The 288358-nt window shown below is 41.6% G+C and overlaps 5 protein-coding genes across 12 annotated transcripts; 3 read left to right on the forward strand and 2 right to left on the reverse strand.

Moving 5' to 3' along the window:
* The first annotated feature begins 8911 nt into the window (after positions 1–8911).
* Positions 8912–27101, forward strand: PYGL (glycogen phosphorylase L). The gene is made up of 20 exons (XM_063440092.1): positions 8912–9305; positions 12236–12337; positions 14733–14811; positions 15113–15216; positions 16229–16360; positions 18900–19011; positions 19494–19576; positions 19783–19926; positions 20411–20503; positions 21541–21687; positions 22285–22448; positions 23046–23160; positions 23417–23518; positions 23628–23775; positions 24135–24193; positions 24529–24670; positions 25107–25314; positions 25531–25665; positions 25924–25990; positions 26533–27101. Exons 1-20 carry the CDS (start codon positions 9063–9065, stop codon positions 26725–26727), a joined length of 2574 nt encoding a protein of 857 aa, XP_063296162.1. The 5' UTR covers positions 8912–9062; the 3' UTR covers positions 26728–27101.
* An 857-nt stretch (positions 27102–27958) lies between these two features.
* LOC134583454 (lysophosphatidylserine lipase ABHD12-like) lies at positions 27959–69875 on the reverse strand. The gene is made up of 14 exons (XM_063440376.1): positions 69803–69875; positions 56956–57220; positions 54119–54246; positions 50034–50136; positions 47823–47942; positions 43399–43429; positions 36955–37000; positions 33867–33996; positions 30336–30373; positions 30129–30208; positions 29824–29906; positions 29490–29568; positions 28536–28657; positions 27959–28069 (listed from the first exon to the last, which is right to left on the reverse strand). Exons 2-14 carry the CDS (start codon positions 57066–57068, stop codon positions 28048–28050), a joined length of 1095 nt encoding a protein of 364 aa, XP_063296446.1. The 5' UTR covers positions 57069–57220; positions 69803–69875; the 3' UTR covers positions 27959–28047.
* On the forward strand, positions 69678–144755 carry NIN (ninein). 5 transcript variants are annotated; one of them, XM_063440360.1, is made up of 30 exons: positions 69678–69857; positions 88018–88209; positions 90811–90892; positions 99392–99561; positions 105304–105343; positions 107113–107303; positions 108898–109044; positions 109589–109756; positions 112175–112311; positions 113113–113253; positions 114122–114296; positions 114821–114931; positions 115571–115660; positions 115748–115886; positions 116799–116920; positions 117852–118375; positions 120968–123976; positions 125249–125374; positions 126226–126295; positions 127393–127605; positions 128638–128736; positions 129571–129693; positions 132604–132717; positions 133807–133953; positions 134103–134282; positions 134493–134642; positions 134851–134952; positions 136676–136849; positions 141647–141760; positions 143047–144755. In XM_063440360.1, the coding sequence occupies exons 2-30, from the start codon at positions 88036–88038 to the stop codon at positions 143377–143379; spliced, it is 7365 nt and encodes a 2454-aa protein (XP_063296430.1). In that variant the 5' UTR covers positions 69678–69857; positions 88018–88035; the 3' UTR covers positions 143380–144755. The 5 variants fall into 5 exon arrangements, with proteins under 5 accessions (XP_063296430.1, XP_063296432.1, XP_063296433.1 ...); XM_063440361.1 differs by lacking the exon at positions 69678–69857 and adding an exon at positions 69870–69948; XM_063440362.1 differs by lacking the exons at positions 141647–141760; positions 143047–144755 and adding an exon at positions 139642–140109.
* Positions 144756–148556: 3801 nt separating this feature from the next.
* On the forward strand, positions 148557–198117 carry MIA2 (MIA SH3 domain ER export factor 2). Of its 4 annotated transcripts, none has more exons than XM_063440186.1 (31): positions 148557–148751; positions 150294–150427; positions 151822–151908; positions 153086–153227; positions 154220–155050; positions 155372–155533; positions 156259–156359; positions 174216–174347; positions 175599–175620; positions 176813–176901; positions 179537–179608; positions 179772–179882; positions 180374–180445; positions 181162–181266; positions 182091–182213; positions 183601–183721; positions 184532–184578; positions 185041–185131; positions 185644–185782; positions 186151–186252; positions 186337–186397; positions 189471–189506; positions 190787–190854; positions 191434–191513; positions 193442–193471; positions 194127–194249; positions 194723–194878; positions 195633–195752; positions 195988–196043; positions 196450–196675; positions 197295–198117. In XM_063440186.1, the coding sequence occupies exons 1-31, from the start codon at positions 148646–148648 to the stop codon at positions 197474–197476; spliced, it is 3927 nt and encodes a 1308-aa protein (XP_063296256.1). In that variant the 5' UTR covers positions 148557–148645; the 3' UTR covers positions 197477–198117. The 4 variants fall into 4 exon arrangements, with proteins under 4 accessions (XP_063296256.1, XP_063296258.1, XP_063296259.1 ...); XM_063440188.1 differs by having other exon boundaries at positions 156259–156317; XM_063440189.1 differs by having other exon boundaries at positions 154220–154828.
* Positions 198118–204380: 6263 nt separating this feature from the next.
* Positions 204381–217273, reverse strand: FBXO33 (F-box protein 33). The gene is made up of 4 exons (XM_063439445.1): positions 216792–217273; positions 215085–215195; positions 209086–209771; positions 204381–204704 (listed from the first exon to the last, which is right to left on the reverse strand). The coding sequence occupies exons 1-4, from the start codon at positions 217271–217273 to the stop codon at positions 204433–204435; spliced, it is 1551 nt and encodes a 516-aa protein (XP_063295515.1). The 3' UTR covers positions 204381–204432.
* Positions 217274–288358: the final 71085 nt, after the last annotated feature.

Raw genomic sequence — 288358 nt, forward strand, 5'->3', positions numbered from 1 at the left:
TTTACAGTAAGAGCAATAAGGATATGGAATTCTCTGCCTGAAGAGGTGGTTTTATCAGAGTCCATACAGATATTTAAACTGCAATTGGATAAATACTTACAAAAACATAACATACAGGGATATAATTTCTAATTAGTGGGGTAATAGCTGCTTGATCCAAGGAGACATCTGACTGCTACTTTGGGGTCAAGAAGGAATTTTTTCCTAGTTTGTTGCAAAATTTGAAGCGCTGCAGACTGGGTTTTTTGCCTTCTTTTGGATCAACAGCAAAAACATATGTGAGGAAGGCTGAACTTGATGGACGCAAGTCTCTTTTCAGCTATGGAACTATGTAACTATGTAAGAATTCAGGAAAAATAACAGGATATTTTTAGTAACAGCCCACACTAACACATGACATAATAAAACATTTTCATCATACAAAGTGTGTGTGTAATTATCATGCAATATGCGGGATATTGGATTGCTGCAAGGTGGGGGCGCAGTGTAAAGAGGGGGGGATGCATGTTATTTTGCCTTCAATCTATTAAGACATGGCTCACCCTTAGCTAGACACCGAAACGCTGAGTGAGGATGTGTTAGCGAACATTGTGATGTTATTCCATACCTTTACACATAAATTCACAAACACTATAACGTTTTTGACGTGCCCTTAATTGCATGAACCCAGTTTGATTTAATTATGTCTTTGATTCCAAGTGAGGAATGTGATTTGACAGCCGGTAGGAGCTGGTGAAGGTATTGTGTTTTATCTATACCCCAATAATTAATAACAAAAAGAAAAAAGAACAAAAAAAAACAAGACCTACGACACACATTCTTTAAGCCATTTGACCATAAAGTTCATTGAATTTTATTTAAATGCAGCAATTAACACATAAAGTGGTTTATTCATAAAACTGCTTATTGTTGGGCATTCAAAGAGAATTTCAAATTTGTGTCCACCTTTCTCCCAGAATGCCATGCTGGGTATGCAAATAATCACAGGGCCATCACTTCTTCAGATTCCATTCGCAATGATGCGTGGTTATACGATATGACCATTCGTGGAGGACACACAGTATGGAGCTTATCTGGTTCTGTGATCACAGTATATCTGGCAATGCCATCTGCTTTAAGAGTCACTGCCTGTCACTGGGTGACAGATTTTCAAATATAATAATATAGATCTGGGGTTTATTCAATAAACATTTACACATTTTAATTCCCTTTTCAGTCAATATAATCCTTATTGCTGGAGATCAGCAGGGGATGGTGTAGCAGAGCTGAAATCCTAAAATACAAGATCTCCGCTGGAATCCTCGGGAGCTGGAAGGAAACGCTGTTCAGTCGGTATTGTTGGTATTTATATCGCGCCAGCTTATTCGGCAGCGATTTACAATAAAAGGGGAAGGTTATAGCTCATTCCCCCAGTAACTGGACGACACACAGTTCTGGGCGTCAACTGAACTTTATTAGCCCACATAAGGCTTTTTATGCACAGCCCCATAGTATGGGGTCTCTACAGCAAGTTTACAGGGGTTTTTCCCAAGAGTCTCTGTTTCTGAGTGATCATTGAGCTGGGAAACATGATAACTCAATTATCTCGTAGTTACAGAAACTAACATAAAATATCACAAAACATAATTAAACATTACAGGAACCCCACAATTCTGAAATCCCTGAATAGCCTGTGTCTGAGTGCCCAACATATCTGAAAAACACTCAGATCGGTTCGGTGAAACAGGATCGCTATTCAGAAGAAGTTTTGACTGGCAGGCCGCAAGATGATGCCCCAAAAGAATTCCAGAGAATCCAGCGCACCGGTCGGTCTTCGTTCGGGAGTTTGTGCACGAACACTGACGAACACTCCCCCTGGCGTTTAGGTAGCAAATGCTCCCCACTAATCGGTAGATCCTATCTCCCGAACATGGCTTGTCTAGTTGGTCGGGAAAGTGTATAGGCAGCAGAACCATCTTAAACGGGGTTCGCGAGTATGTGTAGCTGAACACACACTCAACGACCAAGTACCGCTGCCTGTGTTCAGGAGACAAACTTGACCACGTGCGTTCTGTTATACGAACGGTGGCAACCCAGGGATATCATTGAAATTAATCCTTTAATGTTGGTGAACAGCCAGGGGTGGTCGGTGTTCTAAGTCAATAAAGAGGGGGATCACACAAATTCTGTACGGGTCTGTTCAGCAGAACTAAATATAGGTTCGGGCAACCTTAGGGAATGATACCAGGTCTGCCACACATGGGTTAACTGTGGGTGGATTATCTCAGCACTCTCAGCGTACCATCGATGTCCAGGATTAGATGGAGTCTCAGAAGTATAGTTTCTGCATCATTGGTGCATTGTAGGAGGTGGGGGAGGGTCAGTGCAGGGATTTATTTTCAAGTCACTTCAAACTGGTTCGACAGAAAGCCAATGAACATCACCCATAGACTTGTATCTCCTTAGACACTACAATTATCTGTAATAATATTTTGAGCTGCAGTGGTTATGGTACTTTGATGCAACTTTAATGCATTTGGTCTCATTACTATGCTGTATTTTTTTTTGTATGCTCAAGTTTTATAGTTTTTGAGAAAGAGAACCAACCTTTAGCAGAATGCTGCACAATAAGCCGGCCTCCTTCGTCACACTGCCTCACTCAAAGGAAAAGACTTCCTTATCAGTGTACGTACACAGTCTCAATGCCTGACAGCTGCTTTTAATTCACAGCCAGGCTGCAGACAGTCAGAGAAACCATAAACAGCTAGTGATATCCTTACTGTACGTCTCCCCGGGTGTCCCCTCCTTCTACCACAGGTTGTTTGTAGTTCAGATCACTCAATGCTGACGGCGATCGGAGAGCTTTGCCGCTCCGTGATGTCACTGGCATGGACATGCCCACACGGGCATCAGGCAGAGAAATTGTGCACGCCAGTGTTCATTTTGCTGCAAATTTCAATCTAGTTTTAGTCAGAGTTTTCTTTTGCCAAAAAGCCATTTTAGTTTTAGTCGTATTTCAGTCATCTGAATTTTTTTTCGTCTTAGTCGACTAAATTCTGAGTAAAATTGTTAGTGACCAAATTAACATTGGTGCACACACCGAGTGCATGCGCTGTGTGTATGGCACTGCGAGAGTTAACTCATTTACATACTTTGCCAGGTCTTGGCTGATAACGGATTTAGGTGAGATTATAAAAAGAACAGGATTTTATTTACTTTAGTTAGTTAGCTCTGTGGTTGTGCAAAATGAAGGAAGTGGCATTTCTTCTTTGAATGCCACATTTCAGCCCATATGCAGATGGTTCTCCTGCTTAGCCTTGTCAGTCAACAGCTGTCACAGAGGGCATGAATCTCAACAAATACCTTCACGGAAAATAAATACAATTCTCATGGCCTAGAACAATGTATACATTCATTTTTATTTGACGTAAATCACTTTTTTTTTCTAGAAATATTTTTATTTAATGTAAATTCTTTACTATAAACACTTACATTAAAGTAAAATGTATCTTTCCTGAATACATTGATATCAAGATTATGACAATCTTCATTATTGTATATAAACCGCCTGCAGGTGCAGACAGATACTTTGTAATAATAGTTAGCTTGACTATAGGACTGCCCTCACTGTGGCACTCACAGGGTTAATTTACCCTGCACTCTATCATAGCCAGATATCTGATACCGAATACAGGGGCAATTTAAACACACATACCCGGGAAATGCACAGATAGCTCTGCAGGTGGTAATTTGGGGGCAATGCACAGATTAGGGCAGGGGGGTAATTTGGGGGCAATGCACAGATTAGGGCAGGGGGTAATTTGGGGACAATGCACAGATTAGGGCAGGGGGTAATTTGGGGACAATGCACAGATTAGGGCAGGGGGTAATTTGAGGGCAATGCACAGATTAGGGCAGGGGGTAATTTGAGGGCAATGCACAGATTAGGGCAGGCGGGTAATTTGAGGGCAATGCACAGATTAGGGCAGGGGGGTAATTTGAGTGCAATGCACAGATTTGAGGGCAATGCACAGATTAGGGCAGGGGGTAATTTGAGGGCAATGCACAGATTAGGGCAGGGGGTAATTTGAGGGCAATGCACAGATTAGGGCAGGGGGTAATCTGGGGGCAATGCACAGATTAGGGCAGGCGGGTAATTTGAGGGCAATGCACAGATTAGGGCAGGGGGTAATCTGGGGGCAATGCACAGATTAGGGCAGGCGGGTAATTTGAGTGCAATGCACAGATTAGGGCAGGGGGTAATCTGGGGGCAATGCACAGATTAGGGCAGGGGGTAATTTGAGGGCAATGCACAGATTAGGGCAGGGGGTAATTTGAGGGCAATGCACAGATTAGGGCAGGGGGTAATTTGAGGGCAATGCACAGATTAGGGCAGGGGGTAATTTGGGGGCAATGCACAGATTAGGGCAGGGGGTAATCTGGGGGCAATGCACAGATTAGGGCAGGGGGTAATTTGAGGGCAATGCACAGATTAGGGCAGGGGGTAATTTGAGGGCAATGCACAGATTAGGGCAGGGGGTAATTTGAGGGCAATGCACAGATTAGGGCAGGGGGTAATTTGGGGGCAATGCACAGATTAGGGCAGGGGGTAATTTGAGGGCAATGCACAGATTAGGGCAGGCGGGTAATCTGGGGGCAATGCACAGATTAGGGCAGGGGTAATTTGAGGGCAATGCACAGATTAGGGCAGGGGGTAATTTGAGGGCAATGCACAGATTAGGGCAGGGGAGTAATTTGGGGGCAATGCACAGATTAGGGCAGGGGGGTAATTTGGGGGCAATGCACAGATTAGGGCAGGGGGTAATTTGAGGGCAATGCACAGATTAGGGCAGGGGGTAATTTGAGGGCAATGCACAGATTAGGGCAGGGGGTAATTTGGGGCCAATGCACAGATTAGGGCAGGGGGTAATTTGGGGCCAATGCACAGATTAGGGCAGGGGGGTAATTTGGGGGCAATGCACAGATTAGGGCAGGGGGTAATTTGGGGGCAATGCACAGATTAGGGCAGGGGGTAATTTGAGGGCAATGCACAGATTAGGGCAGGGGGTAATTTGAGGGCAATGCACAGATTAGGGCAGGGGGTAATTTGAGGGCAATGCACAGATTAGGGCAGCGGGTAATTTGGGGGCAATGCACAGATTAGGGCAGGGGGTAATTTGGGGGCAATGCACAGATTAGGGCAGGGGGTAATTTGGGGGCAATGCACAGATTAGGGCAGGGGGGTAATTTGGGGCCAATGCACAGATTAGGGCAGGGGGTAATTTGAGGGCAATGCACAGATTAGGGCAGGGGGTAATTTGGGGCAATGCACAGATTAGGGCAGGGGGGTAATTTGAGGGCAATGCACAGATTAGGGCAGGGGGTAATTTGAGGGCAATGCACAGATTAGGGCAGGGGGAAATTTGGGGGCAATGCACAGATTAGGGCAGGGGGTAATTTGAGGGCAATGCACAGATTAGGGCAGGGGGGGTAATTTGAGGGCAATGCACAGATTAGGGCAGGGGGGTAATTTGAGGGCAATGCACAGATTAGGGCAGGGGGTAATTTGAGGGCAATGCACAGATTAGGGCAGGGGGGTAATTTGAGGGCAATGCACAGATTAGGGCAGGGGGGTAATTTGGGGACAATGCACAGATTAGGGCAGGGGGGTAATTTGGGGACAATGCACAGATTAGGGCAGGGGGGTAATTTGAGGGCAATGCACAGATTAGGGCAGGGGGTAATTTGGGGACAATGCACAGATTAGGGCAGGGGGGTAATTTGAGGGCAATGCACAGATTAGGGCAGGGGGTAATTTTGGGCCAATGCACAGATTAGGGCAGGCGGGTAATTTGGGGCCAATGCACAGATTAGGGCAGGGGGGTAATCTGGGGGCAATGCACAGATTAGGGCAGGGGGTAATTTGAGGGCAATGCACAGATTAGGGCAGGGGGTAATTTGAGGGCAATGCACAGATTAGGGCAGGGGGTAATTTGAGGGCAATGCACAGATTAGGGCAGGGGGTAATTTTGGGCCAATGCACAGATTAGGGCAGGCGGGTAATTTGGGGCCAATGCACAGATTAGGGCAGGGGGGTAATCTGGGGGCAATGCACAGATTAGGGCAGGGGGTAATTTGAGGGCAATGCACAGATTAGGGCAGGGGGGTAATTTGGGGAAAATGCACAGATTAGGGCAGGGGGTAATTTGGGCCAATGCACAGATTAGGGCAGGCGGGTAATTTGGGGCCAATGCACAGATTAGGGCAGGGGGTAATTTGAGGGCAATGCACAGATTAGGGCAGGGGGGTAATTTGGGGCAAATGCACAGATTAGGGCAGGGGGGTAATTTTGGGACAATGCACAGATTAGGGCAGGGGGAAATTTGGGGGCAATGCACAGATTAGGGCAGGGGGAAATTTGGGGGCAATGCACAGATTAGGGCAGGGGGTAATTTGAGGGCAATGCACAGATTAGGGCAGGGGGTAATTTGAGGGCAATGCACAGATTAGGGCAGGGGAGTAATTTGGGGGCAATGCACAGATTAGGGCAGGGGGTAATGTGAGGGCAATGCACAGATTAGGGCAGGGGGTAATGTGAGGGCAATGCACAGATTAGGGCAGGGGGGTAATTTGGGGACAATGCACAGATTAGGGCAGGGGGTAATTTGGGGGCAATGCACAGATTAGGGCAGGGGGTAATTTGGGGCCAATGCACAGATTAGGGCAGGGGGGTAATTTGGGGACAATGCACAGATTAGGGCAGGGGGTAATTTGGGGGCAATGCACAGATTAGGGCAGGGGGGTAATTTGAGGGCAATGCACAGATTAGGGCAGGGGGGTAATTTAGGGCCAATGCACAGATTAGGGCAGGGGGTAATTTGGGGGCAATGCACAGATTAGGGCAGGGGGGTAATTTGAGGGCAATGCACAGATTAGGGCAGGGGGGTAATTTGGGGCCAATGCACAGATTAGGGCAGGGGGTAATTTGGGGGCAATGCACAGATTAGGGCAGGGGGGTAATTTGAGGGCAATGCACAGATTAGGGCAGGGGGGGTAATTTGGGGGCAATGCACAGATTAGGGCAGGGGGTAATTTGAGGGCAATGCACAGATTAGGGCAGGGGGGTAATTTGAGGGCAATGCACAGATTAGGGCAGGGGGGTAATTTGGGGGCAATGCACAGATTAGGGCAGGGGGTAATTTGGGGGCAATGCACAGATTAGGGCAGGGGGGTAATTTGGGGGCAATGCACAGATTAGGGCAGGGGGTAATTTGGGGGCAATGCACAGATTAGGGCAGGGGGTAATGTGAGGGCAATGCACAGATTAGGGCAGGGGGTAATTTGGGGGCAATGCACAGATTAGGGCAGGGGGTAATGTGAGGGCAATGCACAGATTAGGGCAGGGGGGTAATTTGGGGACAATGCACAGATTAGGGCAGGGGGTAATTTGGGGGCAATGCACAGATTAGGGCAGGGGGTAATTTGGGGCCAATGCACAGATTAGGGCAGGCGGTAATTTGGGGCCAATGCACAGATTAGGGCAGGGGGTAATTTGGGGCCAATGCACAGATTAGGGCAGGGGGTAATTTGAGGGCAATGCACAGATTAGGGCAGGGGGTAATTTGGGGGCAATGCACAGATTAGGGCAGGGGGTAATTTGAGGGCAATGCACAGATTAGGGCAGGGGGGTAATTTGGGGACAATGCACAGATTAGGGCAGGGGGTAATTTGGGGACAATGCACAGATTAGGGCAGGCGGTAATTTGGGGCCAATGCACAGATTAGGGCAGGGGGTAATTTGAGGGCAATGCACAGATTAGGGCAGGGGGTAATTTGGGGGCAATGCACAGATTAGGGCAGGGGGTAATTTGAGGGCAATGCACAGATTAGGGCAGGGGGGTAATTTGGGGACAATGCACAGATTAGGGCAGGGGGTAATTTGGGGGCAATGCACAGATTAGGGCAGGGGGTAATTTGAGGGCAATGCACAGATTAGGGCAGGGGGGTAATTTGGGGCCAATGCACAGATTAGGGCAGGGGGTAATTTGGGGGCAATGCACAGATTAGGGCAAGGGGTAATTTGGGGGCAATGCACAGATTAGGGCAGGGGGTAATTTGGGGGCAATGCACAGATTAGGGCAGGGGGGTAATTTGGGGGCAATGCACAGATTAGGGCAGGGGGTAATTTGGGGGCAATGCACAGATTAGGGCAGGGGGTAATTTGGGGACAATGCACAGATTAGGGCAGGGGGTAATTTGGGGACAATGCACAGATTAGGGCAGGGGGTAATTTGGGGGCAATGCACAGATTAGGGCAGGGGGTAATTTGAGGGCAATGCACAGATTAGGGCAGGGGGTAATTTGGGGGCAATGCACAGATTAGGGCAGGGGGTAATTTGGGGGCAATGCACAGATTAGGGCAGGGGGTAATTTGGGGACAATGCACAGATTAGGGCAGGGGGTAATTTGGGGACAATGCACAGATTAGGGCAGGGGGTAATTTGGGGGCAATGCACAGATTAGGGCAGGGGGTAATTTGAGGGCAATGCACAGATTAGGGCAGGGGGTAATTTGGGGGCAATGCACAGATTAGGGCAGGGGGTAATTTGGGGGCAATGCACAGATTAGGGCAGGGGGTAATTTGAGGGCAATGCACAGATTAGGGCAGGGGGGGTAATTTGAGGGCAATGCACAGATTAGGGCAGGGGGGGTAATTTGAGGGCAATGCACAGATTAGGGCAGGGGGTAATTTGAGGGCAATGCACAGATTAGGGCAGGGGGTAATTTGGGGGCAATGCACACATACCTCCACTGACAGAGCTGCAGTTTAGGCTTTTGTGAACGCCTTCAGCTGCCTCATCCCAATAGGCTGGTGTGGGGGGGGGAGGAGGAGACAGGGCAGGGGGAGCTGCACTTTCAGTTGATCATTACTTAAAAACTGCAGCTCAGAGTTCGTCCCAGCACTCCCCTCCTCACTCAGGGCAGATCTGACAGACCCTCATTCCAGCTCCCCCACCCAGTGCAGATCCTCATTTCATCTCCCCCATTTAGGGCAGATCTGACTGCCCCCTCCAACTCCCATCATGTCCAGACCCCTGTCTGACCAGGAGAAGAGGAAGCAGATAAGTATTAGGGGCATTGTTGGGGTAGAGAATGTGACTGAGCTGAAGAAAGGATTTAACAGACACCTTCACTTCACCCTGGTCAAAGACAGGAATGTGGCCACCACCAGGGACTACTACTTCGCCCTGGCCCACACTGTGCGGGACCACCTGGTGGGCAGGTGGATCAGGACCCAACAGTACTACTATGAGAAGGACCCCAAGGTAACCCCAGTCTGTGAATGCTTTGCTGTCCCTTTAAATCCTATCAGCACCAGAGTGGTTTAACCCCCACTGGCACTGAAAAGGTTAAACAAATTTGCATGTTTGCCCGTTTATGTTTTAGCTAGGTGGGGCTGCTAAACATGTCACATTAAGGGTTAACTTGAACCAAATGCATGCTGCTGGCCTGGCTGCAGGTCAATGCACCAACTACTACTTTACTTAAAAAGCCCATGCAGTTAAAGCAGGGGGTCTGGCTTACCTGAGTGACAATTCCCAGAGTAAGTCCAGCTATCTGCTCATTGCTGGCTGATTATTGGCAGTGACAGGGTTAATCTGATTGCTCCATTGTTGGGTATTATTTCTCTTCCTGTTTGCTGCTGCAGGGACTGGCTGTGTTCACACATTACTTTCCTCCCCAATTGATTTAATTAAATCGCCCCAAGCCTTGGGCAATTACTCCCTTAATCAGACCTGCTCCAGGCTGTAACCTGGCCAGTGGGACTGACTCACTAAACAGTGACTGGAGTTAGAACTTTTCCAATTCACCACTTTATTATTCTTATTGCATTTAACAAACTGTGAATTGCAGATAATGTAACAGGAAACCCCAGCATATACTGCAGCTGCTGTAATGTATACTGGCATTGGGGAATTTATCTTGGCTCAGCTATTTCTGTCTAAACTTCACCTGGATTTCAATTCCCTACAATTTGGTGTTTAGTGAATAAGCCCCATGTGTGGCCCCATAGTGACTGGCTGCTGGGTTTATTAGGGCCTATAAGTGTATGGTGGTGGTTGTTTATAATTTTTGTTCAGTTTTGTCTACCCTGAGCTTTGCAGCTTAATTTGTTTATTTAGGGTGTGTCTGCCTGAAATGCACGGTTCATTCTCTGGGCATTGGTTCAGCCTTCAAACTTGGCTCTCTGACATTTTGTTTAAAAATAAATAAATACAATTTTCAGACCTTTTTTTTTATTTTGCAATTGAAACAGATTTATTCAGTATCTGGTTTACCATTCAGAGTGTAGCAAGATCCTCCCACCCCCAGGTGTCTGTAGCAAGATCCTCCCACCCCCAGGTGTCTGTAGCAAGATCCTCCCACCCCCAGGTGTCTGTAGCAAGATCCTCCCACCCCCAGGTGTCTGTAGCAAGATCCTCCCACCCCCAGGTGTCTGTAGCAAGATCCTCCCACCCCCAGGTGTCTGTAGCAAGATCCTCCCACCCCCAGGTGTCTGTAGCAAGATCCTCCCACCCCCAGGTGTCTGTAGCAAGATCCTCCCACCCCCAGGTGTCTGTAGCAAGATCCTCCCACCCCCAGGTGTCTGTAGCAAGATCCTCCCACCCCCAGGTGTCTGTAGCAAGATCCTCCCACCCCCAGGTGTCTGTAGCAAGATCCTCCCACCCCCAGGTGTCTGTAGCAAGATCCTCCCACCCCCAGGTGTCTGTAGCAAGATCCTCCCACCCCCAGGTGTCTGTAGCAAGATCCTCCCACCCCCAGGTGTCTGTAGCAAGATCCTCCCACCCCCAGGTGTCTGTAGCAAGATCCTCCCACCCCCAGGTGTCTGGAACAGTAACACTTTCCTGTCTGGTGTAAACTGCCCAGAGTTACCCGAGAATCTCTCACTTTGTTTCCAGGTCCGCTATTCTGGCCTGAAGTTCTCCTAATCAGTGGTTTCCAGTTTGACTATTCCGGTTTTATATTCCTCGCTCCCCGCTGCATTCCTGACCATTCACAGTGTAGTGAATGGCTGAGCGTGATGTGAGCAGACCTGCAGAGTGATTTACTAAAACCAAAGGAAACTCACATTTGTAGGACAGTAATCTCTCCAATTCACCTAATTTGGTCTAAAATGTACAGTCCCCGGCTAATTCTAGACTTTGAGAATAAACCCACTGCAGCTTTACTTATTTTACATTATTTTTAAACCTAAATTGAGCAAGTTGTCGTTAAACGCCATGAAGTGAATAACCGCCTTGTGTGATATTCCAGGGGTGCTGCTACCTGGGTGACAGGCGAGGTAGAGATTTTGTAATTTTGGCCTCGGTATGTAGACACTGCTGACACTGCAGTTCCCTGGAGGAGGTCAATTAGTACATGGGGTGGTCCTTTAACCCCTGCACGGCTGCGTGTGCTTTATAAGTAACTATTATTTTACAGTCTGTTGGTAATGGTCTATAACACAGCCCAGCTGATTAGGACTGCAAATCCTATGACCCTTTTTTCAGGAATCTGTAACCGCTTGGTGACTGTGTGACTGTGCGGGGCTTGGCTGAGTGTAATGTGTGGAGTTGTCTGAAAGTGATTTTTGTTTGTGTAATCTTAAGAAAAATATCAATAATCAGTGAGCCAGGGCCGAGAGGGAGAACTTAATTCTATGGTTATGAACTAAATAGACAATTGGCAACAGAGCCCCAACAGTAAGAACCGGGCCTGGTCACAATAATGACAGTTGTACCCCTGATAATTCCATGACTGCCCACACCCCTCCCCCCAAAAAATACACTTCTAGTGTGCTATTCAATAATCTGGGAACAGGGGAGAGCCGGCGATAGCATTGCAAATATTTAGCACAAAGTGATTCTGGTGGGATGAAGAGGTTCAGTCCTAAAACTGGCCAGTTTACCGCAATTCCTGGCTCTGTGACTAGCACCGTCTATCGGATAACGTGGCTGCAGTAACAGCTTGGCTATAATGTTTTTAATTGCGTGATTTCTCGCATACCAGTAAAAGAGATCACGTACCGCACTTCTATTCCATTCTACACGATGACAGTCGAGCAGTCACTGGGCAGTATACGGTGAAACATGTTTTTAGTTGTAATACCTATTTCAGAATGGAGTGACCGTATGTTCGTTACAGTTGTGTTAAATCTGTGTCCCTGTGATCCATAAAATGAGCTTTTATTATTATTATTATTTTTTTTTTGCAGAGAACCTACTATCTGTCTCTGGAATTCTACATGGGTCGCACCCTGCAGAATACGATGATTAACCTGGGCCTGCAGAATGCGTGCGATGAAGCAATCTACCAGGTAGCCATCCCCCCTGCACACTATGGTACCGGTAAACTGGTTTTATTTCTTGATTTAGCTCCAGTCCCTTTACTGCATCCCAACAAATCTCCTGTTTCCATAACACTATTGGCAATATACGAGTTTATGTCCTATAGCCGCGCTGCCGCCTGTTTACGTCTATAGCCGTTACCTGCGGGCGCTGCGGCCTGTTTACGTCTATAGCCGTTACCTGCGGGCGCTGCGGCCTGTTTACGTCTATAGCCGTTACCTGCGGGCGCTGCGGCCTGTTTACGTCTATAGCCGTTACCTGCGGGCGCTGCGGCCTGTTTACGTCTATAGCCGTTACCTGCCGGCGCCGCGGCCTGTTTACGTCTATAGCCGTTACCTGCCGGCGCCGCGGCCTGTTTACGTCTATAGCCGTTACCTGCCGGCGCCGCGGCCTGTTTACGTCTATAGCCGTTACCTGCCGGCGCCGCGGCCTGTTTACGTCTATAGCCGTTACCTGCCGGCGCCGCGGCCTGTTTACGTCTATAGCCGTTACCTGCCGGCGCCGCGGCCTGTTTACGTCTATAGCCGTTACCTGCCGGCGCCGCGGCCTGTTTACGTCTATAGCCGTTACCTGCCGGCGCCGCGGCCTGTTTACGTCTATAGCCGTTACCTGCGGGCGCTGCGGCCTGTTTACGTCTATAGCCGTTACCTGCGGGCGCTGCGGCCTGTTTACGTCTATAGCCGTTACCTGCGGGCGCTGCGGCCTGTTTACGTCTATAGCCGTTACCTGCGGGCGCTGCGGCCTGTTTACGTCTATAGCCGTTACCTGCGGGCGCCGCGGCCTGTTTACGTCTATAGCCGTTACCTGCCGGCGCCGCGGCCTGTTTACGTCTATAGCCGTTACCTGCCGGCGCCGCGGCCTGTTTACGTCTATAGCCGTTACCTGCCGGCGCCGCGGCCTGTTTACGTCTATAGCCGTTACCTGCCGGCGCCGCGGCCTGTTTACGTCTATAGCCGTTACCTGCCGGCGCTGCGGCCTGTTTACGTCTATAGCCGTTACCTGCTCTGACTGTTTTCTAGCTGTTACTAACAGGTCCCACTATGTAAATCTGAAATGGTGGCACTAAGGCATCTGTCAGGGACTAATCTCAGCCACCGATAGATTGTCCTTTCTTGCAAGTTACTCAGTACTTCAGGCTTGCCAGGCCTTGCCTTATGTAATCGCCCTGTTTATTGACTCAATGAGCCGTCTGTGGGCACGTGGGGGGGGGAGGAGGGGTGCGGGGGGGCATGTGGGGAGTCGGACAGACTGTTCTTGGTATGCAGGAGGAATACCAGAGCACATTTCAGGAAATGCTCTGCCGCCAGTTTGCCATATCAACAGATTATCCTTCATTTATGTGGAAAGGAACAAAACTTGCCCTGGGCTAACGTCGATCCTGCCTTGGCTCAGGATATATAAACTCTTCTTGCATTGTCCAAAAAAGCAAACAAAAAAATATTAAATCTTATTAAATAGCCGGGCTATTTACTACAGTGAGAATTGTTTGTCATTCAAATAGAATAGAAAAGGCCCAAATACCCGATTTTTTTTTTATTTTTTTTTTTTTTTTTTTTTTTAGAAATTCTCCCAGCCCGTTCTGTGTTTGGTTTGGCTATTTTGGCCTTCTGTTTGAAATTCTCACTTTTAGTAAATCCGTCTGTAAACGTGGATCGCCAAGGATCCTGCTTCCTGTATTATCACCCGGAGGGCTGTAGCTGGACACAGAGGGTTAATGTAGGCTGGGTGCTATTACAATATGACTAAATGGAGCAAATATGTTGCCGTTCTGTAAAGGATGTTCCTGATGGCTAAGAGTGATGGGAGTCCTAGCTGTCCACTAACAGAGGAGCAAACAACTGCATTTATTAATAATTATGTATAATAAGATATTGGGGGCATATCCCACCTTCTAAATTTAAGAATAGAACGGACCACCACTAAACGTTTACATTGACGCTGTCATGAAACAAGTGATTGGTTTAATTTTATAGGAAGAGATGGGAGCCTCTGATCTCTACATTGTGCTGGACAGCTGCGTAGACTCTCTGGTGGCTTTTGGTTTTAAATATCTCCCATAGCGAGGCCTCTGGACCTCCAGCAATGAATTGACTATCTCTTATACTCCTCCATCTACCAGCTTAATGTCCTCTTCAGCAGCCAGGTTGTTAAAGGTCTAGATTGTCACTAATGGGGCAGTGTACCCATGGTGTATTGCAAGCGGACATGGAGGATGCAATGACCGGACTACACGCACCTGCTGACATGTGGTAATCTTCACGCAACTATACACAGAAGGGTTGTGTTGTATATGTTTGTTTTTTCTGTTTTTGGAAGGGCAGGTGCTAACCTCATGCTTTGTTTACCCGAATCTTCTTCATGCAGCTTGGCCTTGACATTGAGGAGTTGGAGGAGATGGAAGAAGATGCGGGTCTAGGGAACGGGGGTCTTGGACGTCTGGCAGGTACGTGACTTGTTTGGGTTCCAAATACTCAGCACAAGGAACCTGTGACCTGACGTACATGCCATTACTGTTACATATTATATTGTAATCCAGACTCTCTAGGATGTCTGGATTAAATGTGGGTCCTAGAAAAAATAAATAAAAGTCCTACTGAAACCCACCTGTTATCTCCATGTTTCTGAAGTTCGTTTAGGAAATTCCTGTAATGGTGACTTTGTTTTGCGATGTTTGTGGAGATCATTTACCTGGTCTTTAGTAACCAGTTTCACTAATGACCATTTACGTTTTTTCTTTTAATCAGCCTGTTTTTTGGATTCTATGGCCACCCTTGGACTTGCTGCGTATGGTTACGGGATCCGATACGAATACGGTATTTTTAATCAGAAAATCCGAGATGGATGGCAGGTAGGTGTCTGCAGCAGTTATTTGGACCATTTTTACTAACTTAGTTTTTAACGTGTGACTGACTGTGGGCACAGTGTTCAGCTATTCATTTACGTAATCGTTTCTGTTCTAAACAAGCTCTGTCTCCCCCACGTTGAGGTATAGTGGTATCCATGTGTCTGTACCAATAATGGTTTCCTCTTAGTCTTAGTTTTTTATTATGAGGAAACCTGTTGCGTTATAGGAGCATGCCTGTTGGTGTTGAGAAACTGTAGGTTTTGTAAAACTTTCCACTCTCTCTATAGTTGCCCAAGATTGCTTCCTTTAAATATTGCCAAAAAAGAGCTCCTTGTTTCATACAATAACTGAGCGGGGAGGGGGTTATGTAATCTGAATTTCTTTGTTTATATTTGGTGAAGACTATTTTCTCCTGATAAACTGACACTTGTCTCTTTATTTACCTTCCAATATTCTCCTTAATACAGTGTCTGTGCAGAGACCGTGACACACGCATCTCGTCTGTAATTGCAATTCGATTTCGCCCCTTTCAAACAAAGTCACATTTTTATTTTATTTTTTTATTTTATTTTATTTTTTTTATTTTTATTTTATTTTTATTTTTTTATGGTGGGATTTATCATTTCAAAACTCCCCCTGGAACACCATTTAAAGAGAAAGCAACTCTGCGTTTTGTTAAATGAAATTTCTGATCTTTGCTTGATTTTAAAAACCTTTTTTCTCACAGCACGTTGTTCCAGTTTTACATAGTTTAGTTAATTACTAAAGTGAATTTAAGATGAAAACAGTGGAACCGGAGGAATTCTCCAAGTCCGATATACTTGCAGTTTGGCTACTCTGGCCTTCAATTTGAATTCTGACAGTGACATTGTTCTCTTTGGAGTGTCAATATGTAAATTAAATAAATAAAACCTACAGGAATGTACGGTTCCCTAATAGGCAAACAAAGTGACCCGTTATGGGGTACACAGGAATTCGTACCATGCCACCCAAAACATGATCTTTCTTTTCGCAGATAGAGGAAGCAGATGATTGGCTGAGACATGGAAACCCGTGGGAAAAGGCACGTCCGGAGTACATGCTTCCCGTCCACTTCTATGGGAGAGTGGAAAACACGAAAACTGGGGTCAAATGGGTTGATACGCAGGTAGGTCACTCTTTGTATTTGTGTCCTGAGGATTTGTGGAGAATAATAGAGGTGGTAGTAACTAATACTGCAAAGTATGACTAATATCACAATTCTTTTATTTACTATGCACACCAATAAGGACCCTACCTCCTGCCAAGCGCACTTCATCTTTCAGATTTAAACAGGTACTCTTTAATTATGGGCACCCCCATGATGGACATACCTCACATTTGCAAGGAACTGATGGGAATCACCTGGAATCCAGAGTTTTTCCGGGAGATTAGTAAATCCTAGAAGAGAAACCCTTCTCAAACCCCGACGCAGTGTGTCAAACTCTGACGCAGTATAAGGGTAGCTGTAGAGATTAAGTAATGACTTTTTTTAATTTTTTTTAATTGTCCAGTTAGAAACCTAGAATGTGACGGCAGATAAGAACCATTCGGCCCATCTAGTCTGCCCAGTTTTCTAAATACTTTCATTAGTCCCTGGCCTTATCTTATAGTTAGGATAGCCTTATGCCTATCCCACGCATGGTTAAACTCCCTCACTGTGTTAACCTCTACCACTTCAGATGGAAGGCTATTCCATGCATCCACCCTCTCAGTAAAGTAATACTTCCTGATATTATTTTTAAACCTTTGCCCCTCTAATTTAAGACTCTGTCCTCTTGTTGTGGTAGTTTTTCTTCTTTTAAATCTAGTCTCCTCCTTTACTGTGTTGATTCCCTTTATGTATTTAAATGTTTCTATCATCTCCCCCCTGTCTCGTCTTTCCTCCAAGCTATACATGTTAAGATCCTTTAACCTTTCCTGGTAAGTTTTATCCTGCAATCCATGAACCAGTTTAGTAGGCCTTCTTTGAACTCTCTCTAAGGTATCAATATCCTTCTGAAGATACGGCCTCCAGTACTGCGTACAATACTCCAAGTGAGGTCTCACCAGTGTTCTGTACAATGGCATGAGCACTTCCCTCTTTCTACTGCTAATACCTCTCCCTATACAACCAAGCATTCTGCTAGCATTTCCTGCTGCTCTATTACATTGTCTGCCTACCTTTAAGCCATCAGAAATAATCACCCCTAAATCCCTTTCCTCAGATGTTGAGGTTAGGACTCTATGAAATATTCTGTACTCTGCCCTTGGGTTTTTACATCCAAGATGCATTATCTTGCACTTATCCACATTAAATGTCAGTTGCCACAACTCTGACCATTTTTCTAGTTTACCTAAATCATTTTCCATTTGGCTTATCCCTCCTGGAACATCAACCCTGTTACATATCTTAGTATCATCCGCAAAAAGACATACCTTACCATCAAGACCTTCTGCAATATCACTAATGAAAATATTAAAGAGAATGGGTCCAAGTACAGATCCCTGAGGTACCTCACTGATGACGAGCCCAAGCTTCGAATATACTCCATTGACTACAACCCTCTGTTGCCTGTCACTCAGCCACTGCCTTACCCATTCAACAATATTGGAATCCAAACTCAAAGATTGCAGTTTATTGATGAGCCTTCTATGTGCAACAGTGTCAAAAGCCTTACTGAAATCTAGGTAAACAATGTCTACTGCACCACCCTGATCTATAATTTTAGTTACCCAATCAAAAAAATCAATAAGATTAGTTTGGCATGATCTCCCTGAAGTAAACCCATGTTGTCTCTGATCTTGAAATCCATGTGTTTTTAGATGTTCAACAATCCTATCCTTTAACATGGTTTCCATCACTTTCCCCACTACTGAAGTAAGGCTTACTGGCCTATAGTTGCCCGACTCCTCCCTATTACCTTTCTTGTGAATGGGCACAACATTTGCTAACTTCCAATCTTCTGGGACTACTCCTGTTATCAATGATTGGTTAAATAAATCTGTTAATGGTTTTGCTAGTACACCACTAAGCTCTTTTAATAGCTTTGGGTGTATTCCATCAGGTCCCATTGCCTTATTTGTCTTTACTTTTGACAGTTGAAATAGAACCTCTTCCTCTGTAAACTCACGTGTAATAAATAACTCCTTTATCCTTTTTCTTAACTGAGGGCCCTTTCCTTCATTTTCATCTGTAAATACCGAACAAAAATATTCATTGAGGCAGTCGGCTTGACCTTTATCCTCTTCTACATACCTTCCTTCTTTTGTTTTTAATCTAACTAATCCTTGTTTTACTTTTCTTTTCTCATTTATGTATCTAAAAAAAGTTTGGTCCCCCTTTTTTACTGACTGTGCTATTTTCTCTTCTGTGTGTGATTTGGAAGCTCTTATAACTTGCTTAGCCTCTTTATGCCTAATCTTATAGGTCATTCTGTCTTCCTCACTCTGTTTTTTTTTTTTTTTTTTTTTTTTTTCTTGGACACCATCTTTGTACAGACCAGGGACAATGCAAATTCCAGATCTTTGTTTGTCAGTTGGCTCCTTGCTTAATACTTGCACAATTCTCCAACCTGAAGTAAAATAATTGTGGAAACCAATCTTTCAGATCTTCTGATGAAAGTTTGCATACTTCGATGATCTAGCTGTATCTCACCTGGGTCCTTCCTGCTTGTCCTTTTTACCAGGTTGTCCTCGCCATGCCGTACGATACGCCTGTTCCTGGATATATGAATAACACCGTAAATACCATGCGACTATGGTCTGCTCGAGCTCCTAACGACTTCAACCTCAAAGACTGTAAGTTTGGGCAGTGGAGGCTGTTACTGTGATAGTTGATGGATATTTTATTTTGACTGCAGGTATAGTAAATGAAAGAATCTGCTTGGACTAAATGCACGGATATTAGAGATCTTTGCGGCTGGGTGTAGAAAAGTCAGTTTTTGTTGTGCTGGCTGCATGGCCTCTCTCTGTCCTTTTTCACCATGCATAATTAACGTGCAACCATCCTGAATGTCAAAATCTTAATCCTTTTTCATTTCTAGTTGTGTGTGTGTGTGTGTGTGTGTGTTGTACATTTTACTGCAATAGTAAATCTGTGTGTGACTCTCCTAATGTATAGCTTTATCGGCCCTGTTCTAGCAATCTATGAAAGCGCTTGAGACTCTGCATGGCTACTCCTGCATTAATTCATTGTGCAAATTGGTTTTATGACCAAAACAACTTAAGTTGTGGCTTTATTTATTTTTCTGTAATCCTTCTTTGTTTCCTCTTTTCCCCAGTTAATGTTGGAGATTACATCCAGGCTGTTTTGGATCGAAACCTGGCTGAGAACATATCTCGCGTCCTGTACCCAAATGATAATGTGAGTCTGCGTCACGCTGCTCTATATAACAACCTGTGTTGGCATACTGTACAGGGAGGTCCAGTGGCTTCCGACCTGTGTGTTAGTTGCCTGTTAGAAACCAACCAAGCCCAGGTGTTCTGACACTTGGGTTGACTCCTTGTTGTATATTCTGTCCAGTAAACTTTTTATTTTTTTTCTTTCTTTATTTTTTTCTTTCTCTCCAGTTTTTCGAAGGCAAAGAGCTGCGTCTGAAGCAGGAGTACTTTGTAGTGGCCGCTTCCTTGCAGGATATCATCCGTCGATTTAAAGCCGCTAGGTTTGGCTGTCGGGATACCATCCGGACTGGATTCGATGCTTTTCCTGATAAGGTACTGCATCACCCTTTAATGTTGGGTAAGCAGTCCATCAACTGACTATATGATATAATCAGAGGGAGGGGAGGAACACACTCAAACTTGCTCAGTGGCCATGGTGTTGCAATGTGCTGAGCTGACTTGCTTGCGGTTTTGTCCTCTAGTAAGCAAGCATTTCTTGGTAAATTTAATGACAGCCAAAGTTGGGAGCGATATTCCCGTCCTGTATGCCTCCAAACATGGAATCTGTCATACGGCTGTTTATGGAGGATGTAATGCAGAATAAACGAGTTAAAATGCTATTTTCTGTAGCAATCGGAATAGAAGTGGACGTTTGTGACGTCTGCCCTCCAGCTGCTGTAAGAGGATTCTGGGAAATGTAATCCTATGGGTGTTGCATAGGGAATCCCTGTTCTAAAAGATGCATGTTGCCTATATTTTCTGTTGTGTGGAGCTTAAATGTTACATGTTTTAAATCTTAAACCCAATAACTGAACAGGTGGCCATCCAGCTGAATGACACCCACCCGGCACTGGGGATTCCAGAACTCATGAGAGTCTTCCTGGACATCGAAAAACTCCCCTGGGACAAGGTAACAAACTCTAACCGATGTGACCATTTATATCTTCATAACGAGACCAATACCAATTGTTGGTACATATGCTGGCTGGGCTTCATGGCAATCTTCACAAACGCCGTGCCAACATTCCCCATGACTGCCTGAGGGTAACCGCAATCCTCTTACCAGTTGCTGTGCTGCCATGATGGGTGTTGGAGCGTGTCTCCAGCAAAACTTTTTTTCTTTTTTAGATGTCTGGCCAAAGGCTGTGTTTGTTTTAGAGTTTCTGTGCATTTTGTGAAGAGCAGGGAACATTCTTGATACACTCTCTGCAGTAACGATATGTTTAGTCTGACTTTTTTTACAGTAGAATATTTATTTTTTTCTTTTTATGAACACCCATAAACCGGGTGACAGGTGCAGCACACAATCCCCTCACCTGTACTTGCTTTGTTTTTTTTGCTTCTGACCTATATTCTCTGTGTGCATGTTCCTCAGGTCACTTGGACACAGACTGCAGTGCTTTGGGTAGAAGCCGGTGACCTGCAGTGTGGAAAAACTAGAATTCATGCAGTGATGTGACATTTTGAATGATTCCTTTTTTTTTTTTTTTTTTTTTTGGGGGGGGGGGTTCACTCTGTTAGGGCAGCAAAAGGTGGATGTAGGGGGGGTGTTGATGAATATTTGGAATAAAACATTGGGGACAGAGGAATAAATTGCAAGCTGAGGATTTTCATATAAACTTGTAGAATGAAATGGACATGAAATTGACAGGAGATGGAGCGAGGTTATGAAATTCTAGTTCTTCTTATCGGTCTTTCCTTTGTAAGATTAAGGAGTTGCTACAGAAACCAATGAGGAACTGTCTGTGTTGTGAAAAAGCCAATTCTATCCAGTGTGTGTGTGTGTGTGTGTATTTTTAATGCCTATTTATTTCTTACAGCATATAAACATTCTGTCTAATTTCATTCAGAATTGTAAACAATAATGTGTGTGTGTGTGTGTGTATATTTCCTCTAATTTGCCACGATTGTGACTGATATCATTACATTTTAATAATCCTCATCCAGGCCTGGGAAATAACCAAGAAAACCTTTGCCTACACAAATCACACGGTGTTACCGGAAGCACTGGAACGTTGGCCGGTGGAATTGTTTGAGAAGCTCCTGCCCAGACACCTGCAGATAATCTACGAGATCAACCAGAGACATTTGGATGTAAGGCTGGTAACCTCCTTGAGTAGGGAATTTGTCTACAGAATCTGTAATTCGCAAGTTGGTTTATTTATTTTTCTCTTGAAATCTCCCGTAATGCGCTGTCTGCTTACAGGAGGTTGTGTGTTAATTGGGCTGATGGATGAACAGTTACTGGCTGGAGACCAACCTCTACTAAATCTGAAAATGGTTGTGTGTGTGTTTTTAAATATTTGCCTCTTAGATGATAAAAGGCAGAATGAATCCTCTTAAATGTATGAACAATCTAATTCCCGTGATTATTGTACAGGTTTGTGTTTTTGCCCTCAATCTGTCGCCAACTTCCAACCCTGTCACGAGGGTACATCCAAAGCACCACATGTTGGCATAATTCATTAAAAATAATCGTGCGCTCGGCCCACTTGTTCACTTTCCAGCCTTATTAATTATGGCCCAAGGAAATAAAATGGCTGTTACGTGATTGACACACTAATTATATAATTTACCTACTAATCGTCTGATTACTGCAATGTGGTGCTTCCGTCAATTTATCTCTCCCCCCGCCCTGGTGATCTCTTCTATTTATATGTTTATCTTTTTTCCATTCTTCGGGAACATTAGAGAATCTCTGCCCTCTTCCCTGGAGATATGGACAGACTGAGGAGAATGTCTTTAATTGAGGAGGATGGTGGTAAAAGGGTTAACATGGCCCATCTGTGCATCGTGGGGTCGCATGCTGTGAATGGCGTGGCCAGGATCCATTCTGAAATTGTCCGGGACAAAGTGTAAGAATGACCGTTGCTATGAGATGTAAAGAAAATGTTTAATGTGCTGTATTGACATATTCTTCCTGTTTAAAGCACTCGTGTCCACTGGTTTCGCTACATCTGTAAGTGTTCCCAATTTTTCACTCTAGGATGTGCTGCACTTGTGCAATCGGTGCAGGATCACTACAGGTTATCAAGAAGTAATTTGCAATCGTGTTTGTGATGTGCACTTTGGCTGTAGTACTCCACTGTATTCTCGCATAGAACAAAGAATGTGACAGCAGATAAGAACCATTCGGCCCATCTAGTCTGCCCAAGGGAACATGTATAGATCCAGGAAATGAGGGGGTTAATGAGGGGGGCCATTGAGTTAATTAATGACTTGTTGCCATGTCCCCTTGAAATCAGTAATGATTGTATTTAATGCATTCTAGAACTTTATGACAATAATTCAGGATATGTATCTTAAAATTACAGCACTTGCTTGGTGTGTGTGTTTGTGGGTTTTTTGTACATTTTGCAGTCTTTATGGATTACTTAAGAGGTTACCATTCCAGGGCCACAAGTACAGAATCTCACAACGCCAGCCCTCTGAATGACTTGTGTTTTTTGTAGGTTTAAAGATTTCAGTGAAATGGAGCCAGAAAAATTCCAGAACAAGACCAATGGTATCACACCCCGACGATGGCTTCTCCTGTGCAACCCAGGGCTTGCTGAGCTAATAGCAGAGGTAAGTAGTCATCCTGGATGAACATGCTGTTCTTTCTCCCACACAGACCATGTTCTGATTGGTTCAGAGAGAGCCGTGGCTCCGGGGGATGATGACCAGAGACTATTGCCAGTGTAAGCACTAAGCTGTAATAACACCTCCGGCTGTGGAAGTCACGTTCATTTTAGAGCCGATATATAAAAGGTCTCCTCTAAAGTGCTCGCTCTGTCTTATGACTGGTACACTAGCGGTGATACAAAGTGTATTTTACTTTTAGAAAATAGGTGAAAATTATGTGAATGACCTGAGCTTGCTGACCAAACTCAACAAATTTGTGGATGATCCTGGATTTATTCGAGATATTTCCAAGGTGAAAGAGGTAAGTTCTCACTCTCTGATCAGTTCTATTTATTTTATTTTGGTTTCTGTTGTCGAGACTAGAGTTGAATCTGTACATGGTATCTAATGGTGCTCATCCTACCAACTAGGAGAACAAGCTGAAGTTTGCCCAGTACCTGGAGAAGGAGTACAAGGTGAAGATAAACCCAGCTTCCATGTTTGATGTCCAAGTGAAGAGAATCCATGAGTATAAGAGACAACTCCTCAACTGTCTCCACGTGATCACCATGTACAATCGTAGGTCTCCCACCATATCTTATATCCACTAAATATTAAAGAAACCAAGTGATCTCTTTATAAAAGGCCCCACAATCCCTTCTCCTTCCCTTCCAGCCCATGGTTATTCTCTGCTATATGTGAGTAAAGGTTTGCTTTACCCCCTAACATAATGTGAATAACCGAAAAAAATGCAACCTTTTAATTTATAAAATTGACTATTCATCTATTTATATATTATGTTTACCTATCTCCTAGTCATGTAGTCTATAAACCACTCCCAATATGTAGCCTGATTACTGGTGAAGCATCATGGGGGATGTAGTTCTACAGCATGTGGGACACTGCTTAATATATATATCTTTACCTCTTGCATTCAGGTATCAAGGCGAATCCTACAAAGGATTTTGTTCCAAGAACCGTTCTAATTGGAGGAAAGGTATGTCATGGTCTTACTTTCCACCCTTTTGCTTCTTAAGATTGACTCTTAACGTAGTCTGAAATTCCTTGAGTCCTTCTGTAAGATGCGGACCGCAGAGTCTGTACTGACTTGTCCAATGACTGCTACTCTTTGAACAATATATTAAAACGTAATCCCCCTCCTCTACACCTCGCAGGAGGTAATTATATTGTAGTGGAAGGGAGCTGCAAAAGCAATCTTAATCAAACTTTATCCCAGCTCTAAAACCGTAGTATTTTCCAAAAATATCTTGACCGATCTTTCTTCCTACAAATTGCTAATGGTCACTTTTTTTTTTATGAAACCTCGTCAAGGCTGCCCCCGGATACCACATGGCAAAGTTGATCATAAAACTTATAACGGCTGTTGGAGAAATCGTGAATAATGACCCAGCAGTGGGTAACAAGCTGAAGGTCATTTATTTGGAGAATTACAGAGTCTCGCTTGCTGAGAAAGGTAAGGGCTTTCTGCGTTTAATAAGATTTCTCACAAGATAGAAATAGAACATCCTCGTCAGCAACTGCTCAAACTCTTAAAAAATGGACCATGACACCCACTCAGAGACTGCTCCGTAAATTCTATCCATCATATAAATAGTCACTTTTTTTTCTTTTTTTTGACAGTGTTTTTTTTTCCTACAAATGTTAATGGTGACTTTTTTTTTTTATATGAGATGGTTGTCCTTTAACCCCTTAAGGACCAAACTTCTGGAATAAAAGGGAATCATGACATGTCACACATGTCATGTGTCCTTAAGGGGTTAAACGTTTATGATAAGACAAGTATAAACATGTAGGAGGGGGCAAATCCGACATTAATGGAATGTGGCCTACATTTTCAGCTTTTATCGTCTCCTGAGTGTGTTGGTAACCAGAATGCATTCTCTTGGCAGTGATCCCGGCAACGGACTTGTCTGAACAGATTTCCACCGCAGGCACTGAAGCATCTGGGACGGGAAACATGAAATTCATGCTGAATGGCGCTCTGACCATTGGCACAATGGATGGCGCCAACGTGGAGATGGCGGAAGAGGCAGGAGAAGAGAATTTGTTTATTTTTGGCATGAGAATAAAAGATGTTGAAGAAATGGACAATAAAGGGTATTTTTATTTTAATATATTAATATAATTGGTCTAAAATTATAAAACTCTGTCCTGAAAAATTCTTTTCACATTCCCCAAAAAAGTAATTAATTACTTAATATTTATATGAAGGCAAAACCATTTTAACCCTTCAAGAAGCAGAATACCTTGCTAGTTGTTGTTGCTGTAGATCACCTTGTGCATACAGTCCTGTCATTTTGTCTCAATCTGCAGGTACAACGCTCTGGAATTCTATGAAAAAATCCCAGAACTAAAAAAGTGTATCGATCAGTTACAAAGCGGCTTCTTCTCCCCGATGCATCCTGACCAGTTTAAGGATGTGGTGAATATGCTTTTCTACCATGACAGGTGAGTCTAGTGCAGAATGGACCCTCAAGCAATCAGTCCAAAATGTAGTCTATTTTCTCCTTGTCTTGGGGTAAGTTCCCTTTTATAACTCTGACCGTAATAGTAAGCGTTTTCCCTGCCATAAAATTTTGTTTTTTTATACCGGAGTCTATCTCTTTGGGCAGGATCTCCCACAGCATAGGCTGGGATATAATATAGGCTTGGGGAAATACAGATACAATAAAAAATATATATTTTAATGTTTTATTTCTTAAAAAGGTTCAAAGTCTTTGCAGATTATGAAGCCTATGTGAAGTGTCAAGAAAAAGTCAGTGAGTTATACAAGGTAAGCTATTTTAAGATAAGCAGCGATCTTACTTTGGTTTCTGATGTCTCCCACCCCCCCCCCCCCCCCATCACCCCAGACGTAGTTTGTATAGAATATTGCGCCCTACTCCTCCTCAAATGCATCCCATAATTCATGTTCGTTATAGATCTTTGCATTCTGTGTTTACCCCAACTCATACCCCCCACAGCCACTTGCCTCTCCACTCACATACCATCACCACTGCCCTGTAGATCACCATGCCTCGTCCAACTTCAGCTGCCACTTACCTTGATGAAGACCTAAGACTAGCTGGGTAGCTGTAATATAGGCTATAAAGACATAGACCCTGCACATCCCAACCCCCTCCCCCCTTTCAACTACACATAATGTTAAGCCAGATTTGTTTTAAACCTTCTGGGATTTGTAGTTTTATACCCGCTGTAGGGTCTGTACATGGGAACAGTACAAAGTTATCTGAATACGTTTTCTATTAACGGTTAGTATCCTGAAATCCATCTTATTTAAAAATTTAAAATTTTATTTTTGATTTCCTTCTGCAGACTCCAAAGCAATGGACAAAAGTTGTTATAAAAAACATTGCAGCCTCTGGGAAGTTCTCCAGCGATCGGACCATCAAAGAGTACGCCAGGGATATCTGGGGCGTTGAACCCTCTGATTTGAAAATCCCACCACCCAATGAACCGCGGGATGCCCTTGATGAAGTGGTCGCTTGTGCCCAAAAAGCTAAAGCCTGATCTGAGCACAACTTTAAGACCAGAGTGCCTGTTCTGATGTTCTAGAACACTCGGCCTTTAATCTAGTGTAACTGAGAGAAACTCTGCCCAACCAAAATCTCACGTAAAACTTCAGCTTTCTCATTTACATAGCCTGCTTTGTGGTTTCATGCCTGTCGGAGACTGGAATCTGCATTTTGCTCGGCATATTCTCAACCCACCCCATTTCTTCGTAGTTTTGTCTTGGAATGATGGTTAATCCGTTCACAACCTGAAACCGTTGCTTTTTTTACACTTTTTGTATCAGCCGAAGAGTGTTTGCTAGGAATCAGATGTTTTCTACAAAAAACATCTGCCATTTTGTAAACTATTCTGCACAAATTAATAATAAAAAAATACAAAAAATGTTGCATTAATTTGATTTTGTTGATTTCATTCTGCAGATATTTGGTTAAATGACAATCTTGCTCTAAATTTTGTTTTGCCAAAAATCTTCTACTTCTCCAGACAGGAGCAAATTCATATATTTCAATCAAACTTGCCTTGTGTGTTGTGCTGCTAAAATGGAGGTTGGAAACAGAATTACAATATTTAGGTCATAGTAGACCTGTATATTTTATATATTCAAACGTTAAACAATAACCGCGAACCACTGTGGATCGCCTCTATTGCTGTAACAGAAGTCACGATCAATCCATGTTCTTGTAGAAAGCTTTCCTCTTCATGTTCTGTCTTGGGCCACGTGCAGATCTGGTTTTATCCAATAATGTTCTGCTTGTTGTGAAAATACATCCCCCATGATGCCTTTCTCAGCGTGCAGGCTGGTGGTACTGAACTCCTATGATGCCTTGCTAGTCTATATGCTGGTAATATACCAAGGGAGTTATATAGTTGCATAGTCCTGTCAAACTGTAATTCCTGGATCACTGCCCCAGGGCTACCTCTTAGTCATTGGGGGTGAGCGGACCCATCTAGGGGTGTAGATGGTGGTAGATATTATGGGATGTGAAGTGTACCAAGCATGTGAATGTCTGGATCATGAAATGTGTTCTAACAAGTCTTAGACCAGGAACTTTTATTTCTTAAATGTTTGGTGCCTTAACGTTTGCTTTCTACCTCTGTATCCAGAAATCGCATGTTTCTGATGAGAAATGGGATTTCTTTGCTTGTTTTTGCCTGGATAAGTCAGTTACTCTCAGATCTAGTTTGTTTTACCAAAGCTTTGGAAATTCATCACACCGCTCGAGGTGAATAAACAAAATGTGTATTTATTGAGACATCTGCAAACATGGACTGTGTCTGGCTGCGGCCCAGTATATTTCCAGGTACAAGTTCCACGATTTAGATGGAGTTCAGGAAATTCCTACACAAAGCACAAACCCGCGTTAATGGAGGTCTTTCTGCTTGGCCGTCCTGGATAACATAACCTGCTACACTCCATTCTAGAACCTGCATTACAGCGTTTCGCTGGGATACTGTTCAGCTACATACAGGGCTGTTAATCCAGCTCGGCCTACATAACCATGATGGGGAGAAACTTAATTTAAGTTACCCTACCCTCACCTACCTGTTGTTGCAGTGTATACTGGGTCACCAAGACTATCACCACTCTTCTGACTCCACATAGAGGGCTATCTTCCATCCTCTACAGCTATTTCACAGGCACATTAAAGACCTTCCCATAACATCCAAAAATGTCTAATCTAGCGTTCTATTAATACGTCCGTCTAAAACCTCATCAATATCGGATTTAAAACAAAGTATAAACCTGACCATGGTTTTTATAACGTACACCACGCACTAACACAATAGAACAAACCATTCCTTACCATATTATGCCGGGCAGTTTGGGGTCTTTATAAATAAACTTGTGTTTATAGCCAAGAGCCGCAGGGAATAAAACCAGTTTAACCTGCCGGGAATGGGGAGCCATCAGGGCTGTTTCATGGAGCTGTGGAGAATAATGTCCATTGGTAAATATGTCAAATTAAAATGACTCTCATGCTTTGTGTTAAATCACCCATATAGACCGGTTACTAAATGTCTACTGGGACCTACATGAGACAAGCAGATTTAGGACTAGTTAATATGCAAAATATCTCTATGGACTCCAACAACTAAGCCCTGTTTTAATTTTATTTCCTTCTCTGCCTATACAGAAGATTGATGGTTAGAGAGCCAAAATGAGAAAAAAATAAAAAACTTTATTGGAAGTAAATCTTAACAGCTCAATAAAGCTGCTGTTCTCTTGTCTGCAACCTTTCCAAGCCCTCCCCTTCTAACCCCGCCCAGACTGTCTGTGGCTGTCCAATCACAGGCTTCCCAATGCCGCTCAATGAGGAGTCTTTGCAGGGCAGGTGCTCTGGGCAATTGCTGCCTCTTGAGTTTATCTCCACTGAGCTAACCAAACCAGGAAGTAACAGGACCGTGTGTCTGATTTGCAGTCAGGGGGTGTAACAAGTTTATTTATACATTTTCCAATTTCTTTAGAAATTTAGCATTTTTTTTTCTAAAATGAAAACAAATAGGATAAACTTCACAAATAAAGCACTTCAGAAAGCGACGCTGATTTACATGTTCAAATGTTGGGCCAAAATAACAAAAAAACAGCATACGCCAGTCGTGAGAGGCAATATTTGTGACACCTGCTGAAGGTAAAAAATCCCAAAACCTTTCAAGGTCCCTGTGTGTAGTGATTCATGTTTTAAAACATTTTCTGATAAACTGGGGAAAAAAAAAAAAAAACAGAACAAATACGAGCATGTTTCTAAAAAGTAAATTACCTTTTTGGCCAGTGACGAAGGAACTACTTGGTCATCTTCTGCGTGCAGTATTAAGAGAGGACTGGAGAGAACTTTAACACTACAAGAAGGGGAAAATCTCATTCCATTAGCGCTTTGTTCTTAAATCCTTTATATAAAACTGCGAGCTGAGACATGTCTTTACAGTAAGCACAGGCCCTGCTAATATATATTCCAGAGCCCCCTGTGGTTCCCTATTCTCACAGACCCCCAGGTGCCATAATACCTGTGATCCCCATTGTTAATGCCCCATTTAATGACTACAAGCATAGCACCCTCTGTATAGAATGGCAGTCAATAAGGATGGAATACTTACTTTTCGTCGTTGGGGAAGACATTATTGCTCAAAGCAAATGTATCCAGGAAGAAATATTGAAACCCGGGGAACATGTGGTAAATCTAGGAAACAAACATGCAGACATAATCCTTGTTAGTGTTTGAGGTTTCCATTCCAGAACTCTCCTGGAGCTAGCGTTGGATGCTGGCCTTGCTGCGTTCCAGACTGCCATGCCATTTACACACTACACGGGGCATTTTCTCGAAACCATTACACGTTTAGTAAATAAACTCCAGATTCGGAAGCAACGTAAGATTCATAGATGCAGCAAAGTATTTCCTTACTTTCCCAAAAGGATGATAAGCACCAGCTTCCCGTATGTTAGTATACGGCGCTTCTAGAATAACCGCATCCGGTGCGTCCCCTGAAATGGAAAATCCAGAATTATCAGGAGAGGAAGTATAGGAGCATTTCAATCCATGGCCAATTCTCCCCCAAATCCCAGCTGGGAGAATAGAAATACTGCAGGGGTAGTACCGCCCATTACTCACCCCTTTCTTGGAGCCTTTTGGCTGCGTTCGTTGCTATTCTGGAAAATAAAAAGAGGAAATAGAATGTCCAAATAACGACAGATCATTGCTTCAACGGCAGATCTACTAAAGCAGCACCAGCTAACCCGAACTACAATGTTAGGGCTTACTGAGCATTGTGGCATGTGTGATTCAACAAAGCACAGGATTACAGAGCATTAACCTAATCTAGAGACATTTAGATACAACTATTTATCCAGATATTTACTAATACTTCTATCTATAGAGTTATCCTTTACTGCTCCCACTGGAAGGCTATTCCAGGTATCTACTACCCTTTCTATATCGCTGTTTCTGCTCCCACTGGAAGGCTATTGCAGGTATCCACTACCCTTTTCTATATCGCTGTTACTGCTTCCACTGGAAGACTATTCCAGGTATCTACTACCCTTTCTATATCACTGTTACTGCTCCCACTGGAAGGCTATTCCAGGTATCTACTACCCTTTCTATATCACTGTTACTGCTCCCACTGGAAGGCTATTCCAGGTATCTACTACCCTTTCTATATCACTGTTACTGCTCCCACTGGAAGGCTATTCCAGGTATCTACTACCCTTTCTATATCACTGTTACTGCTCCCACTGGAAGGCTATTCCAGGTATCTACTACCCTTTCTATATCACTGATACTGTTCCCACTGGAAGTCTATTCCAGGTATCTACTACCCTTTCTATATCACTGTTACTGCTCCAACTGGAAGGCTCTTCCAGGTATCTACTACCCTTTCTATATCACTGTTACTGCTCCCACTGGCAGGCTATTCTAGGTATCTACTACCCTTTCTATATCACTGTTACTGCTCCTACTGGAAGGCTATTCCAGGTATCTACTACCCTTTCTAAATCACTGTTACTGCTCCCACTGGAAGGCTATTCCAGGTATCTACTACCCTTTCTATATTACTGTTACTGCTCCTACTGAAAGGCTATTCCAGGTATCTGCTACCCTTTCTAAATCACTGTTACTGCTCCCACTGGAAGGCTATTCCAGGTATCTACTACCCTTTCTATATTACTGTTACTGCTTCCACTGGAAGGCTATTCCAGGTATCTACTACCCTTTCTAAATCACTGTTACTGCTCCCACTGAAAGGCTATTCCAGGTATCTACTACCCTTTCTATATCACTGTTACTGCTCCCACTGGAAGGCTATTCCAGGTATCTACTACCCTTTCTATATCACTGTTACTGCTCCCACTGGAAGGCTATTCCAGGTATCTACTACCCTTTCTATATCACTGTTACTGCTCCCACTGGAAGGCTATTCCAGGTATCTACTACCCTTTCTATATCACTGTTACTGCTCCCACTGGAAGGCTATTCCAGGTATCTACTACCCTTTCTATATCACTGTTACTGCTCCTACTGGAAGGCTATTCCAGGTATCTACTACCCTTTCTAAATCACTGTTACTGCTCCCACTGGAAGGCTATTCCAGGTATCTACTACCCTTTCTATATTACTGTTACTGCTCCTACTGAAAGGCTATTCCAGGTATCTGCTACCCTTTCTAAATCACTGTTACTGCTCCCACTGGAAGGCTATTCCAGGTATCTACTACCCTTTCTATATTACTGTTACTGCTTCCACTGGAAGGCTATTCCAGGTATCTACTACCCTTTCTAAATCACTGTTACTGCTCCCACTGAAAGGCTATTCCAGGTATCTACTACCATTTCTATATCACTGTTACTGCTTCCACTGGAAGACTATTCCAGGTATCTACTACCCTTTCTAAATCACTGTTACTGCTCCCACTGGAAGGCTATTCCAGGTATCTACTACCCTTTCTATATTACTGTTACTGCTCCTACTGAAAGGCTATTCCAGGTATCTACTACCCTTTCTATATCACTGTTACCGCTACCACTGGAAGGCTATTCCAGGTATCTACTACCCTTTCTATATCACTGTTACTGCTTCCACTGGAAGGCTATTCCATGTATCTACTACCCTTTCTATATCACTGTTACTGCTCCCACGGGAAGGCTATTCCAGGTATCTACTACCATTTCTATATCACTGTTACTGCTTCCACTGGAAGGCTATTCCAGGTATCTACTACCCTTTCTATATCACTGTTACTGCTCCCTCTGGAAGGCTATTCCAGGTATCTACTACCCTTTCTATATCACTGTTACTGCTCCCACTGGAAGGCTATTACAGGTATCTACTACCCTTTTTATATCACTGTTACTGCTCCCACTGGAAGGTTATTCCAGGTATCTACTACCCTTTCTATATCACTGTTACCGCTCCCACTGGAAGGCTATTCCAGGTATCTACTACCCTTTCTATATCACTGTTACTGCTCCCACAGGAAGGCTATTACAGGTATCTACTACACTTTCTATATCACTGTTACTGCTCCCACTGGAAGGCTATTCCCGGTATCTACTACCCTTTCTATATCACTGTTACTGCTCCCACTGGAAGGCTATCCAGGTATCTACTACCCTTTTTATATCACTGTTACTGCTTCCACTGGAAGGCTATTCCAGGTATCTACTACCCTTTCTATATCACTGTTACTGCTCCCTCTGGAAGGCTATTCCAGGTATCTACTACCCTTTCTATATCACTGTTACTGCTCCCACAGGAAGGCTATTCCAGGTATCTACTGCCCTTTCTGTATCACTGTTACTGCTCCCACTGGAAGGCTATTCCAGGTATCTACTACCCTTTCTATATCACTGTTACTGCTCCCACTGGAAGGCTATTCCATGTATCTACTACCCTTTCTATATCACTGTTACTGCTCCCACTGGAAGGCTATTCCAGGTATCTACTACCCTTTTTATATCACTGTTACTGCTCCCACTGGAAGGCTATTCCAGGTATCTACTACCCTTTCTATATCACTGTTACTGCTCCCACAGGAAGGCTATTACAGGTATCTACTACCCTTTTTATATCACTGTTACTGCTCCCACTGGAAGGCTATTCCAGGTATCTACTACCCTTTCTATATCACTGTTACTGCTCCCACTGGAAGGCTATTCCAGGTATCTACTACCCTTTCTATATCACTGTTACTGCTCCCACTGGAAGGCTATTCCAGGTATCTACTACCCTTTCTATATCACTGTTACTGCTTCCACTGGAAGGCTATTCCAGGTATCTACTACCCGTTCTATATCACTGTTACTGCTCCCACTGGGAGTCTATTCCAGGTATCTACTACCCTTTCTATATCACTGTTACTGCTCCCACTGGGAGGCTATTCCAGGTATCTACTACCCTTTCTATATCACTGTTTTCACTACTATTTCAAGTAGCTAATGAGTATTGGTGATGACATATATTTTAAAGAGTTTGGGTAGAACACCCTCTAATAAGTAAAGGTTTTACTTTAAAAATGTCCCAGTAAAACGGAGTGTTTAACAAGTCCTAACTCGTGTTTATTCTGTATGGGTTGATATATTTACATTTGTCGTTATTTCTAGATCTATTTAATTTGCTACAAACTACATGCATTGTGATCCATACCCGGTGCCCAGGGAATGCCCCCACAAACAGACAGGGCTCCCGCGGCTCCGAGCCTTCACCCATTGGTATAAATACACAGAGTCCTCCGTCACGCCCTCCTCACTCGGTTCTCCGGTGGAATCGGCAAAACCTGGGAAGAGAAGAGGAAGAGATGGACTCCAGGATAGACAACGGGCACGGGGACTCTTAATATAGAATTTAATCAACCAGGGGTAACGGAAGAAACATTAGCAATTCAAGGACAAAGGGCGAAATACTAAAAAAAACATTGAAACCTTTGTTTCCATGGGGACTGTTGGTTATTTAGTATTTTTTCGCAGAGCCCCTATTTTTGCCTCGCTAAGAATGGCGCATGGGGCATTAAAACACTCTTTCCTCTCACTGGATGAGGCCTACTCGGGCGGTGAACGGGGCGGACGGCCGCTGCCCCGCTATCCTGCACAGTGGTATAAAGCTGGACTCACCTAACCGTATGTACCAGGCACCGTTTCCCCGCCCCCCCTTTGGGCCGGCGGGGGTGATCCCGGCCAACGCCCTGTGGCCGCTACCGAGGAGGAGATCGTGGGACCCCACAGAACTGCCAACCCACAGCCCAGGCCGCAAGCCATGTCTAAAATGGCGGCAGCCAGACACTCACCAACTCGCACTAAGGAAACTGCTAGCTGCTACACTTTGAGGGATACAACTACCACAAATCCCAGGTGGGCCCTAAATACATGCAGAGGGCAACCAGACCGACGGGAACACAAATACTCACCGCATTGCCACCAGCCCGACTAATGTTCCCGAAAAGCCCGGGGCAACAAAATGGATGCCGGGGAGGAGGTGAGCAGCCGCAAACAGCTTTGATCCAGCTCACACTAACCGGACCCAGCAGATATACCTTCAGGTTGGTCCAGGCTGCAGGCAACCGGTGCACAGCAACGCTCCCTCTCCTAAAATCTGACTGGCAGCACGTTCATTGCGGCACCGCAGGGAATGACGGCTAAATCGCAAAAAGACAATCCTAACAGTTGGAGGATATTGGATGAGGCAAACATTATGCCAAATGGGAACTCTCCAGCCTTCTGCCTCCATAACATGGACTCTATGTAGTACCTTCAGCCTTATTACATGTGAAACGCATTACACATCAATTGGGATACTGGTAGTGAACCACATTTTCTAGCAGCACCCTCAGCCTTATTACATGTGAAACGCATTAAACATCAATTGGGATATTGGTAGTTAACCACCTGCGGTGGGGGTCCTGGGGCGTTCGCACACAATAAGCAAAAATTCATTCATAGCATCTAAGCATTTATACTATCGTACTGCCTAAGCTAGACATATACCCTCAACCCGTGAAGCGCAACACATAGTTAGAAATGTTTTATCTTGTTTAAATCGGCTACTCAGCGACATTTGTTTTTTCTGCATGTATAATCTTACTTGTACACCATACAAAAAAAAAACGCACAACATCGTGACCTTTTCAGCATATACCTGTGATTATACTTCTTGTTAAATGCCTATGTCATATTTTGAGCTTGTACTTAACATTGCGCTTCCAAAAATAAAGAATAAAAAACAAAACCACTCTTTCCAAACGATTCTATACTGGTGGAAAAAGTTTAATGTCATCATTAACGCCTATGGGAGCGTTTGTGGATAAATTATTTAAATAATTTGTAAAGATGATTAAATTGAGGCCAATGTCAGCGATAACAAGAAATTCTAAGACACATCGGAGAGACAAGTATCTAACCCAGGTTTCCCCAAACTACGGCCCTCCAGATGTTGCTGAACTACAACTCCCATGATTCTCAACCTATCTATTTCATTCATTGAATCATGGGAGTTGTAGTTCAGCAACATCTGGAGGGCCGGAGTTTGGGGAAGCCTGATCTAAACTTTTAAATATGTTTGTAACAGAGAGCCCCTAGTGTCACATGTGTGGTACTGCAGGTTAGGAACAGAAACACACTGCGATGTTTTAACCTAACCCTCTTAAGCTAATTCCTCCTAAAATGGCCTACCAATCTAACTGTCCTAAATGTTCACTAAATTGCTCTATTAAACCGCACTTGGCCGACATGCACCAGAAACGGCTGCCTCGTCTCAGGGGTACGTACAGCACAGGTATATGTTTTCCATCTATAAGACATAAGCACCTCTCCATCATATTATATCATGCTAGATCCAAACCTGATATTATATCAGGAACTTAGACCACACATGTCGCTAAAAACATATATTAGCCAGTACCGAAACAGACTCAATACACCACAAGCATGTTCTACAAGCGTTTTAACTTTTACTGTTTAACTTGTATTGTAAATGGCGGTTACACGGGCTAGCAGATTAACGCTAGACCTTAACTCTATAAGCTCTACTACTTGGCAATAATTTAATGCAGTTAAGTGACCGTCACCTGTTCACTCTAAGGCAAGCGTGCCCTGAACCTAAACTCACTCAGTGATTAAACAATGTTTATTTCTTGTCGATATATATAACCCTTGCTATTTGCACCTATCTTCAGGCGCATAAGCATGTTATCACAAAAGCAAATTAGTGCAGTACATTCCGAATTTACCCGTCTATATACTGTTCGAGCGCATCTTGCCAACTACTCTACTGCCAGCGCCTAACATGTATTGTTGTTAAGGATATGCCCGTTAAGACGTAATCGCCATAATATACCTTGTTTTATTATTATTATCATTCATAGGCAATGTACTGCTTTCTCGCTAAAAATGTCACGGAGACTTGCCAATCGTTTCATAATTACTTAATGATTAGCGTTGAATCTTATGTTGTTTCTTTTAACTAAAAATGTGCCAGACTATTGATGACCACAACCTGTAAAGCAAATGTTTATACCTACACTCTGATGTCGCTATTGTGGCGCACCAGTGCTTACTGTTTTCCTTATGCACAACCAAAATAAAGAATAAAAAAAAAAAAAAAAAGAAACACACTGCGAGTACATTTTCTGTAAATTACAGCAGAATTTCAGGGGGTATTTCCCCTTTCACCATCCTCAGCCCTTTAGCTTCACCCCGTCTGATTAACCCACACCCTGGGAGTCTTGATTGGTTTTTCCTACCTCTGTAGTCGATAGCCAAGACGTGAAAGCCGGAAGCACTGAGAACCTGAAACAGAATCTACCATGAGATACAGAAATGTAACACAACAATATCACAACAATATCACACTGACCGCGTAACTCACAACAATATCACACTGACCGCGTAACTCACAACAATATCACACTCACCGCGTAACTCACAACAATATCACACTGACCGCGTAACTCACAACAATATCACACTGACCGGGTAACTCACAACAATATCACACTCACCGCGTAACTCACAACAATATCACACTGACCGCGCAACTCACAACAATATCACACTGACCGCGTAACTCACAACAATATCACACTGACCGCGTAACTCACAACAATATCACACTGACCGGGTAACTCACAACAATATCACACTGACCGCGTAACTCACAACAATATCACACTGACCGCGTAACTCACAACAATATCACACTGACCGGGTAACTCACAACAATATCACACTGACCGCGTAACTCACAACAATATCACACTGACCGCGTAACTCACAACAATATCACACTGACCGCGTAACTCACAACAATATCACACTGACCGCGCAACTCACAACAATATCACACTGCCCGCGTAACTCACAACAATATCACACTGACCGGGTAACTCACAACAATATCACACTCACCGCGTAACTCACAACAATATCACACTGACCGCGCAACTCACAACAATATCACACTGACCGCGTAACTCACAACAATATCACACTGACCGCGTAACTCACAACAATATCACACTGACCGGGTAACTCACAACAATATCACACTGACCGCGTAACTCACAACAATATCACACTGACCGCGTAACTCACAACAATATCACACTGACCGGGTAACTCACAACAATATCACACTGACCGCGTAACTCACAACAATATCACACTGACCGCGTAACTCACAACAATATCACACTGACCGCGTAACTCACAACAATATCACACTGACCGCGCAACTCACAACAATATCACACTGACCGCGTAACTCACAACAATATCACACTGACCGCGTAACTCACAACAATATCACACTGACCGCGTAACTCAAAACAATATCACACACTGACCGCGAACTCACAACAATATCACACTGACCGCGTAACCCACAACAATATCACACTCACCGGGTAACTCACAACAATATCACACTGACCGAGTAACTCACAACAATATCACACTGACCGAGTAACTCACAACAATATCACACACTGACCGCGAACTCACAACAATATCACACTGACCGCGTAACCCACAACAATATCACACTCACCGGGTAACTCACAACAATATCACACTGACCGCGTAACTCACAACAATATCACACTGACCGCGTAACTCACAACAATATCACACTGACCGCGTAACTCACAACAATATCACACTGACCGCGTAACTCACAACAATATCACACTGACCGCGTAACTCACAACAATATCACACTGACCGCGTAACTCACAACAATATCATACTGACCGTGTAACTCACAACAATATCACACTCACCGAGTAACTCACAACAATATCACACTGACCGCGTAACTCACAACAATATCACACTGACCGCGTAACTCACAACAATATCACACTGACCGAGTAACTCACAACAATATCACACTGACCGCGCAACTCACAACAATATCACACTGACCGCGTAACTCACAACAATATCACACTGACCGCGTAACTCACAACAATATCACACTGACCGCGTAACTCAAAACAATATCACACACTGACCGCGTAACCCACAACAATATCACACTCACCGGGTAACTCACAACAATATCACACTGACCGAGTAACTCACAACAATATCACAGTGACCGCGTAACTCACAACAATATCACACTGACCGCGTAACTCACAACAATATCACACTCACCGAGTAACTCACAACAATATCACACTGACCGCGTAACTCAGAACAATATCACACTGACCGAGTAACTCACAACAATATCACACACTGACCGCGAACTCACAACAATATCACACTGACCGCGTAACCCACAACAATATCACACTCACCGGGTAACTCACAACAATATCACACTGACCGCGTAACTCACAACAATATCACACTGACCGCGTAACTCACAACAATATCACACTGACCGCGTAACTCACAACAATATCACACTGACCGCGTAACTCACAACAATATCACACTGACCGCGTAACTCACAACAATATCACACTGACCGCGTAACTCACAACAATATCATACTGACCGTGTAACTCACAACAATATCACACTCACCGAGTAACTCACAACAATATCACACTGACCGCGTAACTCACAACAATATCACACTGACCGCGTAACTCACAACAATATCACACTGACCGAGTAACTCACAACAATATCACACTGACCGCGCAACTCACAACAATATCACACTGACCGCGTAACTCACAACAATATCACACTGACCGCGTAACTCACAACAATATCACACTGACCGCGTAACTCAAAACAATATCACACACTGACCGCGTAACCCACAACAATATCACACTCACCGGGTAACTCACAACAATATCACACTGACCGAGTAACTCACAACAATATCACAGTGACCGCGTAACTCACAACAATATCACACTGACCGCGTAACTCACAACAATATCACACTCACCGAGTAACTCACAACAATATCACACTGACCGCGTAACTCAGAACAATATCACACTGACCGCGTAACTCAGAACAATATCACACTGACCGCGTAACTCACAACAATATCACACTGACCGGGTAATTCACAACAATATCATACTGACCGCGTAACTCACAACAATATCACACACTGACCGAGTAACTCACAACAATATCACACTGACCGAGTAACTCACAACAATATCACAGTGACCGCGTAACTCACAACAATATCACACTGACCGCGTAACTCACAACAATATCACACTCACCGCGTAACTCACAACAATATCACACTGACCGAGTAACTCACAACAATATCACACTGACCGAGTAACTCACAACAATATCACACTGACCGCGTAACTCACAACAATATCACACTGACCGCGTAACTCACAACAATATCACACTGACCGCGTAACTCACAACAATATCACACTGACCGCGTAACTCACAACAATATCACACTGACCGGGTAACTCACAACAATATCACACTGACCGCGTAACTCACAACAATATCACACTGACCGCGTAACTCACAACAATATCACACTGACCGAGTAACTCACAACAATATCACACTGACCGCATAACACAACAATATCACACTGACCGCGTAACTCACAACAATATCATACTGACCGTGTAACTCACAACAATATCACACTGACCGCGTAACTCACAACAATATCACACTCACCGCGTAACTCACAACAATATCACACTGACCGCGTAACTCACAACAATATCACACTGACCGCGTAACTCACAACAATATCACACTGACCGCGTAACTCACAACAATATCACACTGACCGCGTAACTCACAACAATATCACACTGACCGGGTAACTGAGAGTCCGGGTGGTTTCTGCATTTTTTGTATTTGTTGCATTACATTGGGGCAAGTGGCAGATGTATAATTAGGGCTGTGAACGGAGGGGCTAAACACAGCCGACCAATCAAAGTAAGAGTATGGAACTCATGTTAAGGAAGGACGAAAGGCCAAGTTCAGAAAGATGGAAATTAAATATGTGGCAAATGGAGCTTGGCAAATGGAGCTGTATCCACTGAGCTATCTCACCAGCATTTACCTTCAGATCCTCTTTATTTCATTGTTTGATTTATGTATTTGCTGATGGATAGCAATTTTGATTAACATATATATATATATGCACACTTGAATTGCTTGAATTAATTAGCAGGGGTTCTAGATGGGAAGCGATATTACAACGCCCCACATAACGACGCCATTTTAAATTCTATCACTATGGTTAGTGGCAGTTAGATTTTAGGGGGCTCAGGTTTAGGGGTGCTTGGGATTAGGGGGTACCGCATTCAAGATTCATTATATTATAAATCCTATCAGTAAAGGATGCAGTGTACAGTATCTGGAATGTCTACACTGTGATTGGTAAAATGTAGCGCTGATATAAACTATTTTTAATGTGAATCCTTTATTTTAGCTTTATAACTGAGGTTTCTTTTTCCACCTACATACGACTAAATGCCGGAACCAAAATGCATTAGTCCTATTTCACATAGTAAAAAAATACAATTTGGTTATAAATAGACCTGATGGATAAAAATGAACGTATTCGTAATTTTTCAATAAATTGTTTTAAAGTGGAAAGAATACGTTGACTGTGGCTATAAATATTTTATTAAAAGGTTGGTAGAAACAAAGAGCATTTTAACATCTTCCACACAGACCTGTGAGCTAATTTTTCTTAGGCAATTCTATAAAAAACACAATTCAGCATAATATAACAGCTATTATATATTATTGATTATATTATAGATTAGAACAGCTATTATATATTATTGATTATATTATAGATTAGAACAGCTATTATATATTATTGATTATATTATAGATTAGAACAGCTATTATATATTATTGATTATATTATAGATTAGAACAGCTATTATATATTATAGATTATAATAGCTATTATATATTATTGATTATATTATAGATTAGAACAGCTATTATATATATTATTGATTATATTATAGATTAGAACAGCTATTATATATTACAGATTATAACAGCTATTATATATTATTAATTATATTATAGATTATAACAGCTATTATATATTATTGATTATATTACAGATTATAACAGCTATTATATATTATTGATTCTATTACAGATTAGAACAGCTATTATATATTATTGATTATATTATAGATTAGAACAGCTATTATATATATTATTGATTATATTATAGATTAGAACAGCTATTATATATTATTGATTATATTATAGATTAGAACAGCTATTATATATTCTAGATTATAACAGCTATTATATATTATTGATTATATTATATATTAGAACAGCTATTATATATTATTGATTATATCATAGATTAGAACAGCTATTATATATTATAGATTAGAACAGCTATTATATATTATAGATTATAACAGCTATTATATATTATTGATTATATTATATATTAGAACAGCTATTATATATTATTGATTATATTATAGATTATAACAGCTATTATATATTATAGATTATAACAGCTATTATATATATTATTGATTATATTATATATTATAACAGCTATTATATATTATTGATTATATTATAGATTAGAACAGCTATTATATATTATAGATTATAACAGCTATTATATATTATTGATTGATAATATATATTATAACAGCTATTATATATTATTGATTATATTATAGATTAGAACAGCTATTATATATTATAGATTATAACAGCTATTATATATTATAGATTAGAACAGCTATTATATATTATTGATTATAACAGCTATTATATATTATTGATTATATTATAGATTAGAACAGCTATTATATATTATAGATTATAACAGCTATTATATATTACAGATTATAACAGCTATTATATATTATTAATTATATTACAGATTATAACAGCTATTATATATTATTGATTATATTACAGATTATAACAGCTATTATATATTATTGATTATATTATATATTAGAACAGCTATTATATATATTATTGATTATATTATATATTATAACAGCTATTATATATTATTGATTATATTATAGATTAGAACAGCTATTATATATTATTGATTATATTATAGATTAGAACAGCTATTATATATTATAGATTAGAACAGCTATAATATATTATTGATTATATTATATATTATAACAGCTATTATATATTATTGATTATATTATAGATTAGAACAGCTATTATATATTATAGATTATAACAGCTATTATATATTATAGATTATAACAGCTATTATATATTATTGATTATATTATATATTAGAACAGCTATTATATATTATTGATTATATTATAGATTAGAACAGCTATTATATATTATAGATTATAACAGCTATTATATATTACAAATTATAACAGCTATTATATATTACAGATTATAACCGCTATTATATATATTATTGATTATATTATATATTATAACAGCTATTATATATATTATTGATTATATTATAGATTAGAACAGCTATTATATATATTATTGATTATATTATAGATTAGAACAGCTATTATATATTATTGATTATATTATAGATTAGAACAGCTATTATATATATTATTGATTATATTATACATTAGAACAGCTATTATATATTATTGATTATATTATAGATTAGAACAGCTATTATATATTATTGATTACATTATATATTATAACAGCTATTATATATTATTGATTATATTATAGATTAGAACAGTATTCACCTTCATAAGCTGCACTCGGTGGTCTACAGCCCTGTAAACGAAATGAAAAGAGAGAATTATTTCCAACCCATTGAAATCTCTGGACACGCTCCGTAACGGACCTTTAGCTGCCCATTTACTAAACAGGGAGTTTGATAATCAACTCGTTCAGAAAATCTGTGAAAACAGAACCCCAGTTCAGCAGAATTGATAGTTAGATAGAGCTACCTCTCCTGGGATGATGTCAGGGATCCCAGGCTGAGGAGGCAGATGGCATTAGGAAGCTGATTGCAATTTATTAGAATAACCAGCCCTCTGTAATCAGCAATGTGCTATTTGCTATGGTCTCGCCATGCGGATGTCTAGGGCTGTTCTCATTGGCTGAGGACGTTAGCTGAGCACTCTCGCGAGCGCAGCCCTATGTCGGACCTCCTTAGCTCAGTGATGACATTGAGGTTCTGGCTAGTTCTCGTTTTTGCTGTCTCTCCATTACCCTGACCTCGGCTTGTATTTCGACTACGCTTTAACTCTGTCTAACGTTTAGTCCGAACACTCTAGGGCCCGGTAAGACGTTTATATTTCCTTTGTCCGTATCCTAAACTCTGCGTGTTAGGGTTATACTCCGAGACAGCTAGGTCCTCTATATGTGCAGATGACCCCCATATTATTTAATATTGCCCCCCATATTATTTAATATTGCCCCCCATATTATTTAATATTGCCCCCCATATTATTTAATATTGTCCCCCATATTATTTAATATTGCCCCCCATATTATTTAATATTGTCCCCCATATTATTTAATATTGCCTCCCATATTATTTAATATTGTCCCCCATATTATTTAATATTGCCCCCCATATTATTTAATATTGCCCCCCATATTATTTAAGTATCATGTGCTGGGTCCTCTATGTGTACAGCTGACAGATCCACAGAACACTTGAAACAAGCTATGAGGAGAGACATACGAGTGCTGCCCTGCAGTATGATGAATTTAGAAGTTGTCACAGGGACATCTCCCCAATAATTAAGGAACGTTCTTTGGGATTCCTCTTTAATTGGCAGTAACAGGCAGAACTTTTAATGTCCCACCAATAGAAGGGCAACAGTGGATCTGGCAGATTCAGTGTCATGGAACAGACAACAAGCAGCCTGTCCAAGGAGGGCCGCCTAGGGGCCAACACACATAAATAACATTAACAATGCTTTATAGCTGTGTTGTCCTCCTTTCCCAATTCTTTATTCATCTCTGGGTAAAATTATATATACACTGCTCAAAAGAATAAAGGGAACACTTAAACAACACAATGTAACTCCAAGTCAGTCACACTTCTGTGAAATCAAACTGTCCACTTAGGAAGCAACACTGAGTGACAATCAATGTCACATGCTGTTGTACAAATGGGATAGACAACAGGTGGAAATTATAGGCAATTAGCAAGACACCCCCCAATAAAGGAGTGGTTCTGCAGGTGGTGACCACAGACCACTTCTCAGTTCCTATGCTTCCTGGCTGATGTTTTGGTCACTTTTAAATGCTGGCGGTGCTTTCACTCTAGTGGTAGCATGAGACAGAGTCTACAACCCACACAAGTGGCTCAGGTAGTGCAGCTCATCCAGGATGGCACATCAATGCGAGCTGTGGCAAGAAAGTTTGCTGTGTCTGTCAGCGTAGTGTCCAGAGCATGGAGGCGCTACCAGGAGACAGGCCAGTACATCAGGAGACGTGGAGGAGGCCGTAGGAGGGCAACAACCCAGCAGCAGGACCGCTACCTCCGCCTTTGTGCAAGGAGGAACAGGAGGAGCACTGCCAGAGCCCTGCCAAATGACCTCCAGCAGGCCACAAATGTGCACGTGTCTGCTCAAACGGTCAGAAACAGACTCCATGAGGGTGGTATGAGGGGCCGCACAGCCCTCCATGTGCTCGCCAGAGGTAGCCGGACTGCCATTAGGTACCGAGATGAGATCCTCAGACCCCTTGTGAGACCATATGCTGGTGCGGTTGGCCCTGGGTTCCTCCTAATGCAAGACAATGCTAGACCTCATATGGCTGGAGTGTGTCAGCAGTTCCTGCAAGATGAAAGCATTGATGCTATGGACTGACCTGCCTTTTCCCCAGACCTGAATCCAATTGAGCACATCTGGGACATCATGTCTCGCTCCATCCACCAACGTCACATTGCACCACAGACAGGGGAGGGCTGGCAGCCTTTGGCCTGGGGGGCAAATCCAGTCAAGTGGCCCATTGCACCAAGAGGAGAGTAAAAACACCTTTCCCATGTGATTGAAAGGGGGGGCGGGGGGAGCAGTCACCTAAACAGACACTCAATGACAAGCACACACACACTTGCTGATTTGGCGCACACTAAAAAACACAAACTCACTGACAGGCACACGCACACACTCACTGACAGGCACACAGACACACACAGAAAGACACACTGTTACAGGCATACTGACTCAGACAGACAGACAGACATACTGACACACACACACACACACACAGGCATACTGGCTGACATACACACACACAAACTGGCACAAACTGAGACATACTGGCGCACGCACACACACAGACATACTGGCGCACGCACACACACAGACTTTACACTTTTAAAACCAGTAGACAGTGGCTGAGTATAGGGACAGGGCTGTAGTGGGGGGACAGGGGCTGTAGTGGAGGGTATAAACTGTAATTGGGGGGTTTAGGAAATGTAGGTGGGGATAGGGGCTTAAGTAGGTTGATGGCTACAATTTGGGAAAGGGGTTGTGGTGTGGGTGATATGGGTTGCAATTGGGGGAAGAGGAGCTGTAGTGGGGATGTTATAGGGCTGTAGTGGGAGGCATGGGGCTGAGAAAGGGGGCAGGAGCTGAGGGGGAAAAAAGGAGCAGGGAAAGGGTGGGACAGAGCCTTACTAAGGGACCAGAGCCTGACTAAGGGACAGGGGATGGCTGAGGAGGGGGTCAGGGATTTAGGAGGGGGGGGAAGGGGCTGAGGAGGGGGACAGGGGCTGAGGAGGGGGAGGGGCAGGGCTGAGGAGGGGACAGGGGCTGAGGAGGGGGGGCAGGGCTGAGGAGGGGACAGGGGCGAGGAGGGGACAGGGGCTGAGGAGGGGGGGCAGGGCTGGGGAGGGGGGAAGAGAGGGGGCAGGGCTGAGGAGGGGAAAAGGGGCTGAGGAGGGGGGAAGAGAGGGGGCAGGGCTGAGGAGGGGACAGGGGCTGAGGAGGGGGCAGGGCTGAGGAGGGGGGAAGAGAGGGGGAAGGGCTGAGGAGGGGGCAGGGGCTGAGGTGGGGGGAAGAGAGGGGGAAGGGCTGAGGAGGGGGCAGGGGCTGAGGTGGGGGGAAGAGAGGGGGCAGGGCTGAGGAGGGGGCAGGCTCTGAGGAGGGGGGAGGTAGGGCTGAGGAGGGGGAGAGGGGGGAGGTAGGGCTGAGGAGGGGGGAAGGGGGGCAGGGCTGAGGAGGGGAATAAAAAAAAAAACCTAAAGTGTATTTCCCCCTCCCTGAGTCTTACCTTAAGCCAGGGAGGGGTGGGCAGCAGCCAGCATTCAGCAACAGTCAGTGAAGTCTGTAGCCTGCAGTCAGTGGAGTCGGCTGGCCTCTCCTGATGATGTCAGGAGGAGGGGGCGTGGCTTCCTCTGCTCTTCTCCCAGACTCCCCAGCGGTCCTGGGAGAAGAGCAGTGAAAGTCACGCCCCCTCCTCCTGACATCATCAGGAGAGGCCGGCCGACTCCACTGACTGCAGGCTACAAGAAGAGTGAGGTAAGTTGAAAAATCTGAGTCCTCAGCCAGAGGCAGGGGATTCAGATTTTCCTTTTTTTGGTGGATGTGGGCAGCCCTGGCCCCTGGGTTTAGGGCGGCCTGGGGGGCAATTGCCTCCCTGCCCCCCTTCCCAGCCCGCCCCTGACCACAGACTGTCCAGGAGTTGGCAGATGCTTTAGTCCAGGTCTGGGAGGAGATCCCTCAGGAGACCATCCGCCACCTCATCAGGAGCATGCACAGGGCATATACAGGCGGGTGGAGGCCACACACACTACTGAGCCTCATTTTGACTTGTTTTAAGGACATTACATCAAAGTTGGATCAGCCTGTAGTGTGTTTTTCCACTTTAATTTTGAGTGTGACTCCAAATCCAGACCTCCATGGGTTGAAAAATTTGATTTCCATTTTTTTTTTTGGTGTGATTTTGTTGTCAGCACATTAAACTATGTAAAGAACAAAGTATTTCAGAAGAATATTGAATTCATTCAGATCTAGGATGTGTGATTTTAGTGTTCCCTTTATTTTTTTGAGCAGTGTATATTGTTTTAGAAATACTATTCTACCAGGAAACAGGAGCCATTACCATGGCATTTCATTAAATAAAGTCATTTCTGTGAGGGGAATGTTAACCAGTAATATAATGAGAGATTAAAACTGCCCACGTTCCTTGTTATCATAATCACCTGGTCCCCCCGTTTCCGTGGAGATAGATTATGACCGGGTTCTCATCTGACAGAGCAGCTTCGTACCAGCTCTGATCCTTGCCTTTCGCCTCTTCTCCCCTGCTGGTGGGCACAGTATGCCTATGGGGGGAAAATACACAATTAATAAATGTACCCCAGCCAACTCAGCAAGACGATGAGTCATTAGATCTGTTATCATCCCGGACCCTCCAATGGGATATATATCACTAACCAAATATACAGTGTAATATAGAAATATCAGTCTTTCCTTCCACAGTCTTTTCCTTCCACACAGAGACCCAGCAATACCCACCAACTCCACTAGAGGCTCTGAAGTACCCACTTTCACCACTAGACCCAGCAATACCCACTGTCACCACTACAGACCCAGCAATACCCGCTGTCACCACTACAGATTCAGCAATACCCACTGTCACCACTACAGACCCAGCAATACCCGCTGTCACCACTACAGATCCAGCAATACCCGCAGTCACCACTAGACACCCAGCAATACCCACTGTCACCACTAGAGACCCAGCAATACCCACTGTCACAACTAGAGACCCAGCAATGCCCACTGTCACTACTACAGACCCAGCAATACCCGCTGTCACCACTAGAGACCCAGCAATACCCACTGTCACCACTAGAGACCCAGCAATACCCACTGTCACCACTACAGAACCAGTAATACTCACTGTCACCACTACAGACTCAGCAATACTCACTGTCACCACTACAGACTCAGCAATACCCACTGTCACCACTACAGACCCAGCAATACCCGCTGTCACCACTACAGATCCAGCAATACCCGCTGTCACCACTACAGACCCAGCAATACCCACTGTCACCACTACAGATCCAGCAATACCCACTGTCACCACTACAGAACCAGCAATACCCACTGTCACCACTACAGACCCAGCAATACCCGCTGTCACCACTACAGACCCAGCAATACCCACTGTCACCACTACAGATCCAGCAATACCTACTGTCACCACTACAGACACAGCAATACCCACTGTCACCACTACAGATCCAGCAATACCCACTGTCACCACTACAGAACCAGCAATACTCACTGTCACCACTACAGACTCAGCAATACCCACTGTCACCACTACAGACCCAGCAATAACGCTGTCACCACTACAGATCCAGCAATACCCACTGTCACCACTACAGAACCAGCAATACCCACTGTCACCACTACAGAACCAGCAATACCCGCTGTCACCACTACAGAACCAGCAATACCCACTGTCACCACTCCAGATCCAGCAATACCCACTGTCACCACTACAGAACCAGCAATACCCATTGTCACCACTACAGAACCAGCAATACCCGCTGTCACCACTGCAGACCCAGCAATACCCACTGTCACCACTACAGAACCAGTAATACTCACTGTCACCACTACAGACTCAGCAATACCCACTGTCACCACTACAGATCCAACAATACCCGCTGTCACCACTACAGATCCAGAAATACCCGCTGTCACCACTACAGACCCAGCAATATCCACTGTCACCACTACAGATCCAGCAATACCCACTGTCACCACTACAGAACCAGCAATACCCACTGTCACCACTACAGACCCAGCAATACCCGCTGTCACCACTACAGACCCAGCAATACCCACTGTCACCACTACAGATCCAGCAATACCTACTGTCACCACTACAGACCCAGCAATACCCACTGTCACCACTACAGATCCAGCAATACCCACTGTCACCACTACAGATCCAGCAATACCCACTGTCACCACTAGAGACCCAGCAATACCCACTGTCACCACTACAGACCCAGCAATAACGCTGTCACCACTACAGATCCAGCAATACCCACTGTCACCACTACAGATCCAGCAATACCCACTGTCACCACTACAGATCCAGCAATACCCACTGTCACCACTAGAGACCCAGCAATACCCACTGTCACCACTACAGACCCAGCAATACCCACTGTCACCACTACAGATCCAGCAATACCCACTGTCACCACTACAGACCCAGCAATACCCACTGTCACCACTACAGATACAGCAATGCATTTGTTCTTTATTGTTTACATCTTCAAGTTAGTTTAGATAAGTTCTTTCAAACCCATCAGCAGCCACGATGGAGTGTGAGTTATTAGTTATTACTAGTTTTATCAATCATGTCAGTTGACGTCGATGTCTCTTACCAGACGCCCACAGTGATCCCTTCTTCGGGTGCGAGGTAGAAACTGGTGGTGTGATTCAGGATCTCTCCGGGCTGCCTTGTATCAACAAAAAATGGGACCTTCACTGAAAGATAATAAAAGCAGAGCTGTCACTCAGAATGCACCATGGACATAGCACAACTCAGAACACAAATAGATAATCAGACACGCCGTCCAACTATTAGTAGACATTGGCATCTGTATGAGGGAGAGGGGCAACACAGGGCAATCATAGACGGGTCTTGATTAATAGAGCTCTGAGTCAACAAGAGAGTCAACATAGAGCTCTGAGACAGAGAGAGATAGAGACTGCCAGGGGCCCTCAAACAGTCCTTGCACCCAAGGGGTACTCATCAAATTATTTAACTTTTTGTAACAATTTACGCACAACATAGATATTGTTTTGTTACATTTCTGCAAACTCTGGAAAAAGTGGGGTGTCCCTAATTAGAAGGTACCCCTGGTAGGCCACAGAGTACTAGAGCTGTCCATAGGGATCCCATGGTTATGGCTCTAAAATAAAAAATAAAACAGTTAAATAACTTAGTTTTATTCTTCAGCGTGAAAAATCCTTAACCTGAGATATACAGAGACTTGATAATAAAATTATAAGTGTGATCACTCTGCAAGAACTATTCATTGTTTAAACTTGCTCCGTTTACCCCATTAACCAGCTGGAGGCAAATGCTCTTTAAATGACTCTTCATCCTGGGAAGACAGATCCATGTCTGCTAACAGGCCTAATGCAATCTAGACTACTACAACCAAACGTCTATCACATACATAATTCTCAGCATTCCCCGGGTCCTACCTCCAAACTAAGATATATTCAGGATAATACACATAACAATCAACATAACAGAATCAGGACAATGACAGAGACAGAATTATAACAATAATAATAACAACAGTATCATGACAATAATAATAACAACAAAATCATAACAATATTAAGAACAGAATCGTGACAGTAACAGTAATGGAATTATGATAATAATAATAACAGCAACATAACAATAATAATAACAAAATCATAACAATGAAAATAACAGAATCAGGACAATGACAGTAACAGAATCATGATGAAGTATGATATCTTAAAAAAACAAATGTTTTGATTGTGGCTAAATAATAAAAAAATACATATATCCACAATATTTTAATCTTTGTATTTTGTCCACATAAAACTGCCATCGTAAGATCTCAAGAAGATTAAAAAGCCGAAAGCAGTTTCTGTTTGCCAATAATTAAAACCCAATAATTATTTGAAAAGCAAATGTACACTTTACTTATAGTAAATATATTGAGAGCCTGGCCCTTCACTCGATATGCCCGCATGCAAACAGTCACATTGCACAAGGCTGCGGGGAGTCACTCCATCGCTAAGTTTTGCTTGTATCGCTCAAATACATTACGAGACAGAACTAGCCTGACAACAAAAGCTTATATTGAAATAAGAATCTACAGTTTATTAGCTAGACTTCCATATACAAAAAAGTGCAAAGTATTTTCTAATACAATGTTTTATTGCTATGTCTTGTACATGATTCTTATGCACTACCTAAAAAAAAGAATAAAATAAATAAATAAATATTGAGAGCTAACGTAGAGTTATCAATAAAATGGAATATAATTAAAGGATCACTATAGGGTCAGGAACACATGTATAGGGTCAGGAACACATGTATTCCTGACCCTATAGTGTTAACACCACCATCTAGCCCCTTAGGCCCCTCATGCCTCCATAAATATAGCAAATTCTTACTGTGCGGTTTGCCTCAGAAAAACAAGCAGTCTGCTGACATCAGCAGAAGTGGTGGCCTGATCTAATCAAAATGCTTCTCCATCGGATTGGCTGAGACTGACAAAGAGGCAGATCAGGGGCAGAGCCAGCATGATTCAAACACAGCCCTGGCCAATCAGCATCTCCTCATAGAGTTGAATTGAAACAATGAATCTCTATGAGGAAAGTTCAGTGTCTGCATGCAGAGGGAGGAGATACTGAATGTTTGGATGCATTTTAGGCAGCCATCACCCAGGAAGGATCTCTAACAGCCATCTGAGGAGTGGCCAGTGAAGTTATCACTATGCTGTAATGTAAACACTGCATTTTCTCTGAAAAGAAAAAAGCCTGAAGGGAATGATTCTACAAAAAGCCTAAATGGAATGATTCTACTCACCAGAACAAATTCAATAAGCTGTAGTTGTTCTGGTGACAGGGCCTGCGCTTCCATATTTCGGCACAAGCAGCCGCCTTAGGGCGCACCGGCCCGGGGACGCAATCCTCGGATGACCGGCAGGAGGAGAGCACACTGCATAGTGCTCCCCTCCTGACGGTCATTGCATGTAGAGTTGCCGAGCGGGCGGGCCGCTGCAACAAACTGTCAGACTGGGACAGGAAACGGGATCCTCTACCACGTACCGCCCGCTCAACCACGCAACATGGAGAGAGAAGAAGGGGGCACAATGAAAGGTAGGAGGGGAGTGGGGGACAATAAAAGTTACAGGAGGGAGGGCAAGAAGAGTTACAGGAGGGGGGACAATAAAAGTTACAGGAGGGGGGACAATAAAAGTTACAGGAGGGAAGGCAAGAAGAGTTACAGGAGGGGGGACATTAAAAGTTACAGGAGGGGGGACAATAAAAGTTACAGGAGGGAGGGCAAGAAGAGTTACAGGAGGGTGGGTAATAAAAGTTACAGGAGGGGCGGACAATAAAAGTTACAGGAGAGAGGGCAAGGAGAGTTACAGGAGGGGGGACAATAAAAGTTACAGGAGGGGGGACAATAAAAGTTACAGGAGGGAAGGCAAGAAGAGTTATAGGAGGGGGGACAATAAAAGTTACAGGAGGGGGGACAATAAAAGTTACAGGAGGGAGGGCAAGAAGAGTTACAGGAGGGTGGGTAATAAAAGTTACAGGAGGGGCGGACAATAAAAGTTACAGGAGAGAGGGCAAGGAGAGTTACAGGAGGGGGGACAATAAAAGTTACAGGAGGGGGGACAATAAAAGTTACAGGAGGGGGGGACAATAAAAGTTACAGGAGGGGGGGACAATAAAAGTTACAGGAGGGAGGACAAGAAGAGTTACAGGAGGGGGGACAATAAAAGTTACAGGAGGGGAGGGACAATAAGAGTTACAGTAGGGGATGGGGACAAGAAGAGTTACAGGAGGGGAGGTGGGCAATAAGAGTTACAGGAGGAAATGGAGGGGCAATAGGAGTTACAGGAGGGGAGGGAGGTACTATAAGAGTTACAGGAGGGAGGGGGGGCAATAAAAGGTACAGGAGGGGAGGGGGATAATAAAAGGTTCAGGGGAGTAAATAAAAGGTGGGGGACATTTAAAGGCACATGAGAGGAGGTGGGACAATGAAAGGTATAGGGGGAGGAGGGCATTGAAAAGCACAGGAATGCTGGGGGGCACAAAGAGAAACTCATAGAGGCTGAATGCACATGGGGGGGGGGCAAAGAGACACACAGAGGGGCTGAGGGAGGACACATAGACAGACAGAAGGGTTGTGGGGAGAAAGAGACGTACAAAGGGACTGTGGGGGAGAAAGGGGCAGACAAGGGGGCTGGAGTAAGTAAAAAATACACAAATGAGAAACACGAGGAGATAAAACACAGCAAAGCGGGTGTAAGACACACAAAGGAGAAAAAGGGAGTAAGATATTCGAATGATAGGATATAAAACACTGAAGGGGGTAAGAAATTTAAAAAGGGGGGGTTACATGACACACAGGTGAAGATGCATTTTTTGGGGGGGAGGAGGGGCGGCAAAACGCATCTTCGTCTGTGTAGTCAAAAATCATTTCACCGGCCCTGTCTGGTGACTATAGTGTCCCTTTAATGTCGTTTCTCATGTGTGAAGGGAGATTACAGGTATCCCATTCCTAATCAGTGATTTGTGTAAATAGATATAATGTCAGCATTAATGTAATACGTCCCATTTTTTCTGTTGGCACAAAAGGAGAATCACAGGTTTAAAGAAATATCTAAACGGTTTGAGTTTTCCTGTAAACCCTGCCTGTTGTTCATTGCTATAGGATGTTCTCAAGTCATTAAATACTTACCCATGTTTAAATAAACTACCTTGGCGAGCAATACTGGGAACAGCCTAATGATGAATGGGACGGTAATGTAGACCACAAGAAGACATAACCCAAAGATTTTCAAGCCGGTAAGCCACCAGGACGAAGATCTAGGAGAGAATAAATATTGTTTTACGACTCGCAAACACACAGATAGACTGAGGGCCTTAACGTATTCTGCGGTGCCCTAAAACAGAACTGGAATATGACATCATATACCAGCGCTTACATCATCATTTTATGGACAGTGCCAAGGAGATGAGAATATTTATTAAAATATATTTTGAAATAAATTGTATATGTAACTCTTGGATACTTGATGTTTTCACCCAATAAGAATTCTGATGGAATTTAACTCATGGTTAGAGATCAGAAAATGGTCAAAACTAATGGTCGCCTCCGATTGGCTACACAATGGAGAGTTCTTTAAGGACTAAAAATAAAACATATATTTCTTAAGTTAAATATTCAGCATTCTCTAAATGTGTTCTCCTGTAGAACAAAACTGATGGAACATGCATACTTTAACTTTTTTGTCCAGGAATGCTGCATTTTAGAAAACACAGGGGGTGGCCATTACTTTATCCTCGTCTGATCATTTTCTGGTCACTGACGATGATCTGAATTCTATCTGGAGTTTGATTTGCTGAAAACACTCAGCAGTTATCTAATCTCAGCTCCCTCTAGCTCCTATTTATTTTTTCTAGTTGTAGGTGAAACCTGTGCGTCGGGTGGGGGGCGGGGGGTTATATAAAAAATATCACATGATTCCCTTCAAAAAGTTGCAAATGTGACTTCCTTTGCTGTAGAATGTCTACTGCACTTAACCTCCAGGTCTGCAATTAATTCAAACATTAACACAATGAAATTAGCAAAAACAAACTGAACTCAGATTTTTAACCAGCCAGGGATGTGATATATTCTCAATCAGAAGGAAAGGAGGAACAGGATGTGAAAACTGTCCTAACAAAACATTTTAATAATGTCACAGAAATCACATGAGAAAAGAGTCACCTGACATGGTTACCACAATAAGGGTTTCTTTCTGTTAACTGTTTCATTACCATATAGAGCGGCTCAAAATGATATGTTTGTGCAAAATAATGAAATAAAAGTAATATTAGATCTGCACATTATAATTAAATAGTATCTTATCGTATTATTGGAAAATAACGAAATATTAAATGAACGCGTTTCGTCAAGGGTAAAATGGGAAATGGAAAAAATAACATTAAGTGAAATGTCTTTTCTGAAAAACACCCAAATTTTAAAATCAAATTTATATCAACAATTAAAACATATAAACACCCATGTACCACAGATAGCATTCTGGGAAATATTTAGCCAATACAGTGAATGTCATAAAAAGTTATAGAGAGGCTAACCCCCAGGAGCGAATAGGGAGGGGGGAGCATGGCTGCCCTGAGGGTTTGGCATAGCAACCAAAAGGATACAGTTGCTTTTACAGTTGAAAGCATGGAATTCTGGGGAAAATTACCAGACTACTGGTGAACAACGCTGAGGGAGCCTGTCAGTGTCTTTCCCCACCCTCCCCAACTGTTCTGTTCTGGAATTGTTGTTTTGTGTTGTGTTTTCTCTGTTTTTTATTTTGTCACAGCTGCGGGTTTCCTGCGCCAGCAAGTTTGGTAAATGAATAATGCCCGAACGGGCTTGGGGAGTCGCAACCTGAATTTGGTTGATGACGAAGGACAGGCTGAAGAGGCTCTGGAAGAAGTTTAAAGTGTACCTGTCTGCTGGGTAAAACCAGCCGCTGACAGTATTTGGTTATGCTGGTTTAAATAAAGCTGTGGCCGTTGCCCTTACCCACTTAACATGGTGTTGCGTTACTTATTGGGAATGGAAGGGTAACGGGATTTGGTGATCGAAGGAGTCAGCAGTCATGGGAGGGAAATTGTAAAAAGATTTACAGTTAATTATATCACAATCTTGTTATCCCCAACAAAAAGGTACATTTATTCACAGATGGATTAAATATATTTAAAGCCGAAAAAAGATGAAATTGAAAATGTTATTGAGTTCAGCTATTTTGGCCTAATTCTCCAGAATTGTTTAGTAAATATAGTGTCCACGTTTCGCCATTCAGTTTGAATACGGCATATTTACAGACATGTTCACATCACGCACAATCGGTGTAACTCCTCACAGAATACGTTATGAGGTGTATTTACTAACCTGAGTACCCTGCACAGCTGACAAGGGAAGTGCAAATATTGGGGGAGAATAACGGAATAAGAATGTTGTTCAATTCGGCTATTTCCCCAGATTGTCTGCAATGGTCTAAATAAAATTTGCAATTCCCTCATTCATTTTGGTAATTCCCAATTCAGTAAATAAACCGCTATTGCTAATTGTATTTTAGACTGAAAATGTGTACATGACCCTCATGGACAATGAGATATGTTTACATTTATTTATAGAGCTTAAAAACAATCATTCATGCACTGGTGCAGAATAATGAAACATGTCTATATCACGAGTGAAAAAAAGAGTTTCCAATAATTTGTGTTTACACTTTAATATCAGGGTCCGATCTTTAAACTCACAAAGTCCACGCGTACAATCAGCAAAGTAGGACAGCGAATACATTCACAGTTAGCGCGCATGTGACAGTCATCAACGAATGTTCTGTAGAATTTAGAGCGAAGTAGCGGAAATGGGAAAAAGACCGATATTGATTTTTTCCCCCAGTTTGGATATTTCAGGCTATAATTTTCTATTTGTCTCTCAGCCTGCCATAATTCGCTGTCTCGTGAATAAGTGTTTTTGTGATGTTGGAATGTAAATAAAAATCATTTTACCTTTTCTTATTTTTTGAGAAATGCGGCTGCTTTGTCGGGGATTTTGTCTCCGAGCCTCTGCCATGTAATGGTCTCCCAGTGGCCCCTTTATTTGGAGGATCCCGCCGTTTCATGTCTGTGTCCCTGCTTGGCTCTCGAATAATGAATGTACAAACTCAAATAGGTCAAAGGAGAGAAGAGATCCTTACTTCCTCTATATTTATTGCTTCATCTTCAATAAGAACACAGCTCGCTTTTATGGCAGTTCTGGGAGGTTCTTAGTGATCTGAAATAAAAGGACAAAATACATTAATATTATGATCGTTATTATTATATTTAGTAATATATCGCCAACATATTCTGCAGTGCTGTACTATGGGCAAATATATCCCAGGGAGGAAAATAAAGGGTTATTCATAGGAAATGCTATTTCCTACTGTGATTGGTGTAGTTGCAATGCATTGCTCTCAGCTGAGGTTGTAGGGACAAAAAAAATGGCACAAGGAATGTAACTGTGATAAAAACAGAATCTACTAAAAACAGGAACTTGAAGGAAAAGAATAGCTGAATTAAAGATAATGCAATAAAATAGCAATTCAGCCGTTTTAAAAATGTTTCTATGTATTTTGACAGAGGGTAAAAGAAATGTCTGCAAAATTATTCTTAAGGGGTTAATGTGGGTGTGGGAGGGCATGTAAGTAAAAAAACACCTTATAGACTAGCATCGACTCTGATGTAAGATATATTCTTTTATAAATGGACTCCAATAAAGATACATTTAGTATCCCAGATTTCATCACACAAGATTTTCCAAGTATTTATAATCAATCCAGATCACACCTAGCTGGAAATGAAGGGGTTAAAATATTAGCCTGCTTTTTTTTTTCTTCACTGATCACACAAAACACCAATGTCCAAAGTCTAGATAATTCATTGACAGTATAAGGGACAACACTGTGAACTTTATCCCATTTGCCTTTCAACGCAGTTTTTAATTTAAATATGTCTATCGGAAGCCAGATTGTAAAGTTGTGTTTTTTCTTAAAAGGTTTCTTTAACCCCTTAAGGACTAAAACTTCTGCAATAAAAGGTAATCATGACATGTCACACATGTCATGTGTCCTTAAGGGGTTAAGGACCATAACCGCTGCATGCATTATTATTATTATTGCAATTTATATAGCGCCAACAGATTCCATAGCGCATGCATGATTTGCGCCATACATTAGTGACTGGGTAAAATGACAGACACAGCGGTAATCTGTCGTCAAATTGCAGAACACTAAGAGCAGACACCAATAACGCTCAGTAATGAGTCATGGCTAGAACGTCAGGGAGGATAAGCTACGTATCCCATAAACCTTTTGCTAGATAGAGATATATGGGATAAGATCAGACCCCAGAGACCAGGAAAAGAAACATTACATGTAATAGTTGATATAACACAATATGAATAAATTTGAAATAAATATTTGAGGCTTTAAAATCTTTAAAGAGATTGATTGTAAAATATGAATTTGCATCCAATGAAAGCACGGGATACAGAGTCATTTAGCTAAGAGAGCAGAATTAAAAATATTTTCACATAGATTTATAAATCTGCTGACTCTGCTCGTGGTAATATCAAAGGAACAAACCTGAATAATTAATGCATGATCCTACAGTGTATGAATGCTACATACCTGTGTGGATCTGATGGCTGGTAACCGAGGCTATTCACAGCTTTACTCAGTATTTGACACTGTCTCCCCCGAACCCCTGTTATCATGGGAGTCTCCCCTAAACCCCTGTTATTACTCTAAAGGCATGTTTTGTTGATAAACTACTTTATTTTATTTAAATCTCATGGACTGGCAGTTAAAGGGGTACAGCCCCAAATTGTGGGATTGTGGGAGTTGTAGTGTAAATATTAGATGTAGGGCAGACCATGAGAGATCTTGGTTTTGAATGGACTACATTTCCCATAATCCTCTGCCCATTGTTTCCACAAAATTTAAACATTGTAAAATAAAGCCGCTTTATATTTAGGGGGTGTGGGAAGGACCTCGGTTATTCCTGGATATTTAAGGTGACTTCATGACCTACTGATAATCATTAATGGAACAGTAATATATTTTAGAAATAAATATTTTATTTAAAACATTTATTGTAGTTTGAAGACACATTACTGGGAGTATTATTGCTGTGGAGCTCTGTTATACACTAAGACACATTACTGGGAGTATTATTGCTGTGGAGCTCTGTTATACACTCAGACACATTACTGGGAGTATTATTACTGTGGGGCTCTGTTATACACTCACACAAATTACTGGGAGTATTATTGCTGTGGAGCTCTGTTATACACTGTCACATTACTGGGAGTATTATCGCTGTGGAGCTCTGTTATACACTCAGACTCATTACTGGGAGTATTATTGCTGTGGAGCTCTGTTATACACTCAGACATATTACTGGGAGTATTATTGCTGCGAAGCTCTGTTATACATTCAGACACATTACTGGGAGTATTATTGCTGTGGGGCTCTGTTATACACTCAGACACATTACTGGGAGTATTATTGCTGTGGAGCTCTGTTATACACTCAGACATACCAACAATATGGAGCTCCTAGAAAAGAGGGACTGAGGGATTTGGGCCCGAAATAGAGACTGTCCCTCCTAAATAGGGACACTTGGGAGGTATTGGTTTTTAGCCCTAATACTCTTATTTAGATCCTGGATTTAACATACAGGGCTCCCTGGTTCATATAACAAAAAGCACAACGTTTTTTGATGGGTTGAAATATTGCTCTAATCCATTTACTGCCAGGGAGAATGTCCGCTTTTTATCCAGTGATAATGCAATCTCCCATAATAAAGAACTCTTCGTATTAAAGGAATAATAAAAGGATTATATTGTGCTCTAATCCTTCTATCTCCGAGCTCCCACCAAGGAATGATCCGCTCCCATCTTCTTCCTGTATAACAATGAGATGTGATTCTTCCTCTGTGAGACAGCTGATTAACACTCTATTCTCATCCAGAAAACGGACGCTAATAGCAATCATCATCGCAAGGGGCGTCAGCTTGACGTTTGGTTCAGAAATTATGATTAAAATAAAAAAGATCATTCTCAAGCTTTGATTTCAAGGGTTCTCACATCCTTCCAAGGATGCTTATCAAAAATACTTAGACATTTATGGAATTGTCAGGAATTCAGAGTGAATTTAAATCTTGTCTCCAGGTGAACCTTAACATTGCTGATGGTTTTTGATTTTTCCTAATCCAGATGTATCGAAGTCACTTTGAATTCCCGGCCCTTAATAACACTTTATTGAATTCCACGGATAGTACAGGGCATCGCTTTGGATTTATAATTATTATTTTTACAATTTGGTTATAGTTTACCATTTAGTAATAAACAGGGTTATTTACTAAAGAGAGAATCGAAAGTGAATTCAAATTACAAAGAAATTCCAGGCGAATAATATATTCACTCGCAATCAGGATCAGCAACACTTTCCAGACACAATCACCCGATAAAGGAATTGTCAAACAGGAATGTATAATTGGATGCAAAGCAACGTCTCCACTGATTAATAAATACATTTTATTTCGATGTAGAATGCATTATTTGAATTTAGGAATCACACATTGTTTTACCAGCGCTCACTTTATATTATCGGTCACCTACGAATTGTAAAGCATCGGGGAATATACGGATATCAAATGGCTAATAATTCTAATATTTTTCCAATGTGTGATTTTATTGTCCATGTAGAGTTTCAGGTGACATGTATGTATGTTCAGCTACCACCAGGTGGCAGTATAGAGCTATTAAAGATCGCATACATCTCCCTGCGCAGTGCACACACCACAAACCTTGATTTATTCTGATTACAAGTTCTGTGCGACTTCAGCTATTATCTCGCTCTTAGAGTATTCACAACATCATTTGTTCAGCTCATGGAAACAATAATGATACAAGGTCATACTTATAAGGTTCACACCAGTGTTTCTGACTTTTAAAGAGACACTCCAAGCACCATAACCACTGCAGCTTATCATATTACTACAGCTCAATGTATTATTACAGCTTGTTGTACTGGCTGTAGCATATGGAGACAATATGGGTCAATTTGGTGGCATTGAATGACCCAGCGGTAATTTTGTCCACCCGTGAAAGTTTGAGTGATTTGGCGGGGCTGAATCCAGCTGTTCATACATGTGTGATCACGCCACTTTAAAACGTTGTGATGATACAATAAACTGTAATAATACAATAAGCTGTAATGATACAAGGAGCTGTAACTATGCGATACATTGCAATAAAACAATAAGCTGTAATGATACAAGGAGCGGTAACTATGCGATACATTGCAATAATACAATAAGCTGTAATGATACAAGGAGCTGTAACTATGCGATACATTGCAATAATACAATAAGCTGTAATGATACAAGGAGCTGTAACTATGCGATACATTGCAATAATACAATAAGCTGTAATGATACAAGGAGCTGTAAGCATACCATAAATTGCGATAATACAATAAGCTGTAATGATACAAGGAGCTGTAAGCATACCATAAATTGCGATTAAATGAGATTCCAATCTAATGATAAATTAACTTGTAATAATAAAAGATGAAGAAATAACACAATAAATTGTAATAACACAATGTGATATGAGCTATTTATTGTGCTCGCAGAGTCCCCCTCGGTGATCCCTGCAAATATTAGAATTAAAGGGACAATACTCTAAGTACCAAAACAACTTTAGCTTAATGAAGTAGTTTTGGTGTATAGATTATGCTCCTAAAGTCTCACTGCTCAATTCGTCCATTTAGGAGTTAAATCAATGTTTGGGGTATTAACAATTTCCTAATAATATCACGGAATTGTCTACTTATTTAGTGAATATAATCAATGGTAAAATTCTCAAGAAAAAAAAGATTAAGAAAAAAAAAATTCCCAAAAAAGTACGTAGCTGAAAGATTTTGTGAAACTGAAACTGAATCCAGCATTTGTTACACGTAACCCCCTATGTGCACATGGTGGGATTTCAATGTAATAACAGCTGCATGGCGAGTGTCGCTCAGCCCACCCTGATATCAAGGCACAAAAATCACACAGACCCCCGTGCAGAATGGAAGCAGCGGAGGGATTTGCAAGACAGGATAAAAACGTAACCTAATGACTGCAATGAGAAAATCCCGGCAGACGTCATGTGTTCATAATCTGCTTTTGACCTTGATTTGAGCCACTACCCTGTCTGTCTTCACATTTTCTAAATCAGGAGAACATTCATACAGCGACAGACAACCTGTGGTAAAGGATACCTGCTGGGCAGGGCATGCACTAGGCATTCACTAACCAATCACAAGACTGCAAAAATATCCGAGCTACAAAAACACATGATCAGGCAAATCTTTTAAAAACGAAGACTTTATGTCTAAATTTCGCAGTAAACATGCGCAACATGAGCAATCACCATGGAAGCCAGTAGAACGCATTTACTAATTCTGTTGGTATCCATGGAGACTGCTCCAGTTTTAGAAATTTGCACTATTTCCTGTTAGTGGCTGCCAGGTCTCTCGGATGTTTTCAGCAATCAGAATGGCCTTCCGCATGGATTTAGACATCTCTTCCAGACACAAAGTATATTTTACGATCTTCAATATTTTTTCTGGCCCAACCCTGGCTTTAAGAAAGTGTCAGTATGGCACCAAATCAATGGATACATCAGATCATTAGCGGTTTGTGATATCCACGTTCTGTGCTGGGTCCGCCATGTAGCCCTTGCTCTGTCCGTATGTCACCAAATCAGTGGATACATCAGATCATTAGCGGTTTGTGATATCCACGTCCCGTGCTGGGTCCGCCATGTAGCCCTTGCTGTGTCCGTATGGCACCAAATCAATGGATACATCAGATCCTTAGCGGTTTATGATATCCACGTCCTGTGCTGGGTCCGCCATGTAGCCCTTGCTGTGTCCGTATGGCACCAAATCATTGGATACATCAGATCATTAGTGGTTTGTGATATCCACGTCCCGTGCTGGGTCCGCCATGTAGCCCTTGCTGTGTCCGTATGGCACCAAATCAATGGATACATCAGATCATTAGCGGTTTATGATATCCACGTCCTGTGCTGGGTCCGCCGTGTAGCCCTTGCTGTGTCCGTATGGCACCAAATCAGTGGATACATCAGATCCTTAGCGGTTTGTGATATCCACGTCCTGTGCTGGGTCCGCCATGTAGCCCTTGCTGTGTCCGTATGGCACCAAATCATTGGATACATCAGATCATTAGCGGTTTGTGATATCCACGTTCTGTGCTGGGTCCGCCATGTAGCCCTTGCTGTGTCCGTATGGCACCAAATCATTGGATACATCAGATCATTAGCGGTTTGTGATATCCACGTCCCGTGCTGGGTCCGCCATGTAGCCCTTGCTGTGTCCGTATGGCACCAAATCAATGGATACATCAGATCCTTAGCGGTTTATGATATCCACGTCCTGTGCTGGGTCCGCCATGTAGCCCTTGCTGTGTCCGTATGGCACCAAATCATTGGATACATCAGATCATTAGTGGTTTGTGATATCCACGTCCCGTGCTGGGTCCGCCATGTAGCCCTTGCTGTGTCCGTATGGCACCAAATCAATGGATACATCAGATCATTAGCGGTTTATGATATCCACGTCCTGTGCTGGGTCCGCCATGTAGCCCTTGCTGTGTCCGTATGGCACCAAATCAGTGGATACATCAGATCCTTAGCGGTTTGTGATATCCACGTCCCGTGCTGGGTCCGCCATGTAGCCCTTGCTGTGTCCGTATGGCACCAAATCATTGGATACATCAGATCATTAGCGGTTTGTGATATCCACCTCCCGTGCTGGGTCCGCCATGTAGCCATTGCTGTGTCCGTATGGCACCAAATCAATGGATACATCAGATCATTAGCGGTTTGTGATATCCACGTCCCGTGCTGGGTCCGCCATGTAGCCCTTGCTGTGTCCGTATGGCACCAAATCAGTGGATACATCAGATCCTTAGCGGTTTGTGATATCCACGTCCCGTGCTGGGTCCGCCATGTAGCCCTTGCTGTGTCCGTATGGCACCAAATCATTGGATACATCAGATCATTAGCGGTTTGTGATATCCACGTTCTGTGCTGGGTCCGCCATGTAGCCCTTGCTGTGTCCGTATGGCACCAAATCATTGGATACATCAGATCATTAGCGGTTTGTGATATCCACGTCCCGTGCTGGGTCCGCCATGTAGCCCTTGCTGTGTCCGTATGGCACCAAATCATTGGATACATCAGATCATTAGCGGTTTGTGATATCCACGTTCTGTGCTGGGTCTGCCATGTAGCCCTTGCTGTGTCCGTATGGCACCAAATCATTGGATACATCAGATCATTAGCGGTTTGTGATATCCACGTCCCGTGCTGGGTCCGCCATGTAGCCCTTGCTGTGTCCGTATGGCACCAAATCAATGGATACATCAGATCCTTAGCGGTTTATGATATCCACGTCCTGTGCTGGGTCCGCCATGTAGCCCTTGCTGTGTCCGTATGGCACCAAATCATTGGATACATCAGATCATTTGTGGTTTGTGATATCCACGTCCCGTGCTGGGTCCGCCATGTAGCCCTTGCTGTGTCCGTATGGCACCAAATCAATGGATACATCAGATCATTAGCGGTTTATGATATCCACGTCCTGTGCTGGGTCCGCCATGTAGCCCTTGCTGTGTCCGTATGGCACCAAATCAGTGGATACATCAGATCCTTAGCGGTTTGTGATATCCACGTCCCGTGCTGGGTCCGCCATGTAGCCCTTGCTGTGTCCGTATGGCACCAAATCATTGGATACATCAGATCATTAGCGGTTTGTGATATCCACGTCCCGTGCTGGGTCCGCCATGTAGCCATTGCTGTGTCCGTATGGCACCAAATCAATGGATACATCAGATCATTAGCGGTTTGTGATATCCACGTCCCGTGCTGGGTCCGCCATGTAGCCCTTGCTGTGTCCGTATGGCACCAAATCAGTGGATACATCAGATCATTAGCGGTTTGTGATATCCACGTCCCGTGCTGGGTCCGCCATGTAGCCCTTGCTGTGTCCGTATGGCACCAAATCAGTGGATACATCAGATCCTTAGCGGTTTGTGATATCCACGTCCTGTGCTGGGTGCGCCATGTAGCCCTTGCTGTGTCCGTATGGCACCAAATCAATGGATACATCAGATCATTAGCGGTTTGTGATATCCACGTCCTGTGCTGGGTCCGCCATGTCTCCCTTGCTGTGTCCGTATGGCACCAAATCAGTGGATACATCAGATCCTTAGCGGTTTGTGATATCCACGTCCTGTGCTGGGTGCGCCATGTAGCCCTTGCTGTGTCCGTATGGTGGTGTCTAAATGCTATAAAAGTTTGATAGGACAGTTATATAGACGACAAGTTACATCGACAGATCAGGATCTGTGCAGATATGACTTTTGTCGATTAAGCGAAGACTAGCAGAGGGTGTAAGAGTAAAAGAGGAGGTAACGACAATACCAAAACATGATCACTGACCCCTCTGCAGTCGTGTAATAATGTTGCGGTTTCCTGTCAGCACTATAAAGATTTCAATTCAGGAGACGCCCACATATTCACTAAGGAAGGGGTACTATGCCCGGAGCTTTGTGTGGTTCATGGATGCTAAAATATTAAAAGGTGCCTTACCAGTTAACCCAGCTTGTCGCCAGTGCTATGATTGTATCCAAGATGCAGCAATGCCTTCGTAAAAAAATGCAAAAAATAAATAAAAAATGTAATTGGAAATCTGGCAAACTCAGGCAAAAATAACTGATCTTGAAAAATTATCCAGTGGTTCTAATTATATTAAAGAAAAGTCTGAAGCTACCCAAATAATGTAATTAGCTCGTTATCACCCAAATACTGGGGAAAAGCTTGAATACCATCATTATCGAATGTTGGGGGTGGTCATTGATTTAAACCCTAATGTGTAACAAGATGAACGATAGTCTGCAAAATGCAGGCCAAAATATCCAAATAAGATATCGGCCGACTCTCCTGAACAGTGTCACCGCTCGGCTCTTTTAGAGAAGAATGTAGAGTGTCACAGCTCGGCATTTTAGAGTAGAATGTAGAGTGTCACCGCTCGGCTCTTTTAGAGAAGAATGTAGAGTGTCACAGCTCAGCATTTTAGAGTAGAATGTAGAGTGTCACCGCTCGGCATTTTAGAGTAGAATATAAAGTGTCACAGCTCAAAATTTTAGAGTAGATGTAGAGTGTCACAGATCGGCATTTTAGAATAGAATGTAGAGTGTCACAGCTCAGAATTTTAGAATAGAATGTAGAGTGTCACAGCTCAGTATTTTAGAATAGAATGTAGAGTGTCACAGCTCAGAATTTTAGAATAGAATGTAGAGTGTCACAGCTCGGAATTTTAGAATAGAATGTAGAGTGTCACAGCTCGGCATTTTAGAGTAGAATTTAGTGTCACAGCTCAGAATTTTAGAGTAGAATGTAGAGTGTCACAGCTCAGAATTTTAGAATAGAATGTAGAGTGTCACAGCTCAGTATTTTAGAATAGAATGTAGAGTGTCACAGCTCCGTATTTTAGAATAGAATGTAGAGTGTCACAGCTCCGTATTTTAGAATAGAATGTAGAGTGTCACAGCTTGGCGTTTTAGAGTAGAATGTAGAGTGTCAGAGCTCAGTATTTTAGATTAGAATGTAGAGTGTCACAGTTCGGAATTTTAGAATAGAATGTAGAGTGTCACAGCTCGGAATTTTAGAATAGAATGTAGAGTGTCACAGCTCAGAATTTTAGAATAGAATATAGAGTGTAACAGCTCGGAATTTTAGAATAGAATGTAGAGTGTCACAGCTCGGAATTTTAGAATAGAATGTAGAGTGTCACAGCTCAGTATTTTAGAATAGAATGTAGAGTGTCACAGCTCGGAATTTTAGAGTAGAATATAGAGTGTCACAGATCGGCATTTTAGAATAGAATATAGAGTGTCACAGCTCGGAATTTTAGAATAGAATGTAGAGTGTCAGAGCTCAGTATTTTAGATTAGAATGTAGAGTGTCACAGCTCAGAATTTTAGAGTAGAATGTAGAGTGTCACAGCTCAGTATTTTAGAATAGAATGTAGAGTGTCACAGCTCAGTATTTTAGAATAGAATGTAGAGTGTCACAGCTCAGTATTTTAGAATAGAATGTAGAGTGTCACAGCTCGGAATTTTAGAGTAGAATATAGAGTGTCACAGATCTGCATTTTAGAATAGAATATAGAGTGTCACAGCTCGGAATTTTAGAATAGAATGTAGAGTGTCAGAGCTCAGTATTTTAGATTAGAATGTAGAGTGTCACAGCTCAGAATTTTAGAGTAGAATATAGAGTGTCACAGCTCGGCATTTTAGAGTAGAATGTAGTGTCACAGCTCGGAATTTTAGAATAGAATGTAGAGTGTCACAGCTCGGAATTTTAGAATAGAATGTAGAGTGTCACAGCTCAGTATTTTAGAATAGAATGTAGAGTGTCACAGCTTGGAATTTTAGAGTAGAATGTAGAGTGTCACAGCTCAGAATTTTAGAATAGAATATAGAGTGTCACAGCTCAGAATTTTAGAATAGAATGTAGAGTGTCACAGCTCAGTATTTTAGAATAGAATGTAGAGTGTCACAGCTCCGTATTTTAGAATAGAATGTAGAGTGTCACAGCTCCGTATTTTAGAGTAGAATGTAGAGTGTCACAGCTCGGAATTTTAGAATAGAATGTAGAGTGTCACAGCTTGGCGTTTTAGAGTAGAATGTAGAGTGTCAGAGCTCAGTATTTTAGATTAGAATGTAGAGTGTCACAGCTCAGAATTTTAGAATAGAATGTAGAGTGTCACAGCTCGGAATTTTAGAATAGAATGTAGAGTGTCACAGCTCAGTATTTTAGAATAGAATGTAGAGTGTCACAGCTCAGTATTTTAGAATAGAATGTAGAGTGTCACAGCTCGGAATTTTAGAGTAGAATATAGAGTGTCACAGCTCGGAATTTTAGAATAGAATGTAGAGTGTCAGAGCTCAGTATTTTAGATTAGAATGTAGAGTGTCACAGCTCAGAATTTTAGAGTAGAATGTAGAGTGTCACAGCTCGGAATTTTAGAATAGAATGTAGAGTGTCACAGCTCAGAATTTTAGAGTAGAATGTAGAGTGTCACAGCTCGGAATTTTAGAATAGAATGTAGAGTGTCACAGCTCAGTATTTTAGAATAGAATATAGAGTGTCACAGCTCGGAATTTTAGAGTAGAATATAGAGTGTCACAGATCGGCATTTTAGAATAGAATGTAGAGTGTCACAGCTCGGAATTTTAGAATAGAATGTAGAGTGTCAGAGCTCAGTATTTTAGAATAGAATGTAGAGTGTCACAGCTCAGTATTTTAGAATAGAATGTAGAGTGTCACAGATCGGCATTTTAGAATAGAATGTAGAGTGTCACAGCTCAGTATTTTAGATTAGAATGTAGAGTGTCACAGCTCAGTATTTTAGAATAGAATGTAGAGTGTCACAGCTCGGAATTTTAGAGTAGAATGTAGAGTGTCACAGCTCGGAATTTTAGAATAGAATGTAGAGTGTCACAGCTCAGTATTTTAGAATAGAATGTAGAGTGTCACAGATCGGCATTTTAGAATAGAATGTAGAGTGTCAGAGCTCAGTATTTTAGAATAGAATGTAGAGTGTCACAGCTCAGTATTTTAGAATAGAATGTAGAGTGTCACAGATCGGCATTTTAGAATAGAATGTAGAGTGTCACAGCTCAGTATTTTAGATTAGAATGTAGAGTGTCACAGCTCAGTATTTTAGAATAGAATGTAGAGTGTCACAGCTCAGAATTTTAGAATAGAATGTAGAGTGTCACAGCTCAGTATTTTAGATTAGAATGTAGAGTGTCACAGCTCAGAATTTTAGAATAGAATGTAGAGTGTCACAGCTCAGTATTTTAGAATAGAATGTAGAGTGTCACAGCTCAGTATTTTAGAATAGAATGTAGAGTGTCACAGCTCGGAATTTTAGAATAGAATGTAGAGTGTCACAGCTCAGAATTTTAGAATAGAATGTAGAGTGTCACAGATCGGCATTTTAGAGTAGAATGTAGAGTGTCACAGCTCAGAATTTTAGAATAGAATGTAGTGTCACAGCTTGGCATTTCAGAGTTTGAATTTCACAGTTGACCTGGTTCTGCATTTTTAGTGATTCTAGAAAATACATTCAGCTTGTGAAGTTTACAATTTAGGTCAAACTGTTTCCATTTAGACCTTAAATGTGAAAATTACGGAATTCACTGACAGGTTCATTTGTTAAACTCTGCATTTAAATCAGAACGGCAAAATCTAGGCTGAAATAGACGATTTAAAAATACAGCTCGGCTATTCTAGCCTGGATTTCCATTTGGATATACAGCTCGGCTATTCTAGCCTGGATTTCCATTTGGAGTCACAGCTCGGCTATTCTAGCCTGGATTTCCATTTGGATATACAGTTAGGCTATTCCAGCCTGGATTTACTATTATTTATTACTAATATTGTGTTATATTATTATTATTATCATTGTGTTATCATATGATTATTCTATCTCTGTTATTGTTACAATGTTTTGAGTATCAGTCTATGTTGTTACATTGTATCCTCCTCTAGCCGGAGCCCCTCCCCCAGCCCTGCTAGCTGTGTGTGAGAGAGTGGCAGAGTAGTAGATGCATGTGTCTGCCTCTGGGGGGAGTGTGTGGCCCTTGGCTCCCTGTCTGGGTGTCTCCTCCTCCTGGCCGGTGGCTTGGCGGCTCATTGCTGAGGAGCCCGGGCTCTGGTACTTACCGCACAGCTAGCCAGGATGCAGTAAGGGCCCAGCTCAGGACCCGGGGCCCATAGGGTGAGTGTATAACGGTTTGAGGATTCTGGGGAGGGGGACCCTATGTACTAAGCATCGCTACGACGCCAGACCGGAGAGAGCGGGATATATAGTAAGTACAGAGCCGGGGGTGGTATATGGGGGGAGGGGGGTGATGTAATATGTTAACCCCATGGCTTGTGCAGGGCCCAGGCAGGAAATGGGGTGGCATTGCAGGGGTTAATGCCCAGGGGGGGGCCTTCATGCTGTGTGTCAGTCAGGGCTCTGGGTTATGGGGAAGAGATTTGGGTTTGTTGGCAGCATTTATACATAATGGCACTTTCTCTTGTAGTTCATTTGTGACATTTCACTAGTTAATAGTTACTGTTTGATATCTCCCTCCCACCCACCCCCCAGCTGGGCATTCAGGGGTTAAATAGAAAATACATGATTGGGGTCCGTGTGTTGTATATTGTGTTCCTGTTTCATTGTGCTGTATTATATCCTGCCTGTTTGCAGTGTCAATGTGGCATTGTCATACATATTGCTTGCTGTGGCATTGTGATGTGGTGTGTGTTACTGTGTTTTTGTGATGTGGTGTGTGGTGTGTGTTACTGTGGCATTGTGATGTGGTGATGTGTGTGTGTGTGTGTCTGTGTCTTTGTGATGTTACAGATGGAGATACATTCACTTCCGATTTGTTTCCATTGGTTACTTTGTTGCTGATTCTCTTAGGAGGTTAAATGGTTAATCTAGATTATCTTTATATGTGATTAACACTTTTAACCCATGTTGTTCTGGTTTTCTAGGACTGCTCAGTGGCTAGTGCTTTGATTTCTGTAGCCAGCCCAGATCACCCCATGATTTAACAGAGCTGGGTGCTGACATTGATTGAGCTCCATAACTCTGGTAGATATTAACCCCCTAACAACCATGCCATCTGTCATAATATCAGTTTGCCTCACCTTGGTTATCAAGAGGTTAACCGGTGCCGTGTATGCCTAGTCAGTCTCCCATGTGATGACAGAGCCTGGGGGGTCTCTAACTTCACCCTAGCTTGTGTTTGACTTGTGCTCCTGGCTGCCTGGGCATGTGGAGGCTCTGTTCCTGTGTTTAAATGAATCCCTCTCTGTATAACACCCATCAATGCCTTATTGTGCTCTGGGTAAAAAGCAAGTTCTGTCTGGGTTTGGTGCACCATAAAACATGTATGTACCTCTTATTCTGGGATACCAGGTCTTGTAAAGAATACTCTGTCTGCTGTTAAAGTGATCACGTTTAACCATCTGACAAAGTGCGACAGTACTGATATGCAATGCATTGTGCGTACCTTTTGGCCCTCAAAGGGTTAATGACCCCTTAGGTCTGCGATTACCAATAAGTAGTTTCACACTGTTGTACTCTAACTCCCATGATGCTTTGCCAACTCATTTGAATTGTTTCTTTAAGCTAAGGACAATCTTTTTGTGTGGCACTTAATGGGGTTAATACAGTCTCTGCTCATGCATTTTTACTCTTAGTGATCATCATAACCATCCACCTTTTTTGTTAAGAAATATTTGGCAGGAGTAGGTTTGTGTGATGGGGGGGAGGGGGGGGGGGTGACTACCCTTCCTCCTTTTTAAAGGGGTTTGGACACTTATTGTAAATGCATGCTACAGGGCTGTCTTAATGGCAATGCTAATATTAAGAATGTTTTCCTTGTGATCAGATTTGTGCCATTCCTGAATTCCAGAACCACTGGGACGCTATCCGCTGCCGTTCATCCCAGTAAAAGGAGTTTGGTTTTTTCAATGGCTGTGTATTTTATTTGTTTAGATTTTTTTTTTTTGGACAATTTAGTTTTCACTTTAATAAAATACATTGTTTAGTCATTTAATATAAACAAATAAAGTGAATAAACTCCTAGCTGGTTCAGAACAACATACTGAATTGTAGGCTATTGGCAAGTAAGTTTTAGGACGAAACTGAGAAGAATGTTCCCTTTCAGGCTGTGGAGGGTTAAGCTGTGTGTCAGGCTGTGGAGGGTTAAGCTGTGTGTCAGGCTGTGGAGGGTTAAGCTGTGTGTCAGGCTGTGGAGGGTTAAGCTGTGTGTCAGGCTGTGGAGGGTTAAGCTGTGTGTCAGGCTGTGGAGGGTTAAGCTGTGTGTCAGGCTGTGGAGGGTTAAGCTGTGTGTCAGGCTGTGGAGGGTTAAGCTGTGTGTCAGGCTGTGGAGGGTTAAGCTGTGTGTCAGGCTGTGGAGGGTTAAGCTGTGTGTCAGGCTGTGGAGGGTTAAGCTGTGTGTCAGGCTGTGTAAGGGTTAAGCTGTGTGTCAGGCTGTGTAAGGGTTAAGCTGTGTGTCAGGCTGTGTAAGGGTTAAGCTGTGTGTCAGGCTGTGTAAGGGTTAAGCTGTGTGTCAGGCTGTGTAAGGGTTAAGCTGTGTGTCAGGCTGTGTAAGGGTTAAGCTGTGTGTCAGGCTGTGTAAGGGTTAAGCTGTGTGTCAGGCTGTGTAAGGGTTAAGCTGTGTGTCAGGCTGTGGAGGGTTAAGCTGTGTGTCAGGCTGTGGAGGGTTAAGCTGTGTGTCAGGCTGTGGAGGGTTAAGCTGTGTGTCAGGCTGTGGAGGGTTAAGCTGTGTGTCAGGCTGTGGAGGGTTAAGCTGTGTGTCAGGCTGTGGAGGGTTAAGCTGTGTGTCAGGCTGTGGAGGGTTAAGCTGTGTGTCAGGCTGTGTAAGGGTTAAGCTGTGTGTCAGGCTGTGTAAGGGTTAAGCTGTGTGTCAGGCTGTGTAAGGGTTAAGCTGTGTGTCAGGCTGTGTAAGGGTTAAGCTGTGTGTCAGGCTGTGTAAGGGTTAAGCTGTGTGTCAGGCTGTGTAAGGGTTAAGCTGTGTGTCAGGCTGTGTAAGGGTTAAGCTGTGTGTCAGGCTGTGTAAGGGTTAAGCTGTGTGTCAGGCTGTGTAAGGGTTAAGCTGTGTGTCAGGCTGTGTAAGGGTTAAGCTGTGTGTCAGGCTGTGTAAGGGTTAAGCTGTGTGTCAGGCTGTGTAAGGGTTAAGCTGTGTGTCAGGCTGTGTAAGGGTTAAGCTGTGTGTCAGGCTGTGTAAGGGTTAAGCTGTGTGTCAGGCTGTGTAAGGGTTAAGCTGTGTGTCAGGCTGTGTAAGGGTTAAGCTGTGTGTCAGGCTGTGTAAGGGTTAAGCTGTGTGTCAGGCTGTGTAAGGGTTAAGCTGTGTGTCAGGCTGTGTAAGGGTTAAGCTGTGTGTCAGGCTGTGTAAGGGTTAAGCTGTGTGTCAGGCTGTGTAAGGGTTAAGCTGTGTGTTTGTGCCAGGCTGTGTGTTTGTGCCAGGCTGTGTAAGGGTTAAGCTGTGTGTTTGTGCCAGGCTGGGGGCAGGGTGTGAGATGTTTGTTTAGTTGGAGAGACTTGTTGTGTCTCTGAAGGTGTCTCAGTTGCTAGGCAGGCAGGTGATGCTTTGCCATTGTTTACGTTTCAGCCCTGGCCATCCAAGGCTAGTCTCAGTGTCTCACATCCCCAGAGCACTGAATATCCAGGCTACCGTGCCAATGTGGCAGATAACTGGTTAAAAGCCTTATCATCTTCTCTGGGCCACATCCAGCCTTGCAAACTGAGCACAATACACAGCGCCCCTCTCCCCCATTGACTGGCTCTGCCAAATGACTGCATTCAAAAATGACATTAAAAAAATGTTTCCAGGCCCAGCAGGAAAGCATTGAGCCGTTAGCTGGATCTAACGTACTCGCTAAACAAAGCGCAGCCCATCACCGCGCTGTCACAGTTTGAAAGGAGCAGGTAACAGATTAATTATGGTCAGAAACATGAAATAACCTTGAATTTTTCCTACATCGCTCTGTGGCAGAAAACCTTATAACAATACGGCTGGCCCAGTAGTGTGAGGTTCTGCCGTAAATATTGCGGATTGTAAAGTACTATAAAAGCACTGTATGTGGAAGGCCCAAATCTCCTATTTTATTATTATCCTTTATAACACACCTATTATTGGGCTGAATTACAAGAAACGCTGTTAACGTTTATAAGCGGCTCTGTTTAAAGGACCCATATGACCGTCCCTTCACTCAGTCCCTGTTTTATGGTGTATGTGCCTTTAAGCTATTCTGCAAGTTGTATTCTTTATAAGCCACTCTAACAGAGCAGGGTGATCTATCGCACCCCATACAGTCCTTGTTTGTAGTGATCGTAGCCCTTTCATTGGGAGTATCTTGAATTATGATTTTATTGCTGAATTTAAAGTTTTTTTTGCAATTTATGTAATTCTGTTTTGTTTCACATTTACTCATTTTTCAAAGTGTTCATTACTTTACTTTACACCTGTGCAAACGCAGGAATATAAAGAAACAATTGCCATTTTTGGTCTCTCGGGGATCGCTCTTTAAAAACCAGGGACAAAAGACTCAATTCATTACTATTTGAAAGCGGTGAAAAGCTTGGTCTCTGTCCGGCCCCTTTAAATAATGAATGGTGGTGAATGGAGGGGCCTGCCGTGGCGCTGGCGGGATGGTGGACACTTTGAGTTTAACACCTGTTAGAAATGACGAATAGCTAGGATAACGACAGGATTCGTTTCTGTGGAATTCACTTCTGGGTCTGACTGTACGTCCAGAATCCAAACATCTGCCACATGGGAATTGTCAGGAACTCAATGTGAATTTCATGTTTAGGCCCAAAATATCTGAATTAAAACCAGAGCTGGCTTGAGAAATGTATCCCCTTCACGCATTGTGGCCTGAAATTTTAATTTCCAGCAGTTTATACTTTAGTAAATAACCCTGTTAGATTTTGTTTTTTTTTTTACCATGGCACACTTATTATATCCCTTCTAGGGGCCCACGGAATGATTAATATTTGTGAGCCCCCCCATGTTGGCGTCTCTGCTTTTTACCCCATTTTACTGGGGTGTTGCTGGCGACTTTTCTTGCACGGTCCGATGTGATATCTCGACTATCTCTCACAGAGCGCCCCCTAGAGAGGTACAGGTCCTTGGCACAAGATAAACCTGCTGATCTCCAGGGCCCGTTACATTTCAATAATTGTAGCAGTATCCTTCGGCATGAGTTTCAGTTTTGGGGGAAACCTGGCAAAATCAGGAGTAACATTCCATTGGTTTCCATGGTGATTGATCCACGTTCTAAACCCTGCACCAACAATGTTCAGCGCTACATAGCCTGTTTTCTTTATTCTCTCATTGTGGTAGCCAAGTTGACTAGTTAAAGCCTATGACCACCTAAAGCCTTCCTTGGGATTACACTGACACCGTATATTTTTGAATGGCTCATTGAAACCCATGTTTAAGGATAGCCGTCCCTTTGCAAATATAGTATACGGTATATATATTTTTGGATCTGCGCAGTTTACACTTTTCATTTTTACTCTGGTTAATGTCTTTATCATCCCGTTTCACTACCATTATATAAAGCTTGTTTGGGAACGTTGCGGAGTATCACCAGGGGTTTGTATTTGTGTCACTTCACTATGACAATATTTAACTTTAACTCATTCACAATTCAAATATTTTGTCAGAGAACGAAGCATTTTGATGTTTTTATATTTCTGGCTAATTGATCGTATAGTTTTACCCTTTGATTAAGTTGTAATTATTGTCTTATAAATATTCAAGCAGTTTGTTTGATTATATTTTCCCCTCCCCTAATCCAATATTCATATTCTGAGTGTTGAATATTCAGACATTTCTTTTAATTCAAAGCTATTAGCCAACATTTACAGCTGTTTACTGCTTTCTTGCCAGGGGGAAAGAGGTCGAACCACCGTACTAATAAATTCCTTTTGTTTCTTAAACACTTTAGATAATTTATCTTTAAACACAAGAGCTCATTTGCTACTTAAAGCTCTTTTAACTGAAATGCAACAAACATTTTGGGTCTGTATGCTTAAAAATAAACATACAGCCTCTCACTACGATTGGCCAAGCTGGTTCAAAATTAGAGTAATTGTTTTTCTAAAAGCCGATTTTTCCAATTATCCCTTTTACACGTTTTATATTTACTACGTAGTTATTGTTATTTATCTTCCTCCTTGGTTTGAGAGACATAAAGCGAAGTCAAACAAGACAAATCCAACTGAAAGGAACACGGTATTGAGGGCCTTGGTCAAAGAGCTTCCAATCTAAAGAAAATGGCGTCATAATGCAAAGCTGGATTGCCTAGTTTATTAATAACCTAACACTGTAAAACTTGATATGAATTAATTAGAGGAGAAGGGAATTGAAACAAAAATGATTTCTGGCAGCTGAGAGAATTGAACTGAGTAGATACCCCAGTTTCTAATGTTTTGTAGATGACAGACTACGAGAGTCTGATCAGGAAGTGATGCAGCCCTAGATAGGACTTGCAGTTTAAATTCAGTTCTAAGTTAAATGGCCATCGTGCCACAGATAATCTGTCCATCGTGCAAGCAGTAATGACTTGCTATTGCTCCGTCACTGAACGAGCTGTAAGAGATGCTGATATATCAATATTTAGGCGATTTATTGTGTAAACTGTTTTGGAGAATTAGAGACTTCTTGGGGCATCTCCTATTTGTTGATACGTCTACACATAGCATAAAGAACTCCTATGCCCACAACCCTGAGTCAGTTTGTTCCGTTTAGGAGCCGTCCTTTTGTCTCTGCAGTCAGATAAGATGTTTTTTATAAAGAGCTAAAAAAAAAACCCAAAGGTTAGAACTTGTATCAGAAAGTTATTGGTCTGAACAATATTCGTCCAGCACCTGATGTAAGCTCCATAATAAGTTTTGGCCGGTGAAAATGTAAAGGGTTGTGTCGGTACCCATCAAATTCCTCCAGATTATTATTTTTTTTTTTGGTCAGTATGTTTCTGGGAAACTGGCCTGAGATGAGCGATGACATTACCAGCAAAATGCTACTTTTACACCGATCAGTGGCAGCCGGTGCACACTCGGTGGCATATAACAGGTCTGACACCTAAGCCTACGCTACCTGTATGTGGTTCAGGGGTCTGCCTCTAGTGCAACCTACCTTTCAATTTGTAGATTTTAATTTCTACTAATCAAAAATATTGGGACCCGAAAGGTGCCCCAATATAGGTTTAATGGGCCATCCTGGATTGGGTTTTGTACTTACTAATACCATTATATCCATTTAATATCATATTAATACACCCTGACACAACAGGCAATGGGTTATATAAAGAATCCCAGACTTCATACATTAAAGGGACACTATAGTCACCAGAACAACTACAGCTTATTGAATTTGTTCTGGTGAGTAGAATCATTCCCTCCAGGCTTTTTGCTGTAAACACTGTCTTTTCAGAGAAAATGCAGTGTTTACATTACAGCCTAGTGATAACTTCACTGGCCACTCCTGAGATGGCTGTTAGAGATCCTTCCTGGGTCATGGCTGCCTAAAATGTATCCAAACATTCAGTATCTCCTCCCTCTGCATGCAGACACTGAACTTTCCTCATAGAGATTCATTGATTCAATTCATCTCTATGAGGAGATGCTGATTGGCCAGGGCTGTGTTTGAATTGTGCTGGCTCTGCTCCTGATCTGCCTCTTTGTCCGTCTCAGCCAATCCTATGGGGAAGCATTGTGAGTGGATCTGGCTACCACATCTGATGATGTCAGCAGGCAGTGGGCAGGTCTAAAGCAAACCGGAACAAAGCATGCAGCTGCAGACTTGAATACAAGTAAGATTTTACTATACTTGGGGAGGCATGAGGGGACCAGGGTGATTAAATGCTTCTCTATGAGGAGATGCTGATTGGCACAGCGTGTCGTCTTGCTGCGCATGTGCAATAGCCTCCCAATCCTTTCTTATGGGAAAGCACTGGATTGGCTGAGATCATCCAACTTGGATGATATTGATGATATTGAATCCTTCTTAATATAATATTAAAAGAGATGCCCAGAATATTTTATTAAGGATTTAATATTAAGTACACCTTTGCCTTTGCACCTTATTTTTACATATATACTCTATAAAAGTTTAATGGGAATTGTGTTTTTTTTTCTTTTGTTTAATTTCCATGTAAATTCATTGTCTGTTTGGGCGCACAGCTGCAATATAAAACGTGTGGTGTCACGCAGTGTGGGAATGCTACTAACCTTCTATTTTTATGAATAATTCATACTACAAAAGCAAATCAAATTCACAGTCACTTATGGCTGAATCTCGAACATTATTTTAGTTTCCCAGTCATTAGAAATGTGACCCCCTCCTGGGGATTGCAGCATCATGTTTTTAAAATGACATTTTAAATCACCAACCCATCAGTTGCTACATTAATAAAACTTTATTACCAGCCGTAAAAGCTGATTTGGTGAGATGTATCGTGTTTCCATGAGTTATCCTCTGTATATACATTCATTCACACCTTATATTTGCTGGGGAAGATCTCATCACATGTAGACAGTCGTTACATCGTCCCCGAAGCTAGGAACATTGGCCTAAATATGTCTCAATTTGGTAGTAACCACCCGAAATCAGCTGAGTATAGTAAACCCCCTCCCCCTCTCTCTCCTTAATGTCTTTCTCTTCATTCAAGTCACATCCTTAACTGCAACACCCTCCTGTTTGCTCCTAATCTTCAGAAATGTTGTTTATCTAGAGAATTGCTACCCTATGAAATGTTGATGCTGCAGGCCACAGAATTGCTTGTCATTTTTTTTATTTACCTAAAATAAAATTAACACACATTTATAATTTGCCATAGTGTGTAACACAATAATTGTGCAGGTCTAGACATGTACAAAAAAAGAAAAAGCTAGGGGTAGCGCCACAATTTTGATATGTACAGTGATATATACAGTATGTATTATATAATAGATAAACAAATCTATAGTTGAAAGTCCAAAATGGTAAAAAAAAAAAAAAAAAAAGTTCAAGATATAATGTTGATATCAGAAGTATTTTTCTACCAAGGGTCTGGGTAATTCCTCAATGGGCGTAGTAGGGTGGGGTCAGCAGTGGAGTCCATATGAAACAACAGAAAGGAGTAATAGGGTAGTATGGGGAAAATAAAAATAAAACCATATAGTCCTACTCACGTTTTATGGAGCTGTAACTAGCTCCAGTATGAATGGCATACAGTTGTACAATCGCCACTTGCAAAGATACGTGAGAATGAAGTCTTTGTAGTAGGTGGACCATAAAAATAAAAAGAAACAACAATAGTGCTCACTGAATAAAATGCCAGGAGTAAGGATAATTGGAAACGTGCTCACATTTGCCAGAGCAGATGGGCTGCTCTATGGATCAGGCGAGGGTTGTATAATTCCCACCAAGGATGTCTTTGGAGTAGTACTCATTGGAGATAAAAATCAGGTGCCAGGCAGTGTGCTGTAAAATAAAATAAAATCTTGATCATAACATACTACCCTATTATTTCATACGGACTCCACTGCTGAACCCTCCCTGCTACGCCCATTGAGGAATTACCCAGACACTTGGTAGAAAAAATACTTCTGATAATTGCATATCAACATTATCTCTTGGACTTGTTTTACCATTTTGAACTTTCAACTATAGATTTATCTATTATAGAATACATACTGTACATATCAAAACTGTGGCGCAACCCTTAGCTCTTTTTTTCCGATAGTAGGAAAAGAGGGATCCCTACTCTTGGGGTTAGCTGCCAGCCTTTTCACTCCCTCTAGTTAGATATCTAAAGCGCTGGTCCATTCCTCCCATTTCTAGACCTGTACAGCTCTATTGTTCGAACTTGAGAACGCCTTATGTGGGAGACTTTGAAGAACCCAAAGCAAGTTGGGCTTTATCGTTATAAAATTGGAGGCCAGGATGAATGCTCTGTTTGAGGCCTATGAATGCTGAGCAAATTGGTGTGTGTTCCTGAACTAGGGGGTGCAAAAAGCTGTGAATGCAAACAAGATGCATGTTTTTTTCAGAACATCTCATATGACTGATGTTTTCCTGAAGGCTTGATGGCTGGTAAACTTGCTCACTGTTGATGTGATAGTTTAGTGGTCAATGCTTCACTTGTATCATATCTAGGAAATGTTCAAACTGCAGTTTCATTTCTTGGCAAAGTCAACCCAGGCCTTTCTCCTTCAAATGTTGATAGAATGAGTATCATTAAAGGAATTGTAATGAGTCTCTGGTTTTTAATGCATTCTAGATAAAGCCCTAGAGAGGGACACCATAATCACAAAAACAACTGAAGCAGTTTTGGTGCCCCTGCAGTCTCGCTGCTCAATTCTCTGCTATTTAGGAGTTAAATCCCTTTGTTTATGAACCCTAGTCACACCTCCTTGCATGTGACTGACACAGCCTTCTTAAACACTTACTGTAAAGTCATCTAATGTTTACACTTCCTTTATTGCAATTTTTTTTACATCTAGAATTTCTTATCTCTGTTCTAATAGTAGCTTGCCCTGCAGTAGCCTCCTGTATGTGATTAAAGTAAAATTTACAGAGCAACAGATAAAAAAACAAAAAAACTTCTAAATCAAGTTAACATCTGCCTGAAAATGAAACCATTTTTTTTCATGCAGGCTGCGTCAGTCACAGCCAGTGGAGGTGTGGCCAGAACGTTATAAACAGAAACAAGAGTAATTTAACTCCTAAATGGCCTATAATTGAGCAGTGAGACTACAGGGGCATGTTCTATACACCAAAACTGCTTCATTAAACTAACGTTGTCTTGTCTTTAGTGTCTCTTTAAGAATGATGCAAATAATAAATAGAAGAGGAAAAAAAAAAACATTTTACTAGGATGAGTCTCCACCAATCAGTCTCTTATCTCATTGACACCCATCCAGCAGGAGTCTGAGAAGTAATTTCTCCCCAGCTGCTGTTGTGCTTGTCATATATTTTTATTCTGATTTGATTCTATCAGCTTGTCAGTTAGTGGTTAAAATAGAAGAACCTTTGACCCCAGTCTCCCTCACAAATATTTCTGTTGCAGGGGTAGGTAACATTTGGCACTCCAGATGATGATCTCACATAATGCTCTTACAGCTATTATCATCGTGGGAGATGTAGTCCAAAACCATCTGGAGGGCCAAACATTGCCTACCCCTTTAGTGCATTGTGTTAATCTGTGTGTGATACTTTACTCCAGCACCACTAAGGTAGTGCTATGCTATCCACCTCTTTATCTGTAGAATAGATTAGCTATTGTGCCTTTATTGTGGTGGTGGTGGTGGTACTCTACACCCATTATTCCTGTCTACTCAGTTGGACCACGCAGTGTGTCTTATCGGAGTGCTGACAGTACCCCATCATGGCTGCCCTGGGTCCTCGGCATTCATATTATGCTCACAGCATTTTTAGGGGGCTATGGGTACCTGCAGGCACCTGACATGGAAATGCTGCCCTGAACATTGGCACCAATAACAACAAGGAGGGGTGATGGGCATCATTGAGTTTTTGAGTCTCGTAACAATCAGCCCGACTTCTAAAGGATACCGGACTGGCTACAAAATTCACAAATATTTGTTTATCCTCTGTCATATGCAAATCTGAATTGTAAGTATTTAAACCTCCTGCTTTAAAGTTAATATTAATCCATTCGTCCTTCCGATTCTCTGATATTGTACTGCATGAGCAGTTTCCTGGCAAACGTCTATTTAAAAAATAAAATAAAAAAATAATTAAAACAATTCAGATAAACCTCACTCAGCCTCCAAAAAAAAAAAAAAAGATTTAACAATTTACAAAACCAACAAAAAGAAACCAAACAAACAATCCAACACAGACAAAATAAACTCCGTGTTTTCTCGTGAGTTCAATATGTTGAAAGATAAAAGACAAAGCTAGAAGTATTTAAGTAAAATGGCTTAATCATGATTGCTAATTACAATGCATTTGCTGGCAGTTGTTCAGTTTTTCCTGGCAGGGAGTTGGTATATGCAAACATAATGTAATTAGAGAGATCAGAAAGAACCAGCAGAATCCTTGATCAGTTCATATGGGGATGGTACATTTAAAGGGACAGTACCAGATAAAATGGCCTTGTCTTTCTGTGTGTTGAAATGCTTTGTAGTAGGTGATGGTCAATGATTGTTTACCTTCTAGTCCTTCCTCTTTTTGCCGTCAGTAACTACTTCCTATGTTGTATGTTTTGAAATCAGACATTTACATTCTTTATAATGTAATAAATAGAATGTCATGCGTGGTCTCTATAAAGGGACCATAGTATGTATCATAGGAATAAACCTAGCACTGCATCTTGATACGTTGTACGGACTGTAGTCCTTTGTCTTCAATAAAACCGGGAGTAAATGCATTAATTCCTGACTTCAGTATTTAGCAATAAGAAACATTGGAGCATTAAACCTGATGTAAGATTAAATAGTCTGTGACTGTGTGTATGTCTATAACATTATAATAATAACCTTTTAATATGCACGAACGCAAGCTTTTAATCACATGGACACTTGACCAGATTTGCGAAGTAGTGAATGTTAGTGATGCCATTATAGTTGGCTCAGATTGGAGTGGTGGTTGTCTTTTGTTTCCACGTCATTACATGTTGCTAAGAGGGATCATTTTGGATAATCTATAAAAGGTTTGGATTTTCCTGGTGTAAAACAAATGAAGATTGTTTGTTAGTAACCCTACTTGGCTAATTTTGAATTAATATTATATATAAAGGATAAAGGATTAATTTTATATATGATATATCCTCTCTACTACTGGCTGCTGCGTATAAAAATCTTGTTACCAATTCCAACTGAGGCTCCAATAATTACTGTCATCCACTTATCCAATCTATTGTCCATTTACATATAATTGTTCTTGACCATACTCCTTGGGACTTATCTTGGAGTATCTACATGTATCTGGAGATAATAACCAGTTATCTTGTCTAATCCGCTTCTTTTGAATCCTCAGACTGAATTTATGTGCTTGTTCGTCAGGATGACCATAAGCATAAACCAAGCATTCTTCAATGTCCTCACTGCCATGGCCTTGTGCACGTACCAAGCATTCTCTTGTGTAATCTTTAAAGTCAATTCAGTGCTCTTCTTAAAGTGTTTAAAACAGATAATATATTGGATTTGAAGTCCTTTCGCATTAATTACAAGGTATAGAATTACATAAAAATACTACATATTTCATAACATTCCCCTTTCTCATGGGGTGAGTACAGAGTCCTCTGAGATCCTATACCGGATTTTGCCAATCTATGGCACAAGTATCAATCATGGCAAATGGGGTGCCCGACAAAGGCACAGGAGGCTGCTATACCCAAATGGGCCAGCTAGTGGTGCCTCTGAACATTTTGAAGGATTGTAGGTTACAACAGCCTCATGAGCTTCCCACAAATATCACCCAAAACCATAAACAGCCCATATAAGCACACAGCATCACATGCAACCTCTCCATATACAAACAACCCTACAAGCAACCCTCCACACACACACAACACACAGAATAGCACAAACTGCTCACATACAATCCACAAAGCAGCCACTACACTCCAGGCAGAATTCTGGAACAAACGCACTTTAATAAAAATAAAAAATAGGGCCAACAGGACAAGGGACGTCATGGTGTTACCTTGGCACTGCTTAAAGGTTACCTGGGCAGTACTAGTGATAGGGTGCTTCATGAGGTCACTGTTAAACCAGCTGTAATGGATAATGTGTGAGATGTCTGCACTATGCAAGTTCTAGACTAGCTAGGATTGTACAGTGCCTTGTATATAACTGGTAGAATCCCCAACTGTCCTATGCACTGTGCTCATCAAAAGCTGTGTTGGGATCAACCGGTACAACCGCTATAAAGCATTCTTATTGAGGTCATGGAATGGGGGTCTGGCAATGGGCTACAGTCTCATTTTATCCCCTCAAACATGAATGATTTGAGACCCTGTGATAAGGAAAAATGTATATCTGAATGCTTAGAATTTATCTTACTCTTGGCAATTTGCTACAATAATAGGCCATATCCTGCTGCTTTTAAAATTGAAGTTCTGCCTGGTCACGAAAATCCCTTTTGATAGGGGGAAAAGATTCTGACTGTACGTGTATATCTAAACGCGCAGCAATTCTCTGCTACGGCGAGTTCTAATTTTTATCAAAAATAGTATTTCTTTAGAAAAATCCCTCTGATTCTAAGAACACTGCTTTCCTGATCGAGCAATTATTTGTAGAATATATCAAAAATATATATTTGGGGGGGGGGGGGGAATTGCTGGTAAAGGTTTTACGGCTGAATGCTTTTTTTTTTTGTTAAAGTCTTATTTCTGCTTTGTGGATTAATGTCAGTCCTGCTGCAGCTGAAATTTGCCATTGAACACCGTATATGTGCAGAACACATTGTGTAATTATTACATTTAATTGTGTGCCTGCGATGGTGTGATCATAATTCAACAGGTGGATTTATTCAGCAGTTTGGGAGAAATAAAGTCGTGGCTTGGTGTATATAGAGACTGCCTTTGTTTATAAGTAAATCAGATGTTCTCTCTAAATTAGAGCGTCAGTATTGCTCCGTTACTTAATTGTAATTTAATACATTAATTTTAAAGTTAACACATAGCCACTCCATTTTATTTCTCCACTAAGTCTGCATATAGACAAAAAGTGGCTGCCACCATTTATTCTTCATATGGGCATCTTATGGCCACTGACCAAGGTTTGACTTCTAACTGTATTGTGATTGGCTGTTCAGTTTTATCCAATCAGAATACAGATTTGATGTCCATCGGTTGGATATGTTCGATTTCCTGTCTCTCCTAGCTCTTTATATTTCAGCTTTGTAGACCCGCAGGATTCTTGGAGCAGCTGAATGAAGGTTTGATAAATCCCATAACTATTGAATGTATATGTGACGTTGTATCTGGACCCACGTCAATTCTGGTTAGATTTTAGTTTAGTTTCTTTTTAAAAGAACAGTTTCATATGTTTTATTACATTGCAGTCACCTTAAAGGATAGTCCTTTTTCTTTGGGAATTTTTCTTCTTTGTGTATTCTCTGTCTTTAAACAATGACTGGTCTATACAGTCTGGGTATTCCTTTCAGGGAATGAATAAAGTGAAACTGTCACTTTATGGGGAAATACCCACCATTGAATAAAACTTTGAAAATGACCTACAACTTGTGTTAAACTTTTTATTTTTTCCATGAGAGAGTTTTGTTTTGTTTTGTAACAATTTTATTAAAGATTCAGCAAATTACATCATAATCCAGTCAATACAGAGTAAAGCCAAATGATGGAACTTAAGAGGAGTTGCAGAAACGTTCGAGGATATTTAAGTGTTTCGGAAAAGTGACTCAAATTCTGTCAATTTGATTGTGTTTATTTAAACACTTCTGCATAGTAAATTCACAGATTCTGTAATGTTTTATTACATTGCCAACAAGTGGTAGGAAAAAAAACAACAACAAAAACGCTAGTGAAGAGTCACTGAAAATGGGATAAATCCGATGCATTGCTGAAAATGTTTTTTCAACATTAAAAATGGTTAGGAGACAAAAGAAGCAACAGAGGAACAAATCCTGAAAGATATAATAAACTGCCAAAAAAAGAGACCTAAAACTGTTAGTGACACATTGATAAATTTACCCCAGTGTTTGATTTCTCCTCTTCTCTGTATGTTCTGTGTGCTCTCTCCATGCTGACTGCCAGGTGTAAAGGGCGGAGCTTATAACAATGACTGACAGGGAGCTATGATGGAGGCGGCTCTCTCCATGCTGACTGCCAGGTGTAAAGGGCGGAGCTTATAACAATGATTGACAGGGAGCTAAGATGGAGGTGGCTCTCTCTATACTGACTGCCAGGTGTAAAGGGCGGAGCTTATAACAATGACTGACAGGGAGCTAAGATGGAGGTGGCTCTCTCTATACTGACTGCCAGGTGTAAAGGGCGGAGCTTATAACAATGATTGACAGGGAGCTAAGATGGAGGTGGCTCTCTCTATACTGACTGCCAGGTGTAAAGGGCGGAGCTTATAACAATGATTGACAGGGAGCTAAGATGGAGGTGGCTCTCTCTATACTGACTGCCAGGTGTAAAGGGCGGAGCTTATAACAATGATTGACAGGGAGCTAAGATGGAGGTGGCTCTCTCTATACTGACTGCCAGGTGTAAAGGGCGGAGCTTATAACAATGATTGACAGGGAGCTAAGATGGAGGTGGCTCTCTCTATACTGACTGCCAGGTGTAAAGGGCGGAGCTTATAACAATGACTGACAGGGAGCTAAGATGGAGGCGGCTCTTTCTATGCTGACTGCCAGGTGTAAAGGGCGGAGCTTATAACAATGATTGACAGGGAGCTAAGATGGAGGTGGCTCTCTCTATACTGACTGCCAGGTGTAAAGGGCGGAGCTTATAACAATGACAGGGAGCTAAGATGGAGGTGGCTCTCTCTATACTGACTGCCAGGTGTAAAGGGCGGAGCTTATAACAATGATTGACAGGGAGCTAAGATGGAGGTGGCTCTCTCTATACTGACTGCCAGGTGTAAAGGGCGGAGCTTATAACAATGACTGACAGGGAGCTAAGATGGAGGTGGCTCTCTCTATACTGACTGCCAGGTGTAAAGGGCAGAGCTAATAACAATGATTGACAGGGAGCTAAGATGCAGGTGGCTCTCTCTATACTGACTGCCAGGTGTAAAGGGCGGAGCTTATAACAATGATTGACAGGGAGATAAGATGGAGGTGGCTCTCTCTATACTGACTGCCAGGTGTAATGGGCGGAGCTTATAACAATGATTGACAGGGAGCTAAGATGGAGGTGGCTCTCTCCATGCTGACTGCCAGGTGTAAAGGGCGGAGCTTATAACAATGATTGACAGGGAGCTAAGATGGAGGCGGCTCTCTCTATACTGACTGCCAGGTGTAAAGGGCGGAGCTTATAACAATGATTGACAGGGAGCTAAGATGGAGCTGGCTCTCTCTATACTGACTGCCAGGTGTAAAGGGCGGAGCTTATAACAATGATTGACAGGGAGCTAAGATGGAGGTGGCTCTCTCTATACTGACTGCCAGGTGTAAAGGCGGAGCTTATAACAATGATTGACAGGGAGCTAAGATGGAGGTGGCTCTCTCTATACTGACTGCCAGGTGTAAAGGGCGGAGCTTATAACAATGATTGACAGGGAGCTAAGATGGAGGTGGCTCTCTCTATACGGACTGCCAGGTGTAAAGGACATACCAATGACTGTCAGGGAGCTAAGATGGAGACGCCCAGTCGCAGGATAAAGCGGAGGAGGAGTAGTATATATTTCTATATTTTATTTTTCAGATTTCTTACATTTCTTACATTTAGGAGACAGGTTGACATAATATAAAAATAATCCTGTGAAATCTATTCCCTTTTAAACTAAAATGAACACAGTCCAAAAGAATAATCACGTGTTATTGTGTGTTGCTTTGTTGTCCTTTGTTCTACATTTTCTATATGTGTGTGTGTGATTGTCGGATGTAAACAAATTAATATTTGTATCTGGAAGGAAGTTACTTGTTTGCAAAGTAACATATTTGTTCATTTTGAAATTACATTATACACTGTAAATTTTTGTAAACGGATGATTTTCTCAATGGCACCATTATAAAAATGCAGGAAACCCCTTTTCAACCCTTCCGATGTCCTCACAAATTACTGTTTTTCGCTGCAACTTATAAGGAATTGGAGTTGTTTTATTATCGTGCAATGTATAAGGGATGGGTCCGCCTGTAGCAATCTGTGAAGGATGTAATTTGTGTTCCTTTGGTGCAATGTGTCATGGATGGAAATGGTGTCCTCCGGAAGCAGTATGTCATGGATGGGAGTTGGGTCCTCTCATAGCAATGTGTCTTGAATGGGAGTTGGGTCCTCTTGTAGCAAGGTGTCAAGGATGGGAGTTGGGTCCCCCCCCCTATAGCAATGTGTCAAGGCTGGGAGTTGGGTCTTCTCATAGAAATGTCGTTTATGGGAGTTGGGTTCTCCTGTAGCAAGGTGTCATGGATGGGAGTTGGGTCCTCTCGCAGCAATGTGTAATGGATAGGAGTTGGGTCCCCTTGTGTCAAGGATAGGAGTCCGCTCCTCCTGTAGCAAGGTGTCAAGGATGGGAGTTGGGTCCTCCCTTAGCAATGTGTAATGCATGAAAGATGGGTTCTAAAATTGCAATGTGTCATGGATGGTAGTTGGGTCCTCCAGTATCAAGATTTTAGGGATGAAAGATGGATTTTTCTGGTGAAACCTAGGAAGGAATAAAATTATACTGGAAATTAAGCACTACTGACTATATTCTCTTTTTTCTGCAGATTGTAGTCGGCTATGGGATGGAGCAAGACCAGTATGAAGCTCGGCTTAAAGAGCTCTTTGACAGTTTTGACACCACAGGCACCGGGTCTCTGGGACAGGAAGAGCTGACAGACCTTTGCCTTGCTCTCCAGCTGGAGGATGTTGCTTCATCTCTTCAACAGGCTTTACTTCAAGACAACCCCCATGGCCGAGTAAGCAATCCTAGCCCATGATCATAACCACGGGTGATGTGTTAGGGGGCGGGGAAAGAAAATAAGGAGACGTGAGATACATGGTGGTGCAATATTCTCTAGTCTAATAGTCACGCTCAAAGGATAAACTGACGTCACACATTTTTGAGTTTGAATTTTTAAATCTGTCATATTTACCAAGGCAAAGCAGGAGATAATCAGGGGAGATGTGATAAATAAGGAGACCAATCTCTCAATACTAACTTTTTCAAAGAATAGCACTTTTTTTGTTGTTGTAATAGTGGTTCGAGGTGCAATATCTTAACTTTTCGATTCTCCTAAATAAAACTATAATTGACAAAAAAAAATATTTCTTTATACATGTATCTTTCAGTAGATTCCCACATGATCGTTTGCCAACACTATCTGTATAAAATAGTTATATAATATATATACACACACACACACACACACACACTCTAGCGGTTTATTCACTCGGAATTGTAATGAATTGAACGCGGGAGCGTGAAAGCTGAATGACGACATTTATTGAGCAAGACCTGGATTTTCCAAAAAGTGGATATTTATTTTTAAATTTGCTCTAAATATAAACACACTTCCAATCCTAGCCATCCAGTTATTCTCAATAGGAGTGCTAATCATATTTGTTAAGGTCTTGCTAAGCGTAACGTATTGCATTTATAGTTTATCATCTGGCAGCAATTCCATCATTCAGAAACCATGAATGGAACTACCACCAAATAGATCTATCTGTCCTGGGTCTGAGGATCAGGTGAAACATGACCAGAGATGATCTTGCACCGTAACCTGGGAGCACACATTAACATGTTATTTGGAGTCCTTTTAACCCATGACTTGAATGTTGAAACGCAAAAAATATATAGATCTGAAAAACAGGTTCTCTGCTATTGCTGTATAATGTCCGTTACTCTCTGCACAATTGCCTCTTGTATTAACCAAACGAGATTGTAGGGATAATTTATTGATGGCTCTGTGATGTCCTACCCTTCCCTTTGGGTTCTATTAGATATAGTCTGTGTAAAACTGGTTCACGAGCCTAGACGTTGCACCATCTGTCTTTTACACAGCTGTTTGGCTCGGCAGCGAAACGCGGATTACAGGAGACGAATGACTCTGCGTCCCGCATTGTTTGTCTTGCTGTTTTCATTCTTTTACATTTTTTTTCCTCTTTCAACGCATTTTGTAAACAATAGGACTTTTTGTTTCTTGGTAAAGACAACTGCTTTCACATTTCAGTTTTAAATCAATGTCCGATAGCTCTACTTTATCCTAATGATGGAGAAATGGCCATAACTCTGCTACAAAGCTCTGTAACTATAACTATAGGAGAAAACAAGGGGCAGGCTGCACTCACCTAAACATACTTAAATGGGGTGCTGCTGGGAGCCAATAAGAACAGTAAAAATGAAAATCCAGCGCACTCACTTATCTACTAAACAGTTATTTTAGTGCTGAACAATTTTGTTAGTTTTATTAAAAACACCTAATCTAGGCAAAAAATAATGGGGGTTTAGTTACATTGCATAAGCCTGCCACAACGCCAATGTACCCTATCTTTGGCAGGTCCTACTCTGCTAAATGAGCTCTGTAACTATAACGAGTGCTCTTATTACTCCATGCACAATCTCTAGAAACCTTGTGGATTGTGTGTGTGTGTGTGTATATATATATATTTTTTTCTTTTTTCTATTTCCCCTTTCTCTCCTCTACTTCAATTCATATTTAATGACCTGATAGCATTGTGTGTTGCCTTTGTTATAGAAGCAGAATTTTACATCTTGTATTTACATAGCCGAGTGCCCCAGTGTATTCGAGAAAGAGAGACGTTTGGCAATCTGGCACTTTGCACTTTCCTAAGTAAATGCAAAACTAAAATATCAGCATTGTTTCTGCCGATCAACACAATGTTCAGCCTATCAGTATGTGCCATTTGTGTCACATGACTGTCAGTTACAATTAAAGGGCCGGCTCCAATACGCCCACCCGTGACTTTATTCGTGAAGCAATCATGATTTGCTTCACTGCACGCGAGTTATGATGTTTGGAGTTGTTTCTTGGCGATGCACCTTGTAATTATTAAGTGATCTTCCAATGGTGCATAGAATGAACATTTACTATCTGACTGTTTGGAAACTGTGTCTGTGCGGTTTATTCATTAAACTTCTGACTTTTGGTGAATTGATATCGGAGTTGCAAAATACAGGCAAACACTGCCGATAAAGAATAAATTACCAATTGGATGTATTCACAACCTTTTTTTTTTCTTTTTTCTTTTTATTTTGCAATTCAGAATTCAAATTGCTACTATTTGGAGTTTAGGGAATAATCTACTCTCATATATTCTCAAAATTTCTCATCATAAATCCTTCAAGATATACCAAATTTGGGAAACAAATCCATACATAAACAAAAATATTATATATGTTTTTGAAATTGCGAGTAATGCTGTTTTTTTTTTTTTTAAATGTTTGAAATGAATCCTTCATAGAGAATAAATGACTGGCAGTAATTGCAATTGTATATCCCTTATTTAATATATATATATATATGATCCTAAAGGCATTCTGATTTATTCTACAGGTTCACTTCGACCAGTTTAAAGAAGCTCTGATAGATGTGTTGTCCAGCCGGCTATCAGACAAAGACAGCTTTGAAGAACAAGGTAAATCACATTTCTTTTTATTTGGTAATCTATAACCTAACTTGTACAGCACACCTAATTAATACTAAACCCACCCAGTAGAACTGTTGCCTAACCTACAGAGTGCACCTAACGTGTGTGGGAGCCCGGAGTGTCCCTTTAATAATATAAACCCACCCAGTATACCTAACTGTAACCTAACCTACACAGTGCACCTAACGTGTGTGGGAGCCCGGAGTGTCCCTTTAATAATATAAACCCACCCAGTATAACTGTAACCTAACCTACACAGTGCATCTAACGTGTGTGGGAGCCTGGATTGTCCCTTTAATAATATAAACCCACCCAGTATAACTAACTGTAACCTAACCTACACAGTGCATCTAACGTGTGTGGGAGCCTGGAGTGTCCCTTTAATAATATAAACCCACCCAGTATAACTAACTGTAACCTAACCTACACAGTGTACCTAACGTGTGTGGGAGCCTGGAGTGTCCCTTTAATAATATAAACCCACCCAGTATAACTAACTCTAACTTAACCTACACAGTACATCTAACGTGTGTGGGAGCCTGGAGTGTCCCTTTAATAATATAATCCCACCCAATATAAATAACTGTAACCTAACCTACACAGTGCATCTAACGTGGTGGGAGCCTGGAGTGTCCCTTTAATAATATAAACCCACCCAGTATAACTAACTGTAACCTAACCTACACAGTGCATCTAACGTGTGTGGGAGCCTGGAGTGTCCCTTTAATAATATAAACCCACCCAGTATAACTAACTGTAACCTAACCTACACAGTGCATCTAACGTGTGTGGGAGCCTGGAGTGTCCCTTTAATAATATAAACCCACCCAGTATAACTGTAACCTAACCTACACAGTGCATCTAACGTGTGTGGGAGCCTGGAGTGTCCCTTTAATAATATAAACCCACCCAGTATAACTGTAACCTAACCTACACAGTGCATCTAACGTGTGTGGGAGCCTGGAGTGTCCCTTTAATAATATAAACCCACCCAGTATAACTGTAACCTAACCTACACAGTGCACCTAACGTGTGTGGGAGCCTGGAGTGTCCCTTTAATAATATAAACCCACCCAGTATAACTGTAACCTAACCTACACAGTGCACCTAACGTGTGTGGGAGCCTGGAGTGTCCCTTTAATAATATAAACCCACCCAGTATAACTGTAACCTAACCTACACAGTGCATCTAACATGTGTGGGAGCCTGGAGTGTCCCTTTAATAATATAAACCCACCCAGTATAACTAACTGTAACCTAACCTACACAGTGCACCTAACGTGTGTGGGAGCCTGGAGTGTCCCTTTATTAATATAAACCCACCCAGTATAACTAACTGTAACCTAACCTACACAGTGCATCTAACGTGTGTGGGAGCCTGGAGTGTCCCTTTATTAATATAAACCCACCCAGTATAACTATAGTATATCTGGTGACAAAAGGGAATTTATGATGTACCATTACATCATTGTACCATTACATCATAGTGCTATAACATATAAAAGTTTGCTGTATTTAAAGTTTACCTGTCATACCTATAACAATGAATACTCTTTTACAGGACAAAACATTTAATCTATACATTGTGCAGATTTGGAAGAAAAACCTATTTAAAAAAAATAATTAATAATAATTTTTTTTTTTTTTATAATTTTTTTTATTTATTTTTTTCTTCTCCCATCTGTCCGTCAAATCTACAGCATGGACTCTATAAATAAGAACGACTGATCAGGGACAGCAGTAAAACCCTCGTACAGGCGGTAGTTCTGCTCTCCACACATAGCAACCACAGTGCATGCGCAGTGGTTGCTATGGTATAAAGAGTTTCATAACGTTAACGTTCATTCAGTATTTAACGTTAATCACACAGTAGTCAGATTTACCCACGTCCCACTGGGACGTAATATATTTATATTCTATATACGCTGACACCATGAGTGTTGTGGAATAGTCATGTGACCTACAAAGGATTGTGATTCGTGAAATAGAGTAACCTCTCAAACTGTTACTGAGGAATTACTTTTTCATTTTTTTCAGAAAATTGCCCAGTTTAAAAAAATAAAAAAATAAAAATGGAAGCATGTTTTTCAGCCAGCAATCTATCTAGCATACCCCACCCCTAGAACTTCAGGATTTGTTGATTTCCTTGTTAGTGTTTCCTTCGTACAATTCCTGACTCAGATTTCCTGTCTGCCCGAGCTCGTTGTTACGTTGTTACAGGCCTCTGTCTGTGCGCCTTCTCTGGATCCTTATTTGATTTGTCACTTTGAGTTGGCTTTGCTTTCGCTGTTGATATTTTGTCCCTTGTTCTTGACATACATTTGTTGCCTAGTGACTGAGTGACTCTCTTTTCCATTACAACATATAGAAAAAAAATCCTGACCGTATGTTATTCCAAACAGCTCCCTCTTTGTTCTCAGAACTTCATGGTAAAACTGAGTCTTTTGACTGTTGGATTTATCAGTTTATAATTGGAGGCACGAGGAGAAATAGCAAATTATGTTCTGCTAAAGTCTGATTTCCGTTCCTTATTTCCATATTTGTTTCTGTTCAGTAAACACTGTGGATGTTATTTTTTATATTTTATTTTTTTGTCTGGAATAAATCAAACGTATGTATGTGTACACGCACATTGATTTGTCTGAATGTAGCGATCTAGATAGCTGCCTGGTTATCTACATCACAAAATCAATGTAAGGTAGATATTAGAAGTCTTGAATGATTTAAAAATAAATAACATTAAAAAAATGAAAATAAAAAAAAACTGAGCTTGGCCAGTGTTATCTAAAACTAGGGCCCAGAATCCTCTGAGAGTAAGTCCTCTATAGAGTAAGTCATATCCCGTCCTGTATAACTGCCTTCTTCCTGAAGAAAGCTATTACAGATGTTTAATGAGGGAGACTGTATCTTTATGTGTAAAGGGAGGGATGCATTCTCCATATTGATATACGTATGATGCTTCATATAGTGGATAAGGAATCTCCTGTCCTGGGAAGGCCCCTGATGTAGGCTGTTTAGGATTAAGTCCCCCTCCCCCCCCCCCCGCCGCCCCCCAAATTGAAGAACAAAGTTCCATTAATGCAGAGCTGTATCTTTTCCTGAAAAAAACATTCATCACGCTGCTCAGCGGCTCCCAATTACTCTCCGTACCAGCTCCTACAGCAACTGACCTTTCATTTGGTTTAATGAATCATTCGCTGCGACCCAGATTAAATCCTGGATTAATGAAACCCCCTTGTTCCGACCTCGCAGGGTGGGTTCCTGCGTTCTTTGTTAAATGAGCCGTTCGTTTCCTCTGCTTCGTTATATTTTGTTGTTTTCTCCTAAATGGCGCAGGAATAAGCTTCTTTTTAGGAGCCGATTAATGCTTTTTCCGTAGGAGCAACATTCAATTACTCGAGTTTATTAGATGCCACTCCTGGTAAAAAAAATAAATAAATAAATAAACAAAAACACACAAATGGCGAGTTTTGTACGCAATCCATTAAACAGCCCGGTTCTAAAATGTTCTTATTCGACAAAGTTCTGTTTTATAGAAAAGTACAGCGCGCTTTCTGTGCCCGAATAAGGATTTTCATAGAAGATCCACCATGTGCGGTAGCAGCTACATGCATTATTAATGTATATACACTATGAGTTAATATCTGATAACCCTGATTAACATCTTATTTAAAAAGGATGGGGTTATGGGTGGAGTGCTACAAAGAGAGCCTACAATATTCAATTAACGGTTCCAGCTAGTGTTCAATACTCACGTTGTATTTTGGGTATTACTTGTACCCTTTTGGTTTATTAATAGAATTACACTTATGTCCATTTGCTTTGTTTCCCTTCCGTGTCACTGGTAAGACTACACACTTCTTAAAGAAAGAGGGGAGCGTGCTGAAATGTAAGGAGTTGTGTTTGATCGTACAGAGGCAGGATATAGAAGTCCAAGCGGAGCACACATTTTAAACAAAGTAATTATCCTCAGTCAGTGGCTTACGTAAACAGGAACAGACTCCTTTAGTAAAACGAGAAACAAAACTTTGGGCAAAATGGCTGCATAACGAGAGAGAGGAAGTGAGACAAGATAAGTAATTAACATTCTTCCTTCATAGCGTCATAGAGACTTGCTTTTTTTGCATGCTTTAATATTTCCAGTTTTTTCCGTAAATAAACCCATATTTTGTTTTGCAAAATGTTATGCCATAAGCCTGCCTCATTAGCCACGCCCCCCCCCCCACTCCAGAAAAAGTCTTCCATATGAAATGTACGTACACAGCTCAGCCACTAAACTGAACTACAAAACAACCTGCATTAATAGGAGAGGTCACCCAGGCTGGCATTTAGTAAGGATATCACTACCCGTTTGTTGTTTCTCTGACTATCTGCAGACAGGTTGTTAATTAAAAGCCGCTCGCTCAATGCTGTTGGGCCTAAAAATGTGTGGGTACAGTAAGTCTTTCGGACATTAGGGTTGTGGCTAATGAGACGGGCTTGTGGTGCAACATTCTGTAAAACATTGATTATTTTTGTGCAAAAATGAAAGATTTAAACAAAAAAAAAAATACATCCTATTAATGAGGCCAAAATCTATCCAAAGCATTAAAGTAGTACTGGTTCCCGGTGTCCCTGTAAAACAAGCTTTTAACAATCTTTTTGATACCTTTTGACCTGTGTTTGAATGTTTGTTTCGGTCTCTCTCAAGACTTCTTATGGAGACCATGACTGTCTTCCTCTCACCCCCTCACTCCTCCCCCCATCGTTTTCATATAACCTCTATTAATTTGGAGAGGAACACGGTGTAGAGGCCCTAGGCCATGCTCAACCCTAACTGGTTACCCTGACATTGCTTTGCCCTGTAGTCACCACACTAACACTATAAATACATAAACAGATGTATCTGAAAGTGTAAAGTAGTTAAGAGAAACTCTATCTCTAATTTCTCTTCAGTGGCTGCGAGTTGTTGCTTTTATGAGACCGATTATTAAAACCTGTGATTGTGTGAATTGCGGCTGCAGTGTGTTATACTGTGGAATAGGCTCTGTTTTTTTTCTTGTTGGCTTTATTCATTTATTTGGCCGGTAAATAAACCAGTCTGCGGCTATGTGACAGCCTAGGATTCATCAAACAGGCAATCACTAAAGTGATTTAAAGCAGCCATTGAGATACTGATCATGGTCGCGGTGCGTAATGCGAGCAAATTACCTTTCCTGGTTTTCTGTGTGGATTTATAGATTTTTCAGCACCAGATACCTGATTGCAGATACAAATTGCAATCAACTATATCCTAATAATAAAACCTTAACGGATCTCCCACTGTCCTGTACATCTCACTGTATTGCACCTGGGGTTCTGCTATATTATATATGCATTATGACATCTACATGTGTATCTTATCCACGAGGATTGGTCACTGCTCAGAAAAAAATTCTACCCTTAAGTAAAACAATGAAAATAATGTAAAACTTTAGTTAACCTTCTTCTTTTTTTTTATTTTTTTATTATTTTACTACTAGATGCTTTGTTTACTAAATTTATATTAAAGATCTAGTCATTGACATCAAAATCAGGTTCAGTCCTGGCACAGCCAAGGCACACGTTGCAAATGAGGAGGAGAATTGAAAAGTTCCATTTCCTTATGGCTAGCAGGTGCAAAGGGCGGAGCTTAAAACAATGACTGACAGGGAGCCAAGATGGAGGCGCCCAGTTACAGGATAAAACAAATCTAGTGATATGGATTTCTAAATTTTTATTTAGACCGTGCACACAAACACTTATGAAACATGGGTAATATGTAAACATACTATTAAAAATCCTGAGAAGTGACAGAACCCATTTAATCCGTATTTCCACATATCGCCAGGGTTAGCGATACGCCTGGTACACATTAAGTCTTGCACCTGCAGGCTTCGTGATAATCTAAAACAGCTTGCCGTAATTATACAGGAAAAATAAAATAAACCGAAATCTCCTATTGCCAAGTAAATAATGAACTACTGTGGATACGTTGGATGTTTTGTTAATTTGACAAGGCTGATGGATTGCAAATCTATCATAAGATCATTCAAATTGCACTTTTTCTTTATTTTATGCACGTTTTAATTTTTTTTTTTTCCTGTTCTCTCCTCTTCATCCTCTCTCTCTCTGTGTGCACTTTGTACGTGGGGCATAATTTTCTGCATTTCACAAGTGTATTCAATTAAAGTACCATGTGTTTTGGCAATAACGTTGAAAATAATTTTATGTTCCAACAACAAGTTTCTTTTTAAGAAGCGTCTCTTTGATTCACACCGCGCAATACCTTGCCCCCTGCTGCTGTCAAATTTATTGCAACAAAAACTAGGTTTTGGCTCTGCATATTAAATAATTTATTTGCAGTTCTCCCCCAGGGAATCTGCTTCGTTCTCTGTGCTCACTTTTAACACAATCCATCTCCACGAGAGCATTTGATTCATGTGTTTGAAGTGCAGAGCTCAAAAGATAATACCAGACTCAGTCTTGTTGTCCATTTGATATGAAAACACCTAAAGACGTCCTCTCTAATCACAAGAATGTCATCATCCAACTCCTGCTTGATCCAGATTTCATTACTTCTATGCTTTTTTTGTTTTATTTTCCTCCACACTTTTAACAAATATACATTCTCATTTGAAATGTAACCGTGTTTTTACAATATTTTATTACACAATATATAATATTGATGTATTCATTGGGAGGTCAAAATATCCCCCCTCTCCTTGTTGTTGTAGAAATAGCATATTGTCAGCTTTAAAGTTGAAATCTTCATTTTAATTTAATTTTTGTACATGATGCCAACCAACTCTCTTGGATTGTTCTGTTGGTCAGTCCTTTGTACGGTCTGTGATATCTCTCAGGATCCTTTTACTTGTCCCCCTCCACCTTCTGAGATGTCTAGACCAGATCCGAAGCTCCATAAATTACTATATATTATTCAGATTCTTGTGTCAATATCCCAATATTTCCATGAATTATTAAGCAATGTGATTTATGTACACATTTCCCCTCCACACAGGCTCTAGCCCCTTAAATAGAATTTGGACCACTGTGTTCTTATTTTAGTGTGTACTTAAACGCCGACCCACCAGGTATGAATCAGACACTTGAAGTGAAACCATGATAAAGGGCAGGTAGGTAGACTCTACGCAGGCCATCCACAAGATGTATAGACGGGTGGATTTATAAAATCTGTACTGTTAAGACCTGCAGTGGTTATGGTACTGCGGTCTTCTATGCCTTTTCCAACAGATGAGCCTAAGATGAGCTACAGCAGGGAGTAGAGGAATAGTAGAGATGAATACAGCTTCCAAGACGATTCTTCCCAGCAAATAGAATATTCCCCCAAACATGAGCCCCAGACTTCATGAAGGGTGTAACAGAACTGACCTTTATTGAAACAGGCTGGCTTTTATGAGAAATCCTCTTGCAAGAGGACCTCCCACAGCAAACAAATACATTAACCAATCATTACACAGTATTTCACTAATACACGCCTTCCCTCTGCCTGGGAGATATTGAGATAAGTTAAGGAATAAATTAATTATCTCCAGGCAAAGGGCACACATTTTCCCCAAAAGTTAGAACACCGGTATCCCCACAAAATACATATCCCCTGATAGCCCCGATCTGGGGGAGAAACCTATCCGAATTTCACCCAGATCGGTTCAGGGGTTCTAGAAAAGTGTGGAAGTCATGTTTTACCGACCACACACGAGGCTCCTGCCCAAAACAGTTCCACAAATTCAGCGTGTGCGGTCGGTCAATTGGGAAAAAGGTGAAAAGCGAGCAAAATACCGAATAGATGCTCCTGGCTCATAGCAGCAATTGTTCCCATTGTCTGCACGAACATAACTACCGAATGCCGCTCTTCTGGCTAATCGGTAAGTGGGAGAAGCTGGTGTTCGGTAGTTTTCAGCGGTGGTTCGTGAGGTTGAGTGTCTGATTTTTAGTTCCAGACACTCGACAACCAAGTCCCGCTGACTCCCCTCGTGCGAACAAGATGGCCGCCGTTTTCTTTTCCACGTGGCGTTCGGCTATACGAACAGCGGCCACCCAGGGAACACTTAATCGACGGTACTTTTGAACTTAACAAGCCAGGAGGGTGGTCGGTGTTCGGTAGTTTCATACTGCCGAACTAATAACCAATATTTATACAGAAAATGGAGAAAACACACGAATACAGAAGTGTCGAAAATAAAGTCAATTTTCTTCACATGTACAATGACTGATAGAGTTTAGAGTGATGTAGAGACACTGTAGCTAGGTCAATTGCATTTTTATATTTCACTTATTTACAAAAAAAAAAATGCGTTTACTTGTATTATTTCTACAGAATTCCATTACCCATAACAGATTATGGCTGCTTTCTGAAATACTTATTTGCATCAATGTGTTGGGTAAAATTAATAAGTAACCCGAGGACATGCGGGAAAGTAGAAAAATCAAAATGTATCCTTTGATATTGTTAAAATGTCTTCTGCACAGATTGCTCTCCTGAAGTCCAGCCAAAATACATCAAAGATGGCAAGAAGTACGGCAGGCGGTCTGTGCCGGAGCTGCAGGACTCTCTTGAAGAGTTTGATGAAGAAACGGTAATTGAAGCTGAGGACGAAGTAACAAGATCTTCGCAGGTCAGCTCCAGAAATTGCGAGGAGGTAAGATGAATGGAATTAATAGCCAGAGGGGCTTCGCACACTGATTGGGAGCTTGTTTTGCACCCTTAACAGCTATAATGATTACCTTGATCAAGCAATCTGCATCCGTACCCATTAGCGATAAAACGTAGGATGCATCCTCGTGTCCTTGTAAATGTATCCTTCGTAGGCTAGCTTGTGAATCATTTCTATGAGGGATTAACGTCCCGAGCCATCAAAGGTGATGGTTTAATACTGCGTATACATTTTTAATAAACCATTCAAGTATCGGTTTCATTTGATCTGATGGAAATGAGGGGGACACCGTGCATTGCTCACTGTTGTACTAGCTGTAATTTCCTGTATCTTGCAAAAGTCTGGCATGGGAAAAATATAAGTGTAGATCTCTTTATGCCATGACTCCATGCAGTTAGTTTAAAAACAAAAGAGGTTCAAAGCAACTGGTAGGGTGGTGTGATAAATATTCACAGAAAAATGCTCTACACGGAAATAATGGCAATTTGATATGCAAAGCTTTAATGAGCCCCAACGCCTGGTGACTTTAGGGGTAAATTACGGCAGATTGGTGTAATGTGATGGATTCTTACCGGGTACAGCAATGGCATGCTGGGATTAAACAAATGCTTGAACCATTGACGTTACTAAATTGTCTTTTTAACCCTTTGAGGGCCAGAGCAGTAATTTTTCAACTTTGTTTCCTTTCACTTGAACTTTGTATTCTTACAAAATGGACAATTTTCCCAGAAAAATCTAAATATTGTTCTTGAGAGACCGCTCTATATTTCTTTGATGCCATACTTCTATCCATAGCACATCATTTAGTATGGGGAATAAATGCAGACTCTATCTAGACCAACACTCATCCATTTCCAATGGTTAGTTTACTCGAACACCAACACTAAAACGAATCCTTTACCGAGGGCTGGCTATTCCTAACCCTAATCCCAACACTTACGCTAAACCTAATTTAGGCTGACACTAGGACCGGGTTAGAGATTTTGAAGAGTTTGGAGGAGAAGGAGTTTTAAAATGATAGCCATTCTATCAAAACACTGGAATCCTAAGTGGCCACCTAAGTGATGATGCAGTCTTTGGGGTTCTGAAGACCTTTATAAACCACTCAGTTATTAGTCTTGTTTCATTATGATTTCTCTAGATTCCATTGATGGCTTTTTCCCATCATACACTGCTTACCACTATGTGTCCATACATATATAAACTATTCACTCTTTATTAAAAAAAAAAAAAAACCCACACAGAAAAAACTAAGAGAATATCTAAAATCCCCTTTCCACACAGCAACTCCAGCCGGGGAGAACAGACAGGTGCCGAAACCTGCTCGGAATATTGATTGGCTGTGTCTTCCGAAGACACGGTTGAGTTAAGACATGGAAACCTGCGCATCTCGCTGTCTATTTCTCAAGTAACGGCGTTCGCCTGGCACAGCTGTTCTTCACAATATGTTTAATTAGGTTTCAAATCCCAGTCCTCTTGGTCCCTGGATTGTAGTTCACGGTAACGAACATGGGTGTTTTTTTTTGTTTTTTTTTCACGAAGCAGGCTGCAAGGTGCACACGTTCCTCCAGATTCAAATTATGCACAAGATGTTTAATAACTTCCATTCCCGAGCAGTAAATTACATTTTTGGCATGTGTTCGTTAATGCTTCTTCATTGATGTTATGCTACGCGAAGTGTCTCCGGCTACAGGGGAACTTAATTCTGACATTAATTTGGTTTGTGAATCATTAATAATTTAACTCGCATGAAAAATATGGAATGTGCAAATCATAGATTTTCTGTACACGGAATTTTTTTGATGTGTTAAAAGGAAGACAGGAAGAAAAGCCATTAGACCTTTTCTTTAAAATAGCTGGCAAACAGGCAAATCTTCATACTAATTTCTTAAAAAAACAATTATCAATGTAAATGTCGTGACTAGGCCAGTTTTATCCAGGTGGCAGTATGGCTTCAGCTTATGGCATCGAAAAGCAGGCTATAGTCCTTTCCAATTATTCGTAGATACAAAGGGGAAAAGTTAAATAAGATTGTCATTTTGGTGGAGATGTAACAGTGGCATACGAACTGCCCCCCCCCACCCAAATCCTCTTTATTTGACTACGTAAATAAGGTAGGGGTAGACCATAGGCCTGTTTTATATTGGTGCGTATGTAAAACGTGTATCTTGTGTAACTGCAGTTGTTTTCAGAACGGTCATCAAAGGAGAGGGAGAAGGGAATCAAAAAATGGCAAGCTTTCAAACCTGCAAAGTGTACATATTTGGTAGACCTGTGCGTTCGGGATTTGGCGTGGTCAAACATTCTGAGCCTCGCCCATGGTACAAAAAATAAAGATGATTGATGGCTGGGGCCAAGAGATGTAAAAATGTTAAATCGTGAAAAGGGAAAAAAAACCTATATAAAATTAATGTATGAATTGAGACTTAAACATTTTTTTTTTTAGTTTTTTTTTTTTTTCATGATCTGTGAACAAAATAGTGGGAAAATGCTCCTATCAGGGCACTGCAAAATGCACCGTAATATTTATATATTTTATATATCGGCCATTTTTTAGTTTTCTGAATGTTTCTTCAAATAGCTCACAGTAATGAAACGACCAGTAATGTGTCTTTAAACTGCAATAAATGTGTCACATAAATGAATATCAGTAGGTCCTCAATACACTAAATATATTTTGCTATATCCCACCTCTGGTTAAACGTCCAGTCATATCACCTACATTTGAAGGGAACTTCCAGGCACCATGTCAACTTCATCTGAAAAATGATGGTGGTGAGAGGTCCATTACGCCAGCTAAACTTTAGGGTTTAAAATGTTAACGGATGGTTTAACCCCAGTCTTGAATCCAGTGCTGTTTAGCTCCGCCCCCTCCACTTCAGTTTCTTTTCGATTCTCTGACAGGGGAGCGGATAGGTCAATCCGTAGCCCCCATTCACAAAGCGGCTTAAGAAAAAGCGCTGTTTTTGAATTGAGAGGTTCTGATTGGCTGAATTGAGCGATACTGATTGGCTGAAGTCAATCTATGGTGCCGCTGTCCAAGTCTTCCTGTTATGAGAAGCAGATGAGGAGGGGGCACTGGATTTGAGACTTTTGGGTTCAACCGTTCATTAAAGATTTAATCATTAAACTTAAATTGGCACCAGGGACCTCCTGGCACCATGACCACTTTATTCAGAGGAAGTTATTGTGCCTGGAGTGTTCCTTTAAATTCTTTCTTTTTGGCTGCTGCTAATATTGGGACGTATGCCCCCAATTCTCCAGATTATTGTCTATTTGCAGTATTCTTATTTATTTTCAATCTGTTTATTCCAAAACACAAACAAGCAAAACCAATTTCAGATCTGAGATTGATTTAGTGGGATATCTAAGAAACCCTTAACATTTATATATAATACCAGTAACGAAATTACATATTTCTAATCCAAACATGTTAAATTGAGAAAGAGAAGAACATGCATGCAATCCTGTTAGGGAATGTGCCCCTGTGTGTGGCAATAGTGATATCTAATACTGATAACCGTTATCAGTGATTCCAATTTTGCTCTACCTTCATGCTTAGTACATAATCTCCCTGGAAAACAGATAAGGGCTCTCATTGGTCCCAATAATCCAGAAATTACTTTCATTAATTCAGGACAATCCTGTATTTAGCTTTTTTGATTATTTTTTTTTTTTATTACATTTTTTTTTTACCATGGAATTTTGTAAAATGTTATGGCATAAAATATATGCCAAACAACTTTTTTAATTTTTTTTATTAAATGGTAGAGCTCAAGAAAAATTTAATTATCAAATATCTATTTGATCCTTGACTAGAAATTGGTTTGGCAGTAATAAAATGCTGTCCGATGTAGTCTGACACGAGAGCCTTGTTTCAATGAGTTATCTAGGTTAGAATTATGTAAAAAGTAATGTATATGATTGCATGCTTTATAAAGCAATCCAATTCCCTTGTGCAGTTTTTGTCCCAATTAAACCCATGGCACGTGCAGCTATGTTAAGCTGAGCCTTCACCTGCAGGCCGTTAACATCGCATTCACCCAGCTCTGTAACAAATTATGCTCTACCTGATTCCAAAGGTAATTAAACATTGTTGAATCTGTGTCCGGTATCTGTTCTTTACCAGCTGTAGTTTAGTTACCAGCTCCCCCGTGGGTACCGAGGGGAAAAAATGAGACTGGCTGGATAATGAATGTGTGCTGGGTCCCTCTGATTAAATAAGAGTGGGACAATATTAAAATTAATCAGCTGGCTCCAGTTTTGCCCCCAGGAGGATGGATTGTAACTAACAGTATGTGTGGCTGAGATGTATCCTCGAACCAGCAGATGAACATCCAGGGTCGGATTTACCTTCTCTGTTGTAGCAAGGCCAGTCTCCTCAATGCTCCCTTTTTCATTTATATCTATATCTATCTTGCCAGTCATCGATGAGCAAAGAATATTACATTTTACAAACTGGTTGGTTTTAAGATTAATAAAACCTCTTGTTCCTGGAAGATGAACTGGTTACCAGGATGATTTTGTTTAGTCGTTCGTAATGAGCCATAGAAGGAAAATAGATCGTTTGTATGCCTCGGTCAAACACATAACGAGTGTGAAATTACTAACATGACCAAGCTGGCAGGGCCAGGGCGTCTAGGCTTCAACAGATTGAAACTGGGAAACTGGAGAATTTACTGTGGCTGGCTTGTCTCATCCGAGGAGGCCATTTTTTTTCTTTTTTTTGATCTTGAAATAGATGAATAGCCTGCTCGCTCCATGCCTCAGTAGTTCTCTAAATTAGACCTCTCTTCTGGAGGGGGAGCAAACGCCTATCTCCAGGAGCAGATGGGAGAGTGGGGTATGTTGCTAGGTTATTGTTGACACTCAATGAGTACACTGAAGTAGCTGCAGATGCTGTAATGGGTCCTGGGCTAGTGACGGAGGCCTCTGACCATCTGCTTTTAAGCCCCTACAAAGCGCGTGAGAATTTTAACAATACAGTCACTCATGTCTCTTCTTTCTGGGTTGTAATAGGTGTGACCCACCAAATACAGCTGTAACACGGGGCAGATCTGTGTGACAATAGCTCCCCACAACACTGACACATGCTCTATGGCAACAATTCAAAGCTATCTTTTATACCACAGCACACTGTAGGAGCCATTTTCTGAACGGCTTTGGCCTGTGACCTTTTTAACCTCCTTTAGGCTAAATGAACGATTCGGTGGTGGGCTGCTGTGGGTTCTGTTGAGTGACGCAATGAATGCAGTAGAGATTGATAATGGGGGAGTGGGCAGCGATGGGCTGGGAGTGCGCACAGCTGATGAGATTAAGATTACTAGAGGGACAAATCGCACTCGAGTGAACAGGTGTCACTGACTTGTCTCAGTCGCTCATAAAACACATTTATTAACTACTTACTACCCAGAAGGCTCCAGTGTCCCACATTCTGTGTGTTTTATAAAGACGTATTAGATGATCTATTATGGACACATGGTATCATTATAAACACAGAGGGATAATATAAACATGTTATTATGCTTATTGAGATGTTTTTGTTTAGTTTTTTTTTTTTTTTTTTTTTACTTATTAAAATATTGGTGTGTATAGATGTCAATGGCCAATTCACTATCTGGGTGCATTCAAAGTCAATTGCAAATTAAGGGCCAAAGTCCCTGAACTGAACGCGTATTTTTTTATTTTTTTTTTATTAATGTAGAAATATTTTGTCTTTTGTTGCAGCTTTGGAAGAGTGTAGATGGAGAAGAATATGAAGCAGAAGGTAAGCAAAGTCATGGAAGAATTAAATACGTAGTAAAGACTGTAAACGCGGCACATTCTCTGGTGTCCGAGAAATAAAAGGTTAAGTAGATCCCATAACTCGTGGACAAGCTATTGTGAACTTCGTAAAACATGGCGAGTGATTACATTGTAGTTATACCAGATCCAGCATATATACTTCAGGGTTACAGGTTTATTGCTGCAGAACTTTCAAACTGATTTTCTGAATCGTATGTCTATAAATGCAGCTGTGATCTCACCGCTGAGACCAGGTAGCATTACTGACAAATAGTCTCCAAACACAGTTCTTCTGAGTTACTGTAGGCAAGGAAGCCAATGTGTTTGGATTGCACAAGGCTGATGGGTAGGGCTGGAAAATTCCACTGGGGTTTATCTAGAAAAGCAGATTAACGCGTAAGGTTGGGACTGGACATCCCACATCACGTTCAGCTGAACTCGCCTGCATCCTTGCAGTGCTAACCAGCCCGACACAACATATAAATTGAATACAGGATTCCTTTTACAAAAAAAATCCCACTACTTATCTGAGCCATGGGTGGCTGTTATTAAAGATGTCTGCCAATGGTTTGTAAAGCCACATGCTTCCATTTGCTTTCCTATCGGTTATTTTTGTATTCCAACCTAGCTCAATCCAATGGCACCACACTTTGAAGCATTTCATGTATTTTTGTAGAAATTCATCCTCCCCCTCCCCCTTTCTTTTAAGACTGATTTCCCTTTTTATGCTTTTTATTTTGTGAGTAAAAATTGAAAATATATTTTAAAGGAAAAACAAAAATTATGCTAGTCTAGAAAATGAAGTCAGTTGTGCTGGTGAAAATCCAGATAGCAAGTGGTAAAGATTTTGTTTTTGCCTTCCCTCCTGTGTCTTTTCGGGCCGGTGGAGACACATTAAGTAATAGACTGGTTAAATCTAATGTGTAAGGTGTAATAATTCCTTAATAAAATAGACGGCATCCAGCCAGCAGCCATTGACTGTGTCCGTTAGAGGAGCATAATACAGGCAGGGATCAGTCTCCATGCAGCGCTGGTTATTTTGTTACAATAATACTATAAGGAGATTAACTTTTCAAGTGTGCTCTGTTTGTAAGTGTCGTGTGTTGCCTGGATATAAAAGTAATTACCTGGGCAGACTCGCTCTCTCTGTGACTTGTGGGATATCAATTGCTAACTGAATATAGAATACAAAAAATTTCATCCTGATAATCCGGACTTTATGGCAAGTACATGTGTTGGTGTTTATTCTCTAAATCAAAAAATATTTAAATTTGACGATAGATTTGTACATTTTTGTCTAAAAACAGAAAAATAGTGAACAGGGGTCTTATTTCAATCTCCGACATTTTGGTCTAAAATCTGCAATTCACTTGTCAGTTGTGTATATTTCCCAGTTCAGTGAATTATCCTGCCAGGGTTATTTACTATGTGAGAATTCAAAGTGTAGGCCCAAATAGCCAGATTGAGCATAGAATTGACATAGAGCATTTTTTGGCCTAACGTTTGAAATCCACTTTGAATTCCCCGAAGATATCACTTGAGTGAATAAGCTGGTGTATGAACAAGACTTCACTAGAAGCTTAGGGACATTATGGAACATTATTTACAAATCTATACATTCAGTACTGAACTATAGACCACTGGACGCGGCGGCAGCTTTCGTTCGAACACTTTTGTGTTGTTTACTGTAACTTTGCTTTGCTTGTTTGTTTGTTGTGCACTTCTAAGTGATATGCATGTGTTTTTCATCAGGTCAGTTACGGTTCTGGAACCCCGATGACCTCAATGCCTCGCAGAATGTCCTGTCTCCAGCGCAAGACTGGGTGGAGGAGAAGTTGCAGTTGGTCTGTGAAGACCTTGGGATTAGCAGAGATGGTCACTTAAACCGCAAGAAGCTCGTCTCTATTTGTGAGCAGTATGGCTTCCAGAATATAGATAAAGAGGTAACATGGCCAAACAAAGCTCTCTGTAACACAGCTCATATGTAGCTTCGAGAGTTATCTAGAAATATTCTAGAGTATAAAGTAAATTCATCAGAACTGCGATCTGCTCTCTGTAGTCCCTTGTTTTTTAATACAATGTGCTTGTTGTTCATTATCTAGCTCTTCACAAGACTACCAAATCTTGGGTTTAGTTTATATTTGGCAGAGTTATTGCATGGTAGAGGTAGGAACAGTCCCTCCAACAGAAATTTCCCCTGTTCCCCCAAGTCATGGAAGACTAAATATAATGGTAAAGATGAGTTGGCAAAAGGCAGGTATGTTGATGCAAAATTAAAGGATTTTTATAGTTCTGCAGGAATTCAGCTGATGGTTTAAGGGTTTTTAAACCAGATATAAAAGCATTTCAATGTTTTGAATATCAAAAAACAAAACAAAAAAACCCACCTTTTTGCAATGGGTAAGTTACAGGACTATAACAATGAAAGAAGTGGTCGTGTTGCCCCGTTCTAAAACCTCCTCTGGCTTTAGCCGATATCAAAACGTGATAACCATTACCTCAAAACTGCGTCTCATGCCAGTCCTCAATACCATCCTTTAACCCCTGCTGTAATATATCCTTCACCTCGGTCCTAACATTTTATTCCACCCTACTCCACCTTGTGTCTCTCCCCATTTTCCTGATAAGACCCCTTTCATCTCTCTCTGCCTATCTCCCTAAACCTTCTTTGTCTCTCTCCTCATCTCCCCTAAGCCCTAATACTAATTACCCATCCGTACTGTTGTTGATAGGAACGTGCTTAAGTGACGCGGTTTTGATTAATATAAGATGATGAAAACAACAGTATTCCATCGTGGGATAAAAAAACTCTACATCTGGGGCTTCAGCTCCTAAAGCCAACCCCTAATAACACCTATATACATGAGATTCTTTTAATGGCAAGGTGGATTTTATACTCCATTTAAACACGGTTGATGTAAAGTCATGCATGGAGTTTAGTTTTTAGAGCGCTTTTTGTCCAGGCAAATTATTTGATCTTTATGCCACAAAGTGCTTTGAACATGTAAAAATAATCTTGGGCATTACCTGATATAAGGATGTATTGATCTTTTCATATGGAATTTCCATTACAAAGAATGACTGTTCTATCTAAGAATTAGTAAGGTTAGTGGTGCATGGTATATTATGGTGATTACTGAATTACAGTGTAGCATTATCTAGCATTGTATGATGTCTGCATATTCTTTTTTGTTTATTGCTCACCTCCGCCCCCTAGTGAGGAGACCTTTCCTTGTAGATAATCTTTTGTTGGGAACAGAATTGAATTTGTTTGGGCTTAACAGGGTTACATTGAAATTTCGCATAAATTCTAAAATATTTCTAACCAAGTACCCTTATATCCGCAAACAAATATGCAGTTTCTACAAGCTTTCCCAATTTAAGGACAATGTTAACCCTGATTTTTTTTTTTTTTTTATATATAACTGTATTCCACTGTAAGAGGGTCAATTCCTAGACTCTTTCTCCACCTGTTGTGCAACTTCCATTTCAGTGGCATTCTAAAAAAAAGTTGTTCCTTCTAATGTAATGTTACAGGCCCTAGAAGATGTCTTTCAAAACATAGACCAGGATGACACCATGAGCCTCCAGGAGTTTATCAGCAAAGTGTGCAAAAATACCAAAACTTTAACCCCTTCTTCCTCTACCCCATACCGACACTTGAAGAGGCACCTATCAATGCCGGTAAGGTATAAAGATACTTATGAGCTAACCATTATTGTTAAATCCATGGAATTTATTATTTCTGTTGAAATTTGGTGCTGAATCTAGAATGTGTTTAGGGCATTCCATATTACTTCATACAGTAACGGGTGCACTGGGAAACCAGGTTCTCTGCATATTTAATTTAATCTACCAAATCAGTAAAACCATATAATTCAAACACTTGGCACATTAGTTGCTACCATTATATTTGTTTAAAAAGTGGGGTTCTTAGACCCTTAAATGCAATTCAATGTGCCGTATGTATTTATTACTTTGAATTCATTTTGATAATAGAAAATTTAATTTGTGAAATTTTCCTTGAAAGGACCCTATTGGTGAAGGTCCGTCGTTATCTGTTTTTGTCTGTAATTTTTATTCTTGCTATTTTTATATGCGTTGAGTAAATTTAGTCAAAAAGCACTCCATATTCTTGTTCTTTGTAAACTATGTGGTATAATCCAACAATAAGAGAGTATCTGATTATTTATCTTTGAAATGTAGTATTTTCTCTGTTTAATTTAAGTCCTATGATGAAAGTGGAAGGCGAACTCTTACACCCTCGGCCATGACTGGATCAATTGGTTTCCGCCTGTTCTCCAAGCTTGATGATGGGACTGGGTATGGCTCAGTGGAAGATATTATCGATCTGTGGCATGAAGATGGTGTGGAGAACAGCCACGCAATCCTCAAGGTACAGTGCCTGTATATGTTCATCCAATTATAGACTGTATCTTGTCCTCTGAGACCACTCTTTTAATGCTCATTTTTGGAAATGATCATTTATAGTGTTCTGATCAAATTATCATCTGACATTAAGGACAGTGGGTGCCATGTCCACATTGGATGCTAAAATAATCCCATCCTACTGAAACTGACAAAGGCATTGCTCCTTTAGTCTCTTCTTCCATATTTGCTCTGAAACGTTCAGCTAATTTTGTGATTACCGTATATACTCGAGTATAAGCCGACCCGAATATAAGCCGAGGCCCCTAATTTTACCCCAAAAAACTGGGAAAACTTATTGACTCGAGTATAAGACTAGGGTGGGAAATGCAGCAGCTGCTGGTAAATTTCTAAATAAAATTAGATCCTTAAAAAATTATATTAATTGAATATTTATTTACAGTGTGTGTATATAATGAATGCAGTGTGTGTATGAGAATGCAGTGTGTGTGTATGAGAATGCAGTGTGTGTGTATGAGAATGCAGTGTGTATATGAGTGCAGTGTGTGTATATGAATGCAGTGTGTGTGTATGAGAATGCTGTGTGTATGAGAATGCTGTGTGTATGAGAATGCTGTGTGTATGAGAATGCTGTGTGTATGAGAATGCTGTGTGTATGAGTGCAGTGTGTGTGTATGAGAATGCTGTGTATGAGTGCAGTGTGTGTATGAGTGCAGTGTGTGTATGAATGCTGTGTGTGTGTGTATGAATGCTGTGTGTGTGTGTATGAATGCTGTGTGTGTGTATGAATGCTGTGTGTGTGTATGAATGCTGTGTGTGTGTATGAATGCTGTGTGTATGAGTGCAGTGTGTGTGTATGAGTGCAGTGTGTGTGTATGAATGCAGTGTGTGTGTATGAGTGCAGTGTGTGTATGTGTGTGTGTAATGCAGAGTGTGATGCAGAGCCTTGGTGGGGGGTGGGCATTTTTTATTTTTTAATTATTATTTTAATATTTTTTTGTTTGTTTCATTACATTTTTTTATTTTATTATTTTTATTTTATTCTTTTTTTATTTTTATTTTTTTATTATTATTAATATATATATATTTTTTGTCCCCCCTCCCTGCTTGCTAGCTGGCCAGGGAGGGGGGCTCTCCTTCCCTGGTGGTCCAGTGGATGGGCACTGTGTAGAAGGGGGCTGTGGGGGCTGCAGAGAGATGTTACTTACCTTTCCTGCAGCTCCTGTCAGCTCTCTCCTCCTCCGCCGGTCCGTTCAGCACCTCGGTCAGCTCGCGAGATTTACACTGTGAGCTGACAGAAGAGCTGAACGGACCGGCGGAGGAGGAGAGAGCTGACAGGAGCTGCAGGAAAGGTAAGTAACATCTCTCTGCAGCCCCCACAGCCCCCATTGTCTGTATTATGGCAATGCAAATTGCCATAATACAGACTGACTCGAGTATAAGCCGAGTTGGGGTTTTTCAGCACAAAAAATGTGCTGAAAAACTCTGCTTATACTCGAGTATATACGGTATATTGATAATTAATACAGAAATTGCACACCTGGGCATAAAAATAAAAAATAAATAATAGAACGTTTATATTAGGGGGAAAAATGTCCAATGCAGGTTTTCTGAAGTGGTGTCTATAAAATGCCACTTAATATGTAGATTTTATTGTACCATTAATCCTTGCTTGATTCCATACAATATTATCAGAATCCTGCTGTGTCCTCCTGGGTAAAAATGCACTAAGCTCAGATTTGGAGGTGGAATCTCTCATGTGGAACGTGTAGAGAATAACACCGTGCATGGTAATCACCAGCTTGATTTTGCTACATGCACGAATAATTCTATATTCATGACAAGAAGCAATGATGAGCCCCATTAGCATATGGCACCGCCATTAATCTCTCTGTGCGTCAGAAGCATAAAGTCATAAAAGCAATTTCATAATCTTTCATTTATAAAGTGTTAATTCTACCTTAACGAATCTACAGTATGTTAATGAAACTGAATAATGTACTCTAGGAAAGCATGTACGGTAATTGTTTTTTGAAATATGCACAAATTCGTTCGTCCAATAGTTTGAGATGCGAAAAGCCTCTTCTGTATGTATGTTACACAGAGATAAGCAGGTGTACACCTAAGTACCAATCTCTCTGTTGTTTTTTCACTATTATGCTTGATTTTGGTATGTTCTAATGAAAATAATTACATAGATGGCTGCACATGTGCAGTTTCCTTTTTTTTTTTTTTTTTTTTAATGTTCTAATATTCACCATGTTGGAGCCACATCCTAGCTTGGCGCCTGACCTGGGTGTTCAATTCTGTTGTAATGTCCTCTGTGCATAGTTCAATGTTTGAGTTTTCTCTTAAGTAGATCTGGTGGATGCAATCAATTGTTGTTGTCACTTATTCTGCCTCTCACATGCACCCTGTCTTGCAGGCTCTGGACTTTAATTTGGAAGGGAAAATCAATCTCACTGAGCTAACTATGACTCTGGAAAATGAGCTTCTGATGACCAAGAATGAGGTGTACCAGGCAGCCTTGACCAGCTTCCGTTCTGAGATCCGCCACCTGCTGTAAGCCCATGTCCTGTTCTATTTGTTCTAAGCCGGGGGTACGAAATTTATGGCAGTCCAGATCCTCTAACAGCCAACTCCTGGACGAGCCACTAGTTTTACCAGTCTTTATAGTTGGGTCATCTACAAAAAGTTGGCGGTCATTTAGTGATCAACTCTGGTATATACTATATTTTGATGGAGAACAGAAATTGAATCCAAACATCTTAAGCCACTTTATATTGTAATTTCTTATTAATCCAGGATTTTCCATCTCTGCACCTCTCCTCTCACCTTTAATTTTTGTTTCAACCAATTCAATTAATCACCTTTGGTTTGTGAGCCCACAGGCAAAGCCTTTATAAGCTCTTAGAATAAATGAAGGTCCACAAAACGTTTTGATATTCTTGGGCATCCACATGATGGGACAAGAAGAGGTGCTTGGATCATTTTACTCAATTTTATTAATTCAACAGTTCTGAGAGTCTGTTCCTCAACGAATGTTCCCATAGCTCATTGGTTTGTTTGAGACCCACCAATCATGTTGTCCTATAAAATGCAAACGTTGCCTCTAGCTAGAAATAGCGATACACATATACTTTCAATACTGTTCGATATGTAAGAATACTCTCAGGGAGCGCATTATGTTTATGTAGTGTATAGTGTGTAAGAAATCAAACTGGGATGAGATGTTTATTTGTATTCAAATACTTTGTTATAGATTCCGTGCAGGGAATGTTTTTCCAAGTAAACATGTAATATAGGTTTACATTAAATATACCTCACTTTGTTATCCACCTATTTACATTCCTTCCTCAATAGGGAAAGTGCGGAACAAGCTGCCAGAGAAAAAGAAAAGTTGCGTTCAGATTTGGAGAGAAATGAAAGGTTTAAAAGCCTGATGGCATCGGAGGTAGATGATCATCATGCGGCAATCGAGCGTCGAAATGAATACAATCTTCGGTAGGTTCAGTAGTTTACAAGATGGAACTTTATCGTTGTTTGTGACATTCCATGGTAAGACCGACACTGGTAACTTTTGGTCCCACATCCATTGTGGACTACATATAATATAATAATCAGCCATATTCTATGGCTTCCATTTGGTTTAACTGTTGAGAAGGGCTGATTTTTATTCCTTGATTTACTGCGGGAAAGCTTGAGTGTTGGGGTGCAGTATTCCTTAGACACTTCTGGCCAGGGTAAAGTTTAATTTGTTGAAAGATCGGCTCTGACATTTTATCCAATCTTGCTGAAAATCACTTCACTAATTTTATTATTGTATTACCAAGTAACACACGTTCATAGATTTTGAAAAGTGCAATAAAAACTAGCACTAGCAAATAACAGCATTTTGGCCAATATTTGTATTCTGAGTTACTAAAACGGAGGATCTCTTCTCCTATAGCCACTCTATAATATTCATTAAATTAGCCATAAACTGTGTTAATTCCTAATATTTTAGGCCATGATCAGCTGAACTGAAAAATTAACAGACCTGGAATATTGTTGGTAATTTAACCTAAAAAATGTAATTCACTTTGAACTCCTGTCAATTGATATTTTCTTGAATAACTCTGAACATAAATGTAATGTTGTGTTCATTTAAATTCCAATTACTTTAAAATTCACAGTATGTATTTGAAATTATTGGGATATGAATAGTTTTAGTGGTCCATGTTCTATCAATATGTTCCCCCAAAACAACTGTTCAACTCCTAAACTTGCTGTTGCTGCTCTGACCATGGCATGGAGGGAGGTCCTCTGAGTGGTGACGGTTGAGTTTATCCTCCTAACTATCTATTGGCTGTGTCCACTTTGCTCTTAATAGTAAGCTTGATGACGAATATAAGGAGAGAACCTCCGTCTTGAGAAATGAACTGAGAAAGGAGAGAGAGCAAATCCTCCAGCAAACCAGCCGGCAGCGACAGGAACTGGAGCAAGAACTAGACAAGGTGAAAACCGAAGAGAATATCCTTCGAGATCGTCTGATGTTATCTTTAAAGGTGAGTGAGTAGAAGAAGTTGTACTGGGGTGGGGGAGAGGTGGGATGGGAATAGCATATACATTTATTATAACCTGTAAGATCCCTTTGTAGTGGTGTATCTCTTATGCCTATATAATATTTCCTTTGCTTCCCTTTTTTATTTTGTTTTTATTTTAATGTTATTTGTTTTTTCTTGCTGTTACTTTCTTGCTTTTATTCCTGAATAATAATTTTTGGGTCACAATATTGTCTTCCTCCTTCCCCCCCCTTGTCTGTCCCTTCTTATTTTTTAGTGTGAACACTAAAGGGTGGCACACTAAATCACTTTTTTTTTTTCTGTTCCATTTAAAAGTGGTTGTCGTGTGGTTGTAACTGGTGGTTAGGTGGCATCTTGGGTAGAACTAAATCATGCTGCGGCACTTGGTCTAGACTTGGTTAGCATGGTCAGTACTGAGCCCTGACGGATTATGGAAAGCCTGATGCTAGACCTACTGTACTTGCCAGATCTTGCATTTTGAACTCTTGTCAATAAACCGTTTTCAGGAGAGCAGCCGCTTAGAGAATGAATTGCTGGAAACCTCAGAGAAGCTACTTGAATATGAAACTCTTACGTGTAAACTTCAGAAAAGCCTGGATAATATACTGCGGGAAAAGGTTGGTGGAAAAGTTTGTACCCTAGTGTAAGCAACTTTTAGAAAGGCTGAACTTGAAGGACATACGTCTTTTATTTTTACATTTTTTTTAACCAATATGTGTAACCTTTACTTCTCCAATGCGCGTTCGTAAAATTGTCAAATTTTGAGAATTTTTACAAAATCTTCTGTAGTAAGTGTGATAATGTGAATACTGTGCAAAGCTGGAATCTGACATAGCATGTTGGCACCAGATAGCCAGTGGCAATCCAACCTCCCATGTCCTCCCCTTAATCTGCCCTCTCTCCCCCTCCGACGGGGGAATAATGTCAATGGGGGAAACTGGAATGGAGGTTTGTTTTAGCGGTTCTCTTTATATTTTTAAAGTTTCTTTAACAAATGTGTAGAGCTGTAAACGCAAAATAAGAAAGACATTTTATATTGGCATAGATGACCAGATTTTGGTGCTAATGGGGTTATATATAGGAATATATATATATATATATATATATATATATATATATATATATATATATATATATATATATATATATATATATATAATTTCCTTTGTCTCTAAGCCTAAACATTGCATCTGTTGGGCAGACTAGATGGGCCGAATGGTTCTTACCTGCCGTCACATTCTGTTTCTCTGTTACAGTTTGGTGACCTGGACCCAAGTTGTATTGAGTTCTTTCGCCAAGAAGAGAAATTGTCACAAATGAGGAATGAGTTTGAACGGCAGCGCAGGGTGAGTGAAATGCGTGACATTCTGACTCTTAATCTTATCCATGGGAATTTTTTTTTTGTATTTTTTTAATTTTTATTTTTCTTTCAGGAGCTGCAAGATCGTATTGATGAACTGCAACTGGAGCTTGAAGAGTATCGATTGCAGGGTGTTAGAGGATTCCGGTCGTCCTTAAAGAATTCCTTGTCTTTCGAAATGGACAGCAAAAATGTTGTGGAGTGTGACCAAGGTAACAAGTTATTACAGTGAAAAAACACATTGTTATTGTCTCCCATCTACTGTGTGTCAGCCTCCTTAAACTGGCATGTTAACCTGACCAAAAGATTTATTATCATTATATTTATTTAAAGGGCAATAAATATTTATGGAGATTATGTGAAAAATTTTTAAACTTGTTACCATCAAGAGAATGTTTGCAAACTTGGCGTTACTTAAAATCTGTATAGCAGGGCTCAAAATGTCCACTAGCCCACTAGCCATTAACCTTAGAGAGTAAAAAGCTAGCCCCGATGAGTGGAAATTCAACCCTCGGAAATGTTGACCCACTCCCACTACTTTTCAGGATCCTATGGGTTGTTTGATAACAGCAGCTTACTGTAACAGTTTATGTAAATTCTCTGTGACTAGATTTTACATTTGGTACTAAAGGATTAGATTTTCATCCAGAACTGGAAATGTATATTTTCTGACTTCCATAGCTGTAAAAACAACTAATATGGATTCCACAAGTAGCTGTGTAAGGCACGTTCACCTCTAGTGAGTACTCGCATACTACAATAGTTTGAAATGGCAAGAGATCCCGTTACAGAACGTTTGCCGCAGCAAGCTACTTTAAGTCTGGGCTAGGAATGTTGTGAGACCCTTTGTATAGGATTGTGATGATCCTAAGCAGACAATAAAATATATAAATTATTAATCAGACCAGTTTTAATCTCAAACAGTAATTTGCATAAAAAGTCTAAATGTCTGCGATAATTAAAAAGTAAAGCAAGGAATTCTTTTATCTGAACCACAAATTCGATAGTGGCTGTAGGACATTTCCATAGTCCTGTCCCTACAATCTCTTCTGTCCTGCAAAGCTAGTGTACTGGCTTCTGGTGGGTGACCTCGCTCCTAAAGCTTGTCCTCTTTTCTCACCTAGGCATTGGCGCAGAGGAGTGTCCACCTTTAAACATGAGCATAGAGGCGGAAATGGCAATTGAACAGATGCGGGAGCAACATCAAAGAGAAGTGGAGAACCTCACCATGGAACTGGAATCCAAAGTAAGAACTGCATGTTTCTGTCATAAAAGCCACTGCACATTTACCTACAGAACTATAAAAAAAAATTGGGTAATAAACATTGCATTAAAAAAAATAACAAAAAAACCCAAAAGATATGCAAAGTATCAAACCGTAACAAAGGTGGTGAATGAAAGAAACTTTGAATACAAAATGAAACCAATACCAGCTCCTGCCTAAAAGACATTCAAATCTTTAATGGCCATGCAGCCATATTTTTGTTATTTTATATACTTTTGAAATGTCCTGCAGCCATGGTGCCAAACTCTGGTTGTAAGATACTCCCTTACCATAACATGGCAGAATTCTCTCCAATGTTCCACTATAACTAATCTGGAAACTGGATGGATCAATCGACTTATTTGAATTGCTAGTGCGATAGGAGTGGGTTTAAAGAAATGTTATGCAGGTTTTTGGCCACAGCCATCATGAATGGCATTCTCCTCTGTTACGAAGGGAAATACACATTGTTCCACTTCAGTCATTGTCTGCTACAATCTATGTATTCCTCCAGGTAACATCTAGAGATAATTTTCTATATATTCTCCTTGAAGTACACCAGCAGTTATGTATTGCAGTTTGAGAACATTTTGACCCATTGTGCAGTGAAAAGACTTTCCCAAATCCGGTTTCTAGTTTTCTGTGAAATATATTTTATTTCGTCATAAAACCTGTTATTGTATTGCCCACTCCATTCATTCACTTTTATAGAACTTCTTAACTTGGGCGTATTACAAAGTTTAGTTATTAATGACAGGTAGCATTTAAGCTGAAGGATATTTTATTACACAAACTAGCCTCCTCAAGAATCTACTCTTTCATAACTACATACCCCTCACCACAGCCGCTATATTCTAGCTTTACATGGGGTCGGTGTGTGTGTTGATATTTATAATGCACTGTTTTTTTTCAGGTGATCCACTATGAAGAGCAAGTGAAAGAAATTAAATGTTCATATGAGAGAGAAAAAGAAATTGTTCAACAAAAATACCAAAAAGAGGCTCAAATAACTGAAGAGCAAATAAGACTCCTTAAATCGAGACACGTAGAGCTAGAAGCGGACATAGTCAAATTAAAAGAAGAGAAGCAAATGGCAATATCTAAACACAAGCAGGAGCTTAGCCATATTGAAACAGACTTTAATAACCAAAGGGTCCAACTAGTCGAGCGGGAGACAGTCCTTCAAGTGCAGCTCGAAGAGGTCCAAAGGGCTTTCTACAAAGAAAAAGAGACTTTGGTACAAAAAGCATTGGAACTAGAAAGGAATTTGGAAATGAAGATGGCGGAAATGGTGAGAAATTTTGAGAAGGAGAAGGATCATCTGGAGCACACATTTAAGGAGCAAATATCCAGTTATCAAGAAAGACTTGACCTTGAAAAAAATGACCTCAAGACAAAGCTGTTGGAAGAACATCAGATGGAACTTCAGGAAGAAAGGTAAGTGATCACAGAGGAGTCAATAGATGGCCTATGTAATATGTGGCCCAATATATTAAACTCACTTAATGATTCAATGCTTGTCTGTATGAGAGATGAGGGAATTACTATGCAACTGATTTTTGTACATGTGAGCAATATCCATTGAAAGTTATTCACTACATTTAATTCAGGAATTATTCTTCTAAGCTCAAAAGATAAAAATTGAGAATTTCTCAATTTAGGAGACATTTGCTGTGAGTCTTTACACCCCCCTCCCTCCTTGCAAGTTTATGCTTCCAAACTTCTCTTGGAAGTTAATAAGAAAGTCACTCGATAACTCTCTGACAACAGTAAATTCACCAAACACTCAATCTTACAAGCTATGATATCTAGATAACTGGAGGAAAAAGGGTACCATGCGACCCGGTGTGTGATAATGATTTCTCATATTCCGTGTTACAAATTTTATGCATAAATTAAACCTGGTCTGGTTATGTTTATACATTTAATAATATAATTTTGGTTTATTTAAAAACAAAAAAAGGCTGTCCAACAAAATCTGAATACATTTTTCAAGTTCCCCAACTAGAACATGTATAACTGACATCTCATATTCACAAATCCCAATGTAACTATACTAATTATAACCGGCGACCCACAAAACCATTCTAGATTTATTGAAGGAGACAAAAAATTCTTCCAGATACAAGCTGCTACTTATACATGTTACGTTAAGCTGTTCCCCTTCTATCCACAGTTGTAACTTCAGCTGGTTAATAGCAGCTAATCAATTGCTAATTTTCACCATTTTATGCCTTGTGCTATTTTACATTATTGTCACGAACTGCAGCATTATCTTCACATTTGTAGCCACTTCGCAGTTATCCTCCTCACGTTCATCCGCGTTTTTTTACCAAACGTTGGCCTTTAATACTAGTCCGGTTTATCCCGTGATTTATTAGAACATTTATTAGATGACAGTGGTGTCACTGAATCAAAGTGACAATTCAGCATTTTGTATTGGTTCTATTTGTGTTTTGTGTAATTTTATACAACAAAACATTTTAAATTGTTTTGCTTGTATATATGTAAGACAGAAAAAATGTAAAATTTCACAAAAGAAAAAGAAATGGAAGGGGAATGAAAACTATGGTGTTTTGTAGACTTCTCCTCCTCTGTGCATTTTCTGTTCAATGAATGTGATTGTAATGCCTGTTGCTTTCTGATTGAGTGAACACTGCACAAAGACAATCAAATTAAAGCTTCGTGCTCAAATATAAAAATAGTAAATGGAAATATACCGTGTCTTGAGTAGAATCTCCTACTTCTGGGTCTCTCTATGGCAAATTTAAAAATGTTTTAATTTTATTTTTTAAATCAAGACCTCCTGCAGTGTTACAGTAACTGAAGTTAAGTGATCTTATTCTTAACAACATTTTTTTTAAGACTTTCTAGAGTAACAAGATACGTCATACAATCTTGATTAATACAAAAATAAATTCATATACAACTACAAATTACAAGTTGTGCAAATCATAACTCGTGAACACACTAATTTGAAATGCTGTATCTTGTCAGAAATGAATTTTTCACAGAAGGAAGTCTGGTCAGGTCTTTCTCTGGTTGATTGAAAAAGATTACTTAACAGAAGCTACTGTGGTGTCACTGAGTCTTTTGTAACCTATTGATTTCGAATGAACGTTTCCCTCCCACCCCCCCCCCTGTTTATTTGCCAGTCACATTACCCGCTTGTGTCATTGGAACTTAGTCTTAAAATAGACCGTCTTTTTGCTGTGGCTCAAATTAAAGTGATTTGTGTTTTTTTTGTTTGTTTTAAATGGAAATAATTAGCATGGCAACATTTTTGCCTGTTCTTAATTATAGACCTACTGGAAATGCTTTGACTAATACATATTTAGAACTGTGGAATAAGTTGACACTTTATCAATCAAATCATTTGAATTGTATGCCCTTTAAAGCCAATACTCAAGTATTTGTGTGATTGTACTAGACTAGAGTGCCCTTAAGTCATCTCAACACATTACAGACAAGTCAGAAATTAAGTTTACCTACAGTCTACGGATTTGGCCTGCACCTACACATTCTGTAAGGGGGTAAAGTTAAGCCTTTAATGAGTAGCTGTTTATTCTCCCTAATCACTTTACATATGCCCCTTTCCAAAAATTATTTTCACAAATTCTTGTAAAATTTGTATTCACTTTAAACTGCTCACTAATTGTATCATTCACAGGTCACTTCAATATCAACATCCTAAGCTTCAGGGTAGACCGTGTATTTTACATACTACATGGTGCTTCTCTGGAATGTAGTTTTCTTCTAAAATGCAGTATTGACTTTGAATATCCGACAGTGCAGGGTTTGAGGCGTTATAATTTTAATTACCATAATTGCTATTGTGTTTAATAATTGAAGGTATTGTACAGTTACGGCATTTCCAGAAAATCTATTTTAAGAGCAGAGCAATATTTAAATGCTAATTCTGTCTCTTTGTAATCTATAATATGATTCAAAGTATCTGCTTTATGATTCCTGCTTATAGAATGTTCATGTTGAAAGATTTTAGTAATTTAATATATTCGCCATGTTTAGGGAAAAAATGGAAATGGAGTATAATAGAAGACTAGTAGAAAAGGAAGATCGGTTTGGCATGGCGTGTGAGGCTGCGGCTAGAAAGCACAAGGAAGCTTTGGCAAGCCTTGAAAAAAAGTTTCAAAATAATCTTCAAGAGCTTGTGAGCCAACACACAGAAGAAAAAGCCAAGTGGCAACTGGAAAAGGAAGAGCTTATTCAAGAGGATGAGAAGGTACAAAGTGGGCTACAGAAAATACTGGAGGAGAAGTCCACGGTGTGTTCTACCCTTGCAGAAGAAAAATACCTTCTAGAGAAGAACTATATGGAGACGTTAAATAAATTAATTGCAGAAAGAGATGACCTACATAAAGCACTGGAAAAATGTGAACTTACTGCAAAAAAAGAAAAGCAAGCACTAACTGGGAAAATCACACAGCTAGAAAATGACTTGAAGGAAGAGGTGACCGAGAAGGATGAACAAATATGTTATTTGGAGAAAAATGTTCAGGTTTTAGAAGAAACTGTTGAAAAACTGGAACAAAAACTCAAAACAGAGAAAAAGGAGCTTGAGTCCAAACTCCTAGAGTCAGAAATAAGTTATAGAGAAGTTCGTGAGCTTGAAGACGGCAAGAAAAAAAAAATGGTTCTAGAAGTATCCGCACTCCAAAGCACCATCAGTGGACTACAAAATGAGATTTCTAATTTATCAAAACGTAAGGAAGATTTAAAGTTGTTGGAGAAGGAAAACACGGACTTAAAAGTAGTCCTGTCTCGGCTTCAGGATAATTTGGTACACCTTGAAGAGGAAAGGATTGTCTTAAGGAACCTGCAAAATATATACGAGCACACGGTTAAGGAAAATGTGAGACTTAATGCAGAGATTTCTAGATTACAGAATAAACTGGACATGATGGAGCAAGACATTAGCAAAGCGATTGAGACAGCGGGAAATCAAATTGCAGAAGCACTGTCTGAGGAAGAGAGCCACGGTTTGAAGTCCTTATTGGAAGAGAGAGCTGAGCTATTGTGTCAGTCCGAGAGAAATGTTCAGAATTTGCGTGACACCATTGAAAAACTAGAACAAAAACATAAAACAGAGAAAGAAGAACTTAATTCTAGACTCGTAAAGTCAGAAATACTTTATAGAGAACTTTGTGAGGCTGAAAATAGTAAGAAGAATGAGATGCTTTGTGAAATATCCACACTACAAAGCACTGTCGGTGACCTACAAAATGAGATCGCTACATTGACAAAACTTCAGGGAGATTTAAATTTGTTGGCGAAAGAAAATGCAGACTTGAGAGTTGTTGTATCTCAGCTTCAAAATAATTCTGTTTGTCAAATGGAGGAAAGAGCTGTTCTAATGAACCAGCAAAACGGGCATGAGCAAACGGTCAAAGAAAACCTGGAACTTATTGCTGAGATTTCTAGATTTAAGAAGAAATTGGAAATCATGGAATGTGACACTAGCAAAGCCAGTGAGACAGAGGGATGCCTAGAACGGGATCATGTAGAAGGTAGAGATTTGAAGGTCTTGTTGACTGAGAGGGCAGAATTATTAATTCAGTCAGAGAGAACTGTTCAGATGTTAAAGGAAACCATTGAAAAACTGGAACAAAGACATCAAACCGAAAAAGAGGAGCTTAATTCCAGACTGGTGAAGTCAGAAATCCTTTATAAAGAAGTCTATGAATTGGAAAAAAACAAGAAGGAAGAGATGGTTACTGAAATATCCATTCTTCAAAGCACCATCAGTGGACTGCAAAATGAGATTTCTTCATTGTCAAAACTTCAGGGAGATTTAAAGTCATTACAGAAGGAAAATTCAGACTTAAAAGCTGTTGTATCTCAGCTTCGGGTAAATACTGACCTCTCTCAAGAAGAAAAAAATGTTCTAAGAAACCTGCAAAATACACATGAGCAGACAGTCAAAGAAAACGTGAGACTTAATGCTGAAATATCTAGATTACAAAAAAATCTACACATGATGGAACACAGTCTCAACAAAGCCAGTGAATCAAAGGGAAACCTAATGGTAAACGTTTTGTCTGATGGAATGAGCAATATCGAACATCCGATGAATGAGCAAAATGTGGAAACTTTGGAAGATGCAAACCTGAGGCTTCACTTCAAAACAAAAGAGCACAAATGCACTATGGATATATTTAAAGACCTGGAAAAATGTTACGAAGATACCAAAACAGAGAATGGACATCTCAGGGCCCAAGTTCTGCTTCTTCAAGAAGACCTAAATCATTTGTCCCTGGAATATGATCTTATTAAGAAAATGATGAACTCTTCAGATTTTGAATTCCCAGAGCTCGAAGAAATGCACGTCACAATTCCTGGGCTAAATATGTTGTTGTCTGTTGCTAAAAAAGAAAATGTGCATCTTCTAGAAAACCTAAAGGTGATGGAAAGTAAAAATAAGGAAGCTGTGGAAAACAATAGGGAGCTTTCTTCTGAAGTTTCTTGGCTGCAGAACGAAATACAGAATATGGAGGAGATGGCTGAAGCTTCCCTTAAGCTTGAAAACCTGTATGAAGACACTAAAAATGAAAACCATGAGCTTAAAGTGCTTGTTACTAAGCTTCAGGAAAAGATCCATGATTTTAAAAGAAAACCAGTCATGAAGTCCGTATTGGATAAAGAAATCCAAACGCATGATTTAACCCCTCAATTCAGTTTAGAGCACTATGCTAAGAATGCCGAAATGCATTCCCTGACAACTTTAAGCCCTCCGACAGTGTCTCAGTCATTTAATGTCCAAAATTGTTTGCCGCATCAACAGCATGAGAGGCCAAAAGACAACTTTCCAATCCCGAAACAAGTCGGACAAGAAGAGGGCATAACTCAAACTTCAGAGATCTTTAAAAGTGGCCGAATGGATTTAGCCGAGGAGTCTGGATTGATGGGAGGAGCACATGAGCAACTTGTATGTCATAGATGTTTGCAGAAGGAGAAGGAGCAAGATATTGTAGATCCTGAACAAATCAGTGAGATGATGAAGACCATTGACGTTCTGAGGTAATGTCCATATGTAGCCATCTGTTGGCATGAAACTCATCAAGAATCTATCTATATCGCTGTTTGTTTCCTCTGCCTCTAGAACTAACATCCTATACTGACTGGAGGAGAATCCCAATGTAACAATTAACCTTAAACTTTTCTACAATGGCTTTATTTCTTGTCTTGGTATCTTGGATCTTTTTACACCGCTCCTAACCCGTTGAGGCACTTTCCTTTTCAGTTATTTCCTAGAATCCTTTAAATGAAAACCATAACCTCTTGGTGTTTGCTATATCGTTCCTCGTGAGCCTTTATTCCTCTATAGCTCTGTTTTAACGTTTCTGCTCTTTCCAAGCTGCACAAACCTTCACCTGCTTTTATTGCTTGACTAATAATTCACCAATGATTCAAAAATCAGAAATGATCACTGTACTAATCACTGTTGATAGGGAGAGGATTTAAATTGTGTATTGATATCAGAAACTGATCTGCAATATATAATTTAGTGAGTCACGATTAACAAGTGTTATGATATGCAAATTGGCCGTAGTGTAAATCCGTTGATTAAAGTGTAACAATTGACCAATAAACCATTCGCTGACCCATCAGAATATTTATAAATCGTATATATTATCAATCTAACCTTGTATGCAAGTTAATTCCAATATATCACTGTTTATTAGCATATGAGGGACTGTATATCCCACAAAGTGCGTATGGTCACATAATTCGTAATGATTTGTAATCTTCATTACGAACTGTATATTTCTGTCTTCAGTCTTAACCGTGCAGTGTGAACATTGCAGTTCCTCTAAAATTGCGATGTTTTTACATTGCAGGGTTAAGGGGATTGGGACACTGCAGCCAGACCAATTTAATTAGATGAAGTAGTCTGGGTGCCTATATTTTGTCAATTTAAGAAGATAAATTGTTAATGTCTGTGCAAACCTCGTGGGAGAATAGCAATCTTGTAGAATTCAGTATACATGACGAATTTCACGTAATACAATGTGTGTACATATAGCAAGAGCTTGGGCCTTCAGCTAACCAGCAGTGACTGCGAAAGGTCTATTGGTGCCTTTTGCAGCTCCTGCGATTTGTGAAAGCTATGTTTCTAAAGTAATGGATAGACCACAACCATCAAGATTATCTCCAGTCAATTACCGGTACATAAAAAAATATGGCTGTGATAGTGTTCCAAACCCTTCGTCTTTCTGAAAAGATATATGTAAATGTTAAGTTTTGCTTCAAAATCTTCTTTCGCTAATCATTACGGATTCTTCTTTCAAGATGTGAGAACAACGAACTGAAAGAGGAAAGATCTGCATTAAAATATGAAATAGCCACCTTGGAAGAAGAATGTGACATCCATAATCAGAAAATGACAGCACTACAGGAAGCTTGTGAAGAAATGTGGTAAATGGATCATTAACATTCTATTATGTCATTTTTTTGTTTACTCCACCGATGGCCATATCCTGTGCTTTCCATTTTAAAGGGATATTCCAGTGCCAGGAAAAAAATATTTGTTTTCCTGGCACTGCAGGACCCTACAGCGCCCCTCCATTGGGCAGAAGTGGTCTGAGTGCCTGGCGTGTCCCTTTAAACACGGTCATTTTTCTATTTATTTCTTAAATTGTAAAACTGCAGAGAAAGGCACAGGGGGATGGAGGCAGAGACACAAATGAGAGTTCCTGGTTTATTTTTTATGTTTTTTGTTAAAACCCATATCTAGATGTTTCCACTTCTTCTGCTTAAAAAAATCCCCCCCCCCCCCCCCCCCCAAACTATATCTAGCATGTGTCTGCACAGAAACCGTTAAGCCCATAGAGACTGCTGTTTCCGAACCCTGTCTGACTCAAGGTGTATGTATATGGCTGGAGGATCCTGCTACGAAATAGAATTTTTATCATTTGTTTTTACATTAAAATAAAAAAAAAATCTATTTCCTTTCAATACTCGATGAAATGATTCTTATTATAAAATATTTTAGAGGTGACCATTGTCCTTTAACCCCTTAAGGACACATGACGTGTCTGACATGTCATGATTCCCTTCTATTCCAGAAGTTTGGTCCTTAAGGGGTTAAGGTAGTTCTGCAGAAATAAATGTGGGATAACATTGCCGGACAGTGGTGAAACCTTGAGACCTTAAACCAGACGTCGAGGTCAGAATGTTGCTCACTTGTAACATTGTGTGTACATACTGGTAATCTTTTTAGTATTTTAGTGCTTTCTCAAACGCATTCTTGTATTTTTGTCTCTTAGGGTAAACTTGGAGACTGTTCAAAATGAGAAAATCGCAGTCCAGAATTTGGTCGAAACTTTAACCAAACAGGTGGGTTCTTCTTCAAGATTAGTACATTCTATATAGCATTCTCATGAGTGTCTGCTTTTGGAAAATTCATGAAAGGACTCCAGAAATGGACAACCTGGGATCCAAATAACACCATCAAAAAGCTATATGTAAAATTATAAATGTTTTATGCTTTTTTTCACATTTTTTTTCTTTATTGATTGGGTTGGTTTATGTGTACGGTGGTTTGCTTAGGGTGCTCTATTCTCGTCCCTTTACTGACTTGCAGGGTCTCATTTCTCACGGTTAGGTTAGATGTTTAAATATTCCTGCGGTATGTAAGCACACTATGCTTAAAATGAAATACCATGCGGCACAAAACACGCTGGACGGCTGCCTTTTTTCTTATACATCAAGTTTGCTATGTCACTATTTTTTTTTTTTTATAAATACATTTTTAAATAAACATTGTGTTTTAGTGAATTAATGAACTATGGATAATTTTCCTTAAGAACACTTTTGCACCATGAATGTTAGCGGGCGTATCTACCCTTGTGCTTTATCCCTTTGGTAAAGAAAACGGACTTATTCCACTTTAGAAAGAATTTATCGCAACAAACCTTTGGTCTTTTTATCTCCAGTGCAGTTAAACATATATTACTCTGTCTAGTCTTATATATATAGTCCCAGGTGATACCTTCAAGAAGGTTTGCGATCTGTATATCTGTATGTGTATGTATATATATATGTGTGTATGTATATATATGTATGTATATGTATATATATGTATGTATATATGTATATATATATATATATATATATATATATATATATATATATATATATATATATATATATAATATTGACTATCAAGAAACCAGTCTAAGACTACATAATGGACAGTCTAAGTGATCCATTTATTTCAGATTTATCCTCGCAATCTGTTTCATGTTGGAAAAAAATATACCTTTTCATTAATGTAACTGTACATGGCTGGGTTCTTTTTCATTTGTATCTCTTAAACTATGTTTTAGTTGTGTGTTTTTTTTTTGTTTTTTTTTAGTTGTTTTTTTTACTAATTCATTGATGCATCATTTTTAACCTGTGTTTTAGATGATAAAATAGTATTTATTTTCTAGGTATCCGAACTAAAAAGCAAGAATCAGCAGCTGGATTCCCAAAATTCTGAACTCTACATTAAGAATACAAAGAATCAATCGGATATTCATGATCTGAATAACAGACTGAGGGCTCTTCTCAAACACAAAGACAAGAGGGAGGCCAGGAGCAACGAAGAATGGCAGAGAGAGAAGAATTGTCTGATAGATGAGATTGAAGGCTACAGGTCAAAGGTGGGATTCACGTGCCATTTGGTCACTAACTGGCAGATCTATCTGTCTATACAGTATCTATCTATCTGTCTATACAGTATCTATCGATCTACCTATCTATCTATCGATCTATCTATCTATCGATCTATCGATCTATCTATCTATCGATCTATCTGTCTACCGATCTATCTGTCTATCTATCTATACAGTATCTATCTATCGATGTATCTGTCTATACAGTATCTATCTATCGATGTATCTGTCTATACAGTATCTATCTATCGATGTATCTGTCTATACAGTATCTATCTATCGATGTATCTGTCTATACAGTATCTATCTATCGATGTATCTGTCTATACAGTATCTATCTATCGATGTATCTGTCTATACAGTATCTATCGATCGATGTATCTGTCTATACAGTATCTATCGATCGATGTATCTGTCTATACAGTATCTATCGATCTATCTATCTATCGATCTATCTGTCTATCTATCTATACAGTATCTATCTATCGATGTATCTGTCTATACAGTATCTATCTATCGATGTATCTGTCTATACAGTATCTATCTATCGATGTATCTGTCTATACAGTATCTATCTATCTATCTATCGATGTATCTGTCTATACAGTATCTATCTATCGATGTATCTGTCTATACAGTATCTATCTATCGATGTATCTGTCTATACAGTATCTATCTATCGATGTATCTGTCTATACAGTATCTATCTATCGATGTATCTGTCTATACAGTATCTATCTATCGATGTATCTGTCTATACAGTATCTATCTATCGATGTATCTGTCTATACAGTATCTATCTATCGATGTATCTGTCTATACAGTATCTATCTATCGATGTATCTGTCTATACAGTATCTATCTATCGATGTATCTGTCTATACAGTATCTATCTATCATGTATCTGTCTATACAGTATCTATCTATCGATGTATCTGTCTATACAGTATCTATCTATCTATCTCACAGCCACATGCTCCTGTAATAAAAATAACTGAAATAATTTTCTTTTAATCCAAGGTGTCGGATTCAGAAAAAGAACTGTCGAAAGTCCAGTCACATAATCACATTTTGGAGCAAGAAATTATCCATCTTAAGCAAGAGGTCGATGCTAAACAGGTATAAGATATCTGAAATTTCTTGGTTGGTTTGTCAATGTCCGTTGTATATAAAACGTTTCCAGGTCACAACCAATGTATCATTTTAACTTTGGGTGCTTTCATTGCCGATTTGGTGCTAGTCCCCGCATCTTGTCCAAGTCTCCAACCTTAGGGGTGCTTTGTAAATCTAGCTGCTGAGTAGGATTATAGTCCTAAAGTGCAGCGAAGTAGCAGTATAATCCACGGTATCTCCGCTGGTAGTCAGGATACAGCAGGTAAAACACAGGCAGCGTAATAATAATCCCTCTTCCCCAAGGACTAGACGCCACACAGTCTGGGAGCCAACGGTCATTTTATTCCACAGTCACAGTATTTATGCAAGACCCCATGCAAGGGGTTTCCTGAATGACATTGCAGGGGTTTTACTACAGAGGACTGTGTGGGGAACTTAGCCTGCAAGGCTGTTTCCCAGCATGCCTTGCTGTACAGGAGAGATAATTGTGCAAGAATGTACTGTCAATCACATTATCTCTCTGTACACCAAAATATACAGTTTTACATTAAAAAAAACATAACTGATATAATATTCAGAGGAATGCTGCACACTGCATATAAAACGAGCATAGCAACAGTTAACGAAATATTCACCCTAAGTGGCTAAGTTTGCCACATAAAGTCTTGGTGTCGTATGAACAGGGTTATTCACTAAAGTAAGAATTCCAAGTAAATTGCAAATTGAAGGTCAAAATTGGAAGAATTTTAATCTAAAAATCAAGAGATTGCTTTTCTATCCTGCTGAAGTCTCATATATTGTGTTTTTGTTTAATTTTGGTTTTCTTGGCTGTTTTTGCAGCGCTCGAAGTCCTCTGAATTTGCTGAATTCAAGAAAGAGATTTCACGGTTAACAACTAAAACAGAGAATTTGTTGAAAGAAAAAGAAACTCTCAACGAGGAGCTGAATCGATGTGTAGAGAAGGTAAAATGCAAAAACTGTGATATTTGCTGGTGAAAGCCCGACTGAAATCTCTGCTGCAAGACTATGTGAACTTAACATTAAATATCTTGATCACCTAGCCACAAGGCCTTCCCTTTCAGAGCAAAGCTATATATATTTCCCAGTGAGAGAGGTGGAGGTTTATTCCCGGATAGGCGCACCCATGTATAGAAAATTTAGCATTCAGGTGCATTACCTCGAGTGTTTCCCTTTCTAATCTTTTCTGCCACCAGTAAGATCTTTATACATTTGTTCCCATGATGTTCAAACTTTCTTTTGTTTAAATGTGTCCGAGATTCTATGTGTCCTCCCTTAACATATATAGGTGGCATTCAAGGACTCCAGTACCAAGGACAGGGATGGCAGGGTGAGAGATTCCTGCGGCAGTGCATAACTTGGCAGCTTTTATAATGTGTATAATAGTAATGGTTTGTAAGAGTTTTAGGGAACATTCTGAATAGGAACCTTTCAGACTCCATCGGTAGATTTATATTAGCGACTGGATAAGGGAATTATTTTGCTTCTAGAACAGTCTAAGATTCTGGCACCTCTACAAGACATGCGACATAGATCCCGCAACAGTATGGATTCGCCAACACTGCGGCCATTTCTGGGGAAACATATCTGCCACTCTCTGCGATACTAGATACCACCTCACAAGGCATGTTTCAGTGAGTCCCCCAGGGGTTAATATTTTTGGGGCTCCCACTTCAACATATAGAGCGGCTTGGGCAGTGTGGGTATTTGTGCCAGGGAAGAGTAACACGTGGCCAGCAGTTTGGTACAGCCCTTTGTGTCCAGACACATTTTATGCATGGGTCTGGATCAGTCAGGGTCTTGTAATGGCTTTTTCTGGGTAAGTAGGATATGCTTGACCGTAATGTCCGTGAATATCTCCATGGGAGGGGAGCTGTGTTTGGAGTTCTGTGAATTGCTTCATCCTAGAATTCCATAGAAGTTGGTAGACCTGCTTTTGACCTGAAAATCACATATATCCGCATTTTACCTCTGCACAGTTTGGTTTAATCTGCTTCTGACCACTGCGTTTGGTGGACATCTAGTGAGTAGTAATGGGGTCAGCATTAGTCTTTGCATGGGAGTTATTAGTTGGTCTACCAGCTATGTCATATAGTGAAAAATTTGTGGTTTACAGATAATGCTGGGATGAGGTATACTTGGTCGAGCCCACAGCAATTGATGTATGGTGAATGCACTAAGAATTGAGTCTTCTAAGGTCAGCCACAGTGGTTGTCTCTGAGTGAGGAAAGTAGCAATTACCTGGGATATCACAGTGACTCTATACTAAACTCTAATGCCTGGGACTCTCAAACCCAGCCCTGTAATGAGTGTTTGTTTTTTCTAACTGATGAATATTGATAATTTTTTTTTCTTTTGGAGAAAGTTTCACTTTTGTATCTGTATTAGCAGCTATGCTGGGATTCTACTGTTATCTGACCTTATGCTGCTGAACCTAACTTGCTGCTGCTACATTTACACACCGCACTCCGAGCAGCAGCAGGTTAGGTTGTGCAGCTGTTGGTCAGATGACAGAGTCTAACCCTACATGCAATGCTCAGTAAGATAGTAAAAAAATAAATAAAAAAAATCTCAAAAAACAAAATGAGAAAAATGCATAATTTAAAAACAATAACTTTCATTAAATATAATAAACTATAAAACAAAGCCGGAAGAAGTAAACATTTGATGACTGTTGTCTTTTTAAGGCTGACTGACCATCATAAAATAGTAGTTTATATACTCCTCCTTACAAAAACCCTGAACGAACGTGACATTATTGCCTCCATATTGGAGAGATATTTATTGAACAGGGTTGTTTCGTAAATCGCACCATCTGGAAGTCTTATTGAAAGACTTTAGCAAAATCCCGCAAATTGTATGCAAATTGCTACAGTGTTTCGCTGCACAGTGTAATTGATTCACAGTCTCTATCCAAAACAAATTAATTCTGTTCCAGCAAACAAGCAATTTATTAGTATATTTGAATGTCCTGTAATTTAGGTTGTTGTACATACAGACTAATTATGATCTGTGTCAAATAGTCTGAGCAGTTTTCCAAATCCCTACAACCCTATAACACCAGTTGGCTTGTCACTGGTTTTAAGATATTCATTTTCTGTTACCCTTTAATTGTATAATTATCATCCTTAGTTTGTCAATTGTCTAAAACAGAAATAAAAATAGATTTAAAGCAGAATGGGAATTCTGTGTATTGTTTACAGATACAAAAAAAGGTTTATTCCTTTAACTCCAAAAGTGAAAATGTTAGGAATGAATGGCTGATTTGGAATAAAATTCTTTAACTCCACTATAGTCACAATTTTTGGAAGGTCCCCTTAATGTGGTGTATAGAGTTATGTCATTATAGCGGTCCTCTTTTCTAAAAACAAACACCCCCCTCCACAAATCTTTATATTTATCTGTAAAATATTAAGAAAATTACACTATAAAAAAAAAAAAAAAAACCTTTCTGCTTTAATAATCTGATCTTGGAAGAAAAAGCAAAATAATTGGTGATTGTTCCTTCATATTTCTCATTTCACACTTTAATTGCCAATTATCAAAATAATGCATCTGTTTAAGAGAGTGTGAATGCCATGTTAAACACGTGTTCAGCCAGACTGCGCTATAAAAAACCAAAAACCCCCATGATATGTTCTCTAACTAGCTCACATTTTGGGTAATGCTAGAACAGTATCCATTACTTGTTAATGACTATTTCTGGAAGCTCAGTAACACATTCCCCATGATATCAAGTCTATTATTATTATTTTTATTTATTTATTTATTTTTTTTGAATGCCAAATTTAGAAATGATATAGGTGTTATTTCTCTCTATTGTATAATTAACTTCTGCTAACTGTTTATCCGCAGTGTGCTAAAGTCGGTTTTCTGGAGAACAAGATCGCAAGTCTGAAGCAGGAACAGAATTCTCTGGAACAACAATCTCAGGGGCTGAAATGCCAGCTCACTGTTTCTCAGGAAAAGGTAAGAGGGGTAGACAGGTATACAGGGGCAGAAAGATAAGTCCTGCGCTCACTCCCATCACTGGGCGGCTGCAAATGACTACAGTACACATCAGCCCCAATATATAGTAAAAACCAAAGAAAAACAAGTTACCTGCGCTCTCTCCTTAATCCCTATGTATTTTTAAACAAATTGAGGTCTTTTAGTGACCTCCAATGGCCATGAGAGGATGAGCCCACCTGCCAACGACAATGCAGACCCCCCTAGGTGGGTCCTAACTCTAACCATTCACCTTGCTTCCTTGAGCCTCTGGCAAAAATCTCTTCTGAGACAGAAAGGGGTATGTTTTTATATACACCCCTATACATTATTAACCCTTAATAGGGAACACAGGTATACAGGGGTTCACTGCCAGCCTAGACTCTAGACAACTCTGTAGCATCATATCTCGCCATTTCTGGTGCCAGCAAAAAGTTCTTTGACAAACTAAACTCAACGTGACAGTCCGTGCTATATCCACTGTAAAAGCACATTCTGTGATTGCATTTAGAGATCTGAAATATATTTTAATTCAGCTATTTAAAGATTATAGCAGGTGCATCTCTTGAAATAGATGATGTACATTAGAGGATTTAAAATGATGTTAAATTCAGTGTATTGCAGAGAACATTCTATTTTGTGTCAAATAAAACGTGCCAGAACGAGGCACTCCTACTGTATAACTGGTCGAACCCAGAAATGGAAGTAATTCATCTTTACATTAACATGTTTAAAGGTCCCTCTCAGTCTTTCTGTACTGTAGTGGTAATGTGTTTTGTGTGTCTGTCAATATTCGTGTCTATGAATGTATGTCACTGCAGAGTATGTTGTAGGGAGGCACAAACAGAGACTTTAGATAAATTATGACTTTAACAGTCGTTGGTTAATTAAAACTCTGTGTAATCTAAATAAAAGCTATATGGAGGAGATTCGAGAAGACCATATTGCACAGTCTTGCATATGGATCTCCATAAAAATAAACGAACCCGCTAGAGTTGAGCATTTTTTGTTGATGAAATAAAGTTTGCCTTTCAATACAACACATTGACTGCTCTTCCCTTCCCTTTACAGATTCAGAGTCTAGAAGAAAGCCTACACACTGTGAACATCCAGTTGTCACGGATCAAGTCTGACCTGCGGGTGGCATGGCAGGAGAAAGAGGCTTTAAAACAAGAAGTCATGTCATTGCACAAGCAGCTGCAAAATGCCAATGCCAAGGTAACACTGTAACCCATCTTAGCGATTCTGTTTGAAAAGTGAATAAGCATCTTAAAAATGATCAGACTCGATCAACGTTGGCACGGTCTGTGAGCACATTCCTCTTTCAGGTAACATAAGTTCATCAATGTTTATTTGCCACATTCTAGAACCAAGTCCTTGAGATGGCAATGCACTCCTCAGGATTACAAAACAATCAGAAGAAACTCTACTGGGATGATCTAGAACAGTTGATGGAACAAGAGCAAAAGCTTTTAAGACAAGAAAATGAAAGACTTCAGAGAGAGATTCAGAATACAAAGACGGATCTGATCCAATCCAGAGAGAAGGTAGCTTCATTAATGGACCCCTTTGAGACTCCTTGATTATTTTATCAGAATATTGCATTGACCTATTTTTGGCGCAATGTAATATTTATGTCCAGTATATCTTAGTACATTGGACTGTGTGCTTATTAACAATTTTATAGCTGTACAAGAAATGAATTCCGCCAATACAGAAAAATAAACCATCTTCATTAAAATGTCTTCTTGGTGTAGGTTCGGCAGCTGGAGTCTACGGTACTTTCACTGAAACAGCAAAAGCAGCAGAGCCAGTCCAGCATGGTGAAAGTTTTGGAGCAGGAAAAATTAAGCTTAAAAAGAGAATGTGACCAGCTGCAGAAAGAGCTCACCGCTGCAAACAGGAAGGTTGGCACAACGTGATTTTAATGGGATGGCTCTAAACTAGGTTTAATGGGAGGTAAAGCGGTTAAAATTGCAAAACTATACTGACATTAAAAACAAACAATGGCTCTGTTGATTGGGTGTTTATTTGGTCACAGTACACCTCAAGGCATGTTACAGAAATGTAGTAAGTACATTTTTCACTGTGCTTTTTATTTTATTTTTGTATCAGATAAGCCAGTTGGCCTCAGTTGGTCGGGAAACAGACACGATTATGATGGAAAATGAAGGTTTTAGATCGAACGTAGGGAAATTCGATGAACATCGTTTTGAGGTTAGTGCTGTTCATTCTGATTCGTTCAATCCAATACCCTGGGAGAAACAGTTTTTCTGTGTTGTTGCAATTCCAGTAGTTTACCCTTTATTTTCAATGTGTGTGGCAGAAGACTATGGAAGAACAGAAAACACTGTGAGCAGACAAAAAAATGTTACAGCTTTCCCTACAGTTATTCCCAGTTATATCTCAGGCAAAAGATGATAAAACAAAGAGTCAACCTCTTTAAACTAAATACAACTCGATACATATTTTATTAAAAGTAAACCATGAGTCTAGTTCCAATGAGATCATCCAATGGCAACGGTTTCTTACCAAATATCATTAGGCTTTAAAAATAAACAAGTATTTACATTCCTCCCGGGGAATGCAGAACACAGGACGAGAAGCGGATTACCCACAATAGCACCATGATACACCCATGGGGGACGGTCGTAGTGTTTCCACCATATTGGCTTGCCTCTCGGGAACAGATAGATTAATCTACTCTAATATACTAATTTAAATGTTACATTTTTTTTCTCTTTTCTCTTCTGTGTCTTTTGCAAAAAACAAACAAACTATACCTTTTAACCTCTAACCAGTTGACCCCTGTTTCCCTCCTGCGTCTATTGTGTCTCTAGACCTCAGGGACGGGAATGGTCAGAGATGGGTCCAGTTCTCATTCTGAGATAGATGGTAAAGGTAGACTGATACTTTGATCTATTCAATGCATGCCAGTAAAACATTTCCTTCATTGTGTCCACTATCGCCAAGGAATGATTTGTAAAACGTTCCATCTGTTTGCATGCTACGAATTCAAATTATCGCCCCATGAGGATAGAATTTTTGTTACTTTTTTTATTTTTTTTATTCTTTATTTTTCTTGTGCATAGATTGACATTAAGCGTGAAGAGTCACAATAGCATCAACAAGCTTGACCATAACATTACAGATTGTGACAGATTAGCTGGCACTTTTTTTTTTTTGTACATGAAAATATCAAACGAGTAGGCATCAAATAAACACACATTGTACTTTTTTATTAATGCTAGGTTGGCAGCTAGAGCCTACGGCATTTCACTTTTGGCATTTTGCTATTTTGGGGTTTTTTATAGTACTTAGCTTTGTTGTAATTCTAAAAATATATATATTTTGTGATATTTACAAAATCTTAACATAAATCTTCACATTGTGAAAATAAAGTGAGTCAGCAAGATGTATTTCGGTGATTTTTATATAAGCTAGCGAGCTTTAACATATGTTAAGCATTCTACTGAGCCAATAAGAGTCTTTGTACGTCTACATTCTCACATTCTCATTGGTTGCGATCCGTGTTGTAATGTACGATTCACAGGAGCCAAATTAGTTCTATTCTATTGTAAAATGTACAGTAACCAAATACATTTAGATACATTTTCTATTTCTATTTTGTTTTTTCTTTTTAGCATGTTTAATTTCTGTACTTCTAAATTATTTTTTCCCATCATGCATTGATTGTGTCGTGAGTGAAATATCTATATCTGTCTATTGCCCTCATGGTGTCTTTGCCATATGTTCATTCTTCCCAATCTCTCTGCCAGAGGTGGCACATTCGTAAACCTCTAGTAGAGACTATAAACCTACTGTGGCCATAAAGTTCTTTTTTGAGATAAAGTTAATTTCTAACACTAAATACGCCCTTATTATATTTCTGAAGATGCTTTAAGTTATAGTTTTTGAATACATGGTTCTATTCATGCAGGCCCTGCACTCCGCTTCCAGTGTAGCACTTAGTCACCCACCTCTCCAGCAGCAAGCCAGTGTCACCGTGCCGGTGGATCAATACCTACAATGCCAGCCACAACTACAGCAGGCAGACCGGAGAAACCAGCAACTTCATGCAACGAGTCGGAGCTCCGAAACCAACAGTCCACAGGTCAGTGTGGTGTGCCGGCAACCGTATGATTCATTTCCTATTTTCATCCTTTTACAACTTTCTCTTTTTCTGCTGATTTTAGGCTTTTACTACACTTGGCTTTCTAAACGAAAGTCACTACTCTGGTTCGCTGTCATTTTCTTGCATCCAAATGGACCTGTTGTATAATCAGAGCTTGATTGACCTATTGGTCTTCTGCACCCTTGTTTAAGGCATACCATAAGGCACGTAGGTCTGGCTAAATAGCATACTTTACAGTTTATATCACTTAACCAGTCCTACCTGGCGAGATGCCTCCTATAACTTTTTTTTATTTTTTTCCTGTGAGGGGAGGGGAAAGGGTGTGTTCTAGACTTCAGCATTTTGACCTGTACCTATGCAGAAAACACCATTTAGAAGCATTTCTAACAGAAGTAGGCAGCTTGACCTCTGCTGTGTTGTGGCACAGGGAATGGGAATCTGGTCCTATGTATTCAACAGTGCAGGATCCCCAAGAATCTATTCTACAGGGTGGGTCTCGAATTTCTGCACAGGTATTCTCCTTGAGCTGCTCGAGTGCAGCTACTTCCTGTGAGGACACCTAAGGGGCTACTTTACGTACACCTGCCCCTTAGATGTCCTCACAGGAAGTAATTGAGAGCTGAAAGGTCGGACGAAATTGCCGGCCAATTAATCTGGGAATTTCTTGAAATTATCCGCTTGCTGAACAGTTGTCTCAGTTTCGCACCATTTATACTCGTTCCTTGATGAATCACCCAAGACTATAGTATGTACCTGCAACAAAAATAAATAATTAAATAACTATTAACAAGTTATTTATCTGTCAAAACCCACCCTGGCCCACCCTGTAGAAGTCTTTTCTCTATCTCCAATGCTTCCTTTTGATCAATGGTCTCCTAGAAGAAACCTTTGCATGAAGCTCCATTCTTTTAGCTTGTGCAATTTATTGGATCATTAATGGTAGATTTGCTATTTTTATTGTTTGCTTCTTAATTAAATTTTCTTAAAGGAGCCATGATTATGATGACACAATTTTGTAATCAAAAAGGATTTCGTAGGTGAACATCTTTTGTCGTGCAGGCGAAATTACTAAAAAACAAAACAAAATGCACACGAGAAAATATTTCAGCTTACACAAAACCTCGAGAAATTTGTGCTATGTATGGGTTTTCCTTTAACATGTATCTGAAGCAGACTTTCCCATCTGCTATACCGACCTCACCATTAACTTTTAAAATGTGACACACGTACGGCACAGGCATATTAAAGGCCAATCCCAACATGTCCCTATACTTTATCTGAAAAGGTGTGATCGACCGTATGCTTTTGCAAATCTTTCGATTATAGACTACACGTTGCCTTGAAAGATTGGTAAGGCCAATATAATAAGATTGAAACAATACTTGTAATACCATTCTGTTTATTTCTTTCATCTTCATCAAGAGACCTTTTTCTGATAAATATGGAGGTTTTTCCTCCACAATTCGCTCATCTCCTTTCATTCTTTTTGGAACATTTAGCAATTTCCTATATTTGGTTTAGTTCAATATTACCTGCATCTAACCAGCCAATTTAATTGGTTTGCATGTGCTCCAGTGCATTAATTAATTAAGCTTTTTGTCCATTTGTTTGGCTTTTGTACACTAATTAGGCTTCCTGTAAATTAATACTCCAGCTAACAGCTCTAGCAATAATTTGTGATGCTCTTTGTCAAAATGTCTGTCATTGTACTTTCCCCGTGTGCCCTTTTCTGTATTTGTGAAATGTAAAATGTTAATTTTAATTGGGTTTTCATATAGGGAGATGTCACTAAATACAAAAATGGACTTACTTTATGGGGGGGGGGGGGGGAATTACGTTGTGTTAACTTTGTGTAAAATACTGGAGTCAACAAATTTAATATATAGTATATTTACATGAAAACTTTCACTTCCCAGCCTTTTTAATATTATGTTTACTTATTCCTATTTGAACAATTATCTGTTTGATATGAAAACTAAAATTAAATGTAGAAATTCCCAACTCTTTATCCTACAACTGAGCGCCTCCATCTTAGCTCCCTGTCAATCATTGTTATAAGCTCCGCCCTTTACACCTGGCAGTCAGTATAGAGAGAGCCACCTCCATCTTGGCTCCATGTCAATCATTGCTATAAGCTCCGCCCTTTACGCCTGTCAGAGTAGATTTGGCATACAGAGAAGAGGAGAAATGAAACAATGTTTTTATTTATTTTTCTCATTAGCAATGTGTGCCTTGTCTGAACCAGATTATGTAATTTGCTAAATATTAATATACATTTTAAAAGGGAAAAACAGCTTCTCTCTCATAAAAAAAGGTTAAAACAAGTTATAGGTAATGTTTTATTATGGGTACCAATTCTAGATTAGTTCCAGTTCCCCTTTAACAAACTGAACCTAAACCTCTTCCTAACTGGGTCCTTATTTGGTTAAATAAAAAATAACAAACTTTCATTTTTGACCAAAGTATCAAAGTAACGCTGAAATACTGAAGTTAACACAACATTCTCTACATTTTTACTGGGCCTTTTTTCGAAGGTCCTTTTACAAAACAAAAAAGAAATCACCATAATTCTTCTAATTGGCAAAAGTCATTGACTTTTTTCTTTGGCTTAACCGTAAAGTTAAATTGCTCCCTAATTTTTCCTTTTTTTATTACTGTGAGGTCTGTAGTTACGTTATGTCTTTGCATGTTCTAGCATGTCTGTCTGTTTGCCGCAAGTTGCAAGTAGTGTAATACTTAGTGTGAATGCTTCCAATTGCATTTTTTCATAGGGCTTGCTTCCGGAGCAGCGAACACTGCATGCAGACTCCTATCGACGGATTGGTCGCCTCTGAAATGTGACTCGTAACGAGAACCCTTAACTAACCTCCTCTAACAAACTCTGCTGGCATAACATGAGAACTCTAGAAGTCTGGAGCACATTTGCTTTGCTTTTTTAACCTTTAACTGTGCAGTATTACCTCCATTGTAATTATCGGTGTAGGAATATTTCCTGTAAAATACCTTATTTTTAAAAAAAAAACAAAAAAATCCACCAATCTGTTTTGTTGGACACCATATGTATTTATGCTATTTATTAGAAAGCAATTCATTCCTCACCCTCCCCCTTGAAAATATTTTTTTTTCTTTTGTAACTGTACTTTTTTTTTTTTTAGAAAATCGTGTTTTATACAATGCTATTAAAATTTTGTTTATGATCTATTTATACAGGATTTTGTCTATGATTGTAACATAATTTTGAACAGAATTTGATTGGGCCAGAAAATAAAATTCTTTTAATTATATCATATTTTGTGCCTTTTCTTTATCCAGGTTGCTTTTGGAGAATCTTTTAATGATAGATATATGAAAACAATTTATATATTTTTTTCTTCTTTTTACACCTTACTTAATAAAGAGTTTTTTTGTGTGAAAATGTGTAGCCACCATTGATTTCACTAGGTGGCTGTACTACAAAGCCAAAGACTTTTTTTATTTTTTTTATTTGATTTTAAAGATTCATATTATGACAGAATTAATTATAAACTTTAATTTAGAACTATGTATTGCCAGTAAAAATGCATATTTACTTATAGAATAAGTATCAACTTTGCAAGTACCAGGAGTGACTCCGTCACAATCAAATAGTCTAGTGTTTACCGAGGCTCTACAGATGATTGGTAACGTTACTAAAAGGATTTTTAATATTGATTGCTAAAACCAATCTGTGAGCATTCCTTTGACAGATTGAAACATAATCTAAGCATACTGCAAATTAAAATAATTTTGATGTTTCACTTGTTCAGGAATTGGAATATGCTGGCGTAACAATTAAACATTTCATTTTAAGGAAGGGAAAATAACATTTAACCCATTTTCAAGTCAAGGAAAATGCTGCAAAATTTCGTAACCACAAGACTTGCTACTAGTGAGCTACATGTGGTTTCCTTAGTACATATCACCTAAGTTTGATGGCTATAAATGATGTAAAATCCAAGATAAATTGGATCATACAAAGATCCACCATGGTGTGCTCGCAATATTATTACTCTGACTATTGTTTATGTAAAAAGCTGAAGATTTCTACTGAAATGAAACAGAATGATTATAGAAGACGCTAAACATTATCTAAAGGTAATTATGCCTAAACCTATGCTTTCTAGCGCTTTCAAACTTGGTAATATTGTATCATATCTGGATCTGGATTGATTATTCTAAATAAAATGTTCCTTTTCTGTCTGGATAAGTGACATAGGTAAAAGTAAATAAACAAGTTGAGGGGGTCAGAATGATTGGAAAAGATTTTGGACTGTTGTCGATGATGGCACGTATAATATAATTAATATAGTTGGCTTGTTTAAAAAGGAAGGTGACTACAATAAAACAACATTCTGCTAGTTTTTGTATTTCCAGAGACTGACTGCAAAATTAAAACCTAGGGGACTGGTAAAAGTTTTTTGTTTGTTTATTTGCTAGAAAAGAGGTGTTTTCAAAGGAAGATAAAACAGTTCTACATTTATCATGCTGTATAATTCAGCTCAGATCAGTTTATTTTCATCTTGGACTGGAATAATCTTTTATACATGGGATTTGGGGCACAGTATTTAGTTTTTGTTCTACCCATCGAGCCACTGACAATTTTCAAAAACTAGTATCATTTACTTTGAAATAGTTGACGTTTTCAAAGTCTTTCTGCTCACAGCAGATAGCAGTTTAGAGAACAGACTCCAACGTTCTCCTATTCTAGTGTCTGCCTTGCCCCTCTCGCTATAACGCAATTCTGCATGTCTTCTATAGAGTGATCAGGAACAGCTACTGCGAAGAATGGAGACGCGCATGACAGAAGTTGAACAAAAACTCAGAATTGTGAAGATGCTCCTACAGGAGAAGGTGAACCAACTGAAAGAACAGGTAATGAGTTCTGCTAGGTGACAGAAACCTGGTAACTGAAGTGATAGCAGATCCCACTGCATGGGAGAAATAGAGAAAAAAATTATATTTTATTACGATCACCGATATAACACAAACTAAAATGTAATGAATAATCACTTAATATTTATCACAACACATGTCCTCTGTGTTTTACAACAGATAAAACAGTAGTCTGGTTATCATTTATACAATTATTATATCTAAACAAAAATGTATAATGCCACAGTGTGGGCCAGTTAAAAGCTAAATATGGAATTCCAAACACCAAAACCACTACAGCTCCGTGTACTCGCTATGGTGGAATGAGGTGAAGGTGTCTGTCCACAGGATATTTTGGCAAACCAATTTAAAGAAACCAGTGGTTTTCCCCAGCAGATATGGCCCGCTCCTCTTCAGCTGTATTGATAATGCAGTGCCCTACTCACAGGACTCACAGCCAATAAATGCCATCATTATGGATAACGGCAACATGAAAGGGTCAATTATGCACTAGTCCGTCAGGTTTGGAAGGTGCAAACTCTGGGTGCTGGGAAAAGCCCTGAATTTTGGCCAATTTTTCCCAAACAATATGACAACATAAAGTGTAACAGTACCTTTTAAAACCATAATCACTACAGAGAGCTGTAATAACAATGAACTGTAGTGGCTATGGTGCTTAGACTGCCTTTAAAACACATGCAAGACCACATAGAGAAGCTTTTGGGGTGCCCTAGCCTTTCACTGAAATGCGTTTTTTGAGGGTGTTTACGTGTTAAGTGATCTCTAAACGGTGCCAAACCAGTCTATATTAAAGGTGAAAAAACATAATGGTCTATGAAATCTTATCTAACATTAATTATCTACATTAGATTTGTCACTGACTTTTTAGAAATAAAATCTGTCAGATGGAAATGAACTATTTTATAAAATGAACACTTATTTTTACTTTTAAATTTAGAGTGGAATAGAAAGAAATGTATTGTATATCAATATATTGTGACTTTGTTACTGTTAAATAACATTTTAGAAACCTTTTCTACATAGGTTACATTTGAAAGGTTGTATAAATGTCAAGATGTGTCATTGTGACAATATTGTATTTTCGATAGCACGAGGTGACCTGATTTGGCTAATAAACAGTTTGACTTATTGGTTTGTGAGATCCTACAAATCCGACAGACTCTGTGACATTGTATTTCAGAGATGCTGTCATGATACAGCTATTATTATTTATTTTTTTTGTTGATTTTTAATGTCCTTCTGTAATGAAACTGCTCCTTTTCCAGGTTGCCAGAAACATGAAGACTGATGCCAAGTTGAAGGATTTATATGTGGATAATTCCCAGCTGCTTAGGGCTTTGGCCATGAGTGAAGAGCGACACCAGACTGCTGCCAAAAAGAACTATTTGTTAGAAGAAAAGATTTCAGGACTCAATAAAATAGTGAGGGACTTGGCTCCATCTGCTCTGACTCCGGGAAACAGTCCAAGGAGATTCTCTCAACTAAAATATGAAGACAAACCTCAAAGTCCGAGCACTCCTACGAGGAAACATGCACTGACACCAAATCTCTCTCCAACGCCATCTCTCCATGATCCAAAAAGGAGATCCCAGAGCTAAACTAGTCGTTTTAATTCACCTCGTAACTGCCACTGAGCCCTCAAATACATCAATGTGAAAATCTGGAAAACATGTTATTTTCACTAATGTGACATGTTATTTTTAGTGTTCATTGTATCTCTTTCTGCTCTAAGGAAAGATCAGCCAGATTTTACATTGCAATCTATGCAAGTTAAGGGGTTTTGTGATGATCTACTTGTCAACTTATACGAGGTTGAGAAGTCATGTCGACAAATTAGACTTTACTCCAAATCCAGGGTTAGATCAGTGTTTCTCAATGTCACGTCAGGTTTTGCTATACCCCCATTGTAACAGAAATTCGTAATTTCTAAATCCTGATCGATTGTGGCTTTGATTATTGATTATAGGTGAGTAGGATTTAGTCTTGGCATGTAGCGAATGGATGGGATATGCACAAAATTGAGAAACTGGTGGTCTTACACCATGTTGCTCCACTAAGAGGACCAAACACTGCCCGGGCATGTCGTAATATTGAAAATGGTTATTATTATATGCATATTTATTAAACCCAGATCTCTGTATTAATGTTAACACTGCCAGACTGATCTCCCACTGCCATAGGATATACAGTGATCTACGGTGCATTCCCTTCAATGTGATAATTCCTCTCATTCAGATATGGAAATCTGCCATTATTGTGTCCATATTTATCGCTCCTTTGCTATCGTGTTCCCCCGTCAACTTCCGAAATCAGGTAGTTAATCCCTAGCTCATCTGGTACAATGCAGTTAGTCATTTGGCAGGTAGGTTACAGCTATTGACTGTTGCAAGCTACAGCAGTAGACAGAGGGAAGAGCAAGTGGTGAAGCCAAGAGCCAGTAAGTAGATGTTGGTGATAATTAATATGTATCAATCCCTTAAAGCAGGAGTAGGCAACCTTCGACACTCCCGATGTTGGGTACTATATAGTCAATAAGGCTCTGACTGCCATAAAGGTGGAAAAGCATCAGGGGAGATGTAGTCCACAACATCTGGAGTACAGAAGGTTCCCTACCTCTGCCATAATGGGTTCTGTGCCCTCTGCTCTCCATCTAAACATGCCATCTAAAAACTCTCTGTCGACGGATTGATTGCAATGGGCTGAACTCCAGGTTGTAAAACCTAGAACTTGAATATTTACATTTATTTTCCATTTTCTAATTTATTGAAAAAGTCCAGTGGCTGTGTAAGGGGAGATACCAAGCACTGCCATAAAAGAGCTTTAGTACGGGGTTTATTTAAAATGCTGAATAATTGTCACTGTCTTTACTATTACAGTTTCTTCACTGCCAGTTCATAATGAAGTTAAAATGTATGAAATGCAAGGAAAATTGTACCAATTCTGCTATTTTAATATTTTTTTTATATAAATATTTCAGCGATGTGCATTAAGAGTCAATAATATGTATTGTACACGACTCAAAATTATTAATTGACCAAAGTTACCAATGGAAAAAACATCTTCTAAAAGAAATGGATGCTTAAATCTGTGTGTATTTTTGTCTTGCTGTCTCATTCTTTGTGCCACTCTCCTCTTTTACATATATTTGCCATTTAGTTTATTTTAATATCTTTTTAAAGTAATGGGAATTTATATCTTATATATACTATATCATTTCTCTTTAATCAAATCCAAAGCCATGACACCGAAGAGATCTGTGCTTCCAAAGAACAGCGGAAGAGGTTTAGTTTCCTGAAAAGTGTCTTTTATCTAATAAAGTTTTGATTTTTCTGATATATATATATATATATCTGAGGAAAGACTGTGAATCTTGAAGAAATAAAAAAAGCTTGTTCGAGGTGTCAAAAAAAGAGACGTGAAACCGAAAACACTTGCCAGAGGAGAAAAAGGTGAAGGACAACTGCTTAATCCATTGCTTCTCCAAAAAAAATGATGTATATTCAAAAACTATGGTTAGGGCACAAAACAAGCAACACATTAAAAGCCAATAAACTGTCAAAAAAGGCTGAAAAATCTCCCCCACTGTTTATAGAATGTTTTCTAATTGATAAAGGTGGGTTATGGGTTATTTGGCACACCATGCCACACTCATCTTGTCCAAGATGGATTTTAATTTTGCCTCTTGGTCGATGTAGTTGATCGTTTGCATCACAGATTTAGTTTAGTAAATACTCACAGTTAAGTACTAATTTGTTGTGAATTCAAACTGAGAATAGAATTGACTTGGAGTATGCTTTTAATAGTCTATTTGTGTCTGTATTTTTATCACTCTAGGCATCCAGGCCACTTCTTCTGAATAAAGTGGTTCAGGTGTAGTGACCATGTAGAGTTTGACCTGCCATGTATAACATTACCCTTTGGTTAAATTGCAGGAATCAACATACCTCTAGTGTGTCTCTTCCTGACACTAGAGTGAGCTTTCACTGCTAAAATAGTCACACTAAGATCTTCAATCAATACTTTTCTTTGATTAAGAGGGGATCAGCATTTTGCTTCCACAGCCAGCAGGAAATACCATTACCATGAAGGGGTGTACGTGGTCTGCAATAATCTCTAGGTAGGTAGCATGTGTCAAAGTAACATCCACCTGAATGCCAGGACCCAAGGTTTCCCAACAGAGCACTTCAAAGAGCATAACCCTGGCTCAATTGTTTTTTTTTTTCCATAGTGCATCCTGCTGCCATTTCTTCCCCAGGTAAAATATGCACATGTACCTGGCCATTCACCTAATCTAAAAGAAAATATGATTCGTCAGACCAAGCAACCTTCTTCCAAATGCTCCATGGTCTCGTTCTGACTCCATTGAAGGCACTTTTGGCTGTGGAATGGGGCTATCTTGGTCACTCTGACCGGTCTGCGGTTACACAGTAGGGATGTGCATGGGCATAAAATTTGGTTTGGTAATTCGGGTTAGTAAGAAAAAGAGGAAAGGAAAAAGAAAATGTAAAAAAATTAAAAAGGGGAAAGGGGAGGAGAGATATAGGAAAAGATCTTATCCCCCTAAACGGGCAGACAAAAAACAAAACAGAAGTACAAAATAAGGACATGATACTAGATATAAGTGATTCTCACTCTCTCCAGGAGAAAGAAGGAAAGGAAAAGGATAAAGGGAAAATTAAATTGAAAAATAGCACAAGGATAAAGTAAAATAGATAAATAAGTACATACAATAACAGTAAACTAGGGATGGATGGGGGGGAGGGTGTTATGAGACTCGGGAGGGTTTTCGGGGAAATAAGATAACACAAAATATTTATGACGACGAGTACCACGACCTGAAATATAGAAGCACTAGCAAAACTATATAAGGCAGGTACATGTCTGAAATTAAAAAACTAATCACTGCAGTAAAGTCACAGTGCAGCAGAGAGAGACACTGTGGCAATCAGACTACCTGGCTTGCACAGCCACACACCCTCTCACCCAAACCCCCCTTCAAAAACAAAAATCAGAAGAAGAAAAAAAAAACACACACACACACACACACACACACACACACACACACACACACACACACACACACACACACACACACACACACACACACACACACACACACACACACACACACACACACACACACACACACACACACACACACACACACACACACACACACACACACACACACACACACACACACACACACACACACACACACACACACACACACACACACACACACTCTCTCTCTCTCTCTCTCTCTCTGCGCAACAAGTAAATCTCTCTCTGCAACAAGTAAAGTACAAACATATTTTATCTCTGTCAGTCTCTTGTGCCATCTCAACTTGTCTGGTCACATGAATGCAAGCCAACACCCTGACAGCCTGATTTATATACTATCCCACCTCAATGACTCGGTGTGCCTTCATTGGCCAAGTGTCAGTGACAAAATCACCATTAATTGGCTGTCTTCTAACATCAATCACAAAAATTTGCTCATTTAATTGGACAGGGAATAGTGAAACCGGATTGAACAACCAAGCATTACATTGCACAAAAGGAATTTGCTTATTGGTCAAGAGTCCTCTCACTTGTTTTGACATTTTTCAGTAATTCAAATCACTTTGGCGCTTTGGCACTTCCGAACAACCGGACTTCGGAACTTCGGACATTCGTAAGCATCCGAATGGCATGAAATTCATACAAATGTACATTCAGAACTAAATGAATTGCACATGTCTACTACACAGCCCCATACACAGCAAACTGTGATGCATTGTGTGTTCTGACACCTTTCTATCATGGCCAGCATTACGTTTCTCAGCAATTTGAGCTACAGTAGATCTTCTGTGAGATCAGACCAGATTGGCTAGCCTCGCTCCCCACATGGATCAACAAGCCTTGGGCACCCATAAGCCTGATGCCGGTTCACTGGTTGTCCTTCCTCGCACCACTTTTGGTAGGCACTAACCACTGCACACCGGGAACACCCCCCGCAAGACTTGTCTTTTTGGAGATGGTCTAACCCAGTCGTCTCGCCATCACTATGTGGCACTTGTCAAAGTCACTCAGATCTTTTTGCCCATTTTTCCTGCTTCCAACACATGAAATTCAAGAACTGACTGTTCACTTGCTGCCGAATATATCCCACCCCTTGACAGGTGCCATTGTAACAATATAATCAATGGTATTCACTTCACCTGTCCGTGGTTTTAATGTTGTGACTGATTAGTGTATTTAACAAATGTGGATTTCTGCATTTAATTTTATTTTTCATACCACATAAATACATATCTGTTTAACCTGCAAATGGGCTCCCTGTCAATTATTGTAATAAGCTCTACACCTGGCAGTCAGCATAGAGAGAGCATACAGAGAAGAGGAGAAATAACACTATGTTTGAATTTCTTTTCTTCATTTGCATTGTGTGCCCAGACTGTGCCTTGTCTGAAATGGATTATGATGTAACTTGCTAAATATTTAATATAAATTTAACTTTCAGAGAAGTGCCATTTCCACCTTTTAATAACCTTCTAACTGGTAATTTATTCAGCTTCCACAAAGTCTCTAAACAATAACATTTCATTTTCTGCAAACCTGCAAATCATGTCCTGCAGAAATACCTGATTATTCTATTAAAACGATTCATTTCAGTAGGAATGCAGTGGGATGCACTATGACATGTTTTCAGTGGTGAAGACACTGTCGAGCTATAAAACATTTGTTAACCATTAAACTTATCTGACGAAGCCAGACCTCTGACTCTGCAGAGTAAGATCCCAGAGGCAGGAGCCGAGCATGGACGTAACTATAGACGTGTAGACATTTATTTGGAATTATTACATTAAACATTGTGACGACATGGCTCAGCGCAGGATCTTCGCACTGCTTGCATTATGTATTGCTCAAATTCACAGTCAAAAAATCCTCTCGGAAAAGAAAAAATGTGGCGATCCTCAATGTGAAAGTAAGTGTTTGGCCTGACTATGTTCTAATGTCTAACCTTAGCACTGCAAATGTTTGCGAACTACATTACCCACAATGCATAGCCAGGCCCAACACAGCGGCTCTGGTTCTATTGAGTTCCTGTATTTTGCCCAAAATAATCAAGTTGGTTTTAGAATGTTTTTGTTTTTCCAAGTATTATCAATATGCAGAGTTTCATTGTTACCTTTATTTAAAGGTTAATACGTTACATTTAATGCAAGTTTCATATAAATTACTTTTATTCATGTTTATTTTGTTTTTTTGTTTATTTGTTCATGAATTTACTTAAAGCACGGCTGGGCTGGAGGTAAATACAAGTCACAGCCTTATCACACGGCAGGGCAAAGTTCGCTGGCCATAGTTAGATAAAATACTGCTGCACACTCACTCACATTCTATCAGCCTCTCGACAAAGAATTATGTGGGAACTATTACACCTGAAACAAGATCATTTTTGCATCCAGCAGCTACTGCTCTTCTTTTTTTTTTTTTTTTTTTTTTATTCCTGTATATATGGTTCGGTATTTTGTAAATAATGTATTTATTGCAAACATAGCCATGGGCGTGCAAATGCAGCTGGACTGCTGGCTGCTGAACAAGCCACCAGGGAGTTAAAAAGGTGTCCTTGAACTATGCTATCCACTACCCCACCCCCGCCTGGCCGCCCACCCAGAAGCCACTGATCCGAGGGGGAGGAGGGAGAACTTGACACACACCTCATACAGTGCCAACACTTACAGCCAACCTACACATCCACTCAACATTTTAATACATTTCCTAGTTTGTTGCAAAATTGTAAAGCGCTTAAAACTTTTTTTTTTCACCGAAGTGGTTATGGTGCGTTGGGTAAGTGTTTAATGGACATTGAGTATTCAAGTGCTTACAGCATCATAATTTATTGAAGTTTAGCAATTCATTGATCACTTGTTTATCCCAAGCAAGGTAATACTCAAAACAAGCTCTTATGCCTTTCTTTATACTTGGTGTCTATGTGGATACTGGCTCAATGTATTAAGGAGAGCATGGTGTTTAGCTCTCACAGTGTTCAACAGATTTATCACTCATTGTTTAACCTATTTTCATCTACTCCAAACCTGTCTTAACCCTGGGAATCTCAAGACTTTATGTTTCTAGAAAATGATTAAAGAAACAATAATCTTCAACATACCTTCTGTTTATAGAAAAGTTAAAGGTTTATCCGACCATTAGCCCGCTGTAGTGCTTATGATGGTAGCAGTAGTCTGACCCCATACCCCGGTCCCCGGTAATCATGCAATCTGGCTTGCCCTTTTACCTGATTGTGGCGGGGCATCGAGGGTTCTCTTTAGGCAAGTCTACAATATCTGGCTTCTTCAATGGCCGGGTGCTGATCCTGTCACTCATTCATTGGCTGAGAGTGTCATTGCTGAACAGACCTGACACTAACCAGTCTGGAACTCTTGTTCTGGGCTGACTAATTACGCCCTCGTTAAGTGCCTATTGAGGAATTCAGCTTTCTAAGTCATTATCATGTTTATTTAAGGTTTGATGATCAGAGCACAAGCTAATCAAGACTATGTAGGACCTGACTGCAGATATCTCAGCTTCAAGATGGGAGCGGAAGTCAATGTGTATTATAAACTATCTGGGAAAAGAGAAGACCTGTGGCAAGGAAGTGTAAGTAACCATCAGACCGTACCTAGGAACATCAGTGGGTTTCTGGCCCTGTAACCTCCTCCATACTCTTCCAAAGCCAAAACAAATAGAAGCAGGAGAAACATACTTCCATATTGGTCAGATAGTGGGACCATACTTCCATACTGGTTTGGCAGTGGGACCATACCTCCTTATTGGTCAGGGAGTATGACCATACCTCCAGATTGGTCAGAGAACAGGATCATACTTCCATACTGGTCAAACACTAGGACCAGTAGAGAGAGCGACTATGAAAAGGACACAGATCTTCTCTTCATTTTAAAGGGATCACGCATGACTTAGAGCCTATTTGCAACTGCAAATTTCACAAACCCTACACTGTTGTAGACCAATGATCAAATTTTTTTTTTAACTAATAATCAATTCAATAACTCAGTATGCTAGCATTTCCCAATAAACCTCACTCCATGCTGGCAGTGCCCAATAAACCTCACTCCATGCTGGCAGTGCCCAATAAACCTCACTCCAGGCTGGCAGCACTCAATATAATTATTATTTATAAAGTGCCAACAAGTTTCGCAGTGCTGTATAATGGATAAAATAACAGACACATTTTCGTAACCAGATGAGTTGGACACACAGGAACAGAGGGATTGAGGCCTCTGCTCAATGAGCTTACATGCTAGAGTGAGTGGGGGATAGTGACACAAAAGGTAAGGGTAGGGTAGAAAAGTATGTTGCTAGGAAAGTATTCACTGAGGGCTTAGTGTTTTGATTTGATGACAGTTACAGGAGAGGAATCAGGGTGCGGGGAGAGAAAGCTGTTCACTGTTAAATTGATACGCTTCCTGAAGAAGTACTTTTTCAAAGATTTTTTTGAAGGAGTGGAGACTAGGTGAAAGTCTAACAGAGAGGGAAGGGCATTCCATAGGAATAGTGCAGCCCTAGAGAAGTCTTTAAGGCGAGCATCAGAGGTAGTAGTACGCACAGAGGTTACATTTAAATCTTTACTGGGCATAGTTGTATCTTAGTGAGAATAAGAAGGTCGGACCAATATTGTGTAGAGATTTGTAAGCAAGTACCAGGATATTAAATTAAGTCCTGTATCTTACGGGAAGCCAGTGTAGGGACTGACAAAGGTGGGAAATGTGGGAGGTGTGGGCGGACAGTAAGGTGAGCCTCGCCGCCGCATTCATTATAGACTGTAACGGAGCAAGTTGGGAACACGTAAGACCACTGAGAAGAGGATTACAGTAGTCAAGGCGAGAGAGGACAGCGGCATGGACAAGCAACATAGCTATATCAGGCGTTAAATAGGAGCGGTTACGTGCTGTGTTTTTTAGATGGAAGTGGCTGGATTTGGCGATTGATTGATTGATTGGCAGCACCTATAAATCTCACTTCCTCTCTTACAGACCGGAAAGGCATATGGATTGTTTTCAAAAGATGCTGTGAACATCGAAGAGATTTACATAACAGAGGAATATGAGGTCCCGGCACAGGTAAGGCGGTTTTATTTATTGGTTTAATTAGTATTGTCAAGATGTATGTCTTAGAAGAATGAATGAAACGGTCATAGGGTGGGTGGTAGTGTGATACCAGGGAGAAATAAAATGGAAGAATGAAAGAAGGTGGGTGTGTGGGGGATAAGGACTAAACGGGTAGTGGGAATTCGCAGAGCCACGGGTCCCATATTTTGTTGAAGTATTTAGTGGTTTTGTGGTTAGGGCCGAAAGCTTATCCATTTTCTTTTCGTCCTCTACCTTACGTATCACCATGTTCAGTGGTGGGACATTGGGTCTACCCATGTTCTCTGAGATTACTCGTCTTGTGACTAGTGCGATCTTAGCAATTAATTTGTTTTGACACCTGGGAGTATTCTGTGTGGTTTCAAGAGGAGCCAGATCCACGGCCTAGTGGTATGTCTGTTTGGAGTATCCTTGATACAAATTTTGTACTTGGAGCCATAATTTGGCAATTTGTGTGCATTCCAACAAGAAGTTGTGCCTTTAGTACCGCAACCCTTTCAGTACAGGTCAGAATCTGATTTGCTTTAGCCTGAGAGGGGTGAGGTACCATCGCATTAGAGTTTTGTAGGCTTGTTCCTTATGGTTTACAGATAGTTATTGTGGCTGTGGGCTCCCAAATATTTCCCCATTCTGTTTGGTATTCTGGTGGTCTGACGTCCCTCTCCCAACCTGACATGCATGACAGTGATCCTTCATAGCAGGATTTGATTATGAGTGAATATAGTATGGAGATTTGTTCTGGTCATGTGCAAAAACTATTTTCTAAGTACTGATAATTTGTTAAAAAAATATATTTTTTCAGTTACTTTTCAAGCCATCTAGGTGTTGAATTTGCCAAGTCTCTCGTGGTTCCATTAAAGTTCTAATAACTGTTCTTTGGATGGATTTTAATGGGCAAAACATGAGTGCTTAATGTACATTATAGGTCCATATTTCTCTGATTCGATAATGGGCAAAATATTTACAAAAGCATTGAAATAGGTAAATTGCGATTCAAAATCGTTAACAGGATACAGGCAGATGTTAACGTGAAGATAAATATTGGACATTAGACTGTCCAATTCAATAATAAATTGCCATTTAATAATTTGTCTGCTAATATGTTCCAGAGTAAACCATATTCACAAATTATATCATTATATATTTTCAGGAAATTGATTTTGTTTGTCTAAACGGGGGCGAATATATTTTTGAAAATGAAGATAGTGTTCTGCATAAAAACAGAGAAAATGAATATATGGAAATAAATTTTGATCTGAATGAAACCGAAGATGGGATCAAAACACATTCAGGTAATTTTTGGATAGAAACGAACAAAAATAAATATAAAACTAAAAACTCACTGTGTTCTAAGGCTGGTGACATTTATAGATTTTTTTCACTGACATTTACAGGATGTCCTGTTGAGTAGCAGGAGATTTAAATTTTTTTCGCCTGAGATATCAGCACCTGTGAATATTATCAAAATCCTCTATTACAGCCAAAGTAAATGTTTATATTATTTATTCTGCATATCAGGCAACCTACCATTCTCTTTCATCGTATGTAACTATGGGAGCAATACACCCACAAAAAAACAATAGTTTTTGATGGTGTCTAACAGTGGGTATATAAGTATAAAATGATATGGATAATTCCTTTTTATTATCTTCCAAAATACTCTTCATTTTCCTAATAAGATTCACATATGTATTTTCCTTTTGTGTCTCTCTTGAGTTGTTCCCAATTCTACCATCTATTTCATCTAAATGAATGTACAATTCTGTACTCCATGTCCTCAGTGACGACTATCATTCTGCAAAAATTGATCATATGATACTGTCTTCTCGTGGGTTCGATATCCTTTTCAGACATAACGTAGTATTAACTTTGCTTTCCAAGTTAATACCTGACATTCTGCAGTTTTTCTAAGAGGGGAGTCGTTGTTATCTTTAAATACTTCAACGAATTTAGAAACATAGAATGTAACGGCAGATAAGAACCATTCGGCCCATCTAGTCTGTCCAATTTTCTAAATACTTTCATTAGTCCCTGGCCTTATCTTATAGTTAGGATAGCCTTATGCCTATCCCATGCATGCTTAAACTCCTTTACTGTGTTAAAAGGTACAACATTCTCATACAGTACATGCTACTTATAATTTACCAACTGTTATACGCCAATTTCTGCCTTTGAGCCTTTTCTGCCATTTTCTTAACAATTCCCTATTTTATCAATGTGAAAAAAGCAAATATCACTCAAAAACATACATTCTTTTTTTTTCCTGTTTTTTTTTCTTTTACAGATGATCACGTTAATAGAGATCAAGAAGTAGATCCCAGTCTACAGACATCTGATCAAGAGCCAGAGGCAGTAGTTCCTGCAGAAAAACAGTCCTGGGGTCCTTCAGGTTTTGCAAGGTGGCTCGGTTTTAAAAAGGATCAAGAAACGGTAAAGGAAACTATGCAAATGGACACAGAACCAAGAGAAGATGACACATTTCGCACAAGAAGAATTGCGGCTTCTGAAGAGCAGGATGTTAAAGGATTAGATGATGCACAGACAGAAAAGTCTGGCTGGTTTAGTGGAAGAATAAGACGTTTCCTGCCTTTTGGACAAAAAGATAGCAATTCTGGTGAAAGTAGCACCACAGATGAGGTTAACGATATGAAGCAAGATGATAATGTGGCCGATACCGAAATGGGTGATGAGGAGAAACAAATCGAAACTAGTGAACCTCACGAAACTCCGTCCAAATGGCTTAATTTTGGATTTGACAATGTTCTAGGATTTGAGGAAAAAAAATATGCAATGAAACCAGAAGCTGAACAAAAAATAGATGACTCCACAAAGAATGAGTCACCAGAAGTTTTAAATCAAGATGACTCATCCAGGCCTACTCACAGTATGCAAGGTGAGAGCACAGATAATCTTGTGATAAATGAGATACAGAAAGACCCTTCCAAGATCAACAATGATTTGACACAAGTGGATATTCCTAAAACACTGGAAGACTATGTTGATCTGGATGCTTCCATTGGTGGGGTCAATCCAATAGAAGAAACTGAATTGTTGACTGGCCATTCTGACAAACAAACAGTTAGCAACAAATTAGAAACTCCCAATGACTTTCAAGGTAAGAGTGCACAGATGGGAGGAGGGATCTTTCATTGGATGGATACGGTGCGATAAATTACATCTTTCACAAACAGATACATGTTTCAAATTCAGGCATCGGATCTATATATTCTTACAACACCAAGGAATCCTATAGGATATCATTCACTATACATAGAGCTATGGAACTGGACTTGATAATGAAAACATTAGGCCAAAATAATGAAATTGCCATAACATCTCTAACTCAAATTAAATGAGAGAATAAGAGATTAGAGAGATTATATTTTGCTATGTTTTATCTCATACATTACGTTATTCATATTTTTTTCTGTTGTAGATGAAAAGATTACAAAACTGCACCAAGAAGACACAGGAATTGGGGAAGCCGATGCGTCTATGCTAAATTTGAACCTTTTAAAGGAAAACACACTTTTTCAGGAGCAGAAATCTGATACTGATACAGATGAACCATCTGATGTTGGATTCTTTTCATTTTCTGGTAGATATGAGATTATTTTATAACAACGATTAATAATGGGAAGATTAGCACACACATTTATGAAGGACAAAAAATAGGTTAATTAAAGTCACTTAATTTCTGATTCACCCATCTTAAAACCTGGAAACATTTTAAATAAGCAGGTATTGTACCGCCCAAACTATTAGCTAGAAGTATCAACTTATTGTGCTAATCAAATGGTCCCAATTCTGGTTCTCATATAATACCTTAATTACCCCAACTCAAAGTTATCCACAATTCAGACAAAATATTTACTCATTATTTTATATGTTATCTATTATTAATACATTAACTAACTTGGAGGCTGATGAGGATAACATTAGCAGGAAAAACTACCATCATATTGTATTATTTCAAATAAAAATTATTTGTAGTATATTCTCCAAAAATCTTTTTTAATGCATATATGATGTCTTACCCTAGATCTTTGGGGACAGACATTGTTAAGTCCTCTTTAGTCAGAAACGGTTTCGAGATCCTCGTAACTTGCACATGACATCAAGACTTGTGAATGTGCTAGAGACCCCGAGAACCTGTTCTTTGACAATAAGGCTAGAATGAAACTATTAGTCTCAGCTTAAACTCATCTGTTTGTAAAATGTGCATTGATGGATCTCCTGGTATTGTTAATTTGGACCTATTCAAATATCTTTATATATGGCGTACATTTTGAATTTGCTATTCTTTTATCTTTAAACACACAGATGGCATTCGGCTGTGGGACATGGCTTACTCAAACCTTCTTGAAATCCACTCAAGCTACGTGAGTCCTGCCTTGTCAGTGATGACAGATTCGGTTGACAAGGTACATTGATGATTACAATGTATTTATATTTGATTCCCTTTCCTGACTGTGAATCCATTGTGTCATTGAAGAGAGAATGTAATTAGAAGGCCAGTTTTAGTAAAAGTATAATGGACACCTGGTTATATGACCTCTTTCTGTATGACGGCAGCAGGCATTTGTTGTTCAATGAAACACGTTTGGTGTCCAGCACTCTGTCTCCTAATGCACATCTATCTTTTGACAGGTGTCAGTGTATATGGAGTGAAAATGCCATGCAGTGCCACCATGTTGTTCATATGACAGCTTGATTGATGTGTGATTGGCACCAAAAAAATAAATATACAGTTTATGAGGTTGAAGTGATAGGATATCTATAAAGAAATGTTGTGTTATTTCATTAAACTGTGGGTAAATCACAACATGGTCATTTCAATTTTGAAAGCATAAAAACCGAACCGAAAAAATAGCCTTAATAAAAATGTTTTATAATTCAGCAACTTCGGCATAAAATGTTCAATTTTCTAATCACTACCATGTTGCACTATTTGGTGCGTCCCATTATGTGGTTAAGTTAAGAAAGTTCTGAATAAGAAGTAATAGAATACATAGAATAACACAAGAGATATCAGTTGCTTGTCATGAATCCACCTGTGTCACCCCCACCATTGCACAAATGTCAAAGCCGGATCACCTTACAGGAGAGCCACAAGCCCAGCCAGATCACACACACTGCTTCTACCAACGACTGTTTGCTGATTAGCTCCCTGCCATATCTATTAGATTCGGAATAAAATAATTCATTTGTATGAGGAATGGAAAGTTTAGAAGGTGCAGATGGGGTAAGTTGTGAGACATGGATTAGATTCTAATTGAGTTTACATGAGTTAGTGTACCAGACTCTCATATCTCTCAAAACTCCGTACTATGGAATGTTATTGGTGTTTGTATGTAGAAATAATGGTGATAGAAAAGTTAATTAGAAAATATCTTCATCGAATATGCCTTCGAGACCATATGCCTACGGGTCTGATAACCCAGTTGTACGCTCACCTCTGCTCTGTGTCCACGGTTGAGGGCGACATGGCCTATATTGATCAGTGGGAAAGGGACTTAGGGGAGCACCTAGAGGGGGTGGAATGGCAGGAGATCTGGGAAGCCAATCATAGCTCTTCTGTGTGCGTAACGATACAGGAGCAAGCAGTCAAGACGATGCTTCGCTGGTATACAACCCCTGTAAAGCTATGCCACATGAAAAAGTGCCCTACAGATTTCTGCTGGAGAGGCTGTGGGATGAAAGGGACCTATATCCACATGTGGTGGGAATGCCCCCTGATGGCTCGCTTTTGGCAACAGGTTAGAGATATGATGGCACAGGTATTTTCCAGACCCCCTCCCCTGGACCCGTGGCTTTACCTGCTCGGTAGAACGGTAGAAGGGTGGACGAGACGCGAACAAAAACTCATCCATAAATTTACGCTGGCAGCCAGGAGAGCAGTGGCAGCTGACTGGCTTAAACAGACCACGCCGGCCATAGCAGGGGTAATTAATAGAATACGAGAGGTATACGTGATGGATGACCTGACGGCACGGGTCAGAGGAACACAGATACAATTCCAAAAAATCTGGGCGCCCTGGGAAAATAGCCCCTTGTGTTAGGACTAGCAGCGATACCGAGAAACTGATACTTATGTAGACGGACGGATGAGGGTCCCTGATGACCCCCTCCCCACCACGCCCCCCGCCCCCCCCCCCCCCCCCCCCCCCCCCTACCCCTGTCTCTCTGATTTCTCTCTTTTCTCTCTTTCTTGGCCTTTTTCTTCTTTCTCTCTTTAATTTTTGTAACTATGGCTAGCATATATTTGCCAGAGGCTGTTGGGAGCGAGCTCCCGAGAGATGTAGCCACTACAGGTGTGCCCGCAGGCTAGACCCTATAGAGAGCCCCGCTTACCACAGGGACCTCCTCGCTGGGGGAGGTCACGCGCTACTGCTGCTCTTATGCCCATATGCACTGTAGATACATGACATACCTCAGACTTCAGGTAGCGCCCTGATTACCTCTGCTAAACCGCGGACACCGAGCCGACTAACGGCTACTGGCATCACCAACCAGTTCTCGGGAGATCACTACAACGGCCTCAAATACGAGAATGGGTTGTCATTGACCACCGTTATTACTCATGGTTACAGATCTAGTTATGTTAATGTTACCTGTGTATGCTAGGGGAGATGCCCTTGGCCTGCCGATACGAAACGCTAACTGCATAAATAAATAAAGGGGCAGGTCGACCAGGAAGACTCAATTACAGAAGGTCATTCTTACCCGCTGTATATGCTTTTTCTTTTACCAAAATTTAAAATTGTGCAATATGTTTTCTATGCCATGTATACATTGTTTTGACTGTTACCGCCTATGTCAACCGTCGTGGCTGCGTAGGCTCGTTGTTATGTCATGCACAACTAAAAATAAAGAATTTAAAAAAAAAAAAAAGAAAATATCTTCATAATAATCGATTAGGAAAGCACACTGAAGGATTCATTTTTCAGTAATAAAATATTGGAAATAAAACATGCTGTATTCCATGTCAGCACCGTTGACATTTCATTGATCTAAGTAAACACGTTGTAGCGTGATGTAAAGTCCTTTTATAATCTCTCTGTTGATCTACTTAGGGCTGATTGCCTGAATGGTGGGTTTTGGCAGAATAACAAGTGAATTGCAAGTTATAGAATAATTCTACATTTCATACTAAACGTACCATGTACCATTTGACAAACCATGCATTCTGATTGCGGTAATCTCCTATACCGTCTGTGCTGATTGCGGTAATCTTCTATACCGTCTGTGCTGATTGCGGTAATCTTCTATACCGTCTGTGCTGATTGCGGTAATCTCCTATACCGTCTGTTCTGATTGCGGTAATCTCCTATACCGTCTGTTCTGATTGCGGTAATCTCCTATACTGTCTGTGCTGATTGCGGTAATCTCCTATACTGTCTGTTCTGATTGCGGTAATCTCCTATACCGTCTGTTCTGATTGCGGTAATCTCCTATACCGTCTGTTCTGATTGCGGTAATCTCCTATACTGTCTGTGCTGATTGCGGTAATCTCCTATACTGTCTGTTCTGATTGCGGTAATCTCCTATACTGTCTGTGCTGATTGCGGTAATCTCCTATACAGTCTGTTCTGATTGCGGTAATCTCCTATACAGTCTGTTCTGATTGCTGTAATCTCCTATACTGTCTGTTCTGATTGCTGTAATCTCCTATACTGTCTGTTCTGATTGCTGTAATCTCCTATACAGTCTGTTCTGATTGCGGTAATCTCCTATACAGTCTGTTCTGATTGCTGTAATCTCCTATACTGTCTGTTCTGATTGCGGTAATCTCCTATACCGTCTGTTCTGATTGCTGTAATCTCCTATACTGTCTGTTCTGATTGCGGTAATCTCCTATACCGTCTGTTCTGATTGCGGTAATCTCCTATACCGTCTGTTCTGATTGCGGTAATCTCCTATACTGTCTGTTCTGATTGTCGTAATCTCCTATACCGTCTGTTCTGATTGCGGTAATCTCCTATACCGTCTGTTCTGATTGCGGTAATCTCCTATACCGTCTGTTCTGATTGCGGTAATCTCCTATACAGTCTGTTCTGATTGCGGTAATCTCCTATACAGTCTGTTCTGATTGCGGTAATCTCCTATACCGTCTGTTCTGATTGCGGTAATCTCCTATACAGTCTGTTCTGATTGCGGTAATCTCCTATACCGTCTGTTCTGATTGCGGTAATCTCCTATACTGTCTGTTCTGATTGCCGTAATCTCCTATACTGTCTGTTCTGAATGCGGTAATCTCCTATACTGTCTGTTCTGATTGCTGTAATCTCCTATACCGTCTGTTCTGATTGCGGTAATCTCCTATACTGTCTGTTCTGATTGCGGTAATCTCCTATACTGTCTGTTCTGATTGCGGTAATCTCCTATACTGTCTGTTCTGATTGCGGTAATCTCCTATACCGTCTGTTCTGATTGCGGTAATCTCCTATACCGTCTGTTCTGATTGCGGTAATCTCCTATACCGTCTGTTCTGATTGCGGTAATCTCCTATACTGTCTGTTCTGATTGCGGTAATCTCCTATACTGTCTGTTCTGATTGCTGTAATCTCCTATACTGTCTGTTCTGATTGCGGTAATCTCCTATACTGTCTGTGCTGATTGAGGTAATCTCCTATACCGTCTGTGCTGATTGCGGTAATCTCCTATACCGTCTGTGCTGATTGCGGTAATCTCCTATACCGTCTGTTCTGATTGTCGTAATCTCCTATACCGTCTGTTCTGATTGCGGTAATCTCCTATACCGTCTGTTCTGATTGCGGTAATCTCCTATACTGTCTGTTCTGATTGTCGTAATCTCCTATACCGTCTGTTCTGATTGCGGTAATCTCCTATACCGTCTGTTCTGATTGCGGTAATCTCCTATACCGTCTGTTCTGATTGCGGTAATCTCCTATACAGTCTGTTCTGATTGCGGTAATCTCCTATACAGTCTGTTCTGATTGCGGTAATCTCCTATACCGTCTGTTCTGATTGCGGTAATCTCCTATACAGTCTGTTCTGATTGCGGTAATCTCCTATACCGTCTGTTCTGATTGCGGTAATCTCCTATACTGTCTGTTCTGATTGCCGTAATCTCCTATACTGTCTGTTCTGAATGCGGTAATCTCCTATACTGTCTGTTCTGATTGCTGTAATCTCCTATACCGTCTGTTCTGATTGCGGTAATCTCCTATACTGTCTGTTCTGATTGCGGTAATCTCCTATACTGTCTGTTCTGATTGCGGTAATCTCCTATACTGTCTGTTCTGATTGCGGTAATCTCCTATACCGTCTGTTCTGATTGCGGTAATCTCCTATACCGTCTGTTCTGATTGCGGTAATCTCCTATACCGTCTGTTCTGATTGCGGTAATCTCCTATACTGTCTGTTCTGATTGCGGTAATCTCCTATACTGTCTGTTCTGATTGCTGTAATCTCCTATACTGTCTGTTCTGATTGCGGTAATCTCCTATACTGTCTGTGCTGATTGAGGTAATCTCCTATACCGTCTGTGCTGATTGCGGTAATCTCCTATACCGTCTGTGCTGATTGCGGTAATCTCCTATACCGTCTGTTCTGATTGCGGTAATCTCCTATACTGTCTGTTCTGATTGCTGTAATCTCCTATACTGTCTGTTCTGATTGCCGTAATCTCCTATACCGTCTGTTCTGATTGCGGTAATCTCTTATACTGTCTGTTCTGATTGCGGTAATCTCCTATACCGTCTGTTCTGATTGCCGTAATCTCCTATACTGTCTGTTCTGATTGCGGTAATCTCTTATACTGTCTGTTCTGATTGCGGTAATCTCCTATACTGTCTGTTCTGATTGCGGTAATCTCTTATACTGTCTGTTCTGATTGCTGTAATCTCCTATACCGTCTGTTCTGATTGCGGTAATCTCCTATAGTACCATCTGTTCTGATTGCTGTAATCTCCTATACCGTCTGTTCTGATTGCGGTAATCTCCTATACTGTCTGTTCTGATTGCGATAATCTCCTATACCATCTGTTCTGATTGCGGTAATCTCCTATACCGTCTGTGCTGATTGCGGTAATCTCCTATACCGTCTGTTCTGATTGCGGTAATCTCCTATACCGTCTGTTCTGATTGCGGTAATCTCCTATAACGTCTGTTCTGATTGCGGTAATCTCCTATACCGTCTGTGCTGATTGCGGTAATCTCCTATACCGTCTGTTCTGATTGCGGTAATCTCCTGTACCGTCTGTTCTGATTGCGGTAATCTCCTATACCGTCTGTTCTGATTGCGGTAATCTCCTATACCGTCTGTTCTGATTGCGGTAATCTCCTATACCGTCTGTTCTGATTGCGGTAATCTCCTATACAGTCTGTTCTGATTGCGGTAATCTCCTATACTGTCTGTTCTGATTGCGGTAATCTCTTTTACTGTCTGTTCTGATTGCTGTAATCTCCTATACCGTCTGTTCTGATTGCGGTAATCTCCTATAGTACCATCTGTTCTGATTGCTGTAATCTCCTATACCGTCTGTTCTGATTGCGGTAATCTCCTATACAGTCTGTTCTGATTGCGGTAATCTCCTATACTGTCTGTTCTGATTGCGGTAATCTCTTATACTGTCTGTTCTGATTGCTGTAATCTCCAATACCGTCTGTTCTGATTGCGGTAATCTCCTATAGTACCATCTGTTCTGATTGCTGTAATCTCCTATACCGTCTGTTCTGATTGCGGTAATCTCCTATACTGTCTGTTCTGATTGCGGTAATCTCCTATACCGTCTGTTTTGATTGCGGTAATCTCCTATACGTCTGTTCTGATTGCGGTAATCTCCTATAACGTCTGTTCTGATTGCGGTAATCTCCTATACCGTCTGTTCTGATTGCGGTAATCTCCTATACCGTCTGTTCTGATTGCGGTAATCTCCTATACTGTCTGTTCTGATTGCGGTAATCTCCTATACCGTCTGTGCTGATTGCGGTAATCTCCTACACCGTCTGTGCTGATTGCGGTAATCTCCTATACCGTCTGTTCTGATTGCAATATTCTCCTATACTGTCTGTTCTGATTGCGGTAATCTCCTATACCGTCTGTTCTGATTGCGGTAATCTCCTATACCGTCTGTTCTGATTGCGGTAATCTCCTATACTGTCTGTTCTGATTGCGGTAATCTCCTATACTGTCTGTGCTGATTGCGGTAATCTCCTATACTGTCTGTGCTGATTGCGGTAATCTCCTATACCGTCTGTTCTGATTGCGGTAATCTCCTATACTGTCTGTTCTGATTGCGGTAATCTCCTATACTGTCTGTGCTGATTGCGGTAATCTCCTATACTGTCTGTGCTGATTGCGGTAATATCCTATACTGTCTGTTCTGATTGCGGTAATCTCCTATACTGTCTGTTCTGATTGCGGTAATCTCCTATACTGTCTGTGCTGATTGCGGTAATCTCTTACACTGTCTGTGCTGATTGCAATATTCTCCTATACTGTCTGTTCTGATTGCGGTAATCTCCTATACTGTCTGTGCTGATTGCGGTAATCTCCTATACTGTCTGTGCTGATTGCGGTAATCTCCTATACTGTCTGTGCTGATTGCGGTAATCTCTTACACTGTCTGTTCTGATTGCGGTAATCTCCTATACTGTCTGTTCTGATTGCGGTAATCTCCTATACTGTCTGTGCTGATTGCGGTAATCTCCTATACTGTCTGTGCTGATTGCGGTAATCTCCTATACTGTCTGTGCTGATTGCGGTAATCTCCTATACCGTCTGTTCTGATTGCGGTAATCTCCTATACTGTCTGTTCTGATTGTCGTAATCTCCTATACCGTCTGTGCTGATTGCGGTAATCTCCTATACCGTCTGTTCTGATTGCGGTAATCTCCTATACTGTCTGTTCTGATTGTCGTAATCTCCTATACCGTCTGTTCTGATTGCGGTAATCTCCTATACCGTCTGTTCTGATTGCGGTAATCTCCTATACCGTCTGTTCTGATTGCGGTAATCTCCTATACAGTCTGTTCTGATTGCGGTAATCTCCTATACAGTCTGTTCTGATTGCGGTAATCTCCTATACCGTCTGTTCTGATTGCGGTAATCTCCTATACAGTCTGTTCTGATTGCGGTAATCTCCTATACCGTCTGTTCTGATTGCGGTAATCTCCTATACTGTCTGTTCTGATTGCCGTAATCTCCTATACTGTCTGTTCTGAATGCGGTAATCTCCTATACTGTCTGTTCTGATTGCTGTAATCTCCTATACCGTCTGTTCTGATTGCGGTAATCTCCTATACTGTCTGTTCTGATTGCGGTAATCTCCTATACTGTCTGTTCTGATTGCGGTAATCTCCTATACTGTCTGTTCTGATTGCGGTAATCTCCTATACCGTCTGTGCTGATTGCGGTAATCTCCTATACCGTCTGTTCTGATTGCGGTAATCTCCTATACCGTCTGTTCTGATTGCGGTAATCTCCTATAACGTCTGTTCTGATTGCGGTAATCTCCTATACCGTCTGTGCTGTTTGCGGTAATCTCCTATACCGTCTGTTCTGATTGCGGTAATCTCCTGTACCGTCTGTTCTGATTGCGGTAATCTCCTATACCGTCTGTTCTGATTGCGGTAATCTCCTATACCGTCTGTTCTGATTGCGGTAATCTCCTATACCGTCTGTTCTGATTGCGGTAATCTCCTATACAGTCTGTTCTGATTGCGGTAATCTCCTATACTGTCTGTTCTGATTGCGGTAATCTCTTTTACTGTCTGTTCTGATTGCTGTAATCTCCTATACCGTCTGTTCTGATTGCGGTAATCTCCTATAGTACCATCTGTTCTGATTGCTGTAATCTCCTATACCGTCTGTTCTGATTGCGGTAATCTCCTATACAGTCTGTTCTGATTGCGGTAATCTCCTATACTGTCTGTTCTGATTGCGGTAATCTCTTATACTGTCTGTTCTGATTGCTGTAATCTCCAATACCGTCTGTTCTGATTGCGGTAATCTCCTATAGTACCATCTGTTCTGATTGCTGTAATCTCCTATACCGTCTGTTCTGATTGCGGTAATCTCCTATACTGTCTGTTCTGATTGCGGTAATCTCCTATACCGTCTGTTTTGATTGCGGTAATCTCCTATACGTCTGTTCTGATTGCGGTAATCTCCTATAACGTCTGTTCTGATTGCGGTAATCTCCTATACCGTCTGTTCTGATTGCGGTAATCTCCTATACCGTCTGTTCTGATTGCGGTAATCTCCTATACTGTCTGTTCTGATTGCGGTAATCTCCTATACCGTCTGTGCTGATTGCGGTAATCTCCTACACCGTCTGTGCTGATTGCGGTAATCTCCTATACCGTCTGTTCTGATTGCAATATTTTCCTATACTGTCTGTTCTGATTGCGGTAATCTCCTATACCGTCTGTTCTGATTGCGGTAATCTCCTATACCGTCTGTTCTGATTGCGGTAATCTCCTATACTGTCTGTTCTGATTGCGGTAATCTCCTATACTGTCTGTGCTGATTGCGGTAATCTCCTATACTGTCTGTGCTGATTGCGGTAATCTCCTATACCGTCTGTTCTGATTGCGGTAATCTCCTATACTGTCTGTTCTGATTGCGGTAATCTCCTATACTGTCTGTGCTGATTGCGGTAATCTCCTATACTGTCTGTGCTGATTGCGGTAATATCCTATACTGTCTGTTCTGATTGCGGTAATCTCCTATACTGTCTGTTCTGATTGCGGTAATCTCCTATACTGTCTGTGCTGATTGCGGTAATCTCTTACACTGTCTGTGCTGATTGCAATATTCTCCTATACTGTCTGTTCTGATTGCGGTAATCTCCTATACTGTCTGTGCTGATTGCGGTAATCTCCTATACTGTCTGTGCTGATTGCGGTAATCTCCTATACTGTCTGTGCTGATTGCGGTAATCTCTTACACTGTCTGTTCTGATTGCGGTAATCTCCTATACTGTCTGTTCTGATTGCTGTAATCTCCTATACTGTCTGTTCTGATTGCGGTAATCTCCTATACTGTCTGTGCTGATTGAGGTAATCTCCTATACCGTCTGTGCTGATTGCGGTAATCTCCTATACCGTCTGTGCTGATTGCGGTAATCTCCTATACCGTCTGTTCTGATTGTCGTAATCTCCTATACCGTCTGTTCTGATTGCGGTAATCTCCTATACCGTCTGTTCTGATTGCGGTAATCTCCTATACTGTCTGTTCTGATTGTCGTAATCTCCTATACCGTCTGTTCTGATTGCGGTAATCTCCTATACCGTCTGTTCTGATTGCGGTAATCTCCTATACCGTCTGTTCTGATTGCGGTAATCTCCTATACAGTCTGTTCTGATTGCGGTAATCTCCTATACAGTCTGTTCTGATTGCGGTAATCTCCTATACCGTCTGTTCTGATTGCGGTAATCTCCTATACAGTCTGTTCTGATTGCGGTAATCTCCTATACCGTCTGTTCTGATTGCGGTAATCTCCTATACTGTCTGTTCTGATTGCCGTAATCTCCTATACTGTCTGTTCTGAATGCGGTAATCTCCTATACTGTCTGTTCTGATTGCTGTAATCTCCTATACCGTCTGTTCTGATTGCGGTAATCTCCTATACTGTCTGTTCTGATTGCGGTAATCTCCTATACTGTCTGTTCTGATTGCGGTAATCTCCTATACTGTCTGTTCTGATTGCGGTAATCTCCTATACCGTCTGTTCTGATTGCGGTAATCTCCTATACCGTCTGTTCTGATTGCGGTAATCTCCTATACCGTCTGTTCTGATTGCGGTAATCTCCTATACTGTCTGTTCTGATTGCGGTAATCTCCTATACTGTCTGTTCTGATTGCTGTAATCTCCTATACTGTCTGTTCTGATTGCGGTAATCTCCTATACTGTCTGTGCTGATTGAGGTAATCTCCTATACCGTCTGTGCTGATTGCGGTAATCTCCTATACCGTCTGTGCTGATTGCGGTAATCTCCTATACCGTCTGTTCTGATTGCGGTAATCTCCTATACTGTCTGTTCTGATTGCTGTAATCTCCTATACTGTCTGTTCTGATTGCCGTAATCTCCTATACCGTCTGTTCTGATTGCGGTAATCTCTTATACTGTCTGTTCTGATTGCGGTAATCTCCTATACCGTCTGTTCTGATTGCCGTAATCTCCTATACTGTCTGTTCTGATTGCGGTAATCTCTTATACTGTCTGTTCTGATTGCGGTAATCTCCTATACTGTCTGTTCTGATTGCGGTAATCTCTTATACTGTCTGTTCTGATTGCTGTAATCTCCTATACCGTCTGTTCTGATTGCGGTAATCTCCTATAGTACCATCTGTTCTGATTGCTGTAATCTCCTATACCGTCTGTTCTGATTGCGGTAATCTCCTATACTGTCTGTTCTGATTGCGATAATCTCCTATACCATCTGTTCTGATTGCGGTAATCTCCTATACCGTCTGTGCTGATTGCGGTAATCTCCTATACCGTCTGTTCTGATTGCGGTAATCTCCTATACCGTCTGTTCTGATTGCGGTAATCTCCTATAACGTCTGTTCTGATTGCGGTAATCTCCTATACCGTCTGTGCTGATTGCGGTAATCTCCTATACCGTCTGTTCTGATTGCGGTAATCTCCTGTACCGTCTGTTCTGATTGCGGTAATCTCCTATACCGTCTGTTCTGATTGCGGTAATCTCCTATACCGTCTGTTCTGATTGCGGTAATCTCCTATACCGTCTGTTCTGATTGCGGTAATCTCCTATACAGTCTGTTCTGATTGCGGTAATCTCCTATACTGTCTGTTCTGATTGCGGTAATCTCTTTTACTGTCTGTTCTGATTGCTGTAATCTCCTATACCGTCTGTTCTGATTGCGGTAATCTCCTATAGTACCATCTGTTCTGATTGCTGTAATCTCCTATACCGTCTGTTCTGATTGCGGTAATCTCCTATACAGTCTGTTCTGATTGCGGTAATCTCCTATACTGTCTGTTCTGATTGCGGTAATCTCTTATACTGTCTGTTCTGATTGCTGTAATCTCCAATACCGTCTGTTCTGATTGCGGTAATCTCCTATAGTACCATCTGTTCTGATTGCTGTAATCTCCTATACCGTCTGTTCTGATTGCGGTAATCTCCTATACTGTCTGTTCTGATTGCGGTAATCTCCTATACCGTCTGTTTTGATTGCGGTAATCTCCTATACGTCTGTTCTGATTGCGGTAATCTCCTATAACGTCTGTTCTGATTGCGGTAATCTCCTATACCGTCTGTTCTGATTGCGGTAATCTCCTATACCGTCTGTTCTGATTGCGGTAATCTCCTATACTGTCTGTTCTGATTGCGGTAATCTCCTATACCGTCTGTGCTGATTGCGGTAATCTCCTACACCGTCTGTGCTGATTGCGGTAATCTCCTATACCGTCTGTTCTGATTGCAATATTCTCCTATACTGTCTGTTCTGATTGCGGTAATCTCCTATACCGTCTGTTCTGATTGCGGTAATCTCCTATACCGTCTGTTCTGATTGCGGTAATCTCCTATACTGTCTGTTCTGATTGCGGTAATCTCCTATACTGTCTGTGCTGATTGCGGTAATCTCCTATACTGTCTGTGCTGATTGCGGTAATCTCCTATACCGTCTGTTCTGATTGCGGTAATCTCCTATACTGTCTGTTCTGATTGCGGTAATCTCCTATACTGTCTGTGCTGATTGCGGTAATCTCCTATACTGTCTGTGCTGATTGCGGTAATATCCTATACTGTCTGTTCTGATTGCGGTAATCTCCTATACTGTCTGTTCTGATTGCGGTAATCTCCTATACTGTCTGTGCTGATTGCGGTAATCTCTTACACTGTCTGTGCTGATTGCAATATTCTCCTATACTGTCTGTTCTGATTGCGGTAATCTCCTATACTGTCTGTGCTGATTGCGGTAATCTCCTATACTGTCTGTGCTGATTGCGGTAATCTCCTATACTGTCTGTGCTGATTGCGGTAATCTCTTACACTGTCTGTTCTGATTGCGGTAATCTCCTATACTGTCTGTTCTGATTGCGGTAATCTCCTATACTGTCTGTGCTGATTGCGGTAATCTCCTATACCGTCTGTGCTGATTGCGGTAATCTCCTATACTGTCTGTGCTGATTGCGGTAATCTCCTATACTGTCTGTTCTGATTGCGGTAATCTCCTATACTGTCTGTGCTGATTGCGGTAATCTCCTATACCGTCTGTGCTGATTGCGGTAATCTCCTATACCGTCTGTGCTGATTGCGGTAATCTCCTATACCGTCTGTGCTGATTGCGGTAATCTCCTATACTGTCTGTTCTGATTGCGGTAATCTCCTATACTGTCTGTGCTGATTGCGGTAATCTCCTATACTGTCTGTGCTGATTGCGGTAATCTCCTATACTGTCTGTGCTGATTGCGGTAATCTCCTATACTGTCTGTTCTGATTGCGGTAATCTCCTATACTGTCTGTTCTGATTGCGGTAATCTCCTATACTGTCTGTTCTGATTGCGGTAATCTCCTATACTGTCTGTGCTGATTGCGGTAATCTCCTATACTGTCTGTTCTGATTGCGGTAATCTCCTATACTGTCTGTGCTGATTGCGGTAATCTCCTATACTGTCTGTTCTGATTGCGGTAATCTCCTATACCGTCTGTGCTGATTGCGGTAATCTCCTATACTGTCTGTGCTGATTGCGGTAATCTCCTATACTGTCTGTGCTGATTGCGGTAATCTCCTATACTGTCTGTTCTGATTGCGGTAATCTCCTATACTGTCTGTTCTGATTGCGGTAATCTCCTATACCGTCTGTGCTGATTGCGGTAATCTCCTATACTGTCTGTGCTGATTGCAATATTCTCCTATACTGTCTGTTTTGATTGCGGTAATCGCCTATACTGTCTGTGCTGATTGCGGTAATCTCCTATACTGTCTGTTCTGATTGCGGTAATCTCCTATACCGTCTGTTCTGATTGCGGTAATCTCCTATACTGTCTGTGCTGATTGCGGTAATCGCCTATACCGTCTGTTCTGATTGCGGTAATCTCCTATACCGTCTGTTCTGATTGCGGTAATCTCCTATACTGTCTGTGCTGATTGCGGTAATCTCCTATACTGTCTGTTCTGATTGCGGTAATCTCCTATACCGTCTGTTCTGATTGCGGTAATCTCCTATACCGTCTGTGCTGATTGCGGTAATCTCCTATACTGTCTGTTCTGATTGCGGTAATCTCCTATACAGTCTGTGCTGATTGCGGTAATCTCCTATACCGTCTGTGCTGATTGCGGTAATCTCCTATACCGTCTGTTCTGATTGCGGTAATCTCCTATACCGTCTGTGCTGATTGCGGTAATCTCCTATACTGTCTGTTCTGATTGCGGTAATCTCCTATACCGTCTGTTCTGATTGCGGTAATCTCCTACACCGCCTGTTCTGATTGCTGTAATCTCCTATACCGTCTGTTCTGATTGCGGTAATCTCCTATACTGTCTGTTCTGATTGCGGTAATCTCCTATACTGTCTGTTCTGATTGCGGTAATCTCCTACACCGCCTGTTCTGATTGCGGTAATCTCCTATACTGTCTGTTCTGATTGCGGTAATCTCCTATACCGTCTGTTCTGATTGCGGTAATCTCCTATACCGTCTGTGCTGATTGCGGTAATCTCCTATACTGTCTGTTCTGATTGCGGTAATCTCCTATACAGTCTGTGCTGATTGCGGTAATCTCCTATACCGTCTGTTCTGATTGCGGTAATCTCCTATACTGTCTGTTCTGATTGCGGTAATCTCCTATACTGTCTGTTCTGATTGCGGTAACTCCTATACTGTCTGTTCTGATTGCGGTAATCTCCTATACAGTCTGTGCTGATTGCGGTAATCTCCTATACCGTCTGTGCTGATTGCGGTAATCTCCTATACCGTCTGTTCTGATTGCGGTAATCTCCTATACCGTCTGTGCTGATTGCGGTAATCTCCTATACTGTCTGTTCTGATTGCGGTAATCTCCTATACCGTCTGTTCTGATTGCGGTAATCTCCTACACCGCCTGTTCTGATTGCTGTAATCTCCTATACCGTCTGTTCTGATTGCGGTAATCTCCTATACAGTCTGTTCTGATTGCGGTAATCTCCTATATGAATTCTACATAGTGAGGGCCGTCAGAGTAACTTGCTGCCCATTTACAGATATTTTGATATGTGACCATAAAACATGGGGGATTTGGTAACCATGGTTACAACCAGACAGGTTTCTGGGCCTCAGTGACCTGAGACACTGTCTGACTAAAACCCCCACAACTCCCAGCCAGGCTGAGGGCCAGTGTTGGAGAGCTCTGACAGGAAAGCAGGCAGAGGCTCCCATTATAAACACTCTGTCAGTGACGTCAACGCCAAACTGCCGAGCGCTACACTCTAGAGACTAATTCACCATGTACCATTAAACTCATTGGAGGAGCATTAAACGAGCTGCAGATCTATACCAGCCTCGTAATGTATTTGCTACCCGCTGTTTAATTTGATTTTAATGCAATCTGACAGATCTGAGTAACGGTTATCTGCGGCCGCCCTTTTCTCGGAGACCAAATCTGCGCGTGTTATGGACTCCAGCAAAATGTCTCCAGGAACACGGTAGCACTGTTGCCATCGCCTTCTTTCTCTAGTGTTTGGAACTCTGCGCAGGCTCTCTGCTGTTAGGCGAAACCAAACGTGACAGCGGATGGGGGGAGTCAGTTTTATTATTGTTGGATGGAATAACTCCTGTGCCGGTATTATATGATTAAACCTTCACAGATATGACAGGTTTCTCCAGACATTCCGCCTGACACAGTGTCCCCCGCCTGGCTCGCTGTGGGACCTGCCCCCTCCCCCCCATATCCCTCGGTGACATGGTACGCTCCGGCCGGTAGCTCAGCTGGGGCTCCTGGGGGATCGGGGGCTCCAAAGACATGGCAGGGCACGGAGATGGGCTCCTGGGTCCGGGGCCCCTAGGGGCCACAGAGCTATACTATGCAGTGATGAAGGAGAAGCTGCAGTGGGTGAGTGGACTATTACTGGGATTCCTGATACAATGGACTACATCTCCCATCATGCACAGCCACAGCTTACTCCATTACTGTGAGACTGTTATTATCAGCCCCTGCAGGGCCTGGCTGGGCATCATGGGGGTTGTAGTCCTCAGCAGCTGGTGTGCCATAGTGTATTCTTTTATTGTAATACCTGCTTCTAGCCTGGCTGGGCATCATGGGAGATGTAGTCCCCAGCAGCTGGTGTACCATAGTGTATTCCTTTACTGTAATACCTGCTTCTAGCCTGGCTGCTCATCGTGGGGGTTGTAGTCTTCAGCAGCTGGTGTGTCATAGTGTATTCCTTTACTGTAATACCTACTTCTAGCCTGGCTGGGCATCATGGGAGTTGTAGTCCTCAGCAGCTAGTGTGCCATTGTGTATTCCTTTACTGTAATAACTACTTCTAGCCTGGCTGGGCATCATGGCAGTTGTAGTCATTAGCAGCTGGTGTGCCATAGTGTATTCCTTTACTGTAATGCCTGTTTCTAGCCTGGCTGGGGATCATGGGAGATGTAGTCCTCCGCAGCTGGTGTGCCATAGTGTATTCCTTTACTGTAATACCTGCTTCTAGCCTGACTGGGCATCATGGGAGATGTAGTCCTCAGCAGCTGGTGTGCCATAGTGTGGTCCTTTACTGTAATACCTGCTTCTAGCCTGGCTGGGCATCATGGGAGATGTAGTCCCCAGCAGCTGGTGTACCATAGTGTATTCCTTTACTGTAATACCTGCTTCTAGCCTGGCTGGGCATCATGGGAGATGTAGTCCTCAGCAGCTGGTGTGTCATAGTGTGTTCCTTTACTGTAATACCTGCTTCTAGCCTGGTTGGGCATCATGGGAGTTGTAGTCCTCAGCAGCTAGTGTGCCATTGTGTATTCCTTTACTGTAATAACTGCTTCTAGCCTGGCTGGGCATCATGGCAGTTGTAGTCATTAGCAGCTGGTGTGCCATAGTGTATTCCTTTACTGTAATGCCTGTTTCTAGCCTGGCTGCGGATCATGGGAGATGTAGTCCTCAGCAGCTGGTGTGCCATAGTGTGGTCCTTTACTGTAATGCCTGCTTCTAGCCTGGCTGGGCATCATGGGAGATGTAGTCCTCAGCAGCTGGTGTGCCATAGTGTGGTCCTTTACTGTAATGCCTGCTTCTAGCCTGGCTGGGCATCATGGGAGTTGTAGTCATCAGCAGCTGGTGTGTCATAGTGTATTCCTTTACTGTAATGCCTGTTTCTAGCCTGGCTGGGAATCATGGGAGTTGTAGTCCCAAACAGTTGGTGTTTGCCCATCACTGCCATATTTGCCAACATTATCTGTCATTGTGTGCAGCCAGGACCTGGGTCACTTGGTCACATCTGGGCTGCTGGCTATATAGCAATTGGCCCCTACAGTGGGTTCAGTTATATGTACCGGTATTTATACATTATTGAAACTGTTTGTTATCTAAAGGGTTTAAAGGAAACTCACCGCTGCATCTCCTATAAGTTAATAATAATAATAATAACTAGTATTTGTATAGCGCCTTCCTCCCAGTGGGACTCAAAGCGTTTTTCAGCACACGCTCTCATAATTAACCAAATTGGCAGCTGAATAATAATACATGTTATTATTGGTGGTCCTGGACACTGTCTTAAAGGAACATTACAGACACCATACCCACTACTGTGCATTGAAGAGGCTGTGTTATCAGGGGTGCACCTTCCATTGTAACGAGTCAAAACATTTTAGAATGGCTTCAGTACCCGACCCCTTCAGTATCTCAGAGAAAGAGGAAAGACTGGATGGGGTGCGGAAAGCATCTTGGGTGTTAAACCATTCAAAAATGGTGCCCAGCGGGACTTCATTCTGTCTGTCTGTCTAAATGTGTTACAGCAGAAATAAGCGATGAAATGACAGCATACATATTTCTTGATTTCCTAGTAGCTAAAGGTTAGCGTGGCTCGTAGTTAATAATGCAGCGTTACCTATTTATTACCTGTGACCTTGAGGTAGACCCGAACGGGTCGAAACGTTGATCAGATGGATGTAAATTATTTGATGAATTAAAATACCAGTTTATTTTACAAAGACCACAGAGTGCATCTCTACTTTCACATATATATATATAATTTTTTTATTTTTTTTTTTTATTTAATGAAGAAAAAAAACAGAGAAATTGTGAAATTTGAAATGATGAACAATCTAATCCGAATGAAATATTTCTAAAATACAATTTGTGTTTTCGTAGGTTGTCTCTTCTCTCCCAGATGATCTCCAGCCTGGCTCGGATTTCTATGGCTGCTCCTGGGAAGTGGTGATCTCTACGGCCGTGCTGGGATTTCTTTCACTGTTAATGTTTACATGCAGAACCGTGCGCTCTGTAAGTAACGATAAGGTGTACGTGTGCCTACGTTCTTTATCTCCTGTGTAAAGACTTTGTCCTGCGTTTCTTCCTCAGCGTTTTACCTTGTAGGGAGTCACGGCCAGTGACTGTACATCACGTATGTCAATATATCAAAATGGAGAGTAACAATCTTTCTTCAGAAACTGCTATTGCACCCTTACGTGGGGTGAGGTATGTTTAAACACTTACCTTCACTGTAGGAAAGTGCACAAAGGGCATGTTCTCCCATAAGTTCCTGGATGTTTGGACGTGGCTGGGAATCATGGGACATTATAAATTTGCATTGGATGCCAGGCACAGCTTTACATTCAATACAAATTCAGATTGATACAAGTGCTTTGTGTGCACACAGTAGCAGGTGGATTTAAAAGCCCCAATGATGTCAATGCATTATAAATGTGGCGATGGCTGCAGCTATTGTAGACTAAATTCTCATGATCCTCAGCCATCCTTTATCTGGTAAAGATTAGCCATTCCTGGCAGAGCACGTTCTCTTTATTTAAGCTGTTTAGGGTAACGTCTCTTCAACGAATGGTTCTTCTTTGATGTACAGGAAATCCTGTTCAGCCTCCCCGCACTTTTGCAAGTTGTGTTGATTGTGTTACAGCTGATCTGTTTAAAGTGGCGATGAAGAGGGAAATAAATACAATCCTTCTAATGTCACAGCTCTTATTGACTTTCAATTCGACATTTTTCTTTTTTTTTTCTGTTTGTTATTAGATGCTTTTATAAGTAAACACAACTCCATTAATGCTTGTTCGTTTACGTCTGTAAGTGTTACAAAGCTTGTGTTGATAAGGTCTTGGTACATAAGAGTTGTAAAAAATATATATACTTCAAACTGAGCTCAGAAGGAAGCGGCCATAGCTGGATAAGTGCAGTGTTGGAAGGAGGCCATCTCCCCCCCCCCCCCTCCCTCCAGGGATATCACACTATATATGCTGGTGGCAATAACGTCTTGTTCACTAAAGTCAGAGTGGGAGAGATATCACAAGGGGATAGAAGATTTTAGGATGACGGTGAAAGGAGTACCACAGACATGACATGGTTCATATAACCGGCCTCTTTATCCAGATAAAGTGTTATACTGCGTAACGTGGGGTTTAAGGAATCATGTTAATGTTCAATAAAAGATTATCTTGGTGTTTTGTTTAAAAGCAAGGTGATCTATCTATTTTTATTCTTCTTTATGTTGCCATCTAACCATTTTCTTATATTTTTTTCCAGGTTAAAAGCAGATGCTATTACAGTAAGTCCGCTCTGATTCATGCCCCCTCTTGGTCGCTATTTTCTACAGTTTCTGATTCCATGATTCTCCATCAGTCTAGGGGCTTTAGTGCCTCCTAACCAGGAGGAACCTTCTTACTGCTGGGAGTTGTATGTGAAATAATTAGCTCAAGAACCAGTGCAAATCAAATCAAAAACCAAAACAAAAAACACCAGTGCAACAAATACAAGAAACTAGAATGGGCAGCTAGGATCTGAGTGTATATTGTCCATGTCACAACGCCCTGATATAGAGATGGTCATTGTGTATAAACCACCTCGGTCATAGTGACACGTGCAGGGTGGGGATTTAACCTGCGTGTTCGAGAGACAGCATGGAGATTCCCAAACCATGCCCATGAACTCAGGCATTCTGATTGGCTGTTTGAGTTAATGCAGTGGAGGGATACATTTATGGCAGCCTGCACTCTTATTAAACGCACAACATTAACACATTATAGCATAAAAGGGAATTGTTTGACTACTCAGAGTTTAGGTCAAACTGTTATGTATGTTTAATATTTCTATCACAATGTATGGATTAACGGTATGCTGATGATATATGCTGGTGGAAGCTGCCATCTTATGCTGTGTGTGCCCATGCCAACCAGTTTGTAGGATACTGACTGGCATAAGAGGGGAGTGTGGGACCAGATCCCTCAAAATGGCGGGGCCCAGGTTTTCGGTTTGTTTGGCAGAAGTAGATTCCTCCCCCCCCCCCCCCCACTGACCTGCACTACATATTTCACTCCAGGAAACAATACAATAGTGTCTGCTGAGAACATGTTACAAACTCCATTACATCACTTCTCCTTTTTTACAGCTGCAGAAGTTCAGGACTTTCACTTTGTAGCATTTCAAGGCCTAACTGTGGCTTTTTGACGGCCTTGTAAAGTTATTTTATTGGCACATTTAACCCTTTCTATATATTTTCATATTTAAACCTCGCACAGGGACATCGTGTCTCAGAGTTATTTACTGGTGTGTGAATAGTTTGGAATTCAAAGTGAACTTCACATTTTCGATTTAAATAGCTGAATTTGGCAAATTTCTTCCAATCCATATTTGGTTTGTTTTCTGTTTGCCATTCATTGTTGTGTAACATTTACGGTGTCTTTTAAAGATTCCCGAATGATTGCGGCCAGTTTGAATTCATGTTGTATTTTGCCTTCTAGGTAGAGAACACAAACTTGGCGATAAGATTGTGGAGGCGCTGAAGGAGAAAAGTGAGGTGTTGGAGAAACTCAGCGTTGTTCAGAAACAGGTAACACAACAAATTATTTTGTTTATTTTTTCTTGGTTCTAGTTTCTGAGAATTATCCAAGTAGCACAGTGACACAGGGCATTTATTGCATCTATAGTGTGTGTGTTGGTTTGGTTTGCTTAATTGTCGGCTGAACTCCACTAGTTAGCTAAATTAATATTCTCTAACCGTTTTATTCACTAAGGTGAAAATTGTCAGAATTTCAATTTTTTTTTTTTTTTAAATTCTTTATTTTTCACGTGCAAAGGGTTACAGACAAGCTTGAAACGCCACGATAGCTGTATCAAGCGCATACAATCGGCATAAAACAGTTACATGGCTTTATATAGGTTGCACATTTTATATTTAGTTAATATGAGAATCGTAGATAGTCAAACTTAAGTTATGAAATAGAGGATAAGTTAACTTAGTCCTTGCATTTTTTTTTTTATATTAAGTCATGCTAAGGGTAGACATATTGATGAAGCATTTTGGCAAGGTCTAGGTAAGCTCTGACAATTCAACATCATTAGAGGGACTAAAGTAGCTTAAACATATATCAGGTTGTTGATTATATGTTGAGTAACATGCTAGACAATTTCTAATACCCAATCTGCTCTAGCTAAAGTATGCAAGGTGTGAGTACAGTGTGCTAGACTGGTGAAGTGTACATATACTGATAAACTAATAAACATGAAATGAAACAATACTGTGCATTGTTAGTAACAAATGACAGGTAGCCTCTCCGTTCGCCATTCATCCAACACTGCATGCTGGCTGTGATAGAGAGTTCTCAGTGTCGGCAGTTAAGCAGCCTCTTGTCATCTCTGGGTACCGCTGGGAGCAAGAATTGGTCGGGTGTCGCGTGAGTTCTCTCAGGCAGTGCTGGGGCCGCTCCGATCTCCGTGCCCAGTTTGGGACGGGAGTCCCTTCCCTGTGTCCATGGGTCCCGCTGAGTAAGATCTTCCGGTGTCTATTAGCTGGGCTGTGCAGCTGGAGCAGGTTCCCTCTCGATGTGGTGTGCACCCGAGGAGGCCCTGGCTTCTCCAGTCCCTTCCGCTTTGCTGCTTTGCATGGGTGAGGTAAGTACTGAGCTCTCTGCCTCCATCTTCTATCTCTGTTCGTTGCCGGAGCTGTAGGTTGTTGAGAGGAGAGCGGAGGCTGTCTAGATGAGTGGTCATCCGCTATTTGTAGTGCCCCATGTTGCTGCTTGTGCGTAAGGGGGGAGCGATGTGGGGGGAACCCCGGGGTGAGCCCCTGTTTAGGCTTCAGGCGACTCACCCGTCGAGAGTTGAGGTGATTAGGCTTGCGACGGGTCTCCAGAAACTCTAGCCAGTGCTGGCATTTCCACAAGCTGCGATGTGTGCAGTCCGCTCTGTGTACTGTTTCTGTGGAGAGGTAGCTTGTGAGGGTTCCGGCCCCAATGCCATCCCGCATGGCCTCCGCCATTTTGGTGACACTGCCTGGGGCGTGGGTCTTAGCGGTCCTGCTGCTTCGTCCGTTTCACTTGTAGGCGATAGGGTCTCGAGGGTGTAGACCGGGATAACCCCCCCCGGTCCAGAGGGGGGGGAACGGGGCCGGTATCCCCGCGGGTCCGACTCTACGCCCCGAGCAGTAAGCGGCAGGGCAGCGGCCGTCCGCCCCGCTCGCCTCCGGAGTAGGCCTTGAAAAAGTCGGGTAGGATTCCTCCTCCAGGGGACTGTAGCCTGTCGGGCCAGCCTCACCCTGGATCTCAGGGCTCTCTGCCCGGCGGGGGCCACCGTTGCCGGCAAGTTTTGTGCCAAAATTCGTGGATATATAGCTGTTTCTAATTTTAGGCTGCAGGAGCTGGTCTCACATGCGACCAGCCAGCTCGGCGTTCCGGCCCCGCCCCAGAATTTCAAATTTAAGGTTAAATTAAACTGTGCTTCTAGTTTGGTTTACATTGGCCTTAAATTTGCATTGAAACCCCTGACAATTCTCACTTTTTAGTGAATAACTCTGTGACTGTTTAAAGGGACACTGTAGGCACCCAGACCACTTCAGCTCATTGAAGTGATCTGGGTGCCAACTCCCACCACCCTTAACCCTGCAATTATTACCTTGCAGGGTAAGTCCTCCTCTAGTGGCTGTCTACCAGACAACCACTAGAAGGACTTCCAGGATCTTAGATGACTTTTGGTTGTCTAAATGATGCTGGACGTCCTCACGCTATGCGCATTAGGTCTTCCCCGCTGGTGGACGTCGGCTGGGGAAGAGCATGGGCGGAGTCTGACCCAGCGCCGAGGGACATTTGCGCTGGATTTAGGTAAGCGGTTGAAGGGGTTTTAACCCCTTCAGCAATGTGGGATGGGGGGGGGGGGGCGTGAGGGAGGAGGGCACTCCAGGATTCACTATAGGATCCCTTTAACCTGATGGAAGTCTCTTCTTAAAAGCAATAGAGGACACGGGGGAATTGTAATGTTAACTAAAAAGAACCATTTGGTTTGACAGAAGCTTCTTAACGTTTTAGAGTAAGTTCGTATATTTGGATTTAGTTCTGGAGTATTTTGGATCTGCTAGTCATTATTGCATACAGATGGTATAGGAAGTAGTTTGCTCCATAATGGCATTGAACTTACTGGGTGCGTATCTTTACTTATATTCTAACCATTTTCTGTCTGTCAATCCCTTGTAGTACGAGGAGATCCAGGAATCTTTACAAGACCCTAGCCAACAAAAGTTAATCACCGAGATATCTGATCAAAAGGTACGTTTTATTTCATACGACCATTCTCCACAATTCTCAATTTACTAAATAATACAGGCTCTGCCTGTAATGTGTCAAACAGTAACTGTCTTATAGAGCGTATTTGTACAAATCTAGTTTTTAACAATATTTATTTGTAATTACCCACATTGATCATGTTCAGGTATTGGTGGAAACGCTTCAGGATTCGAACTCTGCTCTGGAGGAGAATCTCAGTAAAATTGAAGAAGAGCTGGAAAAGGAGAAAAGACTGGGCTCAGAGCTTCAGGATGCGGTAATGATCGCTCCTCTGGGTGGCAAGTGCTGCGCAGTCCGTACATTCTCCAAATATATTGAAGAAGTGAATCTGGGATCAAATGGAAAAGGATAAATAGAAATGTTAACGTACCGATAAGTGATCCGATGGGATACGTTTTCTTTCCCACCCTCCCATGATCCCCGGAGCCCCTGTATGCAGAGTCTGAATTGTCTGAGACATCTCCCATTCTCTGCATATTAGGGGTATATATATATATTAATATTCTCTCTATTACTAAAGATGGGGGTGGTGGAGGGTCTTTCAGCCTCTGATATCCCTTGTAACCTCTAGTTTTTTTTTAATGGAATTCAGTGTCACAACCTGTTACTGCGGAGTTGGTGACTGCATCCTTTTTGTTTTACCAGTTTAATAAAAATATAATGCGGGTCTCAGTTTTAAGAAGATTCACTTCTGGAATGCTTGAAAAAAAAGATGCATTCTGACATGTACACCGTTTGCACTTACAGGTTTCTGAATTAAATGAGAAAATCAGAGATTTGGAAGAGAAATTTAAGAAGGAGAAATCGCAGAAGGAAGAAGTAAGTCTCTTTTGTTCAAGATTGGCACCTGTTTGTGTGTTTCTACATAGATTATAAAGATATAACTCTGAACGGCAGTGTCCATACTGTACCCAACAATTGAGGGAAATTTTAAGAAACCATCTCTAACTTTAGCTTTAAACTACCTAAAGGCAAAATGTGAGATAGATATTCGGCCAGAGACTGTTGGTGCAAATTGATTTTGTGAATTAAAGCCCACCATACTCAGACTGCAGGGATGATCATAATAAAAATGTTATGTTAATATTTTCCTAAAAATCAAATGGCAAATTAAAAATATCAAAGGATCACTATAGCGTCAGAAAAACAAAGCAGTTTTCCTGACACTATAGCGCCCTAAGGGTTCCCCTCTGGTGGCGCTGAAGGGGTTAAAATTCATGGACAATGGCTCTTACAAACAGCTAATTTGGTTGGGAACCTTTTTAATGCCCTTATCCTGTGTTTTTTATTTTGTGTAATGTATTATCTATATGCATTGTGGTTAGTTGGGTCACCTTTAATCCATAGTTTCTCTATCTGTTGATCATTTTATGGTCTTAGAAGGCTTTTCACTTTTTGTTTTCACGTTTGATAAAAAGAGAGAAATTGCTGTTGTTGCAGTCTGTTGTGTCTGGTTATTATTTCAGTAATATTGGCTATTGGCTCCTTATGGAAGTTTAACTCTGTGTAATGGGAATATTTATGTTTTTTTGCAGATACGCACAACTCTGAAAGTATTTGAGATCAATCAGGGAAGGCTTGAAACATCTCTCCAAGACTCTCTGGAGGAGAAATCTCACCTACAAGAAAGCATTAAACAGGTATGTGATATTCTGTGAGTGTGGAATAACCACTTCACATGGATTTCCTTCTCATTTTATGCAGACAAAACATTGTTTTCTTGTCAATTATTTGATTAATCTACAGGATTTTACAGATATGTAAATAGACAAAATTAAATATCCTTTCTGTTTATATATTTCAGGTGTCCATTCATTTTGTGCTGTATTTTTATATTTCTTACTGAATCACGAAACCTGGGCGCTAGTTTGAAGTAGAAAATATAAGGAAATAAGGAAAAACATCCAGCACACTGTGGATGTACTTGTAATATAATGTAAAAACAGTGTCCTGCAACCTTTTAGCACCCGAGGCCCGGCAAAAAGAGGAGAAATATTTTCTGTGTGTGTGCGTGTGTGCGTGTGTGTGTGTGGGGGGGGGGCAGTGTGTGTGTGTGTGTGTATGGGGTGGCAGTGTGTGTCAAAGTTCCGAGCTCGCGAGAGGAGAACCTGGCGAAACGGCAAGTTAGAGCTCCCCTCTCCCTCCCCTGCCGGCTGCCGCATTGCACTGCTAGCAGGCCGGAGATCTCTGATCTCCCCTCCGATCCTTCAGGCACAGTTTGCGGTCAACTTATTGCCAGTCCGCGAAAGCTTTCACCCAACGGTATAGTCGGGTGAAAGCTTTTGCGAACTGGCAATAAATTCTTGCGGACCGGCTTTAGAAGACCTCTTTGACTATGAAAGCACCATAAGTGCCTAGTTTGTTTGTGCTGCACTAAATTTTTTTTAAGCATACTTCCCTATGAACTCAAAGTATGATCTTTACCAATGGTGAATATGAACCTTCTATGTGCTTGTGTTTTCAGCTGTCCAAAGAAGCCGAAGGATGGGAAGAACGTTTTAGCGAGCTTTCAGAGAATTCACGCATGCTGACCTCTTCCGTAGAGGTTATGCAGCAAGACCTGAGCAACAAACAGAGTCAGATCAAGGTATGCGTTGGTCAAACCTTTTCACCAGCATATGGATCGTGTTTCATACCTCGGATTACCGGGATCACGGTCTGATTCTTTACAAAAATGTGTGGAATGCAAAGAAATCCTGCATAGAAGACATAAAATAACGAAGGCAGGATTGCTCCATAACCTTAAAGGACCACTCTAGTGCCAGGAAAACATACTCGTTTTCCTGGCACTAGAGTACCCTGAGGGTGCCCCCACCCTCAGGGACCCCCTCCCGCCGGGCTCTGGAGAGAGGAAGGGGTTAAACTTACCTCTTTTTCCAGCGCCGGGCGGGGAGCTTTCCTCCTCCTCTCCATCTTGATCGCAACGTCATCGGCTGAATGCGCATGCGCGGCAGGAGCCACGCTCCCCTCAGCCGGTCGCATAGGAAAGCATTTACAATGCTTTCCTATGGACGCTTGCGTGCTCTCACTGTGATTTTCACAGTGAGAAGCACGCAAGCGCCTCTAGCGGCTGTCAGTGAGACAGCCACTAGAGGATTTGGAGACTGGATTAACCCTCAGTATAAACATAGCAGTTTCTCTGAAACTGCTATGTTTATAAAAAAAAGGGTTAATCCTAGAGGGACCTGGCACCCAGACCACTTCATTAAGCTGAAGTCGTCTGGGTGCCTAGAGTGGTCCTTTAATTAAGAAATTAGGATATTCAATATGTCCACAAACGTTTACACCATAGATGGTTTTGCACTTCATTTCCATTATATGTCTGCTAACCTGCAGAGTAAAAGCGTCTGGTGTGCCAGGTTTAGAATGGCAGCAGATTTGGGACAATATAGGAACCACTTGGCAACACAATGGAGTTTATTCAATCATTACCAAATCGAAAACCGAATGTAGGTCAAATTATCCATGTCTAACTGTAGTGGAGTTTCTCAAAATTCTTTTTTTTTTTTCATTTTGCTTCGATTTGGTGTTTAGTGAACAAACCTGTATACCTTTTTGTTTGTCCATGGGTTGGTTTTGATTGGCAGCAGAGATGTATGCGTGAAACGAAACCTCTTCTTCTGTAATGCAGTCTCTCTTGCTCTTCACTTAACATAAGCTGGTATTGGCAATTAAAGAACTTCTAACATATAGAAGCTCATGGGCAGGACCCTCTACCTGTTGTATCGGTCTGTTCTTATTTTGTTGTCTTTCCCAATTTACAGCGCTGTGGAATATGTTGGCGCTTTATAAATGTCAGTAGTAAATAAATATATGTAACCGCTTGGATGATTTGGAGTGTAGCATGGGGCATACTAAGTGTTTTTTTGGAGATTGGTTTTAAGTCAGAATCCTTCAACCCCCACCTTTTGCAATGTTGTTTGAGGTGGTAATGCACTTCTCAAAATGTATTTTATTTTTTTGTTTCTTTTTAGTCGTTAATTGATAGTTTGTTAAAGATGAAGGACTGGAGCTCTGAGGTGGATGACGCAAATGAGGCAGATGATAACTCAGCCCTTGATATCAAGTGGGACTTTGAAAATGGGGAGCCCTTAGGTATGTAAAAAGACTGCAAAATACAAAATAAAATAATGAAGCTAAAAAAAACTTCTATTTAAAGTTAATTAATCTGCTAGATTTCTATATTAAAAAGGAAAGGGCTGCCATCAGTGGAATGTATAGTATGTTTCTAATTCTCATTAAACCACAACGTTGATTAAGGCATTTTACAGACGAAACGTTGTCGTTTTATTGAGATTTGAATAATACTATACATTTCACTGATTTCTGGCAGTCTGTTCCTTTTCATTTATTGTATTGACTGAGGGGTGAGCGGTCCCCTTGGGATTTGGATCCCGTGTGCGACATTCTTTGTTATACTGGATTTCTATCGTTTGCGGTCAGCTGTCTCTAAACCAGGAAGCTGCTCAGCCAATCAAAAGGCTCTCGCTCTTTTTAACGGAGCCTGGAGTCGTCCTATGAACCCCAGTTTAGGATGTAGTTAGCATGGTGTTCACGGCTGGAATCGCAGCTGCTATTGGCTGTGCTGATTTTTCCTTCACAGACATATTGGATGTGACGTGGTTCAGGGTCCTTTAACCCCTTAAGGACACATGACATGTCTGACACGTCATAATTCCCTTTTATTCCAGAAGTTTGGTCCTTAAGGGGTTAATGTGAGCTTTTTGGGAGCTGATCACTAGGGGTGGGAATTTGTACAATACATGTATTACAAAATGTTGCATTGTACATCATAAGCATACATTAATACGGTGTTTGGAGAGTCTATGTAAACAGTGGTGAGGTTTTAACAGTGGTGAGGTTATATATATATCATTTTTTTTTTTTTTTTTTCATTTTATCCAGGAGACCCTCAGAAGCGAACCATACAGAAGCTGATCCACGCTGCCATGGTATGACGAAACACATAAAGAGCCCTCCGCTTGTTTGTAATAACTGCACCAACAGGTTGGAATGTAGTAGAAGCTACAATATTAGCAGCTTTAATATTAGATTGCTGGCCCTTGGGGCAAATCCTGCTTCAGATGAAGAGGACATTAAATTATTTAACAAAGAGAGGTGCAGAAACGGGAAACACCTTAATAAACTTTCTATATGCTGAATATAGATCAATATTTGCTATTTTGTAGAGTTGTAAAATAGTTTGGTTATTTTCCTCCCCTCCGCTGTGAGTATTCTACAGACGGCAGGTAACTTCCAGTGAAGTTGTTATGGTCCCCAGAGAGTCCCATTAATGCAGCCCAGCCGGTGATTTAGTTAGACATGAATCAATGACTTGGGAGGGTTATTGTATTAATTCTGTAACCGGGATACTTCGTTACCTTCTCCAACTACTTTCACTTCTGTTTACGTAGCTAAATGCATCGTTAAGAAGTGTTGAATCTGAAAAGCAGCAGATTTACGAAAACCTCTCCGATGAAGTGAAAGCAAAAGAACAGCTACAGGGTAAGTGAGCGTGCCAAACTGGTTTATTGGTTTATTAGCTGGCAGTAACGATTAGTCAGTTATATATATATATATATATATATATATATATATATATATATATAATTTTCTTTTAATTAATTTGCATTTGGGACGTTCCATCTTCGCCTTCTAGTTCTAAAACCGCATGCGACTATATGACATCACACATCCTGCTGTCTCCGTAGGGGCTGTCTTAAACTAATGTTATCAATAGAACGCATCAGTGTAGTGCCTGCAGCTAAAAGTTAGAGTGCACTCAAAAAAACCCCTATTTTTGGGGGGAGGAGGAATGGAACAATGATTTGCACTGTGCACACAGTCTACTACTATCTGAATGTATTTATCATAAGAAAAAAGTTTCACACACGAAGGTCAAGGTGGTCCAGTGGATTCCAGGCTTTGGTTCTCAGTGTCCTTCAGCTTCTGTGCCATGACATACACACAGTCTGCTAAGGGGGGACCATACTTACTAATTCTGTTTCTTTTCACAGAATGCATTAATAATCTCCAAAACTCCAAGCAAACTCTGTCCACTGACAACAAGTGCCTTGAAAGCGAGATGGAGATGCTGAAGCAGAAAATTAGCGTAATGTCTGAGATGTATCAAGAAAATGAAACCAAGCTTCACAGGTATGGCTGATCACCATACTAACGGTAAGGAAGTGGGAGAATGAAAGACATTACTTCTTGGTGGGTTATTTGTAGGGAACAAATCTAAAGGAAAGTTCTAACAGTGGAGCAATTAACAGGAAAATTCCACTGGTTTCCTTTGTGACTGCATCACTAGATCTCCCATGATGCACAGAAATTAAGGACATTTGACTGGCTGAGCATCATGAGATTGCTACTGTAGGTCACGAACATGGCACAAAGTGCGTATTCAATACTACACACAAGCCATAAAATAATTCTAGGTTTCCTTTTCTATTTAATGTCTCACTGCAGTGTTTTGATACGACTGAATTCATTTAGCATTAACATTTTCCATCTCCTTTCAGAAAACTAACAGTGCAAGAAAACGAGCGAATGCAGAAAGAGGAGAAACTGTCCAAAATGGATGAAAAAGTTAATTTAGCTGCTGGAGAACTTCTCCACGTCAAGTAATTCTTTTTATCCATTCAGACAAAAATAACGGTCACTTTTTGGAGAACTAGAATTGCTAATTTTCTCCCCCTTGATTGCAGGACTCGCGTAAAAGAACTGGAAGAGGAGATTGAAAAGACGGTCTGCTCCTACCAAAGCCAGGTTAGTTGTGGTAAATACAGACAGACTGCTCCTACCAAAGCCAGGTTAGTTGTGGTAATTACAGACGGTCTGCTCCTATCAAAGCCAGGTTAGTTGTGGTAAATACAGACCGTCTGCTCCTACCAAAGCCAGGTTAGTTGTGGTAAATACAGACCGTCTGCTCCTACCAAAGCCAGGTTAGTTGTGGTAAATACAGACGGTCTGCTCCTACCAAAGCCAGGTTAGTTGTGGTGAATACAGACGGTCTGCTCTTACCAAAGCCAGGTTAGTTGTGGTGAATACAGACGGTCTGCTCTTACCAAAGCCAGGTTAGTTGTGGTGAATGCAGACGGTCTGCTCTTACCAAAGCCAGGTTAGTTGTGGTGATTACAGACGGTCTGCCTCTACCAAAGCCAGGTTAGTTTTGGTGATTACAGACGGTCTGCTCCTACCAAAGCCAGGTTAGTTGTGGTGATTACAGACGGTCTGCCTCTACCAAAGCCAGGTTAGTTTTGGTGATTACAGACGGTCTGCTCTTACCAAAGCCAGGTTAGTTGTGGTGAATACAGACGGTCTGCTCCTACCAAAGCCAGGTTAGTTTTGGTGATTACAGACGGTCTGCTCCTACCAAAGCCAGGTTAGTTGTGGTGAATACAGACGGTCTGCTCCTACCAAAGCCAGGTTAGTTGTGGTGATTACGGACGGTCTGCTCCTACCAAAGCCAGGTTAGTTTTGGTGATTACAGACGGTCTGCTCCTACCAAAGCCAGGTTAGTTGTGGTGATTACGGACGGTCTGCTCCTACCAAAGCCAGGTTAGTTGTGGTGAATACAGACGGTCTGCTCCTACCAAAGCCAGGTTAGTTGTGGTGAATACAGACAGACTGCGAAAAGGACCAAAAGAGTCAAAGTCATTGAGAACAGCAGCCAATAAACCATAAAATGAAAATTTAGTCTCAAAACTAGCAGGTTCTGCAGATTACACAAAGATGTTTGGAACCAGATTTTAAAATTGGACAATTTGTATTTTCTACAATAAAAGAACAAATTGGATGGGGAGAAGGATACAGAAGGAAAGAAGTGGGGGGAGTGGGGAGGGGTCCAGAAGATACTTAAGTATTATATCGTTCATAGATTGTAAGCTCACGGGCCATCTAGCCAAGCACTTTGTATAAAAGAGCTCCAATGGCTAGATATCAGCTTACGGGCAGGGCTCTCTCTACCTCTTGTATTTGTCTGTGTATATTGTACGTTTCTCCACTAATTGTACAGCGCTGCGGAATCTGTTGGCGCTTTTATAAATAGCAGTTATAAATAAATAAATAAATAAATTATGTACTTTTCCAAGAACAAGTATACAATGTTAATTAGATTCCACTTCAAGATGAAATATGACTACCTATGTGAAAAACACAGTGCAGCTATTGTCTCTACACAGTCCTCCTTAGATCTTACAGTGGTACAGTAGGGTCACTCTGTGTTTTCAGTAGAGTGGACAGGGATGGGCGTTGTTGAGATGGCTGTCAACAAGACATGGTATATAAGTTTCTGTTTAAATTTAGGGATGCCTTCAGGGAGAAGCATTGCTAAGTAGATGAGTGGGCGGAAGGGCAAAGATTTTGCAGTTAGTTCTGCCAGTAGGTTCCGGACATTGTGCAAAAATGGTTTGATTCCTGTGCATTGCCACCAAATGTGGAGAACCGTCCCCTCTTCTAGGCTACATCTCCAACAGTTCTAAGAGCTGTCTAGGTATAAGTTATGAATGTGTGTTGGTACCATGTACCATCTATATATTATATTCCAGAAGGGTAGCGGACTTAATGAGCTGTTGATTAGTGTTGAACAATGAGTTCCACTGTTGTTGGGAGATTTCAGATTCTAAATCCGTGTCCCAATGTTGTGCAGGCATAGATTTTGGAAATGGGTGGTAATCTAGCAGCATTCTGTAACACATGGTTTACAGGTTGGCCGCAATTGCCTATTGATACAAATCTGTTCCCAGATAGTGATATCCTGCCAGTGGTGAGCATTGAAGGGTCGGTTGGTTGTCCCTGAGTTTAAAAGGATTTCAATTGCATATGGGAGAATTGTGAGGCCTGTGGTAGCCCTTAGAAGTCTATCAGCTTTCCTTGGGAATGGAGGTGATATTCGTGCGTCAGATTCTTGTCGTGCCACGGTCTAGTGTGACTACAATATGGGAGGGCCATAATAGATGTGGCTTGAGGAGCTTAGTATGGATCTGTGGGTATCCCAAACATCTATGCTCCACGTTATCTGTGCTGGCGCTGTGTTTAGGGATGGTCTGAGTGATTTCGGGAAGATCAAAAGGTTGTAGCAAATTACGTCTCATTGCCAGCCATTGAGGTAGGGGGCCTTTGAGAAAATGAGGCAAGACTGAAGCCAGTATGAAGGCATGATATGTTTTAACATCCGGAACTGCTAAACCCCCTGCTTTAGATTATTGCCTTCATGGCCATTCTAGGTCTAGTGCCTGCCCATATCTAGTAATGTCCTTTTGGACATGTTTGGGAACCAGATTTTAAAGTAAATTTGTCCTCCACAAAATGTGTATTACAGGATAATCTCTGCGTTTTGCCAGCATAATTACCTGAAAGTGTTTGTTTTAGATTAAAGGTGACATTCATCTGGAGTTTGAGTCCACTCTCTGCAGTTGGTGTACATGCATCATTTGAAAATCGAGAGGCACAAACTCTGTCCTTTACACGACAGTATATACACGATCTTATAGCCAATGCTGTACACGAAGACGGTAATAAATGCTTACAAAAAATAATCTGCTTAAATGAATAGCCTTATGTACTGGAAACGCGTGGCGTACATAACTTTAATACAATAACAACTACTAGAAAAAAGGAAAAACATGCACTTTGTACCAAAGACCACATTTTCATAAATTAAACTCAACATGAAAGCGATAATCTGAAATAGATAACTCTACAAATCCATAATACATGGAGGAAACCGCCACGTATAACTTTCTTTTAGAAGATCACCAGGATAGCCAGGGTTAGGGTCACATGGATGTGAATGGATAAAAGGAGATTTTAAGAAATTTATTTATTTTTTTTCCTTCAGGTTTCGTCTTACGAAAAGAAATCCCATGACAACTGGGTAAGTTATAATTTTATATACCGGATTACATAATTACATAGAGAAAAGAGACTTGCGTCCATCAAGTTCAGCCTTCCTCACATATGTTTTTGCTGTTGATCCAAAAGAAGGCAAAAAACCCAGTCTGTAGCGCTTCCAATTTTGCAACAAACTAGGAAAAAATTCCTTCTTGACCCCAAAATAGCAGTCAGATGTCTCCTTGGACCAAGCAGCTATTACCCTACTAATTAGAAATTATATCCCTGTATGTTATGTTTTTGTAAGTATTTATCCAATTGCAGTTTAAACATCTGTATGGACTCTGATAAAACCACCTCTTCAGGCAGAGAATTCCATATCCTTATTGCTCTTACTGTAAAAAAAACCTTTTCTTTGCCTTAGATGAAATCTCCTTTCTTTCAGCCTAAATGTGTGAGCTTGTGTCCTATGTATAGCCATGTTTATGAATAGATTTCCAGATAATGGTTTGTACTGGCCCCGAATATATTTGTATAATGTTATCATATCCCCTCTGCGGTGCTGTTTTTCCAAACTAAACAGATTTAATTTTTTTAAAGGACCACTATAGTGCCAGGAAAACATACTCGTTTTCCTGGCACTATAGTGCCCTGAGGGTGCCCCCACCCTCAGGGACCCCCTCCCGCCGGGCTGGATTGAGAGGAAGGGGTTAAACTTACATCTTTTTCCAGCGCTGGGCGGGGAGCTCTCTTCCTCCACTCCTCCACTCCTCCTCTTCGGCTGAATGCGCATGCGCGGCATGAGCCGCGCGCGCATTCAGCCAGTCTCATAGGAAAGCATTTACAATGCTTTCCTATGGACGCTGGCGTCTTCTCACTGTGATTTTCACAGTGAGAAGCACGCAAGCCCTCTAGCGGCTGTCAATGAGACAGCCACTAGAGGCTGGATTAACCCATTTATAAACATTTCTCTGAAACTGCTGTTTATAGAAAAAAGGGTTAACCCTAGCTGGACCAGGCACCCAGACCACTTCATTAAGCTGAAGTGGTCTGGGTGCCTATAGTGGTCCTTTAACCTTTCTTCATAACTAAAATGCTCTATTCCTTTTATCAATTTTGTAGCTCGTCTTTGCACTTTTTCTAGTGCCATAATATCTTTCTTTAGAACAGGCGCCCAAAATTGCACAGCTTATTCAAGGTGTGGTCTTAACAGCGATTTACCATTGCGATGTAGAATGATACAGTTTGTTAAATCATTATTTCTATTCAGTTAAGTTCTGCTTAATGAGAATCTGTATGTTTAACATGCTTTGTAATTTGAAGCTCACAGCCAGAGAGGCGGAGAGACATCTCAGTGACCTTAAAAAGGAAACGGCGCACCTTCGCCAAAAGTAAGTTGTTCATGTTGTAGTATATGTTATACCTGAATGGAGCTTGCTAAAGCTTTTCACAAAAACTCATACTATGTGAATAAACAATATAAATAATCTTAATGTGTCTGTGGTGGGATTCATATATTGCCTGCTGAGCTCCCTAATGTAACATGGGGATTAGGGGAGGGGAATAATGACTCCGCTCCCTCCCCATGTGCATTTAATATATAAATCGATTTGGAACTCTAATATACAGTCTATAGAGAAATAGGCTCAGCTGATAGTATGTTATACAATACATGGCACGGCCGACTGTTACATTGGATCCTGCCAGAACGCTGTGATAAATCCAGTGATTCTCAGACATGGTATGGGAAGTCCACTCATCCTCTACAGAGCAGGTATTCATAGTCTGGCTTTGCTTTCTGATCCAGGAAAAATACTACAATTCTCATGATCTTTAGATTTTATGGGTATTGGTTGGGAATCTATGTTTCTTTTACGGAGAACTAACCGTACACTAAAACATTGCGTAAATGTCTGCTCTTATTTAATTAAAGCTATCTCTATTCATTATCTCTGCCTCCGACTTCTCAGGTTAACTGAAGCTGAGTACAAGGTGGAACTTATTGAAAGAGATCCCAGTGCCTTGGATGTCTTCCATACAATTGGCAGAGGTACGATTTACTATATTATTATTTCTTGCTTTCTCTCATTCAGGAAAATGTAGGATATCTTCATTATTATTATTATTATTTTTTTTACATCTATGCAGTCATGTCATTATCTGCCATACAACCTTTTATGTAATCACACCGTATACACTTCCATTGAAGATAGTTTATACATATTTAAAGGAGCACTAAAGGGTCAGGAACACAAACATGTATTCCTGACCCTGTAGGGTTAAAACCTCCATCTAGCCACCCTGGTCCTCTCTTGCCTCCCTAAAAATAGTAAACTCTTACTTGTATTCAAGTCTGGCGCTGCACGCTTTGTCTCTGTTTCGTGTAGACCTGCCCACTGCCTGCTGACCTCAGCAGAAGTGGTAGCCTGATTCAATCACAATGCTTCCCCATAGGATTGGCTGAGACTGAGAAGGAGGCAGATCAGGGGCCCAGCCAGCACAATTCAAACACAGCCCTGGCCAATCAGCATCTCCTCATAGAGATGAATTGAATCAATGAATCTCTATGAGGAAAGTTCAGTGTCTGCATGCAGAGGGAGGAGATACTGAATGTTTGGATGCATTTTAGGCAGCCATGACCCAGGAAGGATCTCTAACAGCTATCTGAGGAGTGGCCAGTGAAGTTATCACTAGGCTGTAATGTAAACACGGCATTTTCTATGAAAAGACAGTGTTTACAGCAAAAAGCCTGGAGGGAATGATTCTACTCACCAGAACAAATTCAATAAGCTGTCGTTGTCCTGGTGACTATAGTGTCCATTTAACAACAACAACAACAACAAAAAAAGTGTATGTGTGTGTATATATATGTGTATGTGTATGTGTGTGTATATATATATGTGTATATACACACACACACACACACACTTTTTGTTGTTGTTGTTGTTGTTAAATGGACACTATAGTCACCAGAACAACGAAACATATCCAAATAGGTTGTGGTGGGGAAAAATTGTGATTGAAAACCCCTTCCACCTGAAGTATGTGGATAGTTAATACAATGTTAAACAAAAATCTGCACACCAGTTAAGCCATAAGACTTGCTTTTCCCACAGAAATCCCAAATCTGCAGTGATGTTACAACCGCAAAGGATTCTGGGTGGCCATGTGCAAATTAGTTCAACAAAGAATCACATTTTTGCCTCATTCCATTTTAAACATGGATTCCTTTTAATTTGTGTTTGCTATATACAACTGCTTGGAACACAATTTAGGAAAAGATGCATCATAGAAACATCATCACTGGTTTTGCATCTTATCCTAAATGGTGTTCCAAGCAGTTGTATATAGCAAACACAAATTAAAAGGAATCCATGTTTAAAATGGAATGAGGCAAAAATGTGATTCTTTGTTAAACTAATTTGCATATGCCCACCCAGAATCCTTTGTGGTTGTAACATCACTGCAGATTTGGGATTTCTGTGGGAAAAGCAAGTCTTATGGCTTGACTGGTGTGCAGATTTTTGTTTAGCATTGTATTAACTATATATTATTATTATTTTTTTTGGGAGTTCCTGGATAAGATGGGTATAAGGGTATGCATTTTTTTTTAATACTTGCCTTTATCTTTCATTTCCTGATATAAATATTCCTTTACATTGAAACTATATATGTATGTCCAAGGGATGAAGGAAAGGGGAATCTAGGTTTGTATAGCAATTGAAACTTTAATTAAATGAACCTTTTAAATGTACAGTCTCCGGTCTAACCAGATCTTTAAATAGAGCTGATTTGCAGTAAAACATGATTATACCCTCTGTGTATTGGTGTAATAATCCTGTCTGCCCACGAAGGCTGGGGTTGGCTGGGGTTGGATTATAGATGGATGTGGCGGTATATCTGCTTTATTGAATGGCCCTGTAAATACTAACATGTTCTGGGAGACCATAAACTCTCTCTTCTGTTTTCTCCCAATAGCATATGCAGATGTTTATATGAACCACCAAGGTATTAATGTTCATATTCATAGAATAAATGCCATCACATACACTACATTCATTCCTAACATTGTTTGTCCTGTAAATGGTCTTTACATGGAACATATCCCACCTTTCATTTTGTGCTGAATATAAATGTGTGTATATGGTATGAACGTGCTTTAAGGAATCTGATATATTTTTTTTTTATTATTTATTTTATTATGATGTATGCCAAAGGTGCTTTTGTTTAACCCCTTAAGGACACATGACATGTGTGACATGTCATGATTCCCTTTTATTCCAGAAGTTTGGTCCTTAAGGGGTTAAATAGAATTTTGGTAAAGATTAATGTTAATATTTTATTTCCATTTTTGCCTTAAAATAGCACAGATTGGGCAAGTCATGCAACTTCAAAATGTTCCAATGAGTCTGTAATGACGGTCATTTATTTATTTTTTTTAACTTCAAAAGGACTCAATGTTGCCATAAAATAGGTTTATGAACAAAGTGAGGGAAGGAGGATAAAATATCACCTTTTGTATTCTAATGAATACCCCTATGCCCAGTCTGCATGCTTCATCACACTACAAATATTAGCAAACGTTCCCATGTTTTGTAATGAGTTTTGGGAATAATCTAATTTTCTTTGTTGTTCCTAACATGGTCTGTCTGAATCTTTTTAGAGAGCTCTCCGTACGGACATTCCTACTTTAGCCGATTGCATGAAAGCAGAACCTTTCTGTCTCCCCCCACGCTATTAGAAGGCCCCTTGAGAATTTCACCCATGCTTCCTGGAGCGGACAGAGGTAACTGAGCAAAACCCGTTGTCTACAACTTCTCCTTTCAATACCAAAGAAAGAGAGCGGAGCTTTGCAAGGACCCTCGATGGTGGCTTCATTGCTTGCAGTGCGATGGCCCGGGGGTGCAGGGGAAGATTTTATCTTTCTCAAATACTCCTCTTCTTTTGGTGAAGGGGTTGTTTTGTGTTGGCTGCATGAAATATATTTTATTGTAATTTATTTAAAGGTACACCAATGCACCATAACCATTACAGCAGAGATGGTAGTTTGCCACTCTGTAGTAGTTATGGTGCTTGGACGTCCTTCAAGTAAGGAAAAGCATCAACCCCATTACAGCTTATTGATGTGGTTATGGTGCTATACAAACTACTCTTAAGAAAGATATATGCTTTATTTTATTCTATAAATGACAATCAAGCATATTGCATCAAGTGCCTAAATAGTCCTTTGAAGTCACCCCAAGATCTCATTTTTGCCAGGTTCGAGGTCACCAGGATATTACCCAGCATTCCATAGCCGAGAGCAGAGAGATGTAAATGCTGAAAGAAAAGCAGATCACCAACGGACTCTTTCAGATGCTGGTTCGTTGTCGCCTCCATGGGACCGCGAGCAGAAAGCCAGCCTCCCCCCACCAGGTAACGTGGCAGGAACAAGACATGAATTGTGATGCTGGGAGTCCGGAGGCCCTTTTTTGACCTCTGATTGGCCAGCTGTTTGATTACATGAAATTCCATGGTCGTCTCTAGGTCTGTCAACTAAATCAGGATAAAACCATTGACTCTCAGCTGGCCTTTTCAGGAAAGATTTATTGCATTGTTCTGAAAAAAAAATTCCTTTTCATGAAATGGTTTTAAAAAATGGTCTAAAATGTTGGCTTTGCCTGCCTAAATCCCACTATTGTACAAAAGAGTGACACCGAATGCTTTCCTGGTTGAAGAAATGATGGAACGATTGCATTCATTGATAGTTAGAGGACGACATAGGAAGAAGAAAAAAAATCCAACAGATTTAACCCATTGTGCAGGAAAGGGGTCAACCAAAACCTTAACAGAATGGCTGCAGATAGTTTGGCACTTTGATAAATTCCCCCCTTGGGGGCTAGTTATTTGCATGTCTATTGGCTGTTGAAGACCTGCCTTTTCTGAGATTTTCCTGAAGATATAATTGTATGATAAAACTGTCTATGCATTGTGTGTTGGTATTTCTTTGAAGTTTAAATGCAATTAAGAGGAATAGATTGACTTGACTACGTATGCCAGTGAGTGGCTGTTCTTGTGCGTGTGATGCGAGATGATAATCTATGAGTAATTGAATAAAACTATGGCTTATAATAAGTGGAATACTTAGATTTTACTTTATTTTTACTTAATCATGTTTCCTTAAATCCAGAACCACTTTTCCAACATCGAAGACCGGAGCGATTGTATCATTATCCTGCACCTTCTGGAAGATTCTCCGGTCCCGCAGAACTCACCAGAAACCAGGGAAAACCATTCCACGACTCAACAGGCAAGTTATTCTGGTTACCCTATGGCTCTTTACAGAATGTTTATTTGGTGTCAGTTTGCTGGTGAGTTAATATGTTCCTAGAATAAAGGTTTCCTAAGTCGGCTCCAGAGAGGTGGACACAAAATTCACAAAGACATAGACAAACAGCATTCTGTGCTAGGTGTGTGTTAGCAATATGGCCAGCACAAGTGGCTTTCCCGCTGATGCTAATATACTTTTTCTGTGTTGTGCTTAGATGGACAATCTTCTCCAGAATATAAATCCAGCAGGAATGGATCTGAAGAGAATGAGGTATGTAGTAATAATATGAATAGGAAGAAAAGGACATAGAATGTTTGTTTATTTTCTGCTATAGATCAATATTAATAGGGATTTCTGCTCAGGGATGGATTTTTCTTGACTGGTACGATTGTATCTAGGACATGTGCTAGCCAGTGTATAATGAGAGAGATTTTTTTTTTTTTTTAAAAACCTCCTACAGTCACCTAATGTCTGAATAAGCTGCCTTGTAGGAACGGTGGGTGTTTAATTTTAGTCTCTATTTGCCCCAAGCTGGAATCGATATTGCGATCAGCAAACGTGAAGATCATATTTACTTTTTATAAATTCATCAGCTCTGCTGAAATCAGTCGGCATCTTGCATAATCACTATCACATCCTACTAGAACCTGTAACAACATTTTAACTTCTCCTGTAGAACCTGCGTGCTTTGCCAAGACCACCGATGGAAGGAGAAGCAATGGAGATGACACATGGTGTCTACACGGGCCATCCGCCTCTTATGAGGATGCCTCTGTTACCAATGGATCCTAGGGGGGCTTTTTTCAGAAGACCGTTCCCTATGCCGCCGCCCCCTCCAATGGAGATGTTTGGACCACCCCCTTATCATGGCATGTCGCCAATACCACCACTCCATGCTGCAAGTAAGCAAAATACTAATACTAGAGTACTGCGTACGATTAGGGGTGAAGAACACTAGTAAAGGTACAAAATACTTATTGGGGAGAAAATATCTAATTTACCCAAAAATGAATTCATGTTAAGAGTCCTTCATTCTGAGGGGCACTGCTAATTTAGTTAATTACATGTCATATAACAGAATGTTTCTTATGAGCAATACAAGTCACCATTAAGATGAGAGGGGCAGTCAAGACAACATTTTCATTAAAGGAACATTCTGGGCACCATAACAACTTAATCTCAATTATATTGTTATTGTACCAGTAGGTTATAGGAGCCGTCATACCTTATTAAAACCGTTTAACCCACAGTTGAGACGGAACCAGTCTGGTCTCTTTACAATTCCTGTTATTGTAAATGAATGGAACACTGTTTCACTGTAGTAGTTATAGTGCTTGAAGAGCCAGAAGCTCTCTCTGAGCGAAGTATCGTAGTGCTTAGCTCATAGACCAAGTCTCGGCTCTCTCTCATTCGCAGTGCAGACAGGGGTGAAAGACCCCACGTAAGAAGCCACTTACAACAAGAGGGTGCGCTTATTTTAACTCCATTATAAACATTATTTCCTTTTGTTTCTTATTTCAGTGAGGAGCCCCATGCCAGTGCCGCATTACCCACACTTCCCAGTGCACGGAGATCAGCCATTCCATCCGCAACATGTGCGGCCAGTCTCCAGAAGTGACCTCCCTCCAGCCAACGCTGCTGCTGTTCCTGTACCTCCCGCCAGTGAATCCGTGCCTGAACCTTTACCGGAAAATAAAACTTGACATTGCCTGAAGATTTAATGACTCCAACCCTTTAAATAATTAACTTTAATATAAACATCTTCAGTAGCAGATTTCAGGAAAGTGATTTGTACAAATTTGACAATTGTGAATAACTGGGATGTACATGAAGATTTGTGTTTTTTTTCCCCTTAATTTAAGATAATAGTCAAGAATTGTAGATACATTTTTTTTTTTTATAGAATTAGCTTATTTCTTAAAGCAGAGCTGCCTAACTCATGAACCTCAGCCAGAAGCTGATCCAAACCTATTGTAAATACTGAAGCAGAAAATATTGGTATGGGAGGAGGGAGGATAATTAAAGTGTTTTTTTTTTTTTTTTTACATTATAAAATTAAAAGAGCAGAGCTATTCTGCTGTTTTACTACAGGCTTTTTTTTTTTTTTTTTTTTTTTTTTTTTAACCTTCAAATGATGAAATAATTGTAACAGATAAGAAAACTGTGACTTTCCGTCCTGGCTCAGAAATCCGGATCATGCAGATCAATGAGATGCTTTGTATGTGACCATATTATTCTTTGAGTGAGTATTGGAAAGGTCTGTGAGCTAATTTATCATGCTATACAAGTAGATGAGCTGGCGTTAGTGCTCCCGTTTCAAATTAAACTGTTTTTATGATAGGAATTGGTGTAGGTTTTTATTTTTCCATTCAGTATTGCCAGCAGTGTTATTAGAATATAGACTAGTCCAGAGTAGCTATCGCCTGCTGCGTAATGTAAGTAGGGCAAAGTGCAATAATAATCACCCAGCTTACTGCTGTTTGCCAGCTATTTTCTGATCACGTTCAGAGCCGGGTTATGCACAGCATTCTAAGGTAGATAAATGGAGTTTAATGAATTAACTGGACATCGGACACAATCCTTACAAAACCATACATATGGAGCTGTCAAATTGTAATGTCTCTGCTTGTAATGTATCGTGTTTGCATCTGTGAGTGTATAGAGCTGTGTGAATGGATGTAGGGTTAAATGTTAGAAGTGGTTAGGCTAAGGGGGGTGCAGTTTAGAAAGGGTTAATGTCAGACTTAGAATACATGGGGTGTTAAGAGTATTAACCCCTTAAGGACCAAACTTATGGAATAAAAGGGAATCATGACATGTCATGTGTCCTTAAGGGGTTAAAGGACCACTATAGGCACTCAGACCACTTCAGCTCAATGAAGTGGTCTGGGTGCCAGGTCCCCCTAGTTTTAATCATGCAGCTGTAAACATAGCAGTTTTAAAGAAACTGCTATGTTTACATTGAGTGTTAATCCAGCCTCTAGTGGCTGTCTCCCCGACAGCCACTAGAGTCCGCTTCAGCAGTTCTCAGTGTGAAAATCGCATTGAACTCACGTTCGATGTCCATAGGAAAGCATTGAGTAATGAATTCCTATGGGCGATTTGAATGCGCACGCATGTGCATTTGGAGCAGACGTCGGCGCTGGTGACCTCTCCTCCCCCTGCCCAGGTTGCCAGGAGCTGGATTAAGGTAAGTGGCTGAAGGGGTCCAGCAGGAGGAGGGATTATAGTCGTGGTATAAGTGGATTTTAGAATTATAGTGATTGAGTATTGCAGTACATGGGGTGTTCATTAATTTTTTAACAGTAGTTAAACCCAGGATTAAAGGGAAAGACACAGAGAGCTGGGACTGCACTGAGTTTTACAACCTCTATAACTGTTCCTGCCGCTCTGATATCAAACACAGGAGGCTGACTGGTCTACAGAGGATGCTGGCCAAGGCTCCTGGCACTTATCTCCCCATCAACCCACCAAAGCTGTAAATCGGGCCAGTTGACTACTCTGCCTAATGCTCATGTTTTACCGTAATTGCCAACTTTGCCCCGTGACCTATATTCCCAGTCTCCAAGCTAAGCAGGATAGGAATTGTCCTGAACCCTCCAGGACAAGGTTGGATATCGGTTGCACTGGAGCTGGTTAGACATAGTATGGGCAAGATTTTGATCACAGGAATTGCAATATCCAAACATCCTTACATTACCCACTACGAGTCACTGTACAGAGCTTTAGCTTACCCTCTAATCATTTTACCTTCATGAAATATGCGTTTTTATCCTCTACCTTATTCTGTGACCACATCATTCACAAATGTCACGTTCTGCGGAAAGACAAAGGTCAGTATTTTATTTGTCTGGGGGTCTTATTGATGCTGCATTCAGGCTGCCTTCGCTGTAGCACTGCCATGAGCAATAAAACCAAAAAATAAACTTACACATCTGAAACTCCACATCCTGGTACATTCAGAGGATGAGGCTTATGCTACCAAAATAATATATACAGGGACTGCATCATTCTGCTAACATGCAATACTTTAAAGTAAGAAAAATAGGGAGCTTCTTTCCTCTTTCCATTTAGGAGAATGTGCCAGTAACTATAATTTCAGTCAGCTCTGGTTTAAAACCTACTGAGATTAAGGCAGGAGTCACCGAGTAGATCCATAGAGCTGGAAAAGATAACAGAAGTGTAGCTTTATAATATTTCAGGATCTCTCTTTAGGCCGCCCAGGGACTGATTTACCTGGAGACATACAGAACTCTTCATAATAACAGATTTCTTTACCTTTAAATTAGTAGTGCCATCATGAGCAGCTGGTAGAACATGCAGTTGTGATGGAGACAATGTTGTTGGTAATTTTATAGCCATCAATGGGTACCAAGCCAACAGTCTCTCTGGGGTATTTGGCAAACATAGCTTAATATCTGCCCATGAAGTCCAGCACTTTACAATGCACTGTACGGCATGCATTATAGCTAGAACACATTTATTATTTATAAAATATTTTACCAGGAAACATACATTGAGATTTCTCTCGGTTTCAAGTATATCCTGGGTACACATATTGAGCTATTGTACAGCACAGAGGCATGTGGCGTTACTTTACCAAAGATACAAGCTACTCGTATATCTTATAGTCACAGGACTACAAGATAAACAACGGGATACTCTAGCACCAAAACAACTACAGCTTAGCGAAACATTTAGGTGTGTAGATGATGCCCCTGCAATCTCACTGCTCAAGTCTCTGCCATTTAGTTAAATGACTTTGTTTATGCAGCCCTAGCAAGACCTTTCCTGGCAGAGGCTCACATAGCCAACAGGGAAAGAACATTTAAAAAAAAAAAAAATTCCATCAGACCTTCCTTGACTTCGAAATTATGTCCTGCACAGTTAATTAAAAACACACACACACGAGGCTGCTGCAGACTCTAGTGAGCCATTAGATTATGAAATAAGGAATTATAAATTAAGACACTGAATAAGGGAAACTAAAAAAATATAAACTAAAATTTAGACTCCTATTCACAAAGTGTGTAGGGAGATGCAAGTCACATGCACAAAAGTGGCTTCATTAAGATAAAGTTATTTTGGTGCTTAGTGTCCCTTTAAGGCCCATGACCGGATAGGTGTCAAAACAATACTGATGAACAGCACCTTCAGGACACTTTTTTGATTGAGTAAATGTATTTTAGTAAAATCTCACTAGCTACTACTATAAAACTTCAAAATGGCAATCAAAAATACAATAAAGGGGAAAATTATAGAAAGCTAAAATTAAAATGCATAAAAATCTCATCACTTTGCTAAATAATGAATAATCCACTGAGTGGCAAGACACGTGGTATCCCCCGAGAGGAAACCGCTAGAATAATGCGAACCAGCTACAAGTGATGGGAGCAATAGAAGCGTTTGCTTACAACAAGAATACCAACCTTCTATAGACAAAGGGAAAAAAAGCCGACTCACCAGTACGGCCGTGCTGTGGTCGAGTAAAGGATAATCACTAAACAGACTGTTGGCACACAATAGAAAGAATCCTGGACATATAGATCCTGCTGACTCTGGGAGGGACCGGTGACATTAACTGATGTAAAGTTATGCTCCTGTAACGTCTCAATGACCTCTTCAGGGAAAAGTGCTGACAGTCAATAAAGTCACATAGTAGCATCAGCACATTACAACTCTAATTGCACTTAAAATATAAATAAAATATTGGATTTTAAATAACCCATACATTTACGTAACCTAATATAGCACGTTTAAAATTTTTATAATAAAAAATAAGTAATGTTTAAATTAAATCTACTACAGAATTTGAAAGGGTTACTCCAAGGACCATGACCACTTGAGTGATTTGAGCTGGTCATGGTGTTTGGAGTCTGACTGTGTAATGTTTCAGTAAGAAACACGGCGCACGTAGACTGGGATTACTTTACGACAGAGGTTACAGAGTTATGCAAGCTCTAGGCTGGGTAATGTTAAATCTGTGCATAAAATGGCATCGTTCATCAGTACGCACAGCATGCTAGAGAGATAACCAGTGGCAGCACCCCCCGCCCCACGTCCAAGTCCTCCCCCCCATCCAGGACTTCAGGGCGCTTCTTCCTCCATTGAAGGGAAAACGTGGCCTTGTGGGATCGCAGGTAGGTTTGCCCTTGTTTGAACCATGCCTACAAGCGTTTTCTACATTCAGAATGACTGCTTTAAACCGCAATGGGCTAGTGTCTTGAAATAACAGAGAGAAGGCAGTAACAGTCTTTTTAATGCTTTATTCATTGATTAAAAGATTAAACATTTAACATAAACCAAACAGTCATTTCAAACATTTCGGCTGGTTTCCTCATATTTGTCAGTTCTGTTTCCCCCCCTACCCCATTTTATCCGATCGCATTTCTAAGATAAAATATCACCACATCTGGCGTGTTAATCCCCACGCACTGTGCCGGTGGATCCTCTATACTGATGTACATATAAAATCTGCATGGTATGTGCTCACTGGAGACAAAACAGCGCACACCTGTCAAAGGTCATATTTTAAATATAAGATGGTAAAACCATTTGTAAAACACATATAAACTATTTTTTTTCCATAAATAGAATCATATCCGGACATCTGTTGCATAAATGGATTTCCAAAGCGTACAGTGGAGTAGCCAGGTCTCAGCACTGCTGGGCACCCGTGATGGCCACTAGCTTGTTATTATTGCAGACTGTCCTTTTTTTTTATCATTAAATGCACAACATTCGTACCACTTAAAACTGGGTTCAGATGGAAGTCTCACAGAGACCACGTCCGTACCGCGGTTGCCCTGAAACAGTTAAATCGGCTTTTAAAGCCGCTCAGATATAACAAGGTATTAAAACAAACGTCATGGAATGTTTTATCATTGCATTCTAGCAGCTTCCACCAGTGATCGAACAAGCTTGTATATCGTTCTCTCTCTTTACATTCTCTAGTCACAGTGAAACAGGTGCATGTTAGTGTAGGTTCTGAGGTTGTGACAGAGTCACAGCACAGCTGCGTACTGCAGGTTATATTCCAACCTTTTGTGGTTTTTTTTTTTCCTTTTTCAAATTACAATCTAGCAGCGCTCTTGCCGGTCTGGTGGTGACCGGGCCCTGCCAGGATGTGGGCACTTCATTCATTATTTTAATCTATTCTTTGGCAGCTGAAACAGGTGCTGACAGAGAAAATCCAGTGACTCAATTGCCAGGGATCTCATGACTAAAAGAAGACTGAAACAAAAAAACAAAAGGAAAGGAAAAAAAAAAAAAAAGGATAAGGAAAAGTTTGCTTACACATGTATCAATACTTAGCTCTGGTAAGTTTGCTCCCCAAAAGTGAAGTCTCTTTTCTCTTTTATAAGAAGAAAGCCAAGACAACCTAAATCTATTTCAGGGAGCGGAAACAAAAAAACGTCATGCTCTGGAAGTTGAGTTGAAGGGAAAAAATAAGAAGATTGGAGTGCCACAGAGTTGCACATAGAGAGGCTAATTATTCACACGAAGACCTTAAAGTTGTAACAATACAAAGAATCAAAGTACTTGATTGGAATTCTAGTTTTCCGCCGAGTTGCCTTTTTAGTCATATTTGTCCTCAGAAATCTGCAACGTTTTCTTCTTTACCAAGTAAAAAGCAAGTCTGTAAAATACATAACTGTGCATTGTATACATACCCACAGGGATACAGATATTTAAAAAAATAATGATTTGGATCCTGAGCAAAAGCACTCAACACGTACAGATAAAAAGCACACGAATGCATATTTACTTGGTAAAAAAAAAAAAAAATGCACGTACGAAGGGTATTTCGCAACCTGAGAAAAAAAAAAAACAACTTTGTATGTTCTCCTAAGCATCTGATAACGGACCATTCTCCACGTGCAGGCCTTATGAACGCCTGCAAAACATTTTGTTTTCAGTGAAGAAGGGCCCAAGAAGTCTCCATGGGCGCAACATAATTCTCATTATCTTTGCACCATATATATATATATATATATTTATATATATATAAAAAAAAAACAAAAAAAAACTAAACACTCAACCTCTCTGTTTTTTTCAAGTATCCTCAATTTAGAGACCGAACACATTTCAAGAGTCCCTGCACATTATAGGTTTCTCTTGGATAAAACCTATTTATTGGTCTCCAGAAAGGCAACGCAACTTATAGCACGTAGACAATAAAATGAATAAATCCTTTAGGTAAGTGCTCTCAATCTTAGCTGCACCATTTTCGGGTGCAGCTTATCCATACAGGCTTCCAGAGTAGAAGAACGGATGCTCTATACCACAGGCTGCTGCGTTAGGGCGCCCACGAGAAATACTTCAAACTGCGAAAGCCCCAAAAAGATGGCAGACGCTTCCCAACTTCTAAACCAATACCCAACTTTTTCCTAGTTTGTTTTGATCAAGAAGTAGATACACACAATTTTATATAGCTAATACTGATTAAACACAGCACAAAAAGGTTAATTCACACTACTAAGAAAAAACAAAAAAAAAAAAAACCTGAAAAATAACCCTATTTGCATATGTAACCACAGGAAAAATTGCTAGGAAGAAAAAAAAAAAAACATTTAAAAAAATTAAAAAAAAAAAAAAAAAAGGAAAAAGAAAAGGGGAAAAAAAAAAAAAAAAAAAAAGGAAAAAGTTGGGGAAATAGCTAAATGCCTTCGCTGAAGTTTTGCATCTCTCTGTAAAAGTGGCGGGCAGGTTCTGTGAATACGCTAAGCAGCTCGATGTCCATCACGGCACGCCATGGTCGAGCAAGTCCAATTGACACCTGCTCTATGAGATTATGCACCGGATCCACATCTTGATCAGCGAGCTCACTTTGGTCAAAGTCTATGCTTTCTTCTGTCACTTCCAGCATCTTGAGATCAGGCCCTCGCAGGCGAGCAATTGCTATTAGGTTGTGCGCCCAAACCGTATAACCTGAATAATGAGAAGAAAAAAAAAAAAACAAAGGTTTGTCAGGGCAGAAAAAGTCGGTGCCAAACAGGTTATTAACCCCTTAAAGACCAAACTTCTGGAATAAAAGGGAATTATGACGTGTCACACACGTCATGTGTCCTTAAGGGGTTAAAGCAATGCAAGGCATTTAGATTTCTGCTGCGATTAGGACAAGTGATGTTTAAAGCAGCAACACCTAACATGATGAAAGTGAAAAACACAAATCCTGAAGATCCAACGTATAGTTTGGGAACATTTTCATTTAAGTTTTAGTGGATCATTTCAAACTATTTCACTGATTAAAGTTATGAAAGTCAAAATGTTAAGCCCTAAGTACTAGCCAAGCTTTAGAAGTCACTTGCCATTTCAAAGCTAGAGAGTACATGGAGCACTCATGAAGGGTGAACTTCTATTCTATAGGTCCACATTTTTATTTGCCAATTGCTAGTGGCAAATGGAAATATTAAAGCCCTGATCTAGCCACTATATGGGTTAAATCCGCTATGTATCTTATTCATACGTTTAACAAAATGTAATAAACAAAGCCTTGCCCTGAGACTAATTTTATTACTTAAAGTAGCTTGTTGGATTTTGTCATTGGAGGCTTCAAATAGACATACTTTAAAGGGACACTAACAAAAATCCGGAATAAGTCTCCGCACACAAGGGCTCAACGTTTGGCAGTTTTATTGGATCTCCGTTTATAACAGCAATGTGTCGACATTGAGGACCTCAGTGTGAGGTCGAAAAGTTGCTGTTGCACACAAAGATCCAATAAAACTGCCGTACATTGAGCACTTGTGTGCTGGGATTTCTCTGGGATCAGACAGTCTCACTGCTGATTGGCTTAGAGTGTCAGCTCCCCATTCAAATACGGCTTAAGAAAAACTAAGCATGTTTCTCAAGCGGTTTCTTCAATGTGACTGGTTTAAAGCGTTATTTGAGACTCTAAGACAATCAGCAGGGCCTCTGTCCAAGGTTTCCCATTTTCAAAAGAACAGAAAAGTGGATGTGGAGGGTGCAGAGCTAAAACGGCACTAGAGAGAGGATTTGGGGTTAAACTGTTTGTTAATGGTTTAACTCCTAATGATACGCTGGCAGACATCCTGAAGTGGTTATGGTGCATGGAGTTTCGCTTTAAAGGGACACTATAGTCACCCAGACCACTTCAGCTCAATGAAGTGGTCTGGGTGCCAGTTCCCTCAGGTTTTAACCCTTCAGATACAAACATAGCAGTTTCAGAGAAACTACTATGTTTACATTTGGGGTTAATCCAGCCTCTAGTGGTTGTCTTCCTGACAGCCACTAGAGGCGCATCTGCAACACTGGAGGAATATTATGCCTCCATCGCGCAGAACGTCCATAGGAAAGCATTGATAAATACTTTCCTATGGACACTTTGATCGCGTGTGCGGCACTTGCTGCGCATGCGCATTCGGCTCCGCTGACGTCGGCGGGGGAGTAGAGGTCACCAGGGCCGAGGGAGCCCGGTGCTGGAATAAGGTAAGCTGCTGAAGGGGTTTTTATCCCCAAGTCCATGGAGCAAGCATAGGGAACCAACAGTTCCTGGTATCGGTTTACACAGACAATGTACTCCTCACATTGACCAACCTGGCACCATGCAGGCCCCAATTCCACTCCTCACCTCTTTCGTGGCCATATCAGGCTACACGGTGAACATGAGCAAATCCAGCGCTCTCCCCATAGTTCTCTCGGCGGCGGACATGGCGCAAATAGAAAGCTCCTATCACATCTAAACTTCATACACATCCATTACCGTATATACTCGAGTATAAGCAGAGTTTTTCAGCACATTTTTTGTGCTGAAAACCCCCAACTAGGCTTATACTCGAGTCAATAGTCTGTATTATGGCTATTTGCATTGCCATAATACAGACTGGGGCTGTGGGGGCTGCAGAGCTCTTACTTACCTCTCCTGCAGCTCCTGTCAGCATTATCCTCCTCCGTGCCGTCCGTTCAGCACCTCGGTCAGCTCCCAGTGTAAATCTCGCGAGAGCCGCGGCTCTCGTGAGACTTACAGTGTGAGCTGACAGAAGAGCTGAACGGACGGCGCGGAGGAGGAGAGAGCTGACAGGAGCTGCAGGAGAGGTAAGTAACATCTCTGCAGCCCCCCTCCCCCCCCCACTGAACTACCAATCCCACTGGACCACCAGGGAAGGAGCCCCCCTCCCTGGCACGCTAGCAAGCAGGGAGGGGGGACAAAAAAAATTTATCATAGTAATAAAAATAAATTAATTAATAATATAAAAAAAAAAAATAAATATACAATAATAAAAATAGTAATAAAAAAAATTATTTAACAAAAAAAATTAAAATAATAATAATATAATAATAAAAAAAAAAAATATATAACAAAAAAATTAAAATAATAATAATAAAAAAATATATTAAAATGCCTACCCCCCACCAAGGCTCTGCATCACACACACACACACTGCATTCATATACACACTGCATTCACACACACACACTGCACTCACACTGCATTCATATACACACTGCATTCACACTCTGCACCCATACACACACTCTGCACCCATACACACACTCTGCACCCATACACACACTCTGCACCCATACACACACTCCAATCCTGCTCAACTTCATCAATTGGACTACACACCCATGATAAACACATTGATCTCCGATATGGAGACTTGGGCAGACAAACCTCTATCCTGGACAGGCAGAATTCACTCCATCAGGATGAACATTCTCCCTTGAATACTTTTCCTCTTTCAGGCTCTACCTCTCCCTATATAAAATCATGACCTAGCCCCCCTTCCAGAAAGCAATAGGCAGTTTCATATGCCACGACAAAAGACAGAGTCTCTGGCAACACACTCTATAGGCCAAAAACCAGAGGGGCATTTGGTCTACCCCACCTCCACTTTAACTACCTATTGGCCCAACTGATGCAAATAACCCTCTGGCACTCCCCCCTGACAGCAGGCGATAGGTAGATCTGGAATCCCTATTGATGGGATCAGACCTTCCTCAATTCTCTTGTGAACAGACTGTCCATCCGTAACCAACTTTATCCAGATTTTGGATAAATTGGTACATAAATTCGGGCTGATCTCCCCTTCACCGCTTACCCCTATATACCGCAACAGGGCCTTTGTCCCAGCCATGAGGGCCAGAGACTTTAGAGGCATGGAAAATGCGGGGCTGCAGAGATTATATCACCTATACCACAGCGGAGCCATAGTGACTTTCTCAGAACTGCATTGCAGAACTACCCTGACTCCAGCTGACTTCTTTAGATATCTCCAAATTCGTAACTTTGCAGGCCAATCCGCCGTTAGAACAGCAGCACAAGCCCAAACATATGGAATGCTGAAATCTAACAAAAAGGCATGATCACTCGACTCTACTCCCACCTCTGCTCCAATGCTAAAGCCTGGGGTGACCTTCACTATGTCTATGTTGGAGAGACTGCGGGTCTAAGGGAACCTATACACATGTAGTGGAGCTGCCTGAAAGTCTCTAAATTTTGACTGGAGGCACTCATATCCCAAATTTTCCCTAAACATATAGACCTGAACCAATGGGCTTTCCTGCTCACTAAGCCACTTAACAACTGGACCAGGGTGGAGCAGCAACTTAACAAAATTACGCTAGCCGCTAGGTGGGCCTTCGCTCAAGACTGGCTGAAATCCACTACCCCTCCCATGAATACAGTTATTCTTAAAATTAAAGAACAATTCATCATGGACAAACTAATGGCCCGGGTCCGAGGGTCCATGAAGACCTTCACTAAAGTCTAGGAACCCTGGGAAAGCTATGTGAATGTCTGATGGGAAACACCCCCTGCGCTCACCTCCTCCCCTAGAGGACCTATAGATACTCCACTGTACGGCACTGTCCAGAGACTCCTCCCACCTGTCTTATCTCCCCCTTTCTCCTTGACTCTCTCACATCCCTCCTCTTGGTATTTTCCCATTACTTCCAAAACCCTCGAAAGACAGGGACAGATTGTTACTCATATTGTTATCTCAATCTTGGCATGTATACATACCTGGTAAAATCTCCTATACTATGAGTTGTGCTCTGTATCGCCATCTTTAGCTACCTAGACCATACACCGCTCCCCCACCAAGGGCAACTTGGAAGCTTTATAGCCGCTAAAAACTTGTGACATAGATGGTCAATGTATACCCCCCTCCGATGTCTGATACCTTACACTTTGTTTTATTATTACCCAACTCTGTATTTTTATTGTGTATGCCAATATGTACATCCTTTGTAATGTCTTCCGTGTTTCTTTTGGAGACAAAATAAAATTAAAAATAAATAAATAAATAAAAAAGACTGAAAAGTTTTGCAGATATTTACTTACCATGAATTGCCAGAAGGGAGAGCCGCATGCACCTCCAAGCCAAGAGAACCAAAGGATCTTCATTTCTATTTTCACTGAGGTCCGGAAATCCAGACATATCGTTGACATCGTTCATCAAGATGAAGTGAGTTAGGAATGTATCATATTGTCTGGTTATGAGATCAACAACTGCTCCAGATACGTAGGTCAGGTAGCTATCAAAGTGAATTCTCTCCAGTGGTATACTAGGCTTCAGGATTCTAAGCATATCATCGCTCTTGACATCGAATGCCATCATGTAGACACGGAGATTGGCGCTATTTCGAGTGAGGGCCTTCCAATCCTCGTCTTCAGGCATTTTGTTCAAGGTCTTAGTCTTCAGTGAAGTGTGGTGGACCAGAAGAGATAGTCTATGCAAAGGCACATGGTTATTGTTGGCCAACACTCTCGCCATTTCTGCTGTAAAGTCACAAAAGTCTAATGCAAGGGAACGCAGATGAACAAAGCGCTCCAATTCAATGGCGGTTATTAAGGTGGTGCTCGCAGGACTGTGATTATCCAGTAAACTTAGATGTTCAATGGTGTTTGCCACTGGATTGGTTAGTGAAGACAAAGAGGTCGGTGTGACTATCTCCAACATGAACCCACAGGAAAGCCACTTTAATTGTCTACTGTTTGCCAGTATCTCCACAAAAAGCTGCTGAATCCTAATAAACAAAAGAAAAAAAAAGTAAGAAATTAATTTTCAATATATATGAGCCAGTCCATCTCAAGTGTTCAAATAATTGTAAAATTGGTTACTTGACCATATTTAATTGACTTTTTTGCATGCTTACCTCTATGTATTGGTATTGCCAGATCCCATGTTTATTACTTTTCCTAGCTAATCATGGCAGCATATATAAACTGTTGTGTTTGTATATGCTGCCACGATTAATAGCCAGGAAAAGAAAACTACGGTAAGTATGAATACATTTGTCCATTTTATTTTACTTGGTTTAACTACGACGGCGATCTTTGTGTCCTGGTGAATGAAACATTTTGGTTATACAGTTGCAGACTAGCTCCTTGGGCCAAACACGGATCTTTAAATATGTACATATAGCTTGTATTGTGCTCTAGACATTTTGCACATTTTTGTTCCTTGGACTTCGAAAATGTAATGCTCAAGATCACAGAGTTTAACTTTTAGAGTCAATTTATAAGAGAAGGCTTTGAGTCTCAATTCTAAATTTGCTTTACTGGGTACCTAGGCAAGTACAGTGTGCATGCAGGACACTTCAGCCTGGAGATTTTTAATATTTTTTTAATGGGGCAAGTAAGTGCAATTTCCCCTCACTTTCAGGTTGAATATGCTGGTGGGGACCAGATAGGATCCTGACAATTTCACAGATATAAGTCCTCTATGGCGGCATTCTGCTGGTTAGAGTGCCAGGGCCAATAGAAATCAGGGAGAAGCTACTTTATTAATTCATGCAGTTGGCAAACGAACAGATAGAATGTAACAAAAACGATAAATATTTTATAGTAATTAAATCCATGATTAACATACAATAGTGTGTACTTGTAATGGAGGTCTAAAATGTTAGTGCATCTGATAAGGGCAATGGTGAAGTGTGATTTATCATGATATGAATAGATTTTAATACGTATTGCGAGCGCTTTTCTATTTTCTAGTGTCAATGTAACACAGAAAAGACAAAGTTATTAGAATTGCCAACACACACCCAATTATTGGGAGAGCACGCAGTGACTGTATGGAGATAGAGTTACACTATGCCTTACACCATACCAAGGATCGAGTGCAGTTATTGGCAGAGAACGCAGTGACTGTTCGGAGATAGAGTTACACTATGCCTTACACCATACTAGGGATCGAGTGCAGTTATTGGCAGAGAACGCAGTGACTGTTTGGAGATAGAGTTACACTATGCCTTACACCATACCAGGGATCGAGTGCAGTTATTGGCAGAGAACGCAGTGACTGCATGGAGATAGAGTTACACTATGCCTTACACCATACCAGGGATCGAGTGCAGTTATTGGCAGAGAACGCAGTGACTGTTTGGAGATAGAGTTACACTATGCCTTACACCATACCAGGGATCGAGTGCAGTTATTGGCAGAGAACGCAGTGACTGTTTGGAGATAGAGTTACACTCTGCCTTACACCATACCAGGGATCGAGTGCAGTTATTGGCAGAGAACGCAGTGACTGTTTGGAGATAGAGTTACACTCTGCCTTACACCATACCAGGGATCGAGTGCAGTTATTGGCAGAGAACGCAGTGACTGTTTGGAGATAGAGTTACACTCTGCCTTACACCATACCAGGGATCGAGTGCAGTTATTGGCAGAGAACGCAGTGACTGCATGGAGATAGAGTTACACTCTGCCTTACACCATACCAGGGATCGAGTGCAGTTATTGGCAGAGAACGCAGTGACTGTTTGGAGATAGAGTTACACTATGCCTTACACCATACCAGGGATCGAGTGCAGTTATTGGCAGAGAACGCAGTGACTGTTTGGAGATAGAGTTACACTCTGCCTTACACCATACCAGGGATCGAGTGCAGTTATTGGCAGAGAACGCAGTGACTGCATGGAGATAGAGTTACACTCTGCCTTACACCATACCAGGGATCAAGTGCAGTTATTGGCAGAGAACGCAGTGACTGCATGGAGATAGTTACACTTTGCCTTACACCATACCAAGGATCGAGTGCAGTTATTGGCAGAGAACGCAGTGACTGCATGGAGATAGAGTTACACTTTGCCTTACACCATACCAGGGGTCAAGTGCAGTTATTGGCAGAGAATGCAGTGACTCTCAGACTATTTCTGCGGTTTTGGTGTCTAGCAGTATATGTGGTTACTATGGCAGTTAATGTGTGATTGTATGTGGGATTCCTCTCTTGCAACTGTCATTAGTCTAATACTATCCTTACCTTTTGTGTCACTATACCCCACTCCCTCTAGCATGTAAACTCACTGAGCAGGGCCTTCAAATCCTCTGTTACTGTGTCACTATACCCCACTCCCTCTAGCATGTAAACTCACTGAGCAGGGCCCTCAATTCCTCTGTTACTGTGTCACTATACCCCACTCCCTTTAGCATGTAAACTCACTGAGCAGGGCCCTCAATCCCTCTGTTACTGTGTCACTATACCCCACTCCCTCTAGCATGTAAACTCACTGAGCAGGGCCCTCAATCCCTCTGTTACTGCGTCACTATACCCCACTCCCTCTAACATGTAAGCTCACCGAGCAGGCCCTAAATCCCTCTGTTACTGTGTCACTATACCCCACTCACTCTACCATGTAAGCTCACCGAGCAGGGCCTCAATCCCTCTGTTACTGTGTCACTATACCCCACTCTCTCTAGCATTTAAACTCACTGAGCAAGGCCCTTAATCCCTCTGTAACCGTCACTATACCCCACTCTCTCAAACATGTAAACTCACTGAGCAGGGCCCTCAATCCCTCTGTTACTGTCACTATACCCCACTCCCTCTAGCATGTAAACTCACTGAGCAGGGCCCTCAATTCCTCTGTTACTGTCACTATACCCCACCCCCTCTAACATGTAAACTCACCGAGCAGGGCCTCAATCCCTCTGTTACTGTGTCACTATACCCCACTCCCTCTAACTTGTAAACTCAATGAGCAGGCCCTCGATCCCTCTGTTACTGTGTCACTATACCCCACTCCCTCTAGCATGTAAACTCACTGAGCAGGGCCCTCAACCACTCTGTTCCTGTTTGTCCAACTTGTCTGGTTACAACTACATGTCTGTTCGTCCACCCACTGTAAAGCGCTGCGGAATTTGTTGGCGCTATATAAATAATAATAAGCCTGTCTGTGCATGGGGGATGTCTGGCAGTGTGTTTCAGTGTCTGTGTATCCCATGAACGTATCTGGAATGTATATCTCTGTCTGTCTGTCTGTCATCAGTTAAACATTTCCTGCATATTTGTTGTTTGTTTGGGGTGAACATCTGCATTGTTTTGTCAATAAACACCAAGCATTTTTTTTTGTAAGAGAAATTCCAGGTAAAATATTTTATGAAATAGTTAAGAAGTTTGTGATTTATATCACATGATTCAAAATGTACACTGGAAAACATGTTTTTGTCAATAATTTAGCATGTGCTGAATATATAAAGGTTTTTAACGGGAAACTACAGAGTTGCTGAAGGAATAAGTGGTGTGCAGTAGAGATGTTCTAGAGATTGAACATGTTTCCTATACTCTAGCGTTGTCCTATGATGAAATGCGTGTGTGCGCGCATGTTCAGGACACCTTGTGATTTGCATCGTGTGCTGCACTGTGCCATTAATGCCTAACAAAGGGCTTGACACATTTGCATTGAATCTAGGAGACAGTTTTTTTCAACAACAAAAATACAATTCTTAAAGGAACACTACAGTCACCAGAACCACTACAGCTTAATATATATATGTATATATATATTAAGCTGTATTTATTTGATACACTTCGACAGAGACACACACAGTCAAATACACACTCTCAAAGAAATAAAAATAAAATCTTTTGGACGTAGGAGGGTGTCTTTCCTGGGGTCTAGCAACCAGTTCCTGCGCAGCCTCTGCGCCGGGAGGAAGTGATTACAGTTCCCTCCACTTCCTCCCAGCGCACCGGCAGACAGAGAGCTGCACGGGGATTGAGACAGGAGGAGAATGGAATGGGCTGACCCATCGTACACGCCAGGACAAAATTGTGAGTCGCCATGGCAACATGGGATTTGTCAAATCCTGGCCCAACACAGGGTTAGGAAACCTTTTGAAGCTCTGTGCATTTAAGAATTACCCATCTTCATTACTGTGACACCCATATTGCTAGGATATAAGCATTTCTCTACTAGCGATTTCAACTTTGGGCTTTAAAAAAAGAAACCATTGAAGGGAAACTATAGTGCCAGAAACCAAGGCCCCCTCCCGCGGCGCTGAAGGGTTTAATAAACCCTTCAGTCACTTACCTGGATCCAGCGCCGATGTCCCTCGGCGCTGGCTCAGCTCCGCCCCACCGACGGGTGAGAACTAATGCGCATGCGTGGCAATGGCTACATTCGCATTAGGATCTCCCCATAGGAAAGCATTACTCAGTGAGTGGTAACCACATCAGTCCATCCTTGCAAGCACACTGTCTTGGCGTTATAATTGATTCTGACGCTACCAAGAAGCTTGTCCATGCTCTAGTAATTTTTCGCATGGATTATTGTAACTCTTTCCTAAGTGGTCTTCCCAAAAGTTGTATTGCCCCACTACAATCTGTAATCAATGCTGCCGCCAGACTGATTTTCCTCTCTAGTCGGTCCTCTCACAACTCACCCCTCTGTCAGTCCTTGCATTGGCTTCCTGTACCCTATAGGAGTCAATTCAAAGTGCTAATAAATACCTATAAAGCATTGACCAATTCTAGCCCGTCCTATATCTCTTCACAGATCCATAGGTATGCCCCTTCTCGGTCTCTCCGCTCTGCCGTGACCTTCTCCTGTCCACTGCTCGCACCCGTACGGCCAACTCACGCTTGCAGGACGTCTCGTGGGCGGCTTCTTCCTATGGAATAGCCTGCCTACCGCCATCAGACTCTCCCCTAGTCTTCAACCCTTTAAGAAGTGCCTTAAAACCCATCTCCTTAAGAAAGCTTATGGCCTCCCAGAGTAACCTCTACCTCACATACATGTCCCTTGCTCTCTCTTAAAGGGCAGCACTTTACTCTCTCCTCCAACTCTGCTTCACTCCCACCTTATTTGATTGCTATCTCCTGTCCTGTTGTGTTTTATACCCCACCTCCAATAGACTGTAAGCTCGTTTGAGCAGTCCTCTTTAATCTATCGTTCCTGTAAGTTTTTGTAATTGTCTCATTTATTGTTAAATCCCCCCTCTCATAATATTGTAAATCGCTACGGGCTATGCTGGCGCTATATAAATACCAATAATAATAATAATAATAATAATAAAGATAATATTAATGTAAAGGAAGCCACCATACTTACTGCCTGATTTTCTTGCCACCTGGATCCACCTTGTTTAGGTAGGCTTTTGTAATAGTGCCGTTTTGTTGCAAAATACTGATGTCGCCAAAAAGACTAAGTTTCTGAAGATTCCTATAAAATAAAGCAAATTGTGTAATTAGCAAAACGCAGCTCCCCAGGTAAAACACATTGTAGAAATTCACGACATGCCTTCTTTGCAAGGTTGGACAGATTCACTTGAACGGATGTGCGAGGTGAGGAAGTCCCTACAGGGAGCAGCTAGATGAGAGCTGGCATGGAGTACTCCAAAACCATTTAAAGGAACACTATAGTCACCTAAATTACTTTAGCTAAATAAAGCAGTTTTAGTGTATAGATCATTCCCCTGCAATTTCACTGCTCAATTCACTGTCATTTAGGAGTTAAATCACTTTGTTTCTGTTTATGCAGCCCTAGCCACACCTCCCCTGGCTATGATTGACAGAGCCTGCATGAAAAAAAAACTGGTTTCACTTTCAAACAGATGTAATTTACCTTAAATAATTGTATCTCAATCTCTAAATTGAACTTTAATCACATACAGGAGGCTCTTGCAGGGTCTAGCAAGCTATTAACATAGCAGGGGATAAGAAAATCTTAATTAAACAGAACTTGCAATAAGGAAAGCCTAAATAGGGCTCTCTTTACAGGAAGTGTTTATGGAAGGCTGTGCAAGTCACATGCAGGGAGGTGTGACTAGGGTTCATAAACAAAGGGATTTAACTCCTAAATGGCAGAGGATAGAGCAGTGAGGCTGCAGGGGCATGTTCTATACACCAAAACTGCTTCATTAAGCTAAAGTTGTTCAGGTGACTATAGTGTCCCTTTAACAGGAAACTGGAAAATGTCTACCGTAGACTCATGGTACCATAAGAACTACATTGAGTAGTTATAATACATTAAGCTGTAGGGACTATGGGGTGTAGAGTGTACCTTATCGTTTAAAAGAGTATTATTCGATAACATATCAAAGTTTTCCTGTGTTACAATTTCTTACTATCCAGTAATAGAGGTAAGTACCCCTGTGGCCCCGGTTAGTAATAGCGGTAGGTATCCCTGTGGCCCCGGTTAGTAATAGCGGTAGGTACCCCTGTGGCCCCGGTTAGTAATAGCGGTAGGTACCCCTGTGGCCCCGGTTAGTAATAGCGGTAGGTACCCCCTGTGGCCCTCACCCGTTGTTCCTGTTACCCAGCAGGTTAGTAATAGCAGTAAGTACCCCTGTGGCCCAGTAATAGCGGTAGGTACCCCCGAGGCCCCTCACCTGTTGTTCCTGTTACCCAGCAGGTTAGTAATAGCGGCAGGTACCCCTGTAGCCCTGGTTAGTTAGAGGTAGGTACCCCCTGTGGACCAGTAATAACAGCAGGTACCCCTGTGGCCCCTCACCTGTTCCTGTTACCCAGCAGGTTAGTAATAGCGGTAGGTACCCCTGTGGCTCCGGTCTGTTAGAGGTAGGTACCCCTGTTATAGCGGTAGGTACCCCTGTGGCCCCGGTTATTAATAGCGGTAGGTACCCCCGTGGCCCCCCTCACCTGTTGCCCAGGTTATAGCGGCAAGTACCCCCGTGGCCCCCCCTCACCTGTGGCCCCGGTTATAGCGGTAAGTATCCCCTGTGGCCCCCCTCACCTGTTGCCCCGGTTATATAGGTAGGTACCCCCCGTATCCCAGTAGTAGCGGTAAGTGGCCCCTCACCTGTTGCCCCGGATGCTGCTCAGCACACACAGGACCAGCTCCATGTAGGTTCTCAGGACCCCCAGCCAGCGGGCGGATTGCTGGGAGTCTCTCTGGGGCCCGGGGAGCAGTTCCGGGCTCTCCGCGGGGTCCTCGCACCAGCAGGAGGCGGGGCCGGCGGCGGGGGAGGCGGGGCCGGGCTCCGCGGGGGCGGGGTCGAAGGCGGAGCTTGACACGTAGTTATCGGCGGCAAACTCCACGCGGAGCTCGCGCACGAAGCAGCCGCACTTCCGCATGAGGAACTCGAGGCGGGGCCGCTCGGACAGCGCCACCCGCAGGCTCAGCCGCAGCTCCGGCCACAGCGCCGGGTAGAACAGGCAGTCCCGCCAGTGCGAGCAGCAGGCCGAGGCCCGCAGCCGGTCCGGGGCCGGCAGGAACGAGAAGATGTGAACGATGAGCTCGCTGGGGAGGGACGAGGCTCCCACATCCCCGCACAGAGCCATCCGAGCAGCGAGCGACCGACTGACCGAACCACCGAACCAGCCAGCCAGCTCCTCCCAGAGTGCACCGCGAGCCAGGCGAGACCACTGCGCACCGCCAGCGCGGGAACCCGAGCCGCGCGCACCGCCCGCACGGACTGACAGACCGGCCGAGCTCGGACACACTGCCAGCCGCCGGAGGGGAGACACGGGGCGAGCGGACACACAGCCGGGCAGCCCACACAGCGAAAACTCCACCCCTCCTCACAGACACTAATGGTACGCTCCAAGATGGCGGAGAGAGGCGTGACGTGCGCCGTGGGACCGTACCATGGGGGACGGAGGGGGGGACCGGGCTGGGATATGGGCGTGCGGCACGGGCACCGGTTACCGGAAGGCAGCGGTTTATTGAAGATACGTTTGTAATATCCGGTGAATGGTCACTGAACGCCTTACTGTGAGGGAGAGCGCAGGGCGACACCCCCTGGGAGATGTGAGGATGGTATGTCCCGGTGACAGGTGGGCGGGGCCGAGCTGGTTTATGGTCAGTGAATGGTTAGCTGAGCATGGGGCAGGGGCTGTGTGTCAATAATAATAATAATAATAATATTATAATAAAATAATAATATGGGACAGGGGCTGTGTGTCAATAATAATAATATTATAATAAAATAATATAATAATAATAATATGGGGCAGGGGCTGTGTGTCAATAATAATAATAATAAAATAATAATATGGGGCAGGAGCTGTGTCAATAATAATAATAATAATAATATTATAATAAAATAATATAATAATAATAATATGGGACAGGGGCTGTGTGTCAATAATAATAATATTATAATAAAATAATATAATAATAATAAAATAATAATATGGGGCAGGGGCTGTGTGTCAATAATAATAATAATAATAATATTATAATATAATAATAATAAAATAATAATATGGGGCAGGGGCTGTGTGTCAGTAATAATAATATAATAATAATAATATGGGGCAGGGGCTGTGTGTCAATAATAATAATATAATAATAATAATAATAATAAATTAATAATATGGGGCAGGGGCTGTGTGTCAATAATAATAATATTATAATAAAATAATATAATAATAAAATAATAATATGGGGCAGGGGCTGTGTGTCAATAATAATAATATTATAATAAAATAATATAATAATATGGGGCAGGGGCTGTGTGTCAATAATAATATAATAATAATAATAATAATATAGGGGAGGGACTGTGTGCCAATAATCATAATAATAATATAATAATAATAATAATAATAATAATAATATAATATGGGGCAGGGGCTCAGTGTCAATAATAATAATAATAATATAATATGGGGCAGGGACTGTGTGTCAATAATCATAATAATAATATAATAATATAATGATAATAATATAATAATAATAATATAATATGAGGTAGGGGCTGTGTGTCAGTAATAATATAATAATATGGGGCAGGGGATGTGTGTCAGTAATAATAATATAATATAATATGGGGCAGAGGCTGTGTGTCAGTAATAATAATAATAATAATATAATAAAAAAATAATATAATAATAATAATATAATATGGGACAGGGGCTGTGTGTCTGTAATAATAATTATATACTAGAAAAGCTACAATTTCTGGGGAAATTGTGAAGTGTTCTTGCCTCCACCAGTAGTCTACAACTGGAGTGGGCGGAGTAACTGTTATTATTTATTTATATAGCACATTTAATTGCAATGTTGTTGCCCAAAGTGCTTCACAGTTACATTAAAACATACAGTTATAAAAAATTAGCAGGTGTAAAAGGCTTTGTCTATGACATCACTTGCTGCTGCAGCCTGGCACAGGTCAGAGTATTTGGGCGGTTGCCATCTTCAAACGGTCGTATTTTAAAAACTATAAATCCTACAGTGAAGAGCTTTATATTGTGAGAATCACAAGACCCAGACCTACATTTTGATGCATAGTATGTATCTGAGATATTAACAATGAAGGCACAGTCGCAGTTTAGAAATTGCCCTTCAAATGTGAGCTTTGCAGAGTGGAGTTTCAATGAATGTCAATGGAAGGCGTGAGTTGCAAACAAATGGTCATATTGTGAAAACTATCAGGACTATGGCTTAGCCGTGGACATTTCTAGTGGCAGCAGGGATAGCTGAACGTTTTGATATAAGATTTGTGTAGGTGGGCCTGAAAATGAGGGAGTGGTGGCAGTTTAGAAATCATGTCCTGATTTTTCAGCTTTTGCCAGCTCCCACTCTAGCTTTGCCATTCATTCCTATGGGACAAATTTTGCCACAAGAACGACGATATTCCGTGAACCATTCGGCGAAATGTTCTACAAAGTAATAGCAATCCGATCGGGAACAATCTGCACGTTTTGGTAAATTTTCGGCTATGTAGTGTAAAAACTGTGGGAGGAGTTAGGGTGGCAAATTTGGCTATAATAAGAATAATAATAATAACTAGAAAAGCTACAATTTCTGGGGAAATTGTGTGAAGTGTTCTTGCCTCCATCAGTAGTCTACAACTAGAGTGGGCGGAGTAACTGTTAGTATTTATTTATATAGCACATTTAATTGCAATGTTGTTGCCCAAAGTGCTTCACAGTTACATTAAAACATACAGTTATAAAAAATTAGCAGGTGTAAAAGGCTTTGTCTATGACATCACTTGCTGATGCAGCCTTGCACAGGTCAGAGTATTTTGGCGGTTGCCATCTTCAAACGGTCGTATTTTAAAAACTATAAATCCTACAGTGAAGAGCTTTATATTGTGAGAATCACAAGACCCAGACCTACATTTTGATGCATAGTATGTCTCTGAGATATTAACAATGAAGGCACAGTCGCAGTTTAGAAATTGCCCTTCAAATGTGAGCTTTGCAGAGTGGAGTTTCAATGAATGTCAATGGAAGGCGTGAGTTGCAAACAAATGGTCATATTGTGAAAACTATCAGGACTATGGCTTAGCCGTGGACATTTCTAGTGGCAGCAGGGATAGCTGAACGTTTTGATATAAGATTTGTGTAGGTGGGCCTGAAAATGAGGGAGTGGTGGCAGTTTAGAAATCATGTCCTGATTTTTCAGCTTTTGCCAGCTCCCACTCTAGCTTTGCCATTCATTCCTATGGGACAAATTTAGCCACAAGAACGACGATATTCCGTGAACCATTCGGCGAAACGTTCCGCAAAGTAATAGCAATCCGATCGGGAACAATCTGCACGTTTTGGTATATTTTTGTCTATGTAGTGTAAAAACTGTGGGAGGAGTTAGGGTGGCAAATTTGGCTATAATAAGAATAATAAGAATAATAATAATAATATATATGTGAGATAACATTAAGTGGTCTTGCTATGCAAGAACACTTAATAACTAGAAAAGCTACAATTTCTGGGGAAATTGTGAAGTGTTCTTGCCTCCACCAGAAGTATACAACTGGAGTGGGCGGAGTAACTGTTATTATTTATTTATATAGCACATTTAATTGCAATGTTCTTGCACAGTTACATTAAAACATACAGTTATAAAAACATTAGCAGGTGCAAATGGCCCTGTCTATGACATCACTTGCTGCTGCAGCCTTGCACAGGTCAGAGTATTTTGGCGGTTGCCATCTTCAAACGGTCGTATTTTTAAAACTATAAATCCTACAGTGAAGAGCTTTATATTGTGAGAATCACAAGACCCAGACCTACATTTTGATGTATAGTATGTCTCTGAGATATTAACAATGAAGGCACAGTCGCAGTTTAGAAATTGCCCTTCAAATGTGAGCTTTGCAGAGTGGAGTTTCAATGAATGTCAATGGAAGGCGTGAGTTGCAAACAAATGGTCATATTGTGAAAACTATCAGGACTATGGCTTAGCCGTGGACATTTCTAGTGGCAGCAGGGATAGCTGAACGTTTTGATATAAGATTTGTGTAGGTGGGCCTGAAAATGAGGGAGTGGTGGCAGTTTAGAAATCATGTCCTGATTTTTCAGCTTTTGCCAGCTCCCACTCTAGCTTTGCCATTCATTCCTATGGGACAAATTTCGCCACAAGAACGACGATATTCCGTGAACCATTCGGCGAAACGTTCCACAAAGTAATAGCAATCCGATCGGGAACAATCTGCACGTTTTGGTATATTTTTGTCTATTTAGTGTAAAAACTGTGGGAGGAGTTAGGGTGGCAAATTTGGCTATAATAAGAATAATAAGAATAACTAGAAAAGCTACAATTTCTGGGGAAATTGTGAAGTGTTCTTGCCTCCACCAGTAGTATACAACTGGAGTGGGCGGAGTAACTGTTATTATTTATTTATATAGCACGTTTAATTGCAACGTTGTTGCAGTTACATTAAAACATACAGTTATAAAAACATTAGCAGGTGCAAATGGCCCTGTCTATGACATCACTTGCTGCTGCAGCCTTGCACAGGTCAGAGTATTTTTGCGGTTGCCATCTTCAAACGGTCGTATTTTAAAAACTATAAATCCTACAGTGAAGAGCTTTATATTGTGAGAATCACAAGACCCAGACCTACATTTTGATGTATAGTATGTCTCTGAGATATTAACAATGAAGGCACAGTCGCAGTTTAGAAATTGCCCTTCAAATGTGAGCTTTGCAGAGTGGAGTTTCAATGAATGTCAATGGACTGCGTGAGTTGCAAACAAATGGTCATATTGTGAAAACTATCAGGACTATGGCTTAGCCGTGGACATTTCTAGTGGCAGCAGGGATAGCTGAACGTTTTGATATAAGATTTGTGTAGGTGGGCCTGAAAATGAGGGAGTGGTGGCAGTTTAGAAATCATGTCCTGATTTTTCAGCTTTTGCCAGCTCCCACTCTAGCTTTGCCATTCATTCCTATGGGACAAATTTCGCCACAAGAACGACGATATTCCGTGAACCATTCGGCGAAACGTTCCGCAAAGTAATAGCAATCCGATCGGGAACAATCTGCACGTTTTGGTATATTTTTGTCTATGTAGTGTAAAAACTGTGGGAGGAGTTAGGGTGGCAAATTTGGCTATAATAAGAATAATAAGAATAATAATAATAATATATATGTGAGATAACATTAAGTGGTCTTGCTATGCAAGAACACTTAATAATAATAATATATATGTGAGATAACATTAAGTGGTCTTGCTATGCAAGAACACTTAATAATAATAATATATATGTGAGATAACATTAAGTGGTCTTGCTATGCAAGAACACTTAATAATAATAATATATATGTGAGATAACATTAAGTGGTCTTGCTATGCAAGAACACTTAAATATGGGGCAGGGCTGTGTGCCAGTATAATATAATAATATGGGGCAGGGGCTGTGTCAATAATAATAAAATAATAATATAATATGGGGCAGGGGCTGTGTGTTAATAATAATAATAATAATAATAATAATATGAATAATATAATATGGGACAGGGGCTGTGTGTCAGTAATAATAATAATATTAATATAATGATAATAATAATAATATGGGGCAGGGGCTGAGTGTCAGTAATAATAATAATAATATTATAATAAAATAATAATAATATAATATGGGCCTGGGGCTGTGTGTCAGTAATAATAATAAAATAATAATAATAATAATAATAATAAAATAATATGGGGCAGGGGCTGTGTGTCAGTAATAATAATATTATAATAATAATAATAATAATAATAATAATAAAATAATAATATTAATATAATAATAATACTATTATATGGGCCATGGGCTGTGTGTCAGTAATAATAATATGGGGCAGGGGATGTGTGTCAGTAATAATAATATAATAATATGGGGTACGGGCTGTGTGTCAGTAATAATATAATATGGGGCATGGGCTGTGTGTCAGTAATATAATATTAATATGGGGCAGGGGCTGTGTGTCAGTAATAATATAATAATAATATAATATGGGGCAGGGGCTGTGTGTCAGTGATAATAATAATATTATATGGGCCTGGGGCTGTGTGTCAGTAATAATAATAATATAATATAATATAATATAGGGAAGGGGCTGTGTGTCAATAATAATAATATAATATAATATGGGGCAGGGGCTGTGTATCAGTAATAATAATATAATATAATATAATATGGGGCATGGGCTGTGTGTGTCAGTAATAATAATAATATAATAATATGAGACAGGGGCTGTGTGTCAACAGCAATAATAATAATACAAAATATAATATAACAATAATAATATGGGACAGGGGCTGTGTGCCAACAGCAATAATAATAATACTAACAATAATAATATAATTGTTACGTACGCCTTGTATTTTGTATACTCTGTTCGTTAGTATACTCCCGAAATGCTAGGGACTTAGTGATTATAGCCCATTCGCATAGTACATTGATTCGTAGTTTTCTGAAATCCAAGTTAGTCGTGAGAATAAATCCAGCGGTTCGTCGTTTGCATAACTAAACATCAGTCTAGATTTGATGAAGGGTACAACAGGAAAGTTTTATTATGGCCAGATGTCCCACTTTTATACACAGAACTCCCAGCAGGGTGGTTCAAGCAAGGACATAGCAATCCCAGGGATCCTTGGTGCGGTCTCAGTTTCCCAGGGATCCCTGGTGCGATCTCCATTTCCCAGGGATCCTTGGTGCGGCCTCCGTTTCCCAAGGATCCCTGGTGCGGCCTCCGTTTCCCTAGGATCCCTGGTACGGTCTCCGTTTCCCAGGGATCCCTGGTACGGTCTCCGTTTCCCAGGGATCCCTGGTGCGATCTCCGTTTCCCAGGGATCCTTGGTGCGGCCTCCGTTTCCCTATGATCACTGGTGCAGCCTCCGTTTCCCAGGGATCCTTGGTGCGGTCTCAGTTTCCCAGGGATCCCTGGTGCGGCCTCCGTTTCCCAGGGATCCCTGGTGCGGCCTCCGTTTCCCAGGGATCCTTGGCTGCAGTCTCCGTTTCCCAGGGATCCTTGGTGCGGTCTCCGTTTTCCAGGGATCCTTGGTGCGGTCTCCTTTTCCCTGGGATCCTTGGTGCGATCTCCGTTTCCCAGGGATCCTTGGTGCGATCTCCGTTTCCCAGGGATCCTTGGTGCAGTCTCCGTTTCCCAGGGATCCTTGGTGCGAGCTCCGTTTCCAAGGGATCCTTGGTGCAGTCTCCGTTTCCCAGGGATCCTTGGTGCGATCTCCGTTTCCAAGGGATCCTTGGTGCGATCTCCGTTTCCCAGGGATCCTTGGTGCGATCTCCGTTTCCCAGGGATCCTTGGTGCGGTCTCCGTTTCCCAGGGATCCTTGGTGCGGTCTCCGTTTCCCAGGGATCCTTGGTGCGGTCTCCGTTTCCCAGGGATCCTTGGTGCGATCTCCGTTTCCCAGGGATCCTTGGTGCGATCTCCGTTTCCCAGGGATCCTTGGTGCGATCTCCGTTTCCCAGGGATCCTTGGTGCGATCTCCGTTTCCCAGGGATCCTTGGTGCGATCTCCGTTTCCCAGGGATCCTTGGTGCGATCTCCGTTTCCCAGGGATTCTTGGTGCGATCTCAGTTTCCCAGGGATCCTTGGTGCGATCTCAGTTTCCCAGGGATCCTTGGTGCGATCTCCGTTTCCCAGGGATCCTTGGTGCGATCTCCGTTTCCCAGGGATCCTTGGTGCGATCTCCGTTTCCCAGGGATCCTTGGCTGCGGTCTCCGTTTCCCAGGGATCCTTGGTGCGATCTCCGTTTCCCAGGGATCCTTGGTGCGATCTCCGTTTCCCAGGGATCCTTGGTGCGATCTCCGTTTCCCAGGGATCCTTGGTGCGATCTCTGTTTCTCAGGGTTCATTGGTGCGCGGTCTCTGTTTCCCAGGGTGCGATCTCCGTTTCCCAGGGATCCTTGGTGCGATCTCCGTTTCCCAGGGATCCTTGGTGCGATCTCCGTTTCCCAGGGATCCTTGGTGCGATCTCCGTTTCCCAGGGATCCTTGGTGCGATCTCCGTTTCCCAGGGATCCTTGGTGCGATCTCCGTTTCCCAGGGATCCTTGGTGCGGTCTCCGTTTCCCATGGATCCTTGGTGCGGTCTCCGTTTCCCAGGGACCCTTGGTGCGATCTCCGTTTCCCAGGGATCCTTGGTGCGATCTCCGTTTCCCAGGGATCCTTGGTGCGATCTCCGTTTCCCAGGGATCCTTGGTGCGATCTCCGTTTCCCAGGGATCCTTGGTGCGATCTCCGTTTCCCAGGGATCCTTGGTGCGATCTCCGTTTCCCAGGGATCCTTGGTGCGATCTCCGTTTCCCAGGGATCCTTGGTGCGATCTCCGTTTCCCAGGGATCCTTGGTGCGATCTCCGTTTCCCAGGGATCCTTGGTGCGATCTCCGTTTCCCAGGGATCCTTGGTGCGATCTCCGTTTCCCAGGGATCCTTGGTGCGGTCTCCGTTTCCCATGGATCCTTGGTGCGGTCTCCGTTTCCCAGGGACCCTTGGTGCGATCTCCGTTTCCCAGGGATCCTTGGTGCGATCTCCGTTTCCCAGAGATCCTTGGTGCGATCTCCGTTTCCCAGGGATCCTTGGTGCGATCTCCGTTTCCCAGGGATCCTTGGTGCGATCTCCGTTTCCCAGGGTTCATTGGTGCGTGGTCTCTGTTTCTCTGTTTCCCAGAGATCCTTGGTGCGATCTCCGTTTCCCAGGGATCCTTGGTGTGGTCTCCGTTTCTCAGGGTTCATTGGTGCGCGGTCTCTGTTTCCCAGGGATCCTTGGTGTGGTCTCCGTTTCTCAGGGTTCATTGGTGCGCGGTCTCTGTTTCCCAGGGATCCTTGATGCGCGATTATCTTAACAGCTTGAAAAATCAAACAAACTAACAAAGAGGATGGTGCCAGAAAACCATAATTATGAGCTGTATAGAAAATACATTGTTCATAAAACACATATTGGTATATTTAGCTGTAGAAATGCTGCGAAACGTCCCTCTGAAGACAAAAAGACACATTGATTTTCAATCTATTTTACAATATTTCAAGTTGTGTTTAAATGTGTAATGCTATATTCACTGAACATTGAATTCCAAACGCCAGGCGTAAATAACTGATTTGGAAAAAATTCTCCAACCATGATCTAGTACCGATTGGCTATTTTAGATTGAATTGAGCTTTTTCTGTGTTTAGTGAATAAATCCCATCCTGTTCTTTTAAATACAGCAACATAATAACATGATTTTATTCCAAAGGGAAAGAGATCAGCCATCACATTTATAGCATTATAAAAGTCTGCATTTAATTGACTTTGACTAAATAGCAGCACATTGCTCAAGAACAATACTCTAAATCACAGGAAATATAAATTAGAAAATAATGACATTAATAGCTTAGCTACGCAGGCATAAATACAATTAAGGGCTCTTGGCAACAATAGCTTGTTCAATTTCCATTCTAAGCATTCAATTTAAAAAGGATGAAAAAAGATAAAAATAAAATAAAAAAAAACGAAGCAAAAAAAACAGTGAGAGTGCTGGTGTGGAAAACAAACAATAAAAAATGATCTCCACGTAATAAGTACCATGTAAATATGCCCCCAGAAAAAATAGGAGGGGCTATAAATGATTCGACTTCAAATCTACATATCGTCCATCACCGGCAGGTGTAAAATCGGGATGGAGTCTGCGTCACTAGCACCGACAAAGGGCAGGCACATTTGGAGAGGGGACAGGTTTGCCTGGCTCCATGCTAGGCTCACTGCGAATCACACTAGCTGCCCCCTCAAGGGTTGCGCAGGCGTAGAGCGATGTTATAGTGCTAAGCACGAGCGTGTCAAATGATACACCAAGGGCTGGTGCAAGATTGTTTTGTGCCCTACAAGCTACTTGCCCCCCGCTGCCCAAAAACAAAAATTGCCAACCAACTCAGTGTGTCTCTTTCTCACCCAACTCCTTTGGATGTCTCTTCCCCCCCAGTACCTTTGTGGATTTCATCCCCCTCAAACTCACTGTGTGTCTCTTCCCCCCAGGCCCTCCCTTTGTTTCTTTCACCCTAAGCCCCTTTTTGTGTCTCTCTTCTACCCCAGCCCCTCTGTCTGTCTCTTTATCCCTCTGTGTGACTCTTTGCCCCCACAATTCCCTGTGTGACTTTTTCCCCCAAATCCCCTGTGTTTCTCTTTGTCCCCCCAAGCCCTATATTTGTCTTTTTGTCCCGCTGAGTATTTTGTGTCTCTCTTCTCCCCCCATTCCTCTGTGTCTCTTTTTGCCCCACACAAGCCCATTGTGTGTCTCTGTCCCTCCAAGCCCTCTGTGTATCTTTTTGTCCTCTAAAGCCCTTGGTCCCCCCAAGTATTTTGTGTGTCTCTCTTCTCCCCCATTCCTCTGTGTGTCTCTTTGCCCCCCACAAGCCCATTGTGTGTCTCTTTGTCCCTCCAAGCCCCCTGTGTATCTTTTTGTCCCCCAAAGTATTTTGTGTGTCTATTTTGTCCCCGCAGCTTCTCTGTCCCCTGTTCTTTGTGTGTCTCTTTTGTCTCCTACAACCTCTCTCTCTGTGTCTCTTTGTTCCCCAACCGTTTTGTGTGTCTTTTTTCCCCCTTCTCCAGCCCCTCTGTGTGGCTCCCCCCCCAGCACCTTTGTGGGTCTATTTCTTCCCCCAGCTGCTCTGTGTGTCTCTCCCCCCAGCCCCTTTGTGTATCTTTCTCCCCCTAGCCTCTTTGTGTGTCTTGTTGTCCTCCCCAGCACTTCTGTGTGCCTCTTTGTCTCACCCTCTATGTGCCCCTCTTCCCCATCCAGCCATCTGTGTGCCTCTATTCCCCCCTCCGCCATCTGTGTGCCTCTATTCCCCCCTCCGCCACCTGTGTGCCTCTATTCCCCCCTCAGCCTTTTGTGTGCCTCTCCCCACAGTAGCCATCTGTGTGCCTCTATTCTCCCCCAGCCCTCTGTGTGCTTTCCCCCATTAGCCCTCTGTGTGCCATCTCCCAGTAGCCCTCTGTGTGCCTTTCCCCAGTAGCCCTCTGTGTGCCTTTCCCCAGTAGCCCTCTGTGTGCCTTTCCCCAGTAGCCCTCTGTGTGCCTTCCCCCAGTAGCCCTCTGTATGCCTCCACAGTAGCCCTTTGTGTGCCATCTCCCAGTTGCCCTCTGTGTGCCTTCCCCCATTAGCCCTCTGTGTGCCATCTCTTAGTATCCCTCTGTGTGCCTTTCCCCAGTAGCCCTCTGTGTGCCTTTCCCCAGTAGCCCTCTGTGTGCCTTTCCCCAGTAGCCCTCTGTGTGCCTTCCCCCAGTAGCCCTCTGTATGCCTCCACAGTAGCCCTTTGTGTGCCTTCCCCCAGTAGCCCTTTGTGTGCCATCTCCCAGTAGCCCTCTGTGTGCCATCTCCCAGTAGCCCTCTGTGTGCCTCTATTCTCCCAGTAGCCCTCTGTGTGCCTTCCCCCAGTAGCCCTCTGTATGCCTCCACAGTAGCCCTCTGGTTACCATCTCCCAGTAGCCCTTTGTGTGCCTTCCCCCAGTAGCCCTTTGTGTGCCATCTCCCAGTAGCCCTCTGTGTGCCTCTTTCCCCATAGCCATTTACATAATTTGCCCTCCCTATTAATTTAGTACACTGATTTGAGGGACATTACTATGTCCTGCCATCTTCAGAATGAGGATACAGCAGGTTTGTGTGGGGGAGGTTTGACCTCAAGCATCTCAGTGGTCATTGGACTATATCTCCCAAAATGTCTATTTTTTTTCTTTTTTGCTGTTGGTGATCAATGCATTATACTTATCGTAGTAGACGGGGTAGAGCTTGTCCACTCCAGTGGTTTGTCAGTGACAGAGTTTATTTAAAGTACCCCTCCATAGATATAAAGCTGTCCAGCTAACTGAATTGATTTAAATCTATCGAGTATCTCTTTTTAATGGCAGGTTATAAAAATGCCAATAGCTTCGAGAAAACTGTATTTTTATAAAACATTTAATAAAACACCCCTGTTACAGTCAGCTAAAGGAAGTGTCAGGTGTGCTCTCCTACAGGTGCCAGTGCGCATGTCCATAGGGCTCCATCTTACCTGTTCTCCGTGGCTCCTGTTACAGCTTACTCCCTCTGCCCCCCTCGCCTGGGGCGCACACGCTCTTGTGAGAAGCATCTGATTGGCCATTTCTCTGGCGCAGACAGAAATTACCAGGAAGTCAAAGCAAATTTTAGTTCAAAATAGTTGGACTAATTGTACAAATCAGCTATGTCTTCATAACTTTTATTTAAAATGTTATATTCACAGTGATTTCCCAGCATCTCACACCTTAGTGAATAAACCTTTCCAACTCTCTGCTTAGTCAATACGCCCTCATTCAAAGTTTAGAAAAGAATGAAAACCTAGACTATAGGAATCGTTTACGGACCGGGAAGTCTTTGAAATCCAGTTCACGTAAGGCTCGGAATCCAAGGACACCAGGTGTTACGGGGGCCTCATTAATAAAACATACCGCATCTCAACGCTATGCTCTGATCAAAAAGTCGCACATTCGATTCAAGTCAGAAACAAACAGAACACGGGCACGTAAAGGTCAGGTGTCACCCTAAGATGTGTCACATATGTCTGATGTAAAGGAGAAGAAAATTGGCAATAAGTGGACCACAGTCTGTGTACGTGTATTCGTGTTTAATTTATCACAATGAAGTAAAAAAAAAAAGCCCATTACAAACTGTTTTATGTTGCAGTCTGTAATTATTTGGACAGTGACATATTTTTCGTTTGGTTCGTTTTTTTCCAGGTATTTATTGTTTTTATAAATACACGTCACTTCTGCATAGTGTCCAGGAAATGTATGAACAGTGTTAAAGCTCTGTGTGACGGTGGTTATCTCAGACTGAGCTTCTGATTGACTGCTGAGGATCCATCACGTTCTGAGTAGACACAGTGTATTAACGGATGTGCTGGATAAACAATGTTTCTGACCAAAGATGACATGAAATGGCCTCACTCACTGAGGGAAAGTGACAAACTCACCACTACACAGTATGTGAGGTAGAGGAACACTAACAATAGGAATACCGACCTATAGTGACCTATTGCCCAGTTAGTTTTAGGTGCCCATTTGCTGTAAAAACCTAGAAAAAAGGGTTTTACTTACTTGATCTCCAGTGATGCCCACACCTTCATCCATGATGTCATCCGATTATCTGATTCTCCTGGTAGAGAAGCAAGGGAGACTGATGGGCATGTCTAGCAAAATCCAGGTATCTACTACCCTTTCTATATCACTGTTACTGCTCCCACTGGAAGGCTATTCCAGGTATCTACTACCCTTTCTATATCACTGTTACTGCTCCCACTGGAAGGCTATTCCAGGTATCTACTACCCTTTCTCTATCACTGTTACTGCTTCCACTGGAAGGCTATTCCAGGTATCTACTACCCTTTCTCTATCACTGTTACTGCTTCCACTGGAAGGCTATTCCAGGTATCTACTACCCTTTCTATATCACTGTTACTGCTCCCACTGGAAGGCTATCCAGGTATCTACTACCCTTTCTATATCACTGTTACTGCTCCCACTGGAAGGCTATTCCAGGTATCTACTACCCTTTCTCTATCACTGTTACTGCTTCCACTGGAAGGCTATTCCAGGTATCTACTACCCTTTCTATATCACTGTTACTGCTCCCACTGGAAGGCTATTCCAGGTATCTACTACCCTTTCTCTATCACTGTTACTGCTTCCACTGGAAGGCTATTCCAGGTATCTACTACCCTTTCTATATCACTGTTACTGCTCCCACTGGAAGGCTATTCCAGGTATCTACTACCCTTTCTCTATCACTGTTACTGCTTCCACTGGAAGGCTATTCCAGGTATCTACTACCCTTTCTCTATCACTGTTACTGCTTCCACTGGAAGGCTATTCCAGGTATCTACTACCCTTTCTATATCACTGTTACTGCTCCCACTGGAAGGCTATCCAGGTATCTACTACCCTTTCTATATCACTGTTACTGCTCCCACTGGAAGGCAATTCCAGGTATCTACTACCCTTTCTCTATCACTGTTACTGCTTCCACTGGAAGGCTATTCCAGGTATCTACTACCCTTTCTATATCACTGTTACTGCTCCCACTGGAAGGCTATTCCAGGTATCTACTAACCTTTCTATATCACTGTTACTGCTCCCACTGGAAGGCTATTCCAGGTATCTACTACCCTTTCTCTATCACTGTTACTGCTCCCACTGGAAGGCTATTCCAGGTATCTACTACCCTTTCTCTATCACTGTTACTGCTTCCACTGGAAGGCTATTCCAGGTATCTACTACCCTTTCTATATCACTGTTACTGCTCCCACTGGAAGGCTATTCCAGGTATCTACTACCCTTTCTATATCACTGTTACTGCTCCCACTGGAAGGCTATTCCAGGTATCTACTACCCACTCTTACTGCTCACACTGGGAGGCTTTTCCAGGTATCTACTACCCACTCTTACTGCTCACACTGGGAGGCTTTTCCAGGTATCTCCTACCCTTTCTACACCCTGTTCCAAATTATTACCCAAACTATATTTTTCTCATTTACCTAAATAATTGATGTAAATAACAGTCAGCATAATTCTCATGTTATCAACTATAAAGAGTACAATTCAAATTTTATTGAACAAACCTCCTAATGATAACAGTATTTTTTTTTACACATAAAAAACTTACAATGCACTGTTCCAAATTATTACGCACAGTAAGTTTCAAAACACTTTATAGGTTGTAAAGAACTGAAAATTGTCATTTGTCGTGTTTGCAGCATATTTACTGAAATCAAAAGCTATTTCAATCAAACTTATAAAAACATTTTAACTTTTGAAACATTTTAACAGGTCACGTTACATTTTAACATAGGACCCCTTATTTGATAGCAGCTTCACAAGTCTTGCATCCATTGAACTTGTGAGTTTTTGGACAGTTTCTGCTTGAATTTGTTTGCAAGATGTCAGAATAGCCTCCCAGAGCTGCTGTTTGGATGTAAACTGCCTCCCACCCTCATAGATCTTTTGCTTGAGGATGCTCCAAAGGTTCTCAATAGGATTGAGGTCAGGGGAGGATGGAGGCCACACCATGACTTTCTCTACTTTTATCCCCATAGCAGCCATTGATGCAGAGGTATTCTTTGCAGCATGAGATGGTGCATTGTCATGCATGAAGATGATTTTATTACGGAAAGCGTAGTTCTTCCTTCTGTACCAGGGAAGAAAGTGGTCAGGCAGAAACTCCACATACTTTGCAGAGGTCATCTTTACACCTTCGGGGACCCTAAAGGGGCCACCCAGCTCTCTTCCCATGATTCTGGCCCAAAACATGACTCCACCACCGCCTTTCTGACGTCGCAGCCTTGTTGGAACAGGGTGGCCGTCCACCAACCATCCATTACTCCATCCATCTGGACCATCCAGGGTTGCATGGCACTCATCGATGAACAGGACTGTTTGAAAATTAGTCTTCATGTATTTATCTGCCCAATGCAGCCGTTTCTGCTTGTGAGCATTGGTTAGTGGTGGCTGAATAGAAGGTTTATGCACAGTTGCAAGACTGGAGGACTCTACAACTTGATGTCCGTGGGACTCCAGAGGCACCAGCCGCTTCAAATATCTGTTTGCTGCTATGTAATGGTATTTTAGCAGCTGCTCTCTTGATCCGATGCATGGATCTGGCAGAAATCTTCCTCAATGTGCCTTTATCTGCATGAACCTGTCTGTGCTCTGAATCAGCCACAAATCTCTTAATAGTGCGATGATCACGCTTAAGTTTTAGTGAAATATCTAATGTTTTCATACCTCGTCCAAGGCATTAAACTATTTCACTCTTTACAGCAGCAGAGAGATCCTTTTTCTTCCCCATATTGCATGGAAATGGTGCTCTGCTTAATAATGTGGAACACCCTCCTTTAGTAGTTTTTCCTTAAATTGGGCTCACCTGGCAATCTAATTATCACAGGTGTCCAAGATTGTTTTCAGTGATCAAAAGAGCCCTGAGATACAATGCCATCCATGGGTTAAACTGAAAAACAAAATATTTAATCTTTGTGACACTTAAATAGAATTTGCATAATAATTTGGAACAGGGTGTATATCACTGTTACTGTTCTCACTGGAAGGATATTACAGGTATCTACTACTCTTTCTATATCACTGTTACTGCTCCCACTGGAAGGCTATTCCAGGTATCTACTACCCTTTCTCTATCACTGTTACTGCTTCCACTGGAAGGCTATTCCAGGTATCTACTACCCTTTCTATATCACTGTTACTGTTCTCACTGGAAGGATATTACAGGTATCTACTACTCTTTCTATATCACTGTTACTGCTCCCACTGGAAGGCTATTCCAGGTATCTACTACCCTTTCTATATCACTGTTACTGCTTCCACTGGAAGGCTATTCCAGGTATCTACTACCCTTTCTATATCACTGTTACTGTTCTCACTGGAAGGATATTACAGGTATCTACTACTCTTTCTATATCACTGTTACTGCTCCCACTGGAAGGCTATTCCAGGTATCTACTACTCTTTCTATATCACTGTTACTGCTCCTTCTTGAAGGCTATTCCACGTATATACTACCCTTTCTCTATCACTGTTACTGCTTCCACTGGAAGGCTATTCCAGGTATCTACTACCCTTTCTATATCACTGTTACTGCTCCCACTGGGAGGCTATTCCAGGTATCTACTACCCTTTCTATATCACTGTTACTGCTCCCACTGGGAGGCTATTCCAGGTATCTACTACCCTTTCTATATCACTGTTACTGCTCCCACTGGGAGGCTATTCCAGGTATCTACTACCCTATCTATATCACTGTTACTGCTCCCACTGGAAGGCTATCCCAGGTATCTACTACCCTTTCTATATCACTGTTACTGCTCCCACTGGAAGGCTATTCCAGGTATCTACTACCCTTTCTATATCACTGTTACAGCTCCCACTGGAAGGCTATTCCAGGTATCTACTACCCTTTCTATATTACTGTTACTGCTCCCACTGGAAGGCTATTCCAGGTATCTACTACCCTTTCTATATCACTGTTACTGCTCCCACTGGAAGGCTATTCCAGGTATCTACTACCCTTTCTATATCACTGTTACTGCTCCCACTGGAAGGCTATTCCCGGTATCTACTACCCTTTCTATATCACTGTTACTGCTCCCACAGGAAGGCTATTCCAGGTATCTACTACCCTTTCTATATCACTGTTACTGCTCCCTCTGGAAGGCTATTCCAGGTATCTACTACCCTTTCTATATCACTGTTACTGCTCCCACTGGAAGGCTATTCCTGGTATCTACTACCCTTTCTATATCACTGTTACTGCTCCCACTGGAAGGCTATTCCAGGTATCTACTACCCTTTCTATATCACTGTTACTGCTCCCACTGGAAGGCTATTCCAGGTATCTACTACCCTTTCTATATCACTGTTACTGCTTCCACTGGAAGGCTATTCCAGGTATCTACTACCCTTTCTATATCACTGTTACTGCTCCCACTGGAAGGCTATTCCAGGTATCTACTACCCTTTCTATATCACTGTTACTGCTCCCACTGGAAGGCTATTCCAGGTATCTACTACCCTTTCTATATCACTGTTACTGCTCCCACTGGGAGGCTATTCCAGGTATCTACTACCCTTTCTATATCACTGTTACTGCTCCCACTGGGAGGCTATTCCAGGTATCTACTACCCTATCTATATCACTGTTACTGCTCCCACTGGAAGGCTATCCCAGGTATCTACTACCCTTTCTATATCACTGTTACTGCTCCCACTGGAAGGCTATTCCAGGTATCTACTACCCTTTCTATATCACTGTTACAGCTCCCACTGGAAGGCTATTCCAGGTATCTACTACCCTTTCTATATTACTGTTACTGCTCCCACTGGAAGGCTATTCCAGGTATCTACTACCCTTTCTATATCACTGTTACTGCTCCCACTGGAAGGCTATTCCAGGTATCTACTACCCTTTCTATATCACTGTTACTGCTCCCACTGGAAGGCTATTCCCGGTATCTACTACCCTTTCTATATCACTGTTACTGCTCCCACAGGAAGGCTATTCCAGGTATCTACTACCCTTTCTATATCACTGTTACTGCTCCCTCTGGAAGGCTATTCCAGGTATCTACTACCCTTTCTATATCACTGTTACTGCTCCCACTGGAAGGCTATTCCTGGTATCTACTACCCTTTCTATATCACTGTTACTGCTCCCACTGGAAGGCTATTCCAGGTATCTACTACCCTTTCTATATCACTGTTACTGCTCCCACAGGAAGGCCATTCCAGGTATCTACTACCCTTTCTATATCACTGTTACTGCTCCCACTGGAAGGCTATTCCAGGTATCTACTACCCTTTCTATATCACTGTTACTGCTCCCACTGGAAGGCTATTCCAGGTATCTACTACCCTTTCTATATCACTGTTACTGCTCCCACTGGAAGGCTATTCCAGGTATCTACTACCCTTTATATATCACTGTTACTGCTCCCACTGGAAGGCTATTCCAGGTATCTACTACCCTTTCTATATCACTGTTACTGCTCCCACTGGAAGGCTATTCCAGGTATCTACTACCCTTTCTATATCACTGTTACTGCTCCCACTGGAAGGCTATTCCAGGTATCTACTACCCTTTATATATCACTGTTACTGCTCCCACTGGAAGGCTATTCCAGGTATCTACTACCCTTTCTATATCACTGTTACTGCTCCCACTGGAAGGCTATTCCAGGTATCTACTACCCTTTCTATATCACTGTTACTGCTCCCACTGGAAGGCTATTCCAGGTATCTACTACCCTTTCTATATCACTGTTACTGCTCCCACTGGAAGGCTATTCCAGGTATCTACTACCCTTTCTATATCACTGTTACTGCTCCCACTGGAAGGCTATTCCAGGTATCTACTACCCTTTCTATATCACTGTTACTGCTCCCACTGGAAGGCTATTCCAGGTATCTACTACCCTTTCTATGTCACTGTTACTGCTCCCACTGGAAGGCTATTCCAGGTATCTACTACCCTTTCTATATCACTGTTACTGCTCCCACTGGAAGGCTATTCCAGGTATCTACTACCCTTTCTATATTGCTGTTAGCAGATATGATGGGGTTCAATATTGTTATTTTATTTTATATTGCTTGTATGCTCAGACCCAAGGGATTTCAGGGATACCATAAACCCTGCTATCTCTACAAAATATGAATACATTTTAGTAAATACCTGTGTGAGTATCACTGAATACGTATTTATACATTAAATGAATATAGTTATGTACTGCTGTTATTACTATGTTTTAAATAAGTAAGCTTGATCAGTGCATTACACTGCATTATCCAGCAGGTGGCAGCATTGTATTGGTTTTCGCTAGAAAGTGACATTTCCATGCCGTTCTGTTCATTGCTTGATAGCCATTAAACGTGTACTCTTTGCCTTCTACTTCAACTTCAAGCTTTTCTCGGTCTGCTTTACTGCATCTGACAAAAAATTTACAGTGTCATTGATTTGGATGTCCATAAACCAGCGAAAAACCAAAAACCAGCTGAGGGCATTTTAGGGCATGAAAAGACTGAATGCATAATGTCCGTAGCTACAAAGAGTGGCTTGCCGTGATATGTCTCAGCGTTTAAAGTATCTATACGGTTATTTTGTGCACGGGACTGGCCCTGCGTTAACTGGCGAAAACACGATCGATTAACATTTCACACAATTCTACAGGAAATCTCAGTATTATGGTTATCGGAGATACATTGTAACAATAAATTATTTCTAGGCATACACATACATAGTGTTGGCAGCCGGGCTGATCCTGGGTGGGTCCAGGGAGGCGAGGCAGAAAGGGGGCACCAGGGGCGTCTATGGGAGGGCTGACACAGGCTACAGCCCTGAGTGGAACCCCAAAAAACCCTGGTTCTAAGGTGTGAATAATGAACCCAACATGCGGCTGTCTGTGCTCTTATCACTCCACCTTATTCTTATCACTCCACCTTATTCTTATCACTCCACCTTATTCTTATCACTCCACCTTATTCTTATCTCTCCACCTTATTCTAGCATGGCCCGGCAGTAGCGCCTTCCCTTAGCTCAGGCTCCGTGGTCATGCGCAGGCAGTGTGGCGCTAGTGGGACATAACACACGTCTGCGTGACGCACAGCGTGGCTTTGAACAGTGTTGAGGCTGGGCTGAGCCTCTGCCAGCCAAGCTCCAGTCATTGAGAGCGCTCTGACAAGCTGTATCTCCCACCGGACCACCAGGGATCAGGAATCCCCCCTCCCTGGCCAAAGGTAAGCCTCACTGCATTTTTTTAAAATTATTTTATTAAAAACCCTTATCTACCCTACTAGACCAACTACAACCTCTAACGCTCCACTACTGCCCCTAACCCCACACTACTACTACCCCCACCTTCCACTTCTGCCCCTAACCCCCCATTACACTCCCTAAGTCCCCACTACAGCCTCTAACCCATTATACTGCTCTTATACCCCACTACAGCCCCTATTTCCCATTGCAGTCCAGTCCCCCACTAAAGCCTCTAATGAAGAGGTGGGGAAAGACGAGACAGGGGGGATATGATAGAAACATTTAAATACATAAAGGGAATCAACACAGTAAAGGAGGAGACTATATTTAAAAGAAGAAAAACTACCACAACAAGAGGACATAGTCTAAAATTAGAAGGACAAAGGTTTAAAAATAATATCAGGAAGTATTACTTTACTGAGAGGGTAGTGGATGCATGGAATAGCCTTCCAGCTGAAGTGGTAGAGGTTAACACAGTAAAGGAGTTTAAGCATGTGTGGGATAGGCATAAGGCTATCCTAACTATAAGATAAGCCCAGGGACTAATGAAAGTATTTAGAAAACTGGGCAGACTAGATGGGCCGAATGGTTCTTATCTGCCGTCACATTCTATGTTTCTATGTTGCCATAGAAACATGCATGTCTGGCCTGAACATTTGTAAAGGGGAGGGGTTACTAAGATGACCACACCCACCTTGGGCACCAAATTTAAATTCCAGGTGTCTGTGATTCTAGAATCCCTGTGACAGGCAGACAGAACCCCTAAATATGATGCCATGTGCTGCACAGGTCAAATGCCAAGACCCACTTTAGTTACACTGCGCGAGGGACTAACCGCAACAAGCATTGATTTTACCGTATTTCCAATCTGACTCCTGTAAGTGAAATGCACAACAGCCATCCATTGTGAGAGCGAAGCAACGACATCCACCAACTACCATATCCTCAGAAACAGGTCACTTGCCGCCATGTGACAGCGACGGCGACATTCACTAACTGCCATATTCCTAGCGGCGGGTCACTTACCGTCATGTGACAGCGACGGCGACATTCACCAACTGCCCTATCCTCAGAAACAGGTCACTTGCCGCCATGTGACGGCGACATTCACTAACTGCCATATCCCTAGCGGCAGGTCACTTACCGTCATATGACAGCGACATTCACCAACTGCCATATCCCTAGCGGCAGGTTACTTACCGCCATGTGACAGCGACATTCACCAACTGCCCTATCCTCAGAAACAGGTCACTTGCCGCCATGTGACAGCGACGGCGACATTCACCAACTGCCATATCCCTAGCGGCAGGTCACTTACCGCCATGTGACAGCGACATTCACCAACTGCCATATCCCTAGCGGCAGGTCACTTACCGTCATATGACAGCGACATTCACCAACTGCCATATCCCTAGCGGCAGGTTACTTACCGCCATGTGACAGCGACATTCACCAACTGCCCTATCCTCAGAAACAGGTCACTTGCCGCCATGTGACGGCGACATTCACTAACTGCCATATCCCTAGCGGCAGGTCACTTACCGTCATATGACAGCGACATTCACCAACTGCCATATCCCTAGCGGCAGGTTACTTACCGCCATGTGACAGCGACATTCACCAACTGCCCTATCCTCAGAAACAGGTTACTTGCCGCCATGTGACAGCGACGGCGACATTCACCAACTGCCATATCCCTAGCGGCAGGTCACTTACCGCCATGTGACAGCGACATTCACCAACTGCCATATCCCTAGCGGCAGGTCACTTACCGTCATATGACAGCGACATTCACCAACTGCCATATCCCTAGCGGCAGGTTACTTACCGCCATGTGACAGCGACATTCACCAACTGCCCTATCCTCAGAAACAGGTCACTTGCCGCCATGTGACAGCGACGGCGACATTCACCAACTGCCATATCCCTAGCGGCAGGTCACTTACCGCCATGTGACAGCGACATTCACCAACTGCCATATCCCTAGCGGCAGGTTACTTACCGCCATGTGACAGCGACATTCACCAACTGCCATATCCCTAGCGGCAGGTCACTTACCGTCATATGACTGGGACATTCACCAACTGCCATATCCCTAGTGGCAGGACACTTACCGTCATATGACAGCGACATTCACCAACTGCCATATCCCTAGTGGCAGGTCACTTACCGTCATATGACTGGGACATTCACCAACTGCCATATCCCTAGCGGCAGGTCACTTACCGCCATGTGACAGCGACATTCACCAACTGCCATATCCCTAGCGGCAGGTCACTTACCGCCATGTGACAGCGACATTCACCAACTGCCATATCCCTAGCGGCGGGTCACTTACCGTCATGTGACAGCGACATTCACCAACTGCCATATCCCTAGCGGCAGGTCACTTACCGCCATGTGACAGCGACATTCACCAACTGCCATATCCCAGGCGGCAGGTCACTTACCGTCATATGACAGCGACATTCACCAACTGCCATATCCCTAGCGGCAGGTCACTTACCGCCATGTGACAGCGACATTCACCAACTGCCATATCCCTAGCGGCAGGTCACTTACCGCCATGTGACAGCGACATTCACCAACTGCCATATCCCTAGCGGCAGGTCACTTACCGTCATATGACAGCGACATTCACCAACTGCCATATCCCTAGCGGCGGGTCACTTACCGCCATGTGACAGCGACATTCACCAACTGCCATATCCCTAGCGGCAGGTCACTAATGAAACAGTAACACCATTAAAAAATGGGTTTACTGCTTACTATGGGTGGGGAGGGGCACTTGGTCACACCTTGCACAATAACCACTACAGTGAGCACAGAATAAAGCACAATTTTACTCCAATATTTAGCAGAGATTGGCGTTGAAATGGCTAGGTAAAAAGTGTCAAACTAACCTTAGGTAAATAGCCTGTGATGTCTACTTTATATAAATATATACTTTGTGTGGCCATTTTGTGATGGCTACTAAACCTACAAGACAAACTTACCGACTTCTAAAATTGTTTCACAATAAAATGTTTTTTTACTCCTTGTATTGTGTGACCTGTAACTTTCCCAATAAACTGAAATCCTAGACATATTACGTACACTGTTAATCAAGACACATAAATAAATTTTTTATAATGAATGAGATATTATATATGTATATGCCACATCAAATTAAAGCCCCTTTGTCCTTCAAAAAACAGTATATAATATGTGTTGGTGAACTAAATAGGAAAAATGCAAATTGGGGTTAAACACAAACAGCAAAAAATATAAAAATGACTTTTCTTTAACTGTAAGTCTAACTCCCGAAGCTGTGCCCTTATGGGGTTAAAGCAGGGAGATACGATTTGAGAACGGACTCTGCTTGAGGTTACAAACTGGGAAATTAAGTTGAATGTTATGTGTACATTGTATAATTTGTGTACATGTTTTTAAACGGAAATAAACATATGGTTAAGGGCTCGGACTATTAACCCTTTAAATACAAGCATTGCTAAACATGAAAACACATTCTGGAAACAGGTAGCGTTTGTGAAGGTCTATGTCGCTTGGCAGGTATGGAGCGGATTTCACAAACCTCTGTAAAGAAATTTGTTACATTATGACAAATATTATACATCCATCTGTTAGTGCTGTGTTTCTCTATCCTTGAACCAAGCAGGGTTTCCATGGCAACCACTTCACTCTATTATTATGCAGGTACCATCCTGTGCATTCACCTTTGTACAAGTGCATTTGGTCATTCTTAAAAACTTGTTCCCAGAGGAGAGGAGGTCATGAGATAGCAGATGCTAAATGTCTTTTTAATAATCGCCCCTTGAAGAGGTCTGTTACCTTTGCAGTCACTAGAATTGCAGCAATATTAGAAAGATGACTGTCACACGGGAATAAACCCAGCAACACCGGAGAAATGGATCCCTTCCCTGTTTTTACTTAATTATTTATCTGCAGCTCATTCTGCGGTCATTCTTAATGATTTCCCCTCATTGCTCCATTTAATTCTTTAGATATTTGGGGAAATGGTTGTATAGACAGATTAAATACAGAAAGTGAATCGGAAGGAAAGGTTTGTTTAATAGGAGATTTCAGCTACAATTTTACTCATTTATAAACATTTAGAACTGAGACATTTAGTTTAAATTGGAAAAATATAAATACGCATTCGTTCTATTTGGGCTTCCAAAATAGAGTATTTTCTCTTTAATAATCCCAGTTACTCGAATCAATATCTGGTTACGGTACCTGCACTTAAAGCAGTAATAGTTACATTGGGCGCACTCCGATTATTAACCAGTTATACTATCTGTACCTTAATCTGATTAATTACTCTACCAGCACTCTGATTATTAACCAGTTATACTATCTGTACCTTAATCGGATTAATTACTCTACCAGCACTCTGATTATTAACCAGTTATACTATCTGTACCTTAATCGGATTAATTACTCTACCAGCACTCCGATTATTAACCAGTTATACTATCTGTACCTTAATCGGATTAATTACTCTACCAACATTCCGATTATTAACCAGTTATACTATCTGTACCTTATTCGGATTAATTACTCTACCAGCACTCGGATTATTAACCAGTTATACTATCTGTACCTTAATCGGATTAATTACTCTACCAGCACTCGGATTATTAACCAGTTATACTATCTGTACCTTAATCGGATTAATTACTCTACCAGCACTCGGATTATTAACCAGTTATACTATCTGTACCTTAATCGGATTAATTACTCTACCAGCACTCGGATTATTAACCAGTTATACTATCTGTACCTTAATCGGACTCTACTCTACCAGCACTCCGATTATTAACCAATTATACTATCTGTACCTTAATCGTATTAATTACTCTACCAGCACTCCGATTATTAACCAGTTATACTATCTGTACCTTAATCGGACTCTACTCTACCAGCACTCCGATTATTAACCAGTTATACTATCTGTACCTTAATCGGACTCTACTCTACCAGCACTCTGATTATTAACCAGTTATACTATCTGTACCTTAATCGGATTAATTACTCTACCAGCACTCGGATTATTAACCAGTTATACTATCTGTACCTTAATCGTATTAATTACTCTACCAGCACTCCGATTATTAACCAGTTATACTATCTGTACCTTAATCGGATTAATTACTCTACCAGCACTCCGATTATTAACCAGTTATACTATCTGTACCTTAATCAGTCTCTAATTATTCCACCAGCAATCTGATTATTAACCAGTTATACTATCTGTACCTTAATCGGATTAATTACTCTACCAACATTCCGATTATTAACCAGTTATACTATCTGTACCTTAATCAGTCTCTAATTACTCTACCAGCACTCCAATTATTAACCAGTTATACTATCTGTACCTTAATCGGACTCTACTCTACTAGCACTCCGATTATTAACCAGTTATACTATCTGTACCTTATTCGGATTAATTACTCTACCAGCACTCCGATTATTAACCAGTTATACTATCTGTACCTTAATCGGACTCTACTCTACCAGCACTCTGATTATTAACCAGTTATACTATCTGTACCTTAATCAGTCTCTAATTATTCCACCAGCAATCTGATTATTAACAAAGTTATACTATCTGTACCTTATTCGGATTAATTACTCTACCAGCACTCCGATTATTAACCAGTTATACTATCTGTACCTTAATCGGACTCTACTCCACCAGCACTCTGATTATTAACCAGTTATACTATCTGTACCTTATTCGGATTAATTACTCTACCAGCACTCCGATTATTAACCAGTTATACTATATGTGCCTTAATCGGATTAATTACTCTACCAGCACTCCGATTATTAACCAGTTATACTATCTGTACCTTAATCGGACTCTACTCTACCAGCACTCTGATTATTAACCAGTTATACTATCTGTACCTTAATCGGATTAATTACTCTACCAGCACTCGGAATATTAACCAGTTATACTATCTGTACCTTAATCGTATTAATTACTCTACCAGCACTCCGATTATTAACCAGTTATACTATCTGTACCTTAATCGGATTAATTACTCTACCAGCACTCCGATTATTAACCAGTTATACTATCTGTACCTTAATCAGTCTCTAATTATTCCACCAGCAATCTGATTATTAACCAGTTATACTATCTGTACCTTAATCGGATTAATTACTCTACCAACATTCCGATTATTAACCAGTTATACTATCTGTACCTTAATCAGTCTCTAATTACTCTACCAGCACTCCAATTATTAACCAGTTATACTATCTGTACCTTAATCGGACTCTACTCTACTAGCACTCCGATTATTAACCAGTTATACTATCTGTACCTTATTCGTATTAATTACTCTACCAGCACTCCGATTATTAACCAGTTATACTATCTGTACCTTAATCGGACTCTACTCTACCAGCACTCTGATTATTAACCAGTTATACTATCTGTACCTTAATCAGTCTCTAATTATTCCACCAGCAATCTGATTATTAACCAGTTATACTATCTGTACCTTAATCGGATTAATTACTCTACCAACACTCCGATTATTAACCAGTTATACTATCTGTACCTTATTCGGATTAATTACTCTACCAGCACTCCGATTATTAACCAGTTATACTATCTGTACCTTAATCGGACTCTACTCCACCAGCACTCTGATTATTAACCAGTTATACTATCTGTACCTTATTCGGATTAATTACTCTACCAGCACTCCGATTATTAACCAGTTATACTATCTGTGCCTTAATCGGATTAATTACTCTACCAGCACTCCGATTATTAACCAGTTATACTATCTGTACCTTAATCGGACTCTACTCTACCAGCACTCTGATTATTAACCAGTTATACTATCTGTACCTTAATCGGATTAATTACTCTACCAGCACTCCGATTATTAACCAGTTATACTATCTGTACCTTAATTGGTCTCTAATTACTCTAACAGGACTCCGATTATTAACCAGTTATACTATCTGTACCTTAATCGGACTCTACTCTACCAGCACTCCGATTATTAACCAGTTATACTATCTGTACCTTAATTGGTCTCTAATTACTCTAACAGGACTCCGATTATTAACCAGTTATACTATCTGTACCTTAATCGGTCTCTAATTACTCTACCTGCACTCTGATTATTAACTAGTTCTACTATCTGTACCTTAATCAGTCTCTAATTACTCTACCAGCACTCCGATTATTAACCAGTTATACTATCTGTGCCTTAATCGGATTAATTACTCTACCAGCACTCCGATTATTAACCAGTTATACTATCTGTGCCTTAATCGGATTAATTACTCTACCAGCACTCCGATTATTAACCAGTTATACTATCTGTACCTTAATCGGACTCTACTCTACCAGCACTCTGATTATTAACCAGTTATACTATCTGTACCTTAATCGGATTAATTACTCTACCAGCACTCCGATTATTAACCAGTTATACTATCTGTACCTTAATCGGACTCTACTCTACCAGCACTCTGATTATTAACCAGTTATACTATCTGTACCTTAATCGGATTAATTACTCTACCAGCACTCTGATTATTAACCAGTTATACTATCTGTACCTTAATCGGATTAATTACTCTACCAGCACTCCGATTATTAACCAGTTATACTATCTGTACCTTAATCGGACTCTACTCTACCAGCACTCTGATTATTAACCAGTTATACTATCTGTACCTTAATCGGATTAATTACTCTACCAGCACTCTGATTATTAACCAGTTATACTATCTGTACCTTAATCGGATTAATTACTCTACCAGGACTCCGATTATTAACCAGTTATACTATCTGTACCTTAATCGGTCTCTAATTACTCTACCTGCACTCTGATTATTAACTAGTTCTACTATCTGTACCTTAATCAGTCTCTAATTACTCTACCAGCACTCCGATTATTAACCAGTTATACTATCTGTGCCTTAATCGGATTAATTACTCTACCAGCACTCCGATTATTAACCAGTTATACTATCTGTACCTTAATCGGACTCTACTCTACCAGCACTCTGATTATTAACCAGTTATACTATCTGTACCTTAATCGGATTAATTACTCTACCAGCACTCCGATTATTAACCAGTTATACTATCTGTACCTTAATCGGACTCTACTCTACCAGCACTCTGATTATTAACCAGTTATACTATCTGTACCTTAATCGGATTAATTACTCTACCAGCACTCTGATTATTAACCAGTTATACTATCTGTACCTTAATCAGTCTCTAATTATTCCACCAGCAATCTGATTTTTAACCAGTTATACTATCTGTACCTTAATCGGATTAATTACTCTACCAACATTCCGATTATTAACCAGTTATACTATCTGTACCTTAATCGGATTAATTACTCTACCAGCACTCGGATTATTAACCAGTTATACTATCTGTACCTTAATCGTATTAATTACTCTACCAGCACTCCGATTATTAACCAGTTATACTATCTGTACCTTAATCGGATTAATTACTCTACCAGCACTCCGATTATTAACCAGTTATACTATCTGTACCTTAATCGGACTCTACTCTACCAACATTCCGATTATTAACCAGTTATACTATCTGTACCTTAATCAGTCTCTAATTACTCTACCAGCACTCCGATTATTAACCAGTTATACTATCTGTGCCTTAATCAGATTAATTACTCTACCAGCACTCCGATTATTAACCAGTTATACTATCTGTACCTTAATCAGATTAATTACTCTACCAGCACTCCGATTATTAACCAGTTATACTATCTGTACCTTAATCGGATTAATTACTCTACCAACATTCCGATTATTAACCAGTTATACTATCTGTACCTTAATCGGATTAATTACTCTACCAACACTCGGATTATTAACCAGTTATACTATCTGTACCTTAATCGGATTAATTACTCTACCAGCACTCCGATTATTAACCAGTTATACTATCTGTACCTTAATCGGACTCTACTCTACCAGCACTCCGATTATTAACCAGTTATACTATCTGTACCTTAATCGGACTCTACTCTACCAGCACTCTGATTATTAACCAGTTATACTATCTGTACCTTAATCGGATTAATTACTCTACCAGCACTCGGATTATTAACCAGTTATACTATCTGTACCTTAATCGTATTAATTACTCTACCAGCACTCCGATTATTAACCAGTTATACTATCTGTACCTTAATCGGATTAATTACTCTACCAGCACTCCGATTATTAACCAGTTATACTATCTGTACCTTAATCAGTCTCTAATTATTCCACCAGCAATCTGATTATTAACCAGTTATACTATCTGTACCTTAATCGGATTAATTACTCTACCAACATTCCGATTATTAACCAGTTATACTATCTGTACCTTAATCAGTCTCTAATTACTCTACCAGCACTCCAATTATTAACCAGTTATACTATCTGTACCTTAATCGGACTCTACTCTACTAGCACTCCGATTATTAACCAGTTATACTATCTGTACCTTATTCGGATTAATTACTCTACCAGCACTCCGATTATTAACCAGTTATACTATCTGTACCTTAATCGGACTCTACTCTACCAGCACTCTGATTATTAACCAGTTATACTATCTGTACCTTAATCAGTCTCTAATTATTCCACCAGCAATCTGATTATTAACCAGTTATACTATCTGTACCTTAATCGGATTAATTACTCTACCAACACTCCGATTATTAACCAGTTATACTATCTGTACCTTATTCGGATTAATTACTCTACCAGCACTCCGATTATTAACCAGTTATACTATCTGTACCTTAATCGGACTCTACTCCACCAGCACTCTGATTATTAACCAGTTATACTATCTGTACCTTATTCGGATTAATTACTCTACCAGCACTCCGATTATTAACCAGTTATACTATCTGTACCTTAATCGGACTCTACTCTACCAGCACTCTGATTATTAACCAGTTATACTATCTGTACCTTAATCGGATTAATTACTCTACCAGCACTCCGATTATTAACCAGTTATACTATCTGTACCTTAATCGGACTCTACTCTACCAGCACTCTGATTATTAACCAGTTATACTATCTGTACCTTAATCGGATTAATTACTCTACCAGCACTCTGATTATTAACCAGTTATACTATCTGTACCTTAATCGGATTAATTACTCTACCAGCACTCCGATTATTAACCAGTTATACTATCTGTACCTTAATTGGTCTCTAATTACTCTAACAGGACTCCGATTATTAACCAGTTATACTATCTGTACCTTAATCGGTCTCTACTCTACCAGCACTCCGATTATTAACCAGTTATACTATCTGTACCTTAATTGGTCTCTAATTACTCTAACAGGACTCCGATTATTAACCAGTTATACTATCTGTACCTTAATCGGTCTCTAATTACTCTACCTGCACTCTGATTATTAACTAGTTCTACTATCTGTACCTTAATCAGTCTCTAATTACTCTACCAGCACTCCGATTATTAACCAGTTATACTATCTGTGCCTTAATCGGATTAATTACTCTACCAGCACTCCGATTATTAACCAGTTATACTATCTGTACCTTAATCGGACTCTACTCTACCAGCACTCTGATTATTAACCAGTTATACTATCTGTACCTTAATCGGATTAATTACTCTACCAGCACTCCGATTATTAACCAGTTATACTATCTGTACCTTAATCGGACTCTACTCTACCAGCACTCTGATTATTAACCAGTTATACTATCTGTACCTTAATCGGATTAATTACTCTACCAGCACTCTGATTATTAACCAGTTATACTATCTGTACCTTAATCGGATTAATTACTCTACCAGCACTCCGATTATTAACCAGTTATACTATCTGTACCTTAATTGGTCTCTAATTACTCTAACAGGACTCCGATTATTAACCAGTTATACTATCTGTACCTTAATCGGTCTCTAATTACTCTACCTGCACTCTGATTATTAACTAGTTCTACTATCTGTACCTTAATCAGTCTCTAATTACTCTACCAGCACTCCGATTATTAACCAGTTATACTATCTGTGCCTTAATCGGATTAATTACTCTACCAGCACTCCGATTATTAACCAGTTATACTATCTGTACCTTAATCGGACTCTACTCTACCAGCACTCTGATTATTAACCAGTTATACTATCTGTACCTTAATCGGATTAATTACTCTACCAGCACTCCGATTATTAACCAGTTATACTATCTGTACCTTAATCGGACTCTACTCTACCAGCACTCTGATTATTAACCAGTTATACTATCTGTACCTTAATCGGATTAATTACTCTACCAGCACTCTGATTATTAACCAGTTATACTATCTGTACCTTAATCGGATTAATTACTCTACCAGCACTCCGATTATTAACCAGTTATACTATCTGTACCTTAATCGGACTCTACTCTACCAACATTCCGATTATTAACCAGTTATACTATCTGTACCTTAATCAGTCTCTAATTACTCTACCAGCACTCCGATTATTAACCAGTTATACTATCTGTGCCGTAATCAGATTAATTACTCTACCAGCACTCCGATTATTAACCAGTTATACTATCTGTACCTTAATCGGATTAATTACTCTACCAGCACTCCGATTATTAACCAGTTATACTATCTGTACCTTAATCGGATTAATTACTCTACCAACATTCCGATTATTAACCAGTTATACTATCTGTACCTTAATCGGATTAATTACTCTACCAACACTCGGATTATTAACCAGTTATACTATCTGTACCTTAATCGGATTAATTACTCTACCAGCACTCCGATTATTAACCAGTTATACTATCTGTACCTTAATCGGACTCTACTCTACCAGCACTCCGATTATTAACCAGTTATACTATCTGTACCTTAATTGGTCTCTAATTACTCTAACAGGACTCCGATTATTAACCAGTTATACTATCTGTACCTTAATCGGTCTCTAATTACTCTACCTGCACTCTGATTATTAACTAGTTCTACTATCTGTACCTTAATCAGTCTCTAATTACTCTACCAGCACTCCGATTAAGGTACAGATAGTATAACTGGTTAATATTCGGAGGGCTGGATGAGTAATTAGGGACTGATTAAGGTACAGATAGTAGAACTAGTTAATAATCAGAGTGCTGGTAGAGTAATTAGAGACCGATTAAGGTACAGATAGTATAACTGGTTAATAATCGGTCTCTAATTACTCTACCAGCAGTAACTAGTTGCACTGCCGGCCATGTGATCAGTAACTAGTTGCACTGCCGGCCCTGTGATCAGTAACTAGCTGCACAGTTTGCCATGTGATCAGTAACTAGTTGCACAGATTGCCATGTGATCAGTAACTTGTTGCACTGCCGGCCCTGTGATCAGTAACTAGTTGCACAGATTGCCATGTGATCAGTAACTAGTTGAACTTTCTGCCCTATGACCAGTAAGTAGTTGCACAGTTTGCCCTACGATTAGTAACTAGTTGCAGAGATTGCCATGTGACCAGTAACTAGTTGCACAGTCTGCCCTCTGACCAGTAACTAGTTGCACAGTCTGCCCTCTGACCAGTAACTAGTTGCACTGTGACCAGTTATCAGTAACTAGTTACAATGTTACCATGAAGACGTTGGCTCATGCAGTAATGCTGATTTCATACTAACTGGCCGTGCTGACCCTACAATAAAGTCTGTTACAGCGTTTCCTGTTAGGTTGACTTTGGGCAGCTATCCCATTGAGATATTTGATATTTACCAAATGCCACTTCATTGGAAGAATATCATCGGAAAACTCCCACAAGCAGTCACTAGCACTTCCACTGCAAATTGAATACATTTGTAAAATAAATATTGCAAGATACGAGATCCATCACTCCCAGCAGCATTCTCGCACAGTCTAACACATCCGAGCCCTGACGATCACGGCACCTTCTGGAAAACTCCTAAAACAGGCCTTTCTTACAACAAATAGAAGTAACAGTTTATTTAATACATTTGGGACAGCAATGTAAATATTGAATGTTGATAAACAATTCTAATGATAAATTATATCATTTAAATATATAAAAAACTGTTTGCCATATGAACCTTTTATCACATTACACTGTTACTACATTAAATAATGTGTTATTAATAAATGAAAAAATAATAATAGAAAAAAAATAAATATAGATAAGGGCAGGTTTCTATTGAAGGTCAATCTGAACTAGAATTAAATATATAGATAAGGGATAAAAATATGTAAAAAGACTTCACTTCCCAAATAATAATTACAAAATATCTACAAATCACTGTTTAGTAGATATATGACCAATGACAACGTGCATGGATTTAATTATGCATTTTTTTTAATTGGGGGTAAATCTAATTACAGCATGCTAAAGCTACAGATCTATTGTCTGTAGCTTTTGCAAGCCCTCTCCTAACCCCGTCCAGACTTTCTACCAGACAGTCACTGGAGGCACTTCCAGGATTTCACCGGACTTTTAGTCGCCTGACGCTGGACGTTCTCACGCTCTGTATGAGGACATCAAGCGTCACGTGAAAACGCCATAGAAAAACATTGATTGAGTAGGTCCTTATGCACCTGCCACAAATGCGCATTAGTCCCCTGTTGGGTGAAAGAGGAGGACCCAGTGCCGAGGGACATTGGCCCTGGGATCGGGTAAGTGACTAATGAGTTTTGTAACCTTTTATTGGCTGGTGGGGCGGGGGAGAACAGAGGGCTCTATACGTTTAGGAATACAGCTTTCTACTGCAAACACTATAGATTGCCTTTAAGATCTGCTTTTTCTCCGGTAAGTAAAAAGTCTTCAATTAAAGAAATTGCTTGCTGGGATCTTTGTTATAATTACACAGATAGTGAGCTCGGTAATTTAAGGCCATTTACTGTAATTGATTATATTACTTCTTAGCTTTACTTTCCCTTTGAGTTCCACTGGGTTCAGAGGACAGAGCCCAGATGCAATAATTAGGGGGTCTGTCCCCAGAAAATACAGACATCTGCTAACGCTAGATTGAAACCAAATATTGCTTCATGGCTGCAGTTCCCTTTGTAAACATTAAATAAAATATTTAATACTTTGAAGAATTTCTATGTCCTGATTTCTGTTTTGGCTCCTTACACAAAACCAGTGAAATTAGCAAGTTCCTTAAATAATGTGTGTTCTGCAAAGATAAGACTAGAACGAGAGACAAAGGCTGGTATTGCTTTGTGTTAACGGAATATAAGTACGATTCTTGCTTTCCCATGTACATTTACTATAATAACAATGGAATTATAACCGGAAATAAAGCTGCAAGTCTGTAGAATGGAGACTGGACCTTTCTTGTAACTTCGTCCCAGGTACAATTGAGGTGTTTATTTTATAACGCTGCACACATGCAGACACTATGTCATGAATCCTGTTATAAATATGCCCTTTTCGGTTATTACAAAAACACACAGCATCTCTTGCAATTGTCCCTATTTAGGTGGGACAGTCCTTATTGTAAGCCTGAATCCCACTGTCACTCTATTCCAGGAATGTATAACAGAGCTCCACAGCTATAATACTCCCAGTAATGTGTCTGAGTGTATCACAGAGCTCCACAGCAATAATACTCCCAGTAATGTGTCTGAGTGTATAACAGAGCTCCACAGCAATAATACTCCCAGTAATGTGTCTGAGTGTATTACAGAGTCCCACAGCAATAATACTCCCAGTAATGTGTCTGAGTGTATAACAGAGCTCCACAGCAATAATACTCCCAGTAATGTGTCTGAGTGTATAACAGAGCTCCACAGCAATAATACTCCCAGTAATGTGTCTGAGTGTATCACAGAGCTCCACAGCAATAATACTCCCAGTAATGTGTCTGAGTGTATCACAGAGCTCCACAGCAATAATACTCCCAGTAATGTGTCTGAGTGTATAACAGAGCTCCACAGCAATAATACTCCAAGTAATGTGTCTGAGTGTATCACAGAGCTCCACAGCAATAATACTCCCAGTAAAGTATCTGAGTGTTTAACAGAGCTCCACAGCAATAATACTCCCAGTAATGTGTCTGAGTGTATCACAGAGCTCCACAGCAATAATACTCCAAGTAATGTGTCTGAGTGTATCACAGAGCTCCACAGCAATAATACTCCCAGTAATGTGTCTGAGTGTATAACAGAGCTCCACAGCAATAATACTCCCAGTAATGTGTCTGAGTGTATCACAGAGCTCCACAGCAATAATACTCCCAGTAATGTGTCTGAGTGTATAACAGAGATCCACGGCAATAATACTCCCAGTAATGTGTCTGAGTGTATAACAGAGTTCCACAGCTATAATACTCCCAGTAATGTGTCTGAGTGCATAACAGAGCTCCGCAGCAATAATACTCCCAGTAATGTGTCTGAGTGTATAACAGAGTTCCACAGCTATAATACTCCCAGCAATGTGTCTTTTTAAACTACAATAAATGTGTTTAGCAATCAGTCTGATCATGCCCCCGCAGTCTCACTGTTTAATTATCTGCCATTTAGGAGTTAAATCACTTTGTTACTGTTTATACAGCCAAAGCCACACCTCTCCTGCTGTGACTGACACAGCCTGCATGAAAATAGTTTTGTTTTTTTTATCTCCTGTCCAGTAGCACATTCTAAAGGAAAATGTTTTTTTTTTTTTTTTTAGAAAAGGCTTAGAGAGTAACCCTTTGATGTAGCCCCATGTAGCCAAAGCGCAGCTAAGCGGAAAAGGGCCTTGACAGGAGTTAGAAGGCGGGCATAGGAGGAGGAAAGGAAGTATGGAGTGATGGGTAAGTGGGCTGGGATATTTAAATAGGCAGCCATTTTGAGTGAATTCACTTCTAATTTCCTACCTTACCGAGTATGCATCATTCGACTGGGCGGTCGAGCTGGTTAAAAGGGCCGGGCGCGGGGCGCTGATGGCAAGGGCAGCATTTCGGCATGTCATCACCTGCTGGGGTGTTTCTTCGAGGGGGCATACTTCGTGGACTTGTGCCTCCCGATGGGCTGTTCCATCTCATGCTCCTACTTTGAGAAATGTAGTACTTTTCTCGAATGGGTGGTGCGGGCTGAGGCGGGGAGTGGAGCGGTGGTGCACTATCTGGACGATTTCTTCTGTGTGGGGCCGGCAGGCTCCCCTGCTTGCCTGCACTTGCTTAGAACTATCGAGTGGGTCGGGGGCCACTTCGGGGTCCCGCTGGCGGCAGATAAAACGGAAGTGCCTTAGTTTCCTGGGGCTGGAGATAGACTCGGTGCTGGGTTAGTGTCGACTGCCGCTGGCAAAACTGCAGGGGCTGAAGGAGGCGGTAGCAGCGGTAGCGTAGGCGCGCAAAGTCACCCTGCGGCAACTGCAGTCATTAATCGGGATGCTCAATTTTGCGTGCCAGGTGATCCCAATGGGTAGGGTCTTTAGCCGCAGTTTGTTGGCGGCTACATCCGTGTATCGTCCTCCATGAGGCGACCTAGCCGTGTGGGATACCTTCTTACGGGATTTCAATGGGACGGTGTTCTTTCGGCAGGAGGGAGTGTCGGCGGCAGAGCTGGAGCTGTTCACTGATGTGTCGGGTAGTGTGGGCTTCGGGGCCTACTTCCGTGGGAGATGGTATGCAGAGAGGTGGCCGGAGGCGTGGGGGTCGAGCACCCTCATGCGGAACCTGGCTTTCCTGGAGCTGTTCCCGCTGGTGGTCACGATGGCTCTGTGGGGTGAAGGGCTGCGGAACCGGAAGGTGGTATTTTTCTCGGACAACATGGCTGTGGTGCACGCGGTGAATAATCAGTCGGCGGCGTCAAAACCGGTGGTCAGACTGCTGCGGCGCTTTGTCCTAATGTGCATGTCCCTAAATGTAGTCTTTCACGCGCGCCATGTGCCCGCGTACCTGAACGAAGTGGCTGACACTCTCTCTCGTTTTCAGTGGTCCCGATTCCGGCCGGAGGCACCGGAGGCACAGGAAGCGGGTCAGGCATGCCCGGACGAGATTTGGCGGCTGGGAGCGTCCTGCTTGGGGGACTTGTGAAGACTTCCCTGGCACCGGTAAGGTCTGGGGTTCATGGGAACGATCATGGGCTGGGCTGGGCTGCGTGCCTGACGGGGAATCGCTCCTGAACGCGTTTCTGTGGTACACCTGTCAATTGCTGGCTAAGGGGGCCTCCCCGGCAATGGTTGACAGGTCCATGGCGGCGATGGCTTTCTGGTTTAAGCTGCATAGGAAGGAGGACCTTACTAAGAACTTCGTCGTTAGGCAGGCACTTAAGGGGTATCGGAGGGGGCGCAGGCTTCCGGACACTAGGCGCCCGGTGTCGGTGCGGGTGTTGGGGGACCTGGTCGGGGGTCTGCCCGAAATTTGATTCAACGAGTTTGAGGTGTCCCTGTTCCGGGCGGCGTTTCTGTTGGCTTTCTTTGGGGCTTTCAGGATTGGCGAGTTGGTGAGTGCCAATCAGGTGGCGGCCGGGGGCCTACAGGTCTCGGGAGTTCGGGTTCGGTTGGGCAAATTAGTGGTTCACCTGGCCAAATCCAAGACAGATGTCCTGGGGGCGGGCCATAATGTGACAATATGGGCCCTGCCGGGCTCCCCCCTGTATTTGGCCCGGAGGCCAGAGTATTTGGCCCGGAGGCCGGTGGTTGGGGGTTCCCTGCTGGTGCACGCAGATGGGTCTTCCCTTTCCCGTTTCCAATTCACTAAGGATTTTCAGTTGGGCCTGGGAAAATTGGGGCTACGGGCGGATTGATTTGGTACACATTCTTTTCGCATTGGGGCGGCCACGGAGGCCACACGGTTGGGTTTGGGGGTCGACATAGTTAAACGGATTGGGAGTTGGGAGTCAGTACGGTTCCGGTCATACGTGCGGCTGGGATTATTAGATTGATAAGGCAGCCTTTTTCGGGGGATCCCGAGGGTCAATAGGGGGGTGTTTTTACAATCTGTGCTTTCTTTCTTCCCCAGGCCATGTCGCATGGATCGTGGGCCATTCCTTTGTCTTCTCGGCCGAGAGGAGGGCCGCAGCTCGAGCTCAGGGCCAGCAGCTGGGCTTTCCAAGGGACCGGTTGGCAGTGCGATGGTTTGGGTACAGAGGTTTTCGTTGGGGGGAGGTCTGCGGGAAAATGTTCCGGATGGTGGCAGGCGGGCAGAGACCAGACCTGTTTGTACTCCATGCGGGAGGCAATGATTTAGGCCTAACGCTGCAGCGGTGGCTGGTGAAGTGGATGAAGCAGGACCTCAAAAAATTGAGGGACCTGCTTCCGGGGGTGATGTTAGTGTGGTCTGAGATTATCCCGAGGAGGCGGTGGCGGCATGCAAGGGACCCGGTGGCCATCGACAAGTGCAGAAAGAAAGTGAATAGCTTGATGGCAAGCTTCGTGAGGAAATTGGAGGAGTGGTAGTGCGGCACAGCGAGTTGGAGGGAGCGTTGCCGGGGTACTACTGCTCGGACGGCGTTCATCTTACGGCAGTAGGATGGGACCTGCTGAACCTGGGTTGGCAGGACGGAATACTCAAAGCACTATTTCTTCGGGGTGGCGGAGCTCAGGCAGCTTAAGGGGTCAAGGTCTGAGCTTGTGGCGGGATAGGGAGCTGAAGGAATAGGCTCCCTAGGATGAACGTGACAGAAATGGAAAACTGTGGTCATTGGTGGTTGGAAGGTTTCGAGTCCTGTCGGTGGCTCAGAACCTGGTGGGGTAGGGGTATCCGGGTATACCCCTGCCATGGTTAAAATATGTTTGGCACTTTAAGTTGGTATGTTGGAATAATGTTGGTATATGTTATATATATGTGTTATTTATATGGGGGTCATTGCCTTTTATATTAACAGAAGGATTCGGATGCGAGGGCGGAGTATGGGGGGCAATGACCCATGTTTATTTGTTAAGTTATTATTATGATTATTATTAATTTATAATTAATATATTGTTATTATTATTCAAGATTGTTTAATAAAGCTGTGGACAAATTTTCCCATATACCCGAGTGTCAGTGCGTTATTGGGTTAGGTATGTGGGAGGGTTGTCCTGGAGTCCGACTGCCCATATGGCGACTATACACCGGTCATGCAATAAATCTTCAAAACGATTGGCTCTCTAAACGTACCAAAAGCAGTAAAACAAAAAATGGTAACAGACAGAGTATGGAAGGGGATTTTAAATTTTTTTTTATATTATTTATATAGCGCCAACAAATTACGTAGCACTGTACAATGGGTGGACTAACAGACACATAATTGAGATCAGACCACTGGACGTACAGGAACAGAGGGGGTTGAGGGCCCTGCTCGATGAGCTTACATTCTAGAGGATTTAAAAATGTTTTACTCATAAGTACATACACACATGCACGCACGCAAAATGCGCACACACACTGTCACTGCAATAATAACGTGTGCCGCGTGAATTTCTTGTACCCAATTATCATGCTAGAACCTGCAATATGGAGTTAAACATATAACATTAATTCATTGTTCCGATATGAAAAGGTTTTTTTAATGCAGGTCTGCACTGAGCTACTGACTATTTAATGTACTGTTTCTTTTTTTATTAATTGAGTTTATTGTTTTCGATCATAAAATAGAAAGGGTGGGGGTACAGAAAAAAAAGGGGTAGGGTGGGGGATTCAGGGTTACAGTACAAAGGATCAGATACAACACAGTGACATTCATATTTCATATTAATCACCGCCTATCTATGTACGCAGTGGTTTGGGCGTAGTGTAGTCTCTGCTCGTCCCAATTTAGAACGGGCGTTACCCATACCCCTCTTTTCCACCTTCAAGTGTAACTCGTCATTGAGACAGTGTAGCTATCAGCCTTTTATAGGCATGCAGGGGCGATGCTCTGGCTATCTTGTGTCTGTTCGTCATGTGATACGTGTACCTGCTATATACCTTAACCTTGTTGGGCATTCAGGGGGGTCAAGAAGTCTCAAGTGTCGGCTGTCTACTCGACGAGGCTCTCCACCTACACGATTAATGCCTCCTATATATCCCCCTAAGTGTGGCACTCTGTGATGTATTACGTAAGTGTCAAGGCATTGCTCCGCCTGAACCTCCCAAATTAAAGCATAATAACGGAAAAAACAAATAGAATACATTTAAAAAACAATCTAACATAAATCTAACATGAGGGAGAACCATAACTGCTTGCTATCCAGCAGCTATTCGGATTCCTATGGCTGTCGTCTTAGGCGATGGCATCGACCAGGATGGGGGGGGGGGGAGGAATAAGAAGCTCCCTGCCCTAAAGTTCTCTTATTTTTTTTTTTGTGTGTTTTTTTTTTTTATAGTTAGTAACAGGTGTGTGCATGATCTGGCTCTGAGGCCTATTGAAGGTTTTATGGAGGCTGGAACTGAAAGCGGCTACACCAAGGTTCCCAGTTTTGAGATATTTTATGTTTTTGGTCGGCAGTTATCGCCGATGAGATGTCATATACATAATTTAGTCGGATTTTGTCCATGAGGTTCTTTTCAGAGGGGCAATTGGTTGATTTCCAATTGAGCGCTATAAGAGCTCTAGCTGCTAGTATCACCTGTGCGGCCAATGCTTTCTCCTGCTTCGTCCAGCTGGCGGGAAGGTCCAACCATAGGCAGGCCCCAAACTCCAGCGGGAGAATAATATCTACTTTGCTAAGCAACCTAGAAACCTCCAACCACAATGGCCGAATAAGGTCGCATCCCCACCATATGTGGAGCGTCGTGCCTTTTTGTGCTCGGCATCTCCAACATCGGTCAGAAGTGTTTGGGTATATTTTGCTAAGTTTATCCGGCGTCAGATACCATCGGTACATTAGCTTTCTGTGAGCTTCAATATGTGAGTAGCACGCGGTATACCCAGTCAGTGCATTGACTAGTGCTAGCCATTTGTGGGGAAGAAGAGTTGTCCCACTTTCTTTTTCCCATTGGGACATAAATGATAGGTTTGGGGACAGTGGGAAGTTCGATATTGCTTTGTAGCACCTGGAGAGCAATTTAGGCCTAAGGGGGTATTTCCAACATGTCATAAGGAGATCGCATTGCTGAGTAGATTCCCCAGCCTTGCCCTCTGTGGTCCTATCTACATGCTCCAATAGTGCGCTTTTAATTTGGAGGTAAGGGAACACATATCTAGGAGCTAGGCTGTACTTCTGTTGGAGCTCAGCAAAGGGAGTGATTTCCGTACCAGTAAACAATTGGGAGACACTAGTGATGCCCGCTTCTGCCCATGTGGATAGTGAGAGCCATGGTAACACTGTGGACATGGCGTTTAATGGCGCCAATCTGTGAAATCTAGGAGTCTTAGTCTGAATTGCTCTAAACTTATCCCATATGTGTACCGTCAGTTTTGTTGTGGAAAGGAGCGTGCGCGCCTTCCCCCTTTTAGCTGGTGGGGACCACATGTGCTCTAGGAGTGTCTCCTTAGGCCATTGTTTGCGTTCCATGTCGACCCAAAGTAGTTGTCCCTTGTCTGCATGGAGATTTACTGCCTGGGATAGTATGGCTGCCAAGTGATACATGGCCACCTGCGGCACCCCCATCCCTCCCATCTGGAACGGTCTATACAAGGTGTGACTCGCTACTCTCGCACGTTTGTTCCCCCATATAAAGCTATTAATAATGGACTGGGCTTTTTTACAAAAACTTTGTGGAATAGTTACAGGCAACATACGAAATAAGTACAGTAGTTTAGGTAGGGCCATCATTTTCACTGCATTAACTCTCCCTGCCCATGAGAGCATCACGTCTTTCCAGGAGTTCAGGTCTTTGCGGATGGTTTCCAAGAGAGGAATATGGTTTAGTTTGTATATAGTATGTATCGATTTGGCAACTCGTACTCCCAAATAGGTTACCGACTCCGTCCTCCAATCGAAATCGAAGGTCTTTCTTAACACCTCAGCATTCTCCAAAGGGAGGTTAATTGGCAAGGCTTGTGTCTTAGCCGTATTAAGTTTGTAATAGGAGATAGAGCCGAAAGATTGTAGGATGGGCATAAGGTTTGGGAGTGACACCTCTGGCCTTGTCAGTGTCAGCAGAATATCATCTGCGAACAATGAGAGTTTGTATTGATGTTCGTCGATATTGACTCCGTGGATGTTCGGGTTCTGCCTAATGATCTGAGATAAAGGTTCTAGACATATTATGAAAAGCAGGGGGGACAAAGGACAACCCTGTCTCGTTCCATTCGAAATTGGGAAGGGTGGGGAAATGAATCCCGCGTTAGTGACACTAGCTTCTGGGAAGGTGTATAAGGCCATAATCGCTTTTATGAATGCGGAAGGAAAGCCAAATTTGTCTAGTGCCGATTTCATGTATAGCCAATTGAGCCTATCGAAGGCTTTTTCCGCATCCAACGCAAGCAGCAGTCCTCCCAGTTTGTTAGTGTTGAGACCCTCCAAGACGTTAAGAAGAAGCCTAGAATTGTCTGAGCCCTGCCTGCCTTTGACAAAGCCAGATTGGTTATAGTGGATTAGAGTGGGGAGTAAGTGTTTGAGTCTAGTTGCCAGGATTTTTGCATATAGTTTGGTGTCAATATTCAATAGGGATATTGGGCGGAAGTTAGCACATGCTGTGGGTTTTTTACCCGGTTTAGGTAGTGTAACTATATGAGCTCGTAGCATTTCGCCAGGTAATTTACCTTGTGTGAAGCCTTGGTTAAACAGAGACACTAAATGTGGGGTAAGAGCAGTTTGGAAGGTTTTATAGTATATGGAGGAGAGTCCATCGGGCCCTGGTGATTTCGCGTTGGGTAAGTCTGTGATCATTTGTGTAACTTCCTCAACTGAGATTGGTTTAATCAGGTCAGGGATCTTATCAGTGGGCAGCGAAGGTAAATGGATTGTTTCTAGAAATTTATTTATCTGTTCTTGTGTTGGTTGGGATGTCAGGTTATCATCTTTAAGATTATAAAGTGTGCGGTAGAACTGAGCAAATTCCTGTACTATTTTATCTGGGTTTACAACTTTCTGACCCAGGGGATTGTGAACGTAAGCTATTTTGGTTGCTAGGCTACGCTTTTTAAGTCTAGATGCAAGTACTTTCCCTGCTCTGTTTCCCTGCTCATAGAATTTTGCTTTAAGTCTTCGTAGAAAGAAATTTGTTTTAGCCACTTCCAGTTCTTGTAGTTGCGTTCGTATGTCTGTAATCTCTCTAAGATGCGTCTTTGAGGGTGTTTGTTTATTGAGTGTATTCAGTTTTGTGAGGCGGCTAGTGAGGGTTATATACTTGGCTATACGCACGGCTTTGGCCCTACTCGCATGCTTAATTAGTACTCCCCTGATATATGCCTTATGGGCTAACCACAAACTTTCTGTGGATGTGTTTGGTTGAGAGTTGGTCAGAAAATAGACTTCCAGTTCTCTATGGAGGTCTTCTAATACTTGGGGGTCACTGAGCAGGCTTTCGTTAAGCCGCCAAGTTCCTCTCCCTTTAGCAGGGAATTGTTCGTTCAGGTGGAGAATGATCGGCGCATGGTCCGACCACGATATCAGGCCTATACTAGTATTGACAACGTTGCCAATCAAGGAGGTAGGTATCAAAAATCGGTCTATTCGGGAGTACGAGTTATGAGCCACTGAGTGAAATGTGAAATCCTTTTCTTGCGGATGTGTCACCCTCCATGGGTCTATAAAATTCTGCTCTAATAGAAGTTGATTGAGGTGCCCCGAGTTTGTTTTTCTGCCTATCTCAGTAGATGCCTTCACTGTGTGTGAAGAGGATGTATCCAGTTGAGTATCTAAGATGAAATTCGTGTCCCCTCCTATTACTACATCCCCTAGTCTGCCTTCGTCCAGTGCATTGAAAATAGTAAGGAGAAATGTGGTTTGTGCTGTATGAGGGCCATAAACGTTAATTAAGGTGTATGGGGCGTTATTCAGCAAACATTGTATAATTAAATATCTTCCCTGTTTGTCTGTGCGTTTTTTTACTAGTTCAAACGCCACATCTTTCCCGATAAGGATCGACACCCCCCGCTTCTTTTTAGAGAAGCAGGAGTGAAAGTCTAGGGGATATAGAGGGGAATTAAATTTGGGTCTTTTACCCCACTGGAAATGGGTTTCTTGGAAGAATACAATTTGGGCTTTAGCCCTTTTCGCTTCCAATAGTGCCAGTCTCCTTTTATTTGGGGAGTTGAGTCCTTTAGTGTTCAATGACAGAAACGTCAGCACCATTATATTACATACAACCTAATATGCTGTCTAGTATTGCTGAATGGCAATTCATACTCCTTTAACTTAGTCCCCCTGTCAGTTACCATCTCCCTGGGGCTCTGAGTGCAAGCCTCTTTATGTGTCCGTACTATGATTCCCTCAATCAAGACAAAGAAAAAAACAGTAAGATTTAAGAACTGAAGAACAAAATAACAGAACAAACATATATACAGTTGCCTGAAAACCACGTGACAAGCACACGGTAGGCAATCAGAATTGGTGACGTATACTGTATACGTCTGAGTGGCCTGGCTTGGGCCACTGGGGGGTGAAGTATCGGGTGGTACCATCTGTTGGATACAACATGTCATAGGGGACCTTCCCTATCCATGGATTTAACCTTAGACCGAGTCAGAGATGGAAGTCTCCAAGTCGAGATAATGAAAGGACCTGACTTATGTATCGCTGACTCGCTCCCTACATATTTCGGCTTACCTTCTATGTCCATTTATACTTATATATTTTTAACCGTGTTAACTTATGGGAATATGTCAAACATGCCCGGTTATTTTCCCGTGTATTTTTTTTTTTTTATTATTATTATTATTATTATTTTTACCTTTATTTATTTATTTTTTTTATTATAGTTTTTTTTTTTTGTTGTTTTTTTTTTTTTTTTTTTTTTTTTTGTTGTTTTTGGTTATTATTCTTCTTTTTTTTTTTTTTATTCCTTTTTTTTTTTTTTTTCTTTTTCTTTTTAGTGTGTTTAGTTTAACGTCTCATCCCATTATGTGATTTCTACCTGCATCCCATTTTACATTTACGGGATCCGGCCTCCAAAACACCTTCCCTCTCATTTAAAAGAGATGGAAAGAACTAATGACAATATAAGTGTCTGTGCCGTGACAATATAAGTGTGCCGTTCACTTAGCTGCGTCAATCCTGTGCCAGTCTCCAGCTACTCGGGATGGATGGGCTTGGGTGTTCTTTTCCGCCGACTCTGGTTGCGGCAAAGGAATGTTCCACTGTGTTAGCCCGTTCCTCCCGTCTTCTGGGTTGAGAAACACCCTCTCCACTCCATTTCTCCGTGCGATGAGGCGTGTCGGGAAGCCCCATTTATACTGTATGGACGCCTCTCTGAGTGCCTTGGTGATAGGGCCAAAAGCTCTTCGTTTAGCCATCGTCGCTGGTGACAAGTCGGTGTATAGCTGTATGTCCTTGAAGCGTTCTCCTAGGTTCCGCGCGTCTCGCGCCGCCATCATCAGCCTCTCTTTTGTCGTATAGAAATGCACCCTTACGATGATGTCTCTGGGCACTGCCGCTGGCAGGCCCCTGGGCTTCATCAGCCTGTGTACTCTATCTAGCTGTAACTCCTGCTCAGAAGCCTCTGGTAGTAGTGCCTGAAAGAGTTGGGTGACATAACCTCTTAACTCCGGTTGTTTAACCTCCTCAGAAATGCCGCGCAGGCGGATGTTGTTTCTGCGGGCTCTATCTTCTAAATCCACCACTTTTGTCTCCAACTGTTGGATTTGAGACTGAAATGTGGAGTAGGCGTCAGCCAGGGAATTATGTGCTTCTATGACCTCCTCCATCTTGTTTTCCAAATGGGCCGTGCGGTCCCCAATAGCCTGCACATCTCTTTTAATATCAGCAGCTAATTTTTGGAAGTCAGCTCTCATAGTGTGTTTGAGGTCTGACAACAGGATCCTAATGTCCCCTTCAACTTGGGGAATGTGTTGGAGGCGAGATACCGAAGTGACATCACTTGCCTCTGATTCAGATGCTGGTGAGTGCGCCACGTCGGCGCCATCTTGGAGCAGCTTGCTCGATGATGAGAGGGCCGAGATCTGCAGATTCGCGGCTTTCTGCCTCTGCTTTCTGGCTGGTTTGGACGACATCGCGGTCTGCCGGTGTTTAGCCGTGGAGGCAGCCGTTTTTTCCGGTCTAATGCTGTGGATACAAGCTGTTAAGGTACCCGGTCCGACGGAGCTAGTCTCTTACACGTCCAGCTTCGTCCGTGCCTTAGCCACGCCCCCTTAATGTACTGTTTCTAAAAAAAAAACTCTGGCTTTTCACTGTTTCTCCATGGGATTTCCCTTTTAAGCGTTGATGTGATTGCTCAGTACTCGGTAGATTAGAATAAACATCCAAACTACAAGAAAAGCGGGAACAGAAGGCAGCCAGCAACCATCCTGTCTGTGCACACACTTAGCTGTCACATGGAATCAGAATCCTTCTCGTCAAATGTGAACAGTGTGTATTGTACGCGCTCCCAGGACACATACCCAGGTTTACAGCTTGTTCCTCGGCTACATAATAGCAAGGAGGAGTAAACATCAAATGGATTTACTTTGCAGTGGTTATAGTGATGTTAGCGGGAAGGCGGTTTATGTACCAAATAGCCACAGGCCATAGACATAGGGGTATATTCACTAAGCTGGAAGATGGAGACGTGAGACGAACTGTACAAATTAGGACAAAAAGCTAAGTAGAAAATATTCCGTTTGGAAGAGTGGGAGATATTTCCCTAGTTAGCGATGTTGGGCAGATGGCAGATTAGTGAGCGATTATCCATTTATTACAAATTGCTAGCTAGTGATAACTTTGGCTGTTCATTGACTAGTACAGGGGTTCTCCACCCAGTCCTCAGGAACCCCTACCAGTCCAGGATTTGGGGATTACCTGGGTGTGTCTAAGGTGTTTAGAAAAAGGGAAAAAAAACACCTTAGACTCTAAACACCTTAGACACACCCAGGTAATCCCTAAACCCTGGACTGGTAGGGGGTCATTGAGGACAAGGTTGAGAACCCCTGGACTAGTAAAAAAAAAAAAAAAAAAAAGAATTGGGGCCCACCTGGAACATGAATTTCTCAGCCAGGGCCGGACTGGGATAAAAATTTGGCCTGGGCATTTTAAGGCAGAGCAGCCCAATAGGAAGAGTATGTGTCATAATTGGCACACTTCACCTCAAAGTGGGCATGTCAGGTCAATTCCCCTCTAGGACAGTCCAGTTACAGAGCCCTGCTGAAGAACTCTCACATGGGCCAAAATGTCCTGTGTTTAACACAGTGCAAGCTATTCTAATGATACACTTTGTCTGTGATTGCTGGTGTCGTGTCTCTGGTTTCCCCATAAGTGGGACACAAACCAGAGAACACAAGAGGGACAGGGTTAATAGAGGGTAGACTGTGTGTTTGCATGTGTGTGTATGGGAGAGACTGTATATGATCTTGTATCCCTTTGGAGATTGCTTGTGGTGTTCATGTGTGTAGGGCGGGCTACCTGTGGTGCTATGTGCAGGTGGGGTTGTGTGTGTGTGTGTGGATGGGGATGTTTGCAGTACTGTGTATGGCTGCACTGTGGTAAGGATCTGCACTGTGGGGGGGGGGGGGGGGGTAAGGGCTGCACAGTAGGGAGTAAGAGGCTGCACATTGAGAGGGGTTAAGGTGCTGCACGGGGGGGGGGGTTAAGGGGCTGCATAGTAGGGAGTAAGAGGCTGCACTTTGAGAGGGGTTAAGGTGTTGCACAGTGGGGGGGGGGTAAGGGGCTGCACAGTAAGGAGTAAGAGGCTGCACATTGAGAGGGGTTAAGGTGCTGCACGGGGGGGGGGGGTTAAGGGGCTGCATAGTAGGGAGTAAGAGGCTGCACTTTGAGAGGGGTTAAGGTGCTGCACGGGGGGGGGGGGGGGGGGTTAAGGGGCTGCATAGTAGGGAGTAAGAGGCTGCACTTTGAGAGGGGTTAAGGTGTTGCACGGGGGGGGGGTTAAGGGGCTGCACAGTAGGGAGTAAGAGGCTGCAATTTGAGAGGGGTTAAGGTGTTGCACGGGGGGGGGGTTAAGGGGCTGCACAGTAGGGAGTAAGAGGCTGCACTTTGAGAGGGGCTAAGGTGTTGCACGGGGGGGTTAAGGTGCTGGGCGGAGGGTTAAGCAGCTGCACAGTCGGGGGTTAAGGGGCTGCACACTAGAGGGTTAAGGGGCTGTACAGTGAGGGTATGGGGCTGTGTAGGGAGTTATAAGGCTTTGCAGGGGGTTACTTCCAGGAGCAGTTTCCTCCCTGCATGCTCCCCAACAGAACAGAGGGCTGGCCGGGAGATCCTTAATCTCCCTGCTGGTCACGGAACCCTCTCTTCGCGTTCAGCTCTGAGAGGGCCTGCCTGGGAGGAGATTTTGTGATCTCCATGGCCATCGCAGCCCACCGATGGCCAGTCCGGGCCTGTTCTCAGCAGTGGGGCTGCCGTAAAGATCAATATTTATACAAAATACAGGTTTTTATTTCACAACGCTACATAAAATCACCCATCATAGCAAATATTCAATTCCTTGAATAGTGGCTGGCCTCAGTCATCAATCTAGTTATATATATATATATGAAAATAGTTGTAAAAGTTTATCCAAAAATATTGAATCATTTAAAACGATTACAGAAAATATGAAATTGGAGGCAAATAAATTCCCAGGAATTACCTGCAAAAAAAAGAAACATTCAGAATTAACGTTATCAGTGTTTTTAATCTACATGTTGATGAATTACCTATCAAGCCGGATAAAACCGACCATTGTATCCTCCCTTTATGGTTCTACTACTCAGACACCTGTACAGTTATCACAATGAAGCCGTACAATGAAAACTAGCAGTTACTGCAAACATTGGAACAATTTAACATAAACACCTGGTTGAGTTCTGTATCACTGAGTGTAATCATATAGATAAGATAGAAATCTGACATTGCTGAGTGAATACCTCTCATTATTGTATCCGCGTCTCGAATCTCATCTTGTCTTTCAGCTGAATTTCTGCATATTTGTAGACTTAAAATTAAAAGATAAACTGTCAAATTTTTCTATTACCCTTTCGAGTCCTGTTGGAAAGGAACAGTCAAGACGAATATGTTCCAAAGATCTAAAATATTAATTTAATAAAATAATTGCTGCAGAATATTGCGACTTATTCCGCCATTAAACGCACTGTCGTTAGATTTACTTATTCCCTAGATTAATAATGAATACAGAGGTGTGGATTTGTATATTACAGTTTATCTCTATCTTGTCAATCAATGTTGTGGGCTCTACTGTTTGCACCTGTCAATCATAAAAGAGGATTATATCATGCTCATGGACAGACAAGCCAGTCTGCAATGTTGGGAACTCTGTGCCTCGGTGTAAGTACCCAGTGGTAGCATAATGTTAATCTTAGTTAATAGTAGCATGTTCTCACACTCTTTCCCTATACCACGCTTTGCACTCCTGCACACTTATGCGTTTGCATTTGAATGTCTAGATAGCACACATCACACTACCTCCCTAGACACGGTCAGCTAGCAAGTTCAGAATAAAAAAAAAAAACTAAAATGCGCGATGATTCAGACATGTATTATAACCTTCATGTTCCCGCTTTCTAAAGTTACCATTTACAATGTCTCTGATCTGCTGTACCAATTACCATGCACTACAAAAATAAAGAATTATAAAAAGAAAGAGAGAGGAGGATAAACAGAAACAATAATTCGAGGGGCGAAGGGTGACTGGCGAGCAGAGTGGACGTGTGCTGAGCGTGCTCCTGAGCCTAGCATAACATTTAAGCGATTTAATCCAGCCAGTCAGCAATCCTCACCGCATAAATTGATACCAATCTTGGTACTTTGCAAGTCCGGATTACCGGCTCTCTAATTTTTGCGGTCTTCAGGCAAGACAGGCGTCTGAGAGACGGCCGCCCTCTTGATGCTGTATCCTGTTGAAGTAAGTGGATATCTACCTCCTCCCCCCTCCCCCACTGGACCGGCGGTGGTTATCCCGGTCTCAGGAGATTACTCACTGCTACACCTAGTACTCCCGTGACTGTGTGTGGGATGGTATGTGACTCCCAAGATGGCAGCATTTGTATCTGGAAACTCAGCTGAGACCCGAATTGCTGCATCCCTGGCTAAGCTAGACCTACTCTTTGCAAGCTTCCTGGCTAATATGTTGGCAAGGCAGCAATGCCAGCTGTCATTGAGATCAGGTACCCCCAGGGCTCTGGTGCGGCCTACCTTCCTGTATCAGCCCGAACCATCTTTGAAACCCCTTCGCAACTCACCCGTTCAGCAAGATCCCTGCTACAGCATATATGTTATTTTACCTCTCACCTGCCTGTCTAGTCGATCCTTTTCTACTAATGAGCATATAATTTACTCCCTGTCTGGACAGGTTAGCCTAGCATGTCATTTGGAATATACAAACATTGTGCTATTCTTCTCTAGCAATGCTAGAATTCTTTTATTATCTAATATCTCATACCATGCTATATACACTCATATATAACCTAAACGTTTGGGCAGATGTCATACATGTGTTATGCTTGTACTATACTGTGCTAATTGCTGCTGCTGTGGCAATTTCAGCTTATTTGTATTCTGATACCAAAAAAAAAGAAAAAAAAAACGTATCGATTTCTTCTCCTTGTTTGCAATATGTGCCTTGCTGTGCCTGGACTGAACTGTGATGCCATTCGCCAAACGTATAATATACATTTATAAGATAATGGTTACATGAAAAAACGAAATTTGTCTTTTACCTGACATATTTATTTCCTTCCAGATGATAAGAGCTCATCAATGATACAAGTGGAACCACCACTTTCATCAGTGGCAGGAATCTCTGAAAATTTTGGAGGAAACGCAAACGGCTTGGGACACTGCTGTGGCGAAAGTAACCTCGCCACTTGTACTTGGAGAGGCCTGCTTGCCAGCCTCTTGTCCCAGGATTATGACCCCTGCGCTAAAACTGTGTCCCAAGACTGTGAAACTGCTTGTTCAGGCTTTTTTTCCCTATATGGTTTGGTATTTGGAGTAGCCGAACAAACTACCGAACCAGCGGACCACACACACAAGTGGAGTGTGTCCCTCATTTACCTCCCAGGACCTGCGGGTAACCGCAGCTAATTGACGAATGGCTGGGTGGTCGCCGTTCGTATAGCCGAACACGTGGTGGCAGCCATCTTGTTTATTTGAACGCGTTCAGCGGTGTTTGGTCGTCGAGTTCATGGAACTCAAATCGGACACGTGACGGCACGAACCCTGCTGAAACCTTACCTTCTCTGAACTTCAACTCTTCGACTAGATTCGAACGGCACTTTAACACTGACATTTGCACGAACGATTCATCTATCTGAACTTAGTATGGGAAATAGACCGGCCGCACAGCCAAATTCTGTGGAACTGTTTTGGGCAGGAAAGCCATGCTGCAGTTGGTCAAAAGAGACTTCCATGGACACTTGAACCCCATGGCGATTTTACTATATTCGTGGGATTTGCGCGCTGTTTGGATATATTGAGCGTTTAGATCCAAGCTATCTGGGAATGTGAGGGTTCAGTTCTATGGAATATTAGTTATGTATTTTAATGTGTTTTGCTACATTTGTAACGTAGAGATATTTTCTGTATCTGGAGATAATTGAGTTTACTACGGTTACTTAAGCCAATTATCTCCAGATAGAAGGGAGGGATTTTACTGTGTATGTGGGAGTGTCAGACATTGTTGTATTGTTGTGATCAGGTCCAGGGGGTGTGCCTCTGGCCTGAGGAATTGTATAAATTGTGAGTACTGGCTTCCATTAAGCAGACCTGCTTTACCCCTTCATGAAGTCTTGGTTCATGTTTGGGGGATGGGATAACTACACTCTTGGGGATTGCTATAATCACAATACTCCCCTAAGTATAAGCTCTTGTAAGAGCTTGTTCGTGCTATGCTCTCTGGAGTAGGAGAGGTCTACCCACTGGAAGCTGGATTCTGGCCTTGGGTCCAGGGTGGGTGGAAGACATCGAGACCCCGGAGCAGCTGCTTCGCTGGAAGTGGGGTCTGCAGTGCTTATGGTGTCTGGTGGAGTGCTTGGAGTCCTTGGAAAGCACTAGGAGCATCGATTGGCGGAGGTACTCGGTTGGAGTGACAGTGGTCCGTCACAACTGCCTGTAAGGTAGATGGGGTTCTCTCTCTATCTTGGACAAGAAGAATACTATTCCCTTGGAAGGATGTCCGGTTTTCAAGGAGCCCATGGACAACAAATTGAAGGGGCTCTTGAAGTGCTCCTTTCATTGTTCAGGTGTATTTTGGCACCCAACAGTCTACATTGCAATATATGGCCATACGTGATGATTCTTGGAATGGGGCTAGAGAGGGAAACGTGTGCTGAAGCATTGCATTATGGTTGTTTTTACCATGTCACAATTCCAGGGCTTTGACCATCCAACGAAGGAAAACTGTATGGAAAATGGAAGGAAAATCACGATTTTCAATGTTTCAATGTTCACTGGCACAGATTCTACAGTAGCGACCCTTATATTGTTACCGTTCCGTCGATAGTAAAATAGTCCCAATGTTACACAGACAGCTATTACTCGCTAGTTCCCCCCCAATCCCGCCAACCACAATCGTTAGGCTGATTTGGAAAATATTCGAGATTTAACACAGGTTAAGCGATGCAGAGTTAAGCACAAAGCTTATTTGTTATAAAACTTCACAATTTCTTTTCATGTCAGAAACAAGCGGGAAATTCTCTCATCAGAAAAAGAAGAAAAACAGACGTTTGTGCCATGTCAGCAGCCCTGTTTATACAAGCTGGGAAAGCAAAACCTATTTTGGTATTTCAAAGCCTTCTTCACAAAACAAGAACCCAACTTGTTCCGCTTTCTGTGTGTTTGAAAAGGAATCTTCTGCTTATCTTAACTAAACATACCTTGTACGTCCTGAATCTCAATGCTACGGGCACAAAGACAGCACACAATGAGAGCCAGGTTCAAAGCCCTCTGTGTACAAAAGGATAATCACACACATGATATTCCCAGAGATATTTATAAAGATATTTGGAGCTCGTTTTAGGAAGAAGCGTTAAAATGTAAGATTTAAGTGTCACTATTACAAATCCCATATTTTACGGTTCAATATACTTCGTAACCGACATGCATTGGTATTTACAGATAAATAAGCAGTGTGTATATAGTTTGTATGTCTCTCTGTGGGGGCGGCCATTGTAACGGTTTGCTGCCATCTTTTTATGATTACTCCGTCCTGTTCACCAGCCATTTTGAATTAGCCGATTGGTTCCCACAGATTAAGAAAGAGGAGTAAGAGAGACGGGAATTAAGGGCACCAGTCATGCCAAAAACAACTTTTGCTCTTAATTTATACATTGTGCTGGCGTTTTTTTTTTTATATGCATCAATTGATTGATTAGGAATTGGTTGATAAAGCAGAGCAGAAGAAACCTCCTACAGGTGGTCCTACTGCGCATGCACTGACGTCACTCCCCTTAGATGCGAGTATCTTGGCAACAAAGCCACCATATACCAGTAAAAATGTGTTTTCATTTTTTGATGGTATTTGTTATATTTGGAATTGTGACAGTCAATTCTGTCTTTAGACAGCAATTTGTTTTTTGCTTTAAACACTGTTGCACTTTATCAAGTTTGCACTTTTTTTGCATAATTGAACGAAGCGACCATGACGGCGTTATTGCGGACGTTTTCTCTGTTTGAGAAAGTGTGGCTAAGCAGGGCGAATCGGCTGCAGATGTTTAACACTCCCCTCTAATCAAATCATGGCAGGTGAGTGGAGGGTCAGGTGGGGAAGGAGCGTGGGCAGAGCTGAGACTGCACAGAGTGACATCGGCGCTGGACCCAGGTAAGTGACTGAAGGGGTTATTAATCCCTTCAGCGCCGCTGGAGGGGGTCTTGACAGAAGGAGAAGCTACAGTGCCAGGACAAAAACAAGTTTATTTTCCAGGCACAATAGTCTACCTTTAATGTAAAAAGTAAAGTCTTGATCAAAGTTGGAGCAGCTTTTGCCAGGTGTTAATCAGGGCAGGGGTACCTTTTGCCAGGCGTTAATCAGGGCAGGGGTACCTTTTGCCAGGCGTTAATCAGGGCAGGGGTACCTTTTGCCAGGCGTTAATCAGGGCAGGGGTACCTTTTGCCAGGCGTTAACCAAGACAGAGTCCAGGCAAGAATTAGTTCAGGAAATAATGAGTATTACCAGAGTACAGACAGACAGGGGTTAATTCAGAAAATCCAGGCAGGTGAGGGTAATTAGATAACTTCAGGCAGGATCTGGCTTTGCACTCTAAGGAAACAGCAAAACAACTGAGGGTGGTCTGTGCTTAAATAGGGGAGAGGTAATAGGGGCACTCCCACAAGGAGGGGTCACAGAGTCTGTATATTTGGAAGGCTCCTCTGGATGAGTAGGTGTCTACACTGCCCAATGTGGGCGGGATGCTATGTCAGTTTGTTCATTTAACTTGCAATCCTCCATGCTGCCTCCATGCTTTCTGAGCTGGGATCCCCAGAGTCCTGGAGCAGCATGGAGAACACAAAATACATCAGCCAACATGCTCACAGGAGGAGAGCTAGGCATAAGGGTAGACCGGATGTGCCAGCCTCCCCCTGCGTGTCGCAACCTACATGGCTGCAAGGGCCAGCGGGCAAGGAGAGTGCGGTGCGCCTGGCACACCGCTGAAGTGCTGCAGTATAAGCTGGCGGCTGGGAGGAGGGTTTGGCACGTTCCCCTCTCCCAGGATACCGAAATCCATATGGCGTCTCGTGAGTGAGCGCAGCGCACCAGCCTCTCCCGGTGTGTTGTGACACTATATTTAAAGTGAACCACCCAGATATAATACATTTCATTGTGCTGGGGAAATGATAAGAAAAACTTTATAATGAGTGATATACTTCTGACCCGTACGGCTTCCCATAAGCCCCAACATGCAAATACACACTAAGAATTGTGGGATGCTACCATGACACAATGCTTTCCTCTGTGGTTTTAGAAGACGCTGCTTGTCCTCATGGACAGTGCTAAACTCCATGAAACAGTAGGAAGCGCCTCTAGTGGCTGTCTGGTATACATCCACTACAGGCAGTCTTAACCCTGTTTCTCTAAAACTGCAATGTTTATTTTTGAGTTAAGGGGGAAAGGAACACGGCACCCAGACTCCTTCAATGATATGCCGTGATCTGGATGCCCATATTGTCCCTTTAAATTCTTGACAATTCACACTTTATTAATAACTGATTGTAGAGCAATGGAATATAAAAAGCATAATATATAATATGTGACCAAAATGTTACTATACAGTTTTATTTTATGCTTCTGTAATATATCTATAAATAATTACATTCTGAATTCTAGTGAATTGAAATTCAGACTGCATCGATAAAATAGTTGACCTGGGGTAATTCTCCAACTCGGCTTTAGATTTTAAATGCGCCATTTCAATTTGTCGTGACAGATTCGGTTCTTTTATACATTTTTCATACTTGATCCAATCTTACTGAAATCTGTAATGAATTTCCTTGGCTAAGTAACAGGAGAAAGGCAATATGTTGAACCTGTTTTGTGTTTTACTACTAAAGACATGAACCGTCCTTCAGCATGTGATTGCATCCGTTCTGTTTCCGGGGTAATCGAAGACATAATTGCTTCCTTTGAATAGAACCAGTGAATTTTATCTTCCACAAGTTCCTCACTTACCCAAGATCTTCACTCCCAATCCGTTTATCACTCAGAGACAAAGTGTTCTGTTTGCAGCAAGGAATGTTGACAGCATAAAAATTCTCTGTTACCGTCAGGGGAATAATTCCGAGAATTCTTCGGAACAATCCATCATAAGATTGCACAGAAAACAATACGTGCTGATATGGATTATCAGTTTCTCTATTCTCAGGTGCTGTACTTATGGCAAGAGAGTGTGACCACTATAGCAGCAAATGGTCTGTGGCCAGCGTTTAGCGGAAACAATTCACTGCAGCTAAACACGGAGGGTAGACATTCCATATTAGAGGATATTGGACTCATTTAGTAAGAGATAGACACCCTAAAATAAAACCTTAAAGGGACACTTCAGGCACCAGTACAATGTTAACACATTTGATAGATTCTGGCCTCATTAATATGTTGTATTTATTTGCATGCTCAAATCTTTATAGTTTGTGCACAAAGAAATAAATGTTTTGCAGAACGCTGCACCATAATCCTGCCTCCTTAGCCACGCCCACTCATGCCAGAACAGACTCCCTTATCAAACGTATGTACACAGTCTCTGAGTTAGCGGCTTTTAATTTGCAGACTGGCTGCAGACCGTCAAAGAAACTGCAAACAGGTAGTGATATCATTACTTTGTCAGGACGAACCAGTGGCCCAACACGCAGAATTAAGTAAAACACGTAACAAATACAAACAGTTACAACGTATTACTGGGCCTTAGAATGGCCGGAATTAACGTAATAGAATAAACAGTAACGAGCCGAGGACAGGAAAACAGAAAGGAACAAATATGGTATGAACAAAGCCAAAGGGTCAGGGATACCAGAAATACAGGAAGTCAAGATCAAAAACCAAATATCAGAATCAGGAACATGCTCTCGGATAACCAACAGGATGGAAACCACGACAGGGCACTGAACAACTGCAGGTTTGGTTAAATATTTGAGCATGCAAAAAAATACAGCATATTAATGATGCATTAAAGTTGCACTGGTGCCCAGAGTTTCCATTTAATGCCCAATGCTGTTTGGCAGCTTGTTGTTTTAGAAAATAGGTACAATATAATCATGAAGCAATAATATATTAATAGTGAAGGAGCGCAAGAAAAGGGGTCCCCAAAATATTGCATACGTCCCCCAGTTCTATATATGTTATCCGGGGGTATCTCTATATTTTAATAACTCTTTGCATGGATCCCAAGGTTTGAGAGACTATAAGCTGGTCTAACATTTATACTGTACTTGAGAAATGATCGTAACTTCGGACAGTCACTTCTAAATAAAGCATTTAGCCATTGAAATTCCTTCCTTAAATCGATTCATTTTATTTTGTAGCGTAGACATTGGAAAACAATATCACAGACCGCAGAAGCATACATATCAAAGTAACTGCCATTTTCAAATGACTGAATACCAGCTGTTTTCATGAAAATTATTAAGGAGAACAAAGCATGATATGTACTGGGAATTCTAAATCTAATTTAATATTGCTAAGTGTGTGACAGGCGAGGCCATACCATAATTCATGATCTGATTTATACCGGCTTAAATGAAACTGCAATGTAAGAGTCGATCGCTTGGAGTCTGGTAGATATTAGTTTTTTTCCCCCTATGAAATAAAGAATATCGATGTCCATACCGAGACGCTGGACTTCCATTCCACAAAGCTGTCAGTTGACTAGAATAAGGAGTACGGCATTGAAACCTACTGTCCCCCCCCCCTGGCCCTCACCCCTGAGCGGTGGGTGGGGGCCCTAAAAAAAACAATAAGGGGGGACCTACTGTCCCTCACCCCAGCCCCCACCCCTGCGTGGTGGGTGGGGGCCCTAAATAAAAATCCCCCCCCAATCAAAGGTGACTAGGGGTCCCCAAGCCCATAGTCATCCACTCCCCCACCCCAAAATAAGTTACCCCCTACCTACCCCCTCACCCTAAAAAATAGTGAGGGGGGAATAAAATAACTAACCTGTAAAGAAAAATTAAACTTACCATTTGACGTCTTCTTTTTTATAAAATCGTGTTTTTTCAGCCCCAAAAAAGGGCAAGTAAAAAGCCATAAGAACCGACGCAATTGAAAAAAAAACAAAAACGAGCGCAAAAAAAAAAAAAAATTCAATCTTCACCCATGGAGGGCTCCATGCAGACTGAGCTCTGCAGGGCGGGGGAAGGCTTATAAAGCCTTGCCACGCCCTGCAATTAGGCTAAGAGCACTCTGATTGGCTGGTTTAAGCATATCAGAGTGCTCTTTGTCATTTTACACAGCGTGGGAAAATTCCAAAGAACTTTCCCACGCTGTGTAAAATGACACAGAGCACTCTGATTGGTTAGATTCCAAGCTCACCAATCACAGCGCTCTGTGTCATTTTACACAGCGTGGGAAAGTTCTTTGGAATTTTCCCACGCTGTGTAAAATGACAAAGAGCACTTAAAGAGCGCTTAAACCAGCCAATCAGAGTGCTCTTAGCCTAATTGCAGGGCATGGCAAGGCTTTATAAGCCTTCCCCGAGCTCAGTCTGCGCGGAGCCCTCCATGGGTGAAGATAGATTATTTTTTTTGCGCTCGTTTTTTTTTTTTTTTTTAAATTGCATCGGTTCTTATGGCTTTTTATTTGGCTTTTATTGGTATGAAAAAAGAAGATTTTAGAAAAAAGAAAACGTCAAATGGTAAGTTGAATTTTTCTTTACAGGTTAGTTATTTTATTCCCCCCTCACTATTTTTTAGGGTGAGGGGGGTAGGTAGGGGGTAACTTCTTTTGGGGTGGGAGGGTGGGTGACTAGGGGCTTGGGGACCCCTAGTCACCTTTGATTGGGGGGGGATTTTTATTTAGGGCCCCCACCCACCACGCAGGGGTGGGGGCTGGGGGGGGGACAGTAGGTCCCCCCTTATTGTTTTTTTTAGGGCCCCAACCCACTGCTCAGGGGTGGGGGCAGGGGGGGAGGACAGTAGGTGTCCCCCCTCATTATTTTTATGGCCCCCACCCACCGCGCAGGGGTGGGGGCCAGGGGGGGAGGACAGTAGGTCCCCCCCCACATTATTTTTATGGCCCCCACCCACCGCGCAGGGGTGGGGGCCAGGGGGGGAGGACAGTAGGTCCCCCCCACATTATTTTTATGGCCCCCACCCACCGCGCAGGGGTGGGGGCTGGGGGGAGGACAGTAGGTCCCCCCTCATTATTTTCATGGCCCCCACCCACCGCGCAGGGGTGGGGGTCAGGGGGGAGGACAGTAGGTCCCCCCCCTCATTATTTTTATGGCCCCCACCCACCGCGCAGGGGTGGGGCCCGGGGGGAGGACAGTAGGTCCCCCTCATTATTTTCATGGCCCCCACCCACCGCGCAGGGGTGGGGGCCAGGGGTGGAGGACAGTAGGTCCCCCCCCTCATTATTTTTATGGCCCCCACCCACCGCGCAGGGGTGGGGGCGGGGGGAGGACAGTAGGTCCTCCCCCCATTGTGATATCGGTTCGCGAACATTTGCGGAAGTTCGCGTTCGCCGTTTGCGAACCGAAAATTTTATGTTCGCGACATCACTACCGGAGAGCGTGCGATGTGCCTTGTGCTAACGGCGCGCCATCGAGGAGTGGAGGAGACAGCTGGCGACTGGGAGGTAGGTGGAGCGCATCTCTCACTCCCGGAGGCCATATGTGTCTCCCACAATCCTCCTGGCACATCGTGACAGGTAATGTACAAATGACTAAAATATACATTGATGAGAAGTCATTTAAAAAAATATATTCTGCAAATACTGGAAAGGATTCTGAATAAGGCACCTGGAGAACTTTCATGTGCAATAAGAGCTAGTCATAAAATATAATTTTTAATTATCTACTCGTGTATGCATTTGCTATTTGTTCAGTTAAAGGATTAATAATCAATGCCATATGCCTTGTGACCCAACTGGGATTTGGTGGGTTAAAACTATGATGTGATAAAAATGCCTAGAAATGTTAATAACCTCCAGAGCGTAATCTACAAATGCATTTGGCTGATTACTAGTGTAGTGAATTGTTAGCAATTTGTCCGTGTTTAGCCCAGAATGAAATCCACGAACAGGTTTATTTCGATTGCATTTAAACGGTCCTTATTAATATCAGCAAAAATGCAAGGCAGTTCCAAAGTGATACTGTGAATTGTGACGGACTCCACCGAGGGACAATATCTTCTCTTAGGAGCAAAATGAAATGAGAAATTGTCTTCCTGCTCAGGCATAAAAATAATTTTAAGTGACTTTTTTTTTTTTTTTTATGTAAAACACGTTTAAAACCACAGTTTGTCTTAGCAGGGAAGATTAGATTTCACACTTGCATTTTATTGCATTCTCTTTTCATTTAACAAATGCTGCTAATTAAAGTCAGAGTTAAATTAAAGGGACACTCAGTGCAGGTAGTGAACATAAAATCATGTAGAAAGAAAATTAAAAATGTAAACTAAAATAAAATAGGTGATAAGCCCGCCGAAACAAACAAAATACTTACATTTTTCTAGTTGAACGTTTTAAGTAATTTGCTGCCTCTGATTACCCGAGCCACTTCCAGGTAAAGCATGTTCTTACCATTGCTTTGAAGGTGACATACCTCTCTACAGTCCCGGATTCTTCATGACAGTCATGTTTTGGGATCTATGTACTCCCATATTCATTTTTTTTCTTGTGTCCTATTTCTGGGGGTAACAGAGATACTCCCCTACAGAGCACTGTATGAATGAGTAATCATATTCACTGAAAAGGCAGTGTTTATATTGGTGCCTAGTAACACCTCGAAGTGCAGTAACTCAGATGGCCACTAGAGGTGCTTCCTTGTCCAGTGTTGCACAGTGTGCAGCACCTAAGTTCAGTTCTTCATGGAGGCACTGAACATTCCCCATAGAGATGCATTGATTCATGAGCAATAGCCTCCCAATGCTTTTCTATGGAAAAACATTGGATTGGCTGAGATCATCAAGATTAATAATCTCAGCCATGAAGGCGGGGGAGAAAAGTAAAGTAAAATACCTTTTCTGTGAGATCTGAGGGGGCCCGCCACCTTGGCAGGGGTACTATACATGTCATTGCATGCACATATAAAGAGATGTTATAAGCACCCAGTCTCCCTGTCTTAACCCTCCAACTGAAATCATTGACGTTCTGCAGGAACATCAATGTTTTCATTGGAGGCTCCACATACCTCTAGTTCAGGTCATACTGTCCACCACTAGAGGTGCTTTCGTGAAATACTAGAGTGAAACTGCACTATGTAAATGAGATGGTCTCAGATTAGATATTATAAATGCATTTTTAAAGACGATAATATATAGTTCAAATAGGAATAGTACATTTAGAAGGGCCAGCATCTTCCCAGCTAAGCTTTTCATTTTTTTTTTAAATTTTTTTTATATTTTGTTTTTCTTGAACAAACTAAAAAGCAAATAGGACTTAAGCTAGTATTAAAAATATTGACTTAATTAAAAAGGGAATGATATAAAACAAGGGGAAAAAGAGAAACAGAATTAAGAAAGAACCTAGTAATACAGAACCGTAAGCAGTCAATGAAAAGAATGAAACCATAAAACAAGTGAAACATCACCCGGGGGCTTGTGAAGCTCCAGCAATGGACTCAACACAATACAGGATAGACAAGGGTAGACTCCTAGGTCGGGACCTACATTTAGTGACTCTGTATAGTTACATACAACATTACAATTTAATAATGGGTTACTGAGTGTCACGATTCGGGGAACCCAACACGCTAACATACACACAGACACACACACAGAAAGTGTGCAGTACCGGTCCTTAGAGTGGCCGGGCTAAGCACACACAGAATAGTCAGGAGACAAGCCGAGTAAGGGGAACCAGAAAACAGAATAACGAGAAACAAGCCGAGGTCAAAGGGTAGGAGAAAGTCACAAAGTCAGTATAACAAGCCAGAGAGTACGTAACCAGAAATCACACGTTCAGAATCAATACTATAAAGCAAAGACCACAACAGGGCAGGGAGGAACAGGAAAGGTAAGTATATAAACCAGAAGGTTAATTCTGATTGGCTAATTTCCAATCAGAATTAACAATCACACGTGGGAGATATCTAAACCTCCCACTGTGATTGAGGCACTGTGCCTTTAACGCCGGGTCAGGTGACTGACCCCGGCGTGTAACAAATTGGCCGGTCTCCCAGCGTGCAGCGTCATGCATGCTGCCACTGGGGGACACGGAAGAAGACGCGGACGGCACCCGTGGCTGGGAGGATGCCGCCCGCCGAACACCTGGCAGGAAGGGGACCGTGGACGGCTGGAGGGTGAGTGCCGCGAGCGGACTGCAGCCTCCCCTTGCAGCCGCCCGCGGGGTCCTGACATTACCCCCCCCTCGAAGACCGCCCAGAGGGCGGGAAGCAGAAGGCTTCAAAGGAAACCGGGCATGAAAGGAGCGGATCAAAGAGGGAGCGTGCAGATCAGAGCACGAAACCCACGACCGGTCCTCAGGGCCGTACCCCTTCCAATCCACCAGATATTGCAGCCGACCCCTAGAAACGCGAGAGTCGAGAAGGGCAGCCACTTCGTACACATCACTGGGGACAGCGCGAGGGGAAACAGGCCGCCCGAGGGGACGAGAGAACCGGTTGCAAAGCAAGGGCTTCAAAAGCGAAACGTGAAACGTGTTCGGAATGCGCATGGAAGAGGGCAAGTCCAGGGAGTAGGAAACGGGGTTAACCCTACGTAACACCTTGTAGGGACCAAGGAACCTGGGAGCGAACTTCATCGAGGGAACCTTGAGGCGGAGGTTCCTAGAGGACAACCATACCCTATCACCCGGAACATAGGAAGGGGCCGCACCCCTATGGCGATCAGCAAACTTCTTCTGAGCAGCCGCTGAACGGGACAGCGCAACATGGACCTGATCCCACATCTTCCGCAAAGAGGCGAGGTGCTGGTCCAAAGCGGGCATGCCCTTGTCGGAGAACGCACCGGGAAGGACGGAAGGCCGAAACCCATAAGCAACCTCAAAAGGACTTAAGCCAGTAGACGAATGAGACACCGTATTCCTGGCAAATTCAGCCCACGGAAGGAGGCGAGACCAGTCATCCTGGTGCGCATTAGTGAAGCAGCGCAAATACAACTCCACAGACTGATTAGCACGTTCGGCTGCACCATTAGATTGCGGGTGATAGGAGGAAGTAAACGACAAGGAGACCCCCATCTCAGCACAAAAACCCCTCCAAAACCGAGAGACAAATTGAGGACCCCTGTCAGATACAATATCCTCAGGTACCCCATGCAAGCGGAACACTTCCTTGGCAAACACCTGAGCAAGCTGAATCGCAGAAGGCAGTTTCTTAAGCGGAATAAAGTGCGCCATTTTAGAGAACCTATCCGTCACAGTTAATATCACTGTCTGACCATCAGAAGGAGGAAGGTCTACAATAAAATCCATGGATAAGTGGGTCCATGGTTTCTTGGGTATCGATAGAGGCATCAGGAGACCCTGGGGTCTCACATTAGGGGACTTACACTGCGTACAGACCCGACAAGCCTGCACAAAATCCACCACGTCTCGCTTGAGTGAAGGCCACCAGAACTGTTGAAGGAGGCCCTTATAAGTCTTGGTAACCCCTGGATGACCAGCAGTTTTGGCGGTGTGAAATAAAGTTAATAACTTCTTTCTGTCATTCACTTTAACGTATAGTCTGCCAACAGGCGTCTCAGGGGGTGCTTGAGTTTGGTATGTTTTAATATTATCAAGAACAAGAGACGAAACAACCAAACGGGTAGCAGCTATTATCTGAGACGCAGGTACAATAGGTTCAGGGGTCGGGTTAACAGATTCTAGAGGTTCATACTGTCGAGAGATAGCGTCAGCTTTGGCATTACGGCAACCAGGTCTATAGGTAATCACGTATTGGAAGCGTGAAAGAAATAGAGACCATCTAGCCTGCCGGGCGGACAACCTTCTAGCATCAGCTATATAGGAGAGGTTCTTATGATCTGTTATAACCATAACTTTGTGTCTAGAACCCTCTAATAAGTACCTCCATTCCTTAAAAGCCAACACAATAGCTAATAGTTCCCTGTTCCCAACATCGTAATTCTTTTCTGGATCAGATAACCTTTTTGAAAAGTAGCAACAGGGATGGAGGGGTTCGTCATACGATGATCTCTGTGACAGTACTGCTCCCACGCCTGATTCAGAAGCGTCCACTTCCATAACAAAGGGAAGGGAAGGATCAGGGTGGCGTAGTACTGGAGCAGAGGCAAATGCCTTCTTGAGAGTTTCGAAGGCCTTAAGGGCTTCAGGAGTCCAAACCCTAGGGTGTAGACCTTTCTTAGTCAGCTTCGTTATAGGGGAGATAAGTGGTGAAAAGTTTCTTATAAATTTCCTGTAATAGTTGGCAAATCCTATAAAACGCTGGATAGCCTTAAGACCTTGGGGAAGCGGCCAGGATAGTATGGCTTCTAACTTAGCAGGATCCATACTGAAACCCTGTTCGGAAATTATATATCCTAGAAATTGCACCGAGGTCTGATCGAACAAACATTTTTCTAATTTACAATAAAGTCCGTTCTGTAATAACCTTTTCAGCACCATCCTAACATGATTATGATGTGTCTGCAAATCAGGGGAATATACAAGGATGTCGTCAAGGTACACCACGGCACAGACATGCAATAGATCCCTGAGGACATCGTTTATTAGGTCCTGAAACACAGCGGGAGCATTACACAGTCCAAAAGGCATGACTAGATACTCGTAATGTCCGCTACGTGTATTGAATGCTGTTTTCCACTCATCATTCTCCTTTATACGAACAAGGTTATAAGCCCCCCTGAGGTCTAATTTAGTGAAGTATTTAGAACCTTTGACCCGGTCAAATAACTCCGTGATGAGGGGAATAGGGTAGGCATTTTTAATCGTTATATTGTTCAGGCCCCTGTAGTCTATACAAGGCCGTAGGTCACCCTCCTTTTTGGCAACAAAAAAGAAACCAGCCCCAGCAGGAGAGGAGGACCTTCTGATAAAACCTTTACTTAAGGCTTCCTTTATGTACTCCTCCATTACCTGGTTCTCTTTTTCAGAAAGAGGGTATACCTTACCCCTAGGCGGCATAGTACCAGGTAAGAGGTTTATGGCACAATCATATTCACGGTGCGGGGGTAGTTTATCTGCCTCCCTTTTTTCAAACACCATAGCTAGGTCCGCATACTCAGGAGGAACATTAACAGAAAGTGGTTTGGCTGTGGGTACATTAAGCAAGCCAACAGGACAAACACGAGTCATACATTCCCTTTGACAAGATTTCCCCCAGGAGAGAATCTCCAAACAACCCCAATCAATCATCGGATTGTGTTTAACCAACCAGGGGAAGCCCAAAACGACAGAGGCTGTAGGGGAGTTGATTATTTGAAAGGACAATCTTTCCTTGTGCAAGGCACCCACAGACATAACCAGTTCTTTGGTCTCATGGGTCACCAGAGGTTTCTCCAGTGGTCTACCATCTATGGCCTCCACAGCCAAGGGAGTGACCTTTTGGATCAGAGTCAAAGATGCGGTTTTAGCAAAACTCTCATCCATAAGATTGTCAGCAGCCCCTGAATCTATCAAGGCTTTGGTAATCACGGTAGTATTACCAACAAAAAGGGTAACCGTAATAAACGGTCTAGTAATGGGGACGTGAGGGGTAAACGACATAACACCCGAGGCCGACCCCTCTATAGGCCTTGGGTGCTGCAGTTTTCCCCGCAATTCAGGGCAGGTTCTTAGAAGATGTCCCCTTTTCCCACAGTAAAGGCATAACCCTTCCCTTCTTCGGTATGATTTTTCTACCTCAGTTAACCCAGTAACACCCAATTGCAAGGTTTCAGGGGGAGGTTGGCTAGAAGGGGGTAATGCCAGTAACGCAGTACTGGGTAAAGCAGGTAACATCTGAGTATACATACGCCTCTGACTACGTCTCTCTCTAATACGATTATCAATACGGATGATATAATCTATAAGATCATCCAGAAGGACAGGCAATTCCCTGGAGGCTATTTCGTCCAGGATGTAAGCGGCCAAACCCTCCTGAAAGGCTGTAACGAGGGCATCATTATTCCAAACCACCTCAGCTGCTAGAGTGCGGAATTCGATAGTGTAATCCGCTACAGATCTGTTAACCTGTCGGACCCTAAGCAGAGCTTTGCCAGCAGAAGCAACCCTGCCGGGTTGATCAAATGTGCGTTTGAAAGCGGTCAAAAAGTCTGCAAAGGACATTGGGGAAGCATTCTCCCACATGGGATTAGCCCATGCTAAAGCTCTCCCTGACAAGTGGTTTATCAAAAAGGCTATTTTAGATCTGTCAGTGGGATAGGAACGTGGATTCATCACCAAATGGATGTCAATTTGGTTGAGGAAACCACGACACAATGCCGGGTCACCGCTGTAGCGCTGTGGCGGCGTCATATGCACTACATGGGCAGGAACGGGTGCCGGAGTGGGAATGGGCTCGGGCACAGCAGCAGCCACCTCCTGAACGGCAGGCTGCAAGTGTGCAGTGCGAGCCAGTATGGTTTGCAAAGCTGGAGCAAACTGATCCATGCGGTGGTCCAAGCCATCCATTCTAGCCTCCTGATTAACTAGGAGCTGTGGTATGTCAGCAGGTTCCATTATGGCCCTGTTGTAATGTCACGATTCGGGGAACCCAACACGCTAACATACACACAGACACACACACAGAAAGTGTGCAGTACCGGTCCTTAGAGTGGCCGGGCTAAGCACACACAGAATAGTCAGGAGACAAGCCGAGTAAGGGGAACCAGAAAACAGAATAACGAGAAACAAGCCGAGGTCAAAGGGTAGGAGAAAGTCACAAAGTCAGTATAACAAGCCAGAGAGTACGTAACCAGAAATCACACGTTCAGAATCAATACTATAAAGCAAAGACCACAACAGGGCAGGGAGGAACAGGAAAGGTAAGTATATAAACCAGAAGGTTAATTCTGATTGGCTAATTTCCAATCAGAATTAACAATCACACGTGGGAGATATCTAAACCTCCCACTGTGATTGAGGCACTGTGCCTTTAACGCCGGGTCAGGTGACTGACCCCGGCGTGTAACAAATTGGCCGGTCTCCCAGCGTGCAGCGTCATGCATGCTGCCACTGGGGGACACGGAAGAAGACGCGGACGGCACCCGTGGCTGGGAGGATGCCGCCCGCCGAACACCTGGCAGGAAGGGGACCGTGGACGGCTGGAGGGTGAGTGCCGCGAGCGGACTGCAGCCTCCCCTTGCAGCCGCCCGCGGGGTCCTGACACTGAGGTCATTTTTACATTGAAGAATTACGGTAGTTGCTCAACTAATTTAGGTTCTTGGAAAAAAAAATTCGGAATCATTGGAATGGACAGAAATAGGAAAAGAGTCACCGATTACATAACATAAAACATTTTGTCCTAAAGTCCTTATTGAAACACGTAAGGTGGGTGTAGCCAAGCAGTAACTATTCCGGTACTTTGTACGCAGCCACGCCACAATGTAAGATCTGATGCGTGATCAGTGAGTAACATTCAGAGAAGTCTAAATGCTCAACTTTTAGATGAAAACCTAACTTATTTCCGGTGTTATCCATGGCATCCCCACCAATATTTAATACCATGAGCATCGGGCGATCCACTCACGGTGGACATGTGTTTTCAGTAATAATGTAGAAAGAGCTGAGAATGAGTAACACCGTTTTGATTAGGAGCAGCTTGCTCCATTATCACAAGCATATTTTAGACATCATGGGTTCAGATAATCATATCCCTGGGACGGTCTGCTGGAGCGGAGTTCTTTTTCCTGCTGTAGAATACACAGATAAAGTATGCCGTGCTCCCAGCATTATCGAGAACAATATGTGCAACCCGTGGATAAAGCCACCCAGTTTACCATGTAATCGCAACATCCTAGAGTGCGCACAGTGTGTTTTGTTTAAGTGTATCAGCACTTTTAAATAAAACGCACACTAGACTTGGAGATGCCTTTCGGACTGTGCTGCAATTGGCCTGAATTTGGGCCAATCGGGTGTTCGGCAGAATTTCCCTATTATGGACTAACTGAAACATACAATGGCCAACATTCTGAATTCCACCCATGGAAAGAGATGATTGATAGGAAAAAAGGTAATGAATGACTTGGAGAAAGCCATTAAATAATTATAATTTAAAAATAATAATTATATCTTAATCACAGATCAAGTGTGAAGTTAGAAATAGAGGGAAAAACAATCAATATGTATAGGTTATATATTTAATAAACGCTTCTCCTCTTTTTCTCTCTTTTGACTACATTTTCTCTGGAGCTTTTTCTCATAATTTGGTTCACAGGTCAACTATGAGTGTACTGCACAATATATGTATAACATTCAGGGCCGGCCTTAGGCATTTTGACGCCCTGTGCGAAAAATCTTCACAGCGCCCCCCCCCCCTCCCCCCGTCATCCATGTATGCTGTAATGTTTGTGTTGTCTGTGTATGTGATAGTAGGTGTGATGACTGTGTGTGATATGTATGCTATGTGTGATATTTGTAATGGGTGTATTAACAGTGCGTGATATGCGTGTATTGGTTGTATGTGACACACACACACACACACAGAGTCAGACGGCCATACACACACACAGGAAGACATCCACACACACACACAGGCAGACAGTCATACACACACACACAGACACACAAAGGCAGACAGTCTCACACACACACATACAGTAATACACACAGACACACACAGAGGCAGACAGTAATACACACAGACACACACAGTCATACACACAGACACACACAGTCATACACACACACACACACGCAGACAGTCATACACACAGACAAACACGCAGACAGTCATACACACAGACACACACAGGCAGACAGCCATACACACAGACACACACAGGCAGACAGCCATACACACAGAGGTAGACAGTCATACACACAGAGGCAGACAGTCATACACACAGACACACACACACAGAGGCAGACAGTAATACACACAGACACACAGAGGCAGACAGTAATACACACAGACACACAGTGGCAGACAGTCATATACACACACACACACACAGGCAGACAGTCTCACACACACAGACACACACAGGCAGACAGTCAGTCATACACACAGACACAGACAGTAATACACACAGACACACACAGAGGCAGACAGTAATACACACAGACACACACAGAGGCAGACAGTCATACACACAGACACACACAGAGGCAGACAGTCATACACACAGACAGACAGTAATACACACAGACACACACAGAGGCAGACAGTAATACAGACAGATACACACAGAGGCAGACAGTCATACACACAGACACACACAGAGGCAGACAGTCATACACAGACACACACACACAGGCAGACAGTCATACACACAGACACAGACACACAGAGGCAGACAGTCATACACAGACACACACACACAGGCAGACAGTCATACACACAGACACACACAGGCAGACAGTCATACACACAGACACACACAGGCAGACAGTCATACACACACAGACAGTAATAAACACAGGCAGAGAGTCACACTCACCTGACAATCCCACAGTTACCTGTGGAGTTCATTGTGGAGGCAGTGCAGCTCCTGGTGACTGTTTGGTGGGGAAGCAGGGACTCCTTCCTGCTTCCCCTGCAGCAGTTTTCCGGCGCTTTTAGCTCCGCCCCCGCCGCACGGTAAGCTCCGCCCCCGCTGCAAATTTAAAAAATTTTTTTTTTTTTTTTTTAAATCCACGGCGCCCCCTGCTCCATGGCGCCCTGTGCGGCCGCACAGCTCGCACACCCCTAAGGCCGGCCCTGATAACATTATATTATGTATATTTTGAGTTGAGTTTGAGCTGAGCTGACATCTGAATGAATTTCGGGTATCCAAAAAAATGTTTTATCTTGGTAAAAAAATGGCTCAGTAGAACCGTAATTTCTCATTGTGCGCAAGTCCAACGCACACCCAGTTTACCGTACAAGTCAGTCCCATGACACGTCTCTTAACCTGCATCGCAGCATGACAGATTCCCGGCCATGCATTAGTCAATGTTATATCTTTAGATGTTTAGATTTTATAAAACACTCTATGATCCGACCTTGCTTTGCAGTAAGTCATTTCACTGTAAATTAACCCTAAATAGACCTGACTGCAAAACAAAATAAAACCTGGAAAATATTAAAAATAATAGTAATTAAAAAAAAAAACATTCAAGAATTTACCTTTATATTTTAAATCTTTTGACAAAATGCATCTTTCACTGGTAATATTGGATTTATCCTCCAGGATGCATCTTCTTTTCATATTTTTCCCTTTTTTTTAACAGCCAAGCGTGTTAACCTTAAGTCCAGTCTGAGTATTAGTCTCGCTGCATTTAATACGTTTTATCACAGTTTTCCCAGTGCTTGGCTGGCTTTACACTCTTTGGAATTAAAGGGAAACATTCTACTTCATAGAAAGTCTAGCTTTCCCAGGACTGAGTTTCAATTAAAGTCCTATTCAATTCTAAATGAAACCTTGTTCTGCGCTAAATGAAAACAATTCAGGGCTGCTTCGTGTGGTTTCTTGGGGCTCAATATGCAGATTTTTACGTATTGAGAGGAGAATACGAACAAAGCCTTTTTGACCAGGGACGTAGTTTGTTAGGAAATGGAAATATTAACCAATTATATTAACTTTTTAGATATTTATCCCATTGCACCAAGAGCAGCAAACCTTCATTTATTTCTCATCATTGTAGGTAATTACGTTACTTTCTTACAAGACATCACTAGGTGAACTGCATATTCATTTAGTGATAAAGAAAGGGGACCCTATGTCAGGAATGTGAAACCTTTAGAATTGATAACAATGATGGCCGCACAAGAACAAGACTCTGTCTTTTGGTATTTGAGTGGCGGTGAAATAGTAAATCAGATCTACGAGGATAGAGCTGTTTATTTTTGTCAAAATGGCAACAAGCCTGTCAAGAAATAGAAGCTTCAAAATGGTAGCTAGAATACCAAGGGATATGTGCTACAAAATGAAAGAATTATCTGGATAAAGATAACTAGTTAATGTATTGGAGACTTTGGTGATTCAAATGGTGACTCAAAATGAGAGGAAAACATCCTGTGCCAACATGAATATTTCAGACCTCCAAATATTCCTGATTTTGGCGGGACAGATGTGATTTCTGGATCATTTGCCCCCAGCCGATTTAGTTCCCCAGTGTTTTGAATCCAGGGACACCAGTTACCTGTCATCACACAGCACATCACAAGAGCATCATTAGATGTA

The sequence above is a fragment of the Pelobates fuscus genome, chromosome 13, assembly GCF_036172605.1.
Source record: "Pelobates fuscus isolate aPelFus1 chromosome 13, aPelFus1.pri, whole genome shotgun sequence".
NCBI lineage: Eukaryota > Metazoa > Chordata > Amphibia > Anura > Pelobatidae > Pelobates > Pelobates fuscus.

Excerpts from the sequence above, each read along its gene's own strand:
- LOC134583454 (XM_063440376.1), bottom strand. The coding sequence starts at position 57,068 with ATGAAACGGCGGGATCCTCCAAATAAAGGGGCCACTGGGAGACCATTA. Across the intron at positions 29,569-29,823 it reads GTCTTCCCCAACGACGAAAA|TGTTAAAGTTCTCTCCAGTC; the intron begins GTAAGTATTCCA and ends CCCTTCTTGTAG. Across the intron at positions 28,658-29,489 it reads CTTCGTCACTGGCCAAAAAG|CTCCATGAAACAGCCCTGAT; the intron begins GTAATTTACTTT and ends TATTCTCCACAG.
- PYGL (XM_063440092.1), top strand. The coding sequence starts at position 9,063 with ATGTCCAGACCCCTGTCTGACCAGGAGAAGAGGAAGCAGATAAGTATT. Across the intron at positions 19,577-19,782 it reads TCCTGTACCCAAATGATAAT|TTTTTCGAAGGCAAAGAGCT; the intron begins GTGAGTCTGCGT and ends CTTTCTCTCCAG. Across the intron at positions 23,776-24,134 it reads CGTGATCACCATGTACAATC|GTATCAAGGCGAATCCTACA; the intron begins GTAGGTCTCCCA and ends TCTTGCATTCAG.
- FBXO33 (XM_063439445.1), bottom strand. The coding sequence starts at position 217,273 with ATGGCTCTGTGCGGGGATGTGGGAGCCTCGTCCCTCCCCAGCGAGCTC. Across the intron at positions 209,772-215,084 it reads GGTGGCAAGAAAATCAGGCA|GATTCAGCAGCTTTTTGTGG; the intron begins GTAAGTATGGTG and ends TTTGTTTATTAG. Across the intron at positions 204,705-209,085 it reads CTCCCTTCTGGCAATTCATG|GTTATACGGTTTGGGCGCAC; the intron begins GTAAGTAAATAT and ends CTCATTATTCAG.
- MIA2 (XM_063440186.1), top strand. The coding sequence starts at position 148,646 with ATGGCTCAGCGCAGGATCTTCGCACTGCTTGCATTATGTATTGCTCAA. Across the intron at positions 195,753-195,987 it reads ACCATTCCACGACTCAACAG|ATGGACAATCTTCTCCAGAA; the intron begins GCAAGTTATTCT and ends TGTTGTGCTTAG. Across the intron at positions 196,044-196,449 it reads ATGGATCTGAAGAGAATGAG|AACCTGCGTGCTTTGCCAAG; the intron begins GTATGTAGTAAT and ends CTTCTCCTGTAG.
- NIN (XM_063440360.1), top strand. The coding sequence starts at position 88,036 with ATGGAGCAAGACCAGTATGAAGCTCGGCTTAAAGAGCTCTTTGACAGT. Across the intron at positions 112,312-113,112 it reads TCTGAGATCCGCCACCTGCT|GGAAAGTGCGGAACAAGCTG; the intron begins GTAAGCCCATGT and ends CTTCCTCAATAG. Across the intron at positions 133,954-134,102 it reads TGCAAAATGCCAATGCCAAG|AACCAAGTCCTTGAGATGGC; the intron begins GTAACACTGTAA and ends GCCACATTCTAG.